Genomic DNA, 288358 nt, shown 5'->3' with positions numbered 1-288358 from the left:
CCGGAACTGCGCGACTGCTACGGTCGCAGGTTCGAATCCTGCCTCGGGCATGGATGTGTGTGATGTCCTTAGGTTAGTTAGGTTTAAGTAGTTCTAAGTTCTAGGGGCCTGATGACCTTAGAAGTTGAGTCCCATAGTGCTCAGAGCCATTTGAACCAACTTCCTTCAGGAAAACGACATCGCTCGACTAGAGTTGCCAGCATGTTCTCCAGACATGAACCCTATCCAAGATGCCTGGTATAGATAGAAAAGGGCTGTTTATGGACGACGTGACCTATCAGCCACTCTGGGGGCTCTACGCCGAATCGCCGTTGAGGAATGAGACAATCTGGACCAACAGTGCCTGGCTGAACTTGTGGATCGTATGTCACGACGAAAACAGGCATGCATCGGTACGTGCTACTGCGTATTAGAGGTACCGGTGTGTTCAGCAATCTGGACTAACATCTCTGAAGGTCTCGCTGTATGGTGGTAAAAAATGCAATGTGTGGTTTTCACGAGCAAGTAATAGAGCGGAAATGATGTTTATGTTGATCTCTATTTCCATTTTCTGTACAGGTTCTGGAACTTTCGTAACTGAGGTGATGCAAAAATTTATTTGCTGTGTGTATATTTATGCGGATTCGGATGTTGAATGTTTTTAGCAAGTAAAACAGATCGCTCCTTTATTCTTTTCAAAATGTGAAAAGTCAATCATTCGTGAAAGTTGTTTATGAATAATAGAAAATGTTTTATATAAGCTTGATGAAGTACTGAAGCGGCGTTGGATATATTAAAAATTTTTACTATCTTTCACGAAACTGCGTTTTCTAGTGCTATACTGTATGATAAAACTGTATTTTATTTTTATTTTACTAAAACATCCATTTCATGTTGCAGAACAACAATTTGTCCGCCGCTCGTGGTCTCGCGGTAGCGTTCTCGCTTCCCGAGCACGGGGTCCCGGGTTCGATTCCCGGCGGGGTCAGGGATTTTCACCTGCCTCGAGATGACTGGGTGTATGTGTTGTCCTCATCATTTCATCATCATCCAGGAAAGTGGCGAAATTGGACTGAGCAAAGATTGGGTAATTGTACGGGCGCTGATAACCACGCAGTTGAACGCCCCACAAACCAAACATCATCATCATCAGAACAACAATTTTCGAATAAAACCTAAATTACATATTTACAATTTCAGGTTTGCTGTTATACTATGTATTTGTAACTAACTGACAGGAGAATGACAAAACGGTTACGTGGGTCTTTACATACCCTCACTCGGTTTCTACGCGGTTCACTGCTTCCGGTTTCTAGGAGATCTAGGTAGACATTGGTCCCATACGCAAACAAAGCGATCGAAATCGGGTAACTCCGACAGGTATGCAACACACTTAACCTACAGGTAACGCGATTACGTTGTTAACTGTTAAACGTTGCTAGGAAAACTACCATAGTCTATGATTACTTATGATAGCCTACGGAACCAGACGGTAGTTTTACTACTCTAGTTAGAGCAGTTTATGAGTGCCCATCGTACTACCCGCGGCGGCCACTGCAAACTGTGGCGGGTAGGCAGGCAGGCAGGCAGACGGGACACCTGGCGCCGGCTCGTTAGGGCGACACGGGTGCGCACTCAGCCGCAGCGGCGACTGTCCCAGCAGCCAGCAGCCAGGGGCGCGCGCGGTGGGTCACGGCCGGCTGCGCCGCTAAACACTGGCTGCAATTACTCGGCACTGCCCCGCGGCGGCCCAATTAATATCTTCCGCTTTCACTGTTTTAATGTAAATTTGTTCGCGACTACGGCGCTCGCCGCGCTCAAGCTCTGTTCGAATACAGAGCTGAGACACCAGTACAGCGTTATCATCTGGGGAATGCGCGAGGCTTACGCGGAAACATGGCGAGTGCCATCACCTGATTTACCGTTAACTTCTCTCGCTGGAAGAGGAGTCAAAATAAGCAAACATGTGTCTCGGCTTATTTGTAGATAGTCGACCGTTTCTAGAAAAAAGATGATCAAAGTTTTCGAGGTATTTTCCAAGTATTTCACATACCGATGTCCTCAGACGGTTACCGCTGTGAATAGTTCACTTTGCGCCGTGTTTTCTTTTTATTTTTGTTATTTTCATTTATCTATTCATGTGCAAAAAATGGTTCAAATGGCTCTGAGCACTATGGGACTTAACAGCTGTGGTCATCAGTCCCCTAGAACTTAGAACTACTTAAACCTAACTAACCTAAGGACATCACACACAACCATGCCCGAGGCAGGATTCGAACCTGCGACCGTAGCAGTCGCACGGTTCCGGACTGCGCGCCTAGAACCGCGAGACCACCGCGGCCGGCATTCATGTGCATAGTCAGTTAGTAAACGAATAATTGTTATCAAATTAGGGGAAGCAAGGGCGTTATATTAATTGTAGAATTACAGCTGGGTTTCACAATAGGTGACAGACATTTAATGTACACTGAAGCGCTAAAGAAACTGGTAGAGGCATGCGCATTGAAATACAGAGATACGTTAACAGGCACAATACGGCTCTGCGGTCGGCAACGCCTATATAAGACAACAAGTGTATGGCGCAGTTGTTAGATCGGTTACTGCTGCTACAATGACAGGTTATCAAGATTTAAGTGAGTTTCAACGCGGTGTTATAGTCGGCGCAGGAGCGATGGGGCACAGCATCTCCGAAGTAGCGGTGAAGTGATGATATTCCCGTACGACCATTTAACAAGTGTACCGTGAATATCAGAAATCCGGTAAAACGTCAAATCTCCGTCATCGCTGCGACCGGAAAAAGATCCTGCAAGAACGGGACTAACGACGACTGAAGAGTATAGTTCAAGTTGACAGAAGTGCAACCCTTCCGCAAATTGCTGCAGACTTCAATGCTGGGCCATCAACAAGTGTTAGCGTGCGAACCATTCAATAAAACACCATCAACATGGGCTTTTGGAGCCGAAGGACCACAAGTGTACCCTTGATGACTGCACGACACAAAGCTTTATGCCCCATCTGGGCCTGTCAACACCGACATTGGACTGTTGGTGATTGGAAACATTTTGCCTGGTCGGACGAGTCTCATTTCCAATTGTGTCGAGTGGCTGTACGTGTACGGGAGTGTAGAAAATGTCATGAATCCATGGACCCTGCATGTCAGCAGGGGACTTTTTAAACTTGTGGAGGCTCTGGAATGGTGTGGGGCGTGCGCAATTGGAGTGATATATGCCCCCTGATACGTCTAGATATGACTCTGACAGGTGCTCGTATGTAAGCATCCTGTCTAATCACTGCATCCTTTCATGTTTATTGGGCATTCCGATGGAGTTGGCCAATTACAGAAGGACAATGCGACACCTCACACGTCCAGAATTGCTAAAGACTGGCCCCAGGAACATTCCTCTGAGTTTAAACACTTCCGCAGACCACCCTAGACAGGACCATATTGAGCAAATATGGAATGCCTTGCAACGTATTGTTCAGAAGAGATTTCCACCCCCTCGTACTCTTACGCATTTATGAACAGCCCTGCAGGATTCATGTTGTCATTTCCCTCCAGTACTACTTCAGACATTGGTCGAGTCCATCCCACGTCGCGTTGCCTGCTAGCGGGGACCCTATACGATATTGGGCAGCTGTATCAGTTTCTTTGGCTCTCCAGTGTATAACATGCTTGTGTATGGTATATTGAGGGGCTACAACCTTTTTAAATTCCCATACACTGATATTCCACTATCATATCAATTCTTATCTTAATTCTTGAATTTTATGGATACGTTCATTCCACTGAAAGATCTGTTGCATTGCCTTGTATCATACAGATTGTAGAAACATTCGAAACACAGATATTCCGAGCAACTTGAGCACCGGACGAAGACAAGTTCGCCGACAGTGAGATCCTTCGTACGAATTGCACTTGGGAAAGAAACATCGTTAATCCGTGGTGAAGATCTCGCTTGTTGGCAGCAATTTCGTGGCAAATCAAGTATAACGCATCACATTTCCGAAAACTGTCGCTTGAATTGGTTATGGATCAAAACACACTAAAGGAATTTCACCGAAAGCAATTTCAAATAAATTTCTCATTTTTTTATTTATTCATCTGACGCACAATTAGTAGATGAATAAGGACAGTGTTATATCAATATGCGATGGAACACTTTCGTGTGGTAATCTTCTACAGACTGTGATATACAAATGAAAAATAAAAATAAAAGTAATAATCGAATTTCGAACACGGGGCACAAAATTAATAAGCCGTGACGTTAACAACTGTGCCAACATTTCTTACAGGGACATCGTCTGGTAAAATGCTCATAAAGTAACTGGAAAATACCTGGGAAACTTCGACCGTAATCTTTTCTTTTCTGGAGAGGTCGAGTATCTACGGAAAAACTGAGTTTCGTATTTCGACGCCTCTCCAGTTGAGCAAAGTTCCTGGGTGATAGGGTTATGGCATTTGCGATATCCTCCACCTTAATTCCTGATTGTTTGCTGTTCGTGGTCCAGTGGTTTGTGACGTTTCCTCAACATCGCGTGGTCTCTGGTTTAATTCCCAGTCAGGTTTGAGATTTTCTTCTCTTGCGGACGGTGTTAAAAAAAAATGTTCAAATGGCTCTAAGCACTATGGGACTTAACATCTGAGGTCATCAGTCCCATAGACTTAGAACTACTTAAACCTAACTAACCTAATGACATCACACACATCCATGCCCGAGGCAGGATTCGAACCTGCGACCGTAGCGGTCGCGCGGTTCCAGACTGTAGCGTCTAGAACCGCTCGGCCACTCCGGCCGGCGACGGTGTTCCTCCTAATGATTTTCATTTCACCTTTACCACAAAGCCGTGCACGTCACAAGTGGTGTCAAATAGAAACTCTTGCAACAGACGGCTGAGCAATCCCAGGCTGGGTCTCTTGCTCAACAAAGCCATAAGATCATTTCAATTTTTAGTTCCTGATCCAGCAATTCTGATGACCTCTCCGAATGTATCTCACATTAATCTTTTCAGGACGTGATTCCGACAAAGGCTACACAAAACTGTCCCAAATTTGAATCCCTTTTACACGAGTGACTTCCTCATCAGATCCCGCAGGAGCTGGGCAGTCATAAATTGAAATTAAGTCTAAGACTAACAGTAACATGCTAACAACGTTGACATATATGCTGCTTCAATCTTAAAACAATATTTCACAACTTGCCGTACTGAAACAGCAGAATTGAAGAAAAGTGAAAGGAAATTATATCATCAGACAGAAAACAACATACAGATCACGATCATGTTTCGTAGTTAGTACTTCCTCAAATCAACTTCAATTTTTAATATTAACAAAGCTCTTTTGTTAAAAGTTTCCTTCACTGCATCAAATAACTTATCGTCCCTTTATTCATCTTGTGAAATATCGTTTCCTGGGTGGGAGAGACCTATCGTTTCAAGTTTTAACAATAAGCACCACTTCCATCTTTATTTATCCCTAAGTCCTACTCTATCTCGGAATGCTGTCCACTGAATTAGAAGATTTCTAACTCTTCTTTACTTGCGGCCTGACGGGCTACGCCTATTCTTTTGCCACTTCATTATTATTCTGAAATTCTGTTTCTCTCGCTTTATTGATTCGGCTACTAAAAAATTAAACAATGGTAGAGTTAATTTGAAACCCTACTTAGACCATTTTTCACGCTTAGTTCTTTTCTTTGATTCCCCACTTCATGGTAATAATAAGAAGAGAATGTAACAAATAAACTGTCTTTTAAATATTAGTTATGTTGTACTGAGAATTTTCAATAATACCTGCCTAAAACTGTTAAACTCAACATTAGCGAAACGCTTAGTTTCTGAAGACAAATTTATTGAAATTCCTTTTATCGCGCAAATCTCATGACGCATTCCACAATTAAATAAAACTAGAAGTGATGCAAGAAATTGCTTTCATAGTCATTGAATCCTTACAACTTTGCCATTTACGAAACATTGATGGCATTTATCACTTGTTAAAAATGACTTCCTGTAGATGGTGTCATGTACGAATACATTCTTGAAACCTGCTGTTGAGATTTATCATTGACCGCTGCAACATCTCACATGGGACACTGTTAATTGCATCCAGAATTCTCTGTTTTAACTCATCCAGGGTTCTTGTTCGGGCCGTGTAGCCCCACAAGAAATAATCACAAACGGGTAAATCTGGCAATCTAGGTGGCCAGGGAATGTTACCGAATCGTGAGATCACATGGTTGCCAAACATTTCTCGCGCATATGCCATTGATTGCCGTGTAGTGTGTGATGTCGCTCCTTCCTGTTGAAACCAGGCTTCTTGAACGTTTGGAAAGTTGTTCAGTGCAGGTGTAACGAAAGTTCATAACATCTCCACGTAACGATCGGCATTGACAGTTATTGTGTTTCCCTGTTCATTTGCGAAAAAATACGCACCGATTTTTATTATTTATTCGTGTGACTTACATGCAGTTTAAAATTACAGTTATATAGGTAATACTATACATAACAGGAATATGAAAATACAAAACTACATATAAAACTAACTAAATGTCAATATGTAGGTTCCTAATCCATATAAGAGCCGTATCATCAGCTTTCATGAGGTCGCTCCAGCTCCCCTGGTAGGGGCACTCATCTCTAATGTGCTTGATTGTCTCTTTCGGAGCCCCACAGTCACAAACAGGAGACTTTATAGCACCCCATTTGTAAAGAGAGTCTGCGCATCGTCCATGCCTAGTGCAAGCTCTGTTCAATTTGACCCACAGTTTCCTATCTAGTTCTCTGCCACCAGTATCACAATTACACTTTCGAAACAAGTCACACTCTTCAGGATTTTCAATAAGTTGACAGCTTTGGTTCCAGAGGTCTCTCACACCAGTATTACTGGAAACTAGCTCTTCTGCTTACCGTAATGAAGGGTTTCTTGAATGGAGTCTATTTCGTTAAACTTGGTATGTCTTCCTGTATTGGTAATTCCAGGTTCTCCTGTATCTTGCGGTATTCCTTAAGCAATGCATCGCTTCTGCCGATTACGGGTGGATAGATGTTACTCGGCAGAGGAAGCCAATAAATCAGTGTTGGCCAGATTGACCCAGTTATTAACCGCATCGTGTGGTTCAACTGGATGTCGATCAAGTTAGTGTCGCAGCCTTTTAGCCACACTGGGGCACAGTACTCGGCTGCTGAGAAGACCAGAGCAATGATTTTCGCAAGGTATCTGCTGAAGTTCCCCACACAATTTTTGAATAATATTGTTACGAGTTTTTATCTTGGCAGCAGTATTTTCAAGATGTTTTCTATATCAAAGCGTGCGGTCAAGGGTGACACCAAGGTACGTGAGGTACTTGTTATGGCAAAGATTGTTTCCGTTAAGTTTCACTCTGAGCTCCGCACTAGCTTGTGTGTTCGTCAGATGGTATGTACAAATGGCTCTGAGCACTATGGGACTTAACTTCTGAGGTCATCAACCCCCTAGAACTTAGAACTACTTAAACCTAACTAACCTAAGGACATCACACACACTCATGCCCGAGGCAGGATTCGAACCTGCGACCTTAGCGGTCGCGCGGTTCCAGACTGTAGCGCCTAGAACCGCTTGGCCACACCGGCCGGCTGGAATGTACACACTTCAGTTTTACTAGTACTGGGTTTAAGTCGCCACTTGCTAAAATAGGCCCTCATAACGGCTATATCGTCTGCGAGAATTGTCTCCGTTCCTCTTAGATCCTTGGTTTTACAAGCCAGAGCAATATCGTCCGTGTAGAGAATTCTGTTGACCTGGTACTAGGGAGATCGGAGATACAAGGGTTGAATAACATAGAGGCTAAGACGGAGCCCTGTGGTAGACAATTACTAAGTTTCCTCTTCTTGCTCACATTTTCTTCCAAGTAAACACGGAAATATCTATTGTTTATCATGGTGCTAAAGAGAGTTACAGGTTTTGTGATTGCCGCACTTAGATCAACGAACGCGACAGATGTCTTCACGTTTTCTTGTAAACCAGTCTCTATGAAAGTTGTTAAGGCTAGTACCTGGTCGCAGCAACTTCTCTGTGGCCTGAAACCCGCATGCTCAGCTGGAATATGTTCCAGAATGAAGCCGCTAATTCTATTATAGATGAGTCTCTCCAAGAATTTATAAGTATAGCTAAAAAGGGAAACTGGTCTGAAGTTTTGGGGGCAGTCAGCTGGTTTATCTGGTTTCAAAATTGCCACTATTTTTGTTATATTTAACTCGTTGGACAGTGATCTGCTATCTAGGATGTTGTTTTCCACCATTACCCATGTTTATCAGTAATTCCGGGCATATATTATCCAGACCAGGCGCCTTACCATGTTTAGTTTGTTTCAAGATCTCATCCAATTCAGCCAGTGTAAATGGTGAAGAGAAATAGGATTCGTTTGGGCACTGAGCTTTTAGGGAGGTGAGTTGTTGTTTTTTTACAAGTTTGGTTTTTGTCAACGGATGATCTAGATGTTTCAACAACATGGGTAGCGATTTGATTACCTGTAATACAAGGTTTCTGCCCTAGTTTTTTGGTGGCTCCGGCAAGCTTACTCAGAAGGGTTCATGCCTTTCTACTTGAATGTCTGAAGATTTTTCTATTAGCTTCAAGACTTTGGAGGAGGTCGCCTGCAATATCGCTGTCGCCAGTTTCGCTGTACTGTTCATAAAGTTGTTCGCAATGTTCATTCCAGCCTGGTATACATTCCTTTCTGTACCCACGACTAATAAACATCTTAGGAGCAGTAAGAACAGCCCCGGCGAATCGAGGGTAGTTTTTAGGTTCTGGAACAGATATATTTATGTAGGTGATCAGCAAAACTCCGCCAATCAGCCCTGCGGAAATTCCGTCTGGGCGGTGGTACAGACCTCGCTAGTGGGACAGAAAGCCCCATATCGAGGATTACTAGCCTGTGCTGGGTGCGTGGGAAAGTATGACCTCTCTGGATATAGGTACTGCGGGTCCTCTGCAGTCCCGAGACACAAAGCAGAGATCCGGATTGTAATCTCTTCGCCAAGCGCACGATTTGAATGTTCTCAAATCCTTGGCATCATAAACCAGGTATAGATTTTCATTTTCAGCTCGGTCGTTGAGCGCAGTACCACACTCATTGTCACGTGCATGGCTCCCGTGCTCGTGGTAACTATTAAAATCTCCAGCATAAATCGATGGGTGGGCAGTAATTGGAGAACATCCAGTGACCATAGTACATTTGGTGGCTTGTAAGTATTATTTATAATGCTCTTCTCCACTTGCATAGAGACGTAATGGATCTAATTTTCTGTATTTGTCGAAATGAGAGGAGCGTGCTCGATATTGCTCCGTACATAGGTGGCAACACCATACACACTGTGAGATGTAGCATCCATAAGATGGTAGTAATGGATCCTACCTCTTCTTCGCAGGTCTTTCAAAGTTGGAGCATGTGTTTCCTGGTTTAGAATTACGTCACTATCATTATCTGCAAGGTGTTTAAATAGTTACTCGCTTTTATCTCAGCTAATACCTTGCATGTTTAAATGACATATCGGTTCGAAGGGCCATGTCTTTTAATCAGTTGGTTCTAAAAAGGTCCATTTTTAAAGCTTTTTGATTTTCATTTGTCTGCATGTCTGTGGCCAGGAAATCCAATATCTGATCTGGCTGCCTATTTGTTCTAGCTCATTTAGCGTTACCCGCCGTGTACGTGTACTATTCCACTATGGACGCTAGCTAGTTTACACCTCTACGGTGCCATAATCCCATGTGATGAAACACCACACCATACTGTCACTTTACTAGCGTGTGTAAAGGGCGCTCATGAACGTCATTAGGATATGTTTTTGCCCAGTAATGGCAGTTCTGTTTATTCATATAATCTGTGAGATGAAAATGTGTCTCATGTGTCATCCACAACTTGTTTAGAAATTCATCGTTTATTTTTGTTATGATTTGTTGACAGAATCCTAATCGTAACCGGTAATCGTCGTCCTTCAATTGTAGCATCATCTGTAGTTTGTACGAATGAAATTTTAAATCAAGACGAAGAATTCAGAGAACACTCTCCTGGGATATTCCAACCACTGCTGCTTCTTACGAATTGAACGCCGTGGGCTCTGTAAGACAGACTCGTGTACAACATCAATGTTCGCTGGAGAACGCACACTTCTTGGTCGTCCTGTTGGTTTCTTCTTGAGGGCAGATCCAGTCTCTTCAAAGTCATTAATCCAATATTTCATCGCGTGTTTCGTCGGAACGCACCATGACGACCTAAATTATAAAATCGCTGAAAATGCCTTTGCGCCGCTACTAAACTATCATTGATTTTATAAAGCATTTTATGGCTAACGCACGCTGTTGTCCATTCCACTGATCCATGATTACTGAAAAAAACTGTCACGAGTCCGCAGTACTGCCACCTGCATATGGCTGCCACTACACATTTCAAACATTCCCGTTATTCTCTGTCATTCTGTATATCAAGTATTTTGGGGACTTTTCTAGATATACTGTGTGTTATCTTGGAGTGAGATGACAATCTAGTAGTGTATGGATAAATTACGTTAAAACATGGGAGAGGAAAGTAGTTACGTGTAGTTAAATGTCTCACATAGAGGTTTGGGTGAAGAGAAGGAAGTGAGTTGTCGACGGCGAAGCCACATAAACGATAAATAATTTTATTGACAAAAGAATCCACTCAGATGTAGCAGTTCTGTTAGTTTCCGGTAAGTGACTAGCTAGACAACAGCTGTAGCGTGGTCACCAAGTGTACAGCTGCTGACAGATTGAGTACGGTAGTCCTTTATTTTCAGTAAAAGAAAAGGGAACTTTTTTCCTAAATGCGTGAGCTATGGATGGCAATGGATCTTCACAAAGCCGTGCATGGGCCCTGGGTTGGCGACACATCAGATTTTTCCAGTATGTGCCGCTATCCCACGGCTTGTTCACGTGCTCGACGAACAAACAACCTTTCTGCTGACGGGGTGACGCTTAGGGAAGCGTCGCTTGCCTAGGCAGAGATCCTACAGCAGCCAATCAGAAAGGTCCAGGAGATCACGTGTGAGCGCCCACCGCGCCGAGCTGCGCGGACGAGGCGTGTGGATCGCCGTCTTTTTACTGACAGGCCCCCGACGAGATCATACACATTGGTCGGTTGCCTCCGTGCACTTTTGGAGCCCTGGCTCAATCTGTTTGCGCCTTAGGGCCGCTAAACTCACATTAATGTACCCCGGCTAGGTCATCAGTACATGTTTTTTTTTCAATAAACGGGAGGCAGTTTGCCGACCAGAGTTGAAAAATTAACTTGTTCTTTTTTAGACCCCACTCACACCTCAGCCACATCCTGACATGTACAACTGGTGTCAGAAGTGGGATCTGACCCACCATGCGGTCTAACAAGTACTGAAATTACGGCTAGATGCCGGGACATTTTCTTTGACCTGGGGGCCATGCAGTAAATTAACTTTTTGTGGTGCTGGAAGAACCGATACGACACTGCATTATTACATGCAGCTGTCCCTGTTGCTGTTGCGTCGGCCCTGGCGGCCCGTTTTATTTCAGCATTAACGCACGCGATACAGCGACATCGCCCCGAGTTGACTATCACGCCGCCAACTGAGCCGCAGTCACCCGGATGCCACTGTATCAGATGCTGCCGGGGCAGCACTTCTCACCGCCGCTGTAGCCTCGCTAGGCAGCCTGCAGTCAACGCCTACTGCCGCTTCGTCTGCCTACGCCGCCTTCGCCGCCGCCGCCAACGTCGCCGCCTCCAGCATAATGTAGTAGTGTAAGTCGCGAGCAATTGTAGTAGCCTCGCCTCGCTATCTTTGTAGCAATTCCTTGTTTGTGAATTCATTTTGTAAACATGCCTGACACCTGTTCAAATAAGCAAGCAGGAGCTGCTGCCGAAATTTCTGGCACAGACACTGTCACTATGTTAGAAGAAGAGATAAGACAGTTAACTGTGCAAAAGATGGAATTGCAAGAGCAGTGCAATGCGCTTGCAGCGGAAAGCAACAAAAAAGTTACAATTGAACAAGCAGCTGCAAGCGCTAGTCTCGCCTCTGCAGTTAGCACAGCTCCGCCTATGTCTACTCTTGTTGTCAGTTTCCCTGCCTTAAATTTCATCCCGACTTTCGCGGGTAATACCAACGAAAATGTAACGACATTTTTGCACTGTGTCAAAGATGTAGGCAGGACTTGTGGGTGGCCTGATAGTTTCCTTTTGAGTGTGCTGAAGCTGAAACTAGCAGGAGACGCTCGAACATATGTTGAGTCAGTCGACGCTCTGCGAGATGCTATCACTTTTGAAGGGTTAGCAGAGCGCTATTCCGATAAGAGAGGTGTCAGTTGTTATCGGGATTTTCTGTCTACCTTACGACAGAAAACCAGTGAAGATTTAGAAGTATTTGCTGATCGTATCCGCACGGTGTCGTGTCGCACTTATGTGCTTAGCAACTGCCAGGCCCGTAATGAAGTTTTATTAGAGGAAGCAGAAGCAAGGGCTATAGATGTGTTCATTCGAGGGATTAACCCGCAAACCGGGACAGAAGTGAAAATGGCTTCCCCTACTACATTGCACGAAGCTGTGCGAATTGCACTGCTACGTGAGGAAGCAGGGAGATTTGTTACTAACCCATCGCGAAGTAACGAATCGCGGCGCGTGTTTCTTAATGAAGCAAAATGTCAGCGCTGCGGGAAGTTTAATCATACTGCCGCGCGCTGCCGCGCACCGTGTTGTGGCAGATGCCACAAGATCGGGCATACTAGTGCCACATGCCCCCAAAACAATGTAACCAGACAAAGGCAGCAAAATGTTCCACAGACAAACAGGCAACGGGGTAGTTACCAACAGGGAAATGGTCGGGGGCAGGCTCAGCCACCAACCCTCGCCCCCGATAAAAATAATGACACCGGTGTATAAAAAACAGCAGAAAGATGAGGTGGCAAATGTTTTGCTAGAGGGTAAACTCAGGAGTAGAACAATTAGAGTGTTAGTGGATACGGGAGCACAAATTAGCGTGCTGTTTGTCCCCTATCACGATAAGCGGAGGTTGAAACCGCCCCGCTATCACATTGCTGGATTGGGTGAGGGACTGATCATTCCTGCGGGGTCATCTTTCGTTAGCTTTCAGTTAAGTAAAAATACATATGGTTTTAATATGGAGGTTGTACGGAAACGTAGGAGGGACTTTGATATCATTCTAGGCAATGATTTTCTCAGTGAGTACCAAGGGGTAATCGATTATAGGACGCACACCGTCCGATTTAGTGAGGAAACTCACTTTTTCGGCGTCGTTCGGACCGAAAACGCGCAAGGAAACTGTGAGGGACGGCCGCTCTCACAGGATCCGACAGAACCGCGTACATGGCCCATTAAATCGTTACGCCCAGTTACCATTGAGAGTGGGACAGGCAAGGTTCTATGGATTGATATCAAAGCTCCACTGCCTACTAGTTCAATCGTTTTTGTGGATCCGCTCCGTCAAAACGATGTGTTGGACAGGTTACAAGTTCATGTGAAGAGAGGTTTATGTGCTGTTCCACGTGGAACAGTTTTAGCATGTGGTCAGGAAATAGGAGATGATGATTTTTCAGTGATAAATGAAGGTAAGAGTCAAAATAGGAAGCAGTTCCCTATTAGAAGTGTGCGTACCCTGATACCCTCTTTGCAAAAGCAATTTAATGAAAAGTTAGAGCATTTGAGTAAAGCAGAGCAGAGGCTAATATGGCCCGTATTGGAAGAATTTGCGTGGTTGTTTGAGGAAAGGCAATATTTGCCTGCTACTGACCTCATACAGCACGAGATTCCCACCGGGGACGCTAGACCTATATCTCAAAAGGCATATAGGATCCCTTATCATTTACAACCAATAGTGGAAGACACAGTTCAACAGCAGCTAGCAGCAGGGATTATTCAACCCTCTGCCAGCCCCTGGTCGTCCCCAATCGTTCTGGTTCGTAAGAAATCAATCAATGGCGAAAAGAGTTACAGGCTCTGTGTTGATATGAGAGCGGTGAATAAAGTAACAACACCTGATACTTATCCTTTGCCTCGTATTGACGAAACCCTAGACCAATTAGGAAACTGCAAGTATTTCACCACTTTAGATATGCGATCAGGGTATCATCAGATCCCTATAGCTCCCAAGGACAGACCTAAAACCGCCTTTATTGTGCCTTCGGGTTTGTATGAGTTTTTACGCATGCCATTTGGTCTCAGGAATGCTCCTGCAACCTTTCAAAGATTTGCTGATTTATTGTTGCCTGGTTTAAAGCCCACTACATGCTTAGTTTATTTAGACGATATTATTGTATTTTCTAGAACTATTGAAGAACATGCAGAAAGTTTGAGGTGTGTTTTGTCACGTTTGCAGAGTGCCAATTTAAGTCTGAAGATAGAAAAATGTTCATTTGCACAGTCACAAGTCCAGTACTTGGGACATGTCATTAGTGCTGAAGGTGTCGAACCAGATCCTCGGTTGACTGAGGCTGTGAGAGATTTTCCCACCCCAACCAATGTAAAAGAGTTACAGTCACTGCTTGGCCTATATAATTACTATCGTCGGTTTGTGAAAAATTATGCCACCATAGCTAAGCCATTAACCAAGTTGTTGAAAAAAGGTGCAGTTTTCGAGTGGTCAGAAGAATGTGAAGTAGCTATAAAGAAGATTAAAGAAGTACTAACAAGCTCACCTCTGTTAGTCTATCGAGATTTTGAAAAACCTTTTATTCTTGCAACCGATGCCTCAGATTTTGCTCTAGGTGCAGTCCTTGGCCAAGAATACCTGTTGGGTATGCCTCCCGCCAGATGAATCAGGCTGAAATAAATTATAATACTACTGAAAAGGAATTGCTTGCACTTATGTTCGGGGTAAACTATTTTAAATGTTAATTGTATGGTAGAAAGTTGACCGAAATTACAGATCACGCGGCATTAACTTGGATGTTGAATCTGAAAGATCCTAGCAGTCGTTTAACTAGATGGGCTTTAAAACTTGCCGAATATGACTACGAGGTTAAGCATAAACCTGGTAGACTGCATTCTAATGCTGACTCCCTGAGTCGTAAAGTAAGGGTAGTTCAAAGAAATGACGTTTTGATTGAGGAACTGAAAGAGGCGCAAAGCCGAGATGTTGAATGTCATAGGTATGTTACCAGTGTAGATTTCATTACAGAAGTTGGTATTTTATATCGAAAGACTGCGGGTGGTAATAGAGTTGTAATTCCTAAGAAACTGCAGTCCAGAATAATAGCTCAATGCCATGATAGTTTGCAAGCATGCCATAATGGGCGAAGAGCAACAAATGCAAGGATAGCTGCACGGTATTGGTGGAAAAACAGAAAAAAGATGTTCAAAAGTATATTCAAAATTGTTTACCTTGCGCTCAAAGAGCACCCCCTCCGAGGACCAAAATACGTTTACAAAGCCTTCCAGAGGCGACGAGAACGTTTCAGAATATTTCTCTCGATATCGGTGGTCCTTTTCCACAAAGCAATCAAAGCAATAAATATATCCTGTCCATTATGGACCACTTTTCTCGATACCTTGTTTTTGTACCTCTCGCAGATATGACAGGAGAGACAGTTGCTAGAGAATTTGTCAGTCACTTAGTTTTGCCTTTGGGCAGCGCTGACGCTCTTCTAACAGACCAAGGGACGAACTTTATGTCGACTTCATTTGTTCAAGTGTGCAAGCTTCTAGGAATCAAAAAGTGGAGAACCACCCCCTTTCATCCAAAGACAAATGGCCGCCTGGAACGTGTCCACAGGACAATTAAGAAAATGTTAAGTTACTATGTAAACAGAACGAATTCAGATTGGGACCATTATATCAATATAGTCGCTTCAGCCTATAATAGCCGTGTCCATGAGTCAACAGGCTATAGTCCTTATGAGATAGTTTTTGGCAAACCTATGAACTCACCTTCTGAATTGGACAAATTGCTGCCAAGTGTGGACATACTGAAGTCAAGAGGTTAGCTCGCCGTTTCAAGTCAATTTGGAAACAAGTTCAAACCAATAATTCCAAAGCCACCCAAAAACAATTACAGCGGAGTAATAAGAATGCAGTAATGCCCCTTTACAAGCCTGGAGATTTAATCTTGTTGCATAACCCAACAGTAAGACGAGGTAGAACAAAGAAGTTTGCACCTCAGTATGAGGGACCGTACCTTATCATTCGGTTAACCTCTCCAGTAAATGCTGAAATCCAGTTGCCAGATAGGTTAGTGATAGTACATTTTGATCGTCTGAAACCCTTTTATGGAAAAGCACCTTCCATTCCAACAGTTTTGCCTGATCCATCGCCTAGTAGTGTATCAACTATGCCAGGACCTACAGTGACTAAAGTAAAGAAAAAGAAGGTAAAACCTTTACTTGCCAGACCTAGATATTCCTTAAGAAACAAGCATCCTTATGCATTGAGGTCAAGAGAATAAGTTTGTATCTTGTTTTGTAGTGTATCAAGCTTAGCTGTTAAATCATATTCATTTGAAGTTTCATGTAATACTTGTTCAGTTGCATGCGTTGCTGCAGCCTTAAGTGTAGCTTACTAATATGTAAGTGCAAAGTGTAGAGTTAGTAGTGAGCAAGCAAAGTGCTGGAAGTATGGGTTGGAACGGCAGTATAATTATATTCGATGAGGAGATATCTGATCAAATAGTACGATAAGTTGTCGCAAGGGCTTCTAACCACTTCCTGAATGGAAAAAGTAATTGACAAATAATACGAGACTATCATGATCCTACACTAACACGAGTTTAAAACTCAATCCTGGGATATTAGATCAGTTATAGCCACTGTTTGTATCTTCCATGTAATTAAATTCTCCAGAGCTTAAGACAACGGAATGATTACAACTGCCCACATTTTCTGCAGTTCCTGTGTATCACACTAGAGAATATCAGACCCAATGCTTGTAATCGCTGGGTCACTCTCATACTAGCTTCATCTGCCTCGTCGTAAATATCACACCACATCTCTCTCTCTCTGTTTCCCACCCTGAGAGTACAAATCCATGCTGAAACTATGGAGATTACCCCAGAGTTTCATCTATGTATCAATAAGGTAACAGGATCAGAATAGTGAGGTTTTGGAATCATTTATTATCGAAAGAAATAATTACACAGTACATACAAACCTAACATTCAGCCTGGAAGCACACAGAAATATTAATTATATTTCTTTTCACATGTTGCACTGTCCATCTACACCTATGCAAAGTACGTCTCACTATTAGTAACAAAATACACTTACTAGTGCCACTGTAATGAAAGAGAGCTGGTAGCTGCACCGAAGTTTTAGCGCGTCATATGCCTACACTGAAATGCTGGAGAGTATGACAAAGAACGTTGAACGGTAAGTGTTCTGTGAAGAGGAGTATTGTGTGTTATGGTACCTGGTTATGGGAACTACACTTGTAGTATTTATGCCATTGATCCTCCATACGACATTACTGGTAACTTCCCTTTTGAATATTGCTGCAATAGCTATTAACAACAAATCATTTTGCCTAATGCTCAAATAAAGTACACTTTTTCATAATGTCTGCCGACGTACACAACACAAATTACTATCTTTTAAGAGGAACTTTTATTGATAGCCTAGCAGAAGCTAGTGAAAACTTTTCCCAGGTTACAAACCAAGTGAATATTCAATGCAAATTCTTCAATACTATGTGATGAAAAAGTAACTTATTTAGTCAAAGTTCACATAGAGAGATACTGGCACTACTACGTTGTTGGTAGAGGACACAATCGTTTCTAATGTAATGTATCTCAGTTCGTATAGCGCCCTATAATATTTTTCCGCTATCTTGGAAAACAGGGATCAAAAGTTTTTGTGTTCCACCTTTAAAGAGACTATTGGTATTCGTGGTTGGAAGTTAAAGGAAGTAGTGCCGCTCTTGGGCGTCTTCGGGCGTACTCCTTCGCCATACACATTCAGGAATTGGCGGATATACATAGCTTAGTGTAGCCGGCCACTACGATGTGCATTTCTTTATCCAAGCTGGCTACGTACGGAAGGGAGCTGGGCTCGGAATCGTCCGACAGAGAGCACTACTTTAAGAAGAATAGAAACAGAATCGTAGTTAGAGTTGAAGTATTGAGTATCGCAACTTCACTAGTTTGGCATAGACAAACTCTACTGTACTAAAGTCATTCACCCACATTGTGACAAATAACAGGCCACGCCATCGAGGCAAAAACAAAACATAACTATGCGTACGGAGAAGCGCACAGCTGACTGATGGAGCGTCCTTGCTGGAGGCGCCAGAGCAACGCATTCCGTTAGATACGCAGCCGCACGCACACCCACACACCAGTACACACTACGTCGAATGAATTACGTCGAATGAATCGCTGCGCCACATTTTGTCCTTTGTTACGTCATCTAATGAACCACACACGTCCTAGTTGGTGAATTACACTACTACACGAAGTATCTTGTACCTACCCAAACGCAAATTACATACAACACAATAGTAAAAGAAATTATTCCTACATTATCTACAGCCTTGCAACTAATTCACACTCTTATGCTGTCTTAAATGCAACCTAGGGCGTTCAACAAGCACGTATGAGAAATACAGGATACACAATGACATGATACGCCGTGAAACGGGTTCTGCACTACTAGTGTAAATACGTCTCACGTTTACACATTTGCTGTCCTCTACAATGCAGATACTTATCTTTCTTAGCTAATGAAGAATAGAACACTATTAGCTTTCATACAAGTGATATTATAAAAGGCTAACTCAGAGAATTATTCACTGTTTACATACGACACACCTATAAAATTATGCCTTACTGATCGCAACAGCGGTTCACCCAGCAGACGCCACAGGTAAGTCATGGATCGTCGAGATGTCGCCGTGGTGCTACAGTACGTGCTCAGGTAAGTCTCCAGGATTAGGGAGATACATGATAGAAAGAGGATAGGGCATGACACACACCTACTGTTGAGTGGTACTTAAATAAATAAATTAGTGAAATCAAAGTGAACTAGAAATTAGAATATAAATGGAAAACTTGGTTTAGTTTGGAGAGTTACATACTGGCACACAGCGGGCCGAACAGCAGAGACAATGACCGTGAAGTCAGCAAGTTCCACATAAGCGGGCGCTGTCGATTCAGCCGTCAGGGCATCGCCCGACCGGCTCACGTGTTCTCAGTTGTCGCATGTGAGCAAAGGCCCTCACCTACATCCCAAGAGCCAATGACCGACGTTAAGAAGATTCTTCGAGAAGCTTTTCAACGTGACAGAAGAGGCAATGACCGGCTCACGTGTTTCTCAGTTGTCGTATGTGAGCAAAGGCCCTCGCCTACATTCCAAGAGCCAATGACCGACGTTAAGAAGAATCTTCGAGAATCTTTTCAACGTGACAGAAGAGGCAATGGCCGTGAAGTCGTTCACCTCCAGTAAACTGAAGTGAATAAATACGCGAGACGCAGTGGGCCCGACAGATGAAGACGAGAGGAAGACGAAGGCGAAGACGGAGACGAAGACGGAGACGAGCGACGAAGAAGACGAAGAAGAAGCGTAGCAGTTGTTTTAAGTTAGTTTCGGTGCTGAAGATCGTCATGCAAGAAGAGACTACATCATGCACAGACGCACCGAGTCCGCCGCTGTAATGGAATAGCAAGCAGCAGCCTCAGTGCCAGAAGAAGAAGTTAAAAGGTATTTTGAAGTCTGATTTTACATACCCGGGTGACTCGTGAGGACGGGAAGGAGACGGCCTCACTTCAGCAGTCACCTGTGAGCTGGGATGAAGACCTGACAGCCGAAGACTGGCAAGCGGGAGTCCGTGGTTCGAGTCCGGGACACTGGCCTTCCCCCGCCGCGCCGCTCTGCTGGCCGACGCACAACACACGCGGCCGCTTAGAGAAGAGAAACACTGGGACGCCACATTCAAGGTATCACCATCCGATGCACGACGTCGCTCGCAATAATTAAACGGGCCACCTCGCGCTGCGCGTCTCCGGTCAGCTGGGCGAGACGGCGACACGAGATACACACCGCTACGCGTAATCAGACGCCGCCGCCGCCGCCGCCGCTGCCGCAGCAGAAGGCTACGCAAACGACACGGCTGCCGCTCTCCGAACCAGAACGTCCAGTAAGATAACAGCTGTACGAAACTTTCAATAAAAGTTATCTTAGGTAAAAATGATGTTTCATTCGACCTCATACCCGAGCCAAGGAAGAACCCACCCTGCCCACATGTTGTTAAGTGAGAAAAGTTAATTTATTTAATATTTTCACCCTGACAGAATGCTTTAGAATGCTCATCCTGACAACTGACAGCATCAAAAGAGAAAACCCAGTTACATTGAGTGACAGAAGTGTCACATTTAGTAACACAATTGTTACACTACTGACAAGATAGAGACAGAGTTAATGACTGCTGATCTGCATAATTACTCATGCAAGTCTATACTTAGAGTCAAGCTCAATAGGGTATGCGTACTTTACCATAGCAGAGTAACTGGATTTAAAGAAAGAACCACTTATTAGAGAGTGTGGCAGGGGTTATAGGTGGTACAAAACACGTGAGAGAATCTAATCATTTCACTGCCACGATTTTATTACAATTTAACACCTCAGTGAATTGCATTTGACCCACATCACCACAGTCCTATTTGCTATTACCGTCATTTACGCACTTTGTACCGATCACACCACCTTGCATTACAAGTAATGTTTTCACACACCCAGTAATGGATGTCCTTACTATTAATAGCCATGGGCCACGACAGTCTCCTTTCAAGTGACGTAATTCGTCCGGAGTTAAATGTCTTAATGCCAACTCGTAGCAGATTGCACATCTATTAGTCCTGAGACGACTATACTGCCTTCCAATCGCTTTGCAATGCTTGCCCAATAGGGTATGCGTACTTTACCATAGCAGAGTAAGTCCTAAGCTAATTCAAAAAATGGTTCAAATGGCTCTGAGCACTATGGGACTCAACATCTGAGGTCATAAGTCCCCTAGAACTTAGAACTACTTAAACCTAACTAACCTAAGGACATCACACACACCCATGCCCGAGGCAGGATTCGAACCTGCGACCGTAGCAGTCCCGCGGTTCCGGACTGCAGCGCCAGAACCGCTAGACCACCGCGGCCGGCGCCTAAGCTAATTTATGCTGTGTATTTCATTTTATTGCTTTGTATTATTTTATTGTGCTGCTAATTGCATTATGCCTCATGTCAGTTTATTGTGTTGTATGTGTGCATTTTTTTGTCATTTTATGTTGTGTACCTTCAGTTTGTATACGCAGGGAACACGGGGCAATCTCTCAACCCTCCCCTCACTGTATTATGAGATAGTTATTTACTATTATCTTTCTTTTATGAATCAAATAGCACCTAAGCCATGCCGGTCACCCTGCTACCTTGCATAACAAGGAGCGGCTCCGTGATAAAGACTAATACACCTGTTTGTCTGTGGGAATGTTTTGCTGCCACCGCAGCGATGGAAGACTATCTGACACAGTCACTGACGTGTCAGATTGATAGGTTGGACTCAGTAAATTATGGGAACTACTCAGGAATGGGCCCAAGCGCTACGTAGTAATTGGCCAAGGGTAAAGGAACGCCTGCTGAGTTGGCCTGAATCACAACTGGCTAGTTCAGCGAGAGACAGATTCGCACTCACAATGGACAACGAGTAAGGGGGACAACTATTTCGTTGGCTCGGTTTTTTCACGCTACTGACAACACACGACATGCTGGTATCCGTGCTGCCGAATCGGTGGATACCTCCAGTCGCCTGTGATTGCAGTTAATTTTTGAAGCCTTCCCCTTTTATTACTTACTCTACTGCCGAGCCCTCGGATCTATCCTGTCTTTCTTCTTTTGTTAATGAGTATGCAGTGGTACGGTAAATTACTCCAACAATACCGGTCCTATCCGTCTTTCCAGCCATTTTTCTCATCAAAGTATCGCTCCTCCCTTGTTGCAGTGTCCATGTTTAAGCTATTCTCCTACGATCTATCGTGAAGTGAGAATCGTGTCTCTCCTATCTAGCCAAGCGAAGAGTCAGTGTCCTTCAACAGTAGGCGAAAACCTGCGTTGGAAATTTTTTAAGACGTAACCATGGGAATTACTTGGTTGTTCTTAAGGAGAGCTATGTCCCTCCCTTAAAGTATGTAAATACAATCATCGTGCTCGCATTTTCACTTTTCCTTGCTGATCGTAATTTTTCGTGACACTAAACAGAAGTGCGACGCGTAATTTGCGTCGTAGCAACGATACGATACGCACTTGGAAGAGCCACCGCACAGTTCTTAGTGCCAACATAAATTATCTCTCAGCGTAACTCGCTAAACTAAGTACGCCAATACTCGGTCGTGTAAGAGGGAAGTTTTATTCCCCGCTTGTACTACAGTGAAGCAGTGCAGCACGCAACACACGTGTGCGTACGGGCACGAGCTGCCTGATCAGCAGCCACGCGCGTACGTATTGCAACCGGTAAACTTTACTGTTCAGCTACGCTTCACCTCTCAGAATCTTTATCCACAGAATGGACAGTAAGTCACTCTGAGCTTTAAAATTCTATACATTATTACAATGTTGATCCGCCTTTTCTTGTACTACAGTCATTACATACTGCGTTATTTCGCTGCCTTCTTAGAACCCGAGTATTATGCCAGATGTTGGCACATTTCTCCAACAGTCACGTCAGCGAATCTCAAGTTTTCATAGAAGTAAAGAGCTGAAGTATCTGTCTTGTTAAGCTGCTGTTCCCAATTTGCCTGAAGCAATGGGGGTGTAGTCACCACTTCAGTCATGCTGTTAATTGCTGAATGCCTTGATATCATAACGAGTATGGTCCTTGGTTGTTGCCAATGCTTCTCACGTAACCATCTCTCCGCAAATGCTTGCTATTTCATCCTTTTCTGCTATGCTCTGCCTTACTTTTACCTGATGCCAGGAAACATTTTGTTATCCTCGTAAATATACACTGGTTTGCTTAATCCACGAATCTCGACCACTGAATAACAGCAGTAGCAAGTCCTTCTTCAAGTTAGTTACTACTCAGCCCATCTGGCAATCGCAACCTTGTACACCAGAATCTCTTTCACGGCCGCTATCATCGGTTTTTCCTCTCATTACCTATGGTGCTTATATGATGATGAAGTCCCATCTCGCTGTGGCAACCCATAGCGAAGAATAGCCACATATTGTCAGACATAGTGTAGGAACTACATGTTATCGCTTCATGAACGCACGCACAACGTTCGTTACACATTCGCATACACCTCATCCACATGATACGTATACAGTCATACTCGCCCCACCCTGAAAGGGAGAGTATAAACTCTACTACAGGAGATGTATTGAAAGGGTTCAACTGCACTTGTTTTGTTTGTATTTCTGACGGTTAAACCCTCTATCTGGTTATCGCTTTTGCATCTACTCACTTTATTTGGAGAGAATTATTCGTTAAATACTTCTCACCGGGAAAACCTGTTACAGTTCGCGCAGAAAACGCTTTTCAACATAGTGCGCAATGTGTTGTCTAGGGTAGTTGCAGCTATCTGAACAGTCACCCCGGAAGTAAAAACTCCGTATATATAGGGCCTACGGGATTTTCTGAAAATTGTTATCACTTACAAAATGTAACTACCGCCATTCTCTATCAGTGTGTAACCTTCTCCGTAAAGGATACAAGCAGTCATGTACTTTAGCACATGGTTAAGTGCTTCCATCAACCGTTTATCGGCATCTAGCGGCTAAGAAACCTTCCACCTCAACAGATTGACTCTCATTGATATCGCACCAGCAATTACGCCTCACCCATATTGAAGACAGTTTATTAGTTGCTACTAGGCAAATTCGTGTCGTGGCAACTGACCTTGTACACCGGTACGAAACATTTAGGAATGTTATGCAACAGGACCTTGAGTTTTTACATCATACCATAACTAATGTGACCTACACTTTGCAGATAACGAGAGCGCTACAGATCTTACTAAACAACACCCATGCCATTCAGTTACATATTAACACCTTCCATACTATTACTCTGCTAGGACTACAGCATAAGCTTAGCCCTACGTTAATGCCTGCAGAACTGTTCCTGCAAACTCTGGCTAATGTTTCGTTTCATCTGGCATCGCCAATGCAAATGCCTTACCCCGTATGGGAATCTTCGCTACCCCATTATTATGCGGCAGCTACAGTACATCTTGTGCGAACCTCTCAAGGACTGTGCGCACAGATTTCTCTACCCATCACATGCGCCAACTGTGAGTTTGAATGCTACCGACTACACACCTTTCCGGTTAGTTGGGTTGCCCTACGAAAGCAAGTGACTTGGCAAACTAATGATATATTAGCTATTAGCAAAGATCGCCAAAGACATTCTGTCATGCAGCTGACTGACCTCCATCAGTGCCTTCACACTAATTACTATATGTGTTCAAACTTATCCATTCATACTGGAACTAAGGAGTGTGAGGTGGCCTTGTTTTTAGAGGAAACAAAAAACCCCCCTGTCCTCTTACGTTATCGACCTTGCGTGAGACTTGGTTTAAACAAGTAGGGGATAGTTTATTATATTTTGTACCTCAGACATCTACAATTGCTTTAATATGCTATGACCATGTTTTCGTGTCTCGGACGTATCGTTTCGCAATAGAAAACAGTGGATTACTGTTCAACATGTCCACCTGTGATTTAATAACACCTACTGTCAAACTGTCAGCACACCTGACACAAGTGAGAAATTTGAGCCTCGGACCCCTTTTACTTTATTTACCTGAGGTACCAGTGGTACTACCATCACCCGATAGTGTACCCAGGTTACTCAACGAGTCCGATGCTCGATTACTTCAGTCAATTGACGAATTAATAGCTCACGAAAAGGGCCAAATCACCCTGGATCGAGCTGTTGCTCACATAGCTACCTGGCGGACACAGAAACAATTGTATACGGTTACTCTGCCTAGTGTCGTGACTGTTCCAACCCTGATTGTTGCAGGAGCCATTCTCTGGTGCCTGTATAAGAAAGGATATTGTAAACACATTAAGTCAACACAACCAACTGTCCTCGAGGCACAGCCCGAGGGTGAATTTCGACAAGAGTAATGTCAGGCATGGTCTACCATAGTGAAATACACTCTTTAACTGAAAAAAGTATTGTCTAATGTTCATTTACTATTATTGTTATCATCTATCAATGTATCTAATCATGTAAACTATTGGGTAAAGATACTAGAGATGATCACAGAATGTAGGAAACCTTAGTTTATTTGCTACTGAAGCACACCCCTGCAAACTTTACTGATAAAATCCCAGGGGGGAGTGTTTCAGTACCTGCCTATACAATAAGCAGCTGCCACCATGTCCCTCCTTCCCGCTGTCCCCACCTGAGGGAACGACAGTGTATCCAACGCTGCGCGGCGCCCTGTGCTGCCTCGCTATCCGTCAGTGGCACATGGGCCACCCCATCACAGCGCCGCTTCTGACCCAAAGATTCTCACTCTATTTTTCAATGATTGTCTATATTATATGTGAAAGACATACCATCAACAGTTAGAACTTTGTGTTTAACCAACTGCAATGAGTGTCCCTACACAGAAGCAAATGCCTTTTATGTCACATATGAACATGTTTTGACTTTCTATTATCGGTATATGAAGCAATTTTTTAGGTTGTTAGTGTTTCAATAAGTCTTTAATTATTATTTTGAAGCTATTGACCATAGAAACTACCTCTCAGTTTGAGAATTTCAATGTTTTACCTAATTATTTACTATCTTCATATTCTGTTTATGTTAACTATATTTGTCAATTGAATACTTTTATTTTATAGATATAACTAATTTGTCACAATTACTACCTTCATATTTTAGTTTATATTCTGAAACTGATTCCACTATGTAGCAACGAGTTTAACGTTTGCCAAACAACACAAACAATTACACATTTCTAGAGGCGTCTGTAACCTGCAAAAGATCAGTGCTGATTCAGTTCGGCCAGCATCTACACTTCTGCTACACCGAGTTTAGCGTTGCAAGTATATATGAGTAACAGAATCTGTAAAACTTCATTCCAATGTTGTGAAACTTTTCTGCTAAGATTTGCATTCTGATCCAGTAATGATGATGGGAAATTATCATATTGAATTATGTATAAGATCAATGTCTCTAAATGTTTTATGATTTTGATCAACAATCTTCCTGTATAACATCGTTTTTTTTTTAAAAAAAAGGACTTTCTTTGTATGTTGTTGTAAAGCCACTCCAGTGTACATAGATGTTTTTGTAATACTTAGATTCACCCCATCCCCATTTTTGCAAATATTAGCACACCCGACCAAGGGAGCAAATTGTTTTCTTTTATCAACGAGCAACAACTTATTTTCACCATAAAACCTCGCTCCCGCGGAAGGGGAAGGAGATGTACAGGTGCTGACAGATTGAGTACGGGAGTCCTTTATTTTCAGTAAAAGAAAAGGGTATTTTTTCCTAAATGCGTGAGCTCTGGATGGCAATGGAGCTTCACAAAGCCGTACACGGGCCCTGGGTTGGCGACACATCAGATTTTTCCAGTATGTGCCGCTATCCCACGGCTTGTTCACGTGCTCGACGAACAAACAACCTTTCTGCTGACGGTGTGACGCTTAGGGAAGCGTCGCTTGCCTAGGCAGAGCTCCTACAGCAGCCAATCAGAAAGGTCCAGGAGATCACGTGTGAGCGCCCACCGCGCCGAGCTGCGCAGACGAGGCGTGTGGATCGCCCTCTTTTTACTGACAGGCCCCCGACGAGATCAGACGCATTGGCCTGTTGCCTCCGTGCACTTTTCGAGCCCCGGCTCAATCTGTTTGCGCCTTAGGGCCGCTAAACTCACATTAATGTACCCCGGCTAGGTCATCAGTCGATGTGTTTTTTCAATAAACGGGAGGCAGTTTGCCGACCGGAGTTGAAAAATTAACTTGTTCTTTTTTAGACCCCACTTACACCTCAGCCACATCCTGACATGTACACAAGACATTTATCGGCCTATTGAGACCAGCAATAATCACAACTGAAAAAGATGCGGGTAAAGGAGTAGAGAGGCTACGGCTACAAGTCCTGTCTTTTCGAGGTCTCTGTAAAAGGGAAAACAGTTCAACGGGTCCTTCATACGGAACGGAATCGTCCACAAAATTGGTGCGGGCAGTACGCATTCGTCGGAACTGATTTAAGACAATGTTGAACCCCTTCCCTTACACGATAGATTGCAATGTTTACACTACTTCTTCCTCTCGCTCGATATCCAAACAGGGAAGGACATAGTAGAGTCGCAGGTCTACTGCGACTTTTTTTAGATAATTTGCTACACTGTGTACAATTACTGGCGTCTGTTGTATATACAGAAACGGTTCAGCACTCCGAAGAACCGTTATTCTGCAAATAAGCTGTGGTTTCTTCTAGGGAATGAAGTTATAAATTCAATGTAATTGAACATCAGAAACATTGTTTTGTCGGAATTGCAGTTAATCTCCTCTACGGTTTATAAATATGAATTCATTATCCCAGTTTCACCTATAAAACCATATTATCCTCACGTTCCACAAAAAAGTCCTTATTGGAAAAACTGCATTAACAACATGGGTTCTGCAGCTCAGCTATCTCTAGCACTGTTCCTCGGCTAAACTCGCAAACCGATGCCTACTCTCGAAGTTGGAAGCGTTGAAACAATATTCGTGGGCGGAGCAGAAGCACGAAGTTGGCAGCAGCGTAACGACGCCATTATTTCGTAATTTTATACGGTCCTCTACCGAGCATAATTTGAAACGATTGTGTGGACGAACTAAAACTACAAGTTCTGGATAGACTTTCAGTTGCGGTAAAAATTGTAAATAATCGAAAATGAGAGTGATAGTCCTAAACTGTCGAATGTTCACATGCGCCCAATAAATTATTCCCTGGGTGAATGTACTGGTCAAAGTAAAGCTCCCTCTGTTAACGTAAAATTTCGAAAATGCGAGAACTTTCCTCTGCGCTCAGCTTACAATACCAGTCAGGTCGACGGACTGCGGCAGAGTAGCGGATATAACACCGGATTGCGGCAGAGGCGAGATTTAAACTGTCGTGTGGACATCCAGATTTCACTTTGCACGATTTTCTCTAATTCAAAGAGAGACATCAGCTCCATCAGGCTTGAATATTTTTACCCAAGAACCTGGTCTGCTACTTCAAAAGTGTTACTACTCCCCAGTAACCATATGTCGACGGAACGTTTAACTTAAATGTCGCTTCTTTTCTTCCAGATACCTTAGCTTATAATGTCTGACGACTGCCCTCCATTAAGTTGTCTCCGTGAAAAACACTTTACCTATGGTTAGAAAAGTTCCGTCAAAATAACGATCGGCTACACCTGGGCGATACAGTTGCTCACTCATCGACAGCAGGAAGTCTGCTTGACCTCTCAGTGGTATGTAATCAAATCTTGTGCTAGTTCTTTATCAGCAAAAATACCTTCATTATTGATTGCTGAAGAGTGAGCTAAAATTGCTGTAGAATACGATTCGTAGTGACCAATTTTTCGAGCGCTGGTGGGCAACAGGAATATAAATTCCATGATCTGCTCCAGAACTATGACGAAACGAGCCTGTAAATTAATAAGACTTTGGCTTAAATCACTGCAGAAAGATACTTATTAATACTTGACAGATTCGATTGATCGTCGATGGCGTAGTCAATGTGTGTTAGTTCCTTCCGCGTATTTACTAGTATTACTTTATCTTCAAAGTCAGCTGCTAAAATTTGCACCAAGTGCTTCTTCAGCCATCCGGCACTAAATGACTATTTCCAACGATGTCATGTTCCAGTGAGTAAATGGGTAGCCTGCGAACATCTTTTAGAGACGGAAAGAATTTATCGGTCAGGCTATTTATACATGGTGGTCAGAAACAGTGTGAAAAGCTTATAAGATGGGTTATGCTGGGCAATAATCGTTAAGAAAAAAATTCGATGCTTTGCACCGTTCCCAAGTTAATTAGCATTGAAGTCAGCCAGTCACGCCGTTGTGCGCTCAAATTCAAGCGGGCAGTCTGTGTCAGTAGCCTAGATGCTAGCGTCGATACCAGCTGCTAAGCCTTTGGCTTGGATTTCATTCTTACCACCGCCGCAGGTCCAATGTTTTTATCGCTGCCTTGTTCAGTTTTAGGAAACTAAAAAAGATCACTTTTGGCGGCACTGTCTCTGGCGGGTCACTGGAATCTGAGCGCTCAACTTAAATACCAATTAACTCGGGAACAGGGCAACGTATCGACCTTTTCCTTGACAATTATTCCTCAGCAAAATCTACCTACAACACCCTTACAGGCTTTTCTAACTGTTTCTGAGCATCTTGTGTAAATCTTGAACAACACCAGACCTATCACACTACCATGAGATACACCGGACGATTATCGTTTCTACTGTCGTCACTTATAGAGAACGACATCCTGAGTTCTGTTTACTAGGGATTCTTCAATACAGTTGCACGTCTGGTCGAATACTCTGGATGCACGAATTTGTTTGCCACGTGAAGGTGAGCAAATGCATCAAAGGCTTTCCCGATTTCAAGAAGCCGAGTCGCTATCAATCTGAGCTACAGTGTATTGTGTATTAAACCCGGGACCTAGAAACGTCGGAGAGGTTTCGTCCCGCCGTAGTCCTCAGTGGTTCACAACCCCACAATAGGCCACAGCAGTCCACCCACCCTACCACCGAACCCAGGGTTATTGTGCGGTTCGGCCCCCAGCAGTGCCCCCCCCCCCCCCCCCCCCGCCCCGGGAACGTCTCATTCCAGACCAGTGTAACCCCAATGTTTTTATGGTAGAGTAATTATGGTGTACGCATATGGAGACAGTGTTTGCGCAGCAATGGTTCAAATGGCTCTGAGCACTATGGGACTTAAGTTCTGAGGTCATCAGTCCCCTAGAACTTACAACTACTTAAACCCAACGAACCTAAGGACATCATACACATCCATGCCCGAGGCAGGATTCGAACCTGCGACCATAGCGGTCGCGCGGTTCCAGACTGTAGCGCCTAGAACCGCTCGGCAACCCCGGCCGGCTCCGCAGCAATCGCCGACATAGTGTAACTGAGGCGGAGTAATGGGAACCAGCCCGCATTCGGTGAGGCAGATGGAAAACCGCCTTAAAAACCATCCACAGGCTGGCCGACACACCGGACCTCGGCACTAATCCACTGGCAGGATTCATGCGGGGACAGGCACGTTTTCCCGCTCGGGAAGCAACGCTTTGGACCGCGCGGCTAGCCGGGCGGGCTGAGTTACGTTATCTGCTGCTTTCTGGATCTCGTAAATGCTGGGGATGCTATGTTGATTCTTATAAAGGTGCTTTTAGTCATCATACTGCACACAAAATGTATTCAAAACTTCTGCAACATACTGACGTCAGAAAGGTAGGTACTCGTATATTAGTTCTGCACATCTTTTTGTGAGCCTTATAGATTCTAACGACATGCACGTTTTTTCAGTCTAGCGGCATGCATCGTTGTTCAAGTGATCTATGATAAATTGAAAGTTATGTGGCAGCCCTTTCGCATATGCGATAAAGATTCTAATGGGCACCAGTAAGATCCAGTGCCCTTTCCTCTACCGACAATCGAACTGATTCTCAATTCCGCACACAATTATTTCTATGCAAGTGATTTCCGCAACAGAGCGATTGCATCAGTTCGAAAGGCAGCCATTTACTAATACAGTACAATATTTAACGACAGTAGTTACTGAGTCATCATAATACCATCTGGACAGACGGTTTTCATTTTCAGACCCAGACTTTTCTGCTTGTTTTGAACTCGGTAGAAAAGCGTCTGCTTTCATATTCATGCAAAGCTTCTAACATCGGTATCGTTAGCTTGTTACGATTTCTTGCAGATTTGTTTGTCAGCAAGAAGTCGGTTTCAGCCTTGTCGAAGGAATACGATAACGTCCAAACTTACAGCCTGATGTTGTATAAAGTTGTTGAGTGTGATACAGACACCGAAACAGACCTGAGCTTGAACGCGTTCTAAGCATCGTGGGGCCGCAGCAAAACTGACTCAATAGAACACCAAGAAAGAAGATAAATCTCCCATAAATGCAGCGAATTAAAAAATAATGCCATCTGAGAAATCTTAGCACTAATCTAATTCGGAAAAAAAGTGAAAGTTAATGAACAGCCGTTACAAACTACAAGCAGGATAGCACACGATTAAATAAAAGCACATTAATATTAAGGCACATTTTGAAGGCGACTTAAGGACTGCATAAAAAACGCCTCACTATAGAGCACAAAAGAAGAACTTTCGAATTGTAAAATCGTTGGTACTCACTGATTTGTATAGCGAGAACGACTAAATCAAACTAATGAATTACACCGATGTGACAAAAGTAGCGGGTACCGGTATGCTTAGATACAGATGGCGGAAGTATCACGCACACAAGGTATAAGAGAGCAGTGCTACCGTTAGTATTCAGATGGTTCATGTGGAAAGGTTTCCGACGTGACTACGTCCCCTCGACGGGAATTAACAGACTGAGAGTATAATGGTAGTCGGAGTTAGACGCATGGGACATTCCATTTCGGAAATGATTCGAGAATTCAGTATTCCGAGTTCGATAGTGTCAAGTATGCGCCGAGGATACAAAATTTCAGGCGTTACTTCCCACCACTGACGATTCAGTGGATGACGGCCTCCAGCTTACAACCTGACCGATAGCAGCGGCGTTTGTATAGAGTTGTCAGTGCTAACAGATAAGTAACAATGCGTGATGTAACGGTACAAAGCGGTGTGAGACCTACGACCAACGTATCCGTTAGGTCAGTGTGGCGTAATATGGCGTTAATGGGCTATGGCAGTAGACGACCCACGCGAGTGCCCTTGCTAACTTCATAACATCGCTTGCAGCGCCTCTCCTGGCCTCGTGACCGTGTCGATTGGATGATGATGTTTGGTTTGTGGGGCGCTCAACTGCGCGGTTATCAGCGCGGGAATCGAGCCCGTGATCCCGAGTTAACAGAGGCAAAAACGCTAGCCACTAGACCACGAGCTGCGTACTATATCAATTTGCCTCTAGATGACTGAAAAATCGAGGCCTGGTCAGATGAGTCCCAATTTCAGTCATTAAGTGTTGATGGTATGTTTCGTGTGTGGCGCAGATCCCACGAAGCCATGGACCCAAGTTTGCACGAAGCATGCTCTTGGTGGCTCCATAATGGTGTGGGCTGTGTTTACGTGGAATGGACTGGGTCCTCTGGTCCAACTGAACCGATCATTGTTTGGAAATGGTTATGTTCGGCTAGTTAGAGACCATTTGATGCCATTCATCATCCAAAACAACGATGCGCCGTGTCACCACACCACAATTGTTCGCAATTTGTTGAAGAACATTCTGCACATTTCGAGCGAATGATTTGGCCATCCAGATCGCCTGACATGAATTCCATTGAACATTAATTGAACGTAATGAAGAGGTCAATCCGTGCAGAAAATCCTGCACTGGGAGCTATTTCGCAGTTGTGGACGGCTATAGAGGCAGAATGGCCCAATATTTGTGGAGGGACTTACAACGACCTGTTATGAGTTCAAGACGCACTGGGTTGCTGCACTTCACCGGGCAAAAAGAGCTATCCTGTGATTTTTGTCACCTCAGTGTCATTATATTTATTTTAAATGCCTAAACCTGGAAAACAGATAACGTACACGTATCCAATGCACAGAAAATATAGAACTATTGGTTTCCTATAGTTTCACATTGTTGCATGAGCTCTGTGCATGTGGAATGTCTTACCACACGAAACATCATTAATTCTGTATTTAAAATTTAATTTAAGTATGCGTTCCAAAGACACTGACCCTCTGAATGAAACAAATAAAATGCACACCAAATACCTAACAAGAACACAATGCGTGCATAATGCTGTTTTCTGTACAACATTTACGCGGTGATGTCGGAATTACGCGACACTGCGTTGCCTGGTTAAAAAAAATTAGCACACCTACATAGAATTAGCTTAAATTATTAAATTTAAGATAATTAGGTGTGGGTGTGTAAATTAAATAATTTAGGATAGTTAAATGTAGGTGTGCTGATTTTTTTAAAATCGGGCCATGAAGTGTCGCGTAATTTCGATATCACATCGTAAATGTTGTACAGAAAACAGTTTTGATTCATGCATCAAGTTCTCGTTAGGCATTACGTCACCAGCTTATTTGTTTCATTCGGATTGTCAGTGTCTTTGGCACGCTTACTCAAATTGAATTATAAATACTGAATTAATCATGTTTCATGTGGTAAACAGTCCACCTGCACAGAGCACATGCAACTGTGTGAAACTATATAAAACCAACATTCTAAGTCAAATGGGTCAAATGGCTCTGAGCACTATGGGACTCAACATCTGAGGTCATCATCAGTCCGCTAGAACTTACAACTACTTAACCTAACTAACCTAAGGACGTCACACACATCCACGCCCGAGGCAGGATTCGAACCTCCGACCGTAGCGGTCGCTCGGTTCCAGACCGAAGCGCCTAGAACCGCACGGCGACACCGGCCGGCCAACATTCTAAGTGACACATTATAATTTGTACTTGTGATGTGAACAGAGTGGAACAACTGCAGTTCTGCATGGCGATCTAACCACTCCGATTATCGGTCAGTGCAGTCGTCCAACTTTGAAACATTTTGTCGTGACGCTGTTGATGGGAGGATTACTATTTACTGGTGGTGCTGAAGAGCCTGGAATCATATAATTTTCTGACTGCTCAGTTATTTATCTGCACATACTTCTTGTTACATGAAGCTGGCTGCGTAGACAATAAAATATATCTTAAAATATATAATTTTAATCTACATTTGAAAGTACTTCTGCTGCCTGTCAGATATTTTATTTCAGTGGACAGATTATCAAAGAGTATTAAGCTCCCTTCTGCGCCAAAGCATGATTCATCAGAAGTAAGTATAGATACATTTTTCTTCTCATACTTTATCATTTTATTGGTGAATATCTCATTTTACTTTGAAATTGCAGTACATTTATACCAACAAATTTCTTGAAAGGAATAACGTTATGTGAGTCTATGTTTAATGTGCCCAGTTGTTTAAATATATCCTTGCATGATGCAAAATTCGGAACTTCATATATAATTGGAACTACATTACATTCTTTTGTACAATGAAAATACTTTTTGCCTAAGTGACACCAAAATGTTATGATGTAGGATACTAAACATTTTCTCGAATATTCTGCTAAGCAGGCTTACACCATATGCAGATGAAATTGTGGGGGATTACCAAGCTGGCTTTCGGAGGAACAGATCAACTATAGACCAAATATTCACCCTGCGTCAAATTTTGGAAAAGAAATGGGAATACAATAAACCAGCTCATAATCTTTTCATAGATTTTACAAAAGCATATGACTCAGTATTGCAATCAAAATTGTACAGGATTCTTTTGGAACTTGGAATACCAAAGAAGTATATTAGACTTATAGAATTGAGTTTGAAAAACACAAAAGGTAGAGTACGCGTGGGGAAATTTAAGTCAGAATTTGTAATAAAGAACGGACTTAAGCAGGGAGATGCCCTGTCTCCGCTATTTTTTAATTTAGTCCTACATTATATTGTACGAATGGCAGCAGATAATTCAGAGAGTGTGGAGTTAAATGGAAATATTAAGATATTGGGGTATGCAGATGATCTAAACATCATTACTATAGGAAGGAATCTGTAGCAGCAAATGCGAATGCGTTAATCAAGACTAGTGAAGATGTAGGTCTAAGGGTAAGTGAAGACAAAACTAAATACCTGGTTACTACTAGAATGTCAACAGCAGTAGATCAGGAAATGTTAAGCGTTGGAGACATGTAGTTTGAAAAAGTGAACACATTTAAGTATCGAGGCGTGGACATCACTTCGAGAAATGAGATTGAATCCGAACTGAAGAAGAGATTACGGGCGGGAAATGCGTGCTACTTCTCACTGAATAAATTACTTTTATCACGGATATTTTCTAGGAATTTAAAGATTAGAATATACAAAACTATTATTCTACCAGTTATGCTGTATGGGTGTGAGACTTGGTCTCTCACAGTGCAAAATGAAAAGCCGTTTCGAGTATTTGAAAATAACATTTTGAGGAAAATTTACGGAGAAAAAAGGGATGACATTAGCGGGGAGTGGCGAAAGCTGCATAACGAATAGGTTCACGAACTCTATTCAAGCCCTGACATAATCAGTATTAAATCACGTAGGCTGTGTTGGGCGGGTCACGTAGCTCGAATGGATGAGGCAGGGCAGCGCGCAGAGTACTGGTAGGGCACTTAGAGGGAAAACGTCCTGTGAGGAGACCGAGACGTAGATGGGAGGACAATGTGAAGGATGATTTGAGGAGCCTACGTATTGAAGGTGAATGGAAGGAAATAGCCCAAGACAGGGACAAATGGCGAAAATACGTTGCTGCGGTAATGGACTCTCGAGTCCGTATGACCAGTGAGTGAGTGTGAGTGAGTGTGAGTAGGATACTTGTGAATGAAAATTTGCAAAACTGTGAAGTTACTGATTTCTGTGTTCCCAATGTTTGCAGTTAGTCCTATGACAATAGTAACTGAACCTAAACATTTTAGCTTGTCTTCTGTACGGTTTTTTCAATTTAAGTTTCCATCAGTATGTATACTTAAGAACTTAAAAATGTCTAGATGTATTATTTTTCGTTGGTAAAACTACGTTCATAGTAGCTAAAGCGTTACTGATAATACAAAACTGGAAATACTGTATTTTTTTGCAAAATTAAACGCTAGTGCAATCGCGCAAAACATGTTAATTATTTTAACAAAAACTTCATTCACTAATTTTCCTGCAGGTGATTCTTTGATCAGATTAACAGTAATGCTTAAATCATCTGCAAAAACTGTTAATTTTACCTTCAGATTAAAATAAGATGTAAGATCATTAACGAAGAGAAGGACAGTAGTGGATCGTTAATCCAACAGTGCGGAACGCCCATTGAATTTCATCCCATGAAGATGATATAACATGCCTCTTTGTAACCTCCTGGCAGATTAAAAAGGTGAAAAGGAAGTTTGAAAATTGTAGTTAAAATTCACTGACGAAAAAAAATATCGCAACACGAAGGAGGAGTTGTACGACATACACGATAGCCGGTAGCCGTGTTCTTACATCTAAAAGAGTCTGTCTTTTCAAATTACGCGCCAGTCGCATAAGAGTGGCGCTTGTAGGGCCGCTATGAGGATGCAAATCAGTTTTGCATTAAATACGCGCTTTAGCGGTCGTGAGCTGTTGTTAGCTTTGAGACTGGACGATGTTAGTCAAGAATGCCTTTAAGGTGACAAAGCAACAGCTCACCGAGGTCTAACGAGATGTCGTGTAATAGGACAACATAAAGCTGGATGTTCCTTTTGCGATGACTTCCTAGGAATGTAGCCTCTGACACTGCCAGTCAGGGTAATGCATGTTAGCAAGGAGACCGGCCTCCAGACGACTACAAGGCACTGTCCTCTATTATGTCATCCTGTCTCTTCAGTAAATTTAACTTTACTTTCACCGATGGCTTCCGATATACTTTATAAGCTGTCATTATTTTTTACATAGTTCCTGTAAACCTCTCGAGAAAACTAAAAACTTTGATGAAGTGTGGAGTGGTTACAATTGAAGTTACAGTGATCCAGAGTTTCGATATCAATTTGTATGACTGAATCAGTCTTTGATCAGAAGGTTTTTATATTTCATTTGTACTATCGATCAACTAAGTTGATTTTAAGACAGCTTCGATTCCTTTCTATGCCGATATGCTCTTGATGAAATGTGACATGATCAGAATGGAGGTTACAGCGATGCAACGTAGGAATTTCTAGTATTTTTCTCAATCTTTGGTGGTAAGGTACTTTTATTACTACTAGTGTCGGTATGTCATGAACATCATCAAGATGGCGTCACGCATGGCAAACAAAGGAATCAGACTATTATAATGCCATCATATCTGTTCGGAAGTAGTAATATTCTTGCAAACAAAGGTATTGACACACATTACAGAAACTGTGAGCATCAACTATGTGGCTACTAACAATTTTCCTAGCTGCGGAAGTCTAAGTCCCGGATTTCAAAGGAGCGGCGCAACAGAACAGAGCATGGCTGCGCGTCGCGCAGCTGTCGCAGTCCTGCTTCGCGGCCAGATGTATTGGGGAGAGGGAGCGGTGCTGCGGCAGACGAGCTCCCGTGACTGCGTCGACGGCAAAAGCACTAGCCCGTTGATCTGAGGTAAAAAAGATTGATTCTTGTTCATGTCACAGTTTTACCAGTCAGTTTTGTGATGAACTGCTTATCAGTTCGTTAATCGTCGTAGTTATTGTGGTATTTCAAATGTAAACAAGCTACTGCAAGAGCATCGAATAGTTTGCAACAAAAAATAGAGGCCGCTATGAATTTACGTTTGGTGCATATTAGGTCATATGTTGCTGTGTGTTAAATGTAGCTAAAATACTCCACTTTAAAAAATTTGGAAAGGGATCTATGACTCTCTCCATTGTCGAGAAACCGGATCGTATGTAGTGCACTACGTACCGCTCACATGTCCAGACGATAAAGTGAGAATAAAACATTCATAACACTCTTGTATCTCATAAACGGTTTGAGATAGTGAAACAAGGTTTTGGCAAATGATAGCACGCAAAGAGAAGGGTAAATTTCCATATGACTACTGTCTGTAGCTTCCTTATCTAGCGCGATATACAATTAATTACAGATTTTTCCAATAGAATAATGTAATTTTGTAAGGGTCATAGACAGCTTGTGAAACGAGAATTATTACAGGTTTCTGAAAACCAGACGGAGGTTTCGACACATGGCTGTGACATTCACAACAAGATTCATAACCACTGTAAGAATTGTGGAGTCAACTACCGAAGTTATGTGGGGTTGCCTACACCCAGAACGCAAATTCCTTATGAAGATGCTTTTCTAAATGCTGTAAATGATTTATACAACACACAGAACTTTCAAAATGCAGTTAGTGATGTTGGCAGAAAACACATTCCTCTAAAACGCTCATAAAATTCTATTATAATGCTTGAAACTATGAAACGTTTTCATTCGATCATCCTACAAGCAGCTGCAGATCCTCACAGGAAATTCATTATAATCGATGTTGTGTTATATGGGGAAGAAAGCGACAGTGGTAGACTCCATTCTGCTAGTGTATTTCGCTTGGCGCCAGAAGAGGAACTGCATATACAGCCAGACTCTCCACTACCAAACACATCAGGTGTGTTGACTTTTGTGTTCATTGGAGATGTGGCATATCCATTATTAACGTGTTTTTCAACTCTTACAGTCATTGGGCTTTAGATCAAGGGAAAGAACATTTCGAAGGACGCTTTCACCAACTTCGACGATTGACTGAATGTGCTTCAAGGAATAATGAGTCCTAAGTGTAGTATATTTTGGAAGCTAATACAAATGTCACCAGAATTTGCTGTGATATTGTAAAATATACGTGTTCTCCACAACACAGTTATTGGCCTATAAGGATTCGATGAGCAATATGGAGTACCAAACGAACGTGCCATAGAATGCATCCCACGTCCGGCCAACCTGATTTGGGTTTTCCGTGATTTCCCTAAATCGCTCCAGGCAAATGCCGGGATGGTTCCTTTGAAAGGGCACGGCCGCCGATTTACTTCCCCGTCCTTCCCTAATCCGATGAGACCGATGACCTCGCTGTTTAGTCTCTTTCCTCCCAACAATCCAATCCAATCCATAGAATGCACTTGTCAGAAGGAAACTTGGACAGAGCTCCAAATGAAACTGTTCAATAAGATGATCTTCAAACTTTTTTTACATAATAATACATGATTTCATGTGTTTGTCAGTTATGCTATGTCAACTTCGTTATCGCCTGTCGTTTTAAGACAAATTAAAGAAATAAGAGAATAAGGAAATGTATTCTGCACTAGTACACTACTGGCCATTAAAATTGCTACACCAAGAAGAAATGCAGATGATAAACGGGTATTCATTGGACAAATATATTATACTAGAACTGACATGTAATTACATTTTCACGCAATTTGGCTGCATAGATCCTGAGGAATCAGTACCCAGAACAACCACCTCTGGCCGTAATAACGGCCTTGATACGCCTGACCATGCAGCTTCAACACGATACCACTGTTCATCAAGAGTAGTGAGTGGCGTATTGGGAAGAGCCACTTGCTCGGCCACCATTGACCAGATGTTTTCAATTGGTGAGAGATCTGGAGAATGTGCTGGGCTGGGCAGCAGTCGAACATTTTCTGTATCCAGAAAGTTCCGTACAGTCGCGATACGATAAACCGCAATCGCGATAGGCTAGAATCCGAACTTTATCAAAGTCAGAAACGTGATGGTATGCATTTCTCCTCCTTACAAGAGGCATCACAACTACGTTTCACCAGGCAACGCCGGTAAACTGCTGTTTGTGTATGAGAAATCGGTTGGAAACTTTCCTCATGTCAGCACGTTGTAGGTGTCGCCACAGGCGCCAACCTTGTGTGAATGCTCTGAAAAGCTAATCCTTTGCATATCACAGCCTCTTCTTCCTGTCGGTTAAATTTCGCGTCTGTAGCACGTCATCTTCGTGGTGTAGCAACTTTAATGGCCAGTAGTGTAGTTTGTAATATTGCTGCCACCTCTAGTTGTTTCGCTATCCTGTAACGGATGCCGAGTAAATACAGCTACTATTAAGGCTCTCGCTGATGCCACTTTTTCACTAGTACAACAAAAGAAACAGTCACCAGCAACAGTAGTGACCCTGCTACCCGCAGCAACAGCCGAATACTGCCGGCGTTGCCTGAACGCAGTCGGAGGTGTCGAACACTCTGGTCGCCGCGCTCAGAACAAAACATGTCTGATACACTCAACGCCACTCTGTGCCCCTTGGCTCCACGCCTTCTGCTTGCAGCGCCTCTATAATCACGCGCAGTGAGCAGCACTGGTTTGTTTCGCCAGCGCTGCTCTGCTAGCTGTGCCCTGCTGCTGTGATTGTGCCGCCCAGCTCCACTCTAACAGCCGCCTAAGGCTCAACCCAGACATACCGGCAAAAAATCTAAATCCGAACACAGTTTAGCCTTCCCATCTGACTAGTTTTGTGCAGCCCGCCAGTAATTTATCTACTGTCCTGTCCCCTTCATCTCCGAGTAGCACTTGCACCGGACATCTTCAATTATTTTCTGAGTATATTTCAATCTCTGTGTTCCCCCTACAGTTTCTACCCTCTACTACCCCCTCAAATGCTATGGAAGACACTGCTTGATTTCTTACCACATGTCCTGTCGTCCTATCCCTCCTTCCTCTCAATGTTTTCCACATGTTCCTTCAAATGGTTCAAATGGCTCTAAGCACTATGAGACTGAGGTCATCAGTCCTCTAGACGTAGAACTACTTAAACCTATCTAACCTAAGCACATAACACACAGCCATGCCCGAAGCAGGATTCGAACCTGCGACCGTGGCAGCATCGGGGTTGCGGACTGAAGCGCCTAGAACCGCTCGGCCACAACGCCCGGCCACATGTTACTCTCCTTGCCGGTTCTGCGAAGAACCTCATTTCATATGTTATTTGTCCACCTAATTTTCAACATTCTTCTACAACACAAAATGCTTTGATTCTCTTCTTTTGCGGTTTCTCCAAAGTGCATTTCATACGATAATGTACTTCAAACGTACATTCTCAGAACCTTTTTCCTCAATTTAGAACGCTGTTTCAGACTAGTCAACTTCTTTTGACCAGGAATGTCGTCTTTGTCGGTGATATTGTGTTTTTTAATTTCTTCTTGGTTCGTCCGTCATGCATTGTTTTGCTTCCGTTATACCTGAATTCCTTCACTTCAAGTACTTCGTGGTGTCCAGTTTGATGTTAATTTCATCGCTAATCTCATTTCCTGTAAGCTTCATTTTTTCTGTCTTTATTCGGTTTATTCTCCACTCCATAGCCGTTAGAGGGAAAACAGTTCGAAATTAACGAATAAAAGTGTAGCAGAAATAGTAACGAAGATTCAAGAAAATACTATATTCGTTAAACCACAGTGCGAGAAGAAGAAGAGACATTTCATATAGATACAAGCACGTTATATGTGTATGGGTGTGTAACAAAAGGAAAAGGGGAAAGTTCTATTGACTATATTGTGTAAAGGAAACGTCTAAGAGCCCTGTCTAAAGTAGTATTGGTGTACATTTGCTGCTGACGTTTTTAATTAAATTAAATGAAAAAAATTAAATAGTTACTTTTTTTTAAAAGTTTTTTTATATATTTTTTTCTTCTTTCTTTCAGTACGAACTTTGTTGTAGAACCCCTTATTTACGTGTGGTAATAAAAATTCATTTAGATAGAATTAAGTACATTTAAAATTACGTGAACTTAGTCAACCCTCTCATGCTGATAAATTCATATTAGCTGATTAAGAATATTTAGTTAAGAATTAAATCCTTTACATAATTCGGCCTTGGCACACATTTTCTAAATGCAGTGGTTTTTTTTAAAATATTTACTGAGTTCTTTCCCGGCGTTAGCTATGGAACACAAGACTGTCTCTATTAGCAGAAAATGGTTAAATATTGCCAAGCCGACGTTGAATTATCATTGATAAAACACTCTTCACTATATATTTAAGTTATTTGAAAGAACCAACAAATTGTTAACTTACAACGTTAACTATCCGCCTATGAATGCACAAATGTGAAACTAGTAATAAATTCCGTCAGTCTCAGGATCGCTGTAAAAGAAAAACATTTTCTTAATTCACTGCTAATTTTTATCTGCTCCCGATTTACGGGTTTTGGTTAATTTTTCTTAGCGGAACAATTATTTAAATGTGCCGCCGCTGCAAATCGTTCGGTCGCGGCACAGCCCAGCAACACCAGCGATCATTGCTAAAAATGCTGAAAATTCTTTAAAGAAATATTATAGATGACATGGGAAAGCTAATTTACATTAGTAATACACACTTTTGATAAATTATAATGTATTTAGACCACAGCAATAATTCAACTTACATTAGTTTGTAATTTCTCCTCTAATGGCGGCTAAATCTAGATACAGACAAATGAAGTCTACCCATTTATAAAATGCTACGTCACAGGTTCCTCTCTCTCTCAGCTCTCGAGGAAGACGACAAAGAATGCACATTATGTATCCCTATTTATACTATTGCTGCTTGTTAATTTCTCTTTGTAATCTTAAAACATTATTTTCCTCTGTGGCTGAATTTTACATTTTTGTTATCGCAGATATTGACACATTTCGCAATTACATTATGAGTATAGAAATATTACAATAATAAATACATCGAGAATATTACTATAGAAAATATTACAATGATAACGAATGTCCTTTACACAAAATTAAATAATATTTTTTGTTAAATAATTACAGTATATACAAATTGCTTCATAGCGGCATATATAGTACAATTAAATTTTAGTTTATTAATAGTGTGAGTGTTGCCAGGGAACGTTACACGTTATAGAGGTTCATCATAACATTTCATTTGATAGTAATGTATTATTAGGTATATTATGTCCACACATTATTTGCACTTACATGTAATTGTTTAAAATTGAAGACTAAATCTGTTATATACTGCTTTAGATCGGTGACCACGAGCTATCGTTATTAAAAAAAAGAAAATAAAATCTTTGAATTAGTCAGCGACAATTCTTGATCTTTATGAATAATGTCGTCCAGGTTAAACGCAGGGATTTTACAGGATTGCTGTATACGAGATTTATACCAGAGACGACTTGAGCAGAAACTGTGATTGGGTAAGTTCAGAACTGCAACATCACTGTATGAGAATTTAAGATCATGTTTAGATGAAGCAGCTGAGGAGGCTCTTGGAATAGAAGATGGATGACTCATCCTTAAGAGAGGGGACTCATGAAAAGCAGACTGGTTGCCAGAAATGGTTAACCTCTAAAAGACAGGAAGATAGAGATCACTACAACACACTTAAGGGGGAAGTTAAAAGGATGGTTAGCCGGCCGGTGTGGCCGAGCGGCTCTAGGCGCTTCAGTCTGGAACCGCGCGACCGCTACGGTTACAAGTTTGAATCCTGCCTCGGACATGGATGTGTGTGATGTCCTTAGGTTAGTTAGGTTTAAGTAGTTCTAAGTGCTAGGGGACTGATGACCTCAGATATTAAGTCTCATGGTTCTCAGAGGCATTTAAACCATTTTTAAAAGAATGCTTATCCAATCTAAGGAGGACTAATGGAAGAAGACATGTACCACTGTAGAACATTTAGCTGCACACAACAAGGCATCAGAAGTTTGGCGAGTTAAATGTCAAGTGAGAGGTCCCGCTAAAAATAGAAGGGGGACTAGCATTATTGCTATTTCTGAAGTTCATGTTTTAAAGATTTTCTTACGGAGGATAGGGTAGAGTTTCGAAAAGAGCTGTATGAAGGAGAGATTACTACTGTGGAGGAGATGACTATAAATGAAGTTCGTCAGGTCCTTCAAAGTGGAAAGTAAGCCGGTCCTGGAGGTACAGTAACGGAATTACTGAACTACGAGGGACCGAACGTGTATTACTGCCACGGAAAACTGTGTTCATAACATCTTTTTCGTGTAAGCCAGGTGTATCAGAAAATTATCACAAAAATTGAGATTCTGCTTACTAACTTCATATTTATTACTAATGTGGTCTCGCAACCATTCTGTTCTGTAGAATAAGAATCGAAAAATTAATACATGTTGAAGCTAGGGAGATAGCTAGAGCGGCTGCTGCGCAACTCAGGACTGAACAGAAAAGGAATCCAGTGAAATGAATCTCATAGTCCTAAAATTACAACTACGCACCTTAATCCACATTACGTTGTGTGATGCAGGACTCTTCTGGCAGCACAGTACTTTCCATTTTCCCTGTTCCATTCGCGAAAGGTGCATGGGAAGAATTACCGTCGATAAGGCTGCATATGAGCTCTAATTTTCCTGATTTTCTCTTCGCGATCCTTTCACGCGACGTATGTGCGAGGAAGTATTGTGTTGCTATGTTTGAAGCGTATGCACGCGGCATTTCGGCAGTAAACCTCTCAATGGAGCACAACGCCTCTCTTGTAGCAGCTGTCACCGGAGTCTGTTGAGCTTCTCTGCAATGTTCAAACTCTTACTAAAAGATCCCGCGACGAAACGTGCCGCTCTTCGTTTAATTTCACTTAGTAAGAGTTCCAGGCTGTTGATCAATGCTCAAGAATCGGTGGAACAAGTGTTTTTAAATCACTTCTTTTGAGGATGAAGCCGAGCGGTTCTAGGCGCTTCAGTCTGGAACCGCGCGGCTGCTGCGGTGGCAGGTTCGAATCCTGCCTCGGGCATGGATGTGTGTGATGTCTTTAGGTTTAAGTAGTTCTATGTCTAGGGGACTGATGACCTCCGATGTTAAGTCCCATAGTGCTTAGAGCCATTTGAACAATTTTTTTGAGGATGAATTATATTTCCTTAAGACTTTCTCAATGAATATCCGGCTGGGATCTGCTTTCCTTATAATTAGTTTTATGTGATCATTTACACTTCAGGTCGCTATAGTAGTTTACTTCTACGTATCGTACAGTGGTGACTGTTGGCAGTGATTTCTCGTCAACAGCATTAAATGTTTGCATCTCTTTTAGTGCTTGTTGTAACACTGACCAAGGCTCAGCAAGCTGCCTGCCACACCAGCGAACTCAACACAAAAATGACCAAACAAGCGGTTCTATGCTCGGACAGAATCAAACACTATAGCAGAACTGTTAAAGTGATCATTATTCACGCTGCCAAGTGCTAATGCAGTTTGCTTATTCACGAAATAAAATTTAATTCAATTCATGTTATTGAAAAGAACCAAGTTAACTTTGCGGATTAAAAGAAAAGAATGTGTTTCTTATAATGGCACCTACATAGTTCTGGAAACACCGTCACAGTGAGATTGTTATTCAGTGAGATAGAATCCTCTGACGATATTCATTTTTAATGGAAAGATCGGCTCATCAGAACGTGTGGGAAGAAATGGTGGAGTGAGGAAAAGTTATCTTAAAAAATACAAATTTATTTCCTCTCTATCAATATTGTTCAGATTGAAATTGGATTCATTTACAATTAATTCTATAAAAAATGTGAATAGCAGTACGTGTACAATGTAAAAAATTTCTGAACCACCGGAATGATAATAGCCAGACATAAATGCTGTATCTGTGGAGAAGGCACCCGAATGCTCCCTGTAAGACTGTAAATGGAGATGCAAATCACTTTCTAAAGTCTGGGAAACTAATGAAAAGGGACATATATTAAAAAGCATTGACTTTTGATCCCAAAATGATAGAGAGCTAACCATAAAAAGCAATTACAAACTGCAAAACAGGCACAAATCTTGAGCTATGGAATGTAAAGACAACGCAAACACTAAATGCGTCGCTTACTTCAGAACAGCTTAAGGAGCGCCAAGCTGAAGCAGGACGCTGAACAGTTGTTCTCTAACAACGCGACACGAACTACAACCATGTGCTCGTCCCAGTATCGGCTAACTCTGTGTACTCTGACGCACTCCTCAAAATTACCGTAGTGTGTGGGGGATTACGGGATAAAATCGCAAAGTTTGCTATATTGACAGCTGGATATCTCCCTCTCTCTTCCTGGACAATTCTCTGCTCCAGAACTTGTATTCTCTGTCAATAAACTAAAAGTTGGCAGCTGTACTGGCTCTCCCCTTGTAATTGGCAGAAGGAAGTCTGGGGGGTGTTAGTGCAGCTCAATTCCCACGCTGTTTACGGAAACATAACAGTGGCTCTGTTGTATGTGTTGTTCTTGGCATAAGTTAGTTAAAGTAGTGTGTAAGTCTAGGGACCGATGACTTCAGCAGTTCGGCCCCTTAGGAATTCATACACATTCGAACATTTTGAACAATTGATAATCTGTGGGATTTTGTGAAAATCTCTTGGGAGCTCACGAGGTTTTCACTACTCTGAGAGGCTTTTTTTGAAGTGCTCTGGCTTAAGAGACACTCAAAGCAGCGTACTTGCACAGCCACTGCCCGTGGGAGTTCCTATTGAAGAACTTACTACACTCATGCTCATAAATTAAGGATAATTACAGAATGTGGCGCCACACAACGTGGCACTACACAAAACTGGTACTAATAGAATAGGTAAATATGGAACACACACGACACATATCTGTAAATCCAAGGTATTGGCGATAATTTGAGAAAACCCTCCCGAAACACATGTGCTACAAAACGCCACTGTTTCCTGCGCATATACCCCGACATCAATATGGGATATGATCACCATGCACATGTACTCAGGCCGCACAACGGGTTGGCATACTCTGGATCAGGTGGTCGAGCAGTTGCTAGGGTATAGCCTCCCAATCTTGCACCAGTGCCTGTCGGAGCACCTGAAGTGTCATAGGTGTTTGAATACGTGCAACGATATGTCGACTGAGGGCATCCCAGACGTGCTCGATGGTGTTTAGGTCTGGAGAACAGGCAGGCCACTCCATTCGCCTGATATCTTCTGTTTCAAGGTACTCCTCCACGATGGCAGCTCAGTGGGACCCACTGCACCTCTGAAAAGGCGGACATACTGGTGCAAAATGACGTCCCGATACAACTGACATGTTACAGTTCCTCTGTCAAAGACATGCAGGGGTGTACGTGCACCAATCATAATCCCACCCCACACCATCAAACGATGACCTCCGTACAGGTCCCTTTCAACGACATTAAGGGGTTGCTATCTGGTTCCTGGTTCACGCCAAATGAATACCCGGCGAGAATCACTGTTCAGACCATACCTGGACTCGTCCATGAACATAACCTGGGACGACTGTTCCAATGACCATGTACTGTGTCCTTGATACCAAGCTTTACGGGCTCTCCTGTGACCAGGGGTCAGTGGAATGCACCTTGCAGGTCTCCGGGCGAATGAATCAAGTCTGTTCAGTTGTCTGTAGACTGTGTGTCTGGAGACGTCTGTTCCAGTGGTTGCGGTAAGGTTCCGAGCATGAGTACCTGCAGTACTCCGTGGTCGACTGCTGGCAGTGATGGTGAGATAACGGTCTTCTGGTGGTGTTGTACAGTCATGCTCAAAAGTATCCCAAATACCTGAATTGCATTTCTCCTGATTTGCATGCAACCCACATAACGCAGCTGTCTAGCAGGTCCTCTAATCGCTCCTTGGTACAGTCGTTTGACTACTCAAAATGGTTCCAACAAGTCACCACTAGAAAACACTGCTCTGTATCGCAATAACTCAAGATGTAAATTAATACCACGATTCTACAAATATCAGGGAACACCTTATCACAGATAAGACTGTCCTTAAGGCTCGTAAGCTCACATTTATTGCAATAAATGACATACCTGAAATGTTACCACTCTCATTATTACGTCATTATTACGTAGTAAGTTCGTCGTATTTATGATTTCCTCTTCAAAGTAACATACCGTACTTGTTATTTAACATAAAATGACATTAAAAACTAAGTAATTCACGAGCAGCTAGTTGAGAATATGTATGAACTTCAACTGACACGACGAACCGTCTCGTTCTGCATATGAATTCAAACCCAGGTCATGCAGACTAAGATTTAGTGACTGACGGAAACTAACAGTCATTCCTGATTAGGCTTACAGAGAGTGATATACCTCGATTTTACACAGTATCATTAGCAAATACCAACTTTAAATTACGTAACGCAAACATTTTTAACGGACGCGAATTCCTACCGAGCACCTATTGTCCCTGTTAACGAACTACGAGAGATGTTAAATATTGCTTCTTAACAAGTAACTTACTTGAAGTGCCGTGAGGTAGAGCTTTGTGTTGGACAGGGACTCGAACCCAGAACCTAATCGGATAGATATCGAATCACAATCAACTGTGACATATCGGATTTTCTCGGCAGTAGCTAGATGTTTTAACTGAAATGACGAGACGAAACATTAATTTTTTCCTTCCCAGGACTAAAACCCGGCACCTATCGCTGTTATATTCTAGAGAAAACGAACGTTAAATATGGGTTTGTTGCACCAGCAGCGACATGTGAGCATGTTTGAACTAGAAATAATATGACGAAGGCTTCAGTGCTGACTGGGAATAGGGTCCCACACATATCGTTGTTGACTACACACAAAAAGACGTCAGCTACCGAATTTTTCTCCACCAGCAGCTCGGAAAAACATCTTGAACTTACAGTGATCTCGCAAATAGTTCTGTGTCTCACTGGGAGTCAAAAACGTCAAATATCGTTATTGTTGACAACGAATGAAAATACATTAAAAATCGAAATTATTATCCACCAGCAGATAGGTGTTCTGATGCTAGATCTTGAAAATACATAATAAAATATTTAATGCCGGAACAGAATTCGAACCCATTCAGGCGCAATATGTGGAGATGTTGAGGAATCTGCTGTTTTGAACAAACAACAAATTGTAGCCGAGTTGTAGTGTCACGAAGGTAACAAATTCCTCTTTAAAGGCGGTCTGAGTTGCGTACCCAGTTCAGAACCAATTTTATCACATAAAAGATGGAATAAGTGTCCTGTGAACCGACATAGCTTTTATTTCGTCACTAGAAATCAATAACTAGTATAAGAATGATTACTGGTGATAGAGTTTCTACATGTCGCCACTCCAGAATTTATTGTGCCTAACGTCTACTTGGTAGAGAATGAATATCATTTTTAATGTGAATTTCAGACCACAGTGCCATTATATCTTCTTCACTTGGTGTAGCCAGAGGAGAATGGAATCTGTCTCTCCGTATTTAAAATCATTGACCAAAGCTGAAATCGAACCCAGATCATCATCCCAACAGACCACCAAATCCTCTTCTCAGTGACTTATTTTTCTATCTAACGCCGTTGTGCCACACTGGCTTAGAATTCTGACACACAGGCTCCCTGTATCAAATTTCGGGATGTTCAGTAAATTCATTTACTTGGTTGACCGAATCACCATAAACTAGCTGCTTCGGCTACCCAGTGCATACATTCAACTTTATTTTGTAATCACCAAAATAATGTCACGTAACTGCCACCAACACAGATCTGTCAACAGTGTAGGATGCAGAAATTTAAATAGGAAGTGTTCCTTTCCACTTGAGCTACTCTATTGCAGTATCTGCTTGTTGAAAACGTCGTGCAGTGCAAAAGAAATGGTATAACTGTTTGTCTCTCATAAGTATTCACCTGGCCATATGCATTATCCCACAGCGCTGTTGAATGCAGAAGTTCTGGAGCAACTGTTGTTGATTTCTGGAGGTGTTGCAGCTATGTGTCAGCTAATAGTGTAATGGTAAGTAACTTGCATGGTAGATAGGATGTCGCGAGTTCGAGTGCATTCGGTGAAGTATTTTTTAAAACGCAATTCTGCTGTCTGCTAAAGTTATCAATGTAATGGAACTTGTAACATAATTCCCTTCACTTCTCAACCCAAAATAGTCACATGTGGGGAAAGGGCTAACTTCTGCGACATTTTGTTCGTTTCAGGTTCAATAGACAGACAGAGAGTACATGCATTTCGAAACTTTTGTATTATTGTATGGGTTGAGCGCATCGTGCCAAATTATGTCGGATAAGTATTTTCTACATTGGCTGTCGTCTGGTAGTGGCATTTTATTCTTCTTCAGACTTTGTTGGACAGCTTTAATGCAGAAAAAGTTTTCTACATGCATGTAATCAATAACCCGCATGTGCATTCTCAGACTGTTATAGATAACATCAGAGAATCCGTATATATCGTTAATGATTAATTTCTCTCTCATGTTTACTATTGTTTTAACAACATTAAAGGAAACCTTACGAAAATTGTGAACTGTATTATAAAAAGTGAAATAAAACTTTGCATGATAACCTTACGACGAAAATCTGTTTTAATAACACTGAGTATCTGTACACAAGCATGCTTCTATCGTCACGAATTAGTAAAATACTACTCACTTAGATTTTGTTTGGGTCTGTGTTTAATTGGTATGATGTGTCATACTGAAGAGGTATGCAAATGCGGCATTTCATAAATAAAATTATGTATTCCTTGTAACCCAAAATTTGCTTGTCAGCAGCAGAGACAGGCGTTACCTGTTGTGCAGCATTCTAAGTTTTTCACCATTGCACTATGAGTCGAAAGTATTTTCTTGCGCTTTCCGTATCGATGTTTGATCTGACTGTAACTCTTTCACAGAAGGGATAAAAACGCTACGCTCAGGGAGACTGGAACTGCGAAACATAACAGACGCTTTTTCATAGGTCAGCACGTTACCACAGAGCTGGAGAAGAAGTATGTGTCTTAGCTTCCTCTTAAGAGACCAATAGTGGCTAGAACTCGCAAACCGTTATTTGACGGACGAGATTAGTTGCGATTTCCAGACGCAACGACTTTCCTGGGCTGAAACTGTAAATTTACAATCTTTTGATACACCTCAAGCGATGATAACTCAGATTATTCAATGGAAATGACAGGTAAAATCAAGTGAACTTTGAGGCTTAATTCGGTGCACACCAGGAAGTAATCTCAGTGACAATACCAGCAGGAAGAAGCCGAACTGATGTGATCCTACAGCGGGATGGGAAGTGACCATAGCTGGTGTCTCCGAGTCGCGGCTGCTGCGGCCTAGAAATACGTAATGCGTCTGATTCGCATTTCTGTAACTAGGTTTAGGTTACTAATAATACTCAGAACTGACTGCAAACTAAGCATCATAAATCAGTAACTCTCATAGTTGTTTTTATAAATTATATCGTAAGTGTACTCAAAACTAAGAAACTCATTCACAGACGTTTTCGTTCCTCGCCGATAGTCGAATGTGTGTGTGTTTGGGTGGGTGTGAGTGTTTTGTGTGTGTGTGTGTGTGTGTGTGTGTGTGTGTGTGTGTGTGTGTGTTACAGGGAGAGAGATAAAAATCAAAAAGAGTGAGAGGGAGAGAGAGTAAAATATTGTAAGGAAATTGAATCATGGTATGTATAGAAATCTTTCATTAAAATCAGACGTTTCACATCATTACGAAATATCGTATTCATGATCTATGAAACAAGAATTAATCTAATGTGATCTAATCTAATCATATCATATTGATGACCAGCCGTGAAGACTCATGAATTACCGAAATTTTTGCCAATACCAGTAATCAAATCTAAACTTGAAAATAAAAGACGACAGTTTTAGTAATAAACCGGGACTTCTATCAAGACCATTTCGTCCGTGTTAACTAACAACGAAAGATGTCTGATATACCTCTATTCTGAAGTAACAAAGTGTGCATGCATTTAAAGATGAAGTGCATGATGTGAAGTTCTGTGACAGAGATAGGAACCCAACACGTAATCGGATTGTTAACTAAGTAAAATCAAATGTTAGGTATCGGTTTTTCTTACCAGCTGGTAGGTGTTTGAATCTAAAAATAAGGATACAAACTTTTGTGCCTAAGCGACAATCGAACTGCACACCTACCGTGCATCCACGAATATAGCGTAAGTATCAGTTGTTTACTCACCAATTACGATGTGTGCGTGTTTGACCAAAAATACCGGCACCTATTGTGATTGTTGGTAACACATGTACAGAAATAAAAAATGCACCTTAATTTTCACTAACAGGCCGGTGTGCACGTGATAGGGCTTGAAATGAAATTATGAATATTTTTGTTCTGTATCAGTACTCGAACCCACATACTTACCTTTGGAGGAGACCTAGACAAGATTGCAGTCTTGAGAAAAGGAACGAAATGATTGAACTATACTGTTCCGAGAGATTCAGATCCTCGAAAGAGGAGATACGAATTCGAATCAGAGTCCAGCACCAAAGTTTTCAACGTCTCTAGTTCAATTAAGTACAGGTAAAGTAACAGCCCTGTTCCCTTAAAAGGGTATTGGTTCATCAAATAAAATAAAATTTTCTGATGTAAGTAAGTTTACTGGCGACTGTATTTCTGTTTACCATGACTTCCCCTATGTCATTTCCCAACGTAAACTGGCTCTGCCCAGTTGGTAATAAAGGAACGTGATGTTTAATGCGGATTCTGGATTACAACGTCTTTCTCTTGATGTTACCAGGGGCAAAGTAAATCTGTTTGTGCCTCTTAAAAGTAAATGCCTGAACCCACGCATTGCACCTGTGATAGTTCGTTCCGCCAGACCATTGTGGCCACATTTCCCAGCCCCAGGAGTGTGCTGTAATAGATGATGTGATTAGCTTACAAAATTAGTCACGGTGGAAAAAACGCGAGTCTATTAAATGGTTAAGTAGAAGCAAGCTTCTGAAGCGGAGATTATGCTATTCTCACGTCAGCAGGATGTAAAGACTCTTCTAGGCATCATAGGCTCGACGTGAAGCCATTTTGAAATTTTCACACATTCAGCAAATTTCTTAGTTCGAGAAAATCCACTGTGAAGTGTGAAGTTACCGGATAATTCGATTATTACTGTCGTTATTACTATCATTTTCTTCATACCGCTGCTGGAACACTGTACTTCAAGATCATTTGATGCCTTTTCGTCACTATTAGTTTCCCAAGAAGAGGTTCTTTCCCTGTCTACGGAATCCTTTTTATGTTAATATCAAACATCAGCAGTTACTCGTAGATTACATTAAAACTAAAGCAAACCTTGATAACAAAAACGCACTGCCTATCTTCATTTACTCAAGCCTAGATCTAGTACTGACAAAGCAAAAGGCAAGAGATCTTACTGCCTTCCGATACACGTCGCTGTCAGTTCTTCCATATGATTTGGTCGATATGACCTGTTTCAAGTTGTGTATGACAGACAATGTTTTAGAAAAGCACTTTTTTTCCTTTGCAATAAACAGAAAGGTTTTCATTCTAAGCTATCCAGTTACAAAATTTCCGCAATATTAGTTCAAATTTAATATTCGCTTCTATAATGTAGGAAAGTATTTGACAGTTGCAAAACTCGCATCCGACTCTTTGACCTTACACTTAGTCGCTGACCATAAATTCTAGCTGAGAGTGACACCAGATTAAATAACCTAATGTAGGGAAGACTGTTCACCAGTGCTGTTTCTCACCGGAAAATACGCAGTTCACCCATTTGGCTCGATAAGTACACTGTAACAGTAATTTCAGTGTGAATGCAATGCATACGGGTTGTAGAATTTGGTGGTGCTCTCTCTTCCACTTCTGTATACAATATGCCTGACCTAAACGAGCCCTTTATCATTACAGGCCCTGGGCAGTGCAACATCATACTGACAACAGTAATGTGCTTAAATTGACAACCTGAATGTTCGTTTTACCTGTTTTTGTAATCATTTAAATAAAACAACATGACCTTCCAGTGGGAGACATTTCGTCCCTCTTTTCCTTCTGTGAAATTTTTCAGTGAGCTTTTTGCCTTCCAGCCAGTGAAATGCGGTAGAGTACGGCCGGTAAATGATTCACAAACCACGATTTAGTGCCGTTAAGCCAATTTATTTAAACGTCACAAGACTGCACATAGGTGCAATCGATTTCGAGGTGCAAAGTGTTTGTTATCTAACTTTTATGACAGGTGGGCATAAGTGATTTCCTAAGATTTTTTATTGTACTGAAATAATCTTTTGTCACAAAGTAACAAGGGAAGTGTTTTATTCGTATATATTTTGTAGGAAACTGTAATCGTAATGGAAGATTATACACCTGAATGTTTGACACAACTGGTAAGAGAAAACGCTGCATATTAACCAAACCCCGCGACTCCTCTCCATATCCTCCTGTGACACGAGCACGGGATTCTCCTCGCATACCGCTACAGAGTTGTTCCTAGCACAGCTGGGAATTGGCACAAACATTAGGCAACACTGTGGCAGTGCAATCACTTCTGCGTATGGTACTGAATTGACTCGCTATATTCACTTGATATTCCCTTTCCATTTGAATGACTCGTGCTATATAATCCTCATGTTAACTAAGACAATGAGACAGAAAATTCAGTTTTTTGCCTAAAGAAATGCTATTCTTCACATAAGTGACAACTTTTATTATCTTTCACGATGCGTTATGAGGCTGAGCGACCAATACCATGGTGAGAGGGGCGTACTGGCAGCAGTGTGTCCGTAGCCCGGTGGTACCGCACGTGTCTCGTGCCAGAATGGCTCAATCAGCCGTCAGTTCTAACCGTGGTAGGGGCCAGCGTGTGCGAGCTTTTTTTCCTGATATATTTTAAGGAGCTGCGAAATCGGAAGAAAACCTTTACATATCAAATCCTCTTGGTAGCTCGACTCAGTAAGTTGTGTTAATGGTCATAGATCTTGGCCTTCTGACTGTCAAGCTGCTTCGCAATACCAGCGTCTCTGAAGAAATTTGAATCGACCATCAGCGATACGAATTTTAATCTTGTTCTTCACTTAAGACTCACATGCGAGGGTGATGAGTAAGAAGGAAATGAATCTCTTGATTACTATAGGGCCTCTATGCTAAATTTCCACAGTAGCAATTAGGAACTCCCTGCAGACATTTGCTAACAGCGTCTCTAGCAACTTACTTTTTCTCTGGGTAGATTCAAATATGGACAATTTTGTCGCCTTAAATCCAATTGAATATTTTAAATATGACTTGTGAACAGCGTTCACTTCTCCATTAATTAAGGTGTAGACCTCAAAACAAGCAATTTGCCTGAGTAGCTATAGAGCAGGTTCTGATAGGTACTGACACAATCTTTTGCATCCATTTACCATAGAGAATCAAAGAAAGAAACCAAACACATTACATTGTATTTACTCTCTGTACCTTGACTAACACATATGAATCCGTGACAATAATAAATGATTTGAAGAACCTCCCGTGAAAGGAAAAAGAACAGAATGTGGTGCTTTAATTGTAGTGCACTGGATCAGAAACAATGAAATTAATTCTGTGCCACATTGATGTATTGCATCCTAGTGTAATAAAATAATCATCAGATAAAAACGGTTTTGTGCCTCCTTCGCTATCAAGAGTGAAACACAAATAGTAGACAGATTTTATGGGTCACCACTCAACAATATTAAAGCATTTTACATGGTCGAGAGTGCGGAGTAGAGCAGACGTCGGCAGAAGGCGAGACAATGCAGTGACTCAGCCCCATTCGGAGGGCAGTAAACGGGTCCCAGAGAGCTGAGACGCATGCGGTGTTCAGAGGCAGATGGTCGGCAAAGAAATCTTTCGCTAAAACACTGTTGGACCAACCTATTATTAGCAGTGTGACATAAAGCGAAATATATTGTAGATTCGCCTGAATTACACTCATAGCTTCAGCACCGAGAGGGAAGGGGCGATAAAAACTTTGTCGACGTGTGCTTTTAGCAACTAGACGTCGTATTAGCTAGTTTCTCCTTTTACCTCAAGACTACGGTCGTAGAATAAAGTACTAAGACTGAAGTCAAGACTTCCTCTGGGAAGTGCCGCAGTCTACAATGTTGCCAGATCTAGCATATTGAGATTCTGAGAGGAGCACGACTGTATTGACCACCTTACGTTTACGACTCGGCGGTCAATGTTTTGCTCTAAGACTGTACCTACATCTCATATTGCACGCTGAAGACCAAAAAGAATTTTAAAAAAAGTAGTTTACGAGAGCAACGTTAACTATAGCGTTCGAAGTATTCATAGTATTGTATACGTTTGTGCAAACGCTTACCAATGCCCACTCAAGGAAGACAACGATACACAGTCTAGCTTCAATATTATAAATTCGGCTCAGTTTGTGGGTGAACTCAGACTTAGGTTGATAATCATTTTGAATATTTAGCAGTACTGTACCCATTGCTGTTAAACTCGTTTTCAACCAATGATTCCCACAGCTTCAGGAACACTGCTTGTGATACCTCATAGACAAAATACTTACGCAGTGCCGTCAGACGAAAAGATCAACCTGACACAAACTGTGGGAAGTTTGTTTTACAACCTTCGTACCTGGATAATGAGCTTTTTCCTATTTGAGATGTCTATGAACGTTGCTGCTTGAGTCGATTTAAGACGAAACTAAATTCCTTCAGCTACGACAATGTTTGAAGAAATCGTCTTAACGGCACTAAATCGTGGTTTTTGAATCATTTACCGGCCGAACTCTGCCGCATTTCGCTGGCTGGAAGGCAAAAAGTTACTGACAAATTTCACAGAAGGAAAAGGGGGACGAAATGTCTCCCACTGGAAGGTCATGTTGTTTTTTTTTTGAAAAAAGAGACAGCATTGGTCGTATATTTTTCTATTGCAATAGAAAAATATACGACCAATCCTGTCTCTTTTTTCAAGTATACCTGTTACCTGGTCGTAGTGCACAAGACAACATGGAGTCGCCAATCAATCATGTTGTTTTATTTAAATGATTACAAAAACAGGTAAAACGAACATTCAGGTTGTCAGTATAAGCACATTACTGTTGTCAGTATGATGTTGCACTGCCCAGGGCCTGTAATGATAAAGGGCTCGTTTAGGTCAGCCATATTGTGTACAGAAGTGGAAGAGAGAGCACCACTAAATTCTACAACCCGTATGCATTGCATTCACACTGAAATTACTGTTACAGTGTACTTATCGAGCCAAATGGGTGAACTGCGTATTTTCCGGTGAGAAACAGCACTGGCAAACAGTCTTCCCTACATTAGGTTACTTAATCTGGTGTCACTCTCAGCTAGAATTTATGGTCAGCGACTAAGTATAAGGTCAAAGAGTCGGATGCGGGTTTTGCAACAGTCAAATACTTTCCTACATTACAGAAGCGAATATTAAATTTGAACTAATATTGCGGAAATTTTGAACTTGGAATGCTTAGAATGAAAATCTTTCTGTTTATTGAAAAGGAAGACAATCGATTTTCTAAACATTGTCTGTCATACACAACTTGAAACAGGTCATGTCGACCAAATCATATGGCAGAACTGACAGCAACGTATATCGGAAGGCAGTGAGATCTCTTGCCTTTTGCTTTGGCAGTACTCGATAGTCATTTCTAGGCGCAAGAAAATGAAGAAAGGCAGCGCGTTTTTGTTATCAAGTAACGTCTTCATCAATTGCTTTAGTTTTAATGTAATCTACGAGTAATTGCTGATGTTTGATATTAACATTAAAAGGATTCCGTAGACAGGGAAAGAACCATGTTGGGTTCGTATGTCCGTCACAGAACTTCACATCATGCACTTCATCTTTAAATGCATGCACACTTTGTTACTCCAGAATAGAGGTATATGAGACATCTTTCGTGGTTAGTTAACAGAGACGAAAGGGTCTTGACAGAAGTCAAAGTTTATTACAAAAATTGTCGACTTCTATTTTCAAGTTTAGATTTGGTTACTGGTATTGGCAAAAATTTCGGTAAATTCATGAGTCTTCATGGCTAGTCATCAATATGATATGATTAGATTAGATTACATTACATTAGTTCTTGTTTCATAGATCATGAATGCGATATTTCGTTTCGATGTGGAACGTCTGATTATAATGAAAGATTTCTTTACATACCATGATTCAATTTCTTTACAACTTTTTACTCTATATCTCTCTCATTCTTTTTGATTTTTATCTCTCTCCCTGTAACACACACACACACACACAAAACACTCACACCCACCCAAACACACACACATTCGACTATCGGCGAGGAACGAAAACGTCTGCAGTCTTAGTTTTGAGTACACTTACGAAATAAATATAAAAACAACTATGAGAGTTACTGATTTATGATGCTTAATTTGCAGTCAGTTCTGAGTATTATTAGTAACCTAAACCTAGTTACAGAAATGCGAATCAGACGCATTACGTATTTCTAGGCCGTAGCAGCCGCGACTTGGAGACACCAGCTATGGTCACTTCCCAGCCCGCTGTAGGATCACATCAGTTCGGCTTCTTCCTGCTGGTATTGTCACTGAGATTTGGCAACAAGGCAATGTAAGTTTGGCAACTCTGTGATCGACGAGTTACTTCCCGGTGTGCACCGAATTAAGCCTCAAAGTTCACTTGATTTTACCTGTCATTTCCATTGAATAATCTGAGTTATCATCGCTTGAGGTGTATCAAAAGATTGTAAATTTACAGTTTCAGCCCAGGAAAGTCGTTGCGTGTGGAAATCGCAACTAATCTCGTCCTTCAAATAACGGTTTGCGAGTTCTAGCCACTATTGGTCTCTTAAGAGGAAGCTAAGATACATACTTCTTCTCCAGCTCTGTGGTAACGTGCAGACCTGTGAAAAAGCGTCTGTTATGTTTCGCAGTTCCAGTCTCCCTGAGCGTAGCGTTTTTATCCCTACTGTGAAAGAGTTATAGTCAGATCAAACATCGATAAGGAAAGCGCAAGAAAATACTTTCGGCTCATAGTGCAATGGTGAAAAACTTACAATGCTGCACAACAGGTAACGCCTCTTTCCACTGCTGACAAGCGAATTTTGGGTTACAAGGAATACATAACTTTATTTATGAAATGCCACATTTGCATACCTCTTGAGTATGACACACCATACCAATGAAACACAGACCCAAACAAAATCTAAGTGAGTAGTACTTTACTAATTCGTGACGATAGAAGCATGCTTGTGTACAGATACTCAGTGTTATTAAAACAGATTTTCGTCGTAAGGTTATCGTTGGTAGTTTTATTTCACTTTTTATAATACAGTTCACAATTTTCGTAAGGTTTCCTTTAATGTTGTTAAAACAGTAGTAAACATGAGAGAGAAATTAAACATTAACGATATATACGGATTCTCTGATGTTATCTATAACAGTCTGAAAATGCACATGTGGTTTATTGACTACATGCATGTAGAAAACTTTTTCTGTGTTAAAGCTGTCAAACAAAGTTTGAAGAAGAATAAAATGCCACTACCAGACGACAGCCAATGTAGAAAATACTTTTCCGACTTAATTTGGCACGATGCGCTCAACCCATACATAATACATAAGTTTCGAAATGCATGTACTCTCTGTCTGTCTATTGAACCTGAAACGAACAAAATGTCGCAGAAGTTAGCCCTTTCCACACATGTGACTATTTTGGGTTGAGAAGTGAAGGGAATTACGTTACAAGTTCCATTAGATTGATAACTTTAGCAGACAGCAGAACTGCGTTTTAAAAAATATAACACTGAATGTACTCGAACTCATGACATCTTATCTACCGTGCACGTTACTTACCACTACACTACTAGCTGACACATAGCTGGAACAGCTCGAGAAATCAACAACAATTCCTCCAGAGCTTCTGCATTCAACAGCGCCGTGGGATAATGCATATGGCCAGGAGAATACTTATGAGAGACAAACAGTTATACCATTTCTTTTGCACTGCACGACGTTTTCAACAAGCAGATACTGTAATACAGTAGCTCAAGTGGAAAGGAACGCTTCCTATTTAAATTTCTGCATCCTACAATGTTGGCAGTTCTGTGTTGGTTGCAGTTACATGATTTTATTTTGATGATTACAAAATAAAGTTGAATGTATGCACTGGGTAGCCGAAGCAGCTAGTTCATGGTGATTCGGTCAACCAAGTAAATGAATTTACTGAACATGCCGAAAATTGATAAAGGGAACCTGTGTGTCAGAATTCTAAGCCAGTGTGGCACAACGGCGTTCGATAGAAAAATGTGCCACTCAGAAGATGATTTGGTGGTCTGTTGGGATGATGATAGGTTCATATATCTATGGTCTGGGTTCGATTCCAGCTGTGGTCAATGATTGTAGATAGGGAGAGACAGATTCCATTCTCTTCTGGCTACACCAGGTGGAGAAGATATAATAGCATTGTGGTCTGAAATGCAATTCACATTGAAAATGATATTGCTTCTCTACCAAGAGACGTTAGGTTGAACCACTAGAAAGTCTGGAGTGGCGACGTGTAGAATCTCTATCACGAGTAACCTTTCTTATACAAGTTATTTATTTCTAGTGACGGAACAAACGCTATGTATGCTCACAGGACACTTATTCCATCTTTTATCTGAGCTTCTGTATGTCGATAAAATTGGTTCTGAACTGGGAATGCAACTCAGACCGCCCTTAACTCGGAATCTGTTACCTTCGTAACAATACAGCTCGGCTACAATTTGTTGTTTATTCAAAGCTGCAGATTCCTCAATATCTCCACATATTGCGCGTGAATGGGTTCGAATCCTGGCCCGGCACTAAAGATTTCATTATGTATTATCAAGATCTAGCATGAGAACACCTATCTGCTGGTGGATAATAATTTCGATTTTTAATGTATTTTTATTCGTTGTCAACAATAACGATATTTGACGTTTTTGACTCCCAGTGAGACACAGAACTATTTGCGAGATCACTGTAAGTTCAAGATGTTATTCCGAGCTGCTGGCGGAGAAAAATTCGGTAGCTGACGTCTCTTTGTATGTAGTCAACAACGATATGTGTGGAGATCTATTCCCAGTCAGCACTGAACTCTTCGTCATATTATTTCTAGTTCAAACATGTTCACATGTCGCTGCTGGTGCAACAAACCCATATTTAACGTTCGTTTTCTCTAGAATATAACAGCGATAGGTGCCGGGTTGGAGTCCTGGGAAGGAAAAAATAAATGTTTCGTCTCGTCATTTCAGTTAAAACATCTAGCTACTGCCGAGAAAATCCGATATGTCACAGTTGATTGTGTTTCGATATCTATCCGATTAGGTTCTGGGTTCGAGTCCCTGTCCAACACAAAGCTCTACCTCACGGCACTTCAAGTAAGTTACTTGTTAAGAAGCAATATTTAACATCTCTCGTAGTTCGTTAACAGGGACAATAGGTGCTGGGTAGGAATTCGCGTCCGTTAAAAATGTTTGCGTTACGTAATTTAAAGTTGGTATTTGCTAATGATACTGTCTAAAATCGAGGTATATCACTCTCTGTATGCCTAATCAGGAATGACTGTTACTTTCCGTCAGTCACGAAATCTTTGCTTAGTCTGAATGACCTGGGTATGAATCCATATGCAGAACGAGACTGTTCGTCGTGTTATTTGAAGTTCATACATATTCTGAACTAGCTGCTCGTGAATAACTTAAATTTTTAATGTGATTTTGTGTTAAATAATAAGTACGGTATGTTACTTTGAAGTGGAAATTATGAATACGACGACCTTACTACCTGCATTACCTATCTGACGTAATAATGAGAGTGGTAACATGTCATTTATTGTAATAAATGTGAGATTACAAGCCTTAAGGTCAGTCTTATCTGTGATAAGGTGTTCCCTGATATTTGTAGAATCGTAGTATTACTATACATCTTGAGTTATTGCGATACAGAGCAGTGTTTTCTAGTGATGACTTGTTGGAACCATTTTGAGTAGTCAAACGACTGTACCAAGGAGCGATTAGAGGACCTGCTAGACAGCTGCGTTATGTGGGTTGCATGCGAATCAGGAGACATTCAATTCAGGTCGTTCGGATACTTTTGAGCATGACTGTACACTGTGGACGTCCCATACTGTAGCACCTGGACACGCTGCTTGTCTGCTGGAATCGTTGCCATAATCTTGAGATCACACTTTGTGGCACACAGAGGGCCCATGCTACGAACCGCTGTGTCTGACCAGCCTCCAGTCGCCCTAGTATTCTACCCCTCATAACGTCATCAATATGTGTTCTATGAGCCATCTTAAACACACAGTCACCATTAGCACGTCTGAAAACGTCTGCACACTTACTCGCTGCACCGTACTCTGACATGCACCATTACATCTCTGCGTATGTGGACTGCTGCCAGCGCCACCGTGCGATGACCGCAGGTGAAATGTACCACATGGTCATACCCCGAGGTGATTTAAATTGCAAACCTCCCACCAGAGTGTTGTTTCACTATGTATCAGGATTATCCTTAGTTTGTGAGCACGAGTGTAGATTTCCGTCATTGTCTACCCATCGCCTAAAACTTGTACGTGCCAGGTCTTGCCACATTTCAAGAACTGGGAAGAACATGAGCTAAAACATCAGAATTCACATGTCCTCCTCATCCATTTAGTCGCTTAGGACATGAAAAAAACTAGTATCATCACAGGCATAATGGAACGAGTTTATATTTATTTACATTCAAGGAGGGTCACCTGCTGGTCCTTGCAGCAGTCTTCTGTCATCTGCATTTTTGTCTTCTTGCATTTTGCTACAGTCTTCTGGTGTTGTAATCCCCCTGTAAACAAAAGCGTCATCTGCAAAGAGCTTTCGTCATTATCTTTATCACTTTTATATATATGTTATAAGCAACTGTATAACAGTCCATTTGGATAGCCCGAAATTATCTTGTTGTTGTGTCTAGACAAGACAGCCTAGACACAATGAGAGGAAGCCGAAAGGCACGCGCTTAAACTCACGCAGGCTGGCGTGAGGTCTGAAACAGGATACGTAATGAATGCTATAAAGAAAAGTACGTAGCTTCTGGAATACGTAACTTTAATCCACATTTGTAGAACATCGCTCTTGATAATACATTAATAGAATCTCAATATGTATACTGATAATGGCGCCTTGCTAGGTCGTAGCAAATGTAGCTGAAGGCTATGCTAACTATCGTCTCGGCAAATGAGAGCGTAATTCTCAGTGAACCATGGCTAGCAACGTCGGCTGTACAACTGGGGCGAGTGCTAGGATCTGTCTCTAGACATGCCGTGTGGTGGCGCTCGGTCTGCAATTACTGACAATTTCGACACGCGGGTCTGACGTATACTAGCGGACCGCGGCCGATTTAAAAGCTACCACCTAGCAAGTGTGTTGTCTGGCGGTGACACCACACTTGTCATACTTCGATTTAGTCCCTTTAAGCACTATGTGTTGAGTGTCATCAGCAATCAAGTCCCAGATATAGTCACAAATCCTTTACTCTTATTTAGTTCGTTAAACGACAGTCCGGGATTGTTTCGAATGCCTTTAGGGAGTGAGGAAACACTGCATTTGTTATGACGTTAAGCGCCGGCATGCCAGTCGGGAAAGAGAGAGCAGAGAGGGACGTCAGCCAATTGCACGCCGACCGACCCCCCTCCAGCGCGACAACGCGACAGCAGCGGTATCTATGCGAAAAGAACATAAGTGCGGTGCCAGACTGGTGCCCATTTCTACAGCAGCTTGAAGACTAGGATCTAGATAGAAGCGTCAAAGCTCATTACTTTCCTTGTACAGTCTATGCAGCTCAAACTTGGAATTGTTATACTGAAGAGATTTCTTATTTTGCATATGGTCCTTTGCTTGCTACACATCTGTGTATTTCTCAGAGTTAAGTATTGTCATTTCATTTTCGTAATAAGACTTATTAATACGATTTGTTTGAATGTCACCTAGCGATCCGGGAAAGCAGGTTTCCCAGACATCCCATATTTGACGACTAGGCAGGATTCAACAGCATTAAAAACGACCGCAGTTGTCTAATGCTCTCCAGACCTCATGGACGAACGGAGATATCTCTTTGCGGGCTAAATGTTTCCTTTAATAAAGGATAATTTCGTTCTCCCAAAACGTCAGTGTGTGAGCTTAAAACAGGTTGTTTAATTTTGCAGCCAGGTGACGATATCTAAAGGCCTGTTATAATCTGAATCTATCTGATGACGCTTCTTGAAAATGAAAATGACCAGCGTATTTTTCCAGTCGCTCGACCAGATGACGATGATAATGGTGTTCTTCACTTTCTGCAGAAAGCATCGAGCGTGTAGCTTTAAAGGCACTGTAGGAGTTTGCACGGGGAGGAGAGCTGCCGGCAGCCCACTGTGCGTGGTGGCGCACGGAGAAAGGCCGGCAGTTTCATTTAGCGGCGGCAGACAGCGCGCACGTAGCAGCCAGTTGACGCCGCAATATCCTCCGCAGGCACGTCCGCGGCTTCCAGCAGTCGCCGCCCCCGTGTCAGTGGCTGCAGGGCGGGTGGAGGGTGGCCGGACCGCCGTCCGCCGTTAATCCTCGCCCAGTGACCCACTCAGCAGCCACACTCTCCTGCTGTGTGCAGCGCGGTCGGGCGTCTTCTCACCGGTCGGCTGCATGAGCTGACTACTTCCGTGTCCCGATCTGTGTCATACGGAGTGTTCCAGACCCTCACCATCAAAATCATATCGACTGTAGGGGATCCTGGACAGGTCATTTTCAGATAAGGTACTAATGGTTGGAAGTGAATGTGTCCGACAGTACAATACCTAAAATGTTACTGTGTGTAAAAACGCGAGAAAAATGCAGCATAATGCAAGGAGGTGATTGGTGCAAGGACTTGTTATATAAATAAAAGTAACTTATTCCACTTTGTATGAGAACGAATCCACTACTGTTCGCTTACGTTTTTGGCGAAAAGTCACAGTATGTGCCATAAGATACATAGGAATTATCATCCGTAGCGACGTAACTAGAGTGCCTACATTAAACAAATTGTAAGATAAGTAAACGCAAGACGGATATTTATTGGAAGATTTAAATCAAATGTAACAATTGTCTTACAAAAGACTTGTTCAACCAATTCTATAGTATTTTTCGTGTCTAGGACTCTTGTCAGATTTGATTGATGGGGAGCATCTAACTTGGAATGTTGATATGATGTGGGGAACAAATAGTTATTACTGTTTAGGTAACTGTTGAATGGACATTCAGTACTTGGCAAAAATGGTAAATGTTTCTGACATACTCTTCATGACCAGCGTCGCACCTGGCATATTCCAGCACGCTGATCAAAGTCCCAATGTTGCAGTTCACATCACAAACGCCTTGAGATATGTGCGGATCTTTGCCAGGCTCACCTGGCCCCCTGGCTTGTCATCTACAGGGTGGTCCATTGATAGTGACCGGGCCAAATATCTCCCGAAATAAGCACCAAACGAAAAAACTACAAAGAACGAAACTAGTCTAGCTTTAAGGGGGAAAGCTGACCCGTGTGGCCGAGCGGTTCTAGGCGCTACAGTCTTTAACCGCGCGACCGCTACGGTCGCAGGTTCGAATCCTGTGTGATGTCCTTAGGTTAGTTAGGTTTAAGTAGTTCTAAGTTCTAGTGGACTGATGACCTCAGAAGTTAAGTTCCAGAGTGCTCAGAGCCATTTAAACCATTTGAAATGGGAAACCAGATGGCGCGGCCATACGTCAAACGGATATCAACTGCGGTTTTTTGAATAGGAACCCCCATTTTTTATTACATATTCGTGTAGTACGTAAAGAAATATAAATGTTTTAGTTGAACCACTTTTTTCGCTTTATTTAAAGAAACAGGAAGTGTTCAGTCACATGTGAAACGTCAACCACGACCTGCAACAAATGATGATGCCCAAGTAGGTGTTTTAGCTGCTATCGCGGCTAATGCGCACATCAGTAGCAGACAAATTGCTCGAGAATCTGGAATCTCATAAAACCTCGGTGTTGAGAATGCTACATCAACATCGATTGCACCCGTACCATATTTCTATGCACCAGGAATTGCATGGCGACGACTTTGAACGTCGTGTACTGTTCTGCCAATGGGCACAAGAGAAATTACGGGACGATGACAGATTTTTGGCACGCTTTCTATTTAGCGACGAAGCGTCATTCACAAACAGCGGTAACGTAAACCGACATAATATGCACAATTGAGCAACGGAAAATCCTCGATGGCTACGACAAATGGAACATCAGTGGCCTTGGCGGGTTAATGTATGGTGCGGCATTATGAGAGGAAGGATAATTGGCCCCCATTTTATCGATGGCAATCTAAGTGGTGCAATGTATGCTGATTTCCTACCTAATGTTCTACTGATGTTACTACAAGATGTTTCACTGCATGACAGAATGGCGATGTACTTTCAACACGACGGATGCCCGGCACATAGCTCGCGTGCGGTTGAAGCGGTACTGAATAGCATATTTCATGACAGGTGTATTGGTCGTCGAAGCACCATACCATGGCTCGCACGTTCACCGAATGTGACGTCCCGGATTTCTTTCTGTGGGGAAAGTTGAAGGATATTTGCTATCGTGATCCACCGAGAACGCCTGACAACATGCGTCAGCGCATTGTCATTGCATGTGCGAACTTTACGGAAGGCGAACTACTCGCTGTTGAGAGGAATGTCGTTACACGTATTGCCAAATGCATTGGGGTTAAGGGAAACTATTCTGAGCATTTATTGCATTAATGTGCTATTTATAGGTAATCACGCTGTAACAGCATGCGTTCTCAGAAATGATAAATTTACCAAGGTACATGTATCACATTGGAACAACCGAAATAAAATGTTCGTGCCCACGTTCTGTATTTTAATTTAAAAAACCTACTTGTTACCAACTGTTCGTCTAAAATTTCAAAGTTATTCAACCAGATACAGTTTACTACATTAACATGGAAATTTGTGACAAAGAAACGTATTACCAGACAGCATTTAAGGTTGTTGATCTGTATTTGAAGAGCATGAGGACATGGTACAATTATGGACACTGCAACAAGGGAGGAGCGATACCTCAAAATATGTGGATGGAAAAGAAAGATAGAAATAGGTACTACTGGAGAGTTCAGCCTAGCCCCCTTTCATCAGCAGAAGAAGAAAAATAGAATATAATCAGTGACAGGCAGTAGGATAAGAAATAAAAGGGGAGGGCTAAACAAATATAACTAGAGCAGAATATCAACAGCCGCCCACCAATATAAAATACAACGCAGACATGGCAGAATGGACGACTGTGATAATCCCCCTACAGTAGCTTAAGAAACCCATAACTGATATATATTGTCTATCCCAATATTCACACCCCCCCCCCCCAATTACAGATCTAATCTAACTGTAGCATAGAAACCTGCTATTTGACATGTACAAAGGAAGAAAAAGTGCTCAGGGCTACAGTGAGTCTTACAAAAACAGAAGAAATATTATCAAAATGACAAAAGTAGAGGTTGGATTTTACAACAAGCATCCTCTTAATTTCATCAACATAATATGCAAAATATCAAAAGGTATCACACTAATCCTAAACATGTTACATAGAAAGACAAAAATAAGAAAAATGAAAATTGTTAGTATCTGTGTGTCGCCTCCAGAGGCAGACAGAATGGTTCACCGATAATACACAAAAGAATGATTTAATTCCACAGTGTGGAAAGTTCTATTCCATATTTCATACATGCTAACTGTCAAGCGAGCAAATAAGCAGGCATAGCCTGTTCATAATATTCCAATTTCAGTATTTTCCAACATATAGGTTCAGAAAATATAATAACAGCAACAAAATGTTTTCAGCATGAATGACATCAGCACATGAAGAAAATAGTAGTAAGCACAAAATATGTCAAATGTCTAATAACTAACATGAGTAAACTACAACTAAAATAGCACATGTCCTACCACACAAAGAAAATAAAATGCAGAAGCAACCATCAAAACATTTTCTTACATCTAGGCATATATTCAATGAATAGTATGTATATTACATGTGTACGTGGTTCATCAAGCAAAATGATTTTACACTTCCTTTCAGCAATAAGTACGCTTCAGTACCATATATAGTTTCCATATCACATGATAGGAAACAAACTTCACAAACAATATAAAATATGAAAAATTTTCCTTGTATTCCAGGTTATTATTTGCAAATTTCATTCTAGGTATCAGACTTATAAGATTTCAATTCAGTTAGATTCTTCAAACCAAATAATTTCCTAGACATTGGATAGATCAATCTGTAAGCATCTGCATGAGGATTTTCTTTCACCTCAAATGGTCCTATATAAATGTCAAAAAATTTCTTTAATTCTGAAGTCATAAGTTTAGATTTTTCTTTCATTTTAACCAAAACCAAATCACCAATATTAAAGTGTGAAAACCTGCCTTTTTCATCGTGTCTTTTCTTTCTGTAATCTGCTTGTTTTTTCATGGTGTCGTTACAATTTGTTCTCTCTGCTGAGGTGACAAAATCTGACAAACTGGAAAGTCTACGTGTTCAATAATAAAGCAAGTAGATCTTTTGTTAAACATAATTTCGAATGGTGAAAAACCAGTGGATGTATGATGCAAACTGTTCATTATGTCTTCGAAATCATTTACATATCAATCCAATTTACATGGTTCTTACTACAATATGTTCTGCACAACCTCCCTATCTCTCTCATGTACCCCTCTGCCAGATTACTGGACAGGTGATAAACTGAAATCAAAATTCGTTTTATGTTTGCATTTTCAACAAAATCTTTCCATACTTTTGCTGTAAATTGTGAGCCATTGTCTGACAAGATTGCTTGTGGAGTACCTATCTTATTGAAATAATCACTGGTTAATTCAGATGTAATCTGTTTACTTGTGGCTTTCCTTAATGGATACAATTTGATGAATTTTGAGAATATGTCAACAATCACAAAGATAAAACTGTAACATCCTTTTGACTTGGGAAGGGGTCTGTAAATGTCGCAAGCTGTCAGCTCTAAATTTTTGCTGGGCAAAATATTTTGCATCATCCCTCTGCATGTTTGAGTATTCACGTTTACTCTTTGATTATCCACGTTTACTCTTTGGCATCGGCACAGGCTGCTAATTTTTTCTTCACTCTTCTGGCAATATTATAAAAATAGACATTTTCCTGAATCTTTTGTATGCATTTGGCAGAACCACAATGTCCAAAGTTCTCACATTAGTTGAGTATTGTTGTAAGAATAATGCCCATCTGGTGATTCTACTATGATAAAGCCTACACTCTTGTAAGTAACTTAGTGCTTTGTGGTCAGAGTAAACAATTACTTTGTGTCCAAAAAGTTAATTTTTAAATCTGTTGAAAGCCCAATGTATAGCCGAAAGTTCCTTTTCAGTCACAGTATAAGTCTTTTCATACTTTTGGAATACTCTACTAGCAAATGCAATTGAATGGTGTTCAATATGATCCCTTACTACTTTTTCCTTAAATAAGTGTGCTGCTAATCCTGTATCACTGCTGTCAGTCATTAAACAGAAGGATAAAGACATATCAGGCCTATATAGAATTCTGCTCTATGAAAGTTGTTTCTTTATCTCATCACATTCTTTTTGACAATGAGATGACTAATCCCAGACAGAATTTTTCTTTAATAGATCACATAAACAAGAAGCGTTCATAGCTTGAGTACTGACATACATTCTGTAAAATCCAGCAAGACCAAAAAAAAAAAAAAAAATTAATTGTTTTTTATTTTTAGGAACAGGAAAATTCTCTATAGCTTCAATTTTTTCTCTGTCAGGTTCAATCCCCTTTTCCGAAATAATGTGTCCCAAAAATTTCAATTCACTTACTCCAAATTTACATTATTCTAACTTTAAGGTCATACCCCCTTCCCTTAATTTTGTACACACCTGTGTTAACAATTCAAATTTTTCTTCCCATGTTTTTCCAGAAATCAAAATATCATCTACATATACAGTAAGTTAAGACAGTAGTTCATCCCCCAAGAAAGATGAATGCTCTAATAAATTCAACAACAGAAACAGTTAGTCCAAATGGTACAACACAGTAATGATAACTTTTTCCCCCATACAAAAATGCAGTGTATTTTCTAGAATTTATTTCTAAAGAAATTTGGTGAAAGCCTGAAGTTAAGTCTAAGCTGCTCATGAATTTCACACATTCAAATTTATGTAACAGTTCATCTATGTTTTCTGGATGATCATTTTCTCTTTTCAAAAATTGGTTAAGGTGCTTGGAATCAAGTACAAGTCTAACACCACCTCCATGTTTGGAATCCACCACCAAAGGATTATTATAATCACTGTTACTTCTGTCGATTATACCCCATGCTTCCATTTTTTGTATCTCACTCTCTACTTCTTTTCTTTATGCAAAAGGAATATTATAAGGCTTGAGGAAAAAAGGTTCATGGTATTTAAGGTGTAAAGTGCATTGATAATTCCCGACTCTTCCAGGTTTTTCATTGAAAACATCTTGAAATTCCCACAATAAATTTTCGAACTGTCTCTTCCGATCACTGTCCAAATTAATTGCTTCCTCTACTTTGGTTTTAACTAGGTTTTCATAATTTTGACCAGAAAAATTTAGCTCAGGCTTGTTATCGTAACAGTACAAATTCTCTTCATAGTCTTTCATTTTCCTGACATGACTGCAACATTCTCCACAGTGTATAATAAACAGTTGTGTACAGACAATAATATTGCTTTTGGGTTCACACATAATTAACTTCATCTCACTCCAGCTAAATGCAGCACTTACCTTTAACACCCCGTCCATGCCAAACAATATGTTCTCTTCTAAACTTGGAATAACAAGACAACCCTGCTCAAATTTTACATCTTCTATTTCAAATGATAAAAATACTTGACTTTTGATGACTTTACAGTGTTTGCCTGTAGCTCCTCTTATATTTACTCCCATCACAGGGGCCTCAACAAAATCAACACCTTCTTTAATTTTATTTCTGAATTTTTCTGAAATAGTTGAAATAGGACTCCCTGTATCAATGAGATATTTACCCTCCCAATTTTTTTACTTTAGCTTTAATGTATGGACACCCTAATTCACATTCTTCTACTTTTTCTTTTAATGGTTCATATAACAGGTCTTTTCAATTTCTCTAAAATTACCCTCATTATTTTCCTGATCAGTTTTTAACAGCTTCACACACACATTGACACTTTCATTAACATCATCTATGGATACAACAGGTTGAGCATACATCAGACATTCATTACATTTTACACATTGCCACCAGTGAGGATATAACCTTCTACAAATTTTAGCTAAATGGTTCCAAAACTCTTCCCTATCTGTTTTGTAATTGCAACTGTTCCATAATATTTTTAAAAATTTTTCACCTTTTTCCTTCAGAACACGTATGTGGGTTTAAATACTTCATACTATTAGCTGGCATAACATTACAGTCCTCTGCTACTTTAAATTGGTTACACTGACTTAACTTTACCTGTTCTTCAGATGCATGAGTGTCCTCTTCCTCATTACTAACCACGCTTAGCTCATCATAATGCTCACAATTATCAACTTCATTATCACATAGTTTCACTACTTCACTTGAAATAATCTCGACGACTACCTGATACTCAACTACAGCATTAATCTCACCTTTACTTACCTCTGTAGAACTCTCAACAACATCATCATTAGCTTCTATATTTTCATCAAATTCAAAACTTTCCTCATCATGTGTCCTATCCACAGTCACATTAAGTTCCATCTCTCTCTCTTCATACAACTTTTCATTTTCATTAAATAACTTATTCCAATAGAGCTGTAATATTTGTCAGATACTTCAGAATTACATAGATTATTATTCTCTACCCAATTATAAAGTTCTGGCACAATTGCAATATCCTCATCTGGCTTTTTCTCAGAAGTAGTTACCTTATCACTTTCAACATGATCATTTTCTCTCATTGTATCCCAAAATTTATGATCAAAATTTAAAGTATTAATTTGGTATTGAACATGAGTGTCTATTATTTGTGGTGAGTATTGGTTTTGTCTTTCACTGGTTTTATTATAATAATAAGTTACATTTCTCCTTCTTCCTCTGTCTGTAAATTCCCAGTTGTTATTGCAAGTCCTGTTGTGATTAAATTTTCTCGCCCCAAAACTGTGGACCCTCATTGAGGCGGTCTGGAGTTTTTCTGCCTGTTTTCTCTATTGTTTGATCTTCGATTTTGTTCCCCCTGTTTCTGTCATTCCACTTGTTTCTATTACCAAAATTTCTGTCCCTGTCTCTGTCATTACCATTATTATCGCTATTGCTTCCCCTGCGTTGTTCATATCTATTGTCTCTGTAGTCTCTCCTCTCTCCATACCTGTTTGAATACCAGCCCCCCCCCCCCCCCCAGTTGGTGTTCACCATTGTTAAAATTTTGCATATTCCCTCTTTTTAATATCCTATACAATTTATCCACATATTTTTAAAATTCTTCCTAAGACTCATCAGGCCCATGAACTAAATCCCATTGCAATTTTTCAGGTAGCCTTCTTTTCAGTGCATCTATTTGTGTCATTTCATCAAAAGGTTTATCTAAATATATTAATTTTCGCAATTGACCTTTAGAAAATGCTTTCATAGTGCCCACTCTTACTCTGAAAATAGGTCCATTTAAAAATTCGGAATTAATCCTCCCCTGTTCAGATTCTGACCAAAATTTGTTTAAGAAGCTTTTCTCAAAATTTGCAAAGGTTTCCCACTGATCGAAATTTTGGTTAGCCCAGGATAAGGCCTCCCCTTGCAGAAATGTTTTGACAAATTTAATTTTTGAGTTATCAGACATTTCTGGCACAAAATTGTCCTTGCAATGGTGCAAAAAATCAACTGGGTGCAAATTATCACAAGGAAAACTTCTCACTAACAGGTTCGACCATGCTGGTCCATGACTCTACAAATTTTTGTTAACAACTATTCTTCAACTTAATTTATTTTAGTTTTTAATGTGTCTAACATATTGGTAAGATTTGATTCTAAACTGTCAATATTTTCCTCAACACTACCGATTGCATTAACATTGTTTACTTTCAAGTTATTTGATTTTGCATCTAGTGATTCATTTTCATTTTGAAGTTCCTGACTTTCCCTGACTCTGTTACTATTTTCAGCAATGAACTCATTATCAAAAACAATTACTTTTTTCTCCACATTGTCTACCCTTGATTCTATCACCTTTAAGTTACCTTCCAGTGTATTTTTGACCTCAGTTAACACAGTTTTTATTACATTTAATTGTTTATTCAAATTTTCCCTTAACCTTCCGTCAATTTCAGCTCACATTTCAGATTTTAAATCATTTATATTTTCATTCTGCTTGCTCAGAAGTGGCAGAATTATTTCAATCTCATCAAGTTTCTGATCCTCCCCTACTATTTCTTCCTCTGCATTAATTTTATCGATTATTAACTGTTAACAAAAAATGAACTACTAGCAATGACAATACCAAATTACAAAATTCGTTAGAATTTTTACTTAACTTATAGCTGAAGTCTTCTCTGTCGGAATCCATTCGTAGTGTTTATTTTAAATCCTTTGTCGTCCCATTGTTTTTTGCGTCCATTTTTCGTCCTGTGGTTGTCTCCTTAATATCTGATTGTCAGGATTTTGTCAATACTTTTCATAACAGATTCACTATGTACTTTTCCTGAAACAAATCTACAGTTAATTTTTGAATATTTGGTGCTGCCTATCCCGGTAAGAGCACCCACGTTCTAACAACCCTACCACAACAAAGGTCAAAATTTAATAATGATTATGGTGTTGCTCACGATGCTAAATATTGAATTTTCGAGCAACAACAAAGTTATTAAGTGGCAGGTGTCATTAGAGCACAGTTAATAAAATCATTTCATGTAATAATGAATAAATTAGGCACTCATCTTTTCGTGATGATGATGTTTGGTTTGTGGGGCGCTCAACTGCGTGGTTATCAGCGCCCGTACAATTACCCAATCTTTGCTCAGTCCAATTTTGCCATTTTCCTGGATGATGATGAAATGATGAGGACAACACAAACACCCAGTCATCTCGAGGCAGGTGAAAATCCCTGACCCCGCCGGGAATCGAACCCGGGACCCCGTGCTCGGGAAGCGAGAACGCTACCGCGAGACCACGAGCGGCGGACTCATCATCATCATCTTTTCGTGTTTCCCACGCTGGTCTCGTTGTAAAATCATGGCTCAATCGTCGAAAATCTAGGTGGTGATGATTCCAAGCTCGGATGCAAAGAGGCCTAGGTTTTATTCTGCTACATTCAAAAGTTTTGTAGATGCGCTTCACAAACCATTCTTGAAGATTAAACCTTTCAAAGTTAGCGCAACGGTGATGTAAAAAAATAATCAGCACTCCGAATTTAAGTTACACTTCCTTTTTATTGCTTTTGTTACAATATCACGTAACACACGAAACATCACTTCACAATACGACACATACTTGAAATCATCTTCCTCACTGTTAAAGTTCAAATTTTATAAGCTGACTATAATACGCGTCTTTCCAACATTACGTCCAAGACCTAACTTTTTCAAGGTCCGACTCTAACTAACTAACCGCTTACGCTTAAGATTCCTTCCTTTCCTATCAGAGGAGTCCTAACCTGAAGAGGACCACCACTAGCTTAATGTAAGATGGCGTACTGAAAAATAATATCTCCAAATTTTTTATTCTGTACTCATTATCGGTTGCGGTGTTACATGTCATGCATGTTACTTGGTCGACATTCCTGATTCGCTGACGCAGCTTCCAACTCTCCCTCTTCCACTAGGGTGCTCCGATTTCTAACCTGTAACATGGCGTTGGGTAACGTTAACTGCTTCGGTGCGTGAGAAGCAGCATACTATAATCAGGTTTATATATTTTGCAGTTGGGGATATTCAGACGCCAAATAACTGCAAAAATTCATCGTGAGACCTTCAGCTATCATTTATTTTGCACAGTTCGCTACTAGTTTCTGTCAATGACCATTATCAAGCTTAGCTGACATGAAAGGCATTAAAGTTATACCATAATTTGAAGTAATTTTCCTCTTTAAAGCCCACTATAGTACAGAAAAATTTCTCACAATAATAATTCTGTACGATAATTTTAGTGAAGAAGGAAGTCCACATCGACAGGTAGTAACACACTGACAGAAGTCCTGCCGTTTATGCCAGGTAACCTTGATAATGGTCACTGACCCAAACTAGTAACGAATTGTGCAAAATAAATGACATCTGAAGGCATCACCATGAATTTTAATAATAATCGAGTTTCGAATTCTGAGTGTTTGTCCACACATCGATCATCCTCTCGTTCCACATGACACTGCCGGACTGCACACGAGACCTGTAACACCCACACCAATCCAACGCTTTGAGTGCACTGTCATCGATAATCCTCCATACAATCCCGACTTTGGTCCACTCAATTTTCATCTGTTGTCAAAACTTAAAGATCACCTACGGGTATTTCACTTTAATAGTGACGAAATGGTGATAACAGAGACGAGGTTGGGGCTCCGTAAACAAAGTGAAACATTTTACAGTGACGGTATCAACAAAGTGGTCTCTCTGTGGGAGAAATGTGTTTGTCGTCAGGGTGACATTTTGAGAAGTAAATGTATAGCCATGAAGAATAAAGATGTAGAGGGCTGGTACACTGTTTTATTAAAAAAAAAAAAAAAAAAAAACTTTAAGAATGTTGTATTCCGAGGCATTACTTTCACGCACGCCCTATTACCCTATTATTTGGTAAGCATATAAACGCACCATCAGCCACATTTTCTTTATATCACTCATTACTTACCTTGTCAGTCCACCTTATTTTCAACATTGGTCTGCAGCATCTAACAACCCTACCACACAAAAGTAAAAATTTAATAATTATTATGGTGTTGCTCACGCTGCTAAACACTGCATTTTCGAGCAACAACAAAGTTACTAAGTGGCAGGTGTCATTAGAGCACAGTTAATAAAGTCGTTTCATGTAATAATGAATAAATTAGGCACTCATCTTTTCGTGTTTTCCACGCTGGTCTCGTTGTAAAATCATGGCTCAATCGTCGAAAATCTAGGTGGTGATGATTCCAAGCTCGGATGCAAAGAGGCCTAGGTTTTATTCTGCTATATTCAAAAGTTTTGTAGATGCGCTTCAGAAACCATTATTGAAGATTAAACCTTTCAAAGTTAGCGCAACGGTGATGTAAAAAAATAATCAGTACTCCGAATTTAAGTTACACTTCCTTTTTATTGCTTTTGTTACAATATCACGTAACACACGAAACATCACTTCACAATACAAAACATACTTGAAAACATCTTCTTCACTGTTAAAGTTCACATTTTATAAGCTGACTACAATACGCGACTTTCCAACATGACGTCCAAGACTTGACTTTTTCAGTGTCCGACTGTAACTAACTAACCGCTTACGTGCCCAAAAATCAAGAGTTACGTCAAAGATCATAGTGACAAAAGAGAGAATACACATAAGAATAATATCATTGCAATATAAACATATCGATGTATCAAAATACCTCTACATTAATAAAATCAAATCTGAATGTTGTCTCAGAAATATGTTAACTACTCTACAGAAACACAGTAGAATATTGCTGGTATCGAGAGGTGCAGGTGAGCTGCCGTAATGGTTACGTAATTCAAGTACCATTACAACCACCACATCTCAAATGCTTCGATTCTCTGCTGTTCCGGTTTCCCATAGTCCATGTTTCACTACCATATAATGCTGTGCTCCAAATTTGCGTTCTGAAAAATTTCTTACTCAAATTAACACCTACGCTTGACACTAGCAAATTTATCTTGACCAGGAATGCCCTTTTTGCCAGCACTAGTCTGATTTTGATGTCCTACATGCTCCATCCGACAATGGTTATTTTGCTGCATAGATAGTAGACTTCCTTAACTTCATCTACTTCGTGACTTCCTGATGTTAAGTTTCTGTCTACATTCGACTTTTTCCAATTTACTGTCAGTCGATTTTCTGTATCCGTTAGGTCGTTCATTCCTTTCAGCAGATCATGTAATTCTTCTTTACTTTCACTAAGGATACGAATGTCATCAGCGATTCGTATCCTTGATATCCTTTCACCTCGAATTTTAATTCCACTCCTGAGCCTTCCTTTTATTTTCGTCATTGCTTCTTCTATGGACATATTGAACAGTAGGGGTGAAAGACTACATCATTGTCTTACTCCCTTTTTAATACGAGCACTTCGTTCTTGGTCGTCCACTCTTATTATTCCCTCTTGGCTCTTGTACATATCATATACTACCCACCTCTCTCTATAGCTTCCCCTATTTTCCTGAGAATTTCTACTCCATTTTACACTGACAAACGCCTTTTCCAGGTCGACAAAGTCTATGAACGTGTCTTGATTGTTCTTTAGTCTTGCTTCCATTATCAACCGCAACGACAGAATAGCCACTCTGGTGCCATTGCCCTTCCTAAGGCCAAACTCATCGTCACCTAACACATCCTCAGTTTTCTTTTCCATTCTTCTGTATATTATTATTGTCAGAAACTTTGAGCATGAGCTGTTAAGCTGATTGTGTGATTATTTTCGCACTTGTCAACTCTTGCAGTATTTTTAATTTTGTGGATGATATTTTTCCGAAAGTCAAATGTTATATCGCCAGGCTCATACATTCTCCACACCAACCAACTTATTTGTTACCACTTCTTTCACTGGTTTTAGACATTCTTATGGAATGCTATCCATCCCTTCTGCTTTATTTGATCACAAGTCCTCCAAAGCTCTCTTAAATTCCGATTATAATACTGGATCACCTATCTCCTGTAAAACGACTCGTGTTTCTTCCTTATCACATCAGACAAGTCTTCCCCTACATAGAGTCCTTCAGTATATTCTCTCCACCTATCCGCTCTTTCCTCTGCATTTAACAGTGGAATTTCCGTTTTAATCTTCATGTTAAGACCCTTGCCTTTAATTTCACCAAAGTTGTTTTAACTTTCCTGTATACTGAGTCAATCCTTCCAACAACATTTATTTTTCGGTTTCTTCACATTTTTCATGGGGCTATTTCTCCTTGGCTTCCCTGCACTTCCTATTTATTTCATTCCTTAGCGACCTGTATTTCTGTATTCCTAAATTTACCTCAACATTTTACTGTAGTGTCTATAGCTTTAGAGAACTTCAGGCGTATCTTGTCATTTCTTAGTACTTCAGTATTCCACTTCTTTGCATATTGATTCTTTCTGACTTCTCTCTTAAGCTTCAGCCTACTTTTCATCACTACTAAATTGCGATTTGAGTCTGTATCTGCTACTGGGTATGCCTAACAATCCTTTTTCAAGTATATCTCCTCCTCTTGTGATTCTTGAACAGAATATTCGCTATTACTAGCTGAAATTTATGACTAAAGTCAATTAGTCTTTCTGGTCTCTCGTTCCTTGTCCCAATCCCATATTCTCCTGTGACCTTCCACAATAGCTGCTTCTGTTTGTTAATATGTGGTTCAAATGGCTCTAAGCACTATGGGACTTAACATCTGAGGTCATAAGTCCCCTAGACTTAGAACTACTTAAACCTAAGTAACTTAAGGACATCACACACATCCATGCCCGAGGCAGGATTCGAACCTGCGACTGCAGCAGTCACGCGGTTACAGACTGAAGCACCTAAGCATAAGTATTAGATTTTCAACTCCCTTCATGTACTGTATTACACTCTTTATATCCTCATGTACTTTGTCTATCTCTTCAGTTTTCGATTTCTGTATGTATACCTGAACGCGTTCAGAAGAGGCAGCTGCGAGAGCGGCGGAAAACGAATAATCCGAACCTGTCGAAGACCGAGTAAGTAACACATTATGTATTTATTTTTTCAGGATCCTTCACATCGATTTGTTTATTGCATAGAAGCAGTATATTAAGTGGTGGTCTCGACGATGAAAAATCTGGAAAGTGAAATCCATATTAGTATGGAATTTCGTTGTAAATTAATCAAGTAAAGCTTACTCCAGCAGCTACAACTGTTTTTGGGCTGTATTGTTGCCCGGTCCTACCGAGCTTAATCGTTGGAACTGAGTGCACGCAACAGAAGCATACGCGCAGGAATCAGTGACGCACATCACATAATGTATACATAACAAACGTTCGTCATGATTTTCCGTAATCACTAAATTTGTTTCTTTCTTACCCATTGATGTTTAATATTCTTTATTTTAGCTAAGTAGAAAATTTCAGCCGACCGACAGCCCTGCCCCCGTCGCATTAACAGGGACACACACTCCGTTTATCATCCTTATACGTCACCTTGAGGTCTCATCCGTAAACTTGGAGAGACAACACAATGCTTACCTTAATGCTTCGTTCTTCGGGAGAGAGCCACGTTGAAAATGTCTGGCACTCTGCTTTAAAATTTGTTCTGTACATCACTTCCAACAATGGGTTGACGCGAGCCCTGACCTCGTGAAGAAATTCTCCTTTCTAATCACATCCTCCCGTGGCGAAGACAAAAATTTCGTTTTTGTGAAGCGAGTAGAGATCTGTTCCCTTGGAGGATTTAAAAAATGTACAACCTGAATCATGGACCTTGCCGTTGGTGGGGAGGCTTGCGTGCCTCAGCGATACAGATACCCGTACCGTAGGTGCAACCACAACGGAGGGGTATCTGTTGAGAGACCAGACAAACGTGTGGTTCCTGAAGAGGGGCAGCAGCCTTTTCAGTAGTTGCAGGGGCAGCAGTCTGGATGATCGACTGATCTGGCCTTGTAACACTAACCAAAACGGCCTTGCTGTGCTGGTACTGCGAACGGCTGAAAGCAAGGGGAAGCTACAGCCCTAATTTTTCCCGAGTGCATGCAGCTTTACTGTATGGTTAAATGATGGTAGCGTCCTCTTGAGTAAAATATTCCGGATGTAAAATAGTCCCCCACTCGGATCTCCGGGCGGGGACTACTCAAGAGGACGTCGTTATCAGGAGAAAGAAAACTGGCGTTCTACGGATCGGAGCGTAGAATGTTAGATCCCTTGATCGGGCAGGTAGGTTAGAAAATTTAAAAAGGGAAATGGATAGGTTAAAGTTAGATATAGTGGGAATTAGTGAAGTTCGGTGGCAGGAGGAACAAGACTTTTGGTCAGGTGAATACAGGGTTATAAATACAAAATCAAATAGTGGCAATGAAGGAGTAGGTTTAATAATGAATAAAAAATAGGAGTGCGGGTAAGCTACTACAAACAGCATAGTGAACACATTATTATGGCCAAGATAGACACGAAGCCCATGCCTGCTTCAGTAGTACAAGTTTATATGCCAACTAGCTCTGCAGAAGATGAAGAAATTGATGAAATGTATGATGAGATAAAATAAATTATTCAGGTAGTGAAGGGAGGTGAAAATTTAATAGTCATGGGTGACTGGAATTCGGTAGTAGGAAAAGGGAGAGAAAGAAACATAGTAGGTGAATATGGATTGAGGGTAAGAAATGAAAGAGGAAGCTGCCTGGTAGGAATTTTGCACAGAGCACAACTTAATCATAGCTAACACTTGGTTCAAGAATCATAAAAGAAGGTTGTACACATGGAAGAAGCCTGGAGATACTGACAGGTTTCAGATAGATTATATTATAGTAAGACAGAGATTTAGGAACCAGGTTTTAAATCGTAAGACATTTCCAGGGGCAGATGTGGCCTCTGATCACAGTCTATTGGATATGAACTGTAGATTAAAACTGAAGAAACTGCAAAAAGGTGGGAATTTAAGGAGATGGGATCTGGATAAACTGACTAATCCAGAGGTTGTACAGAGTTTCAGGGAGAGCATAAGAGAACGATTGACAGGAATGGGAGAAAGAAATACAGTAGAAGAAGAATGGGTAGCATTGAGGGATGAAGTAGTGAAGGTAGCAGAGGATCAAGTAGGTAAAAAGACGAGGGGTACTAGAAATCCTTGGGTAACAGAAGAAATATTGAATTTAATTGATGAAAGGAGAAAATATAAAAATGCAGTAAATGAAGCAGGCAAAGAGGAATACAAACGTCTCAAAAATGAGATCGACAGGAAGTGTAAAATGGCTAAGCAGACATGGCTAGAGGACAAATGTAAGGACGTAGAGGCTTATCTCACTAGGGGTAAGATAGAAACTGCCTACTGAAAAATTAAAGAGACATTTGGAGAAAAGAGAACCACTTGTATGAATATCAAGAGCTCAGATGGAAACCAAGTTCTAAGCAAAGAAGGGAAATCAGAAAAGTGGAAGGAGTATACAGAGGGTCTATACAAGAGCGATGGACTTGAGGACAATATTAGGGAATTGGAAGAGTACGTAGATGAGGATGAAATGAGAGATATGATACTGCGTGAAGAGTTTGACAGAGCACTGAAAGACCTGAGCCGAAACAAGGCCCTGGGAGTAGAGAACATTCCATTAGAACTACTGACAGCCTGACAAAACTCTAACATCTGGTGAGCAAGATGTATGAGACAGGCGATACACCCTCAGACTTCAAGAAAAATATAATAAGATCAGTTTACATTCTGTAGAAATATTGAAACACGTGAGGCAATATTGACCCTACGATTTAACTTATAAGCTAGATTAAGGAAAGGCAAACCTACGTTTCTAGCATTTGTAGACGTAGGGAAGGCTTTTGACATTGTTGACCGGAATACTCTGTTTCAAATTCTGAAGGTGGCAGGGGTAAAATACAGGGAGCGAAAGGCTATTTACAATTTGTACAGAAACCATATGGCAGTTATAAGAGTTGAGGGACATGAAAGGGAAGCAGTTGTTGAGAAGGGAGTGATACAGGGTTGTAGCCTCTCCCTGATGTTATTCAATCTGTATACTGAGCAAGCAGTGAAGGAAACAAAAGAAAAATTCGGAGTAGGTATTAAAATCCATGGAGAAATAAAAACTTTGAGGTTCGCCGATGACATTGTAATTCTGTCAGAGACAGCAAAGGACTTGGAAGAGCAGTTGAACGGAATGGACAGTGTCATTAAAGGAGGGTATAAGATTAACATCAACAAAAGCAAAACGAGGATAATGGAATGTAGTCGAATTAAGTCGGGTGAAGCTGAGGGAATTAGATTAGGAAATGAGACACTTAAAGTAGTAAAGGAGTTTTGCTATTTGGGGAGCAAAATAACTAATGTTGGTCGAAGTAGAGAGGATATAAAGTGTAGACTGACAATGGCAAGGAAAGCGTTTCTGAAGAAGAGAAATTTGTTAACACCGAGTATAGATTTAAGTGTCAGGAAGTCGTTTCTGAAAGTATTTGTATGGAGTGTAGCCATATATGGAAGTGAAACATGAACGATAAATAGTTTGGACAAGAAGAGAATAGAAGGTTTCGAAATTTGGTGCTGCATAAAATGCTGAAGATTAGATGGGTATATCACATAACTAATGAGGAGGTATTGAATAAGATTGGGGAGAAGAGAAGTTTGTGGCACAACTTGAAGAAGGAAACGGTTGGTGGGAAAGGTTCCGAGGCATCAAGGGATCACCAATTTAGTATTGGTAGGCAGCGTGGAGGGTAAAAATCGTAGAGGGAGACAAAGAGACGAACACACTAAGCAGATTCATAAGGATGTAGGTTGCAGTAGGTACTGGGAGGTGAAGAAGCTTGCACAGGATAGAGTAGCATGGAGAGTTGCATCAACCCAGTCTCAGGACTGAAGACCACAACAACAACACCTGTAGTTTTTGATGTTGATTTGTTGTTGATTCTGACAAGAACAAACTCATCACTGAAATGTTCACAGTAACACGGTCTCTGCCGTACCTTCCTATTCCTGACTAATCCTATCCCCTTTATACAATTTTGTGCAGCTATTGATATTACTCTGTATCCATCAGACCAGAAATCGTTGTCTTCTTTCCATTTCACTTCACTGGCCCCTACTATATCTAGATTGAGGCTGTGAATTTCCATTTTGAGATTTTCTAGCTTCCCTATCACGTTGAAGCTTTTGACATTCCACGCCCTGACTCGTAGGTCGTTATCCTTTCATTAGTTATTGAATCTTTTTCTCATGGCCATCACCCTCTTAGGAGTCCCCTCCCGGAGACCCAAATGGGGGACTATTCCGGAAGCCTTTGTCAATGGAAATATCCACCATGACACTTTCTCAGTTACAGGTCACATGTCCTGTGGGTACACATTACGTGTATTGAATGCAGTGGTTTACATTGCCTTCTGCAACGTCATACCGGTACAACTGCTTCCGGTTTTATGGGAATTTCCGACCCCAAGGGTAAGAGAGTGCCCTGAACCTGTGTCCGCACCTCCGCCCTCTTTGACAAGTCCGTTGGCAGAGTGATGAGACTTCTTACGTCGGAAGTCTTCTGCCGCCAATGCTGATTATTAATCAAAAGTTAAGCAGTAGCGTCATTAGTAACTGGGACCGATGTCGTTCTGATTCCTAATAAGAGACGTTACCCCAAGACCACAGTTCTCTCGCTACCCCTAAGCCCACTGTTCCTAGACCTTACACGTACGAAGTTTCTAATACTTAAGAAGTCTTCGAGCCAGCTTCGAGGAAGCTGTGTTTCGCACGAACCATGTTTGGTACACCCGTGCTAATTTATGGACAGAAGCTGTTCTTACATACATGTCTGAAACAACGCTGTTGAATATCATCTGTAGAAAATATTTTCTAATTTAATTTGCAGAGTGCGAATTCGTAGACAACAGCTGTGTTAGGTATAAATATAGTACCCAATAGTGACATATGAAAATTTGTGCTGGACCGGGACTCGAACCCTGCATTTCCCGCTCATCGTGAGCAGTCACCTTAACCACAACGACAAGCCGATGTTAAGGACACTAGTCTGTAGATTTGCCGGTCTTCTCCTTTAGCTGTTCAAGAATCACCTACGCTATTTTTACAGTCACGTAGGACTTCGTACTGGGCGAGAGACACGCGATTAATGCAAGCTGAGAGGTCAACTCTGCAAATCCGAATTGCGATTCAATGTGGTCCTGGTGACTTATTTGTTTTGAACTCATGAAATGCTACAGGCTGTAAAAATTAATAGCAAATACTCATCTTCGTTTCTTGGTGATCTCCGTGGCTGTGAAAGAATTTGCAAGTATCTGCTTCACCAAAATTTGCCGCAACCTGCTGGGTTCTTGATAGTGTAGCTAATGATTGGGTAGTGCCAAGAGGAATTTCCAGAAATTGAGGTTGATAGAATGCTTCTCTTCCAGAATTACATGTTTATTGCGTAATACGGTCACAAAACTGTAACAAAACTGGATACTGAAATTCAGATGACTGATTCGCCAGTCCGTACAAAATTATTTTAAGAATTACTGGTTACGTCATCCATGATTAAAAACAGAAAGCTTACGTATTAGAAACAAAAACATCTTGATTTATGCAGAATGACGTTACGGAATTACATGTTAGTTCGCTCCTCTCACACTGATACAAACAGTTTCACACAGCTCTTAGTTTTTAGTACAGAAATTAAAAAATATTTTTGATAACAATGGCTTTTATAATGGTTCTTGTATTATGAAGATAACTAATTGTAGAATGTTCCTAACATTTGCGGCTGTATATTCTATAAAAATAGTATTCTAGAATTAAAAAATTAGGAATGCTTATGTTTTACGTTCAGGTATAGAACAGTAACAGTCGAATCAGTCCAGAGGTAGAAATGGTTCAAGTGGCTCTGAGCACTATGGGACTTAACTTGTGAGGTCATCAGACCCCTAGAACTTAGAACTACTTAAACCTAACTAACCTAAGGACATCACACATATCCAAGCCTGAGGCAGGATTCGAACCTGCGACCATGGCGGTCGCGCGGTTCCTGACTGTAGCGCCTAGAACCGCTCGGCCATCCTGGCCGGCCCAGAGGTAGAAGCATGCTTGCTAATGTCGAAACGAAGTTAGTGACAAAATTTGAATCAGTAGAATAAATTTTGAGTTCTGAAACAGATAGACAAATGAAATAAGATTGTTACAAAATTTATATAAGCCTACAAATGTGGCAACCGGACACCTGAGGTCAACACTTCAGGTCAAACCTATCCTGGCGACCATATATTGGAACTGTCCACCTTTCTGTTGCTCCTCAATGCCAGGGATCTTTATATACTCTTAAGGAATTAGTTGCCGACGTTTCTTATGAAAGGTTCTGAGTGGGCTGCCACGGAATGAAGACTGCGCAGCCACTGGCGCCTATGACCGCTCCTGGTTCCGCTTTCCGCCCCCCGGCGGCCGTAATTGTGCCAAACGCCGTCGGCCGGACTACTCCCCCGCCGCCGCGCTAGTGGTGTGGGCGGTCCCACCCCAGCCTCTGGGGACGGATCATCCCTGACGGCCCCACAGGGCGACCCCAGGGCCGGCGTTATTTATCCTCCACTTTGCAGCAACTCAATGGAACATAATCTGGCGTTATATATGGCGTGAAGACGCACGGCCTCCGAGGCCATAACTCAGGCGTGGGCGGCGCTGCAGCTTCCTCCGCGGGGAACCTGCGACCAGCTCCCCCAACCCCACCCCCCGCCCCCCTAAGCGTAGATCAATACGCGCGACGTGCGTGCGCCTGAGAGCCGCCTCAATGCGTGATGTATGGCCCGGCGAGCTCACGGCGCCGATATATCCCCGGGACGGCGCCAGCCATTCATAAGATGACGTCACTCCGGCTTTAAGATCGCCGCTTCCGCTGCCATCACAGACAACCGGAAACGCTGACATCAAGGGTACATGACACGATTCTTACCAGAGCACACAACTGCACACATTCAGGAACGTAAGAGACAGACAGAGAGAGAGAGAGAGAGAGAGAGAGAGAGAGAGAGAGAGAAAAGAGAGAACCGTTTCATTCTACAGACTATCGTCGCTTCAGCAGATGGTTTGGATCTACAAGATGAGGCTCCTGTCACGAATATGGCAATCAATAATGGGTGTCGGTAACTGCCCAGGCAACTGTTATGCCTGCCGTGGGAGCTATCAGTACATGTGGCTGAAGCTCCTGTCATGAACATGGCAATTTCAACCAATAATTGATATTGCTAACTGCCCAGGTAACATTTATGCCTGTCGTGACAAAAAGAAGCTATTGTGTTAATCACCAGAAATAGAAAATAAAGTGTGAACTAGAGCCTGCTCTAGTCTATCGTGATCTACTCTGCAAAGAATGAGTACAAAAGAATATAGAACACGTACATTGTAAGTGGAAAAAAAGACACACCACGAAGAAATTATCCGAATGGGACGGAAACCGGTAGATGTGATGTACATGTACAGACAAACAAATGTTTACAATTTTAGAAAAAAAAAGATGATTTATTCGAGAGAAGTAACTTCATAAATTGAGAAAATCATTTCCTTGTTTGGTCCTTAGGTAAGGAATTATTCAGTCTAGCATTGATTGACAGACTTGTTGGATGTGCTCCTGGTCGATTTCGTGCCAATTTCTGTCCATCTGGCGCATTACATCGCCAAAATCTTGTTAATTGGATGGTCCCGCCCGTGATACACCAAACGTTCTCAGTTGGCGAGAGATCCGGCGACGTTGCTGGCCAAGGCATGGTCTGGCAAGCAGCAGAAATTCTCGACGTGTGCGGGCGGGAGTTATCTTGCTGAAATGTAAGCTCAGGATGGCTTGCCACGAAGCGGAGCAAAACGGGGCTCAGAATATCCTCGACGTACCGCTGTGCTGTAAGGGCGTTAAGGATGATAACCAAAGAGCCTTGCTATGAAATGAAATGGCATCCCACACCATCATCTCTGGTTGTTGGGCCGCATGGCGGGCGACAGTCAGTTAGGTATCCAACCGCTGTCTGAAGCATCTCCAGACGCGTCTTCTTTGGTCATCGGGACTGAGTTCGAAGCGGTAATAATCACTGAAGACAATACTGCCCGGCTAAATGAGATTCCAGGCCGAATGTGCCATCCAGCAATGTAAACGGGCTTCTTGGTGTACAGAGGTCAATAGTAGCCGATGCAAGAAGCCCCGTGAGCTCAGTCCCCTTTGTCTGAATCTGTTACTGGTCCTTTTAATTAATGAAGCACCATGTGTAAGTCTAATCGATAATAATGGTGAATCCAGGGCTTTGAGTGGATCTCTGAGGATTGCTCGGTCCTCAGGTTCTGTCGTCTCGCTAGGTCGACCACTTCCTTCTTGACGCATTCCTACCAACATGGTCGAATAGCGATATCGCTCGTATTCAAATGTCGAGATATTCGTCGATTACTACAATTGGTTTCGTCAACTTAAGCTACACGTCCTCTCTCAAATGCTGACATCTGCGTAAATTGTTCACAGACAAACTTATTGTCAAACTGAGTACATGGAATCTAATTTGCAAAGACTTTATGCCCTGATATCCACATGACCCTGTTTGCTATAATTGCCAGTTGCATGGTAAAATTGCGCTACCACGTCACACATCCATCCATCGGCAGCCGAAGTTTACAGCTTCGCACTGTCCGTTGCTACCTGTCTGAATATCAATTTGTGATCTATTTTCGTAAGTCCTTCGTGTTGCGTCGTTCTTGTTTTGGTCATAGAACGTTGAAATGGTCTTTCATTTGTGGCGGCAGTAAATCATGGAAGGGCCAAGCCTTGTGGTTGACAAGATCAAGACTTATATCGCGGAAACGTTTTAAATTTTCCTTAACAGTGGAATGAAGCGAAAAACCAATTAACGATAATCAATAATATTAGAGCAGCAAAAGGGCTTAAAAACTTACTTAGAAATTTATCTGCTTAAAGAAAAATTACCATTACAAAAACATCAAAATCAATAATGACAGAATGCCAGAAGACATAGACTTTACTTTAAAATTCTCTCTTAAAAAGTCTACAAGATCAAAATCAATAGTTACCAATCCCCGTAAGGGTTGGAAATTGCCTTGAAGGTTTTAAGTACTACAATAAGGTCATGAGCCATACGCAGTCCCAGAAGTCTTAGAAATATTTCCTTTTTAAAAAATTATAATAACAATTTAAAAAATAGATGAAGATATTATACGATTCTTATGAAACAATTTAAGAGTGAAAATGCTCCTTTTCAAAACAAGTAGACCCCCGTGGTGTGTACCAGGAATAGAAATAATGCAGAACAAGTGACAGCAAGCAGGCCTTTAGGGGCTTTCACGTTTGGTAAATTGGCAACACTTTCAAATGTCTGTGTTGAACTCAACATGCAATAGAGTTTAACTTGACGAAATTTACTAACTGTGTGATGGTTTGAAACCTTCTTATTTGCACAGTTCTGCGGCTTGATACCGGGAGGGAAAGCAGGTAAAGGCGAATTTAACGAGGAACAGAAAATTAAGAAGACCCCCGGGTCAGAGCGTCGCAATAACCATAACAACTTAAGTGACCAACGACCCGCAACCGCAACTCTGCACAGTATAGCGGTCCCAATGAGGTACTAGTACAGGACTCCGACCAGAACCCTACCCGCTTTCTCTCCCTTCATCAAGTTGGCCTGTTCGAGAGGAACATCGGAATAATTTATTGGCGGTTGGATAACCAGGAGCTGGGTCGACATACAATATGGCAAACTAGCCTGCCTGCAACAAAGGCAGCGTTAGATAAACTTAGACAGTAACCACGAAAAACGCAAGAATAATTCACCACTTGAACCTCCTGCAAATATGATTCCTAAAAAAAACTAAGAAACACGTAAATAAGATTATAACACTTAAGCCCAAGAAGTAATAGAAGATAATTGCAATAAAACTATTGTTTTTCCACAGAGCTCTTGACAAACTTTTTAATAAGAGGGTAATATTTATATCAACATTCCAAGCTATTTACAACAAGTTCCTTGACAGGAAGGACTTGTTGTCTAAGGATGCCGGCACGGTAGCTCAGCGTGTATAGTCAGAGCGCTGGCTGCTCTGTATATAAGAAAACTGAGTGAAGGGACCAACAACGACCTTCAACGGATGTCATGTGACGTCCGCTACGACGAAATACAACGAAAAAAAGGAAAAAAAAGGTATCGTCTTCGATCGTAACCAAAACGTCCTCTGTCCCAGGTTCGAAACCCTCTACTTCTAAAAATTTTGATTAATAATCAGTACTGGCGGCCGAAGACTTCGAGACGTGCACAATGCGCGAGTTACATCTATGACCCCACAGTCGATCTGTGTTGGCGATGCCGCTATATCATTGTGAGCTGCACTGTGATGATCTCGTATGAGTTTATTACACCAAGTGCTGGATTCCATGATTTATCAAGGTTGAAACCACTATTTCTACTAATTAAATTCGTCGTCAAGCGAATCTCAATTGCCTCCTTCACTATCGAGTTCCAAAAAGATGATGTAGTTGCCAAAATTTCGACGTTGCCATGCAATATACTGTGACCAGTATCAATACAGTGCTGTGCCACTGCCGACTTGTTAGGTTGTAAAATTCGTGTGTACCTCCGGTGTTCTGTTCACCTTTCTTAGACAGTACGAGTTGTTTGCCCAATGTAAAAAAGGCCACATTCATATGGAATTTTGTAAACTCCATAAAAATGGTTTTTGGTACCTAGTTACCATTTCAGAAACCCGGTAAAAGACATCGGCGTAATCTTGGATGCCTTCCAAATTGCCAGATTCGGAATTACGAACTGTTGTAGCATGTAGCATGCAGGAAATCTCTTTCCAACCTGTATGTAAGCCAAAACTCTAGAAAAATATTTCCACCTAAAAAGAAAAAAAAACGATCCTAATACTTAGGTTCTACCAAATCTTTACTTTTTTTTGTGTACTTCTACAGACAGTGTAAAGTTCATCCAGACAACATGAGCTAGGTATGAATGCTTGTGAAAGATGATCACATGTCTTTTCTACACTCAGTTATGTTGAACGTGACTGGATCTTGGTTGTAACTTTGCATAACAATAAATCTGTCTCCACCCCCTTCTCCATTTGGGTCCCACGATTGTGGAACGAATTACCTTGTAATTTCTCTATATTCAAGAAAAGATTAGAGTTTTATCTTATCTACTAAAGAGACTGCTTATACCACGCTTATCCGCCCTGTTCTGCAGTATTGCTGTGCGGTGTGGTATCCGCATCAGGTGGGACTGACGGATGACATTGAAAAAGTTCAAAGAAGGGCAGCTCGTTTTGTATTATCGCGAAAGAAGGGAGATAGTGCCACAGACTTGGTACGTGAATTGGAGTGGCAATCATTAAAACAAAGGCTTTTTTGTTGCGACAGGATCTTCTCAGGAAATTTCAACACCAGTTTTCTTCTCCGATTGCAAAAACACCACTTACATGGAGAGAAATGATCACCACGGTAAAATAAGAGAAATCGGTGCTCGCACAGAAAGTTTTAAGTGTTCGTTTTTCCCGCTCACCGTTCGAGAGTGCAACGGTAGAGAGACAGCTTGAAGGTGGTTCATTTGAACCCTCTGCCAGACACTTTATTGCGAATGGCAGAGTACTCACGTTGACGTAGATGTAACGGCTACCTTCCCTCTCGCTGTATCTTGTTTTCTGTCTGTCCAATAGAGAACCAGCATCTTTGTCACACTGTAAAATATTTACACCTATCTCAGGCCTGTCTTTTTGTGTTTTCGTTCTTCCGTCTCATAAGCTAATCTTAGACTACCACATTCTAAGACAAAAAAAAAAAAAAAAACAACAACGGAATAGGTACATTTGAAATATATGTAAAGACAAGGAAATGACAAATGGAGTGGTTTGTTCAAGAGACAGAGCTTCACAAACTGAGCAAGTCAATAACGCTTTGGTCCCCCTCTGACCCTTATGCAAGCAATTATTGGCATTGATTACTGGATGTTCTTCTGAGGGATGTAGTACCAACTGGCGCGTTGGCGCGTTAGATCGTCAAGAACTCCAAATGGTTGGAGGGCCCTGCACATAATGCTCCAAATTCTGAATTGGCAAGAGAACCGGCGACCTTGCTGGACAAAGTACGGTTTGGCAAACACGAAGACAAGCAGTAGAAAATCTCGTCGTCAGCGCGCGTGAATTATCTTGGTGAAATGTAAACCCCGGATCGCTCGCAGGAAGGTCTGTGAGAGTGGCGCGTAAGACAGCCGAGGGGCTCCTTCTATGACAAGAGATGGCACACCAGACTATCACAATTTGCTGTCGGTCCGTATGACGGGCGACAGTTAGGTGGGTATCCCACCGCTGTCGGGGGCATATACTAACAAGTCTACAGCCGGGAATCTCGTTGACTGAAGTGACATTGTCTTCAGTGACGAATCTTGCTTCGAACTGTGCCCCGATGATCAGGGAAGACGTGTCTGGAGAGGTCCCGAACAGTGGTGGGATACTGGGATACCAACCTATCGACCGCCATACCGACCGACAAGTGATGACTTGGGGTACCATGTCTTCTTCATAGCAGGACGCCTTTGGTTATCATCTGCTGCACCCTTACAACATAGCTTTTGCACACAGAACCCTTTCTATTTTTGTTTTCTTCCTTCCATCTCATTTGCATACTGTATTTAGCTGAAGCAGCATTAGCCACGTTGAAAGAGCGCATTTATGTACAGTACTGGCCTTTAAAATTGTTACACCAAGAAGAAATGCAGATAATATACGGGTATTCATTGGACAAACATATTATACTAGAACTGACATGCGATTACATTTCCATGCAATTTGGGTGCACAGATGCTGAGAATTCAGTACCCAGAACAACCATCTCTGGTCGTAATAACGGTCTTGATACGCCTGGGCATTGAGTCAAACAGAGCTTGGATGGCGTGGAGCTTCAACACGGTCCGACAGTTCATCAAGATTAGTGACTGGCGTATTGTGACGAGACACTTGCTCGGCCACCATTGACCAGACGTTTTCAATGGCTGAGAGATCTGGAGAATGTACTGGTTAGGGCAGCAGTCGAACATTTTCTGTGTCGTGCATTATCCTGCTGAAATGTAGGGTTTCGCAGGGATCGAATGAAGGGTAGAGCCACGGGTCGTAACACATCTGAAATGTAACGTCCACTGTTCAGAGTGCCGTCGATGAGAACAAGAGGTCACCGAGACGTGTAACCAATGGCACCCCATACCATCTCTCCGGGTGATACGCCAGTATGGCGATGACGAATACAAGCTTCCAATGTGCGTTCACCGCGATGTCGACAAACACCGATGCGACCATCATGATGCTGTAAACAGAAACTGGATTCATCCGAAAAAATGACGTTTTGCCATTCGTGCACCCAGGTTCGTCGTTGAGTACACCATCGCAGGCGCTCCTGTCTGTGATGCAGCGTCAAGGTTAAGCGCAGCCATGGTCTCCGAGCTGATAGTACATGCTGCTGCAAACGTCGTCGAACTGTTTGTGCAGATGGTTGTTGTCTTGCAAACGTCCCCATTTGTTGACTCAGCGATCGAGACGTGGCTGCACGATCCGTTACAGCCATGCGGATGAGATGCCTATTATCTCGACTGCTAGTGATACGAGGCTGTTGGGAACCAGCATGGCGTTCCGTATTACCCTCCTGAACCCACCTATTCCATATTCTGCTAACAGTCATTGGATCTGGACCGACGCGAGCAGCAATGTCGCGATAGGCTACAATCCGACCTTTATCAAAGTCTAAAACGTGATGGTACACATTTATCCTCCTTACGTGAGGCATCACAACAACGTTTCTCCAGGCAACGCCGGTCAACTGCTGTTTGTGTATGAGAAATCGGTTGGAAACTTTCCTCATGTCAGCACGTTGTAGGTGTCGCCACCGGCGCCAACCTTGTGTGAACGCTCTGAAAAGCTAATCATTTGCATATCATAGCATCTTCTTCCTGTCGGTTAAATTTCGCGTCTGTAGCACGTCATCTTCGTGATGTAGCAATTTTAATGCCCAGTAGTGTATTTTAGAAATATGTGTACCATGTGTAGCATAAGTGAATTAAGAGCTGCTCCGACTGAACCTGCGTGAGTCAGACAATTCCTATAAATTGAACTACCTATCAAATCTGTTACTCAACTGAAACGCTTGTTATTTTAAAGGACATTAGTGATTTAAATGAGATCAAGTTAGAGCTAAGTAACTGGGTTATGGTGTCGGTCTCTGCATATGCAGTACCTAACTCGTTGGCGGTTAAAATTTCTAAGTATTGATTCTGAATTCTAGGTCCAATTTAAACATGGCATTTGTTATTTAAATTCTCATGAGGGCAATAGAGTACAAGAACTCGACACCACGAAATAAAGTTTGATAACAACGTATTTCTACGACAAACACTGGCATAATTACTTGATATACTACAAGCTTGGCAAGGCTACGCCAGTACGAGATAAGCTAATAGATGAAACGATACTGGTTGGAATGGCAATCACAGGACTTACCATCGGAGGCTAGCTACATATCTGATCATACATTTCTCTGACACCATGTTTTTCCCGATAGGTCTCTAGTGAGCCAGTGAAAATTTTAAATGTCAAATAGTGGCTGAATCCGAGTTCTGATTGCGCCTAAACATCAACAAGGTCTCGAAACCCAGAACTGCTCGTACAACTTACCATTTGTCGGACTGCAACTGCAAGACGAACTTAGCCGCTACCGGTACAAAAGTGACCATCCGTTCCGAGATGGCTAGAAGTGATGTGATGGAATTTGCGAAACCCTTCGCCTCATCGTTATGCTTAACTGCACAGATTTACTTGTCTGTTAACACACCATAACATGCAACATGAAGGAGACGAAGTGCTACCAACATATTGTATATAAATGCACCGTCGAAAAACTATCCGAACGCGATCAGATTGTACTAGGTAATGTGGGAGACTATATTGCTGTTGATTTTTTTATTTCTTATTTTTATCTGCTGTGTTCAATAAAACTACAAAAATCGCTATTTAGTACGCACCACTGCGCTTATATAAATGAATTAGAACTTATCATGATCACGTCACGATACAGTATATTTTAATAAAACGAAGTTTTCCAAGTTGTCACGAATTAGCGGGATAATACGCACTTCCGGTTTCTAAACGGTCAGTCTCTACGTTCAGTCCACATTCATACTGAAGTAGCGTTACAGGACTATCATGAAAGTTTCCAAACGAAGCAGTAGGAGTAGATACATAACAAAATCGAGTTAACAGATCAATCAGTGCCACAATATGACAATGTATTTTATGGACGCCTAAGAAACAGACACTAATAAGTGTGGAGCTGTGCAATTCAATTATATTTCCACCTTTAGATCTACAGGGGGCAGAATGAAGGTAGTGAAAAACATTTGGAAAGTTGTGGTAAGGACTGTGGGAGCAAACTGCTGAGGTCATCGGTCTCAAGGCTTACGCACTACTTAGTGTAACTTAAACTAATTTATGCTAAGGACAACACACACACCCATGCCCGAGGGAGGACTAGAACCTTCGACGGTGGGAACCGCACCAACCGTGACAAGACGCCCTGGACCGACTGGCTACACCGCACGATTAGTGAAAAAGACTTATGTGGGAGGGAGGAGGAGGGGGAGGGCAGAGAGGGAGTTAAGTATATCTTTATTGAGTGTTGACCTGCCTGCTAGTGGCTCTTTCACAGAAGAGGTAAGAATCTTCTCTCCAATGAGATTCGAAACGAAAACTAACTCTTTCAGTTGAAGGGTAAAGCATACAACATCGACAAACAACGCTCCTTGTTGCACCAGTGATGGCCAAGACAGAATTCGCAACGTAAGTAGGCTGCGGTTTCAACGGAAAGAGCTTCCTCGACTCAAAACCATAAAATTTCTTCTTCTGTGTCACCCCCTAAGTGAGAATAATTCAAGATATTTAATATAAATGACAAAAAATTGGATAAATTCACCAAGATTATTCTGAACTAAACCAGGAAGTAAATCGACGGTGACGCAACTGAAAAACGTATCCTAGAACTTTGCTAATTTTCCATTAGGCTACCTACAGGATGGTCTGCCGATGTGAACCTTGAGTTGGCTGCCGCCGGCTCAGCTCGCCTTCCGAAGTCACGGTGACGCCGCATGCCACTGCGTTAACTAGGAGCACAAAATAGGCCAAAGAGAAACTTCCTGGCAGATTAAAACTGTGTGCGCAGGAGAGCTTCTGTAAAGTTTGGAAGGTAGGAGACGAGATACTGGCAGAAGTAAAGCTGTGAGTACCGGGCGTGAGTCGTGCTTTGGTAGCTCAGATGGTAGAGCACTTGCCCGCGAAAGGCAAAGGTGCCGAGTTCGAGTCTCGGTCGGGCACAAAGTTTTAATCTGCCAGGAAGTTTCATATCAGCGCACACTCCGCTGCAGAGTGAAAATCTCATTCTAGGCTAAAGAGTTTTGTTTGCATTTCTGTAACTACTCTTTGGGTCTAGCGTGTAGTTACGAATAATGTCCAGATGCACCGACTGCAACTCGAATCATAAACAAAGAGCAGGGACAATTACATCGGTAGGTCTTCTTTTCTGTAGCTGTTGTAGCTAGTTTTGTTTTTTCTGTTTTAAACAAACTGCAGACTAAAGACGGATTTAGCGGAAGTCATTTTCTTTTTTCACATCACCAGACGCTATTGAGCTTGTGAGTAATAACATTCATTTCAACATTATACTTGCAAACAGTTTTCCTTATGAATGCATGCACTGGCACCGTTTCTAACTCATAATAATACGGACGAAAAGAGAACATAGACCTGCTTGTGGTCATTTGCATTATGTAATCAAATATCATATGGTGCGGAAAACATATACTCATTCCGAAAAATAGGACTCAAAAGCTGCGAAGATGGCAGCCCCTTCTTTTCAAAGATCCGAGACCTAAAAATGTAGCGATGTTGGATGTTGGGATCTGGTGCAAAATCGGCGTTCTGAGTCAGCCCAGAGGCTCTGTAATGGCTTCAGGTCGGGAATGTGGACAGGCCAGGCCATTCCAGAAATATCATGGCCCATAAACCTCTGCCTCACAGATGCTGCCTTATGAATGTGTGCACTATCATGCTGATACAAACAATCATCGTCTCAGAACCGTTCCACTGCTGTAAGAAGCAGAAAACGCTGCAAAATATCTTAAAAGGGAGGCGATGACGTTCATACCACGGATTAACTTCAAACGTTGTACACTCTTAAGAGTCCAATAGGACAACGTAATGTGCAAGTAATAAGGTGTACCACTTAGGCGATTTCGAAAAATCGCAAAAGAAGATTTACGGGTCAGTGGTGTACCGTAGCTTTGCAACCCTGAGGACGAGCTGCCGTAATAACTACATCGAGTCTCTCTCATCTTCTTTTTTTTCTTAATTCATATTTTTTCAACCCTTGTCATATTATTCCGTAGGTATTACATCTGAAAGGTAATACGACGAAAAGACAGGTATATTTGCGTGACTTTTTTTGAATTTCCAATATTATTTGGCTGTTTACTAATTTTTATTATTACAGCAAATATTATGCGAGAAAAGTTAAAAACATTATCAGTCACCTGCAAAATTGTTCACAGTTGTTTGGCAACGAACGAGAAATTGCTTCTCGTGAAGATGTAATTACAATACATTCAGTCGTACGTCGCGTATTTTCGGCACCGGTATGTTGTGTTATGCTTGGTTTGCATCCAAACTGCCGGAAGAAAGAGAAAACCTGTCGGAAGAAAGAGATTTTTTTCAGAATGTCAGAGAGTTTTGTCTTTCCTTACAAACTATGAAGATTCCTTCTGCATGCGGAAAAATTGCGTTCATTCCATGTAGCGCGTAGATACTTCGAATTCGTTGTTCGTGTCTGTATGAAAAATATCATCCTGCAAAATGTAATGTAGAAAGCACATCTGACGATTAATCCTACATTACCCTCATATTCTAGCATAACTCATGTTATACTGAATGAAGTTATTTACATCTTTATTAATGGATGTTTCACTTGGTGTTTCCAAGACGGTCTCTCGTCCTTGAAGCCTGTGTCTGCTGACCGAAGCGTTCAGTTGCAATGTAGATGTCGGTATGTCGGTACCTCACCCAATGGCAGGTATAAGGGTTTCCGGAATTGACAGGCATAAATCTTAAGGAAAAATTCATGCGTTTGGTCATTTTTGTGGATGATTATAAATATAATATTTGTTGTTGTAATAAAAAAATAGCAAAAAATTAATTGAAATAGGAAATTGAAAAAAGTTGAAGCGAATACACGTGTCCTTTCATAAAATAACGTTTCATATGTTACATGTATAAAGTTTGTGGCACAACTTGACCAGAAGAAGGGATCGGTTGGTAGGAGATATTCTGAGGCATCAAGGGATCACAAATTTAGTATTGGAGGGCAGCGTGGAGGGTAAAAATCGTAGGGGGAGACCAAGAGATGAATACACTAAGCAGATTCAGAAGGATGTAGGTTGCAGCAGGTACTGGGAGATGAAGAAGCTTGCACAGGATAGAGTAGCATGGAGAGCTACATCAAACCAGTCTCGGGACTGAAGACCACAACAACAACAACAGTGTTGAAAATCATAAGTTAAAAAGAAAAACAATAAGCGGGGCTCTATCCAGCGACTGCGGAGCTTCACCACCAGCCACAATATCGCAGCCAGCTCATGCTCATGGTGGAAGGGCACCGGAACATCATTGAAGCGTAGAACTACTCTTGCGATTTTCTCGATATCACCTAAGTTGTACGCCTTACTACTTGTAGATTATGTTGTCCTAATGGCGTACTGAAAGTGCACAAAGTCTGAAGTAAATCCGTGATTTGAACGTTGTGGTCCCCCCTCGTTAATATCCATCCGCATTCAGTGTGTTTTTAACCACAATAAGTGTACGAGTATCACATCTTAACCACGAAAAACATCCCCGCAGCACCTCACTCCTGGAATTACACATTTACTGTTAATGTTCCAACCGACTGCCACGGGTACGGTGTGATTCATCAGTCCAAATCAATCGTTACTGGTCATCTACTGTCCCGTGACGTCGCTCTTTACACCACCTCAAGCGTCGCTTAGCTTTGAATACAGGAATGTGTAGCTTACGAGGAGCCACTGGATCAATGCTTATCGATATTTTTAACCACTGTTCACACTCATGGTATTAGCTGGACTCATAGTAGCACTCTGGAACTCACAACTGATTCTTTTTGCTGATTTCATGCGACTTGTTGCAACCACACACCGGGATGCTCTTCAGTCACTGTCCGTCAGTATATGAGGTCTGTCTGTGCAGTTTAGCTGTGACCGCGTTTCCACTTCACACGTACATAACGAGCTGTCGACGTGGGCGGCTTTAGAAGAATAGAAATGCCCTTGATGGATCTGTTACTTGGGTGGCATCCAATGACAAGTCCACGTTCTAAGTCACTTAGCTCCACTGGCCGACCCATTCAGCTGTTACTGCTAGACTACTGGCAATACAATTCTCTCCGCTTCCTTATATACTGGTGGGTCCCTCTGTTGTGACATCTAGTGTCAATTCCGCATAACGCTGCGCTGACTGCATACTTCTGTTCAGATAGTGTATTTACACTCAAGATGAAATATTAAAGTTGCGGAACATATAGCCGTAGTGATGGAAACGTTGCGTGAGGTGAACTCTCTCCGCTAGACTTCTGTACCTTTTCTGCTTGCGAGATCCCACGCAGACGGTGCGCAGACGGACGCGGTGGGTCGGCACGGCCCGAGGCGCGGCAGGCGCGGACGCCGCACTGCACTCACTTTGATTTCCGCAGTAATTCCGCGCGTGGCTCGCCGTTTACTGTTGCACGCGGTTTCAATTTCACGGCTGATGTTTTATTCATTGAATATAACTAGGGATATTTTTTCGCCCGCGCCCGCGCCCGCGCCCGCCCATAGCTCGTCGGTTCCATTTTCGCCGCCGTGCCGCCTCCCGCCGCCGCGGGAACTTATTTCCGCAGGGCCGCGCCGCCCGCCGCCTCCCGCCGCTCGCCGCCTCCCCAGACACGCGGTGCGCGGCGCCAGCCCGGCCGGTGATTACATCTGCCCACGGCGCTCTGCCGCTCTCCCCACAAGAGCGGGCACCGGCAGTCGCGGTACCAGCGAAAGCGGGGAGCAGTGGATTATCTACTTACCGTACGTGCTACCGTCGACAAAATCTCATGTAAGTGCGCGCTGGGGATAATTTAATCCAATCCTCGTCCGCTCTGTTCGATTTCGAAAGGCGCTTCCATCCAAGATAAGGAGCACCGCTATGCAAAGGATGAAGACGGCAGGCGTATTCCCACTTCCCGCGAAGATAAACTTTCCAAATGACTTCCAGGATGCAGCGGGTCGCATCGTCGATGTAAAAGTAAAGATACCATGGAAACAGTTCTCACCTGGCACCTGACAATGGAAGCAACAACTAAGAAATATCATCACAAATCCGTAGCATTTGACCATATACACTGAAGAGCCAAAGAAACTGGTGCGCCTGCCTAATATCGTGTAGATCCCTCGCGAGCACTTAGAAATGCCACAACACGACGTGGCATGGATTCGACTAATGTCTGACTGAGTGCTGGAGGGAACTGACACCACGAATTCTGGAGGGCTATCCATAAAACCATAGGAGAACGAGGGTTTTGAGATCTCTTCTGAACAGCGCGTTGCAAGGCATCCCAGATATGCTTAATAATGTTCATGTCTGGGGTGTTTGGTGGCCAGCGGAAGTGTTTAAACTCAGAAGAGTGTTCCTGGAGCCGCTCTGTAGCAGTTCCTGCACGTGCGGGGTGTCCCATAGCCCTGCTGGAATTGTACTAGCTGTCCGAATGCACAGTGTACTTGAATGTATGCAGATGATCAGACAGGAGGCTTACGTACGTGTCACCTGTCAGAGCCGTATCTAGACGTATCAGGAGGTCCAATATCACTCCAAATGCACTTGCCCCACACTATCACAGAGCCTCCACCAGGTTGAACAGTCCCCTGCTGACATACGGGGTCCATGGATTCATGAGGTTGTCTCCATACTGTACACGTCCATCCGCCCGATACAATGTGAAACGAGACTTGTCCGACCAGGCAACATGTTTCCAGTCATCAACGGTCCAATGTCGGTGATGACGGTCTAAGGCGAGGCGTGCAATCATCAAGGATACACGACTGGGCCTTCGGCTCCGAAAGCCCATATCGATGATGTTTCGTTGAATAGTTCGTACGGTGACACGTGTGGTGGCCCAGCATCGAAATCTGCAGTAATTTGCGGAAGGGTTGCACTTCTGTCACGTTGAACGATTCTTTTCAGACGTCGAAGGTCCCGTTCTCGCATGATCTTTTTCCGGCCGCAGAAATGTCGGAGGTTTGATGTATTAACTGGATTTGCTGATATTCACAGTACACTCGTGGAATGGTCGTACGGGAAAATCCCTACTTCATCGCTACCTCGGAGATGCCGGATTCCATCGCTCGTGCTCCGACTACAACACCATGTCCAAATCTTCATAAATCTTGATAACCCGCCATTGTAACAGCAGTATCCGATCTAATAACTGCACCAGACACTTGTCGTTTTATATAGGCCTTTCCGATCGCAGTGAAATATTCTGCCTGTTTACATATCTCTGTATTTGAATACGCATGCCTAGACCAGTTTCTCTGGCGGTTCAGAGTAGAAATACCGTTTGACGATGTAAAATGGTGCAAGATGTTCGGAGTTCTCTTTAAAATTGGAGTAACCTGTAGGGAAAGTCAGTTCTATACAGTGTGCACAATAACAAAGAGTGAAAATAAAAATGGAAGACCAAGAAGAATGTGCAGAGATTACAAGGAGTATAGAACAGGAATGTCGTCTTTGCCACTGTTATTCAACGTATATGTCAACGAAGCAATGACGAGTATAAATGAAAGTTCACAAGTGGGATTAAGATTCGGGATGAAAACGACATGTTGGCCTCTCGAAATATCGGCGGTTGTCGAGGTGTCACCAATCTGCTTTCCAGTAAGTTTATCTTAACATTCCATACACTGGGAGAAGTTAACGTTTCACATGTTGATGATATGAGCAAATTTTTCTTCGTAAGTTTATTTAAGCTTCAGAAAAATTCATTCACACTAATTTATTTATATATATAGTCTCCTGAATGGAAAATATATTTTGCCCGACATATAGGCAATTTCTTGATCCCGTCTCCGTAAAATGAAAGTGAATGTTACAGCAGCCAGTTGCGTACGAACACTTCGACAGCGCCAATGTTGTCAAATCTGCTTCTTCTTCCGACTGTTTCATTTCAATGTCCAGCTGTTTTGTTTTTTTTTGTTTATTTGCAACACATAGTGACAATGTACACATAATTGAATAAACAATTACAGATATGCATATTTACAAGAATAAAAAGCTTAACTGTTACAGTTTTGTACATAATGTTTTAAAAATTTAATTGAATTGGAAAATAATTAAAAGTGTCTTGGCTTACAATTCACACCAATTCTGAAATATCTTCATCAGCAAGACATATTTATAATTCACGTACGCCATTAAAACCTACAGATTGTTACCAGTACTCTTGATGAAGTTAACTATCACTTTATATAGACGAACGTCTTTAGTACACAAAAGAGAAGAAGCTGATTGAGCAAGATAGTAGCCCATACTCAGCAATGTCTTCAGAAAGACCAACCGTCCACGGTCAAATTTGGGGCGCATAAATGAGATGTGGTTGACATCAGCGTCCGACTCAGGATCACACTCACATGCTGGTGAACTGTAAACGTTGATCCGAGCTGTTATTCGGTGACTGTCTTCAATAATCTGGCTAACAATGCAGATATTCTGCTCAGCTCTGCTGGTCCTCAGGCGACGCCGGCGAGCTGCATTCCCAACTGTTTCTCGTCATCGTAGAAACTGTTTGTGTCATGTGCACACTTGAGTCTTTCTCTGGGTGATGCTCCCGAACTGTGCCGCAAGTCTGTCTAATATTTCGGACTGTTTTACTCCCTTTGTTGTGTGAAACTCTATTATAATGCATTCCCAATAGATGACTGTACCCCTCGATCTGACATTACTATTCTAACTTTCTTTTTTTTAATCATCAGTCTTCTGACTCGTTTGATGCAGCCTGATGCTCTCTCCTGTGCCAACCACTTCGTCTCAGAGTAGCACTTGCAACCTATGTCATCAATTATTTGCTGGATGTATTCCAATCTCTGTTTTCCTTTACTGTTGTTGCCCTCTTCAGCTCCCTCTAGTACCGTGGAAGTCAGTCCCTGATGTCTTAACAGACTACATCGCTCTAGCCGTGGAGAATAATCACTAGAAAAGAAAGCAACAATGAGACTAGATCGCGCCTCTCTCCATTTACAAAATGCTGCTCAAAACAAAAATTGCGGTTTATATCTGATTCACCCATGTACTTTACCGTCAGAAACGACAGGCTGTCATAGAAATAAACTCACTAAGCAAAATTTAGCCGTGTGGAGTACCAGTGCAAACAGTAATTTTGAGACTCCCGTAGGAGAAGTATGGTAAGATCAGAGGTGTAAAAGCTCTCGGGACATTTTCAGTTAGTTTTATTTTTTTCCGTTCACTGTATTACAATTGGTATTTTATGGCCGTCATGTTTTAAACGATCGTGATGCACTAATCTCACTAGATATTTCTCGCGTTATCTAATGCTTGCTGTGTCAGCTTCTCCAGAGACAATGCAGATCGGCCAGAATTCTACGGATCTGTCTCACGTAAATATCTACGGATAATTACCCAGTTTCGTGGTGCACAACGTGCTGGCCGAATTTGTACTATACAAAGTGTTTCGAAAAGATTAATTTGATCTGAAAACGCTATACGTTTTACGTAAATGAAGATAGTAACTTGGTACAAAATTTAATTTACGGTTAGGACGATATAGTTGTTATTTTTTTAAAAAATACTGCAGATTTTACACGGGTACCGGTAAATCTTTTGCATGAATGCAGATACAAACCTGAGGTAAATTTTACAATTACACTACTCTTCTGAAGGTTCGATATTCAATCCAAAGGTGGCGCTAGGACTTTACCAGCTTCTTAAGCTTCTTTAACCTCTAGCAGTGTGTTTTAATCCGAAAAATGACGAGTAGCAGCGTCGTTTCTAGTCTATGTTAAGCTGTGGCCCTGTCCCCTTATAAATCGCTGGGTAACACAATTCATAGGTCTCGAGAAACCAAAGCATGCAATCTTTAAAGGGTCAATGCCAACTAAAGCACTGTGGCGATCAAACCAAGCTTCATCTTGTGGACAGTTGTATATGGCAGAATATTATAGGCTGACCCAGCCATAATTGATAGGAATGGTATTATCACTCTCTTTACGAGATCAGTGCTTACCTGCACGCAGAATCTTAACACGAAGAGGCTTTCGTCTTCGAATGCTGAGGGCCGGTTCCTGGTTGCGTCTGCTACACATATTGCGGAGGTTGCTGACATTTAGTCATTTCTCCTCTCAGGACAGTCCTAGGAATTGTAAAGTGTGGTCTCAGTACAATAGATCGCTAGTAACTAATTGGAAGTGTGGATAAACACGTATGAAAAAGCTCAGCAAAGAGTGTAACATGAGGCGTGATGAAGAGGTCGTAACGGACTCTCAATCTTATCTATGGTCAACCTGTTAAAGGAGTGGTAGATATCCCAGATGCAACATATTTCACTCCACATTTCGAAGGGCAATCTATCTCCTTCTTCGTTCGTAAGTTGAGCATCCTTAAATTAAACAAGTTCCTTTTCAAGTAGATATTGTCTTCACCAGAGTGACGGTGTCATTTTTTTGTAATTTGTATTGGCAGCTGAAGCACTCGTTGACCTCTAGTACGACCAAGTTTGTGTGACCTTAATACTGCACTTAAGTTTACTGACAAGGATCTACATGCATCTGACATCAGAACTTCGTCCGTACAACAACCAGAACGTACTTGAATCACCTTGTTTCTATGGGCCAAGAATTGCAGTAGACTGCAGAGATGGGTCCTTACGACCCGTTTTCCAGTGAGCAACACGGACAGATATAGCTGGGTTACACCCGCCCCGTCCCCTTCACATTTTTGTCCAGTCGTAGTGGGCAAAGAGACACAGGCTATAGGCATTGGACAAGAATAAATCATCTTATCTGTTCTCAGACAATACATTTCGACTTGCCTGTCGTGGAGACACAGCACCGCATTTGAATTACACAATAAGAAAGCTTCCAAGAGGTCTGTGTACATCTACCGATGAAAACACAAAGAAAATCTATGAAACTAGGGAGAAGTTTCAATTACGCAGAAATGAATCTCTTGCTCGACGTTACAAGTACGTTAAATCAGAATTGCTGCATCGAGTGAATGAACAAGTAGAACTGGCCGTTTAGTTTTCATCGCACCCGGCACAATGACATTAGTGCAGTCCTTTCTACCACCAACGTTCTTATGGCCAACGAAAGGTATTCTAATTGTGTAACTAAAACAACATCTCTCAATCTCCTACGTGGCCTCATTGGTACTTCCTGGGGTACCGATCGAATCACCCTCGCCGTCCGGTGTGGCCGAGCGGTTCTAGGCGCTTCAGTCTGGAACCATGAGACCGCTACGGTCGCAGGTTCAAATCCTGCCTCGGGCATGGATCTGTGTTATGTCCTTAGGTTAGTTAGGTTTAAGTAGTTCTAAGTTCTAGGGGACTGATGACCTCAGATGTTGAGTCCCATAGTGCTCAGAGCCATTTTTGAATCACCTTCCTCCGTCTGTACCGGTCCCTTGTCCATTCGAAACTCGACTATGGGTGCTTTGTTTATGCGTCTGCACGTCCGTCCCTCTTACGCCGTCTCAACACTATCCACCATCATGGTATCCGTTTGGCCACAGGCTCCTTTTATACCAGCCCGGTTGAGAGTGTGTATGCTGAAGCTGCTGAACTACCAATGTCCTACCGCCGTGACTTTCACCTCAGCAGGTACGCATGCCGTTTGTCTGCCATGCATGGCCACCCATCCTATGCCTCCTTCTTTGATGAATTCTTTGATTGTAAGTATGGTGATCGTCCCTCATCTCTGTTACCTCCTGGAGTCCGCTTTCGCCAGTTACTACGGCGGCGCAACTTCACACTATCTGCAACTTTCCCAGTTGGTGTGAACCCTTCACCACCCTGGCTTCGTGAAGCGGCCCATGTTAACCCTGGCCTTAATTCGCTTTCTAAGGACACTACTCCAGCCTCGCTCTATCGCCTCCAGTTTCAACGACCTTAGCATGGAACTTCGCGATAGTACCTTTGTATACACTTATGGCTCTCGGACTGACCATGAGGTCGGGTGTGCGTCATTGCCATCCGTGTCTTTCGATATCGGCTTCCGGCACACTCTTCAGTATTTACAGCCGAGCTCTTCGCCTTGTATCAGGCTAAGCAGTACATCCAGCCTTCCCAATTGTCCTTTGATCTGACTCACTCAGCACCCTCCAAAGCCTGTGTGCACTGTACACTGCTCATCCCTTACTGCAGCGGGTCCAGGAAAACTATCACTTGCTCACTCTTGGTGGAGCCAATGTCGTGTTTCTGTGCGTCCCTAGTCAAGTCGGTCTGCCAGGAAACGAGGCTGCTGACGCTTCTGCCAAGGCTACAGTCCTCGTACCTACCTGTATTCCCTCCGATGATCTGTGTGTTACCTTCTGTCAGGAGGTGGTGTCCCTGGTCCTCCCTTCGCGGGAATAAGCTTCGTTTTATTGAGCTTGTCCCAGCGCCCTGGACAGCCTCCTGTCTACCCTCCCGCCGAGAGGAGATTATTTTAACTAGGCTGCGTATTGGGCACTGCCTGTTTAGCCATCGTCATTTGCTCAGAGACCCTGCCCCATCATTTTGTTTACATTGCGCACATATTTTAACTGTCCGCCACTTCCTGCTGGAATACCTTTGTTTTAACCATTTACCTTCGAGCTTAGGTTTTCCACCTGATTTATCAGCCATTATAGCGAATGACGCGCGGGCTGTGGACCGCGGTTTACTTTTCATCCGCCGCAGCAGTATGGCGAAAGCCATTTAATTTTTAGTTTTGGACCTGCATTACTGTATGGCATTTTTAGTCGTTTTTTCCACGTACCTGTTTTTAGCTGCCTCCTATTCTGTCCACTGGAACTAACGCATAGTCGTTTAACTTCATTCTGTGTTCGTGTTCTCTAGTTTTGAATTGGGCACGTATGACCCCAGCAGATTATTGCCCCATAAAGCAAAACAAAACAAAGAAAATATTCAGGTAATTTTATCCTGAAAAGAGTTATTCCAAAACAATGAATTTACAAATATTTTTATTCAGGATCGCATACATACTCACCTATTTCAAGAAGATACAGCCATGTTCTTATGTGGCAGCATTACACCACTTCTCACTTTGTCATTTGTAGAAAACGTGAAAAGTCAGCATATGCTACACAACAGCACTTCACTACACTTTGATACATCTGAGACAAATAAGTTTGTTATAACTGTATCATATAGCATATGCTAAAGTTTTTTTTTTTTTTTTTTTTTTTTTTTTTTTTTTTTTTTTTTTTTTTTTTTTTTGGCAACCGGTAACATCACCTTACGTCGAGTCATAGTGACTGCGAAAACATTTTTCTCATTTTTAATGACGAGGTCGTTGTCTCTCCATTTGTTTCTTACGAAATATAAACAAATAATCCATAATGTCAGGCCGCTTATTGAAAGATAATCAAAACCCGAAGCTTCTATCCACTGTACGTCGATTGAATTGCTGCCGTTGATGGTCATTGCTTGTGTTTAAATGAGTCGATTGGAGCAAAGAATGTATGTCCGCGAGGTAGAAATTGCTACTATCCAAATAATTTAATGAAATAAATATGGGTAAATCTTTCACAAAATGTTTTGTATCTCTAAAACCATTAGGCACAAATCCTATGTGCATATGAAGTACTGGATTGCAAATAACCATTGTTTTCCTTCTGTTACAGCCTGTATAAGTACGTCGCATGTAACCATTGCAGTCACGACGAGTAATCTGTCCTTAATTTTCATATATACTGAACAAACCAAAGGCCAGGAATTCCCCCAGTGTTACTGTGGTATGTACGGATGGACTCCACACTTGCACTCCAGTGTCAGAGATAAGCCAGACTGCGGTCAGAGCAGGCAGCTCAGCGTTCATTTGTCAGTGCCGTATCTGTGACGTGGCACAGCCAGCCAGAGAGGCTCTACTCGCTTCTGCTGCCCTAATCCAGCAAGCTCTCGCTGCACTGCTTTTTACGCCTGGCAGTAAAGAGACAGTTTCTTCCAAGGTCCGTCGTCGAAAAAAGGAGCTTTCGTCTTCTTTTCACTTAGTGCCTCTTCCACACCATGTGTTCCATTATCTAAATCATTTTTCCCAACGCTTTACATTTTGTAAAATTAAATTTGAAACTGCAAATTGTAACGCACGATCAATTTTGTAAATACATGAATTAATGTCAAGTGTTCTAAAATGATTGTCTGACACATATGAATCTCACTACTCGGTTTCCTCATGGCAGATAATGCTTTGCATCTTGTAGACAAGCACCTCGTTTCCTAAATCATCTTGGTTTACGTTTTCATCCTTTCGTAATATCCCATGACAACACTTAAGATCGATATGGCCTTCTCTGAGTAGAATGATATTTCATCTGTTTTCACACAGTTGTCAAGTTCATACCTCAAACTCGTTGCGATTTCGAAGGAAATTCCATACTGAGTACATCAGTGTAATTGCGTCCATACCCTAAGCTTCAGCTGATGATTTACAATTCCATTTCACTCTACATTTCGAAAGGCAATCTACCTCCTTCTTAATTCGTAAACTGAGCATCCTTAAATTAAACAAGTTCCTTTCAAAGTAAATATTGTCTTCACCAGAGTAACGGTATCATTTTATTGTAATCTGCATTGGCAATTATAATACATTAGTGAAGCACTGGTTGACCTTAAGCACGAGGGAGTTCATTCTGATACTGCTGAGTGATGGCAGCGTTGAAGCGTGATACAGAAACTAAACTACTCAACAAATAACAAGAAGAGTCAAATTCGATGCATGTGTATTAACAAAATTATGTTCTACACCGTTGTGAAACTTCCCAACAGGTTAAAACACTTGTGGAAACAATGTGACGAATCAGGACTTGTACACAGGCTCTTTCAGTCTGTCGCCGTTTCACTATTGCATGCAATACACTACACAGTCAAAGTCTCATTTTGGACAGAACGCCAAGAGTAGCTAACATCACGTACAAAAGGTGTGCAACAGAGCTTATAATACTATGGAAAGTAGGACAGAGGTTCTGGTTAGTTGCTGATGTCAGGAGACTGGAGATGGTTGGACCATTGGCAGTGAGAGACAACCGTCCGAGTCGTTCTAATAGTTTTAACCTGTCGTGAAGTATCGCAAGGAGATTGGACACTGAGGCAAGGGGAAACCTGGGGTCGAGTACTCTTAGGACAAGCATTCTAATACAGTGTACAAGGTGTCAGAACAACAGCTGCCATCAGGTATTGTGTAGTAAAATTATTTATAACTATTCTCGTGTGTGATTTATCCAGTCGTAACTAGTTTAGACACTATAGTCAGGCATCCTTTTCATCATCTCTAGCTACATAATAATTCTGTTGTAGAGTTCAAATGCTAACTTTGAAGAATGATGTTTTACAACAACACAATATATTTATATGTCTACATCATTTCTACATCTGTGTCTAAGGGCCTGGAAATGAGGCCGTTTACATGTAAACAACGAACATAGTTGAGTGGAAAATTAGTAGGTAAATACCCTTTCTGCTGCATAAAAAATAATTCGTGGTTGAACTATCCAGCAGCCAGCGTCACGTAATCTACAGAATTATAAAATTCGTCTGTTGATGTTGAAAGGTCTCTGTTGGATTCCTTTCATGTTTAATTTCTTAAATCTGTTGCCATTTATGGAATAAATTCCTCTTCTAAATGTACTGTGGCGTTTCTGACTATCTGGGAGGAGACTGAGCAGTGGAACGTGTTACTTTTACACATAAACAAGAACGATCTGTCACACTACTAATTCATGACACACAGTCTCATACGGAACCTACATCCGCTTTCTTTTATGTACTGTATATGATAAGATACTGTCATCCCCCTTCCCTTTTGTGTGAGAGGATGAATGAGCATATGTATTTCTAGTTGCATGCTTGAGGGTAGCAGACAAGGCTGTCTGCTAGAGAACAGTAGGACCAACGTCGGAACAGGTAGCTACGCTTCCTAAAAGCAAAGAGGTTTCTATCCTTAGTATGGTCCTGTCCATCCGTTGTCATGTTGGTATAGGAAGCTGCCCCTCTGGCCACTTCCGTTGGTCTTTGTGAGCCACCCTCAGGAAGCACACTCGGCAGTAGGCAGTTGCAGTGTGGCCGTGGCGAGCGTCTGAAGTGGTAAGATCTCCGGCTAAGCGTGTGTCTGTTAAGTCCGTAGGACAATGGATTTCTTAAGTTCAGCCTAACTGAAAATTTAATCACTTTTATTTCGGGTTTAGGTCTAAAATATCTGATGTTATCTTAAATTGCAGCCCAATATAGTTCTCGTGTGAAGTTCCGATTATTTTCCGGTAGTTGCTTTGTTACTACTTTGTCAGTAAAGTGGAACTACGTGTTGATCAGTAACTCTAACTAAGATCAATCTTAAATGCGAATGCTTGTGTGATTATAACGTCTCGTCTTGACTATATTTTCAATATAGCAACTTTTCTTTATGTTCAGCCCACGTGGGGTGTACTTTGCGAGACCAGTACCACGTGCTTATATAACTGTTTGACCCATCAGGTTAATAGTAAGACGTTAGTAACCAGTTCAAGGTTTTTCTTTTGTCAATTGCTTTTCGATCTAATTTATTTTAATTATCAAAATTATTGTGGAGTTGTACGCTTTGTGCAAACCAAGTTGACCACGTGAAGCATGTGGTATAATCATCAAAGTAGCCCTCAGATATTCTTTTTGCGAAGATTTCACAAAGAGTTAATATGAATTTAGTATACCAGTGTGTGGTAATTATATGACGGACAGGATTGTGGTATGAACGTAATTTCTTTGGGTAAAAACTGAATCTGTTGGTTGTGGTTAATTTCTTCTTGCTTATGTTTCAATGTTCTTCGTGTGTTATTTTATGAATCCAGTGTTGTATGCAGTCTCCCAATCTTGGCTCCATATTTTATGTGTTCCGTAAGATTACAATCTCACATTTTTTTTAATCGTAAATAAGGCACCAGCTCAGTTATAACTCACGTATAATATGCTGAAATTTCAATGAACAATCTTAAAATAAATTTCCAAATATAAACTGATTTCTTTCTTTTTATTTAAATTCTCCTTTATATATATATATATATATATATATATATATATATATATATATTACCGGTTTTGTATGACTATTAAAAGATTATCATTAATGTTAGTCTGCTTGGTAAACCTAGACTAAATATCTGATGAAACAGTTGCCCAGTAATCCACGGTTAACGTCCCCAGACAGATCACGCCTTTTAACCCACTTTCATTGTCAATTAGCACCGATATCAGCACAGCAAATTAAAGTTACAACGTTACACATGGCGACCCTGTTCTGTGATTCCGCTAGACTCTGGAATCTCTGAAATGTTAGATTGCGAGCGTGTTATAATCTTAATTTTTTTTTCCCTACAGCGCTCAAACAACTTCTGCGTTGTTTCCGAGCAGACTTTCAAAAGATTCACGGCGTTGTTGATCGGCGTTGCGTTGTTTGTCTTGTTGTGTTTTTTATATTTGTGTGTTTTATATGTCTGTGTGTTTTTTTATTCTCGCTTGTAAATTCCACTGTTTCGATCAAAGATAAAAATTTGTTTTGTGTGTGAAAAAGTGTGTACTAGGTTGGGTATCTTTCGTGTGACTGTCGTAATTTTTGGGGGACGCATTTATTGTGATTAGTGTGTTGCGTACTGAGTATAAATTGCACTAATGCAAGCACGTAACCAAGCTAAAAGTAAGCGGTCCAACAACTTAAGCAACATGGACCAAGGGGATAATTTGATTTCCAATATTAACGCGTCGGGCGGTTCCGAAAATGCAATGGGGAATACTTCAGACGAAATGCAAAACAGCACGAACGGGCTCACAGCAGAGCCAGAAATTAATTTGCCTCCATCTAACCAAATTGATTTAGCAGAACTCATGAAAGCCTTATTGCAACAAAATAAAGAAAACACAGAGAAATCGATCCGCGAGCTAGGGGAACAAATGACGCAGAAATCTGAAAAATCGATCCGAGAGCTAGGCGAACAAATAGACGAAAAACTAATCCAGCAGACAAATAAAGTCGACAAGTCGATGCAGAGAGTGTCCGATGATATCTCACAAAGAATAAACAATCTGGCAAGTGAGATAAAAGTGATATTATGAAAGAATTAGGCCGTACATTTGAACAAATCGATGATCGTCTGCAAGCCTTAGAACAGAGCAAGCGGAGGGGCGATGCCCAATCTAAAGGATGCGAAGAATGGCTACTTAGGAATTTCCAAGAGCTGAGGGAAGAATGCCAAAGGGAGCACCAGCAGGTACTGTCGAGGGTCCAAGAGGCGGAAACGCATTCTCCCACGTCCGTTAGCAACACAATAGCGGACAACAGTTTAGCGATCCACGCGTTGGAACAGCAAGTAGAACAATTGAAGCAGACTGAGGCGGAGGACAAGAGACAAATTGATGATAAGATTGCGGCATTAGCGGACATTGTAGGCACGATGAAGCTGACGGAAAGCGAGAACAATACTACACCGGTAGCGGCCGCAGAGACCGCAGAAGTGCGTTCGCTTCTGAGATTTCAGAAGGGACAGTTCGAAGTGAACAGGCAAAACAGAGCTGTAACAGGCGAATTACAAGAACGCGTGGCGCATCTGGAAAACCGCATGGCGTGTGATTCCGAACTCGTCAATAGCATTAAAAATAGCCGTACGAACAGTGCAGAGAGGGACTCCGGCCACGAGGGAGATTTTGAAGACAGGGAAGAATGTATGTTGAGGGGCAGACATGAGAATAATAGAAACATTCAAGGGCCTCGCCAGGAGGAAATGCGGGGATTTGATTTCAAACATTTCCTTACGGTGAGAAAGTTTGAGATATTCCGAAATTCGCAAAAAGGAATACATCCACGAGCATGGCTCGAGCAATTTGAGTTCTGTCTTCCTCCCGACTGGGCAAGTTCACATAAGATAGAATATATGTGTGGCTATTTGGAAGGCGAACCGGCGATTCGCATGAGGTCGGCAGCGCGTCACTGCAACTCCACTCGGGAGTTTCGACAAGCCTTTCTGTCCGCCTATTGGTCGGAAGCGGCACAAGATAGGGTCAAACATGGCATAATTATGCTGCCAAATTTGAACCAGTCTGGTTTCGGCAGCCCTGCACGCCTATTCGACTACATGCTGCAGGCAAATCAATTCCTATACGACCCATACGGGCCTGCGGAACTAATTAGGATATGCATCACCAAATTGCCGATGCACTTGCGGCACGTCATTCTTGCGGGACGATGCAAAGAGGACGTGGAAACGTTTAAGACGCTTCTCCAAGAGTTGGAATACAATACAGGAGAATGCCCGCCTAATCAGGCACAAAGTTATTACGGGGCACAGCAGCGCGACCGCAGTCGTGGCCGTATTACTAATCAACGGCGTGACTGGTCATCGCGACGCGAACGGAACAATAATCGGGACAGGCCGTATAGAAACTGGGGTGACAGTCGCGAACACAGGTGGAACAACAGAAATGATCGAGGACGTAGACAGAATCGTGAACGGAACAGTTACGGCAACCAGAATCGATACTACGGTGAACACGGTGGGAATAGGACTATAGGCGGAGCACCTCATGATGTTGAAATTCGGCCAGCTAACCCTAGACATAATCCAGCAAATGGAAATGAACAAAACCGGCTATGACAAACGATCAGCGCAGAAGGCGCCCAATCGGAAACAATGAACGACATGGCAAAGGAGTGCATACGGTATATAGAGAGGGAAGATATTAGAGAGGATTTGTTGCAAGAAACTACGAGTGCTAAAATTTCGGGAGTAAATCCAGTCGTGACAGTTGCAGTAAACGAAATATGTTTTAAGTGTGTCATTGACACTGGAAGCCCTTTCTCGATAGTGAGCGAGGCAGCATTTCAAAAATGCGAAGGGACTGGGACTTGGCCCGTTTTTCAAGTGCGAGGAATTAAGGTGAAGGGCGCAATCTACGGTAAGAGCATAGAAATCCGAAGGCAAACTCGGCTTAATTTTACATGCCAGGGAAGAGAGTTTGAGTACAACTTCTTTGTGCTCCCAATGCTGAATGTGGCAATGATTTTAGGAAATGACTTCATGAATGCCCACCATGCAGTAATTGACATGGGTGGAGGAGTAATGACAGTTCAAGTTGGGGATCAGCCAATTAATTTAGTATTTGATGAATGCATATTACGTGCCGAGTCAGAAATTAGTTGCCTAAAATTTCAAGCTCAAACCGAGTCGCAACCCAGACTGGAGCTACTCGTGAACTATGTAAGTTAGTCGTGCTCTACGTCTGGTGAGCAGGGGAAAGATGCTGCTTTTGCTGATGCACTGAGAAAGAGCATCGCGGGTGTCAGAACCACGGACAGGGAAAAGGAGAAATTGTATTGTCTACTTAGGAATCATGAACGGGTATTTTCTGAGACTCCGGGGGCTATTAAGGGTTTTACGTACCAATTCAGAGTACGCGACCATCAGAAGTTTTCTGTTAGACCATACCCTATTCCCGTGGCGTATAAAGCACAGGTGGAGAAGGAAATAAACAAGATGTTAGAACAAGGAATAATTGAGCGGGCAGTAAGCTCGTACAATTCACCCTTGCTTGTCGTGCCAAAACGCGACAACTCAGTTCGTTTGGTGCTAGACTCGAGACAGATAAACACAATTATTATGTCGGAAACGGACAGGCCTGAGAGCCTTGAGGAACTCTTACAACGTTTCCACGGAGTAAAGGTACTATCATCTGTCGACCTCCGTTCGAGTTTTTGGCAAATCGTGCTACACCCATCTTGCAGATTATATACAGCGTTCCTGTGTTACGGAAATTGTTTCCAATTCCGGCGTCTCCCGTTCGGACTAAACGTCTCATCAGCTGCTTTTATAAGGGGATTAAATAGCATTTTACCTGATGATTTGAAACAGCGAGTGACAATTTACGTGGATGACATATTAATTGCGGAAAAGTCGTGGGAGGACCATAATGACGTTCTGAACAGACTACTGGATGTTTTTGAGAAGGCAGGTGTAACAGTCAACTTAGATAAGTCACAGCTCGGACAAGAGAACATAAAATTCTTAGGCCATATTGTCTCAGCAAATGGAATACAACCTGACCCGGAGAAAATTGCGGCGATAGCGGAGTGTGCAATTCCGACAAATAAAAAACAGTTGCGAGCGTTCTTAGGCCTGTGTAATTTTTATAAGCGATTTATAAATTTTAGTGTACTTGGTACACCCCGTCTATGTGGACTAACAGGGAAGAACGCTTTGTGGGTCTGGGATCAAGAGGCACAGGATGAATTTTATAAATTAAAAAAGGCATTGGTAGAGGCTCCCATCCTCGTGCATCCCGACCTGACACAAGAATTCTGTTTAATGACGGACAGTTCCTTGTCAGGATTAGGTGCGGTACTGTTTCAAACGGGAGGAAATGATGATATTACAACTTGGAAAACAATCTCGTTTGGGAGCAGGGTGCTCTCTCGATGTGAAAAAAAAATTATTCTGTCACGGAACTCGAAGCACTCGCGATAGTTTGGGCATTCTCAAAATTTAGGTATTTTTTATTTGGGAGGACCACCAAGGTGTACACTGACCATCGTGCACTCCAATTTCTTATGAGCACAAAAATCACGCATGGGAGACTAGGACGCTGGGCACTATACCTACAGGAATATAACTTCACTGTAGAATACATTCCTGGACAGAAAAATGTAATTGCTGACGCTTTATCGCGCATTCCTATAGGTTTGGTTCACACAGAAGAAAGGGAACTCGGTGAAAATAATTTTAGCATCCTATACTTACAGAATGTAGCATTCGAGAATTTTGTTACCACCTCTTTAGGGAGTATAGCGGACGAACAGGATAAGGACGCAGTATTGAAAGATATAAAAAAGAAGTGGGAGGACAAGGAGAATGTAGGAATACGCCAGTACTACTTAGTGCGCAATAGAATATTATTCAAGGAACGAGACCCGGACGACTCCAGATGGGTGTTGGTGATTCCGGAGGAACTCGTAAACAAAATTATATGGTACATACATTTGAGCTATGGTCACTTCGGAGCACAGAAATGTTGTGAAAAACTGAAAGAGACATGCTATTTTAATAACATGCTACGGCGTATTCGTGGTGTACTTAGAGTGTGCGGAGCTTGTCAGCGAGCAAAGGCGGCCACAGTGACTTATGCTGCATCATTGCACCCGATAATACCAAGAAAACTTTGTGACCTCGCGGCCGTGGATCTATTTGGGCCACTAATAAGATCTAAAGCAGGTTTTGCATATGTTTTCGTAGCGGTGGAGCTAACCTTCAAGTTTGTGTGTCTGACTCCGTTGAAGCGAGCCACAGGAAGGGCAGTGGCAACTGCATTTGCAAAGCAGTTTCTGCATGAAGTTGGGAGCGTGAAAAGGGTTATCTCGGATAATGGACCACAATTTAGATCACAATAGTGGCAGCGGATGCTTCGAAGAAGAAGAATTAAACCCATATATATATCTCTCTTTCACCCCAGCTCGAACCCCAGTGAGCGTATTATGCGTGAATTAGGAAAATTATGTAGGTTATACTGCAGTCGTGATCACCGATCGTGGGACATACATCTAAAAGGATTTCAGAATATAATTAATGAGTTGCCTAATACGTCAACAAAGCTTCCGCCAATCACTGTGCTAAAAAACAAGGAGCCCCCAAGCAAAATCAAAGAGGTGGTGCCTTGGCCATTAGAGCCGAGACTACGCCGGAACGCAATTGTTGACTTAGCTATACGCAACATCAAGCGTGCAGCAGACGCCAGAGTCAAGGCGTATAAGAAACACGTGAGAAAAGCAGTGTTTCATGTAGGACAAAAAGTCCTTATCAGATCACACAAGCTGTCTAACAAACGGTCAGGTGTCTGCAAGAAATTTTTTAATCTCTTTAACGGGCCGTATCGGATAAGGAAGATTCCCCATGAAAACGCCATAGAAGTGGAAACTCTTCGATCGAAGAAATCAAAAGGGCTACACCATGTGTCAAACGTAAAACCATACATTGAGTAGAAAGGGCAGTGAGGACTAGAGAGGACGGTGAAGAGAAACAATTGATTAGTTTACATTTGTGATAAATGCATTTTGAATAATATGTTGATAAAAATTTATGATAAAGATGTTTCTATGTGATGGATTGAAGTGATGTTTTAATTTTTTTCTCTCCTTGTGCAATTAGGATTTAGTTTGATTCAAACGTGAAGATAAAAGGTTTCTTTGTGAACGAGTAAAATGCTGTTTATGTTTTTTTTTTTTTGTGTGTGTAACTTGAAAAGAGCCGCTCCTGAGAGAAGCAATATCTGCGTTGAATTAATGCAAAACTCAGGGGAATATCCGATCTGTGGGTATTATGGGTCTGGCAAACCCAGGTCCCCAGCTGTTAGTAGCCTTGTTTCCGATTTTCTGCTTTCAGTGCTACTATCTATCTATTACTATTCTATATCTGTCAGTATAAATGAGGATCTCTTACTATAGTAGCCGTCTGTATGAATATTTTAAGATAGAAGAACTCTGAGAAAGGAATGAGTAAGTTTGGAATCTTGAAAACAGGATGCGATAATACGATTGTTGAACCATTGGCTTCCAATATGTGATGATATGTTAATATTGATGATATATGTTTTTTTTGTTCTTTATAGCTGAGTACGTAAAGTGCTGCATGTGGATTCCGTAAGTATATTGATTCCCTTCAAGGTGAAAGAAGAATTGTGGTTTGTGTAATTTACGTGGCTCTGAAACATTATTGTGGTAGTCAAATACGAGCAGCTTTTCAGCAAATGGAGAATGGACCGGAAATATGGATCCTTTTTGTAGTCTTGATTGATGTTGAACCAAAGCCTAAAAAAAATTATTCTGCGTTAATACTTGTCCTAGAAAAGCGACGTTTATGTGTTTTGCTGATGCTGTGAGCATTACAGCTTACTGTTTTCGCTGGTGCGGGATGCACTGCAGCCTATATGATTTGTACTGAGGAAATTTCCCTCTTGAAGGTAGTGGATGATTAAATAATTTTGATTATGGGAACGAAGGAAAGCTTGGTTTAAGGTAATAAGGATAAAGCAAAACATTTGTCATTTAAACTACAGGAGGATTCGGATCTTTTGTGTCTGTTGTAAGTTCAATATGTTAAGATGATACTGTTTTACAGAATAGAGGTGACCACAATTTTGCCATTCATGAGAAATGAATCCAGAATAACCACCACAGGCGAAATAACTGATTTGGAAGCGAAAGGTAACGTAAAGAAGCAACGAAATCGCAGCAAAATGGGTAAGAAAATGTAATATAACCTGTATAATGCAAATATTTTTAACCTTCTCAGAGTCATCTGCGTGATTAATTGTTGTGATAACGTAATTTTAGGTGAAATTTTCTTACTGTTTTATGTGTGAATATATGAGTATGATAAATGTATAATTGCGAGTCTCTTTTCAGGTGTGCGAACTGGTATAAATGTTTTGGCGTGTAAATAACGATTGTTCTTTTTAATGTGTATGTTTAAGGAAAGTTCTCCATATTTATCATGTGACAAGACGTATGACGCTAGCGTCAAGAAGTGGACGAATTAGAACAATGTTGTAGTGGTATATACACGGTGTTGAAATAGCATTGAAGTAGCTTATTGGCTTAACTAGTAGTGGATAGAAGTAGAATATTGAGTAATGCATGTTTATGGGTAGTTAGTTTGTAGAATAGACAACAGGTGTGCATGTATGTGTGTGTAAATAACATGTGAACCCTATGCTGTCCAGACCTATACTTGCACAAGGCATAATCCTATTCATTTTAGTGAATTAATAAATAGCATTTGATTTATTAAAACGTAAGTGAACCACATTAGTGATGTGGATTTAAATATTATATTGTCAGTTCATTTAAATTTTTATTTTTATACTGTCAAGTCATTTCACTTTTATTTTTTTTACATTCTCAACTCATTTAAATTTTATTTTATATTGTCGATTCATCTAATTTTTTTATTTAAAAAAAATATTAAGTCTCACTTTGTTCTTAAAAATTGTGAAAGACAATACTAAGTGGTATTATGTATGACATTGTGTAATCACATAAGGATGATGAAAAATTTCTGTGAATGCAGTTGAGAACGTGAAAGCGAACCGGCAAAACTCTTAAGAGACAGCGGGAGCAGCCGGACTAGTTGTAAACTGGCGGGTTTCCCAGCAGGACACGCTGTCAGCCAGGCCACTTTCGGAGCGCGGCCGACAACAAAAGAAGGTACGCGGCAAACACTTTCCCTTGTACCTGGAGCTAATGGGCAGCCGCCCCGGGCGACCCTTCCTCGAGGCGATGACCTGAGATGGGCGAGCGGTCCACCGCGCGGAAATCCATCTGCTGGCAACGCACCACACGCACGCGACCGTGACGAGACGGCCGCGGTGAAACAACACAAGGGGCGTGGAGCCTTTTGACAGGTCCTGCCCAGAGAAACTTGCAGACGTCAACGACGCCTATCGACATTTCCTGATGGATGCCTACTGTCAAGCGACAGTAAATCATGGTTCGATGTTCTCTGGTCGCTAAGGGTGGCACAAAAGAAGAGCCATTAAGTGTCATCCTTGCCCAGGAATATCAAACCGGCGAGCCAATTGAGGATAACCCAGGAATGTAACAACACAAAGGGCATGGAGCCTTTTGACACATACTGTCCAGAGTAACTGGCAGACTTCAATGACGCCTATCAACATCTCCTGACGGATGCCCACTGTCAAGTGACAATAAATCATGGTTCGATGTTCTCTGGTCGCTAAGGGTGGCACAAAAGAAGAGCCATTAAGTGTCATCCTTGCCCAGGAATATCAACCTGGCGTGTCAAACGAGGATACCGCACGAATTTGACAACACAAACATGGAACCAAATCGAGATGACGTGACATGGGAGAAACTTCATGAGAGGGCAGAGATGGCGGGATCGCACGCAACAGATGGACAAAAAAAAAAAAACCCTACCGACAGCTGCGGCGACGAACCCCCCCTCTTTCCCCTATATTGTGCCTCGGAACAGTGGAAGTACTGAGTGTGTCTGAACAGTGATTATACGGTTCTTAGTCCAGTGCATATACGTGTGTTTCTGTCAGAGAAACTCTGACTCGTGTGTTTTGCAGGAGTTCGATTTATTGGTGTTTATTAGACTGCCTCTTGTATTTTGCAGGTGTTTTATTTATAGGTGTTTTTTTTTGTTTTAGATGTTGACTATTGTACTGTTTTATTTATCAATGTTTGTTTTTGTGTGATGTATTAGATTTGTGATATTTTGTTTCGTAAATTCATTGCTGTGGCATTGCTTCGTTTATCAGTCAGATAGCTTTTTATTCTCATTGAACTGTGATCGATTAGCCTTTGCATGGGGCATATTTACTGTGAGGAACCCCTTAAGGGTAACAATCACATAATTATTGTAGTTTCAGTATAATGACACAGTGCTCATTGTTTGCTAGCTAATTGAAATATAGTAGAGTGATTAAATGAGTGCCACATACTTATTTTAATTCTACCAATTATTAGTTTTATACGATATAGAATTTTTTTGCGATAACCACTTTGTAAAACATGTTTTTTCTCTTATCATTTTGTTGCTTTTGCAGATTGTGCATTGTTATGTTCTGCTTTTTAATACCGATGTTATTTGATGTTCTTTTTTTAATTGCTGTGGCACCTTTGCTATTTTCATAAATTTTGCTTGTTAATAAACAGTCATAAATTTTCCTGTGATCAGTTGGCTCTTGCAATGAGCAAATACTGGTGAACTCCATAAGGGTAACAACCAGAAATTGTTTTCATATTAATGACACAGGAACCATTGTTTTTACTTGCTGACCGAATTAGGTCTTCACTACCTTTTAAATAGGTGTCACAGATTGTGTTCTTTTTTTTCTGTTTGAAATTGGTAGATTCTAAAGATGTGTTGAAATTATTGTGTTTTAGCAAGTAGCTGGTGTCCTTTTGCCTTTTCTTTTACACTTTTGGTTTAAGTAGGGTGTGAGAAGCCTGCTTGGGAATGTCCTAGCATGGCCAGAAAATTCCCTGCACAGTCTTTTCCCGGAGCGTTGGGGTTATGAAAGGTCTCTGTTGGATTCCTTTCATGTTTAATTTCTTAAATATGTTGCCATTTATGGAATAAATTCCTCTTCTAAATGTACTGTGGCGTTTCTGACTATCTGGGAGGAGAATGAGCAGTGGAACGTGTTACTTTTACACATAAACAAGAACGATCTGTCACACTACTAATTCATGACACACAGTCTCATACGGAACCTACATCCGCTTTCTTTTAGATACTGTATATGATAAGATACTGTCATCCCCCTTCCCTTTTGTGTGAGAGGATGAATGAGCATATGTATTTCTAGTTGCATGCTTGAGGGTAGCAGACAAGGCTGTCTGCTAGAGAACAGTAGGACCAACGTCGGAACAGGTAGCTACGCTTCCTAAAAGCAAAGAGGTTTCTATCCTTAGTATGGTCCTGTCTGTCCGTTGTCAGACAGCTGCCCCTCTGGCCACTTCCGTTGGTCTTTGTGAGCCACCCTCAGGAAGCACGCTCGGCAGTAGGCAGTTGCAGTGTGGCCGTGGCGAGCGTCTGAAGTGGTAAGATCTCCGGCTAAGCGCATGTCTGTTAAGTCCGTAGGACAATGGATTTCTTAAGTTCAGCCTAACTGAAAATTTAATCACTTTTATTTCGGGTTTAGGTCTAAAATATCTGATGTTATCTTAAATTGCAGCCCAATATAGTTCTCGTGTGAAGTTCCGATTATTTTCCGGTAGTTGCTTTGTTACTACTTTGTCAGTAAAGTGGAACTACGTGTTGATCAGTAACTCTAACTAAGATCAATCTTAAATGCAAATGCTTGTGTGATTATAACGTCTCGTCTTGACTATATTTTCAATATAGCAACTTTTCTTTATGTTCAGCCCACGTGGGGTGTACTTTGCGAGACCAGTACCACGTGCTTATATAACTGTTTGACCCATCAGGTTAATAGTAAGACGTTAGTAACCAGTTCAAGGTTTTTCTTTTGTCAATGGCTTTTCGATCTAATTTATTTTAATTATCAAAATTATTGTGGAGTTGTACGCTTTGTGCAAACCAAGTTGACCACGTGAAGCATGTGGTGTAATCATCAAAGTAGCCCTCAGATATTCTTTTTGCGAAGATTTCACAAAGAGTTAATATGAATTTAGTATACCAGTGTGTGGTAATTACATGATGGACAGGATTGTGGTATGAACGTAATTTCTTTGGGTAAAAACTGAATCTGTTGGTTGTGGTTAATTTCTTCTTGCTTATGTTTCAATGTTCTTCGTGTGTTATTTTATGAATCCAGTGTTGTATGCAGTCTCCCAATCTTGGCTCCATATTTTATGTGTTCCGTAAGATTACAATCTCACATTTTTTTAATCGTAAATAAGGCACCAGCTCAGTTATAACTCACGTATAATATGCTGAAATTTCAATGAACAATCTTAAAATAAATTTCCAAATATAAACTGATTTCTTTCTTTTTATTTAAATTCTCCTTTTTATATATATATATATATTACCGGTTTTGTATGACTATTAAAAGATTATCATTAATGTTAGTCTGCCTGGTAAACCTAGACTAAATATCTGATGAAACAGTTGCCCAGTAATCCACGGTTAACGTCCCCAGACAGATCACGCCTTTTAACCCACTTTCATTGTCAATTAGCACCGATATCAGCATAGCAAATTAAAGTTACAACGTTACAATGTCTTCTAAAAAAAGTATATATAAACTGGCACTGCTGTTGCTGCTGTATTCTTTTAGAGGTCATTTTGTAAATAACTTTGCCACATGTTTGTGGACGGATTACATAGTGAGGATAAGAATATCAGAAGAAAACAGTACTATCGAGATTGATTACATTAACTGGACGTATCATACGAGATGAATGAGCTACGGCTACATACTAAACACCTTACCCTGCCACGAAGCATTGGGTCCAGCCTACAATTTTGCACCGAGCGAGCTGGCGTAGTGGTTAGCACACTGAACTCGCCAGCGGAACGCTGATGGTTCAAATCACTGTCCGGCCATCGTGATTTGCTTTTCCCATGAGTGCCCTGACTTTCTCAAGGCAAATGTGGAAAAGGTTTCTATGAAAGGGCGCGGTCTATTTCCTTCCCCATCTCTCTTTAGTCCTTGTCCTCCGTCTTTAATAAACTCGACGTCAACGGAACGCTAAACACTAATCTTCGTTCCTTCCCTCTTCTGTTTTTGCAGATGATTTTATGATTCACATAGTCACTACTCTGAGATACCTCCTAATACCATGTCGGACCTCTCCTGCTCTAGTATTACGTTTCCTCAACAGTAGTTGTCGACACCAGTATTATTTTTCGAATTTTGCACAGGTCACTATTATTTCAGCTGTTTTTCTGAAAACTTTCATATAAATTTAGAGACAATATGTTATATTTGAAGCTAAAAATTTTGAAAAGTAATTACTTTATTTTCGATATTACAATCAATAAGTACTCGCTTTGAATGTACAGTTAAAATTATTTTTCTTAGAAACGTTTGAAATTAGCAATTATTTGGCGCACTTAAATTTTTCAATCTAGTACTGTTTACTACGTTTATTTCTTGATTCATTTATGAAGTAATAATCGAAATTAATAGAAATTCATTCGTCAAGAGAAATTGTAAACCCTTGGGAATATGATTATTGCAGATGAGTGGAGTAGTAGTAAGCATCCCTCTGATGTGATTGGACGTATCTTTGTGTTTTGGGCGAACAATGCAATTTCACCTTTGTTGACGTGAAAATTCAAAAGACTGAATGATATACTAAAATGTGACAAAATATATTAAGGTAACAACAAGAATTCTTCAACAACAATCTTCAAACTTATTTGGATCAGTTGAACCATGAGGACCTAAAATGTGAGAATTTCAAGAATCAGACCCATAGACAAGAAGACCTGGAGCCAAGAGAACCTAAGGAAACTAGTAGGTTTATTGTAGTCTTCGCTCCTCTCAATTTTTTCATAAAAGACTTTGCTTAACGTGGACCATAACTGGAATTAGAAAGGGCAGGAAGATTACACTCTGCAGAAATATCGAATCTTGTTGCCTCTATAGCCGTTCATAATTGCGGAAATGGTGACGGTACAGGATTTTGTGCTCGAACTGACCTCTTGATCATGTCCCATAAATATTCGACGGGGTTCATGTCGGACAATGTGTGTGACCAAATCAGTTGCTCTTCCAGAAAGTTCTTCAAACCAACTGCGAACAGTTACGGCCCGGTGACATCACGCATTGTCATGGGGACATAAAGAACATGAATGACTGTAAATAGTCTCCAAGTAGCCGATTACAACCATTTCCAGTCAATGATCGGTTCTCGTGGACCAGAGGACCCGGGACATTCTATGTAAACACAGCCCACACCGTTAAGGAGCCACCATCAGCTTCACAGTACCTTGAGGTCATCTTCGGTCCTTGGCTCCGCTACACTCGAACCCACAGTCAGCTCTTAAGAACTGAAATCGGGACTCATCCGACCAGGCCAGGGTTATCGTGTCGTCTATGGTCCAAGCGATATGGTCACTAGCCCAGGAGAGGCGCTGCAGGTGGTGTGCTGTTAGCAATCCACTCGCGTCGGCCGTTTGCTGCAGTAGACCTCTAACGCCATATTTCGCCGCACTGTCCTAACAGATACGTTCATCCTACGTCCACATTGATTTCTGTCGGTATTTCACGCAGTGTTGCTTGTCTGTTAGCATTGAAAACTCTACGCTTACGCCGATGCTTTCGGACGTTGAGTGAAGGTCGTTGGCCACTGCCTTGTCCGTGAAGCTACGTAATGTCTGAAATTGGGTATACTCAGCACGGTTTTGTACTGTTGATCTCGGAGTGTTGAATTACTTAACGATTTCACAGACCGAACGCCACATGCATCTAGCTCCCAATGTCATTGCGCTTTTAAAGTTTGTGAATTCCAGTCGTGTGGCCGTAATCACTTCGGAAGCCTTTTTACATGAATCACCTGACTACAAATGACACCTCCGCCAATCCACTGCCCTTTTATACCTCGTGTACGCGATACTGCTGTCATCTGTATAAGTGCATATAGCTATCCCATGACTTTTTTCCCTCAGTCTGTAACGAGATTTCTTTTTCTATGAAGGTTTCTCAGTCCTCAGTTAATGTCTAGCGTTTGCAGACCTGTTTTTCTTGTTCTTTTGTCCTAATTCGTGGGTTTATTTCAGTTCTTTCTTGGGAGCATTATGCCTTCCTGATAGTATCCAGAGAAGCCACCATTTGCAGCACGGAATGCACCCAGCGCTTCGTGGAGATCTGCGTGTTTTCCTTAAATGTATGCGACGTGAACGGACGACGGCCGCGGCCTCAGCGAAAAGGCTCCAACTGGTTGAAGGCAGGCAACTTGAAGACAGCGAGGAAAACTGCCCCCTCCCCCTCTCGCCACCACACCCGCCACCACCCTCCGCAGCGGTCAAGCCTCACTGACATGAAGCTTGCCGAGCCATCATTATTGCACGGTGGCTGAGTAGGGAAGCGGAAGGCGAAGTAGCAACTAAGCCTTTGATAATACTGTTACATTCTATCTTGAAATTTTCATAGTGTGTATGTATGGATAGATGTGAGATTGAGAGAGCGAATCTAATTTTAAACAATATTTTATTCTATCCTTTTTTATTATTTTGGACAATGTAATTTTCAAATACAGGCTACACAGTACCTAACTGCAGAATTATCACCACACACCCAACGCCGTTCTAAACCACCATTGATGCTCTAACATTTTGAAGTTTGTCGTGTGGATTACTCGCGGCACAATTTTAATCGTGACGACTGCTAATGCGTGTTCTCACACTGCTAATAAGTGCTAGCTCACGCTTAGAAACGGTTCGTGGAATCTGACGATACCGTGACATAGTTTTTAAGTGAAAGCGTTATGCCCTTATCACGAGACAATTACAGTCGCATTCCGCTCCACCTCGAAAGACGCAGCCCTAATATCCACGGGACATCTGACATTATACAAGAGTCGTGAATAAGTCACTAAGAGCAACTCTCATAGGGAACGATACTATCACAATGATCCTCTAGAAAACAGCTTCTTCTGATAAAGCTTTTGTTCCTTCCCGTAGCCTAACTGCTTTAAAAGAAGGCTTCTGCTGATGTGGCTTTTGTAGCAGAGGGATATGAAGGCTAAGCGGCAGAAGGCAACAAATTATCAAAACGGAATCCGTAAAGTGGATGATATTCAGCGTGATATGAAACATTGTAAGGATACATTGCGTAACAACACTTATAAATATCTACTGTGCTATGCAAGCCACAAAAGTGCTAAAGTAAACAGAATCGCAAGGAGCTGGTATTATGATCCCATTAGGATGAGAAGCAGGATACGTGTTATCCAACCAGGTCCCAACACGCGTTTGTCTCTCCCTATTTACAATCGCTAATAAATTCACCTTGATAATGGTTTCTCTTTAGCGAAACTTTATCCACAGGCCGTGTTTAAGAAGCAAATACTTGAATCATGCAGGTCATGCACTGAATGCTTTGTACTTTCTCCTGTTTACTCACCCGCTATGTACTTCCGATATCGGTAAAACTTTTACTAAAATTAGATACTGTTCATTGATCTTTCATCCCAAGAACACTCTTCACACAACTATCGTAGCGTAGATTGGCAGGCATTCCAAAAATTACACAACATTCTCTTAACCTCGAATGTTAATTCTTAGAAGATGTATGCAAGTTATTTCATTTAACAGCAGAGTAGAGTCAAGAAGTTGATTACTATAATTTTCAATATCTGCCTCGAATTTAATGATTCGGTAAACGATTTCAACTTTGTTGATAAAATCGAAAGAATGATAACTTTTTAGATATTTTCCTTTTGTCTACAACAGAAGGGCTGTAGGGTTTAACGTTTCACTGTCGACGAGATCGTTAGATACGGTCCGTAAATATCTACAGATAATATACTCGTTGATGCAGGAAAATTGTACATGCTTCTATGTTCATAAGTTGCGACATCTTCAGTGTCCACAGAAAAGGTTGAAGTGTGGGATAACGTGAACACAAAGACGCACACTCGTAACAGAGCGACACACATGGTCGATTATGGGCGACGGATGACAACTTGTGTAGAGTCACTCTGCCGGCGGCGTACAGAACCTGATTCCGGTGATAAGTTACTATTATTGTTCTTTTTCTGTTGTTCTAGCTAGTTATTTGCAAAAATTAAAAATATTGTGTATCAGTAGTAAGCAAGTAGTTTTATTTCCTGTCTGTTGTGAGTTCAGTGGAGGCTGAACGTTAGCACTCAGTGAATCAGAATGGAATCAGGGATGAGTCGTGGGCTTGTCGAAGTAACCACCTCGACATTCATCTCAAGTAATACGGGGGCGCCATAGAACACTTTGAGGAAGAAGATAGACGGGGATTTGAATAAGTCTGGTGTACTAGCTGATCTCGGTCAGGTTTCTTATCTACGAATGTTATATGAAGAAACAGATGTTCGGAGAGGTATCTTAGTACGGTAATATTGGAGCCTCTGCGGCTTATTCTACGCTTTATCGTCTTTCTATGTAAATCGGATAACAGGACCAATTTGCAGCCTGGTGTTGAGTAACAATTAACTAGTCCTGATGTGATTCGTGTTGTATATTATACTGCAGTAACTGCGGAATCAGCCCCACTACTGAATGATATTTATCTATAACCAATTGCGCAGTGAATATTCTAGGTAATTTCTATTTACAGAAAGGATAAAATGCACAACACATCACTTACTGTCATGTACTGAAGGACTGGAATGCATGTCTTAAGATAGGATATTGTGACATTCCTCTAGGGAAAGAAGGTACGTCCTAAGAACCAGCATATAGAAAAACTATTCAAGTGAAAAACTGTTTGCTTTGACATATTGTCCGTCGGCCGACGTTCGTTTAGCGATTTTCTGAACTTCCGCCAGCACGTGTGGGGGCGTTCTAAAAGCTTCACCTGCATTGCTGATGGCGGAATGGAGAGTGAAGAGTTGATAATGCCGCCATTCGTGCTGCCGATATGTCAGAAATATCATGAGACAGACTTCAGCTAAAGAACCCGAGGGAGAAACCAACAGTCGATTTGTCAACAAGTAGCCAAGAAAGCCTCAAAGGTTTTGTGCAGCTTTCTTTATTCACGGACAATATCTTGCAAACAGTAGATGTAGGTGAGTACATAGATAGCGCATTAGACACTGTACGTCACTGCCAATTGATAACCTGTATACGACCATACAGACTATCCTTACAGATACACTAATGACTCGAAATATTTTTGACCAACACAGCCCAGTACGTTCTCCTGGAGAACTTAGGATATAATTTCCACTTGGCGCATTTTAAGGAAAAGAAGAAATTGCTCGCTTTCAACGGTAATGGTCACGTCAAACAGACGAGTAATGTCCGACTACAAGGTTGATGCTGAAGATTGTTTAAATATTTACGAAAAAACACTAAGATGCGATTTGAAATGGGACAGCCAGATAAAAGTAGTAAGGAAGCAAATGCAGACCTGGACCTGTTGGAGGTGTCGTGGGGACGTATGATGCATCTGTAGAGAAAACAGCAAAGAAGACCCTGACCCGATCACTTCTAGAGCTTGCTCTCAGAATTTAGAGTACTTATCAGGAAAGTTTAACAACAGGTATAAAACGAACAGAGAGACGCGCTGCTAGGATTGAAAGAGGTCGACGCAGTTCATACTAAAGTGTAACAGCGATGCTCGGGGGGCTTACACGGGAAGAAATTGAAAGACAAAGACGTTTTCACTAAACTCTGTTGAGTGAGTTCAGATTACCGGTACAGAAGCGGTAATTGCATTGCCCTGTGTGGTATCTGGTGTAGCTATCATGAGAGTAAGATGAGAGAAATTAAGGAACATACAGAAAATGCCAACAGTCAGATTTCTCTCGTTGAAGGCCTGAAGGAATAGAATGGAGAATACCGGTACTGAGTCCATTGTCAGTACACTGAAATGCAGAATATATTTGCATATACAGACATACACACTGAACAGCTTCCAGTTGTAGTAAGTGTGGTTTGAAGAAAACCCGACTAAGATATAGCGCACTGAAAAGCAGTTTACTGCTCTAGGTTTTCTATTGTATTACTTAGCATTCTTCATTTAAAAATAATGAAGCAAAACGATATATTTGATGCTTGCCATAAGGTGCAGTCGTTTAAGCAATAAACAGCTTCTTCTTTCGCATCAGTTTGGCAATTCTCATATGTGTTGATGGCTGCACAGTGTGTCAGCTGTGTTGTTCATAGAGAGGATGAAATCTGGCGTTAACATGTAATAGGGTGCCGCTGAGCTAAAAAACTTCATGGTGAGGGCGAGGTCTGTCAAAACCGTTGTATGAGAGATTATAGAGAGCTTTGGCATTTAACTTAGGGCACTGTCACACAGTATGGTGATCTAAAACGTCGGGCCACCATCACGTCTCCCCTATTATCCAAAGAAGGGGATAAAAATTCCTTCCATGGCAATATCGTCATTCAGAAATATTTCTCTCCTTGTTCACAGTCTTTGGTCATTTGATCTCTTATCTTCTTTTTCCTTTTCTCTTCCTTGTAAATTTTATCAACCGTTAAAATTATTACAACAGAAGCAAGATATTACAAAATAAATCCATTATATAATCTCATATATTTATTGTCACTTGTTTGTTGTAGTTGTTAATCTGGAAACTATTTGGATGCAGCTCTGCACAATAGTCTGTCCCGTACAGTCTTAATATCTGCTGAGTGAGCTGACACACCGGTAAGACACTTCAGACGTACCTGGGAGGGGGGGGGGGCGTTTAAAATCCACATCTTCCCATTCCAAGTTCATGTTTTTCCTGAATCGTTTCAGGTAAATGTTGTTATGTTTTCATTGAAAGGGAGCGGATGATTCCACTGTGCATCCTTTAGGAATCCGAGTGGGTGCTTTGTCCATAATAACCTCGTCATCGACGGTTCGTTAAACCTTGACTTACCTATCTTTTCTCATATCAGCATAAATACTGCACCTTACATTCATTTGAATCACATTACTGTAGCGAAGCCTTGGTCTCCCTCTGCAATTCTTAGTCACACACTTCATTATTAACACTCCATTGATGCCTCAGCGCACCGTCTACACCGAATTCTTTCTTTTATCTTCCCTTCAGTACCTCTTTTAGCTACCCATTCAGCCTTCAGAAGTCTTCTGCAGCACAGTACTTCGAAGTTTCTAGTCTCTTCTTGTCTTCACTGTTCAACGTTCGCGTTTCAATTCCATTCAGCGCTGCAGTTCAGACAAATACTTTCACAAAAGACTTACATTTATATTCAATGATCACATGTTTATCTTCTTTTCAGGAGAACTTTACATAGTATTGTTAATCAATGTATTACAATCTGTTTCGTTTTCCTATCGTCAGATATTTTGTCCCCAAACTAACAGCCGGCCGGAGTGGCCTAGCGGTTCTAGGCGCTACAGTCTGGAACCGTGCGACCGCTACGGTCGCACGTTCGAATCCTGCCTCGGACATGGACGTGTGTGATGTCCTTGGGTTAGTTAGGTTTAAGTAGTTCTAAGTTCTAGGGGACTGATGACCTCAGAAGTTAAGTCCCACAGTGCTCAGAGCCATTTGAACCCCTTTCTGTGAGCCGTCTATTAGTGTTCCTTGTGGTCACTGTAGCACCAGTTACACATTCGCTCTATGATAATGACGCATCCGGGGCTCCTAGTGAGTGCCTCTCTGACGATTACTCGTGTCTCACTTTCTGTCGCCTTACTGGGTCGACCGACCACTTCCTTCTTGCGCTGTGCTCGGCCGTGGTTTGTCGATTAGTGGCACCGCCCCTCTCCAAATGTCGAACGATTCGCCTGTTACTCCAACCGGCTGCTTTGAGCCCAACTACACGTACTTTGTCAAATGCTGAAATCTATGTATGTTGCTCATGCACCTGTATGCGATGTGTAGTTACTGATAAATTGAGCTCAAGGAACGAAATCCAAAAAGACTTTATGCCAAGGTATCGACATGTCCCCTGTTTACTATCGATACCAGCTGCGTGGCGAAATTGCGCTGCAGCGTCACACATTCAACCACCACGTTGCAAAGTTTACAATTTTGCATTTTCCGTCGGTATCTGTATAAACATCGACTTGAGACTAATCCAGTTTGCGTAATTTCTTCATTTTTTCATTTTATTTTTCGGGGGGGGGGGGGGGGGGAAGGGATCGGTCTTCTCAATCTACGAATTGTACAACGTGGGTGATAACCTGCCTCATTCAGTTTTCAGTGAGTGCCTCTCTTTCACCGCAGTCTCATTGCTGTATAATATTGCTGTATGATGTACGTACCACTATACCGTAAGACGTGACATGTTTCGTGTCATGCAAACTACAGGCCGGAGTTAACTGTTATGGCGTGGATGAACAATCAGATAAAATAAAAATTCCAAATAGCTAACTGCGAGTCAAGCGTCACTGCACCTCTTTACAGCTGCGACCCTAGTTACGTAAATCGGTACACTCTGCTTGCGAAAGCTTTCGACTTTAGCTTACACACACCTGAGTTTGGAATGGTGTCAGTGTTAAAAGCTTCCTGACAGTATCTTACTGCTTGTAGGTTGTATGATAGAGTTATTAATTATAGTCTTCTGGTGGTTCAAGTCAGAAGTACTCAAAGTATCAATGATTATACAGTTAGTAATATGAATAGTTATAAGAAAATAACGTACGTGCATATACTATATTCTCAACGATTTCTGAGAATCATCGTAACATTTTGGTAGGTTTTCGTGTTTATTAAATACAGTGATTTTCTTTTGCCTTTTCCGTTCCAAATATCCGACCCTCCACCCTTTTGTGTCAACATTGATGGCACAGTGCAGATCAGCTCTGACAATGGAAGTATTCAGCTGCTGTAGCTCCTGATTCCCATTCTGCGTCTGCGCAGTCGATACGATCAATCCTCAAACCTCTGAAGAAGTAACTGCCGGCGCAGAACAATATACTACGCTGACGCCTACACAAGTAACTCGGATATACTATTCGTTGTTGATTGAGTTTGACATCGAATTAACCCATCCTGTAAGCCGTTTCATACATCATAACTTTCTCACGAACTGATGCCGTGTCGTCAAGTTGGTGGTTACAGACAGCCAGGTTAGTTTACATGTTTCATGGACCATAACTATGGGTCGGGTTGGTGTTACAATTGTATGGTGCTTGTAAAATTTTAAAGCCTATATTGTGCAGTAATCCTTATTAAGTTCCACATAAAATTTCCCTGGTTAAATGTGCTTTCTTTACTAAGTGAATATAGCTCAAAAGAAAAATGAAGTACGAATTCTGACTGCCCTTCAGGTATGACACGATACAGACACACACACTTACCGGAACGGATATTCCTTGGCATTTAAAATGATTTACTATAGTTAACTGAGGAAGCTTCACATCACTGAATTTAATTTTTAATCCTATACGCATCATCTAGATTACTCCCAGTAGGAACCATGTATCGTAACATGGATTTAGTTATGGCTTGTAACTCTTGACTTTTCATAACCGGTAATACACAGTTCCCAAAAAACATTGCATTAATACTGTGAACTGTTCAACTGTATTTGAATTCCTAAGGGACCAAACTGCTGAGGTCATCGGTCCTAGACTTACTACTTAAACTAACTTATGCTAGGAACAACACACACATCCATGGTCGAGAGAGGGCTCGAACCTCCGCCGGGAGGGTCAGCACAATCCTTGACATGGCGCCTATAAACCACGCGGCCACCCGCGCGGCTTACTTTGAACAACTACTGGTCTGGAATACTCGAGAAAAACTTTTTTTATGGAATCTGAAAACAGTTTATTAAAGTAAGACAAGTCCTTGATGGCTGTGCAATTCGTGGATATGAGAAGTGTTTATCATAAAAGTAATGTCTTAGTTAAAGGCACAATATCATTTCTCTTATTGCTCCCATGCAAAGAATTAGTGTGTCGGCTCATGGTTACTCAATATCTCCATCATGAAAACTGCGCTTAATTTAATTAAACTGATGAAATGAACGAAATATATGTAAATACATGAGATTTTCTTTTGATTTGTGGTTACAAGCTCCCCATGCACAAAAATGTCCTTCAGTAAGACCAAAACATTAACATTATATGAGTCGATTGGCGGTACAACGTCAATATCACACAGAGACGTAATTTTATGGATAGTTGTGGAATATACAAAGTGCGGAAATACAGCAGATTAAACAGAATGGAAGCTGTCCCATATTAATCGTAACCGCAAATACCGCTCTGCTGTTCCTTCTGCCTTAGTAACCTTTGGAACATCTTCCAAATTGGTCACCAAATCATAAATAATTAAACACATTACTTTGTATTACGCATTTCACTATGGATGTACAGTGAGATGTTGTGTGCAATATTTGCAGTATCACTTCGTGAATACAAATTCTAAGCTGCTTTGAGACATCGCTTTCCATCTTTTTCAGTGTAAATCAATGCAGTCAATCTCAAAAGCCTACCATATCAAACACAAGCAAAAACACATAACCACTCCCGAATAGTTCAATCGGAATAGCAGGAAGAAGAAGTCTTCGTTCTCCTTTAAATTTGCAAGCCACGTGGAGCATCTCAGTGTCCTCACCTCTCATTGGCTGAGGCCGCTCTTACCTTAAGGATCTTAGGCAACCTAAACTAGTATAACAGACGCAGCAGTGAATATACGGAAAATCTGTATGCAGATATGACAGCAGAGATTGCTCACGAGTGGCAGACATGTAAGAACATAGTATGTGGAACTTGAAAAATTATGACAGCCTTCAAATTATAGTATATTATCTAAATGAAAAAATGACAACATGCTAGCTTTTTAAGTTATGTACTTTTGTCTGGTGGTTTAAACTTAATAGTGTTGAACTTATTTCTTCCCTTCCCTCTCCGTCTGACTCTCTCTCTCTGTCTCTCTCTTTCTCTCTCTCTCAAACACAGACACACACACACACACACACACACATACGCACACGCACATACACATATTCAAAAAGTCTTCCATGGAGTAAAAAGAGTCGTCAAGCAGATTTGTTTTCGTGTTGCATTCTTTATCCCATTAGATAAGTTGTCGAAGGTTTTTATAACTGAATACTTCACTCCTTACTATGACCATTGAGTTTAGCATACTGTAAGACGTTTTTTTTCCTTTTAATACTATATTTATGAATATAATTGCTGTTTTTAGATTGGTTGATTGTTGATGATAAATTCAAAAGGTAGTAAAATTACTGTGAGCCTGAAAGAGGTTACTACAAGAAGCTGGCACCGCATGTTATCCTTACTACACGTTTCTGATACCAAACACTTCCCTCCACAACGAAAAATTACCGCAGTATAAAGCCAGAAGGCACTAGTGAATGAAAATCGGAATAGTAAGTCAAATATTTTACATTTCCTCCTCGTAAGCTGTCCATAAGACAAAACCTACGAGTTTAAACGGTTAAGACCGTATATATAGACGAAGTGCTCATCTTCTCTGATTAGAATAAAGACATGACTTATAATATGCACGGATAAGTACGCACACTTAAGAAGACAATGCTATGGATAGATGCTACATCTTGAATTAATAGGAATACATCCACTTCGTGATAACAAATAGAGACACGCTCCTCCAAACTATAAACTATATGAAAATAATCAAATAGAACATAATGTTTCTCTTGGATCAAATGAGAAAATATTGCCTTTGATGAGGCACCAGTGCATGGGATGTTATTACAGGAGAACAGTACTACAATTTTAACGGATTTGTCTCCACTCAGACAGCAATGTTGCAGAATACAATTATCAAATGTTTATCTTGTTCGGTTTACATTCACATGAGGCTATAATAGCCCGTTCGATACATTGTTTGTTCGCTGTAGAGCTATATTTGTTCGCTGCTAACAAGACAATTGTTCGTCCCGTGTTGTGTTCCTATACCATTCAGTCGATTATCTCCCCAACCAAGATCCAACTTCCCCGCTACAAATGCTGTTGTTCGAGATGCTGCACTTGAACTCAACGAATTTAAATACAGTCCAGTGCAATAATGGCATATTCAGTACACTTAAGAATACAAATTGAAAATCATACGTATTTTCAACAAATGATCATGGAGCTATATTTGCAAATATGTTGCACAGACGCTGTTAATCTCCTGTACCTCAAATAATTAATTACTGTGTTCTGTCCAAAGTTTATCACAAGTAATATACAGTTAATGCTGTAGCATCCAGGAAGAAAGCGGTTTTGCGTGTATTGTGAACTGTCGATGTATTCTTATTTTTAAATAAACAAGTATCTTATATCATAAACGTACTATTTTCTTCGTATTATGCTTCATAAGGGGTTCTTATCACATTAAAAATGGTTTCATCTTTGATACTCTGCGGTCAATGTATTCCAGTTATTTATTTTGAAAATTTTCAACGTTAATATTGCAGACTACATCGGAATGTGCGTTGTTATAAATTTTCGTGACAGATTATAACGTATGCCAATTTGTCAGAACAGTGCAAGGTAAGAGAGGGATATTGACAGATAGAAGGTTGCGAAAGCTTGTCTGTCGGTTACAGAATGTGTGAATGCGGACCGCGATAACAAACACAGCTTTAATCTTCAGAAATTTTCAAGAGAAAGCTATTCTTAGCCAATGGATCAACCAGCCCCAGTCATTATTCCCTCTCTTTCTATCCTTCTTTCCCTCGCCCCTTTTCCCATACACGCCCATCCATCTGCCCACGTCACGGAACTCTATAATTTTACCAGCTAACATGATGTTGTCGCCTTTAAACACCCTCGAATGCATAGAGTGACATTATGCGGAATGCGTTCAGTGGAAAGTCAGGAGTTTAGTGCATTCACTTTGCGAAAATAAGTAGGTTAGCTAGTGCTGGTATGCCTGATCGACGTGAAAGGCTGCAGTATCAGCACGTGAGTGATTTCGGACGAGGCAGTATGATCTGTTATTGCGATACATTTTTGTTCATCATTATGATGCCGACTGCGTCGACTTCCTCTCCTCCGTCAACCTCTTGATATAACAGTGCCTCCATTCTTTTTGTATGTGTTGCAATCTCTGCCTTCCCCTTCACCTTTTGTCTTCGACGTGTTTCTCTAACAGCACTGAAAGTTATTCGTTAATAGCTTACTACATGACCTATCATCCGCTCTGTTTTTCTACTTAGTGTTTTCCACGTAATCCTTTTCTTTCTAATTCTAAGGAAAAACTCCTAGTTTCTCCTCTTGTCAGTTCACATAATTTTCAACATCTTTCTGTAATATCACACCTCAAATGCTTCAATGCTCTCGTTTTCCGTTTCTTCCACTGCCCAAACAGTGCTGTGCGTTAAAAGCATACTCTGAAAAATTTCTTCATAAAATTAAGCCCTATATTCGATCCTTCTGTTGACCTCTGTTGGTTTTCTTGCTTTTCAACCTCCATTCTGTCGCGAAATTAGGACGTCCGTGAAAATCCGGTGAAGCTTTGTGCGGATGTGTTTTCCAGTGTCTCTAATATGCTCGTCTATCGCATCACGTTCGAATTTTCAGTTCTGAACTTTTTCTATATCGTCTAAGCCTATGAAAACAGCTTCATAGTTCTTAACTCTTTCCTTCATTATTAAGCACATCATCAGATCTGCTTACAAATGTAGTCTTTTTTTGCTCCAAGGGAGACACATACTACCCGCCGTAGGATGGGTCGCTATCACCTATGCGTTTTTTGACCACTTCCATTGACCTGCGCAGACCGCTGTGGCCGAGCGGTTCTAGGCGCTTCAGTCCGGAACCTCGCTGCTGCTACGGTTGCAAGTACGAATCCTGCCTCGGGCATGGATGTGTGTGATGTCCTTAGGTTAGTTAGGTTTAAGTAGTTCTTAGTCCAGGGGACTGATGACCTCAGATGTTAAGTCCCATGGTGCTTAGAGCCATTTGAACCATTTGAACCATTGTCCTGGAACCGAAAAGCTCCGTATTGCATTGGGCATGTGAACATCGTCGCTCATGTGCAGAATGACAAAAATGTGACTTCAGGCAGTGTTAAGTCAACCAACTCCAGTGTAATGGCCGCATCTATGATTTTTTATCTTTTTCTTCTTTACAGCTATTTCATCATGATCTGCCCCCTTGAATTGCTATTGTAAGTCCCTTGACATACAATTGTATTGTATTACAATGCATTATTGTTCAAATTGCAACCATTATGTAATTTGCACAATGAAATGAAATGAAACTGGTATACGCCCGTTACCAAATAAAAAACAATATCTGAAAACCATTGATGTACTACTATTTTGGTTCTATTATGCAGACGTTCTAGTTTTCATAGCTGTCTACAAGGGACATTCAGAATTATCCATCCCTTATGCATCCTAACATAAGCAGCTACACTATATCTTCCCGGGTTCGATTCCCGGCGGGGTCAGGGATTTTCACCTGCCTCGAGATGACTGGGTGTTTGTGTTGTCCTCATCATTTCATCATCATCCAGGAAAGTGGCGCAATTGGACTGAGCAAAGATTGGGTAATTGTACGGGCGCTGATAACCACGCTGTTGAGCGCCCCACAAACCAAACATCATCATCATCATCATACACTATATCTTAACTTTAGGTTCTTTTACTTACATGGTAAAGTGGTAGGACTGGTGTCATCTCCTGTGCAAGCATGATCTTGTCGCATTGACTCGATAGACATGTGTTTGTATTATCAAATGATGTTGCGCGTATTCCGAAATGAGTCATGAATGTTGTAGGAATAATCAGGGTCAACAAAATACTGTCTGTGAAAGTCTACATACTAAATGTTTTGCGGTTTTATACCTCCAAAATGCCATCGTCAACAACATGGAATAAACTACAATTCTGTGATATGTCGTTAAGTATGATATCTTGAAAGTGAAATAGTGTTAGTGTCTGTAATGAGAAACGTATTATTTACATTCGTTCTGATGTAAATTGTTAATTAGTTTATTGTAAATTAACATGTTAGAGATTACTTTAAGCATTAGTGTTTATAATCTGTGATACACAGAATGAAGGTGAAAAATACAGATACAGATATACTTTCGAAAACATACCTCACGTCGGCAGTTTAAGGACTTATTAGTATCTTCATCTGCGTTTTTGCTATATGGTGTGCAGCTTTCTTAGTGTCAGGATAATTTAACTCAGTACTAATATGACACGCAGAGATCATTCTATCCACAAACATGGAATACAAAGAATCACAACAAAAACATTTGTTCTTCTAACTTTGAACCTCGCAACTGTCGTTGCAAACTGTATTTCCTACAACTTCACGATAATTTACGCCAGATGTTCTGTGCGTTGCCCAGTTGAGATTATCACGTGAGCAGTCATTCTCAGATGCACTGAATAAGCTCTTGACTGGCTGACTTCAGTTACCCATCTTTCCACTGATCGTCAAAACAGTACACAGGGTCACACTTCGTATGTGTGCGCCCATCATAACGTCAAATTGTCTGCGACTCTACAGTGCTTGAAGCTGGTTTCGCATAAATAAAGCCTCATTTTACTGTGACACCAATAACATTAAGGTCGGCATGATTCTTTCCAAAGCAGAGGATGTGGTTTTGTCAGAAAATTCTGACTCATTTTCTTCCGCTTATCGTTAGCACCATAAGATAGACGTATGACACACACAGAAACTAGGGAATTTTTAGGATGAAGGAGGTATTTACTATTTATAGCAATCAACAGTAAATTACCGCTCAGCTGTACATTACTACAGGCATAGATTGTATATCAGCATCTACAATTTGATTGTTGCATTATTTCACTACGTAAAATAAATTGCAAATAATGACTTCCAACTAAAGGTAGGTATGGTCGAATACGACAGGACATTAAACGGCTGATAAATGCATCATTGCTGATTATCGGCTAGTGCAATAAGAAGTAGCTTCTCAAAAGAACACACTTAGGCTGATGAAAGGTAGCATGTTGGAATGCTTAATCCCAGATGGAGACTGTGATCATTATGAATGCGCTGTAGGTGGGCGGAGTGACACCCCAAATCTTACGGAAGGATCCGCCCAGTGTACGCGTCATGTCCAGTGAAATCATCCCAAAGATACAGCGTGTTGCTGTACCAGCAACGGCGACTATCATCAGGCAGTTCAACAAGACCACATATCGTTAAGAATAAGAATTACTGTACGTCCGACTGCAATGAAACAGTTTCTAATTTTTTATTGTAACATGATCGTTTTCGAGACTACTAGCGTCATTCAGATGAAACTGATATATGCCAGTCAAATTGTTAGTAACTGGTAGCTAGTAGCCCCGAAATGGATCATGTTAGAATTTAAAAGGTTGAAGACCATTTATTTGCTCTCTAAGGTAAACGAATTCCTACTCTCCTGCTATCATACGGCAGCTTTCCTGCGGCTCCGTCAACGATGGAAAGAGCTTTTTCATTTGCGTATGTACTGCCTGTGGTAGCATTCTGTAATTTGACTATTATTTTAAATTTAATTATGATAGTGTAGTCCCTTCCTGTCTCAGCAATTTTCAGTTACCCTAAGGGAGCAAAGTCGTGTTTTCCAGCAGGAAACTGCGTAATTATTTTCATATGCGTATGTACATATACAAGGTGAGTCACGTAATACGTAACAGCCTTTTTATTTTATGAAGGTTTCCAGATATCAAAATAGGGTTTCTGGCAAATGCTAGTACGCTAAGGGGCACGTACTTTCCTGCGTGATAAATAGGCCTAACTCTTGTATCGATCGAGGTACTGAAGCAAGTATGATTTTTAAAGTGGAGTAATATACACTTTAATGGCATCCGAAAGCGCTTTCAAAGACGACTGCAATGATGTAATGCTTGTTAATTTTGAAGATGAGACTCTTCTCAAAATAATCCGAGAGATGTCTTCAAATTGGAAAGCTGTGTAACCAGCGTCGACTATTGAGGTGTAAACACTGGCCAGCAGAACTCTCAAGCGAGGCTCTGTCGTTGTATGCCGCAAGACAGACTTAAAGTACTAAGAAATAATTCAATTCCTATACTATATACACACAGGGTCAGCTGCGATTATTATATGTGGATCTAGGACATAAATTAGCTTCTGACGCAACGGACGCGACTTAAAAAAACAGTCCGAAATGTGTATATGTTTTCAGTTTTCAGACTTTTCAAGGAAACAATTACAGTTAGGCCAGGCAGTTCTAAATTTAAACCCTCCCTGTCGCTGCTTACTTGTCAGAGCCGAAACAGAGAGTTAGATCATTCATATTTCATACTGATAAGCAGCCCTATTTACAGTAAAGATAAACTAGTTTGGTAACCTTCTTAGATCTAATAATAATAATAATACCATACGGCCGGCCGAAGTGGTCGTGCGGTTAAAGGCGCTGCAGTCTGGAACCGCAAGACCGCTACGGTCGCAGGTTCGAATCCTGCCTCGGGCATGGATGTTTGTGATGTCCTTAGGTTAGTTCGGTTTAACTAGTTCTAAGTTCTAGGGGACTAATGACCTCAGCAGTTGAGCCCCATAGTGCTCAGAGCCAATACCAATCGTCTCCAGAATGAGATTTTCACTCTGCAACGGAGTGTGCGCTGTTATTAAACTTCCTGGCAGATTAAAACTGTGTGCCGGACCGAGACTCGAACTCGGGACATTTGCCTTTTGCGGGCAAAGGTCCCGAGTTCGAGTCTCGGTCCGGCACACAGTTTTAAGCTGGCAGGAGGTTTAATATCAGACACTCTTAGCCTGGAGAGGCCTTCATGCCCCTTAAAAAATAAAGCACTGCTGTCGACAAATGAGTCTATAGATACTACTCGAAATTGTAGTCAAACGGAAATTAAATATGTTATTCAGAATGTCTGACGTCTTGTCACCCACAAAATACTTCTCCTAATGAAACATTATTTTATCTTTTACTTGAGCATAAGTTCAAATTATTTACTATCAACTGCAAGGCGCATTTGAAATCGCTGTTCGAGAGATAAGAGAGACAGAAGGAAGTGCTATTGTGCCCTGAAGTATCCGAAGGCCGTGAATAGTATTTAGCCTGATTTTCATGCAGCTGTTTTGCGGATCATCTAACCTCTTAGCAGCACAATCGTTCGATTATAAATAACACTTACCACAAGAGATCACTGGAGAATACTTTCTTTAAAATAATCAGTTCAGATGTAAATCAACACCGCAGTACTACAAATGCTAGAAACCACGGCATTAGAAATGAGACAGTTCTTAACGCTTGTAAACTCGATTTTATTACGGTAAGTGACATTTCAGAAAGAAAATACGGTAATGTGATACTCTAAACAGTACTCACATGGAAATAATTTATTAAATCTTTTTTCAAAACATGTTATCGGAAATAAATTTGACCATTTGTTATCATCTCAACGACAAAGGGAGGTATGGATGCAAATCGAGGAAACCGTGAGGGAACAACATAAGGGTGCTAGATTAAACGTCACACTGACGTAGAGAAGGAAACCGCTTTCATACTGGGAGAAAATTATATTTACGGCGAGAAAGTGTGTTCTACTGCACCAAATACTTCAGTCCATCAATATCGACCAAGTGGAGCGAGATTCGACAGCAAATATGTCCATCAGAGGCAAAAGTGTGGCCAATCTGCTGTCACAGTTTGGAGATGGCGACCAGCAAATGGTTGCGGCCATCTGTGCCATCTGGACCGTCCGTTTTCTAATTATTACTACTAGAAAATACTGGAGAACGTAATGCTTCCTTCTGTTCCTCAGAGATATCCTGGAGCCTCAGTGATCTTAATGACCGTTCTCCTGACCACAGAGTGATGTGTGTAAAACACAGGATTTAAATGAACGAAGACATTGAGCTGTTAGATTGACTATCCAGACCTCAGCCCTACAGAACATGCACAGTCATAGATGGGGTACATTAACAGGTGTAGAAGACGATTAGCGACACTGTCAGAAGGAATTCATTACGCATGGAAAGACTTGTCACAAAATAACAATTTCAAAAGGAAGAGGAGGACGGATACTGGACACGTTTCTGAATTACAGTGTTATTAGGAAAAAAGCTTTGAATATGACAAATGGGCGTTTTGTTTCCCCTCGAAGAAGAGGAAAATTCGCTTGTCTTATCTTTTTTTTTAGAAAAAAAGAGGAGCTTATTCCACTCTTCAATAGTTTCATACAATCTTTCTCTTAAATTATTTTGCGAACATTGGTCAAAAAAGCTGATAAAAACATGAAACTAATTTCTTTTTCACTTGGCGCATAATGTCAATACCGATGAAGGCGTCATAGAGGGAGTACGTTTTTTACGCCGAGAAATAGCAACATCTTAATTGGTGTTCTCTTTATTTACATGCAAACAGGACACCAACATCGACGAAAGAATTTAGCAGCTGTTAAGTTCTTACACTCTTCCACGCACGGCGTCTCGAAAACAAGGAGATCTGATTAAACCTAGCAGAATACCTACTGCGTCACTTTCAAGGAGTTTATTTCCTACAAAACTCCGTCCAAACTCAGTCGAAGACGCAATACGTTGCTTTCACGCACTATATCATTACTTTCTTATGTAAAAGGTGTGACATCACACACTATATCATACCCTCTCGCAAGGGCAGTATACGCGCTTGGTAGAACGATACAGCGGTTAAAGCGGCCACTTCGTAATCTGCAGGTAGGGGATTCAAATCCTGTCATTTCTATGAATTTTAAATCGCCGATAGAATTATTAGTTTATAATGGCAACAAGAATTATTTAGCAGTCATAATTTTAAAGTATAAGTATGCTAATGTATTTCCATTTAATGATAATTTGTTCAGTTGTCTAGCGCGAGGGACAACAAAGACCACGATGGACATCCCTAAACCACTGTACCGTTTCGACAGCATGTCCTTGACGTTCACCTTATAAAATTAACATATATAACTTTTCATTAGTGTCTATATCTGCATGCCAAGGATGTTGAAACGGAAATGAGTTGAAGATAGACGACATTGGTCCTGTTAGTTCTGCAGTGCAGACAAGAAAATATACGAAAAGTTTGATACAATGACGTAGTTTGGATGAACTTGTTTACTACGCACTGGCCTATTTCAGACGACTTACCTTTCAGATTCAGAATATTTGTCGGATTGTTTTGTGAAGAGTTTCAGTCTCAGAGTTAAAAAGCATCGTATCAGTGTACTTGTCATTTCAAGCGAATTCGGATGCCGTTATAAAAAGCACATCATTCCATTAAAGATAATCATATTGGTTTGAATATCTCGATCGATAGAAGAGAGTGTTTATCACACACTAATGTACCTGCTCCTTAGCGTACTATCATTATATCTGGAACTGTTCACGAAATAAAAGGGGTGTTACGTCTTAGTGACTCACTCTCTGCAAATATTCGTGCACTGCATATTTGAAACAGAGAATGAGGCATCTTGTAAGCTGAGTTGACGAATATAAAAAATCGCCTGAAAACCACGGGCTGATCCTGGCAGCATGCCAACGGTCGTTAATCCAAAGGCTGAATTAAGTCTGCATTTTACTCACCTCCCTGACGGTGGGCCACCGTAAGGTATTTGGCCAGATCGACGCTATAATTGTTCCGGAATAATTTTATTGAATTTTAGAGAGAATGTAAAAGAAGTTTTTCTGATTTCATATACTGGAAACGAGGAAGAATCGCTTCATAGCGCGTCTGGAGGATAGCATTGCAGGCAAGTGAAAACATGGCCGTAGGGAGTGTGGAAAAGAAGAAACGTGGAGCTACCGAAGAATGCTAAAAATTAAGTGGACAAATAAAGAATATGAACGGCATATGACAATTGCAAGAATTTGTGAGGGTACAGTCTCCTCGTTGACAATACGCTGGAGATCAGTTACTGTTGTTAGTTGCAGTTGGGCTTTCGGCCACGACGGAGTGAGAAGAGCTTGGATGGTGCATTCGTCGGCACTGTTCGGTAACCGTCTTAATTCTTTTATAGCGTGCTCGTGTCGCGATCGTTCGTTGCTTAACTTTCAATCTGGAAGCGATTGGTGGCAGATTGTGACATTTAGATTGAAATGCTGAATGTTATCAAAAGTGTTATGTTTACTGAGTGTTTGAATAAATTATAATTCGTGACCCCTTGACAACCGAAGTTCTCGCTTGAAACAGTTATCATAGTATCCCTGGAGGAATTATTTAATGAGATCAACTGTACGCAAAGTTTGTTGGAAAAGTAAGGAGAGACTGCGACCTGACGTAGCGGATCTGGAGGAATACCAACGGGGAGGTTACAAAGTGACTGATGAATAAATGCAGAATAGATCGCTTGCATTAATATTTTGATTTAACCGTTAATGATTCAAGTAAATTGATTAATTAATCTCGTGGCAAGTTAAAGGATTGTAAGTCGACTGCTCATAGCAGTACGATCGTGAGGAACTGGTGAACTGTTTTCGAATTTTGTGAAAATTTATCTGCCCACTCTTAATGATTTAAGAAATGAACTAAGTTCATTTCAGCAAGTTAATCCCAAGTGGGCACTCAAGGACACGTCCGTTAAGACTGACGCTGATGGTGGAGCTCTCTATCACATAAGCCTCCATGACAACGCTATCTATTTTGTTGATGCCTGCCAACATAAAAAAATCAGACCCATCGCCACTGTACCTATAGAAAGAATTAAGAGTGCCATGTTTTATGGCTCATCAGTTCTGTTAACATTGGGGCAGTATGGAGTGGATTTAATATATCTCTCCTCCGGGACTGAGATAATAAAATGAGGATATGATTTTAATACTCTCATTTATCTCACATTTACCTCATATATCACAATTGTCCCTCACGGCTGCAATCGCGTATCTTGTGCACATCTGATTTCAGTTTAACACAGTGTTGAACATCACCTCGTTGTTTTCCAAAATAATAGGAGTTGCTACAAACCATTAAAGCAGTTTAAAATCAGAATGGTTTCCGATTTATCGTACGAATACTCTAATGGGTGCACTGTTTCACGAGCATGACGAGCGTTCTGAGGCACAGGCACTGCTGCCCGAAGGAGGGGAGCTAGACGACAGTGGTCAACTACAGCAGCAGACGTCAGCTACAATGTGCGCCATGCAAGAGGGGGCCACATCAAGCAGCGGGTGCAATTGCAACCACATTCAGCAGGACTGAAAGGCACACAATCTCTCGCTCCACAGTGGTACGGTGACTGCAAGCGTGCTTCTCATTGTACTACGACCAGTACGTCGTGTTAACACCCCAGATATCTGTGTTACCGTTTGCCATGATGACGAGACCATAGGAAATGGACCAAAGCAGAGTAGGATCACTTGTGTACTAATTCTTCCTGACAAATCTACTAAACTAAAGCCTGCTCTTCATCACTATTACAATGTAATCTGTATCTATATCTGCTCCTGGGTATTCCTTACAATCCAGTATCTGATTTTGGAATCTCTGTCTGACCATGATGTAATCTAACTGGAATCTTCCCGTATCACCCTGTCTTTTCCACGTATACCTCCTACTCTTGTGATTCTTCAACAGAGTATTCGCTATTACTAACTGAAATTTATTACAGAACTCAATTAGTCTTTCTCCTCTCTCATTCCTTGTCCAAAGCCTATATTCTTTCACCTTCTATTTTAATTCCATTCCTGCACCTTTCTTTTATTTCCATCGTTTCTTCTTCGGTGTTCAATCTTCTTATACTCCTTCTCGCACAACTGCATTCCAGTCGCCCATCGCTGTTAGATTTTCATCTCACTTTACGTACTGTATTATCCTTTCAACATCCTCATATATACTTCCTCTCCTTCTTCATATTCAGCTTGCGACGTCGGCATGTACATCTGAAATATCGTTACCGGTGTTGATTTGCTGTCGATTCTGATAAAAACAACCCTAACACTGACCTGTTCACAGCAACACACTCTCTGCCTTGCCTTCCTACTCATAATGAATCCTACTCCCGTTATACCATGTACTGTTGCTGTTGATATTACCCTGTACCCATATCATCAAAAATCCTTGTCTTCTTTCCATTTCATTTCACCGAGCCTTACTATATCTAGATTGAGCCTTTGAATCTCCATTTTCAGGTTTTCTAGTTTCCCTACAACGTTTCACTTCCCACTTGGCAGTGTCCTTCCTGAGATCCGAATGGAGGACTGTTCCAGAATCGTTTGCCAATGGTGAGATCATCACGACACTTTTTCAATTGTAAGTCACATGTCCTGGGATACATGTTATGTGTCTTTTTTAATATAGCGATTTCCATTGCCTTCTGCATCCTCATTCTGTTGATCATTGCTGGTTGTTCCGCCTTTGCGGGCAGTTTACCAACCCAAAGACAAGAGAGTTCCATCCTCTTTGACAATTCCGTTGTCAGAATGAGAGCGATTTTCTCATGCCGGAATCATGTTAGCGGTGGCGAATTTCGATTCCGGCACCGAGGAATTTTTGATGGCCAATCAAAGATGCAACCTCTAGATTTTCATTCAAATAGGATAATTCCACTGAGGTCACCGCGATTTATGACGGCGTGAAATGGCTCTTAATACGATGTGTGATCACAAGAGGGCTGTAAATGCTCTGCAATGTGCTCCCATGCACACCTCAAGGTTAGTAGCGAAATTCTTGTGGTAGGCCGTCCTATTCATCCATCAGGAAAAAGTCAGGGAAATCCGTCGAATATCCTCTCATTTCAAGCGCTCTCCACCAGACCTTAAGAGTGCAATGGAAATTCCACTGTTAAATACAAAGGAGAGAGGAGATAGGTAGATAAATTACATTGAAGGCCTCTATGAAGGGGAAGATTTATCTGATGTGATAGAAGAAGAAACAGAAGCAATTTAGAAGAGGTAGGGGATCCAGTATTAGAATCAGAATTTAAGAGAGCCATGGAGGACTTGAGATCAAATAAGGCAGTATAGATAGATTTACATTGGTTTGTAAAATGTATGAGTCTGGCGATATACCACCTGACTATCGGAAAAATATCATCCACATAATTACGAAGACTGCAGGTGCTGACAAATGCGAGGATTATGTCAGCATAAGAATAACACACAGAAGAATGAAAAAATAGATATGAGGATGGGTTAGATGAACATCAGTTTGGATTTAGGAAAGATTAAAGTCACTAGTGAGGCTATTCTGACGATGCGGTTGATAATGGAAGAAGGCTAAAGAAAAACCAAAACACGTTCATAGGATTCGTTGGCCTGGAAAAAGCGTTCGACAATGTGTAATGGTGCAAGATATTCGAAATTCTGAGGAAAATAGGGGTAAGCTATAGGAAAAGACGGGTAATATACGATATGTTCAATAGGCAAGAGGAAATAATAAGAGTGGACGAATAAGAACAAAGTGCTCGGATTAGAAAGGGTGTAAGACAGGCCTATGGTCTTTCGCCCCTACTATTCAATCTGTACATAGATGAAGAAATGAAAATAAAAGAAAGGTGCAGAAGTGGAATTAAAATTCAAGGTAAAAGGATATCAATGATACGATTCGCTGATGACATAGCTGTCTTGAGTGAGAGTAAAGAAGATTTATATGATCTGCTGAGTGGAATGAACAATCCAATGACTATAGAACGTGGACCGAAAGTCAATCGAGAAAAGACGAATGTAATATGAAGCAGCAGAAGTGAGAATAGCAAGAAACTTAACGTCCGGACTGATGGTCACGAAGTAGATGAAGTCATTCTACTACTTTCTTTCTTTATTTTCTTTTGCTTGTGCCGTTTTTCCCGCGGATACGCAGCATCGGTGTGGTTAATTAGATGTGGCAATGTTAGTTGAAGGGGTGGCCAGATGCCCTTCCTGCCAGCCACCCTGTATCCCCCTCCCCCTAGGTAGGAATTAGTGTACCCCAACTGTCTGCGACCAGTGCAATCCATGGAATAGTGCGAAAGTGTTCAGATGTCCGCGAGCCGGGAAACTGAGGCGGGACGTGGGGACCAGCCCAGTGTTCACCTAGGGGGATGTGGAAAACCGCCTAAAAACCACATCCAGGCTGACCGGCACACCGGCCCTCGTCGTTAATCTGCCAGGAGGATTCGATCCGGGGCTGGCGCGCCTACCCAAGTCCAGGGCCGAGTTAAGTCAGTCTACTACCTAGGCAGCAAAATAACCAATGGCGGATGGAGAAGGAGAAATCAAAAGCAGACTAGCACTGGCCAGAAAGCCACTCCGGGTGAATAAGGAATGGGAGTAAGGAATGAAAGAGGAAGCCGTCTGGTAGAATTTTGCACAGAGCATAACTTAATCATAGCTAACACTGCACTCAAGAATCATAAAAGAAGGTTGTATACATGGAAGAAGCCTGGAGATACTGGAAGGTGTCAGATAGATTAAATAATGGTAAGACAGAGATTTAGGAACCAGGTTTTAAATTGTAAGACATTTCCAGGGGCAGATTTGGACTCTGACCTAATTCTATTGGTTATGAACTGTAGATTAAAACTGAAGAAACTGCAAAAAGGAGGTGGGACCTGAATAAATTGAAAGAACCAGAGGTTGTAGAGAGTTTCAGGGAGAGCATTAGGGAACGACTGACAAGAATGGGGGACGAAATACAGTAGAAGAAGAATTGGTAGCTTTGAGAGATGAAATAGTGAAAGCAGCAGAGGATCAAGTAGGTAAAAAGACGCGGGCTAATGTAAATCCTTGGATAACAGAAGATGATATTGAATTTAACTGCTGAAAGGAGAAAATACAAAAATGCAGTAAATGAAGCAAACAAAAAGGAATACAAACGTCCAAAAATGAGATCAACAAGAAGTGCAAAATGGCTAAGCAGGGTTGGCTAGAGGACAAATGTAAGGATGTAGAGGCATATCTCACTAAGGGTAAGATAGAAACTGCCTACAGGAAAATTAAAGAGGCCTTTGGAGAAAAAAGAACCACTTGCATGAATATCAAGAGTTCAGATGGAACCCCACTTCTAAGCAAAGAAGAGAAAGCAGAAAGGTGGAAGGAGTATGTAGAGGGTCTATACAAGGCAATGTTCTTGAGGACAATATTATGGAAATGGAAGAGGAGGTAGAAGAAGATGAAATGGGAGATATGATACTGCGTGAATTTGACAGAACACTGAAAGACCTAAACCGACACAAGGCTCCGGGAGTAGACAACATTCCATTAAAACTACTGACGGCCTTGGGAGAGCCAGTCCTGACGAAACTCTACCATCTGGTGAGCAAGATGTATAAGACATGCGAATACCTTCAGACCTAAAGAAGAATATAATAATTCCAATCTCAAAGAAAGCAGGTGCTGACAGATGTGAAAATTACCGAACTATCAGTTTAATAAGACACGGCTGCAAAATACTAACACGAATTCTTTACAGACGAATGGAAAAACTGGTAGAAGCCGACCTCGGGGAAGATCAGTTTGCATTCCATAGAATTGTTGGAACACGTGAGGCAATACTGACCCCACGACTTACCTTAGAGAATAGTTTAAGGAAAGGCAAGCCTACGTTTCTAGCGTTTGTAGACTCAGAGAAAGATTTTGACAATGTTGATTGGATTACTCTCTTTCATATTCTGATGGTGTGGAATACTCTCTTTCATATTCTGAAGGTGCAGGGCTAAAATGCAGGGATCGAAAGGCTTTTTACAATTTGTACAGAAACCAGATAGCAGTTATAAGAGACGAGGGACATGAAAGGGACGCAGTGGCTGGGAAGGGAGTGAGACAGGATTGTAACCTCTCCCCGATGTTATTCACTCTGTACATTGAGCAAGCAGTGAAGGAAATAAAAGAAAAATTCAGCGTAGGAATTAAAATCGATGGAGAAGAAATAAAAACTTTGAGGTTCGCCGATGACATTGCAATTCTGTCAGAGACAGCAAAGGACCTGGAAGAGCAGCTGAATGGAATGGACAGTGTGTTGAAATGAGGATATAAGATGAACATCAACAACAACAAAACGAGGATAATGGAATGTAGTAGAATTAAATCGAGTGATGCTGCAGGAATTAGATTAGGAAATGAGACGCTTAAAGCAGTAAATGTGTTTTTTCCTATTTGGGGAGCAAAATAACTCACGATGGCCGAAGTAGAGAGGATATAAAATGTAGACTGGCAATGACAAGGAAAGTGTTTCTGAAGAAGAGAAATTTGTTATCATTGAGTATAGATTTAAGTGTCAGGAAGTCGTTTCTGAAAGTATTTGTATGTTGAAAGGCCATGTATTGAAGTGAAACGCGGACGATATATAGTTTGGACAAGAAGAGATTAGGTGGGTAGATCACATAACTAATGAGGAGGTATTGAATAGAATTGGGGAGTAGAGGAATTTGTGGCACAACTTGACTAGAAGAAGGGATCGGTTGGTAGGACATATTCTGAGGCATCAAGGGATCACCAATTTAGTATTGGAGGGCAGCGTGGAGGGTAAAAATCGTAGAGGGAGACCAAGAGATGAATGCACTAAACAGATTCAGGAGGATGTAGGTTGCAGTAGGTACTGGGAGATGAGGAAGCTTGCACAGGATAGAGTATCATGGAAAGCTGCATCAAACCAGTCTCTGGACTGAATAGCACAAGAACAACAAGATCGATCCAGCGAGGATTAAGCTTGTTTTCCCACTTCCGAATCGAAATAAAGGGGCTTCGCACTTAAACTATGTAGGATATTTGCCATAGCATCCAGGAGGGAGCAGCAGACGAAAGAAAGAGAATATGTGAAATAGGTTGTGTATGGACTATGCTGTGTGTGGTATTTACGTAGACGTACAATGACAAAAAAGTGACCTCATATATCAGTACCACCCTACTGGCGTCGAAGTTGCAATGGAATTGCTAGTCTCCCTCAGATACCGATGGTGGTCGTGTGGGATCCAGCGGACCCAATGGAGCACACCCATTCCTCCAGCAGTTCTGTATCACAAGCGCCCTCTGCAGCCATGACATTGGATGGTAGATGGCTGCCTCACAGCCCACTCACACTTGGAGCCATTTCGGTACGTGACGCTACGCAGACGCTGCCTAGTCGTGTCTCGAACACCTCGTGTGCTTTAGTAGCTTTTTGATAGTGATAGAGGCATTAGTTGTAAATAGTCTTTGTAGGCTTGGAGGAACACAAAATTGTTGTGTTATCTTGTTTATTAACCATTTCTTCTTGTTTGGGCGACAGTTGCCGCACCACTCTGTAACCCACCTCTCATTACCGTTACGTACGAAGTAGTACGCAACAAAAATGAAGGACAGCGCACACGTCCCGAAGGACCGATGACAAAAAATGCTTTTCAGTCCTTCTCTGATAAACACGTTCTAGGGGAAATGTCTACAGCTAAATGGCACCTCATCGGTCTCATACAGAGTGTTCCCCGAAAGAGAAGCGTGCCTGGGGCCGGCGCGGCGCCTCGAGAGCAGCCGCCTCGGTGCCAGTGGCGGCGCTGACGGCGCGCCGCGCGCTGCGGTTGGGCGCCGGAGTGCCGCGCCGGCTGACGGATGGATCAGCGCCGGCGTTGACTGATGACGCGCCGCCAGCTGTGCCGCTGACGCCCGGGGCCGACGCGACGCACAAAGGCGGTGACGCGGCGTCAAGGCGCTCCAGCCAGGCAGTAGCAGCCGGCAGCCGGCAGCCGGCAGCCAGGTGAAATATTGCGGGCCCCTTCGCTGAGTGCCGCCGCTGGAGGGTCGCACCCGCGCAAGACGCGCGCAGGTGAGCACCGCGCCTAACGACGCTCCCTGCGTAAGGTGACACTTCCTCCGGCGTGCATAATGAACCCTCAAGGTCAGGCAAACTACGAGAGGCATTCAACAAGTAATGCAACCCTTTTCTTCTCTGCCACCTTCAGTTGAAAAAGAAAATCAGAATTTGTTGTGGGACATTGTGGAATATTCCCGCATCAGCGCCTATAGTTTCTTGTAGTCCCAACAGGTGGCGACGCTATAGGTAGCTTTCAAAATGGTGCCTGTAATGGGTGTTGTGTTCCAAGCAGAGAACTATCAATGAATTTCTTTTGGTGGAAAACTAGAGCACAACAGATACTCGTAGATACTCCTAGACTGTCTACGGAGATCTGGAAGGGAACAAAAAAACGGTGAGTTGTTGGACGAGGCGCCTGTCATCATCGCATCAAGGCTACCTCCGGTCTCCCGCTTGACGGACGGCCGCATACAGCTACGACTTCGGTAATGTTAGAAAGTGCGGATGGTCTCATTCGAGGTGATCTACAGATCACAATCAAATACCTCACTGCTCAACTGAACGTCTAGTGCTGACGCTCGCGTCCATCAGTTGGATTTTTCGCCGCCTAACACAAGACCATAAAGAGCAACGAAGGACCGTCTGTGGGGAATTACTTGCGCGTTACAAGGCTGATCGTGACAATGATTTGTCGAACATCGTCACAAGCGATGAAACATGGGATCATCACTCCGAACCGGAAACGAAACGGCAACCCATGGACTGGGACGCCACACCACCTCTCCTCAGAAGAAAGAGTTCAAAACCGTACCCTCAGCTGATAAAGTCTTCTGGAACTCTGAAGCGGTTACTCTGTTTGTGTCGACCGAACGGGATGGCGTAGTGGTTAACATACTGGACTCGCATTCGGGTAGACGACGGTACAAACCCCGTCTCCGGCCATCCTGATTTAGGTTTTCCGTGATTTCTCTAACTCGTTTCAGGCAAATGCCGGGTTGGTTCCTTTGCAAGGGAACGGTCGATTTCCTTCCTAATCGTTCTCTAATCGTAGGTTGTGCTCCGTCTTTAACGACCTCGTCGTCGACGGCACGTTAAACACTGAATCTCCTCGCCCTCCTCTGTTTGTCGTCCTCCCTCATGATGCAACGATCAACTCTGAAGTGTAGATTGCGGGCCCCTGAGATAGATGGCGTGAACGGACAATAAGTTACTGAGAAATCTGAGAAATCTGAAGAAACAACTTCAGCGTATTCGTCGCCACAAAAATGCAAACGAACTTCTCCATGACAACGCAAGGCCTCACACAAGCTGGGCATCAGAGACGAGCTCACAAAACTTCATCGAACTGTTCTTCCTCACCCACCCTACATGCTGTGTCTCACACCTCCATACCTTCATCTTTTTGGCCCAATGAGGTATTCACTCCACTGGAAGCAGTACGTGATGATATGGAGGCTACTGATGCAGCAAGGCTGGTATACTCACCCTCCAAATAAGATAGTGTGAACCGACATTATGTTGAAAACGTTGGGGAATAATGTGGTGTACTGGAATCCTGAATGAAACCAACCTGCTTTCAGAAGAAAAGTTATATTGCATTCCTTACTGAACTACTCTCGTATTATCACCACATCAGAATTACTTTAATTAGAGCTTAAACAGCTTTTGCGACAAACACTGACATTCGCATAAGAAATAATAAATTTTGGATAAAATTTGATGCGTTTTTTGTGTTTATTACGAGGGCAGGCGAGGAAGGTCAAATAGAGAATAATAATGCCCCAGTATAGAGAAAATGTTCATATTTTTACTCGTCGTAACTGCAGTTAGTTAAGAAAACGTGAAACTAAACATTGCGCTATGTATTGCTCCGCACTAGATGTTACCTCTTCAGATTCTCCTTCCCGCGTTACGTAAATGACAATCAGTCGATTACAGTCGCGTACAGCCTAGCAGTATTCAATTTACGACACTTTGTATCGACAATGAAATAATTCTCGGTAAGACTCCTTAATACGCTACTCAAGGGATCAAGCAGGTACAGAAAGATTACAGAAAAACCTGTCGTAAACACAGGAAATTTCATCTAAGTGAGGTATGTGTAACGTAAGATCGTACTATCCAGATTTGAACAGCAGGAAGTTTACGTACGTTGTTTTTTGCGCTCACCTAGGACACTAGACAAAGAAACTACGATGGAAGGTTTTAATACCGAAATTTGTCGTAGAGGTAGCGACGGATTTTTCTTCGGAAAATACGAAAAACAGCTCGACGACATTTAGCTCGAACCGTTTGTCCTTGAATTTTAACGGTTTTCCGCGCCTACGTTTCACTATAGAACATGAAGCAACCTCACACGGATTCGTGGCATATAGGAACAACCACGTGAGAAAGACTGGCCCGTCTAAAGAAAACGACTGTTCAATTAGATCTAAAATTAGAGCTACAAAAGTTATACATTCAACAGGGCGAATGGCGGAAACAGTGAAGAACTTGATTGCTTTAGCGTCCCACATTGTGCCACTCACGCTGGAATAACGATGAAGTGCTGCATAGCCTCTTTCCAGTGGCGTCAGAACGTGTAGTACAGCTACACTGCGCCCGACGACCTATTACTATGCATGCTGAGCAGCTTTTGTTTACGACAGGTTTAAACTCACTATGAATAAAGTATAATACACTTGTTGTAACAAACGAAACCGACAATCTTTCAGCTGTAGAGGGTGTCATTACGAATAAATTACGGATATGAACCCTCGTTTGGGAGCGGTGGAACACTTATCGGATCTTCCGTAGCGCCGCGCGAAAGCCCCATCGTGGCTGCACCCAGAATCCACACTGCGCTACCTGCGTGATAAATTACGCGAGGTATCGCTACGCAGATTCATCGTAAATGTTTATTGACGGATTCGGGTTAATACTTTGCACCTGTGAACTATTAAATCATTCCAAATAATCGTCGTCAGTAACATTTTAATCTGCGAGACATAGTTAAATTGCCGCTTTCTCATGAGTAACACAGTATCCAGTCACATTTATGTGACCAACTGTCAAAAGCCTGACTAACTACCTTTTGCAGCCCGGTCTGCTGCGAAACGTACAGAAAGAGAGTCAATGAGGTTCTGCAAGACACGACAGACACGTGGAGCCCTTCCAACTCCAGTGCTGTGGACACCTGCACTAGGTTTCTCGGTTGGGATAGTCCTATAGATGCTCGATTGAGCTCAACCCCGGGGAGTTTGGTGGTCAGGGTGGAACGGTAAACTATTCTGGTGTTATTCGAACCATGTACATACAGTGCGAGGCATGATACGTTGCATCATCCTTGTGGTACATGACATCGTGCCGAGGGAAAGAAACTGCATGTAAGGTTGGACATCGTTACCAAAGCATTGATACATACTTGTGTTGATCCATTGTTCCTTTCAGAAAGACGACATCGCGCCAGGAATGCCTACCGACTTGGAACTTTCTGAGGATTATTGAAGGGCTTTTGCTTTAAGACATTTTAAGCTGTTAATGCCAATGGCCATCTGTTCGATGGAGCATATAACTTGATTCATCTGAAAAGATCACCTGTCGCTGTTCAGAGGACGTCCTGTTGCAGTATTGACCTTCAGACTCCAGCTTTAGTCACCAAGGAACAGCAGGCAGCACGGATGCTTCAGGCAGCGGGCTGCTGCGGAGGTTCATACTCAGCAACGTTCACTGTGTAGTCGTTGAGGAGACACTGTCTGTAGCCAATCGGTTCACCTGGGCACTCAGCTGCTCAACAGTTGCACGTCTATTTGCCCATACAATTTCCATGGTCTTCATTCACTCCGTCGTCTATCGCCCATTACTCGAGTGATTGCGTAATCGATGATCAGGAATTACTTTAGAGCTAAAAAGGATATCTACATCAAGCTAAACAGAAAGATAAGACGCAACCAGGAGAGGTGTGATCTACTACATTGAGTGCCAACAACCGATTCTATAATTGTTGAATACAGGTCAGTTTCATTTCCATTTTGACACTGAAGAGGCATGTTGGCTAGCAACGTGCAGACACGTTCCATCACTCAGGCCACAGTAATCTCCTCCAAACTCCAAAGGGCGCAGGAGAGCCATTTAATTGGCGAAATGACTGACGTTTAGTAGATCTAAGGCATGTTCCCAGTTCCTTTCGTAATATAAATCTGGTAATAGTAGTTGAACCTTCTCCTAGTGACTAGCAGAGATCCCAGCAACTAGTGACTATGCAGGATATCTTACGACTCTGTGGTAGCAAGTCTTTGATCAGAGTAGTATGCGAAATTGTAGAAGCCTTTTCTGCCTACGCTGGTAATAACAATGCAACTATAAAACACGAGAGGCGGGAACTGCTAGGAGAGTGCGTGGCCCCTGTGAAAAACCAGTGATCAAAGAACAATCAAACTTTGTGGTCTAACATATGTGAGACTGGTTCTGATCTATCTTCCTGACACGATTGCGCAAGGACGCTCTGTGAGTGTTTTAGGAATTTGTGTTGAACCTATGGCCTGCAAGAGAAGAAGACACTAGCTCACCATGCAGAGTTCAGAGGAGTCGGGTTGTGTTGTTTGGGGGAGGAGACCCAACAGCGAAATCATTGGTCTCATCGGATTAGGGAAGGACGGGGAAGGAAGTCGGCTATGCCCTTTCAAAGGAACTATCCCAGCATTTGCCTGAAGCGATTTTGGGAAATCATGGAAAACCTAAATCAAGATGGCCAGATACGGGACTGAAAGGTCGTCCCCCCGAATGCGAGTCCAATGTGCTAACCACTGTGCCACCTCGCTCAGTGCTCAGAAGAGTGCAGCAGTATGGACAGTGATGTAATCAGACAATGATCTCAATGTAAAGGAAACGTTATCATTAACAGCAATTAGTGTACGGGTTCAGGTGTGAAAATATGTTAGCAAAAATGAAAACCTCAGATTTTAGTTATTAAGGTTTATTTTTACTCTATGTATCACTTCATAACATGTTGTTGTTTTTGTGGTCTACAGTCCTAAGACTGGTTTGATACAGCTCTCCATGCTAATCTAGCCTGTGCAAGCTCCTTCATCTCCCAGTACCTACTGCAACCTACATCCTTCTGAATCTGCTTAGTGTATTCATCTCTTGGTCTCCCTCTACGACTATTACCCTCCACGCTGCCCTCCAATGCTAAATTTGTGATCCCTTGATGCCTCAGGACGTGTCCTACCAACCGATCCCTTCTTCTAGTCAAGTTGTGCCACAAACCTCTCTTCTCCCCAATCCTATTCAATACCTCCTCATTAGTTATATGATCTACCCATCTAATCTTCAACATTCTTCTGTAGCACCACATTTCGACAGCTTCTATTCTCTTCTTGTCCAAACTATTTATCGTCCATGTTTCACTTCCATACATGGCTACACTCCATACAAATACTTTCAGAAACGACTTCCTGACACTTAAATCTATACTCGATGTTAACAAATTTCTCTTCTTCAGAAACGCTTTTCTTGCCATTACCAGTCTACATTTTATATCCTCTCTACTTCGACCATCATCAGTTATTTTGCTCCCCAAATAGCAGAACTCCTTTACTACTTTAAGTGTCTCATTTCCTAATCTAATTCCCTCAGCATCACCCGACTTAATTCGACTACATTCCATCATCCTCGTTTTACTTTTGTTGATGTTCATCTTATATCCTCCTTTCAAGACACTGTCCATTCCGTACAACTGCTCTTCCAAGTCCTTTGCTGTCTCTGACAGAATTACAATGTCATCGGCGAACCTCAAAGTTTTTATTTCTTCTCCGTGGATTTTAATACCTACTCCAAATTTTTCTTTTGTTTCCTTTACTGCTTGCTCAATACACAGATTGAATAACATCGGGGAGAGGCTACAGCCCTGTCTCACTCCCTTCCCAACCACTGCTTTCCTTTCATGTCCCTCGACTCTTATAACTGCCATCTGGTATCTGTATAAATTGTAAATAGCCTTTCGCACCCTGTATTTTACCCCTGCCACCTTTAGAATTTGAAAGAGAGTATTCCAGTCAACATTGTCAAAAGCTTTCTCTAAGTCTACAAATGCTAGAAACGTAGGTTTGCCTTTCCTTAATCTTTCTTCTAAGATAAGTCGTAAGGTCAGTATTGCCTCACGTGTTCCAACATTTCTACGGAATCCAAACTGATCTTCCCCGTGGTCGGCTTCTACCAGTTTTTCCATTCGTCTGTAAACAATTCGTGTTAGTATTTTGCAGGTGTGGCATATTAAACTGATAGTTCGATAAGTTTCACATCTGTCAACACCTGCTTTCTTTGGGATTGGAATTATTATATTCTTCTTGAAGTCTGAGGGTATTTCATCTGTCTCATACATCTTGCTCACCAGATGTTAGAGTTTTGTCAGGAATGGCTCTCCCAAGGCCGTCGGTAGTTCCAATGGAATGTTGTCTACTTCCAGGGCCTTGTTTCGACTCAGGTCTTTCAGTGCTCTGTCAAACTCTTCACGCAGTATCGTTATCTCCCATTTCATCTTCATCTACATCCTCTTCCATTTCCATAATATTGTCCTCAAGTACATCGCCCTTGTATAGACCCTCTATATACTCCGTCCACCTTTCTGCTTTCCCCTCTTTGCTTAGAACTGGGTTTCCATCTGAGCTCTTCATATTCATACAAGTGGTTCTCTTTTCTCCAAAGGTCTCTTACCCCTAGTGAGATAAGCCTCTACATCCTTACATTTGTCCTCTAGCCATGCCTGATTAGCCATTTTGCACTTCCTGTCGATCTCATTTTTGAGCCGTTTGTATTCCTTTTTGCCTGCTTCATTTACTGCATTTTTATATTTTCTCCTTTCATCAATTAAATTCAGTATTTCTTCTGTTACCCAAGGATTTCTACTAGCCCTCGTCTTTTTACCTACTTGATCCTCTGCTGCCTTCACTACTTCATCCCTCAAAGCTACCCATTCGTCTTCTACTGTATTTCTTTCCCCCATTCCTGTCAATTGTTCCCTTATGCTGTCCCTGAAACTCTGTACAACCTCTGGTTTAGTCAGTTTATCCAGGTCCCATCTCCTTAAATTCCCACCTTTTTGCAATTTCTTCAGTTTTAATCTACAGTTCATAACCCAATAGATTATGGTCAGAGTCCACATCTGCCCCTGGAAGTGACCTACAATTTAAAACCTGGTTCCTAAATCTCTGTCTTACCATTATATAATCTATCTAATACCTTTTAGTATCTCCAGCATTCTTCGATGTATACTACCTTCTTTTATGATTCTTGAACCAAGTGTTAGCTATGATTAAGTTATGCTCTTTGCAAAATTCTACCAGACGGATTCCTCTTTCATTTCTTAGCCCCAATCCAAATTCACCTACTGTGTTTCCTTCTCTCCCTTTTCCTACTACCGAATTCCAGTCACCCATGACTATTAAATTTTCGTCTCCCTTCACTATCTGAATAATTTCTTTTATCTCATCATACATTTCTTCAATTTCTTCGTCATCTGCAGAGCTAGTTGGCATATAAACTTGTACTACTGTAGTAGGCATGGGCTTCGTGTCTATCTTGGCCACTACAATACGTTCACTAAGCTGTTTGTAGTAGCTTACCCGCACTCCTATTTTTCATTCATTATTAAACCTACTCCTGCATTACTCCTATTTGATTTTGTATTTATAACCCTGTATTCACCTGACTTGAAGTCTTGTTCCTCCTGCCACCGAACTTCACTAATTCCCACTATATCTAACTTTAACCTATCGATTTCCCTTTTTAAATTTTTTAACCTACCTGCCCGATTAAGGGATCTGATATTCCACGCTCCGATCCGTAGAATGCCAGTTTTCTCTCTCCTGATAACGACGTCGTCCTGAGTAGTCCCCGCCCGGATATCCGAATGGGTGACTATTTTACCACCTTCATAACATAGCAATCATAATTATAATACGTAAAGGACGGTAAAATATTGATACTGGGTGTTCACAACTGTGGAGAAATATTCGTAACTGTTCTTTAATGTTATTATGGTTGATGATCATGTCTGGAAGTCGATAAAATACAAACAAATGAAGTACAATTGATATTATTTACTGATATCTATTGGCAGTTATTCTTTATTTTTTTTAATGTGGCATACATGATGAAGTCCTAAACTTTTGTCTGTCTTTCGATTCATTAGTTCTACAGCTTTGTTGTGAGCAATTCTAATTATTATCACAGGCCCTTTGTATGCCCTGGAAAGCTTATGGCTCTTTTGTTTGTGTTTATTGGAAAGACAATGGGTTTTCTGCCCTACTGCGAATGTCCTTTTCACTGCTGTTTTACCCCCTCTTTCCTTTTTTTTTCCATGGCTGCCCTTTTATTGTTTGTTAATGCTGTGGCTGTAATCTGTTTGTGTTGCCTGCTTGGTACTATGGGAAATCTTGTTGTTTCTTTGGTTTTGTCAGCAGCTTCAATGGTTTCAAGTACTGTGATGGGTGGAAGTAGGGTAGTGCTGTGGAGCATTTTGTTTATAATGTCTTGGAAATCTCTCAGATGTACATCACAAGCGGTACGTTCTTTGTTGGCACACAAGCGGCATAAACTACCTAAGTCTTTCATTGAGAGTGCCGCTGGATTTGCACTGGGTTTATATTTTGGTATAAAAATATGTTTAATTTTGTACTGCTTCAACGAGTCCTGCCACAGTGCTGATTTGTAATGTGGCCCAGTATCTGAAAGGATTTGTTCTAACGTATCAAATTGAGAAAATCCTGTTTGAACACTTTGATTATTGTAACCCCCATTACCTGCTTTAAAAGCGTTAGAGTGACATATTTTGAAGTTAATTCCAGTACTGCAAAGATGAAAGTGTAGCCCTTCTTTGTGTGTGGGAGAGGTCCCATTAAATATGTTGCCGCTATCTGTTTTAATCTGTCAGGAGTTATTGGAATAATAGGTGGTTTGCTCTGAAAAATGACATGTTTTGTTCTCATACTTTTTTTTGCACTTTAATAAAACTTTCGTTACTCGCCTTTCCGTATCAGGAAAGTGGCTTGTTTGTTTTAGTTTCAGGGAGCATTTTTTCCTCCAAAGTGGCCACTACTCAAATGTGTGTACCATATGTGTTGATTAACTACTTCAGACAGGATACAAACTAACTATTCTCTGGTGTCAACATTTCATCTGAAAACTAAGAAATCATTTTTCAGGAGATAATATTGTCTGAAATATGGGAAATCTCTGCTTTCCCATTTTTGTTTGATCATGAGTATATCTGGACCTTAGTTCTGTTCTTCACCTATGTTTCACAATGCAGTAGTAATGAAGTTTTCGAACGGTACATTTTTCATGTAATACATTGTTAACTGATCTTCCTCCACTTCCAAAACTATGCTCTTAGATGGTCCCTGTGGACATTGTGACAGGTGATCTGCTAATATACTGGATGGTCCTGCAATGTGTGTTATTGTGAAATCAAACTCCTGTAAAGTTAGCATCCATCTAGCTAGCATTCCATGAGTTAATTTGGCGAATAATAGGAACTCTAAAGCCATGTGGTCTATGAATTCTTTTGTTTTTCTTCCGAACAGGACATATCTAAAATGTGGAAGCCTCATACAACGCCCAATGCTTCCAACTGTGTAATCAGACAATCTTTCTCACTTCTTGTGAATACTCGGTAGGCAAATGCAATTGCTTTGTAGTTCAACTGTCCTTCCTGTTATGTTAGTATTCCTGGAACGGAACAATTTCTAACCCTGTTTTTGTACTGTCCATGCCTATACAAAAATTTTGTTTCAACTCAGGGTGAGCTAGTATTGGTGCTGTTGCTAATGCGTTTCTCAGCTTTAAAAATTCTTCGTTAGCTTGCTGACCCCATACCCATGGCATGTTTTTTTTCAGTAAGTGCACATAGATGTTGTGCCAATCCATATGAATTTTTGGTAAAAGCTGATTAGTCCTAAAAATCCTCTTGAAGTCTTTTTATTACATGGTGTACATAATTCTTAAATCGTTGTTAATTTGGTTGGGTCTGGCATCACTCCGTTTTCTGATATTATGTGCCCTAAGAATTTGAGTTCTTGCACTCCAAATTTGGACTTACCTCCTTTATGGTCTCTTAAAACTTTCTTAGTGTGTTGTTGTGCTGCTCTGATGAAGGTTCAGCTATAATGACATCATCTACATAATACATCATTTTCTGTAAGATTTCAGGACTCAGGGTATGATGTTAAGTTCCCTAATGAATGCCACTGGTCGTTTAAATTGGTAACATCTGCCAAAAACTATGGGTGCTATATATTTTCTACATTCAATCTGCCAGAAGCTATAACGTAAGTCAATGGACGAGAAAACCTAAGTGCCATGAAATTTTTTAATTGGCCCTTCTAACTTTCCAGGACGATCTGTCTCTGTAATAATTATGGCATTTGTATGTCGGGAATCAAGCACTAACCTGATACTACCATCTTTTTTATTCATAACATGGAGAGGGCTATTATATTTTGAAGAGGCTGATTTAATGACGTCATTGATTAAAATTTTGCATGTCTCCCTAAATACTTTATCCTTGTAACTTAGTGGTATTATATATGGTGGTACTCTAAATGGTTTGTATCCCTTGACTTCAAATCTGTATTGGAAGTGTTTAATATGCCTGGCTTGGGTAAAAAACTTCTACTTCTGCCTTATCCCACAAAATATTTTCTAACTCCCTTTTACTTACATACTGAACATCTCGTACCTTTAGTAATCTATCTTCGATGTCTTTATATACTTGCAACAGAGTTCTCTAGTGAGATGAGGTGATTCTCCTCTTCCTACGTGTCATTCTGGTTCCACATCATCCTTGTCTAACATCATTCTTAATTGGTTATTGATTACTGGTATTTCTTCTAATTTCAGCCTTTGCTCAAAGAGAAGTGTAACGCTCCCAAATGTCACACTACCCTTTCCCATGTTTATCACAGCTCATCTTTCATTCAGAAAATCCGCACCTATTATCATATCCACAGTCAATTTCGGTATAATAACGAAATTACATTCGATCTTTTGACCTCGCGATGCAAATGTTAACCTTGTCTGTCTGTTGACATCAGTAGCATGATTTTTGATGGGACCCTTCACTTTAATTGTGGTGTCACCGCTAGACACCACACTTACTAGGTGGTAGCCTTTAAATCGGCCGCGGTCTGTTAGTAGAGACACTTCCTAGCACTTCCTAGCACTCGCCCCAGTTGTACAACCGACTTTGCTAGCGATGGTTCACTGACAAAATACGCTCTCATTTGCCGAGACGATAGTTAGCATAGCCTTCAGCTACGTCATTTGCTACAACCTAGCAAGGCGCCATTACCAGTTACTATTGATACTGTGAATCATGTACCGTTAAGAGCGACGTTCACCATTAATGGATTAAAGTTAAGTATTCCAGCAGCTACGTCCGTTTTTTCTAAATTCTAATTTCCTTGTCCTGTTCCAGACCTCATGCCAGCCTGCATGAGGTAAAACGCGTGCCTTTCAGCTTCCTCTAGTAACACGGTGTTGGCTCTCCTGCCAACCACAACATTGGCAACGAGGCAATACCGCGTTCTTAACTATACTCTCCTGATTTACTTGTGTAATGGCTTCGCCACCATCTCCAGACGTACTGTCCGAATTTTATCGCTTACAGAATCAACAGACGCAGGCATTACTGGATGCCCTTGGACAGCTCGTCCAGGGTCGACGTGCGATGCAAAACGATGCGGCAGTCGCCGCTCTACCGCTAACGCAGCCACAACACGCAGTTGCACCAACTTTTCGTCCTTTTGATGCTGCATTGGAAAGCTGGATGGAGTGGTTACGCCAATTTGGATTCCATCTCACCGCATACAGAATTCAAGGTAACGAGCGGCAGCCGTTTTTGTTGTCTTCGGTCGGCGTACTAACATACCGTGTGATAGTCAAATTATTTCCCCAACGCGATGTAGCAACTCTGTCCTACGACGAAATTTTGTCTGCATTAGATGCATATTTCAAAGACTCAGTCAATGTAGTTGCCAAACGGTATACCTTCTTTTGTACAAAACGTACGGCAGGTCAGACTAATCGGGAGTGGGTTGCAACCTTGCAAGGCCTTACTAGGGATTGTGCTTTTGAGTGTCAATGTGGACTCCCTTATTCAGATACTATGGTGCGTGATGCAATTGCACAGAACGTTTCTGATGTTCGTATAAGGGAACAGATTTTGAAACTAGTCAATCCCTCCCTTCAACGTCCAGCCGGTGTGGTCTTGTGGTTCTAGGCGCTTCAGTCTGGAACCACGTGACTGCTACGGTCGCAGGTTCGAATCCTGCCTTGGGCATGGATGTGTGTGATGTCCTTAGGTTAGTTAGGTTTAAGTAGTTCTAAGTTCTAGGGGACTGATGGCCACAGATGTTAAGTCCCATAGTGCTCAGAGACATTTGAACCATCCCTTCAACAAGTGATGGACATATTGGATCAGCAGGACACACTTGACTTTACTCAGGAATCATTTGCAACTTCGCCACCCATGTGTCAGGTTAAATGGCCCGCCGGGCGAGCTGCACAGAACAGTAAACAGCCCTCGCACCCGGCCGCGCCGCTGCCGCCAGGCTTTCAGCCACGTGTACAACGCCGGCAAGCAAATGCAGTGCTAAAATCATGCCCGCGGTGTGCTACTAGACATTCGCGTGAGAATTGCCCGTCATGCCAAGCTATTTGCTTTTACTGTAATAAAAAAGGACATGTTCAAAGTGTTTGCCAGAAAAAGCTCAAGTCAGAAACTCAAAATCATTCCAGGCCCTTTGCCAAGGATACTCAGGTTTGCGAAACTTCACCCATGGCAATTCATATATACTCCATTCACCGAAACAAGAGACGTACTGTAAACACGGCAAGGCGCATGACCACAGCGCTGCCGTCGAGGGGTGTACAAGGCTGGGGCGTCAGAAATTAAAAAATGAAAGTCGTGTTTTTTATAATTTGGCACCTGAACATGATAAAGTGATCCGAGAACTACCTCCCAACACCTTTATTTACATTACATTAAAATTTATTGTCACTCAAAAAGAGAAATATTTAAGCTTTCAGGAAAAGTTGTTTTCTCGCGTTACTCTACATTTATCATGCCATATCTCCTAAACTGTATGTCGCACAGCAAAATAATTTTATAATTGCCTTCAGTGTTATATGTTGATGACGTCTTCATATTTTCTGCCCAATAGAGTGAGTAATAGTGAATCAATGAATTAAAATCTCACGTCTGATATAGAACTTTTACCAAATAATCATCCGAAATATAGTAAGCGACAAACTTTTTCCCTTTAAGTTCTTTTGTGGGGTCGTAAGCGAGAAAAATTTCAGAAAGTTATGAATTTAATTTTGTAGTTTGTTCGAATGTGATGGGTGCAACCGTTCGTCCTTTATGAGCGATACATTGTGCAGTTCGCAGGCGCAGCGCTCAGACAGTGTGGCCACCTCAGTTGCATGTGTGAGCTCATTAGTGGGTGTTGTACAGCAGGTATTTCAGGATATCTTAAGTTCATCTGTAAAGACGCTTGAAAGCCTAGTTAATGATTATTAGAGTTAAGTATATGTGTTTGTAGTAACGCTGAGCATTCACTGTTTATGTGCGCATCCAATAGCATCACATGGTTTCTTATTTTATATATTCACTTATTTCATTAGCATCACATACGGCTGTCCTTATTATGTCATCCACGGATTCAGCGAGTGAGGTCGACGTGTCAGTTTTGAGTCCACCAAAGAAGCGAGGAAAAAAGAAATCATTAAGTTCTTCTGTGAAGCACATGGTGCTTAATGTATATAAAAAGGAACTTTTACATCCAGAGCAGTCGATGAGTGATATTGTTTCGAAAACAGCTGTGGCTGCAGGTGTTGGACGCTCTTCAGTGTACCGTGTGATAAGTGAGTACAAGGCCACACACTCTTTGAAGTCTACCAAGATATGAAAATTACGACAAACTTTCTGAAAATGTTGATGACTTCGATAGAAATGTGATACGAAGTAAAGCACACGAATTTTTTTTTCATAACGAATTGCCATCAATTGACAAAGCGGTTACAGTCGTGAACGAAGATGCAGATCTGGCCAATTTTCGGAGAACTACATTTTATAGGTTATTGAGAGAAATGAATTTCATATATGTCCGCCGTGTGCTCGATAGCATGCTAATAGACAGGGATGACATCTTTTTATGGAGGCGGCGTTATCTTCGAACCATTAAACGGTTGAGAGATGAAGGCAGACCAGTTTACTATTTGGACGAGACGTGGGTGAACGCAGGACATACCCAAAGTTACGTCTGGGTAGATGACACTATAAATTCCTCAAAACGAGCGTTTCTGTCCGGGTTATCCACCGGAAGCAAGGGCCCATCAGGTAAACGGAAACGTCTGATTATCGCACACATTGGCAGCAAAGCAGGGTTCGTTGAAGGATGTTTGTGGACTTTCGAATCCAAGAAAAGTGGAGATTATCATGAGGAGATGTGCGCCGAAACCTTCGAGATGATATTCTTCCTCGGCTTCAGGAAAATGCAGTTATTGTTCTCGATAACGCGCCGTGCCATTCTCGGAGAAAAGAAAAAGTTCCCAATGCGAATTCCAATAAGCACGAAATATCAGAGTAGCTAAAATGTAAAAACATCGATTTCGAAGACGGTATGTTGCAGAAAGAACTTTTAGATATAGTTAAAAATCACAGAACAGCGCACAACAAATACGCAATAGATGAAATGGCGAATAATGCAGGGAAAACAGTTATAATTCCTCCGTACCACTGTGGATTAAACACCATCGAGTTTGTGTGAGCCAGAACCAAAGGCTATGTTGCAGCGAAAAGGAAAACATACAAAATGCCGGAAGTTAAAGTACTGCTAGAAGAAGCAGTAAGAACAGTGACTGCAGAGGATTGGAACAAGTGCGTCCTCCATGTCGTAGAAAGAGTGGAAACTCAAATGTGGAAATTAGACTGCATTATAGTGGAGAGAGAGGAGCGGTTTGTTATATATCTCAATGAAAACAGTTCAGGTTCGACAGAGTGAATCTTGTTTCGTCCTTTCTCCTTATTATTACTGGTATTGTTATTAATATTAACAATTAATTGTGTTTTAATGGAGCGTTTTGTTGGCAACCTGAATGAAAATAAATCTACTTCGACAGAATGAAATCAGTTTAACATTATTTTAACACTATTGTTAAATTTATTTCGTACATTGTTGCCCAGGTTTCTCACGGTCCGCTGTGACAGCTCGGCAGCCAGCCGAACGCCGCCAGCTGCAAAGCGTGCGCCAAGGATTTTCCACACCCCTACGTATCACGTGAACACCGAATGCTTTCTCTGGAAACGAGCGTAGTCGCCCACGTGACACTGTTTATGTTTCGTCCCAGCTCTCGGTGAATAGACTTTAGTTCATTCCACTCCACCCAGTGCCACTCTCTCTAACAGTGACTGTGTTCGTCGCACAAATAGTGTGCGTCGACATCGCCGGAACTCCCGTCAAGTCGCAAGTGATTTTGTACCAGTGTCAGTTCACGTTGCACGAGACAGTCGCTCTTGTCGTCAGCAGGACAATAAACTTTTTGTGGACTTGGACATTAACGGCAAAGTGATACCATTTCAGCTCGATACCGGGGCTGCAGTTTCACTGATCAATCAAGACACTTACAAACTGCTGGGTACACCTCCGTTGCGTGCTGTAACTGTTAAGTTAACTAGCTATTCAAGTCAAGAGATCCCTGTGTTAGGACAGTGCAGCCTTCTTGCTACATACAAGGGACAAACAAAACTTGTGTCATTTTACGTCCTTCGTTCTTCTTCTGCAGTGAACTTGTTTGGTTTCGATTTATTTCAGTTGTTTAACTTATCTATAGTAAACCAGGTCCTATCAGTGAACCAGACTGTGCCTTCCGACAGTGTTTCTCGTCTATGTGAAGAATTTGCAGACATTTTTGCACCGGGCCTCGGGTGCGCTAAGAACTATAAAGCACATTTGGAACTGAAAGTAAACGCGCAACCGAAATTTTTCAGAGCGCGCAATGTTCCCCACGCATTGCGTGATGAGGTCGCAAAAACATTACACGATTTGGAATCACAAGGTGTAATTGAACGTGTGCAGGCTTCTCTCTGGGCATCACCCTTACTAATTTTGCCAAAACCTTCCGGAAAATTGAGACTTTGTGTGGACTTCAAGGCAACAGTGAATCCACAACTAGTGACTGCAACTTTTCCTTTACCCCGCTCGGAAGATCTTTTTGACAAACTGTGCCCGGATAAATATTTTTCGAAGTTGGACCTAGCGGATGCGTATTTGCAAATACCGGTGGACGTAGAATCCCAGCGCGTTTTGGTGGTTAACACGCATCTTGGTTTGTATCGATTCAAACGACTGCCATTCGGGTGTGCATCCGCCCCTGCATTGTTTCAGCAATATCTACAAACTGTTTGTGCGTCGGCCCCTACTGCAGCAAACTATCTGGACGATATTGTGATCTCCAGAAAGACGGAAGAAGAACATTTAGCCAATCTCAGAACATTATTTCAGGTCTTGCGACAAAATGGTCTTCGCTTGCGGAAGGACAAATGTGTGTTTGTTGCGCGTGACTTGCCCTACCTGGGACATGTACTCAATGCCCAAGGCATACATCCCAGTCCCGAGCACCTCCGTGCCATACAAGACTTGCCTCTGCCGCAGAATTTGAAGCAGCTACAGAGTGTGCTGGGAAAAATTAACTATCACAGATATGTTCCACATGCCTCTTCCATTTCAGCTCCGCTTCATCGCTTATGCCGTAAAGGTGTTCCGTTCGTCTGGACGACGGAATGCGAACGCGCCTTTCGCCAGTTGAAATCGGCGTTGCTTTCCAATACTTGCCTTACGCCATTCGATCCCCAGAAGCCCCTTTTGTTGATGGTGGATGCATCGGATTTCGGGATCGGTGCTGTGCTTGCGCACAAAGATGGATCGCACGATCGCCCTATTGCCTTTGCGTCCAAATTGCTCTCGTCTGCGCAAAGAAATTATTCACAGATCGAGAAAGAAGCATTGACTCTCGTATTTGGTGTCACAAAGTTCCATGATTTCTTGTATGGTCGTCACATTTTTTTTAAAATTCTTTATTCTATCGAATTATTTCATACATCGTAACCCACCACCTTATACATTAGTGGGTCTTAAATCTACATTACATTTTATTAGTATTAGCAGCATTTTTACTTCTATTTCTAGGTATTAGTGAGCTTACTTGCTACAGGAAATGATGATTTAGTTTCTTAATGGGTAAGATCTAATGCCTAGGCTTAACTCACTAATCTAGGGGCTACTTCCTGCAGCGTTACAGGCGTGCCAGTTGTTGTACATAAACCTACTATATGGCCGTGCCCACTGAGCTAATCCAAGTGAGCATGCCCCTGGCACTGGGCTGGCCTTTTAGAAGATCGCTGCAGGTTCTGTTTGGGTTCTTCTTTCTACTATCTACGTAAAGGTTAAATAACTACTAAGTCACTATCTGTGCACAGTTGTCAAATTCGGGTGTTAGCGCTCCCTCCCCCTGTTCCAGAGCGTGGCGTATTCCTACCGTCATGGCGATTGGCCAGTCCACACCCCGGCGGAATGGGATGGGTCGCCTTAAGTCATGTCATGTCTGGTAGTTCACATATTTTCCCTTAGATATTCTCACGGGACCTTTGCTGATACCTCGCTGGCAAGGCGGTTTATTATATCGAATGTGGTAGGGCCCTGATTAACTGATATGTGTCGTTGTTAGGTAGCTGGTTTCTTAGATCACTGGCTACGTCATCGAAGACAGGGCACTCATAGATCATGTGATCCGGAGTACCCCGTTCGGCTCCACAGTCACACGAGGGGGTAGCCCTTTTCCCGAATCGGCAAAGATACGCCGGATACGGTCCATGACCTGTGAAGAACTGCAACAGTCCCTTACTCGGTTGGAAATGCGAAAGTTGGAGGCGTTCTTTGATGTTTGGGAGCAGCTGGTAAGTCCTTCGGCCTGTTGCCTCTGCATCCCAGAGTTCTTGCCATAGCTCTTCTCCTTACCTCTTGATTGCAAACTTGTCCCCCACCCACACTCCCAAGATGCTCTCAGTCTTTTCTACATCTCCCCTTTTCACCCAATACCAGGCTGCCTGTTCCCAGATTTTGATGTCCAGGGGACACACCCCCATGAGTGTTAGTAGTGCCCCTCCCGGAGATGTTCTGTATGCTCCAATGGAGCACAGAAGCATCTTGCGTTGCACCCTCCTCACAGACATAGCGGGCACGACCCTCGTGAGCCTGTGTGCCCACACTCCGGATCCGTAACCCACGATGGAAACAAGAATGGTATTATGGTACAACTTTATGAGTTCTGGTGGAAGATGAAATCTGCTGTGTCCTATCATGATCAAACTGTTTAGGGCTTCTAGTGATCTTTGTGTAGCTGTTTCAATATGTTTGGCAAAGTTCCACCTTTCATCAATTATTACTCCTAGATACCGGGCCTCACGACGCCGAATCACCAGTGAGCCCTCAATTCTTACCGTTGGATTCCTGGCCAATTGGCCTTTCAGTAATGGATATGTCGACTTGTTAGGCGCAATAGTCATTGTCGTGTTCTGGCACCACTGTGTGAGAATTGCTAGTGTTCTATTGATTTTGGGTTCAAGGTCTTCGCGACTTCGGCCGCCAACCAGCAGAAGAAGGTCGTCAGCGTAAGCTATCGCCTCTAGCACATCCACACTGTTCTCCAAGCTCTCCAGGAGAGGCTCCATATTTATATCCCAAAAGTGTGGCCCCAGGACAGAGCCCTGTGGACACTCCTTCGTGATTTTCTTACCAATTCGCCCGCTAGGGTACGATAGCCAGACAATAGCTCCTAAGACAGCCGTATAGCGGCCCTGGACACTTCTTCTCCCGCAGGCAGGAGAAGAGCGAAGGCCACCACAAGTTGTCAAAGCCGCCACTGATGTCCACCATGATGCCAACTATGTACTTGTGTGGAGACGACCCCCAGACCTCGGACGCGAGGGAAATTGCGTCACACGCAGATCGCCCCTACCGAAATCCGAATTGTCTGTCACTCATCCCGCACAGCACTCAGTGTGCTGTCAGTCTATCAGCTAGTAACCTCTCCAGCAATTTGCCTAACAGGTCCAACAGACAGATAGGTCTATTGCTTTTTTGCTTCTTTAGGGTCTTTGTCCTGCCCTTTTTTGATAATTACGACGTTGGCCTGTTTCCAGATTGTGGGAATGTTCTGAGGTGCAGGGCCTCATTGTAAGTTCTTGCTAAAGGTGTCACCAGTTGAGGAGCTAGGTATTGCACCACCTCCGCGATGATGCCGTCTGGTCCTGGGGCCTTTCCTTTCTTTAGTGATTTTATGTGTGCTGCCACTTCCTCTTCCGAGAAAGGATACGCCATGGTGTTATTCTGGTAGTCTGCCTGCATAGCCTCCCTAATTAGGCGTTGTTCTTCTGTGTCCTCTTCCACTTTATCATCAGGGAGGAGTGAGTGGAGGAGGACCTGAGCAGTTTCCTGCCAAGACCCAGTCATCCGGTTTCCATCCCTGATAGTGGAGAGCACCATTGGCGACCTGATTTTTTCCCTTACTATTTTGTAAGGAGTGCCCCAGGGATCCATAGCCAATTGGCTGTGCACGTATTTTTTCCAACTTTCCAACCTGACTGCTCCCAGTCCTTCTGAAACTGCTCTTTGGCTTCCCTGTATGTTTGTAGCCATCTTTGTTTTTCTTCCCAGACGACACTTCGCTGGTAATACCCCCTCGCCCTCCTGACAGACTGACGCATCTGCCCTAGCTCTGCAGACCATGGTGATGGAGAAGCCGCAACGGCTCTCCTCCTGGTTGGTACAGCAGCCTTTACCGCCCTGGTAAGAGCGCCCACCAGATCTTCGGCGTGTTTGTTGATATCATCGTCATCTTCTGACCATGTCGGAGGGTCAAACTCTCTTGCAAGGCGCTCCCAGTTGGTCCTGTTGTAGTTTAGTTGTATTTCCCACCCTATGTCCCAGTGGCACTCCCGATCTGAGATTGTAAATGTGATCAAGCTGTGATCGCTGGTTGTGTCTCCGTCAGTAACAATCCAATTTTGTACATTGGCAGCGATGTTGGCTGTCATCATCGTAATGTCAATGTTGGTTCCATCTCTTCCCCCTCCTGTGTAGGTGGGGGGGGGGGTTCCTGGTCTATTGGCAATGAGAAGTTGTAGAGACATGATAGTCTCTTCCAGCTTGCCTCCTCTTTCGTCTCGAGTGCCACTGTGCCACAGGGGGGATTTGGCGTTCACGTCCGCCACCACAACTGCCTTTCTGCCCCTCAGCACCGTTGCCACCTGCTTGAGTTGGTCGAGGTACACGTCAATGTCTGTACCGTACTGAAAGTACATATTTATTAGGTATATGACGCCAATTGGTGACTGAAGTTCAATAACATTGCAGTGGTCGTCCGAAAGATGTGAGAGCACTGTTACCCACAGTGCCTTATTAGTTATTATGATGGTGGCTTTTGGGTCGTCCCCGAAGCTTACTACTTGCCAACTCATGGCAGCGAAAGCTACATTCCCCGCAAGAGAGTATGGCTCCTGCAAACAGAGCACATCAAGGCTCCTCTCCTCCACCACTCTCCAAAGCTCCTGCATGACCAGCCTACTGTTACGTGCGTTTAGTTGCCCTATCTGTATTTCTGTAGTCATGGGAAATATGTGTGTACGTATGATTCTGGGAAAGTTTTCGTCCAGTCGTAAGCTATCCTCCCATTGGATAGGACAGACTGATTGTATATTTCGTTTAAGTTGAAGGTTTCATTTCTTCTCTCAAACACCTTTTTTACTAGGTCACGCAGGGCGCCGAAGTCGGTGGGAAGATTCATGGTCTTTAGTTGTACCCTGTCAACAGCCTCCATGGCCGAGAAGGTGACCTTACGCCCGTACCTATGTCCTACCCGCTCTAGATGTCGCAGTGCGGTGGTCAGGACAGCCGGCTCCTCCAGGCGGGATAATTGTAGAGAATGTTCAAGATTGGGGTATATTCTGACAGGGTCAACCGGTGTTCTCACAGCTGTTGGTTGTCTCGAGTCAGTACTGACATTGGTGTTATTTGTTGTTTCTGTATTTGAGCTCATAATTGTGTTGACCTGCACCGGCGGTTCCAGTACAGGACTCCGTTGAACGAATGCTGGTCGGCCCACCGCTACAGGACGCCTGTCTCGAGTTGCCTGATTTCCTGGCGTTCGCGATCCCCAGCAATAGGGAGAGGGGGCTGCCGCTTGTTCTTGTGGTTCCGTTTGGACACACGCATCCTTCATTCCCCTCCTGCCATCTCTTCCTTCTGCAAGTGTTGCGAAGAACTGTTTGAACTGGGCTGCTCTTGCCGCATCCCTTCTCCTCTTGCATGGGGATTTGCTTTTAGGCATCCTGGGTGCCGTAGTAGACTCAGCCATAGTCAGTTCTTGATATTAACCTCTGTTCCAGCATCCGGTACGTTGGGCAGTTGCGACCAGAGGCATTGCAATTTTTTTTGCCTCTCCTTGTGCAGGGGATACATATTGCAGATCTTGTACAGTTCGTTCTGATGTGATTTTCTTCTTCACACCTGGAGCAAGCCGACTTCTTTTCACAGTATTTATGCACGTGATCAAGATCGCCGCAATTATGGCAGCGAGGTACCACCAAAAAGTCCCGCACATTAATGGCGTGGAAGCCAATGTAAATCTTACCCATTGAGGTTAATTTCTTCCACATCTGGCCAGAGACTTCCGCCACATGATGCACAACGTCTTTGTCTCTTGGCCCCGTTTTGAATTTAAGTTTGAATTCATTCTTGAAATCATCTGTACTTATATCGTCAAAGTTCTGATTTCGGATTGTTTCATGAAGCTCATTGTTATCAAATGTGAATGGTATATCATACATAATCACAAGCGGATTTCTCTTGTTTGGGGGTTCACATTTTACGGCTTTACACAGTTTCTGATTATTTAGTATTTTATTCCTGTCATCTTCTGTCGCCACATCGACTATTACTACGTTCTTTATAGCTTTCACTTTGTTTACTTTGATTTTGTCCTTTGCAGGATTGATCATTGTTGTGAAGATTTCTTGCACTTCCTTAGTGTCTTGACCGGGCAATGGTCTCAAAAAGACAGCAGTATCCAGTCTTTGTGACACTTTAACAATGGTATCCCTTGTAGTTTGGCTCTTAAGTGCAGTTTGAGCGACTACACTAGCCCATGATTTTGTTGGCTGCTTGCGCAGCCTTTCATTCTCCTTCTGTAGTTCTTCGACCCGCCCCTTGAGCTTCGCATGAGCAATAGCCCAGGAGGCGACTTCATTTTTCAAAGTCAAGATCGCAGCCTGGCTTATCTTACCGTTTTTCACATTGGCTTCCAGGTATTGTGTAATCCTGGCACGCCTCTCACTAATGCTTTCCTCGGTCTGCCCCGTGCCCCCTGATGGGGAGGGAACAGTAAGCAAAGAAGCCCTCGAAGGCGCACATGTCTCTGTCTCAGCCATATTGTCGACAAGCGAAAAAAGGATTCGGTGCCCGTCTCTTGCTCCGGACCAGCTCCTCCGGCATGGGTGGGGGGGGGGGGGGGGGACTGTTGCAGCTCGCCCACCGGCCTCGCCCCAAGGCCAAGGGCACTCTTCGATCTGCAGGGTTCAGCGCGCCGTTGCCAGCGCACTGGTCCCCTTCGGTGGCTCCGTCATCGTCGATTTCACCCGACGCTTCTCGGCAAGTGCACCCTGCAATCCGGAGAGGCAGATGCACCTCTCGCCCTTCGCCACTTACTAGCCCGAGCTTCCACCTCTCGGCCAAGGACCCACTCCTACTCAGGTGGTGGGTCGGTCTCCCAGTCGTTCGGCGGTCTGGACCCATCTAACCTAGCCTAGGCGATGTCACCACCTCCTGGGTCTGGCAGAACACGCCCCGGTTACCCAGGGGTGCGGCGAAGCACCCTTGCCGAGTCGCGCCGCGATCCCACGCCGACAAACGAGGTCTCCGGCATGCAGAGCACCTGATGGTCTGTACCCTGCGAAAAGAGAGGGACTGGTGTTTGGTCCCTTCACACAGCTCCCCCTGTGCCACGCACCCTTCGCTTTCGCATCGGGTTGGGTTGCAGCTCTCCCTTTTGTCGCAAGGCAGAATGCCGAGCTTAACATCTGGCACCACGAGAAGGCGGAAAGAGCCACTTGGGAAAGAGAGGCTATGAGAGACGCGTCACTTCCCCGAGTGAGGACTGCCGCTGCACGACCGACTGGAAGCGATACGCCCCAGTGTGAGATTCCGTGCCTTACGGCGCGCCGGCAACGGGCAGGCTCGCACCGAAATGCGCCGTCAAGCGACTGACCTCACGCCAGACATGGTCGTCACTTTACCATCTTCACAGACCACAAACCTGTAACATCACTTTTTCATCCGACCAAGCCTGTACCTCCACGTACAGCGCAGAAATTCATTTGCTGTTCAATTTTCCTCTCACAGTACCGCTACAATATCTTGTATTGATCCACTGCTAAGCACGGAAACGCCGATGCGTTGTCCCGTTTGCCTGTTGCTGAGGATAGAGCATTCGATTCCTCCGAACTTGCTTGCGTGTTCATTGATTCGGAAACCGATGACGTGGTCGAATCGTTTCCGAATGATTTTCGTCGTGTAGCTACAGCCACAGCTGCCGACCCTGTCCTTGCTAGCGTTCTGCATTTTGTTGCTACGCAATGGCCCTCGTCAAAGTCATGGATCGGGGATCCGTTGGTTCGCCGATTTTTTGTTCACCAGGAGAGACTTTTTGTACGACGTAGTGTTTTGCTGTTGCGTTCTGATAACGATCAGTCCAGGGTCGTGGTCCCACGTTCGTTACAGTCCTCTGTAGAATTTCAGTCATTCTGCAAGGCCAATGGTATTCAACATCTGACGTCCGCGCCGTTTTCGTCACAGTCAAACGGTGCCGCTGAACGGTTGGTCAGGACTTTCAAGTCACAGATGTTGAAGTTGAAAGAGTCGCATTCTCGGGAGGACGCGTTATTGCTCTTTTTGTCCTCGTATCGCTCTCAGCCCCGAGAAGGTCGCTCGCTGGCTGAGTTGCTCCATGGTCGCCCTCATCGAACCTTGATGTCTTTGCTACATCCGCCGCATCAGGTTCCTGTGCAGCGGCAGACACCTGCTTTTGCCCCAGGCGACGTTTACTACCGCCACTATCGAGGTTCACGGCGTTGGCTCGAAGGGCGCATTATTCGCCGCCTCGGCCGCGCTATGTATCTGGTTTTGGGGGCCTCTGGTGAGGTGCGTCGGCATCTCAATCAGCTGCGCCTCTGTCGTCGCACGGGATCTGCTGCTCCCCGTCTGCTTTCAGCGACGGTGCCGCCGGTCAGCACCCTGGGGATCCATCTACTGGCTCGCCTCGGCCCCAGGTGTTACCGACGCTGCCTTCCACTTTGCCCCATGGCGACGCGCCGCCGCCGCCGCCTGTTCTCCCGCCGGCGACGCCCGCAGTGGACGCGTCGCTGCAACCGCCGGGCGCCTCCCTGGGTCACGCGCCGCCGATCGCTTCCTGTGACCAGTTGTCCTCCGACATGGAACCCTTGCCCGCTCTGGACCGTATGTCGTCTTCGCCCGTCGGGTGCCCCGGCCCGATGGAGGTCGACCCTTCGGCCCCTCCTGTCTCTCTGCAGGGGCATACAGAGCAGGTTTTCAGGCGTTTCCTAGCTCCCCGCGGTCCGAATGGCAGAGTGCGGGTGGCACAGCCTCGGCTGTTGTTAGGCTCCCCACCCCGTCGCATACGTCAACATGGGGTCCTCCCCACGGCGGGCGGAAGCCTTATGCCACAACCGTATGCCAATTTGCGGGGGAGGAATGTGGTGTCACCGCCAGAGGTGGTAGCCTTTAAATCGGCCGCGGTCCATTAGTATACGTCGGACCCGTGTGTCGCCACTATCAGTGATTGCAGACCGAGCGCCACCACACGGCAGGTCTAGAGACACTTCCTAGCACTCGCCCCAGTTGTACAACCTACTTTGCTAGTGATGGTTCACTGACAAAATACGTTCTCAATTGTCGAGACGATAGTTAGCATAGCCTTCAGCTACGTCATTTGCTACGACCTATCAAGGCGCCATTACCAGTTACTATTGATACTGTGAATCATGTACCGTTAAGAGCGACGCTCACCATTAATGGATTAAAGTTAAGTATTCCACCAGCTACGTCCGTTTTTTCTAAATTCTAATTTCCTTGTCCTGTTCCAGACCTGACGCCAGCCTGCGTGAGATAAAATGCGTCCTTTTCGGCTTCCTCTAGTAACACGGTGTTGGCTCTCCTGCCAACCACAACATTAATCTTCTTCGTTTTCAAGATCGGTAACTCTCCATTAGGATTGCATTGGTTAATTTTTTTTTATTTATTTATTTATTTTTTTTTTGTCATCAGTCTTTGATGCGGCCCGCCACGAATTCCTTTCCTGTGCTAACCTCTTCATCTCAGAGTAGCACTTGCAACCTACGTCCTCAATTATTTGCTTGACGTATTCCAATCTCTGTCTTCCCCTACAGTTTTTGCCCTCTACAGCTCCCTCTAGTAGCATGGAAGTCATTCCCTCATGTTTTAACAGATGTCCTATCATCCTGTCCCTTCACCTTATCAGTGTTTTCCACATATCCCCTTCCTCTCCGACTCTGCGTAGAACCTCCTCATTCCTTACCTTATCAGTCCACCTAATTTTCAACATTCGTCTATAGCACCACATCATTTTATATTGTCGAACGCTTTTTTAGGTCGACAAATCCTATGAAAGTGTCTTGATTTTTCTTTAGCCTTGCTTCCATTATTAGCCATAACGTTAGAATTGCCTCTCTCGTCCCTTTACTTTTCCTAAAGACAAACTGATCGTCACCTAGCGCATTCTCAATTTTCTTTTCCATTCTTCTGTATATTATTCTTGTAAGCAGTTTCGATGCATGAGCTGTTAAGCTGATTGTGCGATAATTCTCGCATTTGTCAGCTCTTGCCGTCTTCGGAATTGTGTGGATGATGCTTTTCTGAAAGTCAGATGGTATATCGCCAGACTCCTATATTCTACACACCAACGTGAATAGTCGTTTTGTTGCCACTTCCCCCAATGATTTTAGAAATTCTGATGGAATGTTATCCATCCCTTCTGCTTATTTGACTGTAAGTCCTCCAAAGCTCTTTTAAATTCCGATTCTAATACTGGATCCCCTAGCTCTTCTAAATCGACTCCTGTTTCTTCTTCTATCACATCAGACAAATCTTCACCCTCATAGAGGCTTTCAATGTATTCTTTCCACCTATCTGCTCTCTCCTCTGCATTTAACAGTGGAATTCCCGTTGCACTCTTAATGTTACCACTGTTGCTTTTAATGTCACCAAAGGTTGTTTTGACTTTCCTGTATGCTGAGTCTGTCCTTCCGACAATCATATCTTTTTCGAAATCTTCACATTTTTCCTGCAGCCATTTCGTCTTAGCTTCCCTGCACTTTCTATTTATTTCATTCCTCAGCGACTTGTATTTCTTTATTCCAGATTATCCCGGAACATGTTTGTACTTCCTCCATTCATCAATCAACTGAAGTATTTCTTCTGTTACCCATGGTTTCTTCGTAACTACCTTCTTTGTACCTATGTTTCCCTTCCCAACTTCTGTGATGGCCCTTTTCAGAGATGTCCATTCCTCTTCAACTGTACTGCCTACTGCGCTATTCCTTATTGCTGTATCTATTGCGTTAGAAAACTTCAAACATATCTCGTCATTCCTTAGTACTTCCGTATCCCACTTCTTTGCGTATTGATTCTTCCTGACTAATGTCTTCAACTTCAGCCTACTCTTCATCACTACTATATTGTGATCTGAGTCTATATCTGATCCTGGGTACGCCTTACAATCCAGTATCTGATTCCGGAATCTCTGTCTGAGCATGATGTAATCTAATTGAAATCTTCCCGTATCTCCCGGCCTTTTCCAAGTATACCTCCTCCTCTTGTGATTGTTGAACAGGGTATTCGCTATTACTAACTGAAACTTGTTACAGAACTCAATTAGTCTTTCTCCTCTTTCATTCCTTGTCCCAAGCCCATATTCTCATGTAACCTTTTCTTCTACTCCTTCCCCTACAACTGCATTCCAGTCGCCCATGACTATTAGATTTTCGTCCCCCTTTACATACTGCATTACCCTTTCAATATCCTCATACACTTTCTCTATCTGTTCATCTTCAGCTTGCGACGTCGGCATGTATACCTGAACTATCGTTGTCGGTGTTGGTCTGCTGTCGATTCTGATTAGAACAACCCGGTCACTGAACTGTTCACAGTAACACACCCTCTGCCCTACCTTCCTATTCATAACGAATCCTACACCTGTTATACCATTTTCTGCTGCTGTTGATATTACCCGATACTCATCTGACCAGAAATCCTTGTCTTCCTTCCACTTCACTTCACTTCACTGACCCCTACTTTATCTAGATTGAGGCTTTGCATTTCCCTTTTCAGATTTTCTAGTTTCCCTACCACGTTCAAGCTTATGACATTCCACGACCGACTCGTAGAACGTTATCCTTTCGTTGATTATTCAATCATTTTCTCATGGTAACCTCCCCCTTGCAGTCCCCTCCCGGAGATCCGAATGGGGGACTATTCCGGAATCTTTTGCCAATGGAGAGATCATCATGACACTTCTTCAATTACAGGTCACATGTCCTGTGGATACACGTTACGTGTCTTTAATGCAGTGGTTTCCATTGCCTTCTGCATCCTCATGTTGTTGATCATTGCTGATTCTTCCGCCTTTAGGGGCAATTTCCCACCCCTAGGACAAGAGAGTGCCCTGAACCTCTATCCGCTCCTCCGCCCTCTTTGACAAGGCCGTTGGCAGAATGAGGCTGACTTCTTATGCCGGAAGTCTTCGGCCGCCAATGCTGATTATAATTGGTTAAATACGTTATCCAAAATCGCGGTTAGCTCGCTTCCGCTGTCTATGACTACATTCATTGGGATTTTTGCTACTATGGCCTTCACAACTAGTTGAATCTCGACCGATTTGTCCGCAGCTCGTGGTCGTGCGGTAGCGTTCTCGCTTCCCACGGCCGGGTTCCCGGGTTCGATTCCCGGCGGGGTCAGGGATTTTCTGTGCCTCATGATGACTGGGTGTTGTGTGATGTCCTTAGGTTAGTTAGGTTTAAGTAGTTCTAAGTTCTAGGGGACTGATGCCCATAGATGTTAAGTCCCATAGTGCTCAGAGCCTCGACCGATTTGCTCTGTTCTTCCTCACCTCCCTGCATTAAAGCATCCTCTGTTGAATCATACTTGAGTCGTTTCAGTATTTTTACTTGTGAATTACAGCCTTCTATAGGATATGCCTCAACCACTATCTCTCTCTCTCTTCTACAACTCCTTCTCCACATTTAACTTCGTCTTCCATCAGTCCAACTACGTGTGCCTCTTCATTCTTCGTGGAAACTCCCAAATAATCGCATCTAAAAGACCTTATTATATCTCTGTAACTTCCATCTTTGTACATCTTGGGACCTGTTCCCAATTGTGATTTATCTTCAACTGCCGTTGACCGCGCATTATCCTCCTTGAGTTGGTTTTCCCTGGTCTTAATTTCAAATAACTCGGCAGTTGTAATTACTTCGTCCCTATTCTCTTTTACTTTACTTCTTAACTCGACATCTGTTATGCTTGCCTCTTTTTGTTCTGGTAGTCCATTTTTCGCGAAATCTGCCCAACTAATTAGTCTCCAACCTGCTGTTCGCTGTATCTCGCCTTCTTTCGGACTATGCGGTTCTGTTCCTTCATCTTTCACCTCATGTGTCAAAATGTTTAGTTCTCTCATTACGCTACAGGAGCTTGCCTGGGTAGGTGCACTGTTCTCCTTGGCGTGGCTGCTTACTCGTCAATTCTAACGTTCATCAGGGTTTGATGGCCTTATCTCCACGTCTTATTTCGATTCTTCCTGTCTTTGTTCGACTTGTTGATACGGGTTTCGTGCTGGAAATTTGTCGGTCTTTTTGTCCTCTAATATCCGTTGCGATTGCCGTTATTCCCCTTGTGGCAATGATTGTCATTCCTGGGTGGATAACCATTGCCATTTCTTGTTCCATATCCATACTCATTTCTCTGCTGGAATCGATTGTTATTTCTCGGCGCGAAGTTATCACGTGGTCTGTAACAGCTGACATTCCTTCGTATGTTATCCGGTGCATTCCGCTATTTTTTGTACACGTTTTGACGCGGGTTTCGTTTTTCTTTTTTTTTCGTGCCTCATATTCTGAGAATATAAAGTAAAGTTCTTTCATAATTCCTTCGAAAGCTTCAATGTCATTACCTCCGCGAATTACCAATGGCTGTTGTTATTTCAGTGGCAGCTCATAGTATAAAATTTGATCAATTCTCCGTCGTTGATTGGCAGACATAAACATAGGATTTCCTTTGCCATTGCTTCAAAAAACTTCACTGGGCTCTTCTCACCGGGATTCTCACAGTATGGATATTGTAGTGGTTCATACTTATCTCTATTTTGCGCTTCACTCGACCAAAAGCGTGAGAGAAACTTATCTCTGGAATCTTCATATGATCGACATGTGGCTGCTACGTTTTTCATCATTTCTACTGCTGTCCAGACATATGGGCTCATATAAAATCTAGTTTGTGTGCTAATGTCCAATGTTCTGGTAGTCATACTCTGAATTGATTAATGAAGTTTCGTGGATGCAGTGAGTTTCCTTTACGGAAATGCTGAAACTTCCTTCCAGTGAAGAAATGATTGTTGTTGTACCTCGTCATGTTACCGTAAGAAATTCGAGAATTCTCGCCGCTTCTGTTTCCGAGCATTTCACGTGTCAGTCTTACAGGTTGTGGTAAACCCATTAGATATTGCCCAGTGTAACTTTCACCTAGTCTTACATGATGTCGTTGCAATGGAACGCAATGCCTTTCTTCCATCGGCTCTGCGCGAGTGGCGGTATGCATTATGTTATACCCATCGCGCCCTTGCATTTCCCTGTCACGTATTGGTTCGGTGTCTTGCCTGGCTAATACTGCCATTTCATCATATGGTCCGAATTGTTCCAAAGAGTATGCTTGTGGTATCCGATGTCTTCGTGGTACTTAATGATCTTCAAAGGTTACGAAACGTGCCTGTTCTGTTACTGGCGACCGGATATGACGTAATTTCTCTTCCGTCTGTGATTGGAATCGGATTTGCGTGAAATCATTTTCCGTTCCTCTTGGAAAACTTCTCGCTTTTCTGGTGGCGTTATTGACTCGGAAGTTGTTACAGATTCAGAGTTTCCACGATCCTGATCGCTTCGCTCTTGTATTGTTCACAACAGCTCTTCCCTGAGTTTTTCGAATTGGCACTTTGTTTTCGCTTCTGTCCTCACCATACGAGTATCGTACCTCTTGAGAAATGCTTTCGTGATGCATTTTTGCAACACACTGTCATCAACAATTTGTCATCCTGTAACAGCTGCTCGACGTGTAATGGCATTAACCTGTTTGGCTGTCTTTGCAATTTCACGCTGGGTATCGTCACGTAATGTCTTTTTGTCATCAAATAATATTTTGATGTCGTCAGATAATGTATTAATATCAGTCTGAGTGGCGTCATGCAACGTTTATATTTCGGTATGGGTGTCATCCCACAATGTCTGCACGTCCACTACGACCTTGTCAATACCTATTCTTAATTACGTGTGACCTATTATTAAATTTTCGATCGCATCTCGGGATTCTTTTACCTCTTCTTCAATGTGACGTAATTCTTCATTGATCTCTATGTATTTTTTTTTTTTTTTTTTTAATTTCGTGCACTTATTTCGTTGTTTCTACATTCTGCTCGCGGATCTGTCTCTTAAAGTGCAAACTTTGTGTCGTTATAGTACACGTTAATTGCTAGAGTATTTCCAACAAATTAAGATGTCCTATAACCGCTTGTTCCAACGTGTTTCGTTCTACGTTCTCATTGTTCTCAATCTTGTATCTTTCCACGACTGATTGCAGTGAACCATGTGATGACATATTTCTGCTTGTATTGCCTGTACTTGGTTGTGAGGGAGGCCTTATTACATTTACTATGGGTTCTACGCATTCAAGCCATTCCCCATCTTCCTGCACCTCTGAAATATGTTGATCGCCGCTTTCGACACCTTGTTGAACGTTATCGTCCTGTATATTTCTCGTGACATTGTGTCATCTGTTGTGCTGTCCTGTGGTTTCCGTATGTTATCTTGCTGGATGTCTGTCTCTATTCGGTCAAGGTATCTCTCTGTCACTGTTAATCTCTCTCATTCCCGTTTTTGCAGTTGTAACAGACACGCCCTACTTTGCATAATCATGCGATCATACGACCACTCTCGCTTCATAAAATTATTACCTTCACCCTTTCTATGCTATTCCTAGTTCCCTTGACACAGTAACAAGACAGTACGACCTTCACTTACGAGTTGCGCCAGAAACAACTTATCAACGCTGTGTCAGCCACATGTGTGCTGGCAAGAAAAACTTAAAAATGGTTCAAATGGCTCTGAGCACTATGGGACTTAACATCTGTGGTCATCAGTCCCCTAGAACTTAGAACTACTTAAACCTAACTAACCTAACGACATCACACACATCCATGCCCGAGGCAGGATTCGAACCTGCGACCGTAGCAGTCGCGCGGTTCCGGACTGAGCGCCTAGAACCGCTAGACCACCGCGGCCGGCGAAAAACTTAAAGCTAACAAAAGTTTTACAACTATACTAGCGGGATACTGCGTACATCTCTCTGTGCATTGCACGTCTCTGTCTCCCTACTGACTTGTCAGTAGCCACTGATTTTCATCATTGGTTGTTACAAAAAAAAAAAAAAAGGATTATGAAAATATTTTAAAGGGATATTTTTCTGACCTACTAATTATTAAGCTAAAATTCACAATGAAAATTCCAAAAAATGAATGGTGTCTGCATAGGGTACGTAAATATCACTGCAAATATAACTGCACAACTGAAACAGTTCAGTAACTTCAGAGTATCAATTCTTTTCGTTAAATCGGTATCTCGCGTTTCAGCTTCAGTTAAGCCTGACAGTCAAACAAATTTGACTCTGTGCCACGACTATGAGTGTCGGAATAAGTCAAATAAGTACACCCACCCATCACTCGTTGTGTGCGTGATGCTAGAGGCAGTACCTCTGACAGTTCAGATGGTGACTGGCACAGGCTCTAAGTGGCACATTAGGAAAGGACACAAATCTCACAGTTTAGGTAGAGACCTGCATTTCTTTACTAGTGAAGCGTCAGTACAAGAGCGTTCTCTCTTTCTCTCAGCTTCCATCGCCAGCTCGGTAGCAAAGCACATTTACATCTTAGACTACTCCCACTTTAGCACAAGCCAGTCACAAGCTGGAACATTGCGTTCGAAGATGGGAGACTGCCCTTTGCTCTGCATACACAGATTTGAAGACTCAGAGACTTTAAAGTTAATTGGGAGAAAAGGAGAACAAAAAGAATCGGCTTCATGGCCTTTTTCCCATGCATTTAAGCCGTGTCTTTTGCTAACAACATGACCTGGGTAGAACCACAGACCTCAATAAAAAGATTGTTATCTTCCCTGTTGCGTCCATTTTGAAGTTTTCAAGGAATGGCCATAAAATCGCTAAAAGCCTCGTGCTTTCACGTAACAGAGTCTGGACGTCTGGGAGCCAGTGCCCTGTCCTACAGGAATTCGCAGAATTCTCACAGCTGTCTCGTTAGCTTCCTGCCTAACAAGGCCCCATCCTCTGCATTACTGATGGTCTACAATGTGCTGGCCATTGCAGCGGCAACTTCTTGGCACTAGTCAGTCTACCAGAACGCAGATGCCGACCGACAGGCGCCAACCAACATGTCTGCACAATGAGACTGCGGACCTTGGCCATCCAGAAATGTTTCCACCCAGGTTCCACAGAAAAAAACGCACTTCCCTTGGCCCACTTCCACCGTGCACTTTTACTGCAGTCATTTAAATCGGCACCCTATTCGTTTGAACGCAGGTTAAGCTTACCGTTATTCCTTCCCTAGAGCACACAAGCAAGAGCATCAACTACTGCCCACCATTTCATCATAATGTATGAAGTCAAATCGTAATAAAGATCATCTTCCCTAAGAACATGAAGTAGCATAACACCGAATCAGAAGTGAGAGTGCTCTCCAATCTCTCACAACCTCCCCGTTCCTCACAAATTTATTTGTGGTGAATGTCACACGTTAAAAGGTTAGTGTGACACAGAACAGAATATATTGTGACCCTTTAGTTGGGTCATTATCAAAGCAACAAACACGAATCAATGTTTGTTCGCCATAAATCCCAGCACAATGTTATTCCCTGTCTTTACCACATTCAACCAGGGGTCATCCATACACTCTCTGCTGCATGCCTACAAAATTAAAGTGGGAAATAAAAATGTGATGGGCCTACCATTGGGTCATATTCTTGAAGACCCAGACTTAAATGACAATTAATAAATTGTTACAGGGTCATGCAGACATTTATCTACTCATTCATCCTAAAATTGGGACCAGAGAAGGTTATTCCCTAACCTGAATATAATGTTGTTGTCTTGAAGATTCTCTGCCCCACAGAAAATTACTATCCCTGCTCAATTATACACATGGCTGCATTCATTCCTTGATAGAACATTGATCACAAACACTCTCACATTCACCAAATGTAAAAGGTTCCTAGGTTTCATTTAGCATGTCTTTTCTGTGCATCTTATTTCTCTAAAATATGTCAGTCTGTCCCTTAAGTACAAACATACGATCGACAGCAACAGGTAAATCTTTATACAAAACCAAAAAATAATACATGAGTTCATTAAAGAAAAAGCTTGATAAGAAAACATAGAAAATACAAGTAATCTTGTAAAACTGAAAGCAGCAAGGCACATATAAAAATATGTAAAACAAACATACATAAAACACTTAATGAAAATGATAAGCCTCCTACAGCTCGCTTCTCAAAGGTCTTTAGGGAGTCCAATTTTTTTTTTTAATTTACATTTGTCACACAAAACACCGCACTACACATGTTATGTAACAGGGTAGATGTGGCAGCTATGTGGGATGAGTTTGACGATCATCAGAAGACCCAGGCTGCATATAGACACAGTTTTGAGGTGAATCACCTCCCAGCATCTCCGTCGCCATCGACCGTGTCTCCAGACATGTAATACCTCCACTCAGCGTTGTCCAGTGCACACCGCTGGCGTGGGACTCAGACTTCCATTGAGCAGTAGGTCCCTCGGGACCTTGTAGTGGCAGCGGCGGCGAAAGTCCTCCATTAAGGCTGTGCACCAGCCCCCTGTTGACAGCTCGAGGGGCGAAGGGACTTGGCCACTCCTACTCCATTCATGCTGCCCTGTAGTCACTAAGTGGGTCACCATCGCCTGCTCTGTACCCCCTGCTCACACGGCTGTTGGACGGAATGCCGGACATTTGCCACGCCGGACATTTGCCACACTTGCCCCTTCGCCATCCCTCAGGTAAGGGATGCCCTTCCTCTTACTTCTTCTGTCCGCTTTCAAACCGCCGACTCCACATCTTACTCGATACAACCAGTACGTAAGGGAACTTCTTCTTCTTTGACATCTTGGCCAAATACAGAGCTTCTTTTCCGAAATCGAAATATTTATAACTTTTGGGAAACAAAAGCAATACCAACGATTATGTCAGTATGTAATTAGTTCTCCCAAATATAAACATAGTTCCTCTGTCTGTACGGTACCTTACTTTCACGCTTGCTGATTGCGATAGAAACAGTCCATCGCCTTGGCAGCAACAAGAAAGGAACGATGTAAAGAGAATGCGAATGTATGCTAATCATTTCTTTTTGATCACTGCATTTGTGCCTACTTTAATTACTGCAACTGCATGCCCAAAAGACAATAAGGAAAGAAGAAATGGGTATGTGAATGTTTGAAAAGAAGAACAACATACTCCATATTAATTTACTCTGTAAAATGCGATATGCCTTGCGGTGAAACATTATTTAATAATGTGTAGGGGGACAATGTTCAAAACATGACTGAAAATACGTTCACTAAATAGAGATAAGGACATCTATGATTGATATGTCATCTAAAGTTGACGTACATTTTTAAAATGTTAGAAATAAGGAAATGAAGTAATACAGAATGCTATGCTTGTAACATACGTTGTTGTTCTACATTGTTTAGCTCTGGTATTTACAGGGTCACAGAGAAAGCATCCTACGTTTTGGAGGGAAAAGCCGTAATTGTAATGATCTGCACTACAACAGAAACAGGAAGCACAATTTAAGGAAAAAAAAACTGTAATGTGTGTTCCAGCTCACAAGCGAAATTGCAGCAGATAGTTCATGTGACTTAGTGTGGGCAGAGGTTATATTCGACAACCAGAATAAATTAATAACTGGTTCCTTTTACCGACCTCTGGTCTGAGATGAAAAAGTTGTTAAACAGTTCAGTTCAAAGAAACCTTGAGTCTCATCACAAATATGTAGCCTACTCATACAATTATAGTTGGCAGTGACTTCAATCTACCTTCCGTATGTTGACAAAAATACATCTTCAGGTCCTATTGTAGATAGAAAACAACTTCCGTAATTGTTCTAAATGCTTTTCTTAAGATTATTTTGAACAATTAGTTCACGACGCCAATCAAATTGTAAATGGTTACGAAAACACACTTGACGTCTTAGCCACAAATAATCCTGAGCATCACGACTGATACAAGGATTAGTGAACACACCGTCGTAGTATGGTTCAATTCCGTAACAAAGAAATTCACCAAAACGAAACGGGAAATATATCTATTTATAAAAGCAACCAAAAATTCGGTTGACGTCTTTCTAAGAGACAGTCTCCAATCCTCCCAAACTATGTAAGTGAAGACCATATGTGGCTTAAGTTCAGAGAAATAGTATCAACAGCACACGAGAGATTCATACCAAATAAATTAATAAGAGACGGAACTCATCCCCCATGGTACACAAAACATGACAGAAAGCTGCTGCAGGAGCATTGAAAAAGGCAAGTATAATTTAGACGAACGCAAAATCTCCCAGATTGGCGAAATTTTACTGAGGCTCGAAATTTGGTGCCGATTTCAATGCGAGATGCATTTAATGGTTTCCACAACGAAACTCTCACTAGAATTGTGGCGGAAAATCCAAAGAGATTCTGGTTCTATGTTGAATAAATCAGCGGATAGGCTCAGTAAGCGATGAGGAGGAGGAGGAGGAGGAGGAGGAGGGGGAGACAAGGGACCCAACCCTTCGGAGCAGGTAAAATCGTGGCAAATGTCCGGCGTGGCAAATGTCTGGCGTGTCAAATGTCTGGCATGGCAAATGTCCGCACACTGTTGGACGACCTTAATCGTCCATCTTGTCTGTATGGTGGCCTGTCTACCCAGCTGCTACAGCCCCCTGGTGTCTGCGACCTCTCCAACTGCCTGATATGTTGCCACAACTCAGCTGCTCATAGACTGCACAGTGCTTACATGGAAGCTTAGTGTTGCGTTTTTACAAATATGTTTACAGCATAAATACAGTGAATTGTAATGAATGATTACTCCAAGAATAAAAAATAAAATGGTTTACAGTTCCTTGACAAAAATATAATCTTATTCCATTTCACAAAAATTGGATATTATTACAGCAATAATTTTAAATGATTAATTTTCTGTGTCCAAATCTTTATAGTATTAAGCAGTGGTGAGGTGTTGTACTGTATGATAGTGTAGTGTTAATTTCCCACAACCTTTCATGCACTCAAAGTACTAAGCCAGCTTAGACTACACATTCACTTCAGTCATTCACATTCTACTACATATTCCTGCAACCCAACTACTATGAAAGATATGCAAATTACTATAGTTCCATTTTGCTGTCGTTAAGGTGGCACTAACGCTGGTGTATGGCGTGAATTTCGATGAGTACCGATGTCACCAGACTGCTCTCTGCCCTATCCCAAACCAATGACTGCAAAATTCTCTTTTTGCTGAAACTGTACAAATTATCTCAGCTTATTGTACAAAGTTTCCACTCCATCTCCTGAAACAAACATAAAAAGCACAAGGTATTATCGACATTTCACTGCAAAGCTACATTTCTACCATTCTTCTTTTTCTCACAAATTGATGGTCTGCCTCGTTCACTCTGCTAAAACATATCGAAGTGACTCGCACTTTCCATGCTCATACTGCATAGTACAAGATATCGCCCATGATCTACCACTCAAGCACTCGTGAACTGCTCCCGAAAGTCCACATGAACATCATCTCACAATAGTGCAGAAAACCACACGCGAAAACCACAAGCGAACAACCGCAATGAACAACAAATGCATTAGACGCGATGGCTCATCTGTGAAACCACACTCGAATAAAATATCCCATTCGCGAGAAACATCGCTTAAAAGGTGATATCAATACACAAAAAGCATTCCATAGATACATCGCGCCACTGGCGATGACAATAATCAACCCACAGCGAAGACACAGTGCACTAGGTACTTGCATGGACAATACACGACTATCCTGCAAAGTGTCCGCAAACATCTCGCAAACTAATCTGAACGATGCCCCTCTCACACACTATACTACAAATTACATACCGGGTCATACAAGGGCGTCTGCTGTGATGCACACACAATAAACAGAAGAAATATGATTTTAGCTCAGCTCTAAGATGTTACGAGAAGAATTCCATCCCCAGTACTCGTGCACTTGTTTCGGACTCGAAGATATAAAATTCAATCGTTGTTGTGACACCTGATTCTGTCGTTCCGAGCAAACTGCAGAACTGCTATGAGAACATATAAACTCAAATGAAATAGGACTCAAACAAACAACGAATTTTCCATCGTGAAATCGGCACATTTCTACTCTCAACAATTGTAATTTATTCAGCTCTGGATGACCAACTATACGTCTATAAACTTGCTACATGTTACAAAGAAATACTTGTACAGTTAAATTCTAGCAATGCCTAACTCTTACGACTAGCAGTGATGGGAGAAGTTCCTATGTTAATTACCATGGTGAATCACAAGAAGGTCTAAAGAAATGATTGTTATCTTTAAAATTATTATAAGTAATCAAACTTATGCTATAATGCTTATGTTCGACTGATACCGACCATTAAACTATCTGTGGCTTCTTCAGGTCAGTGGCGTTGGTTGCCATTTCCTCGCACCCTTAGACCTGGGTTCGGTCGCTGAATCTCAGTTTCCTCGATCTGAGCTCCATTTCTGTTGCCTCCGTTGTCCATTCGCGCCCATCTTCAATTGTCATTGAAACGGGAGCCATGGTTTCGCCATCCATTGTTTTGTGGTCTGTAGCCTTCATTCCTTCTTGCTTTCCTGCCTCTGTTGCATAGTACATAATTATTGCAGTTCCCACTCCAGTGTCTTTGATGTTCAATTTCATTGCTCCCAAAATTTCCCAACCGTAAATGGTTTCCGTAAGGCGCTCCATTCCATGCATTTCCGTTCCTATTATTGTAATGGTAATACTGTGGAGGCAACATAGAACCTGCGACGTATCTGTCAGACTTTTTCTTTCTGGCCAATAATATTGTTCATACTTGTTATAACTCCACCCACTAGAGTTTCTGTAGCCTGTCGCGGGCGCCTTTTTTTTTTTTTTTTTTTTTTTTTTTTTTTAGGGCGGAGTTTAACTTCTGCTATGTTGGCCACAGTGAGTCACTGATGCTTTGAGTTGGGTTACTCCGGACGTTTATCTTTCATCTTCAGCGGTGTTCTTGGAGAGAGACTTTCTGAAGGTTCGTCGTTAAAAGATACAGTATCTGGTAACTCGGGTTCTGGAAATTACTTGCGTGAAATTCCTAGTGTGAGTGTTAGTGGTTTATATTCGATTTTCACATCAATAAAATTCGTAGGTTTTCATGTTACTCTGTCGTGTGACACATTGATTTAACCGGAATTGTTTCAGGGCTCAATGGAAAGTGTGTCATTTGTCTGACACCTTACAGTATAAACAATTGTTAGGGCATGCGGGAGAGAAATACGGAATAAACCATTGAAAGAAAGACGTTTTAATTTCCACATGTGAGGGTAACATTTGTTAATTGCATACCGTTCCAGCTTACAACCGTTGCTCATTGTGACAAAATATGGATCAAAACTTCCTGGCAGATTAAAACTGTGCGCCGGACCGAGACTAGAACTCGGGACCTTTGCCTTTCGCGGGCAAGTGCTCTACCAACTGAGCTACCCAAGCACGACTCACGCCACCTCCTCACAGCTTTACTTCTGCCCAGGCTGTGGCTAAGCCATGTCTCCTCAATGTCTTTTCTTTCAGGAGTGCTAGTTCTGCAAGGTTTGCAGGAGAGCTTCTGTAAAGTTTGGAAGGTAGGAGACGAGATACTGGCAGAAGTAAAGCTGTGAGGAGGGGGCGTGAGTCGTGCTTGGGTAGCTCAGTTGGTAGAGCACTTGCCCGCGAAAGTCAAAGGTCCCGAGTTCGAGTCTCGGTCCGTTACACAGTTTTAATCTGCCTGGAAGTTTCATATCAGCGCCCACTCCGCTGCAGAGTGAAAATGTCATTCCATTTCACAATTGTTTGCAACACTTTTCGAAAAGTGGTCCATGGAATGTTCAGCAGTCGTGACACAGTTCATGCATTGCTTTAAAATCGCACATTGCGTCCAACATCCTCAGCTAGGGCAAAATTACTTCAGCAATTTGTGACGCAATTGGCTGTCAGCCTCTTCCAGGAGCAATTCCAAAATTAATTCAAACTTCTGAATGATGTTCTTCAACCCTCATGCAGAAAGAGGTCCTCTCAGTTTTCTCTTAATGAGTCGATACTCGCCAAGTGCAAAGCACTATTGCTGTTGTTTTGATAAACCAGCTTTGCGAGTAACGCCCTGCTCATATCATCGAGACTCAGGTTGACTGTCTTCATCTGTAATGGATATTGATGGCTGTGTTTCAATCCTGTGTCACCATACCAGTACCAGAGCCTAACGGAAAGTCATGAAACTAACACTACTAACAATGCAAATCCTGCAATGCGCAGTTTTAACATCATCCTTACAAAGTTGGGTACTCACAGGGTAAATATTTTTCAGTCTGCACTGGCTCAAATGACGAGTATTTTATTATAACGATCCTGTTCTTAAACATGTCTGATGCCAGGAGCTGTTACATCTCCTCTATATGGTTTACTTACGGCTTTGGGAAAGAATTTGATAATCTGTTTCATATAGATTCCGAATGAATTACTTAAATTGTGTTGTTTTCTCTGTTCATTGAAGCACGTGGCTGTAGGTCGTCCTGTTCATGTTATAATACCAGCAAGTGTAACAGTTTGCAGTCATTATTTAGAACATTGCAAGAGTGTTTTACTTAGTGATTTTTGGTAATTACAATTTAATTAATTGAGTTTATGACATTTCTTTGTCATGTATTAGCCTATTCATGTGGTAACATCAGTAAATATTTCTAAACTGCTCTCCTTTATTAATTCAACTATCACACGAGTACTTTCCTTATATATTTCATGTAGTTTATGATTTAATGAAGTGAATTTATACCACTCCCTTCGTGAACCACGTATCTAGGTTCAGTAGGGCCGTACTAGGAAGCGAGTAGAGGTTTCGTAAGGCTTGAGTGTGCAGTGAATCTTTGTTCCGTATGTTTTCCTTTTATCTAAAAGCACACAGATAATTTTTTCCAAGCTATTCCACTTGATTCAGTGAGCGTCAGATGTGTATCATTTTTCCTGTTCATATCTGAAAAGTGTGTCCTACTGTTATGACTAATAGGATTTTCTTTCTACCTACGTGTTTTTTATTAGTAATAGCGTGTTTTCTTTCGTCTGAGTCAATATCTTTCCACTGAATCTATATTTCTGGCTTATTTCACTACCCTTTCAAAGGGTGGGACATACGTTACCTGTACAATAAATATCAGAATATTTAATTATTTTTTAATCAACAACCAGTAACTGTGACACACTACTGATAATAATTAATTAAAATTGAATTGTTAAGCGAGTTGCATACGATTTGTACTTCTCAACGCGAAAATCTAGAGCATTTTTAAAGGAGCCTCCTCCAATTACTGTTGACGAGCCTTGGAGATCTTACAAACATGGGATCAGAATGGCCTGCAGGTATGAAGTCATGCAGGAAGAGTACATACTCTGACATTATGAGGACAGAAACAGAATGTGAATGATGTACCCTGCACTATTAATTTCCCCCCAACGAACACAAAAGGTGTACAGTCTATGCAGTCTGTCGTTCCTAGCCTAATAATGCCCAAAGCACGTCATGTGTCTCACTGATTTCCTGCTTCTTTTTCCTGGTCTGTTGCCAGCACTGACCCAAAGGCAGAATGTGATATTATCAGTAAATACTACTTTGCATCGTTCACTTCTTCCGCAATATTTTGTGGCTGCCATGAGACAGGCAATGGCCACACGACTGATGAGGCTACATTACTTATAATACCGATTCACCTAAAGACTGTCTCAGAATATTTCACTGTCACACAAAAATCTGAGCATGCTTCTATTGATCAGCAGCCAGCGTGTTTCATCGTCTAATGCAGCATAAGGTACCAGTTCGAAGAAGTCACAAACATTTTATCTTGCGCAAGACGTAATCGAGGCCACTAAGTTTAAAGAACACGTGAGTGATTCTTGGAGGGGAATAACTGGCTACAGCTAGTGCGCTTTCAAAAAAATTAATGGTGGCCCGCAACTACGCACCCTCAGACTCAGAGTTGAAATATTAAAAGTTTTAGCTGGTTTCGCCGTCTAGGGGCTTGGATACATAGTTGCCGCATTACAAGCCAAATACTGCTGAGTCTCCAGTATGCGAGTATACACATGACTCGAATGGTTGAAGGTTCCTATTACTCGGCAATTGCGAATTTTGATGGTAACATAAAAAATTTGTAAATGAAAAATTACAATTAAATAAAATCTGCAGGTACTATTTTTAACGACTTTAAATGATGAGTATGATAGCAGAAGTACCTTTAAGAATGACGTTTACTACTGCAAAACACTTATTGGTGTCGATGCTCCAGCAATTAAATAAAATATAAGTTGAATAACAGGGAAACAATAGATTCATACTTCATGTAATTAGTTATGAACAACAACACAGCTTGCGAGATACTCACTTCTAAATGCATACTACGTCTTCACTGCAGAAGCCACGGAAATCTCACAAGTGCACAAGCCGGCACTACGAAATACACTCCTGGAAATGGAAAAAAGAACACATTGACACTGGTGTGTCAGACCCACCATACTTGCTCCGGACACTGCGAGAGGGCTGTACAAGCAATGATCACACGCACGGCACAGCGGACACACCAGGAACCGCGTGTTGGCCGTCGAATGGCGCTAGCTGCGCAGCATTTGTGCACCGCCGCCGTCAGTGTCAGCCAGTTTGCCGTAGCATACGGAGCTCCATCGCAGTCTTTAACACTGGTAGCATGCCGCGACAGCGTGGACGTGAACCGTATGTGCAGTTGACGGACTTTGAGCGAGGGCGTATAGTGGGCATGCGGGAGGCCGGGTGGACGTACCGCCGAATTGCTCAACACGTGGGGCGTGAGGTCTCCACAGTACATCGATGTTGTCGCCAGTGGTCGGCGGAAGGTGCACGTGCCCGTCGACCTGGGACCGGACCGCAGCGACGCACGGATGCACGCCAAGACCGTAGGATCCTACGCAGTGCCGTAGGGGACCGCACCGCCACTTCCCAGCAAATTAGGGACACTGTTGCTCCTGGGGTATCGGCGAGGACCATTCGCAACCGTCTCCATGAAGCTGGGCTACGGTCCCGCACACCGTTAGGCCGTCTTCCGCTCACGCCCCAACATCGTGCAGCCCGCCTCCAGTGGTGTCGCGACAGGCGTGAATGGAGGGACGAATGGAGACGTGTCGTCTTCAGCGATGAGAGTCGCTTCTGCCTTGGTGCCAATGATGGTCGTATGCGTGTTTGGCGCCGTGCAGGTGAGCGCCACAATCAGGACTGCATACGACCGAGGCACACAGGGCCAACACCCGGCATCATGGTGTGGGGAGCGATCTCATACACTGGCCGTACACCTCTGGTGATCGTCGAGGGGACACTGAATAGTGCACGGTACATCCAAACCGTCATCGAACCCATCGTTCTACCATTCCTAGACCGGCAAGGGAACTTGCTGTTCCAACAGGACAATGCACGTCTGCATGTATCCCGTGCCACCCAACGTGCTCTAGAAGGTGTAAGTCAACTACCCTGGCCAGCAAGATCTCCGGATCTGTCCCCCATTGAGCATGTTTGGGACTGGATGAAGCGTCGTCTCACGCGGTCTGCACGTCCAGCACGAACGCTGGTCCAACTGAGGCGCCAGGTGGAAATGGCATGGCAAGCCGTTCCACAGGACTACATCCAGCATCTCTACGATCGTCTCCATGGGAGAATAGCAGCCTGCGTTGCTGCGAAAGGTGGATATACACTGTACTAGTGCCGACATTGTGCATGCTCTGTTGCCTGTGTCTATGTGCCTGTGGTTCTGTCAGTGTGATCATGTGATGTATCTGACCCCAGGAATGTGTCAATAAAGTTTCCCCTTCCTGGGACAATGCATTCACGGTGTTCTTATTTCAATTTCCAGGAGTGTATTTATATCTCCTGCGACCACGCGCAAACTGCTCAACAGTCTCTAAGTATTTCCTGCGACCGTCCGTCGCGCCTTCCCCTCCAGCATTTCCCCCAGTGTCTTCCGCTAACCGACGCTCCTCCGACACTTTCATAATCTCTCTCCATTGACTTCGGTAGTCGCCTACCGTAGTAACGAGCGCTGTGATTGGCTAGAGCGCTACTGCCATTTCTCCAAGCCAACGCACACTCCCACAAACATATTGAAACACATACGAAATACTGAATTTACATTTAAATAACTTGAAATTAAATAAATATTCCTACGGCTGGACCATAAACACGCTCTAACACACATTATTAAATACACAAACAAATAAAATAAACATATATCAAAGGAACAGAAACAAAAGTAGGCAAGTAGCCTAATGTCTCTGTGCTTTCTAAAACATTTTGACCAATTTCTTCATGAATAGTTTATATCGGATATAAACAAAGACATAGACGAATAAATATATTTATAAGCATGCTGCTACCATTTTTTCGTGTAGCTGTGGAGTACTTATGGCCTGATGCGATCAAAAGTAATCGGACACTTTGATCTCCAATAACTCATGTACTGTTCAAGTTACATGCATGTGATTCATACCAATTTAGGTTTACACTAATAGCTTTCTAAAGACACGCCGATCGACAAAATCGGATGAACCGTTTAGATTTTTAGATTTTGGAAATTCGTCACTAAGTGTTACTTGCATAATTTAAAGTCAGATACTAAACTTTAAAATTAATAAAGGTATTGAAAATCTGACTACACCATCAGAATCGTTGTGCAAATATAGGTAATGTACATGTATCTTTTTAAGTTATTATGATTCCTCTGGCTATTATTAATTTGTACATGAACTGTGAAATGTCTGCCATTATGGTTTCACAAAGTCCGCCATCTTTGGCACTCCCCGCATAGAGATCTCCATCACCGACAAAAAGCACGGTCCTCGACACAGCGTCAACATGGAATACCCAGCCATGCGGTCGGCCTGGACCACGTGCTGGGGCTACCCCCGTTGCTCCAGCTAATGTTCCCCATCACTGGTTGCTGACGAGCGCCAGCTTGCCGAGCGGCTCGTGCGGCCACGCCAGCTCCGAACTTAGAATGTTTTCAGGGCGCCACAACTCGCCCATTACCTCACAAGCTTCAAAAGCAGAAAATGAACGAACGGGAGAACTTGTAAAAACGACGTTTTAGGCTGAGAGTGAGGCTGTATTGTATCAGCATCTCGCATTTCACTGATCCTGACAATCGATGTACTCACGAGCGGCATTGAGGCCACCTGCTTGTCTCGGTAGTTGCAGAAAACTATAAACAATGGTGCAGATACATGTTAGGAAATGTGGCCATACAATTTTATGCTGGTGTATTGTTGGGTGCATTTGGTAGACCAATCGTTATTCCGGAATTAATAGGGCAATTCAATGAGATATCGTTCAGCCACTTTCTTGAAGTCCTTCACGGAAACAGGAGCCCGACTCTCGAATAACCTCCCGAATAATATTAGGGAACGGAATAACATCTCCAGCTTCAGGAGACAGTTAACGACATATCTACTAAAGCAACAATAAGGATTACCATTGTCTCTATACGCACTTGTTTCCCTTGTACATCCTTATTTGCAACCAATTCTTTCTCTTTTTCCTAATGTTCTTAGTTGGTGCAGTCACTTTAAATTTTCATTCCCCATAACTCGTTGTGTCAGAAAACATCTACATCATAGACCTGTAAGTTCTCTTTTTATCAGGCACTATCGTTATTGTTATTATTGTCAGTATTATTATTATTATTATTGTTACTGTTATTACTATTATCACCATTAGTGACAGCAGCTACAGTAGTTCAAATAGTGTCAGTATGAACTTTGCGAGTTCACAATCAGTATTATTTACCTACATTCCACTTGAGACATTCACAGTATCTTAATACTATTTGTCGAATCAAAATTGTTATTTTTTTAGGGAACTGTGATATAAAGAAGGTAATGTATGTGTGAAACAATGGTCCTATGTAGGAGAGGGCCAAAGGCTCCAATCATATAGGGTTGAATTAATAAATACGCTACTGTATTGGATGCACACAATAACAAATTTGAATTCGAAATGGCTCTGAGCGCTATGGGACTTAACATCTGAGGTCTTCAGTCCCCTAGAACTTATAACTACTTAAACCTAACTAACCTAAAGACATCCCACACATTCATGCCCGAGGCAGGATTCGAACCTTCGACCGTTGCGGCCCCGCGGTTCCAGACTGTAGCGCCTAGAACCGCTTGGCCACACTGGCCGGCTACATTTGAATTCGGCACCAGGTGGTACACTCTTTGGGTTTGTACCGGTTCCTAAGTCGCGTAAGTCGATGTCTGAGTGAAGCTGTCTTATGGTTTACTTTCTTCTCTTTGCCTTTGGATTTATAACTTCTTGAATGTATTCTGTATTTGTTGGCCTTTCGTTGTTCCGTACCTTATTTCTTCAAGAAAAGAGTGATTTACGTGGAAGGCGACTAGAGTACCATTATAATGAGTTGGAAACAGTCTGTAAGAAATGAAAGTGATGTAACAAGCAAAAACCGATGAAGACTAGTCAAGGGTGGTAGGCATGCAATTGATTCAATGCTGCAAGAGAGCTTTCATAAAATCTGCAGCTCAAAACTTTAAAATTATGGTATTTAACTGCAGATCCAACTGGTTTCTGAATGATTAATTGACTACGTCAGTAAGTGTTATCAGGTACAAGCTTTTTAGATATAGCGCAGTCAAAAAAGTCGTTGCACATGAGAAAGTAACAACTTTTTTCCTGCAGTGTATGTCAGTCTAGAGGGAGCAAAATCGCGAAATTTATTCCTCGTCGTACTGATCGGTTTTATCCCAAGTATTTATGGCATGAGGAGTAGCTCAAACATGTGGAAGCGCTATAGAGCAGTATCGGAAGAAAAATTTCAATGTTTAGTCAGCACACAGCTGAACTGTTGCCTTAGCGTTGTTCTGATAAGACCGGTAAAATTATTGTTCACTGAACTTCACTTTGTAGACTGCAGAGTGATTTTCCAAGTCCTTGAATTCAGATAGCACTGTAATTAGTGTATCATATAAAAGTGAATGATAATGCCATGGTAATCCGGCACTCGTGAGACCCGCTGTGCAACTGTGGCTTGCTGCCTTTCATCCATTAGATTATTGGTCCTGTTGAACAATCAAGCGGACTTACAATGTCGGGAGAAATATTGGTCCCGCTGTGCAACTGTGGCTTGCTGCCTTTCATCCATTAGATTATTGGTCCTGCTGAACAATCAAGCGGACTTACAATGTCGGGAGAAATATTGGTCCTTTTTTGGGAAGTATCTGGGTTCGTTGTTCATGGACCCTCCGGCTATCTCGTGTGTTCCAGGTACGAGAAGAGATAGCTGACGATCGTTCAGGACTCGAGATCGAGTTCAGCCTGTGTATGTAGGGGGCAGAGCTCCTCATCATGCGAAAAGACGACTTGGACGATCTCGGTGCTCAGTTGTTGTAGGATTTTCTGTACGTTGTTAGTATGGTATTTATTTTGGAATTGAAAGAAAAATAAATAAATAAAAAGAAGAACCTCTGGTATCTCCCACTTCGATGTCTTTTCCAGACCCTTGAAAGCCGCGTGGGATTAGCCGAGCGGTCTAAGGCGCTGTAGTCATGGACTGTGCGGCTGGTCCCGGTAGAGGTTAGAGTCCTCCCTCGGGCATGGGTGTGTGTGTTTGTCCTTAGGATAATTTAGGTTAAGTAGTGTGTAAGCTTAGGGACTGATGACCTTAGCAGTTAAGTCCCATAAGATTTCACACACATTTGAACATTTTTGAACTAGATCCTTGAGGAGGGCGACAGTGGCCAGACCGCGAATGGCGATGCCTACCCTCTATGCCGCCATGCTCCACCCCAGAAAAACAAAAAAATCGTAACTGACCGTTCTGTGGAGCGAAGGCTGCATTAGCTCTAGGTTGTAGTCTCTCTAGAGGCATCAGCAGTTTGTGTGCTTTTTATTTCTTCTCTTATCAGGCTAAAATTTTCGGATCGAAATTTAAGTTAAAAAAGTAGCAAAATAGCTGCATAGCAAGCAGGAGACACGGGTTCGATTCCCGACCTTGGTACAAATTTTCACTCGTCGCTTCAGTATATAAACATAAAATCATATCTGTATGAGACAAATAAATATGAAATTGTATGATTTCATCCGAATGCTTATTCTTATGAATATTTACTGTACTGTGAAAAGTATGTTGAAATCTACACATATTTAATTTCACATCACTACAGATGGTAGCATCACTTCTTCTCCACCGAGAGAATTTGTTAAAAGAGAGCTACAAAGCAAATGAGTGAATCAGCATCGCATGAGCTGAACAAGTTAGGTTTTGCCTAGATCGGCGCTCATGCCCTTACTTTCGACGAATGCGAATTATCCTGGGCTCTAATTAAAACTGCATCTCGTTCGCTTAACCGGAGTCGGCCGACTGTGATGCGAATCTCATTTAGGAGGGCGATCGGATCGCACGCGCTCCGCCAGCGGAATTCCCACTCCGGCCGTCCGGCGGTCGTTCAGTGCGGCATTCACTGCCATCCAGCCAGTAGCCAGCAGCACCGGCACACGGCCCCCTTGAGAGGGCGCCTAATGCGTTACTTTTTGGCGTTCGTAAAATTTTTAAAGCAGTCGGTAAGGATTTTCTATTTCGTAGGAGCAGGAATATAAACGTTACACCCTGCTATACGAACAGGGACGAAACACGAAATTAAAGTAGAGATGCTACTGGACATCGAATCGTTTTTATCTGAATTTCGTCTCTCACTAATTTATCGAAAAATCAAGCTGGTATTTTTAGGATGAATAGACAAACTACGGACCAGAGGAGACGTTGCCAATATTCTGAATTTAATTGTGATGGAGGACGTCTGTCGACATTCTTACAAGGGGAAACTCTCCATCGCAGCCCCCTCAGATTTAGTGGTAAGATGGGCCAGTGGATAGCTCGTCGAAAACTTACCACAGACCAAGCATGAGAACAGGAAGAAAGTGTACTGAACTGCGAAAAAGAAAGCAAAATAGAAACAGTGAGCAGTGCAAGCTTAAGACGTGCAAGATCGAGCAGTGTAGTATTGCCATGGTGTCGTGGTCAGGTGATCGCAGTGTCACACTACAAGCGGATGAGCCGTGTTCAAAACTCTATAGCGCCAAAGTTTTTTTCAACCGTCACTGAAATGTTTGTTCTCCGCCTGTAGTGTTGGCAATTGTTATACAATACGTTGGTTATATAATATGTGCCATGTGGTAAGAATACATTACCACCACAAGAAAATCTTATAAGTAGTGAGAGCAGGCGAGATACGACATTCACATCTCACTGAAATGAAAACAACAAATAAACGGGTGTGAACGACGTTACAACAAAGTAATTCAGGAGTCAAAATATCCAAATCGGAACGCAACTTCAAAAACATTAAAAACGTATGTTTTGACAGAGCACACAGAAAACTGTGTGATTGTGAAACTGTTGCGATCATTTGTTGCAGATTATGTGGCAAGTTATTACGTTTTAATCATTTCTTTGTGAGTGATGACATTCACATTCATACGAACACCTATATGGGGCAAGGAGGCATATCTCACTCATGCACCAGGAGTGCAAGTTAGGTGAGTTGATAAGAGATTCCCATCATATGACACACGTACTCTCACTAATGCCGTATATGACACACCAGACGTGTTTTCTGGTGTGGGATTCGCTTGATTTGTCGTCTTGTCACCAAACGTTTGCGGTTCCCATTCGAAAGCCATCTCATTTCGGCTACTAATAGAGCAGTTTTATTATGAGTGCCTTCCTTACACATTGCTGTTGCAAACGGATATCACACCACAACATATAAATAAATTTGAATACAGCGAACAAACACGCCAATGACCGGGTAGGTAGTTCATAATTTTGTGAAAAAAAAAATGGCCCAAAGGAGTCCAGAATAGGGCTCGCCCGGTTTGGACTCCAACACCGTGATCACTTAACAACGAGGCTGTGACTTGGCGTTCTTGTTCGATGTTGAACTGCTTCAGCTTCAACCGTTCACTGTTCCTATTTTGCATTTTTCCCGAGTTCAGTACACCTTCTTCCTGTTCTCGTGCTTGACCTGTTTTCAGTTTTTGACAGGATGTCCACTGGGCCCCCTTACCACTAAATGTGAGGTGGGGGGGGGGTTGCGAGGGCGAGTTTCTTTTGTTAGCAGGAAGGAAGATTACTGGATAACGCCTCGTCGACGATGAGTTGGAAATTGGAATTTTTAAGGGTAGGAAAGGAAATCGGTCGTGATTTTCTTAAAGGACTCATGTTTGAGCGCATTAGGGAAACCTCGAAATGCTTGCAAAATCTGTTCAGGAATGGGTAGGTGTTCCCGTATAGTAAATATTTTGTAATTTATCAGTGAAATTTTAAAACTTATTTTGTCTATTAGTATCTGAGAATAGTGCAATAAAACATCACAAAGAGTTATATTTTAGTTTGAAAATTACACAGGGGTGCAGAAGGCTATAAACTTTAAAGATGGCACATATTTTGGCGGACAAAGCTCCGTCATTTTCAGCGGGTGAATGTGAGGTGTTAACTGGTGATTTTTTAAAATGTAGACAGGAATGGCTACCGTCGTCACGTTGGACTCAGCTGCAGTTATGACTAGAAGATGTATCGCTATGGGAAGGCTTGTTTATTGTCGATTAAAAATAAGAATTGCACATGTTAATAATCGTTGCCACGCAGTTTCCAAACTCACCACTCTTTCTTTAGCTGTCAGAACTTTCATTTAGTTAATAGTGAGCTACAAGTATGAGTAATATTAACAGATACTGACTATAAATTACAAAAGTTTCTGTGAACTAACATTGGAAAATGGACTTCATAGGTTATCGGAAAGTACGGAAGTGTTCGCCCAAGATGGCCATAATCTACTACAATATCGGTTAGCTGCATACGTGTCCTCCCTATGATCAGGAGTAAAAAGTTGTTATTCAATACAGAATTCTCGAACACTTCTAGGAGTGATTTCCGTGGTCCCACAAAACCTCTCGTTTAACCAATTGTAGCAATATGGGGCCGATCGCAGTGAGACGGAACTACAGTAATGGCTGTCTAGCATATTTGTTTCGTTATCACAAATGGAAAATTATGCTACTTTCTTCGGAGTAACGGCATTTTTGAACAGACGTAAACTCAAAGCAGTTGCAACCGCCGCAGGACGGTAATGAAACATCGACTCTTCACACCCGATCTTGTTTGGGTACACAGAAGAACCGGCCAGCGATTCTCGCAAAGAACCACCGTCCCCAACCTGTTGCAGCACGACTTAAACGTGATAGTCCTGCAGCGATCCTCGTCTTCGCTGATATTTTTGGTTGTCGTGCCGTTGGTCGTGTGGATGGGAATTGATTAGGTTGTCGGAGGGTTCTTCAGCCGTCCCTACGTCGTGCTGCCACCCTATTATTTAGTGTTTATGCTTGCCTGCCTGTCTCACCTAAACTATTGTTAGAGTAATTTTGTCATATGATGACATGTTGGAGACCGTGGCTGTTTTTGAAGACAATGTTGATGGTGTTAGGACAGCAACCAGCCACAAATTTACTTTGAGTTCCTTTATTCAAAGGAAACCGTTACCGGTTTCGAATCGTTGCGATTCATCATCAGGTACAAAGGTACAGCCAAACTTTCAGGAAACATTCCTCACACACAAAGAAAGAAAATATGTTATGTGGACATGCGTCCGGAAACGCTTACTTTCCGTGTTAGAGCTCATTTTATTACTTCTCTTCAAATCACATTAATCATGGAATGGAAACACACAGCAACAGAACGTACCAGCGTGACTTCAAACACTTTGTTACAGGAAATGTTGAAAATGTCCTCCGTTAGCGAGGATACATGCATCCACCCTCCGTCGCACGGAATCCCTGATGCGCTGATGCAGCCCTGGAGAATGGCGTATTGTATCACAGCCGTCCACAATACGAGCACGAAGAGTCTCTACATTTGGTACCAGGGTTGCGTAGACAAGAGCATTCAAATGCCCCCATAAATGAAAGTCAAGAGGGTTGAGGTCAGGAGAGCGTGGAGGCCATGGAATTGGTCCGCCTCTATCAGTCCATCGGTCACCGATCTGTTGATGAGAAGCGTACGAACACTTCCACTGAAATGTGCAGGAGCTCCATCGTGCGTGAACCACATGTTGTGTCGTACTTGTAAAGGCACATGTTCTTGCAGCACAGGTAGAGTATCCCGTATGAAATCATGATAACGTGCTCCATTGAGCGTAGGTGGAAGTACATGGAGCACAATCAAGACATCACCAACAGTGCCTGCCCAAACGTTCACAGAAAATGTGTTGATGACGTGACTGCACAATTGCGTGCGGATTCTCGTCAGCCCACACATGTGATTGTGAAAATTTACAATTTGATCACGTTGGAATGAAGCCTCATCCGTAAAGAGAACATTTGCACTGAAATGAGGATTGACACATTGTTGGATGAACCATAAGCAGAAGTGTACCCGTGGAGGCCAATCAGCTGCTGATAGTGCCTGTACACGCTGTACATGGTACGGAAACAACTGGTTCTCCCGTAGCACTCTCCATACAGTGGCGTGGTCAACGTTACCTTGTACAGCAGCAACTTCTCTGACATTAGGGTTATCGTCAACTGCACGAAGAATTGCCTCGTCCATTGCAGGTGTCCTCATCGTTCTAGGTCTTCCCCAGTCGCGAGTCGTAGGCTGGAATGTTCCGTGCTCCCTAAGACGCCGATCAATTGCTTCGAACGTCTTCCTGTCGGGACACATTCGTTCTGGAAATCTGTCTCGATACAAACGTACCGTGCCACGGCTAATCCATACATCAAATGGGCATCTGCCAACTCCGCATTTGTAAACATTGCCCTGACTGCAAAACCACGTTCGTGACGAACACTAACCTGTTGATGTTACGTACTGATGTGCTTGATGCTAGTACTGTAGAGCAATGAGTCGCATGTCAACACAAGCACCGAAGTCAACATTACCTTCCTTCAATTGGGCCAACTGGCGGTGAATCGAGGAATTACAGTACATACTGACGAAACTAAAAGGAGCTCTAACATGGAAATGAAGCGTTTCCGGACGCATGTCGACATAATATCTTTTCTTTATTTGTGTGTGAGTAATGTTTCCTGAAAGTTTGGCCGTACCTTTTTGTAACACCCTGTATATATATAAAACGGACGCGCTACGTAGGAGTAGTCTGAATGGGATGGAAATCGGTAGAAGTGATATACATGTACAGGCAATGAAATGAATACAATTTCAGGAAAAATTGGGTAATTCATTCAAGGCAAAGAGCTTTACAAATTGAGCAAGTCAGTAACACGTTGGTCCACCTCTAGTCCTTATGAAAGCAGCTATTCTCCTTTGCATTGATTGATAGAGTTGTCAGATGTCCTCTTGAGGGATTTCGTTGCAGATTCTGTCAACTAGCTCATTAGATCGTCAAAATCCCGAGATGGTTGGAGCACCCTGCCCATATGATTCTAACGTTCTCAATTAGGGGAAGTCGAACTAAAGTCGGTAGAGTTTTGCAAGCAGTAGAAATTCTTGATATGTGCGAGCGGGCATTATCTTGCTGAAATGTAACCCCAGGATGGCTTGCCACGAAGGGCAACAGAACAGGGCATAGAATGTCGTCGACGTACCGCTGTGCTGTAAGAATGCCACAAGTGACAACCAGAGCGGTGCCGCTATGAAAAGAAACGACAGCCTCGACCATCAGTCCCGACTGTCGAGCGGTATGGCGTACGACAGTCAGGCTGGTATACCATCGCTGTCCAAGACGTCACCAGAGACGCCTTCGCTGGTCGTCGGGGCTCAGTTCGAAGCGGGACTCATCACTGAAGGCAATTCTAGTCCATTCAACGAGATTCCACTCCGAAGCTGTGTCTGGAGATTTGAGAAGCACTTACTCTTGAATACATCATCCAATTTCTCTGAAACTGTAATCATCTGTGTGAATTCACCGTCTGCATAACATCCTCCGCTTCCCGTCCCATTCTGATAATTTTTTGTGGTGTGTCGTTATTTTTGTCTTAGGGTGTATTTACCACCCCTTATATCACAGCAGACAGCAGAGCTAGAAATAAATAATAAGTTGAACATGTTCATAGCTATTCTCAAAAACTACGTACTTCCATAGATTTCATTGTGTGCTAGGAAAATGTTTTGTCACTTAAAGGATTAAAATTAAAAAGTGTGAGTGTAAGAAAGGTGAATGTATAGAAGTCTCATTTTACAGCTGGAAGAATTCCATCTCCTCTACAGAAACTGTAACACCTGACACATAATTACAGAGTGAGACGTTTCTCCTTAAAGAATAACGAGTGCGCTGCTGTACTGAGAAACAGACAAAGGCGGATGGAAGCCACTCTTGTTGCCGAGCGACTTTCCTTATTTCCTTCTATGTTCTCAAGCTGGCTATCGGGCGTAACCCGACACTTGTGGAATCAAATTCCCCGCCGCCTCCTTCTTGATGTAATCAAGAATAGCAAAGCGTAGGCGCTTCCTGAGGCGTTATTTGGTTTCCCCGAACGGCACGTGCGGTGCCGTCTGCACTGCGCTATGATTTAACGGTCGCCTTCACAGCAGCTTCGTTGTGTTAATCACGAGCTTGGAGTCACTGTGCTGGAGACATCCAAGAGGACGTTATCTCATTTCATAGAGATGGAAAGAGGTGTAGCCTGTGTGGAAGCTTGGTGAGCTAATTTAGTGCATTACGAATATTTAACAACAAGAGCACGCTGCTGCCAGGATCAGACATTCAGAATCGAAATGAGACTAATCCCGTGAACTTCAGTGAGCTAAAACGAAAGTAACAGTCCTTCATATTTTCAGTGCTGGCGTGGCGTGCCTCAGTGGCCCGGCAAAAGTCAGCGACTGATATGTTAAGTAGTCAGTAATCGTCAGTTCCCATTTCTGAGTAATTCGGACTTCAGTATAAAGAATATAAATCTTCAAAATGTGAAGGCACCGTAGCAATAATGTTTACGTTCTCCGGAGTGTTATGCAATAGTCCTTTCTCTTCACTAACAACTTTCGACACAAATCTTTCAATATTCTCGACTTAGTTTAGGGTGATGAAAGCTATAAAAGTAGCAACCAAGATGTGTTTTACGAAAGTTTTTAACCTTCAACATTGATTAGGGTCGCTGTGCGTTTTTATACACGTATTTGACGTCTGGATCCGCATCAAAAAGCTACCAGTATTTGTTGTATCGAAATGTTCACAGGAAGTAATTCACATAATCATATACCAGCTAACAGTACAGAGAGATCTATTCCCTGCCCCTACCAAATGGGGAACATTCATGTACATTCAAGACACAAACTGCAAAGTACCTGAGTTGTCAACAAATTCAGTGCTAAGGACCAAAACGTGGAGCACAAATGGAAAAAAAAATTCAAAAGAATCGTTCAATTTTGCCTTAGAGAAACGTCTTAAAGGATGGGAAAGGCCCACCGTGGTTTACGAGTCGTATTAGAAATCCGTTACGTAAACAAAAAGAGCTTCATCACATATTCAAGAGAAGTCAAGACCTAGATGGATGAAGCGAAAATGAGCGTAAACAGATCAAAGAGACAAGCGTTCTGCAACTTTGAAAGTAAAATTTTGTCAACCGATTTGACTAAAAAAAGTTTTGGCTTTACGTAACGGTTTGAAATTTTAGCGAAGACACAGACAACGAAACAGGAGATAAAAGAGAGACGGCCGAAATATTGAATTAGGTCTTCCGAAATTGTTTCACTGCGGAAAATCGTAATAGAATCACCTTACGAATGTGGAAATGGCAGATTGACGTGAATTCTGTTGTAGGATTATGGAATAAGTTATATGGTGAGGAATTATGAACTTTTTGGTGAACGTCTATCTTTCTATAAAAATCAGTATGGATTCCGCAAACAGAGATCTTTCGAATCTCAGGTTCCTCTGTTCCTCCGTAAGATCCATACCGCTCTAGGCAACGACACTTAGCTTTCTTGACTTAAGGAAGAATCTGACACAGTCCCACACTGCCGCATAGTGTAAAAAATGCGAGGTTGCCGAGTATCGGACCACATTAGCGACTGGTTCAGTATTTCCTTGCAGAGAAAACTCAACATGTTGCACTTAACGAAGCAAAATCGACAGATGTGAAGGTAATTCCCGGAGTACTCCAAGGAACTGTTTTCATTGTATATAAATGATGTAGTAGAAAGCGTCGAAAGCCCTTGAAGACCGTTCGCAGACGATACAGTTGTCTGTAAGAAGGTAGCAACTCCAGAATACAACATGAACTTGCGAAACGACCTACAGGCGATTGATCAGTGGTGTAGAGACTAGCAGTTAACCCTGAACGTAAATAAATATTACATATTGCGCATACATAGAAAAAGAAACCCACTACTTTACAACTCCACTGTTGTGACTTGTTGCTGGAAACGGTATTTATCATAAAACAGAAGTTACTTTACAGAGCGACCTTAAATGGAATGAACACGTAAAACAAATAGCAGGGAAACGACACGCCAGACTGAGATTCATAGTAAGAACTTACGGAAATATAGCCCATCCAAGTGTCAAGTTACGTGTATGTAGGTAATCGGCTGCCCAGAGTTTGTACGATATAAGGTGAAGTAGTTATACAACTGAACGCTAGCGGGCCCAGGGCTCAGAGCTTGATGTGGCCGAGGTAGCTAGGAGACGGCTGCGACATGACAAGTCATTTGTTGTCACTAGAGAAAGAAGTTTGATCCCGGGTCGCGCTTTAAGTGAGCGCTCGCGGGGACCGGCGAGGCCGGCTCAGGCAGCAGCGGGAGAGAGCGGGATGGAAGATGGCGAGGGGGGGGCTAGGAGGGGTGGTTAGCGGCAGATCGCTCCATGTGCACCTGTCAGGTTCCAACGGCTGACCGTTACGTTACGTCACACAGGTTTACCCCTTTCCAGTGCACGGCTTTAAGTCAATGCTTTATCCACGTTTACGTTGAAATGAAATGAAATGAGCTTATGGCATCGTTGGCCGGGAGGCCCCATACCGGGAAGTTCAGCCGCCAAGAGCAAGTCTTATTTCAGTCGACGCTACATTGGGCGACTTGCGAGCAGGTGATGAGGATGAAACGATGATGAGGACAACACAACACCCACTCCGCGAGCGGAGAAAATCTCCAACCCAACCGGGAATCGAACCCGGGTCAGCTTGCATGGGAGGCTAGCACGTTACCACCCAGCTAAAAGGCGGACTCACGTTTACGTTGATTACACGCAACCGCAAATTAGTACGACGAATTAGTATATGGCAAATGAAAGACTATTTGAGACGAATCAGACGAAACGTTGATACGAATTATAAGAATTCTATTTCAAAAGATATTAAATAATATGTATAATTTACTCAGTAATTCATAACTTTAGAACCAATGCCGGTACAGAGTAGGGCGGGTGCTCATTTTAAATATCTCATCGAAACGCAACGATTGACATACTTGTATAATTTACAGCGCTAATATTTCTCTGGTAAAACACTGCTTTTATTAATTTGTTGTTAATAATTCATTAAAACAAATAACACAAGACCGTTAGCCGGCCATTATGACCGAGCGGTTCTAGGCGCTTCAGTCCGGAACCGCGCTGCTGATACGGTTGCAGGTTCGAATCCTGCCTCGAGTATGGATGTGAGTGATGTCCTTAGGTTAGTTAGGTTTAAGTAGTTCTAAGTCTAGGGGACTGATGACCTCAGATGTTAAGTCCCATAGTGCTCAGAGCCATTTGAACAAGACAGATAAACGAACAGCAAGGCACTATATGATAGCGGATATCGTTATACACATTTCGAAACGAGTAGTTTGCAATATTTGTAATTTTTGTGATTTGTTTTCTTTGTTTATTACTAGTTTTTGGATACTTTTGCCCATATTTGTTTAGACTTTGTATATACGTAAATTCCGATCATCGCATCAGAAAGAGCCCTGCAAATCCGTATGGAAAGTGGTATCTTGTAAAGAACTGTAGTGTTATTTAGTGGCCAAAATGGGCAAAAGCTATTTTCGCACTCTGCAAAGATAATTGTAAAAATTAAAAAAAAAATAATTCTGGGAAAACTAATGCAGCTACAAATGTGGGTAATATATGTTTTTTTGATGAGAATTTGAACGCACATATTACGGCGCAAAGAGAACTGTTCTTCTTCTGTGTAAAAATTTATGCAAAGGAGAGATGGTCAACGGAAAGCACTTACGTGACGTAGTTTGGGAAGTTTCGGATCGAGGGTATTTAAGCGGTGCTGACACAAAGCTCCAGAGGTCAGAGTTCTGAGCTCCTCTGCCGACGCCGGACCTGTGTCGCTTGACGCGACAGTTTTTTGATAGTTTTCGCGGTTTCACAAGTGTCTAAGTTAACCGAAATTCGCGCGTGCGTGCAAAAGGAAGATAGAATTTTTCACAACGAATCCGGACTTGGATATTTTCGTTGTGGAACACAGTAGAGACTTGTGTGTTTCATGTATTGTGTGTTTTGGTAATTGTTAGGTAAGCAAACGGGGCTTCGCTGCAAAACCATAGCTGTAGGACTCTGTTTCCTTTCGAGGTACTCCACATTTTGCCGCTGAAGCATTACTATGGGACTCTGTTTTCAGCATTCCGAACTGTTTTTTGGGATACCTACGGGGCTTAGTTTCTGATATGGTCAGGTTGGACTCTAATTCTTTTCACAATGTTTAGGTGATTGATTCAGAAACTTGAAATGTTTTTAAACCAGTCGGGACTCCGAATATTTTGGGGCATCCGACACTTAAGAATTCGCGCTAGTGTCGTCGGGATTAAGCCGTGGTTCAGCAAACTGATCGATTTGCTGAATATCAGCCGATGTTCTTCAGCACTGAAGAACTTTTATTAAAATTTATAGCGTGTTCAGTAGCGCTGTTGGTGGCTCGAGAAATAATGAAAAAAAGTCACGCGGGGTAGCCGCGGTCCTTACGGCCCCTCCCCCCCCCCTCCCCTGGGGGTTCGAGTCCTCCCTCGGGCATGGGTGTGTGGGGTGTGTGTGTTGTCCATAGCGTAAGTTAAAAAGTTAAAGTTAGATTAAGTAGTGTGTAGGCTTAGGGAGCGATGACCTGAGCAGTTTGGTCCCATAAGACCTTACCACAAATTTCCAAAACTTTTACAAATAATTGAAACGGTACTTAACTGTTTGGAAGATACCACCAGTGACCTGTATTTAGTTATGGACAAGAACTTATGAATGTTAATGAATTCAACACACACATTGGATTCATCATTTGACTTGAGCCTCCTAGACTGTTTCCGGGTTATCATTTGTACTTGTCGGTCAGCAGGATCGGGGGTGTTGTATTTATGAACTTTAACAGGTGTTAACCCCACATATCTGGCGGTTCAAACTGTAGAATGGACTCGCATTCGGAAGGACGACGGTTCAATCCCGCGTCCGGCCATCCTGATTTAGGTTTTCCGTGATTTCCCTAAATCGCGCCAGGCAAATGCCAGTATGGTTCCTTTCAAAGGGCACGGCCGACTTCCTTCCCCGCCCTTCCCTAATCCAATGAGACCGATGACCTCGCTGTCTGGTATCCTTCCCCAAAACAACCCAACCCAACTCACCACAAAGTGTAGGAGATCATCCCCGATGTAGACGGCGACAGCCTGCGAGCAGAATCATTTGCAGCCCCATTCCATTCCCTCGACCGCCGAACCGATATGTGGGACTCCATGTGCAGAGTTTTGGTCGGGAATAGGGAAAATCCTGCTACAGGGAATTTGAACAAAGCATCGAAAACGTAAGATGGCCGGCTGTGCTGAAGCAATAGCCACACTGAATAATGGCATCTTCAAGCTCTTTGGAATTCGACAATAAATCACAGTCAAATAATAAAGCTGATCTGACTACATCGACGAACTTAGATAAATGAGGCACATCAAATGACAGAACAATATTTTCAACATCTTTAAAACTACTACTATCAATACTGACAGTGACTCTGCACCTTCACAGTAAATCTATAATTTATCATTTTAAACGCGTCACGCGATTTCAACAGACGATATCTCGGATTATAGCATCGCATTGTAGTTATCGGCCCTGTAAGCCACTCACCTGTATCCATTTTATTTACTGACTTGTGACATCTTTTATAGCTTTCAATTACGCAAATGTTTATCAGAACGCCGTGTTCTCCACAATTACGCAGTAAATGAATCCAGAATGAGTACCTCACACCTTGTCATCCTTGTGAAGTTGTTTAATGAACAGTTAACTACTTGGCTAGTGACTTTATTTAAATATTGATTTCAAATGTTATTAAACAATCATGGTAATTTAAAAAGTTCCCAACTGCATGTGTTAGTGCCACCACTATTGTGCAGAATGATAAAAGATGCTTCTGACAAGTAGGCCTTAGTAATTGTTCAAACAACTTTTGACGACAATCTATTGTGTGTTATCGTGAGCACACTTTCACAAGAATGCTGGGCTATTTATTAGAGAGCAAACCTTTATTTGTAGTTATTGCGAGTGGTCTGAGTGTGACTGAATTTTTATGACATTTCATTATTTAAATACTGTTGTAGTATATTAGCTCGGGAAATGGTTATGTTGAATCAAATCATGGCTATAGAACGATGTATTTTTGGTGGGGACAGTCTTCAGACAATGGAAAAGCAGACAATAGCGGAACACTATGGAAGTCAAGTGGAGACTGGGACCTTCGAATGAAGAGCTGAAGGGAGCGATACTGGAGACTTTTAGGTTTTCTCTTAAGGGCAGACCTGCCACTGAAATAGTGCATTTTTCGGTCGAGTGATTTATAGGTTCCGACCGATGGATGGCTGCTATGATTCTTTTTTCCGATTGAGTTACGGTATTGAGGGTAGACAGCTACTCGTTATGTTGTAACTTGTTAATCTTCATACAGAACTCTGAACTATTTTGAGGTGGTCAACATTTCGCGTGTTGTCATTACGAAATGAACTTCGTTTTCACTCATCTTAGATGACTATTTAACTTGGAGATTTGGCTACCTTTCTCGTAACGGTCTCAATGCAACTTTACTGCATTTGAAAAGGGTATTTTCTGTTTGTATTTTAGCTGGGTATTGTAGGACAATTTTCCGTTTACTTCAGGTGTCCTTTTTTTTAATACACATTATTCAACCTAATTCTCTGTCGCCGGCCGCGGTTGTCTCGCGGTTCTAGGCGCCCAGTCCGGAACCGCGCGACTGCTACGGTCGCAGGTTCGAATCCTACCTCGGGCATGGATGTATGTGATGTCCTTAGGTTAGTTAGGTTTAAGTAGTTCTAAGTCCTAGGGGACTGATGACCATAGATGTTAAGTCCCATAGTGCTCAGAACCATTTGAACCAATTCTCTATCGTCTACATCAATTATAGACTTTGAAATAGAATCATTTTTATTAAATTATTCATTTATCTTTTACTTAATATTTCTGTGTATTTTATTAATTCGCAATTCCAGGTACTGTATAGAATATTTGATTACAGTATCACAGCTACAGATTATTATTTGCAGCACGTTAGCGCGACGGCACGAAAGCAGACGTGTGTGGTTCGACCCTATGACTAAATCGAGCTATTCCTTTTAAACGGAGTCCAACTGCCTAAGCTGGGAGTAACATCAGATAAAGAAGCAACTGGTTTGCTCGTACATGATGCTGTTTAGAGAGTAACTGTTCAGCTGAAACGCGAAATAGCGTCACAATTGGGGTATTCCCTTCCGTGAAATGAATCTAATTCCAATAATTCAGAATATTCTGTGATTCAGATCCTACGTTTATTGCATGATAAGAAGTTTGCATGGGGGCTGAGAGCGTAAGAATCCGCAGCAGTTGCGTGGGGGAGAACTGGAAGCAAACGTTTGGCGCATAACTTCAGTAAAGAAGAAGAAGGCTATGCCGTGGCGCGTAGAGTTCCATTCTGAAGAGGCCAGCACCATCCTAGACTTCGACGGCGCTAGCAGCAGCGGAGGAGGAGCAATGGTGGAGATTTCGTCAGCGTTGGCAATGACATCGGCAGACTCTACACTTTCAGCAGGACCAGTACAGCAGAAGAAGCCATCATGAAGTTAAGTACATGTGCGAATAACGTCAACATGTGTGAACCAGCAGGGTCATCGTCAGTGATGCAGCTTCCAACGATTAAACCGTCACCCAGCCTTTTTGGTACAGATAATAGGCTACTTTTGGACCGGTTAGAGCTACGTCTGAAGTTGGAAGTGACGAAATGAAACTTACTGATAAGGCAGGTAATCCAAAATGAGGAAGGAGAAGCAAACCTTCAGACAATACACTGCACAGACAATGCAAATTTTGCTAAAAATGCTATCTAGTATGGAGGGATTGGCAATAGAGCTAAGATTAGTAAAAAGAGAGCCAGGTTCAGTAGGGAAAAACACTGAGAATGTAGAGACAAGTGTAGTAGAAAGTGTAAAAGCTGGCCGGCTGGAGTGGCCGACCGGTTCTGGGCGCTACAGTCTGGAACCGCGAGACCGCTACGGTCGCAGGTTCGAATACTTCCTCGGGCATGGACGTGCCTGATGTTCTTAGGTTAGTTAGGTTTTAGTGGTTCTAAGTTCTAGGGAACTGATGACCTCAGAAGTTAAATCCCATAGTGCTCAGAGCCATTTGAACCATTTTGTAAAAGCTGAGGAAGAAAAAGTAAATAAATCCGATAGAGAAGGGATGATTGATTCAATGTGGGCAAGATTTCTGCGTCAATACAGCACAAAAAAATTTGTGGCCCAAGTTGGAAAAGATAACGACGAGCTGGTTGGCGACGTTAGGAACTGTGCGCTTTTGGAAGTGGTCACTTAATCTACTAACAACTTTTTCTGGTAGAGTGGTTATGTGTGTATGAAAACGAGGTGGTGAAAAGTAGCCAATAGTCGGAAGTGGAGATTAGTAACGTAGTTTTGCAGCACAAACAGCTAATCAAAGAAGTGCGGGCAGAATTATGTTATTTAGCAGCAAATCAAGCCACGAGTGTGGTAGGTGTTCCGTGGGGTGATTCAGGATTGACAAAGTACTTTGCTAATAATGGAGAGTGCCACCCAGACGAATACGTTGCTGCATGTAGGGATGGTTTTGTGCAAAGAATGTCGATAGGGACATCTTGAGGGCAACGTAAAATTAAGGACAATTTTAATGAGTGCTTTATTTACTACATATCAGGTGTCTGAGAATCATTTCCTGAAAAAATATTGGACTGAAGCCAAGCAAACGCGACTTCAGAACGAGTACCTAAGGGGCCCAAGTTTCAGACACAGGAGTGGGTCGATGCGGGTTTTGTTTTGAGCGTGAATAAGTTGACACTTATAAATCGTTCGCTAGCAGTGTTGACAGACATAACGATTCTCAAGAGATGCTTACCGGTACATTTATTGGAAATTTGTGGTAAGTTTCTGTGGGAGCGAAATACTGAGGTCATCGGTACCTACGCTTACACTCTACTTCATCTAATTGAAACTAACATACGCTAACGACAGCACACACCCGTGCCCGAGGGATGACTCGAACCTCATACGGGGGGATACGCGCGCACCGTGACAAGGCGGCCCAGACCGCGCGGTGGAACATTTATAATGGTATCGTTTTAACAGTCGAACAAATTGCGTCGACGAATTTTTAGATTATATTGAGAAACCTGACCATGTGTTGAAATTAAAGCCACGTAATGGGAACAGTAGACAACGAAATGAGTACCAGAACAGGAACAGTAGCAATATCCACGATAATTATAATGATCACAAGAGAAATAATTATCACTGTAATAACAATTTTCAAAGGTGTAAACGGGAACTTTCACAATGGAAATAAACTTGGAGAGCCAAGATCTGAAGGGCAGTAGACTATGGAAATACAACGCCAGAATACTAGACAGGGAAATTAATGGTCGCCACGTCTAACAAGGGAATGGTCAGACTTGTCATGCCGAAACATGTACTGATTTTTTTAGCACTGTTATTTAACTGTGCAAAAGGTCCGTTTGCAAAATTGTAGCTGCTGACATGAACTGGAAGTCCCTAAAAAAGAATCACGAACATGGCTGTGTTTCCTGCTTGGCGCTTGCAGTGACGGATGGCCACCCCTGGAAATGGCGAGTCGCGAGCGTTGTGCGCATGGTCGGGAAGTGCGGCCGTCTTATCGCGGCGTTCACTAAAGAGGAATATCGCTGCACGGTTTTGGTGGAAAGGGGAAACGAATATTCATTTCTGTGGCATGCACGTCCTTTTAGTTTCTGGTACGTATTTCGAAACATATCGTCCTGAAACTGGTTAGAGATATGAAAGATGTTCTGTACATGTTCATCTATACTCCGCAAGCCACTTTACGGTGAACATTCAATTTCCCCTCACAGGTGATGGCGAACCCTGTAAATGTTTTGCTGCTTGCCATGGATATATACCACAGACGCCAAATGAAGCAATCAACAGAAAACACGCTTGAAGACTATGTGTTGTGCGACATGGTTGTTAAACTTCTAGACGAGCATGTAAATGGCGCAGACATGTGGCTAGAGCCGGCCGCGGTGGTCTAGCGGTTCTCGGCGCTCAGTCCGGAACTGCAGGACTGCTACGGTCGCAGGTTCGAATCCTGCCTCGGGCATGGATGTGTGTGATGTCTTTAGGTTAGTTAGGTTTAAGTAGTTCTAAGTTCTAGGGGACTGATGACCACAGATGTTAAGTCCCATAGTGCTCAGAGCCATTTGAACCATGTGGCTAGAAACAACTGGAACACTCGATATTACAGACTGTGACTCTACAGACGGCGAAGACACCGACGAAAGTTGCACTCATGGAGACTCTTCGAGTGATAGTGCCACGTACCATCATCAATTATCTCCGAAAGTAACACCAGCAACTACAATTACCTCATCAGACAAAGAAAAAGTGGTGACGTATTGCTTGAACGAAAGTGGTAAGAAACGCCTACGTGTCAGTACTGTTCAAAATAAGTATCGCTTTGTCCGTTCTGAACGTGAATTGTATAGATGGAAAAAGCAAGTCGCTCGACGACGTAATAGTCGACTGGAAATTGCGACGGAGAAAAAACAGCGACTTTTTGAGTTATTTACCGATGCCAGACAACAGTCATTTGGTGTGAGCAATACAACTTTGCGTGATTGGGCGTTAGAGATTGCCAACGCGATAGGCGCTCAAGAATTTACAGCTTCTCAAAGTTGGATTAGTCGCTTCAAAAGATCACATAAAATTGTGGCAAGAAAAATAACAAAATTTTTATCGAGAAACAGGTCGGAAAATGAAGTGACACAAATCGAAATGATACAAGCTTTTCTTACGAATGTAGAAAAATAAGATCGCTAGTTTTAGTGAATCGTACGTGTACAGTGCAGATAAATCAGGTTTTCAAAAAGAAATGCGTGCGAAAAGAACACTGTCATTCAAAGGGGAAAAACATATTGAGGCGATTGCGCAGTCCACGACTGCACTCACCCATTCATACACTATAATGCTCATAATTAGTCTGGATGGTTCATTGCTGCCTAAAATATATGGTTGTCTTCAAGAACCAACTGGACGTTTTGGACCACGTGTCAAAAGAACAATGTTCTACGCAAACAGTCTTGTAGTAGACGCATCGAAGTCTGGAAAAATGGGAAACGAAAACGTTACACTTTTCATGCGTCATGCTCTTCTTCCGTTCTGCGGGAACAAATCTCTTCTCCTTCTAGATTCGTGGTCAGGTCGTAAAAGGTCTGATTCATTAAAAGCTGTATTTCAAGCCCACCCTGACAAAGAAGTAGAGATGCTTCAGATTCCACCAGGCACGACCAACGTAATTCAACCTTTAGACAGAGAATTTTTCCGCCAGTAGAAGGCATTTTACAGAAAACTAACAGAGAAAATTATTGTGTGCTGATCGCTGCAATTTACTGTCAATCACCGTGACAATATTCTCAAGCTGCAATCAGTAGTACATTATCCATAGTACATTATCAATTTTCCTCTCCACGATTTCAGAATTTGATTAAATATGCGTGGCACTCCTCGAAATATGCTGATATTAGGCCTGATTCATTCCTAACACCAGCCCAGTTTTGTCTACGGACATTTAACAACGTCTGTGATGCGTAGGGCTGTCATATGTCGTCTTTGCTTGTATGTTCTTGGTGCACAAAAAACCTATGTTTTGAACATTGTATCAATGTTTCGCATTTTTGCGGTAATTACAAGAAATAAAATTTGGACGTGTTCTAAATCGTATATTTATTTGTGTCTATTTCATAGCTATTTGGAAAGAATGTCGTAGATAACATATCAGCCATATTTGTCAACGAATGTTTAATTATCATACGATCGCTTTCACTGGGGGAATCAGCTCTCTCACCGCTGTGGCAAGAGAGCGGCGCGTAGCTAACGCCACATTGTCCCTAGATGGCGTTGGTATAACGTAGCGAGAGAGGTCAGGGTTGTACAAGAGGCAGTTATAAGCGTGGAAACCATGCGACAATAATGTCTAACTTCATAAAATTGTTTACGGACTTCCAGGTCATGTCAGCAGCTAAAATTCTGCATACAGACTTCTTGCAATGTTAACTGACAGTGGTAAAAAAAGCAACACAGGTTTCGACATGACAAGTCTGACCATTCCCTTGTAAGATCGGGTGGTGGTGAAATAAACCGACGCTGAAAAGGACACGTTATTTTGAAAATTCTGTGGGTGTCTAAAATTTGGCAAAGAAGCCACAAACATTGGAGATGGAGGTTAATGAAGGCACACTACTGGACATTAAAATTGCTACACCAAGAGGAAATGCAGATGATAAACGGGTATTCATTGGACAAATATAGTATACTAGAACTGACATGTGATTTCATTTTCATGCATTTTGGGTGCATAGATCCTGAGAAATTAGTACCCAGAACAACCATCTCTGGCCGTAATAACGGCCTTGATACGCCGGCGCATTGAGTCAAACAGAGCTTGGATGGCCCATGCAGCTTCAACACGATACAACAGTTCATCAAGAGTAGTGACTGGCGTATTGTGACAAGCCAGTTGCTGGGCCACCATTGACCAGACGTTTTCAGTTGGTGAGAGATCTGGAGATTACGCTGGCCAGGGCAGCAGACGAACATTTTCTGTATCCAAAAAGGCCCGTACAGGACCTGCAACATGCGGTCGTGCATTACCCTGCTGAAATGTAGGGTTTCGCAGGGATCGAATGAAGGGTAGAGCCACAGATCATAACACACCTGAAATGTAACGTCCACTGTTCAAAGTGACGTCAATGCGAACAAGAGGTGACCGTAACGTGTAACCAATGGCACCCCATACAATCACGCCGGGTGATACGCCAGTATGGCGATGACGAATACATGCTTCCAACGTGTGTTCACCGCGATGTCGCCAAACACGGATGCGACCATCATGATGCTGTAGACAGAACCCTGGATTCATCCGAAAAATGACGTCATTCGTGCACTCACGTTTGTCGTTGAGTACACCATCGCAGGTCCTCCTGTCTGTGATGCAGCGTCAGGGGTAACCACAGCTATGGTCTCCGAGCTAACAGTCCATGCTGCTGCAAACGTCGTCGAACTGTTCGTGCAGATGGTTGTTGTCTTGCAAACGTCCCCATCTGTTGACTTAGGGATTGAGACGTGGCTGCACGATCCGTTAAAGCCATGCGGATAAGATGGGTGTCATCTCGACTGCTAGTGATACGAGGCAGTTGGGATCCAGCACGGCGTTCCGTATTACCCTCCTGAACCCACCGATTCCGTATTCTGCTAACAGTCATTGGATCTCGACCAACGCGAGCAGCAATGTCGCGATACGATAAACTGCAATCGCGATAGGCTACAATCGGACCTTTATCAAATTTGGAAACGTGATGGTACGCGTTTCTCCTCCTTACACGAGGCATCATAACAACGTTTCCTCAGGCAACGCCGGTCAACTGCTGTTTGTGTATGAGAAATCGGTTGGAAACTTTCCTCATGTCAGCACGTTGTAGGTGTCGCCACCGGCGTTAGCCATGTGTGAATGCTCTGGAAAGATAATCATTTACATATCACAGCATCTTATTCCCGTCGGTTAAATTTCGTGTCTGTAGCACGTTATATTCGTGGTGTAGCAATTTTATAGGCCAGTAGTGTAAAATGAAAAATAATTTTAAGCAGCGCAATCACATAGAGGGCGCAAGAAATATCGTAAAATGTGTTGAGATAGTCATTAATGATGATATTGGGCTAGATAAATTGTTTTGTGGAAGTGGAATGAATGATGGAATGCATGCATGAGGGAAAAATTCTGTGATCAGAAGAGAGACAGAGGTACATCCATGTTTGGCGGAATTCATGTTACTGTGAATTCTAACGTGGAGCGATGTAGCAGCAGTTTTTATGGCATATCAGCGGTGTATCGGTGTTGACGGAGTTATTGGTGGTGAATTTTATAACGTATCGACGGATGTAATGAACGTTTAAAGTAATTAATCTTATAAGTTATCGGTGAATATTAATGAAGTTAACTGAGATAATGTATGTAGGGATCGGAGGAAGGAAGACGAAGTATTAAGTTGTGAGATTAAGTGTGAGGAGTTTTCAGCTACTGGTATCATTACTTCATAGGAAAAGAACACTATGCTAGATGCTTACGAAGACCATGAAATGACGGATTTTGAGGAAGATTTAAGTGCTGCAGATGATTTGGAGGTAAATGAGGAGAATATAGGAATTGGTAATGAGATTGTGATTTGGCCTGAAATTACAATGTGTATCATAAGCATGGAGGAAAATGGAAGGGATGTGAAAATTAACCTTCAAAAGAGCAATCTTTGGAGAGGTATGAAATTAAAAATGTGCAGTCGATAAGTGAAATGATCGCTCTTGATTAAGAAAGAAAGAATGCACTTCTGTAAACTAAACATGGTGTTCCAGCGATAGTCAAAAATTTTTTCTGTGAACATAAGAGTCCGCTGGTGTACGAGGGAAGAGGGCTCAAACCTGAGCAGGTGAAAAAGAAGAAAAAAGTGAGACTCAGAAGGCACTCAGTCTGGCGAAACAGGTCTTATAAGAGGCACCATGTAACAGAAGAACGTCATATGTATTAATATAAGTGTGTAAATAAGTGTATTTTCATGTGTAGTTTTCAGACTTTTGGGAGTTGTATTGGTTGTGTAAAGGGCAAATTTTGTGAATTTAAGCTGTATGGAAACAAAACTCAGTTCACAATTCTAGATGCGAGGAGGCCGACAGAACGTAGTGTTTCATCATTTACAAGGAGAGAAATATAAATTCAGTTATACGTTAGATTTGCAGTGGAAATGTCAAGGTTTTACTTTTCCTATTTTGGATAGATTTCTCGCTTAATATATGCTGTTTATTAATAATTATTGTTCGCACAAAAATTGGTGGTTGGAAGTCATCAGACATCATTAAAATTTTTATTGCTTGTGAGAGTAGAGAGTGTAGTTATGTGTAAAGTATAAGATATATTTTTGGGGGTATACTACGTTGGGTTAACTACGTAATATGCCTTTTGGAAGAAGTTCGAATAGTGTTATATAAGTAAATGTTGCGGATAACGTCGTATGAAGCTCATGAGAATAATTATTGGGATAAGTGCTTCACTATATTAATAAGACAACGATGAATTACAATCTAGTTACGTGTTGAGTTAAAATAAAAGTTATATGGACAATTTATGCTTCGAATAGTATTAGTTTTAAAGTTTCTAATTATACACAGGGAAATGGTAGATAAGTGACAAGTATTAGTTGATTTATAGTGTCGAACGAGTTTCATGGCACAAAACTTTGTTCCCTAGTCGGAACATAAATAAAGTGTTTGAAATGTCCAGCTAAATCAAGAGTGTTTTGCCTATGCTATAAATAGGTGTTTGCTGTATCGATTCCACTGGGAAGGGCGTTCACTGCCTGGTCTTTGAGAATTCAGAGAATCATTTGATTACTGGTAAATACACCATAATCGTACTTCGACATCTGTCATCCTCCAAAACTATTGGTGACTGCGTTGACCAGTGCTTCGACGCATTACGTGGCCAAGGCTGTCATGAATTCCCAGAGGCGGTATAACTGCGAACGTGTGAAGTGCTATTAACAGAGAGCAACAGCGCAAAAACCTGTGTAATTCTGAAGTTTCTTTAAATTAACGTTCTTTGTTTATTTTGGCATTTAATTAATATACCGTAACTTGTTACAAGCAGCCCTATCAGTCAAACAAATCAGTAACAGCTTGCACTGTACGTGCTTGAGCATTGTCCTGCAAAATTTATCTGATAATATATGTTATGATATGTCCTAGGAGATGGATAGCGTTTCAAACACTACTACAAAGACATTTACACCACTGTTCTGACACACAAATGTGGTACTCGGTTTGTTATGATATGTATGTATTTTTTATGTCATTTATGTATGTCAAATCTGGTGCGAGTTGATGTGCCAAGTTCGCGAGCTAATGGGAGACATTAAGTGGAGGTGTGTAACGTCACGTGTATGTAGGCGCGCTGATCGGCCGCCTGGTGTTGGTACGACAACAGGTGAATCTGTCATGCAGTTGAACGCTAAACCGGACCCAGAGCCCAAGACGCGCCACGGCCGATTCAGCTACGTGACTGGTACGCGCGAATCCAAGTGTGAAGGCTCGGCCAGAAAAAGGCGAAAATGCAGGTATGGAGAATTTGGACATTGCGTCAATCGCTTACGATGGCCGGCTGTGCTCCAGCAATGACATAACTGAAATATAGCTTCTTACAGCCGGAATTCCACAATAAATTACCGTCAAATAATACAGCTAATCTGAAAACGAAACATCTACGATCTAAGATAAATGAGGCATATCATACTGCACAAGAATGTTTTCAATGTCTTTAAAGCTACTACTCTTAATGTTTACAGTGACCAGGCATTTTCACAATAAACCTCTAATTTATCAACTCTTAAACGACTCGCGCGATTCCAAAAAATGGTATCTCAGATTATAGTAGTTCACTGTAGTTATCATCGCTGTAAGACACTCATCTGTAAACATTTTGTTTATTGACTTATGACGTCTGTTATAGCCTTTAATTACGCAGATGTTTGCGTGTTCTCTACAGTTAAGCAGCAAATGAAATCAGCACGAGTACCTCACATGTCGTCATACTTGTGTAGTTATTTAATGAACAGTGTACTATTTGGCCAGTAACTTTATTTAAATGTTGATTTAAAGTGTGATTAAACAATCATGGTAATTTAAAAAGTCGCCAATCACCTGTGTTAGCTGATACCACTATTTTGATGAGTGATAAAAGACGCTTCTGACAAGCAGGCCTAAATAATTATTTAAATAATATTTAACGACAATCTATTGTGAGTTACCGTACGCACACTTTCACAAGAACTCTGGCTTATCCATTAATGAGCAAACCTTTATTTTTAGTTATTGTAAATGTTCTCAGTGTGACTGAATTTTTATAACATTTCTTTATTTAAATACTGTTGTAATATATTAATGCGGAAAATGGTCACGTGGACTCAATGTGGAGTCAAAGCCCGTAAAACTTAAAAACGACGTATTTTTGGTACGGACGGCCTTCACGCAATGACAACTACATAACGCTGTTCGTACCAACATAAAATAAAGCAGGAAATAATTGATTCTAGTCATATTAACAATAGTTTTCTTGTAGAGAAAATCACAGTGTTCCTCGACGAAAATTAACTACGACTTCAAATACGTTTCATTTTAGAGCTGAAGAGGGACTGAAAATTTAAGAAAACATTCGAAAGTGAGCAGCAAAAATTTCAGTTATTGCTCTGCTAGAATTTAAAATGAAATTATTAATATTTTTGGAAACATTATTCGAGATGACATACGGGTTGCTGCTAATTGTGCTACTAAATTCTCAAATTTTTCTGATGAAACAACTAAAAATGGAGGGTAGAGCAGTTATCGTTGGAATTAGATTTCCTGTAGCTATTAATAAAGAAACAAATATTAGTAATGAATAGCTTTGGGCAGTTTGCCTACTTTACTAAAAATGGTATATCGACAGTAAGTGTTAAATTTTGTTAAAATTTTAATCCTAAAATGAAAACTTTTGTTGACCGTGGGTACGACTGTTGGGCTGCGATGGAAGGAAAGGAAAGAGGTGTCCAAGTAAAAATTGGAAATGAGTACCTCAAACCAATATTTGTGTACTGTTGCTCATATCCCCTAGATTTAGTAGTGGCTAAGTCCACCCCCGGTAGCTGAGTGGTCAGCGCGACAGACTGTCAATCCTAAAGGCCCGGGTTCGATTCCCGGTTGGGTCGGAGATTTTCTCCGCTCAGGGACTGGGTGTTGTGTTGCCATAATCATTTCATCCCCATCGACGCGCAAGTCGCCGAAATGGCGTCGCCTCGAAAGACTTACACCCGGCGAACGGCCTGCCCGACGGGAGGCGCTAGCCACACGGCATATCATTTCATTTTCAGTGGTGGCTAAGTGAAGTAAGTGATATCCGGCATATAGTTGGTACCGTAAAGAACATAATTAATTTTTTTCGAGAAAGTTCTCAAGAAGGGCTGCTGTTCGAAATATTCCTGTCTTGTGTAAAATTCTGATTGTAAAAAGGTTAAGTATTCGAATACTTGCATACCATTTCACAATAACTGTGAACTAGCTGGAGAATTCCTCATGAAACAGGAATTGAAGACAGACGACACACCAGTTGTAGAGTGCTTGCCATCACATGCAGGCTTGTAGTGATTAGGATACATTCTTCAACGCTATAATTAGTAGTATGTCAGTCTCTGTAAGCCATTGAATTGAATTTATTAAAAATACATACTCATGTAGAAGAAATAATCAACACTCTGAAACAGTACAGGAAAAATTCAGTACAACTGTTTGAAGCGGTACATGTAGCTCCTAAAATGTGGCAGGAGGAATAAATGTGAATCTTTTAGTGTCCAGACAATCTAAGAAGCAAACTTACGGAGCAAACCATTTCTGTGACACTCTAAATGAGTATACCAGACAACCAATTTTCATTTCATATCAAAATTGCATAATTGTCTCTTCGCAATCTTTATTTCCAGATGAACGTACAGAAACATTTAGTTAATTTACATTATGCCCTCTGAAAAATAAAAATTTCTACAAAAAATAATTCGATAAAATAGCAACATATATTAAAAAAATTTATAATACTGATAATTTCATATCTGTAGCAACATTGTGGTATGAGGCTTGGTCAATGAGATCACAAATACCTAAAAATCTACCAGTTACTGCTATTCTTTATAAACATAAAGAATCTGTCTCTGCTATGAAAAGAGTTTTTTAATTTTTTGAGTAATTAGTCTTCTGACTGGTTTTATATGTCTGCAATGAATTCCTTTACTGTGCCAACATCTTCCTCTCAGAGTAAAATTTCCAAATTACGTCCACAATTACGAGGGTTGGAACTTCAATAGTGGCAACTGTTTATTTACAGCTCGTACAAAACAGATATTTGTTTCAAAGTTTTACTGACCTTCAAAGTAGTCACTAGCATAGTGTGTAACCCGTTGCCAGCGATGTGCAAGTCGTAGGATACTCTCAGCAGTGCCAGTTGTGTTGACAGTTCCAGCGGCGCGGTCTACTGCCCGACCAATTTTTAGCAGTTCTGAATCGGAAGCCGTGAAGTGTTTCCTTCAGTTTAGAGATAGAATTGAACTCACGAGGGCTTAAGTCAGGGGAGTGCAGTAGGTGGTATAGCACTTAGCAGCCCCATCAGTCAAACAAATCTGTAACAGCTTGCACTGTACGTGCTTGAGCATTAACCTGCGAAATGATGGTCAGATCTTGTAGAATGTGTCATAACTTCTGTCTCTAAGCTGGTCGTACGTTGTTTTCCAAAAATGAACAGCACAGAGACGGGCTATACACGATGATGGTGATTACTTTGAAGGTCAGTACAACTTGGAAACAAGTATCTATTTTGTACGAACTGTAAATAAATAGTTGCCACTATTGAAGTTTCAACCCCCGTATTTGCTGGATGTTCGCCAATCTCTGTCTTGCCGTACAACATTTATCCTCTACATTTCTCTGTAGTATCATGGAAGTTATTTCTTGATGTCATAACAAATGTGCTATGTTCCTGCCACCTCTTTCCCATACATTCCTTTCCTCTCTGATTCTGAAGAGAACCTCCTCATTCTTCACCTAATCAGTCCACATAATGTTCAGTATTCTACTGTAGCACCATGTCTGAAATGCTTCCATTCATCTGTTCCGGTTTCCCAACAGGCCATGTCCAACTACCATACAACGTTGTGCTCCAAACGTATCTTTTCAGCTATTTCCACCTCAGGTTAAGACCTTTGTTTGATACTAGTGGACCTCTTGGGACAGGATTGCCCTTTTTATCAAAACTAGTCTGATTTTTATGTCCTCCTTCTTCGTCCTTTTTTTTGTCATCAGTCTACTGGCTCAATTATTTGCTTGACGTATTCCAATCTCTGTCTTCCTCTACAGTTTTTGCCCTCTACAGCTCCCTCTAGTACCATGGAAGTCATTCCCTCATGTCTTAGCAGATGTCCTATCATCCTGTCCCTTCTCCTTATCAGTGTTTTCCACATATTCCTTTCCTCTCCGATTCTGCGTAGAACCTCCTCATTCCTTACCTTATCAATCCACCTAATTTTCAACATTCGCCTATAACAACACAACTCAAATGCTTCGATTCTCTTCTGTTCCGGTTTTCCCATAATCCATGTTTCACTAACATACAATGCTGTACTCCAGACGTACATCCTCAGAAATTTCTTCCTCAAATTAAGGCCGGTATTTGATATTAGTAGACTTCTCTTGGCCAGAAATGCCTTTTTTGCCATAGCGAGTCTGCTTTTGATATCCTCCTTGCTCCGTCCGTCATTGGTTATTTTACTGCCTAGGTAGCAGAATTCTTTAACTTCATTGACTTCGTGACCATCAATCCTGATGTTAAGTTTCTCGCTGTTCTCATTTCTACTACTTCTCATTACCTTCGTCTTTCTCCGATTTACTCTCAAACCAAACCATACTGTGTACTCATTAGACTGTTCATTCCGTTCAGCAGATTATTTAATTCTTCTTCACCTTCACTCAGGATAGCAATGTCATCAGCGAATCGTATCATTGATATCCTTTCACCTTGTATTTTAATTCCACTCGTGAACCTTTCTTTTATTTCCATCATTGCTTCCTCGATGTACAGATTGAAGAGTAGGAGCGAAAGGCTACAGCCTTGTCTTACACTCATCTTAATACGAGCACTTCGTTCCTGATCGCCCACTCTTATTATTCCCTCTTGGTTGTTGTACATATTGTATATGACCCGTCTCTCCCTATAGCTTACCCCTACTTTTTTCAGAATCTCGAACAGCTTGCACCATTTTATATTGTCGAACGCTATTTCCAGGTCGACAAATCCTTTGAAAGTGTCTTGATTTTTCTTTAGCCTTGCTTCCATTATTAGCCGTAAGTCAGAATTGTCTCTCTCGTCCCTTTACTTTTCCTAAAGCCAAACTGATCGTCAACTACCGCATTCTCAATTTTCTTTTCCATTCTTCTGTATATTATTCTTGTAAGCAGTTTCGATGCATGAGCTGTTAAGCTGATTGTGCGATAATTCTCGCACTTGTCAGCTCTTGCCGTCTTTGTAATTGTGTGGATGATGCTTTTCCGAAAGTCAGATGGTATATCGCCAGACTCATGTATTCTACACACCAACGTGAATAGTCGTTTTGTTGCCACTTCCCCCAATGATTTTATAAATTCTGATGGAATGTTATCTATCCCTTCTGCCTTATTTGACCGTAAGTCGTCCAAAGCTCTTTTAAATTGCGATTCTAATACTAGACCCCCTATCTCTTCTAAATCTACTCCTGTTTCTTCTTCTATAACATCAGACAAATCTTCACCCTCATAGCGGCTTTCAATGTATTCTTTCTACCTATCTGCTCTCTCCTCTGCATTTAACAGTGGAATTCCCGTTGCACTCTTAATGTTACCACCGTTGCTTTTAATGTCACCAAAGGTTGTTTTGACTTTCTTGTATGCTTTTCCCGGAACACGTCTGTACTTCCTCCTTTCATCAATCAACAGAAGTATTTCTTCTGCTACCCATGGTTTCTTCGCAGCTACCTTCTTTGTACCTGTGTTTTCCTTCCCAACTTCTGTGATGGCCCTTTTTAGAGATGTCCATTCCTCTTCAACTGTACTGCCTACTGCGCTATTCCTTATTGCTGAATCTATAGCGTTAGAGAACTTCAAACGTATCTTGTCATTTCTTAGTACTTCCGTATCCCACTTCTTTGCGTATTGATTCTTCCTGACTAATGTCTTGAACTTCAGCCTACTCTTCATCACTACTATATTGTGATCTGAGTCTATATCTGCTCCTGGGTACGCCTTACAATCCAGTATCTGATTTCGGAATCTCTGTCTGACCATGATGTAATCTAATTGAAATCTTCCCGTATCTTCCGGCCTTTTCCAAGTATACCTCCTCCTCTTGTGATTGTTGAACAGGGTATTCACTATTACTAGCTGAAACGTGTTACAGAACTGAATTAGTCTTTCTCCTCTTTCATTCCTTGTCCCAAGCCCATATTCTCCTGTAACCTTTTCTTCTACTCCTTCCCCTACAACTGCATTCCAGTCGCCCATGACTATTAGATTTTCGTCCCCCTTTACATACTGCATTACCCTTTCAATATCCTCATACACTTTCTCTATCTGTTCATCTTCAGCTTGCGACGTCCGCATGTATACCTGAACTATCGTTGTCGGTGTTGGTCTGCTGTCGATTCCGATTAGAACAACCTGGTCACTTAACTGTTCACAGTAACACACCCTCTGCCCTACCTTCCTATTCATAACGAATCCTACACCTGTTACACCATTTTCTGCTGCTGTTGATATTACCCGATACTCATCTGACCAGAAATCCTTGTCTTCCTTCCACTTCACTTGACTGACCCCTACTATATCTAGATTGAGCCTTTGCATTTCCCTTTTCAGATTTTCTAGTTTCCCTACCACGTTCAAGCTTCTGACATTCCACGCCCCGACTCGTAGAACGTTGTCCTTTCGTTGATTATTCAATCTTTTTCTCATGGTAACCTCCCCCTTGGCAGTCCCCTCCCGGAGATCCGAATGGGGGACTATTCCGGAATCTTTTGCCAATGGAGAGATCATCATGATACTTCTTCTATCACAGGCCACATGTCCTGTGGATACACGTTACGTGTCTTTAATGTAGTGGTTTCCATTGCCTTCTGCATCCTCATGTCGTTGATCATTGCTGATTCTTCCACCTTTAGGGGCAATTTCCCACCCCTAGGACAAGAGAGTGCCCTGAACCTCTATCCGCTCCTCCGCCCTCTTTGACAAGACCGTTGGCAGAATGAGGCTTACTTCTTATGCCGGAAGTCTTCGGCCGCCAATGCTGATCATTTATCAAAATTTAGGCAGTGGCGGGGATCGGATCCGGAACCGAAGACTTTATATTATTAATCAAAGACGCTACCCCTAGACCACGGTTTTACTAGGTAGCGTATTTTCTCAAAATTATTCATGATCACCAGTGCTCATATCAAGTTCCTTTCTGTTCTAATTTCTGCTGCTTCTCATTGCTTTCGCCTCCCTTCGATTTACTCTCAATCCACATTCTGCACACATGAGACTGTTCATTCCTTCCAAGAGATCCTGTAATTCTCCTTCATTTTGGCTGAAGACAGCAGAGACATCAGAAAATCTTATCACTGTTATCCTTTCACCTTGAATTTTAATCCCACTCTTGAGCTTTTGTTTTATTTCCGTCATTGCTTCTTCGATGTATGAGTTGGACAGTAGGGGCGAAAGATAACATCCATGTCTTAAACGCTTTTTAATCCGAGTATTTCGTTCTTTGCCTTCCACTCTAATTGTTTCCTTTGGCTCTTGTACATATTGTATGTTAGTTGTCTTTCCCTTTTAGCTTACCCCAATTTTTCTCAGAATTTCGAGCTTCTTGTACGTTTTGCACTGTCGAAAGCTTTTTCCAGGTAAAAAAATCCTATGAATGTGTCTTTAGTCTTGCTTCCATTATCAACTGCAACGTCTTAACTGTACATTATTCTTGCCAGCAACTTGGATGCAAGAGCTGTTAAGCTATTGTCCGACAATTCTCGCAATTGTCGGCTTTCGCAGTCTTCGTAATTTTGTGGATGACATTTTGCCGAAAGTGAGATGGTACGTCGCCAGGATCATACCTTCTAAACACCAACGTGAACATTCGTCTTATTGCCATTTTCCCCAAATGATTTTAAAAATCCTCATGGAATTTTATCCTTTCTTCCGTATTTGATTTTAAATCTCCTGAAGCTCTTTTAAATTCAGATTTTACTTCCGGGTTCTCTATGTCTTCTATGTCGACTCCTGCTTCTTCTTCTATCGCATCAATGGACAAATCTCCCCCTCACAGAGGGCTTTAGTATAAAGTTTTCATATATTCACTCCTCCGTTGTATTTAACAAAGGAATTACCATTACGCTGTTGATGTTACCACCCCTGCTTTTAATGTTATGTTTGTTTTGACTTTTCTATCGCTGAGTCAGTACTTCTCACAATATCCATCTTTTGATTTGCAGCTCCTTCTATTGGCCGTGTTTGCAGTTAACATTTTTTGGGATTTGGGGTCCACCAGTTACGCAAAAGACCGTTTTTCGCAGTACCCAAACATGTGTCGTCACCACTGTGCCATCATCAGTGGGTTTTCGTTTTTATTTATTCTGCAGTGTGGACATTTTTGTTACATGATTATAAAACGATGTGCATTTTTAGTTCAAACAACAGATCGTTTCTTTTTGTAAATACCTTTACATTTGGTGAGCATGAATTTTCTCGACCACTTTTGTGTTAATTATTACAGGTAGCTTGTTATCTGCGACCAAACGATGTTGATGAGGGAAGTTTTTTTTTTCTGAGAGTTAACCTATCTTCTAGAGTGTAATTTAGTTTTTCGCGATGTTTTCGCACCTATTTTCGTATTTACTTACGTTTTCGTGTGGCAAGCACTTCCATTCTCCTCATGATGCTGAGATGTTGTGATGCATGCGTAACTATAACAAGCATTTTCCACAAATAACGTAGTAAAACGCTTTTCACTACACCAGAACACACTGTGATTCTGGTTTGTTATGTGTCCCAACGCATTCAGTGTTCATTTGTTCACGAGAGAGTTCGGCGATAAACTTGAATTTTATTTGCATTTTATCTTTGTTTGTTTGTGTGTGTGTGTGTGTGTGTGTGTGTGTGTGTATGTGTGCGTCTGTGTGTGTGTTTTCTTTGTGTTTCTTAGCTGCGTGTGTTGTCTTTTATATGGTATTCCTATCTGTGTGTAAATGGTGCGTCTCTGCAGATTTTAGTGTATTTATTTTTCGTGTGTGTGTGTGTGTGTGTACATGCGTGCGTGCGTGTGCTTGTGTGTAGACTTTATCTGTTTGTGCTGTTTTTATTTGTAAAGTTCCTTTAATGTGTTAAATAGTGTGCCCTTGCAGAGTGTAGTGTATTCGTTTAAGACCTGTTTTCCTTCCGCTATTGCTTCTGTATATGGAAGGTTTCCTCAATGGTCAGTTTGCTGTTTTAGGCTGTGGCTGGGTTTTATCCTAAATCTTTGCGCATTTTTTCTTCCTAACAAGACTCTTGAATTTAGCTTACTCTTCATAACTATTAAATTCTGATTTGTGTCCCTATCTGCTCCTGGGTACACCTTATAATCAAGTATCCGAATTCGGAATCTCTGTCTGACCATGATGTAATATAACTGAAATCTTCCCACATCTCCCATCGTTTTCCACGTCCATCTCCTCCTCTTATGATTTTTAAACAGAATATTCGTTATTACTCTCCGAAAGTTATTACAGAATTATTAGTCATTCTTCTCTTTCAGATTTCGTACCAAGCCCATATTCTCCTGCAGTCCTTTCTTGTACTCCTTACCCTACAACCCCATTCCAGTCCCCCATGACTACTAGAATTTAATCTCCCTTTTAGTACTGAATTACCTGCTCAATGACCTCGTATACTTTGTCTCTTGGTCTTCAGCCTAAGATGTCGGCACATATAACTGAACTATCGTTTTCGGTGTGGTATGTTTTCTGTTATCACGAGAACTATCATATCACTGTAACGTTCACAGTAACTCCCACTCTGCCCTACTTTCCTATTCATTATAAATCCTACTCCCATTATACCGCTTTCTGCTGCTGTTGAAATTACGCAGTCCTCATCTGACCAGAAAACCTTATTCTCTTTCCATTTCACCTCACTGGTTCCGCTGTATCTAGATTGAGCCTTAGCATTTTTCAGATTTTCTAGCTTCCCAACCACATCCCACGCCCCGATTGGTGGAACGTCATCCTTTCGTTGCTTATTCAATCTTGGTCCCATGACCACCCCCGCCTCGGCAACCCCCTCCCTTAGATCCGAATGGGGGACCAATCCTGAAGCTTTTGTCAATGAAAAAATCAACATGACACCTATTAACTGTAGGCCACATTTACTGTGGAAACACATTATCTGTCTTTAATGTAGTGCTTTCCATTGCCTTCTGCATCCTCACGCATTGATCTTTGGAGAGTCTTGCGCCTTTAGGGGCAGTTCCCTAACCCAAGGGCAGAAGAGTACCATGAAGCTCTCTACCCTCCTCCGTCGACTTTGATAAAGTCTTTGGCTGAATGCTGGTAATTTCTTATACCGGAAATGTTCGATCGCCAATGACGATGATTGTTATTCAGAATTTAGGCGTTGGGGATGTCTGAACTAGGAATGGTGGACTTTTGAATACTAACCAAAGACTGCGACGCCTTGACCACGGATGCAGTACTCTACAAACACTAAAAATGGGGCTTCCTTGTTTGATGAATGAAAGCAGGTTATGTGCGTTGTGCACGCTAAGTGTGATTGAAACCCTTTTAGTATGCAACTGCAAACTGTATAGTTTTATATCACTTTATTCAGTTCAGAATACGTAACCTAAGTTATTATATACCATAACAAAGCTGTTATTAATCATTTCTGAATATGAAAATGCACTACCGAAATGTGAAACTGTAGTTATTAGACCATCTTGACATAAAAGTTATTATTTACTCTAGTTTTCCCCTCTGCATGTCTAAAGTGGTATAATGAGATGCACTGTAGTCAGCTACAGAAATACAATTATGTCAAATGACTGCATTGTTTTGGACATTGCTCAAAACTGAGCTGACTAATTTCCTTTATAAAGCTGATTCTCTTTTTAATATAGCGCTAGATAATACTGATGCTGCATCTACAAATGCTACGCCAATTAATTTTATGTGCAACGAGCATTCTTCTCAAAATCTATGTAATTAACTACTAAACACTTTCAGAAATACTCTTGACCATGAGAGTCTGCAAAATGCTTTCCAGGAGGGGAATGGGGGCAAGACTATGCTAAAATTGTAATTTTCCATATAAATGAGTTAGTCAGTTTCGATAGGTGTCATGCCACAAGAACAAAGTTTTGTAGCTGACACAAAAAACTTATTTTAGCACAGAAAACTCAGTAGTCGTTACACACATATCACTTTGATACCTAGAAGGTAAGAGCGATTTCATGATTACCTTTAAAGTATACCTTTTGTACAACTAAAATGATTGTGGCTGTGACACATTTTTTAAAGTTGAACTGAAATTGTATACTTACGTCACTAAATCTTTCATGTACCCAAAAAATTATCAAACGAGTTGGGAAAAAATCAATAAAATATTTAGAAAAGGTATTTTTAATCATGCACCAAAAGTGTTACATTGATACTGTATGTGAAATGTCTGAAGTATAAAGAAGGAGAAATGAGATTCCTGTTGATTATAAACTAAAATACTCTCTCAAGAAAGAGCATTTGATTAATCTTCTTTGGAGATGGAAGCGCAAGGTACAAATTACAAAGAAATGCTTATGCACTGTTATCTATAATAGTGCTTACATCGTGTTACACTACTTACATTAATAGATATTATTCATTATTTTCATATCTTCCGTATTTTAATATTGATAGACATAAACTGAGTTCACCAATCTGTGTGCTGGAACGTACATTCTTATCTTGTTTGTGTAGTTTGTATGTCAGGCTCAGTATTTGTCTGAGTGAATGTGAGACACCTCCAAAACCCACAGCAAAATTGGCTAATAGAACCGGTTCATAACCATGTTGGCTTAAACCAAGACTGCCTTCATCTGTCCAGGAGTTGAATGCAGTATCGTGCAGACAATCAAACGTAGTTTAGAACTAGTAACAATATCTGCATGCTGAATGTTTACACGCCATGAGGTTCAAGAAGGTGTTAACTTCTCGAGGCGGTACCTTCTCAGGCCTGAAAAAGATTCATGTCGTTTTTCTTTGCAACTCCTAGTGCACAAAGAGATGCATCTGGGCTCAAAGTGAGTGAATCAGCACGAAAAGAAAAAGAAAGGAAGTGGAAATGACGATTTGTTGTACATGGTCAGCTGGAAATAAATCAATCTTTAGTGTCTCATAGTACGATTTGGTTTGTAGATAACAGGAACGAAACTGCAGCATTATCAGTCCTATCTAATAATATAGTAATGTTGATCGTCATTCACAAAAGATAGATGTTGTAGTAATGTAATAATGAACTTCATTTTCCTCAGTGGCTGAAATCACTCCGTTGAACAATGGGAATGTTTATACACTGACAGTATGATTTAATGAAAATATACCAATAAGGAATCAAAGTAGTTCAAATGGTTCAAATGACTCTGAGTACTATGGGACGTAACATCTGAGGTCATCAGTCCCCTAGAACGTAGAACTACTTAAACCTAACTAACCTAAGGACAGCACACACACCCATTCCCGAGGCAGGATTCGAACCTGCGACCGTAACAGTCGCGAGGTTCCAGACTGAAGCACCTAAAACCGCTCTGTCTGCTGTCGAGGCGATGTGTCAAGATTCACGCAACGATTAGACTGGCTGGCTGAGCTTTTTTTTTTTTACTTTATTGTTATTTTAACACCTGAACAACCAGGTAGGCTGGCAGAGGCATGCTACGCCGCTCTTCAGCCATAGTGGTGACAATAACAGTACAAGAACGGAGAATTAAAATGAATAGAGTGATGGGCAAAAAATAGTGGTCACAGAGACACAAAAAACACGGAGCCGTTCACACGCGACGATAACAACAGTGAAAACACGTTGACACGGCGCACAAAACACTGATGAATCCGACGGCACAAGTGAACGTAGAAGCGGGACGGCGGACACTAAAAACACAAAACGACGTCACACACACGAGACACAGATGGCGATGATCTCTGGCGCGCGAAAGTCCACGTAGCGTGTGCGAGTCCGGGGACCTGCCAAGAGGGGTAGAAGGGTGAGGGCGGGTGGTGAGGGTGGAGAGGGGAGAACAGAGATGCCAATGGCTGAGGAGATGGGAGGAGAAGGACAGGGGAGGGGAGGCCCGGGGGAGGAGTGGGGAGAAGGGGAGGAGGGATGGAGGGTGCCCAAAGGAACAGATACAGGAAGAGGGAGGGAGGATCAAAGTTGGTCGGAGGGGTAGATGGAGTGGAGGAGGACATCATCAGGGAGGGGGAGCTGGCGGAAGCCACCTTGGGAGAGGGTGCTGACTGAGCGAGAGGCAGGCGCTTAAATACTCTATCGGGGACGCCGCTATTGGCCGCTGGAACCACGTGTTCCACTGTGGCGCCCTCACACTAAATGAGGGCCAGGACGCGCGCGTCGCCACAGCTTACGGCGTGGTGGTGCAGAGATCTCTAGGGGTCTTCGACGTCCATGACGTCTGGCGGGGATTCAAATTCCACGGCGCGCGGTACCAGATCGGGGAAGGAAGAATCAAATATATATGGGGATAGAAGGGAAAGATGAAACTATTTAATGTGACCCACACGCTGACCGATGGAAAGAATATATTGAAACTCTCTATGAATGGGATAAAAGACATTCCGATCTGCAGATTGAGAAGGAAGAATCAGTAAATGAAGATGGAAAGGAGATTTTATCCTAGGTTCAGCGTTAAATAAGACATTGGGAGAACGTACAAACAACAAAGAGCGTGGTGTAGATGACATTGCGGCAGCAATCTTAAAGAGTTTAAAAGAAACAGGCGAAAATGAGTTGACCTCTCTTTGAACTAAATCTATGACAAAGGGGAATGACCAGAAGACTTTCTCGTAAGTATAATTGTCCCAGTCCCAAATACTAACAATCCAAAAAAGTGTGAAGAGCACAGGACAATCAGCCTAATATCGCAGGCAGCAAAAGCAGTTCTAATTCCGAATAGGAGATGATACGGAATGGTTAAAAAAAACATTTGGTGAAGAACAGTAATAATTGGAAAGGGAACACGAGATGCCATTGGAGTTCTAAGAACCATCGCGAAAAGATATATAGAAAAGGGCAAATAAGTGTACGCTGTCATCATAGACCTCGAAAGGCCTTTGATGGAGAGCAGTGCGATAAGCTATTAGATATCTTGAAAAAGCAGGGAGTAAAGTGGAAGGAGAGAAGATTGATCGCAAATCTGTACCTGAATCAGAAATCTCGGGTACGAACAGGTAATGGGATCTCTGAAGACAGCAAGATTGGGATAGGTGTTAGACAGGGCTGTTGTCTCTCGCCAATCGTATTTCTATTTCTCATCTGTCTGGAGGAAGTACTGGAAAGCTGTTTGGATGGGACAAGAGGCGTCAGGAGAGGTGGGCGGAAAATCGAGTGTAAGATTTGCATGACATGGCGACCCTCGCAGAAAATCAAGAGACGCTGACTCAAGTGCTAAATGACCTGAATGAAGCCTGTGCAGCATATGGTATGAAAATTAATAAAAGGAATAGCAAAAGCATGGTCGTAAGCCTAAACAAAAGAAAAATGAAAATTAAGTTGGAGTCATAAATCGTAGAACAGGTACAAAGTTGGATTAAAGAAGTCATGGATTGCCAGCAAGATATCAAAGTGGGAATGGCTCTGACGAAAGAGGAATTTCAAAAGCACAGAATACTCCTAAATTACTGTTTAAACAAGGAATTAAGGAAGCGACTGGCTCAAATGGCTCTGAGCACTATGGGACTTAATATTTGAGGTCATCAGTCTCACAGAACTCAGAACTACTTAAAACTAACTAACCTAAGGACATCACACACATCCAAGCCGGAGGCAGGATTCGAACCTGCGACCGTAGTAGTCGCGCGGTTCCAGACCGAAGCGCCTAGAACGTGGACTTTGAGAAATCAGGATGAGAAGAAAATTGAAGCTTGTGAAATGTGGATATGGCGTAGAATTGAGAAGATCAGCTGGACTGAGAAAGTCAGGAATGAAGAAGTACTGAGGAGAGTTGGAGAAGAACGGAGGATGCTGCTGATGGTGAAGAACAGGAAACTAAACTGGATAGGCCCCAAACTAAGAAGAGATTGCCTTCTAGTAGAGGCAATTGAAGGTTTCGTTGCGGGAAAGAGAGGGAAGGGCAAGAGAAGGTTCCAGATGCTGGATGATGTCAGCAGGCCACAAGGAAGGGGGGGGGGGTACCAAAGAATGAAGAGGAAAGCAGAGAAGCATGGAGGGCCGCAAGACAGAGAACCCATGATCATGAGATGATGGTTGAAGTGACCGTTATTGCACAAATCTACTAATATCAGTATCGCTGGCCCCTGTTTTGATCACAGCAGAGGTAGAATCTTCCGACACGTCGGTCTGGGGCCTGAAGATGGGGTAGTAAAGCGCTGAAGCTGGTTGCCAAATAGAATAAAGTTGTAAACTAGACGACTGAAAGGTGTTTAATTTGACATTGGTCGTAGTTGTCCCCTAAACTGTTCATCTTCAGTGGGTGAAGCAACACAAAAATCGTACAGTGGCCGACTGGGGATGTATAACGTTGTATGCTCGATAAGACAGATGGATGTTGTTGTGTACGGCGTGAAACGTCTGCAAGCAAACAGCCTGCAACAATCATCGGCACAGTCCAGGCCGGAGAAGGTAGAGTTGTGGTCTGGGGAATGTTTTCGTGATCAGTCATTCTCGAAGGCACAATAGATCAACACAGCTATGAACCTATTCATGGGGTGTGTGCCCACCCATTCACGGAGTTTACTTATCCTTGGCGCGATGACGTCTACCAGCAGGACAATGCAGCGGGTCACACAGTTCGCAGTGTACGTGCGTAGTTCGAAGATCACCTGGATGAGTTTACCGTACTCCCCTGGTCATCAAAGTCCCAGCATTTGAACTCAGTAGAGAATTGTTGGGGCCGGATCGGTCGGACTGTTCGCGTCATGGATCTTCAACTGAGAAACCTAGCGCAGCTGGTCACGGTACTGGAGGGGCCACGGCTCCGCATCCCTGTCGCTACCTTCCAGCATCTCACTGACTCATTCTGCACGCCTCTTAGCGACCCGCACTGCAAAATGTTGCTATTCAGACTTTTGACAAGTGGTGACGTTAGTGTGACTGGGCAGTGTAGCTTCCAATATTACACCGGCAGCGGACCACTGCAAACGGGCAGCAATCGCAAGAAGATACCGCCGTTTTGCTCTCCCTGCGATCATTATTTAAAACACTGTAAATGTGAAAAATACTGAAATTTATAACTCGTCCGGATAGGTGGATTGTCATATGATGTAACAGGGATAACGACAGTAGTGGCTTATTAGTTCGAAAGTAAAAATAAATATTTATTTGTGAAACGATACGAAGTTACGTCGGATTAAGATTTTATTTATCACATTAACCAGTTTTTTTTGAGGAACATAAAGTGGAAGAACAATATTTCTATAAAAATACAAATCCAAAGACGATCTGTTAATGTTATAGTCATTGGCAACCTATGAAAACGTCAGAGATGTAGAATAATGGCAAACATTCAAATATTATGAAATTTGTTAAAAAGAAAGGTTAAGCGACACTCCTACTCTGAATATACCAAAAATTAAGATAATAAATCTGTAAAGGAATTCCGTGTTTTGGCATTGGTTAAAAGCAGCTCGGAGCTTCACGTTATAGGAACGGCGTAAACAGTAACATAAGAACTACTAGCCTACAACGCCGGATACTTTTTAAGATTTTTTTCTCCTACGAAAAACTAAATTAAACGAATAACATGTATATAAAGTATGATGATGCAGCAGAACGGCTAATTCTTGGTCAATGGTCCAACTTGTTTATTCCTTTGAAATTACACTTGTGTGTATTGTGTATTGAACCGGGGACCTAGACACGAAGGAGAAGCTTCGTCCCACCGTAGCCCTCAGTGGTAAACAACCCCACAACAGGCCACAGCAGTCCACCCACCCCACCGCCGTCCACCGCCGAACTCAGGGTTATGGCGCGCTTCGGCCCCCAATGGATCCCCCGGGAACGTCTCATACCACACGAGTGTAGGCCGAAATTTTTGCGTGGTAGAGTAATGATTGTGTACGCGTACGTGGAGACTGTTTGCAACAGCAATCGCCGACATAATATAACTGAGGCGGAGTAAGGGGAACCAGCCGCATTAGCCGAGGCAGATGGAAAACCGCCTTAGAAACCATCCACAGGCTGGCCGGCACACCGGGCAGATTCGTTTCGGGGACCGGCACGCCTTCCCGCTCGGGAAGCAGCGCTTTAGACCACGCGGATAGCCGTGAGGGCTCGAAATTACACTTACTCAGTATTTTTTATTTACTTTACTTGCCCAGGACTTACATAATACAAAGTAAAGGGAAAAAAACAAAGTTCTGTCAAGAACTGCTCGTTTCCTGTTAGATGGACCGCTTTTTTAATGGCTTTATCACTTGTAGCATTTAGGTTTGCGCAAACCAGGAGATGCTGAATCCTGCAGGTCACCACATTTACAGCACTCATCCTCACTCAACAAGCCCAACTACTTGAGGTTCGCCTTGCATCGTGACACTCCTAATCTCAATCGGTTTAGTGCCTCCCATGTCACGTACGGGTGATGAAACCTCGGGATAGGTTCCTCTTCGTTATTCTCCCCAGTCCTTTCTTTTAATGAATTTCGCCATATATCCGTGTTCGGCGAGTTGCAGGTGCTGATGTAATTACTGATGTTGAGCGCATGTAGCTCCTCCTCGACCCTAATGTAGCTTTCTGTATATCATATCCAAATAGAGGGTGTCTGGGATAGATTCTCAGCTTCTTGTTCTCGATTTCTGTTCTTTTGCGGATGTCAGGCGGTACTAATCCTAATACGATAAATTTTCAAAAAATGGTTCAAATGGTTGGTTCAAATGGCTCTGAGCACTATGGGACTTAACATCTTAGGTCATCAGTCCCCTACAACTTAGAACTACTTAAACCTAACTAACCGAAGAACATCACACACATCCATGCCCGAGGCAAGATTCGAATCTGCGACCGCAGCGGCCGCGCGGTTCCAGACTGTAGCGCCTAGAACCGCTCGGCCACCCCAACCGGGTCATGAGTTAAGAGTATGGCTGTAGAGATGAGAGACTGTGTACTGTTAGTACAACTGTTCTATACGAGCGACAGCAGTCACAATTCTCAATCGAGAGGGTATCGTGGTTGAAAGGTCTGAGGTGAGTTCCGATGTGATTAAATGGTTTAAAGAAGATCATAATGAAAATCGACAACGCCGGTGAGCTTGGTGTGGCACATGGAAGAGAAAAACGTCCTCTGCCGATGGAAGTTATTGATGAGGTTGCTGTTGCTGTAACTGAACATGCAGCGCATGCTCCGGATAGTGCTAGTGCTGGTACAGTGTCACGACAATTGTCTATCCCACGGTCAACAGTACGGGAAGTTTAACCGTCTATTTTACACTCGTACCCCTACAACAACCATGGACCTTGTACCTTGCCGTTGGTGGGGAGACTTGCGTGCCTCAACTACACAGATAGCCGTACCGTAGGTGCAACCACAACGGAGGGGTATCTGTTGAGAGGCCAGACACACGCGTGGTTCTTGAAGAGGGGCAGCAGCCTTTTCAGTAATTGCAGGGCCAGCAGTCTGGATGATTGACTGATCTGGCCCTGTAATACTAACCAAATCGGCCTTGCTGTTGTGGTACTGCGAACGGGTGAAAGCAAGGGGAAACTACAGCCTTAATTTTTCCCGAGGGCGTGCAGCTTTACTGTATGATTAAATGATGATGGCGTCGTCTTGGGTAAAATATTCCGGAGGTAAAATAGTCCCCCATTAGAATATCCGAGCGGGGACTACTCAAGAGGACGTCGTTATCAGGAGAAAGTAAACTGGCGTTCTACGGATCGGAGAGTGGAATGTCAGATCCCTTAATCGAGCAGGTAGGTTAGAAAATTTAAAAAGGGAAATGGATAGGTTAAAGTTAGATATAGTTGGAATTAGTGAAGTTCGGTGGCAGGAGGAACAAGACTTTTGGTCAGGTGAATACAGGGTTATAAATACCAAATCAAATAGCGGTAATGCAGGAGTAGGTTTGATAATGAATAAAAAAAATAGGAGTGTGCGTAAGCTACTACGAACAGCATAGTGAACGCATTATTGTGGCCAAGATAGACACGAAGCCCATGCCTACTACACTAGTACAAGTTTATATGCCAACTAGCTCTGCAGATGATGAAGAAATTGATGAAATGTATGGTGAGATAAAAGAAATTATTCAGGTAGTGAAGGGAGACGAAAATTTAATAGTCATGGGTGACTGGAATTCGACAGTAGGAAACGGGAAAGAAGGAAACGTAGTAGGTGAATATGGACTGGGGCTAAGAAATGAAAGATGAAGCCGCCTGGTAGAATTTTGCACAGAGCATAACTTAATCATAGCTAACACTTGGTTCAAGAATCATGAAATAAGGTTGTATACATCGAAGAACCCTGGAGATACTAGAAGGTTTCAGATAGATTATATAATGGTAAGACAAAGATTTAGGAACTAGATTCTAAATTGTAAGACATTTCCAAGGCAGATGTGGACTCTGACCACAATCTATTGGTTATGAACTGTAGATTAAAACTGAAGAAACTTCAAAAAGTCCGCAGCTCGTGGTCTCGCGGTAGCGTTCTCGCTTCCCGAGCACGGGGTCACGGGTTCGATTCCCGGCGAGGTCAGGGATTTTCTCTGCCTCGTGATGACTGGGTGTTGTGTGCCGTCCTTAGGTTAGTTAGGTTTAAGTAGTTCTAAGTTCTAGGGGACTAATGACCGTAGATGTTAAGTCCCGTAGTGCTCAGAGTCATTTGAACCAAACTTCAAAATGGTGGGAATTTAAGGAGATGGGACCTAATAAACTTAAAGAACAAGAGGTTGTACAGAGTTTCAGGGAGAGCATAAGGGAACAATTGACAGGTATGGGGGAAAGAAATACGGTAGAAGAAGAATGGGTAACGTTGAGGAATGAAATAGTGAAGGCAGCAGAGGATCAAGTAGGTAAAAAGACGAGGGCTAGTAGAAATCCTTGGGTAACAGAAGAGATACTGAATTTAAATGATGAAAGGAGAAAATACAAAAATACAGTAAGTGAAGCAGGCAAAAAGGAATACAAACGTCTCAAAAATGAGATCGACAGCAAGTGCAAAATCGCTAAGCAGGGATGGCTAGAGGACTAACATAAGGATGTAGAGGCTTATCTCACGAGGGGTAAGATAGATACTGCCTACAGGAAAATTAAAGAGACCTTTGGAGAAAAGAGAACCACGTGCATGAATATCAAGAGCTCAGATGGAAACCCAGTTCTAAGCAAAGAAGGGAAAGCAGAAAGGTGGAAGGAGTATATCGAGGGTCTATACAGGGGCGATGTTCTTGAGGACAATATTATGGAAATGGAAGAGGAGGTAGATGAAGTTGAAATGGGAGATATGATACTGCTTGAAGAGTTTGACAGAGCACTGAAAGACCTAAGTCGAAACAAGGCCCCGGGAGTAGACAACATTCCATTAGAACTACTGACAGCCTTGGGAGAACCAGTCCTGACAAAACTTTACCATATGGTGAGCAAGATGTATGAGTCAGGCGAAATTCCCTCAGACTTCACGAAGAATATAATAATTCCAATCCCAAAGAAAGCAGGTGTGGACAGATGTGAAAATTGCCGAACTATCAGTTTAATAAGTCACAGCTGCAAAATGCTAACGCGAATTCTTTACAGACGAATGGAAAAACTGGTAGAAGCCGACCTCGGGGAAGATCAGTTTGATTTCCGTAGAAATGTTGGAAAACGTGAGGCAATACTGACCTTACGACTTATCTTAGAAGAAAGATTAAGGAAAGGCAAACCTACGTTTCTAGCATTTGTAGACGTAGAGAAGGCTTTTGACATTGTTGACCGGAATACTCTGTTTCAAATTCTGAAGGTGGCAGGGGTAAAATACAGGGAGCGAAAGGCTATTTACAATTTGTACAGAAACCAGATGGCAGTTATAAGAGTTGAGGGACATGAAAGGGAAGCAGTTGTTGAGAAGGGAGTGAGACAGAATTGTAGCCTCTCCCTGATGTTATTCAATCTGTATATTGAGCAAGCAGTGAAGGAAAGAAAAGAAAAATTATGAGTAGGTATTAAAACCGATGGAGAAGAAATAAAAACCTTGTGGTTCGCCGATGACATTGTAATTCTGTCAGAGACAGCAAAGGACTTGGAAGAGCAGTTGAACGGAATGGACAATGTCATTAAAGGAGGGTATAAGATGAACATCAACAAAAGCAAGACGAGGATAATGGAATGTAGTCGAATTAAGTCGGGTGATGCTGAGAGAATTTGATTAGGACATGAGACACTTAATGTAGTAAAGGAGTTTAGCTATTTGGGGAGCAAAATAACTGATGATGGTCGAAGTAGAGAGGATGTAAAATGTAGACTGGCAATGGCAAGGAAAGCGTTTCTGAAGAAGTGAAACATGGACGATAAATAGTTTAGATAAGAAGAGAATAGAAGCTTTCGAAATGTGGTGCTACAGAAGAATGCTGAAGATTAGATGGGTAGATCACATAACTAATGAGGAGGTATTGAATAGAATTGGGGAGGAGTTTGTGGCACAACTTGACTAGAAGAAGGAATCGGTTGGTAGGACATGTTCTGAGGCATCAAGGGATCACCAATTTAGTACTGGAGGGCAGCGTGGAGGGTAAAAGTCATGGAGACGAAGAGATGAATACACTAAGCAGATTCAGAAGGATGTAGGTTGCATTAGGTACTGGGAGATGAAGAAGCTTGCACAGGATAGAGTAGCATGGAGAGCTGCATCAAACCAGTCTCTGGACTGAAGACCACACCAATAGCAACCCCTACAAGACACAAACAGTGCAAGAACTGAAAGCTCATGACGCGCAGTTACGTTCTGAATTTGGTGTTTGGTTTCTGGCACGGACAGATATTGATGACATGTGGCCTGGAAATATTATATGGAGGGACGAGGCACATATTATTTGCGTGTAATAGGGTGCTGTAAATACACAAAAATGTCAAATCTGTGGTCAAGTTTGGCCGCATATTACGCACGAAGAGCCGTTGCATTCGCCGTATGTGTCCGTGTAGTGTTGATTCACATGACCCGAGGATTGAAATGCACCTTTATTCTCTTGTTTTCTACCGTGAAAAGAATAGTCCAGAGGGCCTGTCAAGTGCATCGTAACGTCTACACGTTAGAAAGACCTCCTTCTGTAGTAAGTGATTCCTCGTTTTAGAAGAGCGCAACTATGAGTAAACAACTGCTTTCATGTAATATGGCGCAACACCTCATGTCGCTCGCTTAGTGAAAGATATACTTAATGCAGCCCTCTACATGCGTGGAATCTTCGGAGGTTTTCGAGAAGCATGGCCTGCAAGATCAGCTGATCTGATTCCAAGTGACTTTTTGCTCTGGGGCTATCTAAAAACACGCAATTACTAGGTACATTTTCAGTCTCTACCCGATCTGAAGGTCAATATACAGCAACACGTTTCTCTGTTTTCCCCGGAACTGATGCTAGAAACTGTTGATTAGGCCGTTTTATGGATGTTGATCAGGTCGTTTCATTGATTCAGCATGTAGTGGACGTCTCTGGTGCTCATACTGAACAAATTGTGTAAGCTGCTGCTATTAATAAAATCATCGTTATGCTTTTCTCAGTTCTATGACCGTTCCTGCCAGTATACTGTTCCTAAAACTATAGAGAAAAATTTCTATACGTCTTTCTTGCATTCAGAGCGCCAGATTTGGATCTGGTGGTCAAAATTGAACTAATTGCTTTTTCTGCCAAGTTTCGCTACCATACGATAATTACAGCCGGCACTGAACCTCAGTGAGTAGCTGCACTTTAATTATAACCACACGGTACGACCAAACTATATTCCCAGGTACACTGGAGTTTCGTCGTAGGATGATTGTTGTCCTCTGCCGGCCGGAGTGGCCGAGCGGTTCTAGGCGCTACGGTCTGGAACCGCGCGACCGCTACGGTCGCAGGTTCGAATCCTGCCTCGGGCATGGATGTGTGTGATGTCCTTAGGTAGGTTAGGTTTAAGTAGTTCTAAGTTCTAGGGGACTGATGATCTCAGAAGTCAAGTTCCATAGCGCTCAGAGCCATTTGAACCATTTCTGGTACTCTCCCGATAATATTTAGCTTCCTCCCGACTTTACAGTTTCTCAGATGAAAGGCACAGTCTGGCATCTTTCCAGGATTTGGATTTAGGGGGTTATCATCATAGCACTTGACGAGATCTTCAATTATCTAAAAAGCTGCTGCTAGATAAGCTTTTATGACGATGTCTGGTTGATAGACATTCCTCTTCTGAAAAGCAGTGATTACTGAATGAACACAGAGAAAGAAAGTGTCTGTGGCAGCTGCGCATATAAAAGTAACACCCTCTAGCTGTACCGTCAATTGTGCATGTATGCCACAGATGCAACCTGGGGGTGGCTGCCAGTATTTTAGGCGAAAGGAAGGACATGCGATAAGGACGGCCAGTCAACTATGCTTACTGCAGGCGGCCGCGCAGCTGGCTGGAGCTCGGGTCTGCGGGGCTGTTAATAACGAATATTACCCGCCTGGTGTACCGAGTGGGCGGTGAGGCTGCAGGCGGCGCCGGCCGTGGGCGTCTCCCTCCCCCCCCCCCCTCCCCCCCTCTCTCTCTCGCTCGCAATGGCTCTTTCGTGGCGCTTTCTTCCAATAAATTATCGACTACTCTGTGGACGAAAAGCTCGCTCTTGCCAGCCGTCCTCGCCTGGGGAATTTATCTGCAGCGGCTGCGGCTGCGGGAAATGAGAAGTAATGGAATAGCAGCCGGAGTGGATGGGACGCGCAGAATGCATTCCCCGATTGCTGAGCTTACCCTGCAAATAACGCGGCCAGAGGCGGCACTGACTGTGGTCGACTGACGTCTCCGATCGTGCCTCGCTACCTTTTCAGACCGGTTAGGCAACCTTATGCTCCGATCATCACGTGCTGTGGACCGGAGGGAGAACTATAGATGACCTGGGAAGCCTCTGTTGCTCCGTTCGCGGTGTGACAACAAGTTTAAACAGAACGTAATTTATTTTCCTGTTTACCCAAACATGTTTCGACACCAATGTTTCTTCACCTGTGGTTCTCCACTTACTTTGTAAAAATATTATACAAGTTTCATGCCTCTTTTTCTATTTTATGCCTAAAAATTATAACATGTGTATTGTTTTTCTTTTCTTTGCTTTGATTACTGACCTGAAACTATATTAATTCTGAAAGGGGATTTGAGCGGCTTGGATTACGTATGTTTTTCGTGGCTTGACAGTATGTCTTCCTTAAAACAACCAAGAAAAAATTACTTAAAGATTTATTAACTTTGAACGACTTTCTTTGGGAATAGTAGTGGTTCTCTGTTGTTTTGTACATCTCTGGTATGTTTTCCGTTTTGGTTATACTATAAACACATTCACAGTTTCTCTCATCATTCCGCTTCACTCTAACTTGGTATCAAACGTTTTCGTAATCAAAATTAGATTTCTCGCCGAGAAACGCTATATTGTTTTCCCGACAGATCTGTTCTAAATACATTTCCCGGGTTTGCCGTCGAATCATATAGTGCGAATCCATATTTCGTCAGAAGAACGTCCGATATCTTCAGGTGGTGGCAGCTGCTGTTTTCACTGCTACAGGTCGAGCCGCTTTCCTCCAAACTCTAGCGTCTTCTAGCGCACGCTTATTGTCTGCTCTCGGCCTGATAAATTTCGACGCCGCCGCACGCCTGTCGTACGTCACACCTTGAAGAAGTGCCAACAGCATCTACCACCATCAGAAGATGTCGAGCAGTTGTATCGACGAAATATTGTGGGTTTTGCACAATACGATCCAACGGCAAGCGCGAGAAGTGTATTCGCTTCTCACTACTTCTACTTTCTGAATGTGGTGTGAATTTTTGTGTGCATCTGTTAAGCGAGAACTTTATTGTGTGTATGTGAGAGAGGGAGAGAGAGAAGGAGTGAGAGATAGATAAAGAGAGAGAGAACGAGAGGGAGAGAGGGAGGCACAGAGGGGGATAGAAAGGGAAAGAGAGATGGAGAAGGGGGCGGGGTGACTCCGAGAAGCAAGTGGTTTTTGATTATCGAGAATATTTGATATACTGATTCTTCTTTGAGGAAATATCTTGCTATAATTCACTTAATTTTGCGAACAGTGAACAGTATTTTTTTGCATTGTGTTATGTGTTAGTTCAAACTTTTCTTCACTTCCATTTCTATTTTTTCTGTGTACTAGTTCGCTGTATTGTAATATTTTGGTTGAGGCTCTTGCTTTGAGGACTTTGAGGCCTATTTTAATATTATTTTGGTTATGATTTTCCTCTGTGAAATCACCTCGTAGATGAGTGGAGTGTATACATTCACTTTTTAAGGCTCTGTAGTGTTCACAGTATCTAGTTTTAAATTGCCTGCATCTTTGGCCTGTGCAGAGAGACTGTCATGAATTACAAAACAACTGGTAGATATCAGCCTTGATTAATATGTCAGTAAAAACAGGGTTTACAAGAACATCCACACAAACTACGGATGTAATATTATCTAACTCGTAGCAGACAACGCTGAAGTGACGCACGCTTTGGACATTCATTACTCAACATTAAGGTTGTCTTTAGCACAGAAAAGGGCGCGCAACGCTGTAACAAAAATTTTTGGCCACTTACCCAGTGATGTAAAATGTCTAAAAGACAGCAAGATAAAATTCGAAAATAAATTGAAAAAGTTTCTCCTTGACAACTCCTTATATTCCGTAGAAGAACTGCTATGTTTGTAATGTGTAAAAGGTGGTGGGTAGGAATTGCTAACTAAATCTGTATATCATGTTTTCATTTTGGGGGAAAAGAATAATAACGATTATATGTTGATGTTTAGAGTAGAAAAAGATGTACAAATTAATTAGCAATACGAATGTAAAGTGACTCGTTCCACATCATGACGATTTATCCTGCAAAATGATCCATTGCACATGAAATAACTAACTAACTAACCTCTTTTTCTTTCTAGCTTCCTAGGAATACGATTTGTTTTATAGTCTGACGGCGCGGGTTGCTTTTTGCTGTACGATATACTGATAACTTACATTCCGGCTGTATGCAGAAAGAGAGATTTTGGTAATCTTTCACAATTTATGGCACACTGATAATCATTTTTATCGATTTGCATTGTGAGGTTACTAAAAATTGCATGATTTGGACCCGTGTTCCACATGTGAAAATCTGGCATTTACTTCGTTGCAAGAAGAGCATGTTTCGATGCTCGGTGCAGAAATTGTTTGGTATTAATTCATCCGAATGGTAAAACAGCTACTTTCGTCACACAATATAAGTGAAGATTTGCCAGTGATTTGTGACTCATATTGATGTCACTTCGTTTAATTTTCTTACATATTTGAACTCTGTGTGCTATGATTTTTCTGAAGATTACTTCAAGTGCTGCTGTGATTATAATTACTTTTCTGAAATCGATTCTATTAAATAGATTCAGCGATACTTTCAAATAAACTTTCCATTGCCAACAACTTTTATATTCAGACGAGTATGCGTCGACATGCATTCAGCAGTCAGCATAGGACTACTCGATGTGAAACGCGCAGCTTGGCTTCAGCAATTAGTAATACTTTATACAGTTCTTACTGCAACTAACATCAAAACTTACATCAGTTACTATTAGTAGTATACCTGGTGAGAGATTTACTACGATTGTTTTCAGTCTAGTATAATAAATAAATCTCAGAATTTCTTTTTTAGTTTCACATATCAGACATCCACACTGCTCTACATTACAGCCGATAACCTTTGGCTTAAGTTCACTGTTACAGAGGCTCTGTCCGTTGAAATGGGTGGCTTCTTCCTCAATGGGATGCTTGATTCTTCGATGGCTCTTTGATGTGGTACCGCCATACTAAACTTGTATCGTACTTTTCATTTCAGCACTGTAGTTTTCTATGTTTATACTGTCCGAGTCTCATAATAAGAAAACAATTTTATCGATGCTATTAAGCATTACAGGAATTATTTTTATCTGTGATGCTATTAAGCATTACAGGTATTACTGCGTAAGCTGACACTGTGAGCTATTACGTGTACTTAGAATCTGTCAAAACAGCGCATCTCGTTCCGAAATTGTTCATGCTGGTAGGTTTAGGCGAATCACTAAGTGTAAGAAATATCAAGGTGTTAGCACAGTTTATACGTACACGTTAAGTAACATATATTCCCAATTTATAAATATACAGTAAATCTTCAAGTGACACTTATTACACTTCTCCAACACGGTAGCTGCGGGATCAGCACGTCAGATTGATAACCGAAGGTATACGAGTTCGATTCCAGGCCGGCTAGGAAATTTTCTCCGTTTCGGGACTGGATATTGTATTGTGTTCATCATCGTTTCATTACCACTGGAATGCAAGTCGCCTGAATGGCGTTGCATAAAAGACTTGCACACAACGGTGCGGCCGCTACGCGATATATATATATATATATTAGGGTAGAGGGGGTCTAATTGAGTAGAGGGTCCATATGAATAGCTGTAAACTTCTGCGTATGCATTGTGACGTAAGCAGCGATGAAATGCCATAATGTGAGTGACTGTGGTTGTTAGAAGTCTTGACTGTCCGATGAACAAGTCTGTTTACTCTGTAGCTTCAGAATTCGTCAAGATTTCTTTACAGTGTAGAAGGTAAGTGATTCACAAATGCTCATTGTGCGGTTTGTAGAACTGACTTGGTACCATGTAAGGATTTCTCGCAGTTTATGAGAAACGAAAGACTTGAAGCAAGTTGAGATGTAATACTGGATCCTTCCTACACCACACTAATGACGATAGCTTTTACATGTACTTTGCTGTTATATGAATAATGGACAACGGATTTTTATGAATAGCTAGTGGCAAAATATTTTCTGTTTTGTAATACCAGTTTAATTATTATTTCATTTGCTTCAGGTGGTGAGGACCAAGGAAAAGAGGTAAAATGGAATAGGGCGAGGGCTTGCTGAAGCAGTGATGAGACGGACGTAGGTATTAGAGCCCACTAAACTTAAATTGTTCGACGTTGTCAAAGGAAACCCTTAACACTACGGGTGTTAATACGCCTTAATAAACAAAAGAAATATGCATGTAATAACCCTGATGGATATCTAAATATAATTTCTGAAGATTTGGAAACCTCTCTTGCCACTATAAAAATATATTTTGGGAAAAGAATTTGGACTCACACAGGAAATTATGCTTAGTAGGAGGCTTCATACTAGCTGTCCGGAACAACATTGAATACCTCTGAAAAGTAATGGGTGGAGAGGCTGGCATGTTTCATTCCGAAAAACAAATCTTTCATTGAGATAGCAAGAGAATCTCTCGAAAGCAAAAGCAGCCGCGCGAAGCAAAGAAACTTTTTAACAGCACTTCGAACTACTAAAACAGCTTCTTACCAGTCTTTCCCTCCATGACAAACCACCTAATACATATAACATGGACGAAACAGAGTTATTACTCAGCAATAGACTTCCGAGGTCATTGCAGAGAAAGGAACAACAGAGATCCCTTCTACAGGGTGTCCAAAAAGTCTTTCCCTGATAACATAAATTGATAACTAAGGCTAGAAGTAAGATACAAATATGAAACCTTGTGTCGAATTGTTTACAACTATCAAAGTTTTTTTCTGTTTTAGGTTCGCAGTACATAAGTAGTGGATGAGGCGCAGTGCCTAAGAAGCCATGTTAACCAATCAGGAGAAGGCACAGTGTGTCCTGTGGTACCATGAGACACGATCACCAACAACAGTTCAGAGACACTTCCAGACAACATTTGGAAGGAATCCACCTGATATCGAGAGCATTAAAGCCTGGTGTGACAGGTTCAAGAACGCAGGATCGGTTGCTGACCTTCCGAGGTCTGGTCGGCCAAGAAACTCAGCAGACAGGGTGGAAGTTGGAAGGCAGTCTTTTCTGCGTAGTCCGAAGAAATCGGTGCGCAGGGCCTCACGTGAATTACAGATGCCAAAAAGCTCTTTCCATGACATTTTACACAAACATTTATTGTTTCGTGCATACAAAGTGCAAATCGTTCAGGCCTTGTTGCCCAATGACAGTACACGTGGCTATGATTTTGCGGTCGAAATGCTATCACGTATTGAGGACGATGATGGATATCTCAGACGAAGTGCCTTTTCCGACGAAGGGACCTTTTTTGTCAGTGGAATGGTGAATCGCCATAATGTGCGCATTTGGGGTTCACAACCCCCTGGCGAGGTCATGGAGTGCACCAGAGACAGTCCACGATCCAATTATCGGGCCATTCTTCTTCGCTGAGGCTACCATCACATCTGCAGTGTATCTGGAAATGTTGCATCTGTATGCTGTTTTTCAGCTGCTTCAATATCACCCCGATGTCTTGTTTCAGAAGACGGTGCACCGCCTCATTGGGGTTTGGACGTCCGTGCCTATCTCGATATGACCTTTCCTGGGCGATTGATTGGTCGTGATGGGCCAACGGTTTGGCCTCCACGCTCTCCTGACATAACCCCATTAGACTTCATTTCATGGGGTTATGTCAAGGACGAGGTCTACCGAAGAAGTGTACCAGATCTTGAAACCCTGCGGCAACGGATAACCACAGTCGTTGAATCGATCCCTCCAGTGATGTTGGCTAATGTGTGGACGGAAATTGAATATCGCCTAGATGTGCTACGTGCTACCAAGGGTGCTCATGTGGAAGTTTACTGATGTGCGAAAAAAACTTTGATAGTTTGTAAACAATTAGACACCAGTTTCATATTTGTATCTTACTCCTAGCCTGAGGTATCAATTTATGTAATCAGGGGAAGACTTTTCCGAAACCCTGTATGACCAACGCTGGGAGAGGTGCGAACAACATGGCAATCGCTTATTGCAGCAGGGTCATATCTATTACCCCTTGCGATCTTCAAGGGTCAAAGATACAAGGTGGAGCTATCTACGAACTTGCCCAATGGATCTGTTCCATGCATTAACAAATGAGGAAATATTTCATGAACGTTTACAGGGAGTCCCGGGAAAATTCTTCTCGTTTTGGATGCGGATCTCTAACGTTCTTCCCTTGCAGCGCTGGAATTTCTCCAGTATAATGAGATACAAATGTTCTGTTTACCGTTATATACTACCCATGTTTTACAGCTTTTGGACAGATGTGTTTCCAGGATTCTCATGACACAATACTAAGAGAGGGCAGCAAAATGGAAGCAAAGATATCTCAAACCAGAATGGGCAAAAATCATTTCAATGACCTGTTCAGCGAAACGTTGATATCAGCTTCGTCAGTCCACTTAGGTGTAAATGAATTTTCCTGTACGAGGATATACCCGTTTAACCTAGTTGTGATTGAGGATTGTTTACTCCCTCTGAAGCCCTAAGCGTAGCCACAGAAACAAACAGAGGAAATTTTGAAACTAGTGGTAAGCCGTCAACAGCTACCCCAGAAGTCTCCATTCGGGGATGTCCTTCCTTCTCCACAGAAACAGCCTGCAAAAATATCCTCCAGATGTGTACCAAACACTCATTACACAACATCTCCAGAAAACATTGCCGTAGGGGAGGGAATTACACACATGTGGGGAATCCCACGCAGCCTGATTTACGCAGTTTGAATGGCTCAAGCTGTTCCCAGTTGGTGCTACACCCTGCCGGCAGGAGTAACAACTACTACGCGGCTTACGCCAGCCATTTTCCAGTGGCATTGTTGGAGCAGTGAAGTATTGTTTATTTTCGGCGTGTCTCATGTAATTTTGGTCAGCTGTATTTAACAAGGTAAGTGCTACTATAAATTGCTTTAATGTAATTCTTGCGTATCAACTACTAACCCTAGATGAAACCGTTAATTTAATTGTAGATTTGTCCCACTATTTGAATTAGGTGCCGAGTTATGCTTAGATTAGTCATCGAATTTACAGTGGGGTAATGCCACGCAGTTGTTGAAGTGCGTGGTATTCCCCCTTGCAGGTTATATTTTCGATACTAACGAGGTTTTTTTTTAATTTCAGATGGGTAGATATTATAAAAGAAAGACCCAGAAAGCAAAATGGACGCAAGAGGAACTTTGTAAGGCTCTTGATGCCATCAAATATGGAAGAAAAATAAGAGAAGTATGAAGAGCTTTCGGGATTCATGACGCTACTCTGCGAACGAGAATGAACGTTAAAAATACCGAGGGTCCAAAACTTGGAAGAAACTCAACATTTTCGACAGAACAGGAAAATGAGATTCGGGATCATGTTATTACAATGGCCAAGCTGTTCTATGGCACTACATGCATCCAGCTGCGAAAGATTGCATTTGAGTATGCAGAGGCTAACAACATTGCAAACAATTTTGATAAGTCATCTAGGTTAGCTGGAAAGGATTGGCTAGCTCTATTTTTAAAAAGAAACCTAAGTATTAGCATGAGAAAACCTGTAGCAACTAGCATTTACAGAATACAGGCATTTAATGAAGAAGAGGTTAATGCATATTTTAAAAACTTAGAACAAGACTTCGAAAAATATAAATTTAAAGAGGGGCGAGTGTTGAACGTCGATGAAACGGGCATAAATACTGTACAAAAGCCCGAGAGAATTTGGGCTCCTAAAGCTGTCAAATAAATAGGTGGAGCCACGTCTTGGGAAAGGGGGAAAAACGTGACTGTGATATGTTGTTTCAGTGCTGCTGGTACCTACATCTCCCCTATGTTTATCTTCCCCAGGAAGAGGATGTCAGATCTCTTAAGTAAAGGTGGACCAGTTGGAGCAATATATGGTTGTTCCGTTAATGGCTGGTCCAATGAGTTATTATTTATCAACTGGATCCAACATTTTCAGAACAATGTAAAATCAACTATTGATTAACCTGTGCTGCTGATTTTAGATAATCGCACCAGCCACATTTCACTTGAAATTTTTGAATTTTGTGAAAAACATTCTATGTCATGGTAACCATACCTCAACACACTTCTCACAAGCTTCAACCACTAGATGTTACATTCTTTTCTTCTTTGAAATCAGCCTTCAATCGTGAATGTGACATGTATATGAAGTCACAGGTGTATCAAAAAATTACACCATATGAGTTAGCAGAACTTTTTAATAAGGCATATATTAAGGTCGCTACCATGGACAAAGGGCAGTCAGGGTTTAAGGCAGGAGGGATTTACTCTTTCAATCCAAACAAATTTCAGCAAGACGACTTACAACAATGTGAGATCTTCAGAGATGTTGTCCTTGAAGATGAAGAGGTTCCAGATGCAACAAATGGAAATGAAGTGGTTGCATCTACAAACGAGCCACATATCCCCAAAAGGAGTCAAGAACAGATGCCTGGATCTCCAGCAGAGGATGTTCCACTTCTAGTAGGCCTGGAAGAGGTCACAACAACATCAACTAAAAGTGCACATGTCAAGCACATTAGTGTATTTGACACATCTCCTGTTCCAAAACAATAACCACTTCTTCCTAAGACGAAATAAGCCAAGGGAAAACCTAAAGGAAAGTCAGTGATGCTTACAGCAACTCCAGAGAAGAATAAACTGCTAGCAGAGTAATCAATAAAGAAACAAAAAGAAACCACGAAAAAGAAAGCTGAAGGAAACAAGAAAAGAAATCTTAAGGATAAAGCAGATAAGTGCAGAAATCTGCTACATAAAAAAGTCTTGAAGAAGAAACAGACATTATATAAGAAGAAATACCACCAAGAAAATGAAAATAGCAGCGAGGATGAGCTAAATCTGGACTTGCAGAACATTTGTGATGACGATGAAATGGATCATTTTGATCCATTGGCGATTCCAGAAGATGTCTGTTTAGTCTGTGGAGAGTTTGGGAAAGATGGAGAACTGCGGTGCCGATGTATTTCTTGTAGCAGATGGAGTCATGAAGAATGTATTGGCTGGAACACTCCAAAAGTTACAAGTGCGATCTTTGCTGTATGAGAAAATGAACTCTTTTCACACCAATAAAAATGTAAAAAACGATAATCATAAGAGATGTTTGTAGAAGTACATTATTTAGTTCTTAAATATACTGTTTACTATTTGTAGTAACTAATAAGCAAATAAAAATAGCAAGTATTGTACATTTTTACGGTTCGTTTGTTTTGCGTGTTATTACCCAGTACTTTGCGTGTCATTGCCCTCAGGGGTGGGGAATACCACGCATTTGCACCTTTTTTCTATCTTAATGTTCAAGGTACTATTTATAACTATTTACAGACGATTGGAATATGTGGAGAAATGTCCATTGTATGGTATGTACTTATTTTCGTAGGTTTTAATGACGTAACGAATCGTTCACATCGATTTTTCCTTAGGTATGTGTATTTCCCCCACTCTCCCCTAGAAGGAATTACTGATGCAGAACAAAGCAAAAAGAAGCAGAACCTAATGGTGGCAGAAAAAAGAGTTACAATACGAGAAAGAGAGCCAGTATAGATCTATTCAGGAAGACGGCTGCGAAAATCAAAAAAGGATGTAGACACCGATTCAAACTGCAGTTTCAACTATGTTGTGCTTCTAAATGTTTGTGAAGAAGACATGACAGAATGGAAACGTAGATTACGCTAGGGGGAAAGGTCAAGTGTTCCAAATGAACATAAAAATGAGGGAATACAAAGCCAATGTGTACTTCCTGGAATCATGATTACTGCGCCGGTGCTAGAGGTTGTAAGCAATTTCTCTGAGAACGCCACATGATGTATAAGAAACCAGCAACTATTCAGGAAGGTTAATTTCTATTAATGTGGAATTGTTGTTGTATCATTAGGCCTGTTGTTGTTGTCTTCATTCCAGAGACTGGTTTGATGCAGCCCTCCATGCTACTCTATCCCGCACAAGCTTCTTCATCTTCAGGTAACTACTGCAACCTACGTCCTTCTGAATGTGCTTAGTGTATTCATCTCTTGGTCTCCCTCTCAGATTTTTACCCTCCACGATGCCCTCCAATACTAAATTGGTGATTCCTTGATGCCTCAGAAAATGTCCTACCAACCGACCCCTTCTCCTAGTCAAGTTGTGACACAAATTTCCCTTCTCCCCAATTCTATTCAGTACCTCCTCATCAATTAAGTGATCTACCCATCTAATCTTCAGCATTCTTCTGTAGAACCACATTTCGAAAGTTTCTATCCTCTCCTTGTCTAAACTATTTACGTCCATGTTTCACTTCCATACATGGCTACACTCCATACAAATATGTTCAGAAAGATTTCCTGTCTCTCAAATCTTTACTCGATGTTAACAAATTTCACTTCTTCAGAAAAGCTTTCCTTGCATTACCAGTCTACATTTTAAATCCTCTCTACTTCGACCATCAGCAGTTAGTTTTCTCCTCAAATTTCAAAACTCATGTACTACTTTCAATGTCTGATTTGCTAGTCTAATTCCCAAAGCATCACCTGATTTAATTCGACTATATTCCATTACTCTCAGTTTGCTTTTGTTGATGTTCATCTTGAATCCTCATTTCAAGACACTGTCCATTACAGTCAACATGGTCAAATCCTTGCTCTAAGTCTAAAAATTCTACAAACAAAGGTTTGCCTTTCCTTTATCTTCTTAGATGAGTCTTAGGGTCAGTAATGGCTCACATGTTCCAAGACTTCTATAGAATCCAAACTGATTTTCCCCGGGGTCGGCTTCAAAATTTTTTTCTTCGTCTGTAAATAATCAGTGTTAGTATTTTGCAGCAGTGACTTATCAGCCTGATAGTTTAGTAAATTTCACACCTGTCAGCAGTAATTTTCTTTGCGATTGGAATCATTATATTGTTCTTGAAGTCTGAGGGTATTTCGCTTGTCTAATACATCTTGCTCACCAGATGGTAGAGTTTTGTCAGGGCTGGCTATCCGTAGTACCAATGGAATGTTGTCTATTCGTGGCGCTTTGTTTTGACTTAGGTGTTTCAGTGCTCTGTCCAACTCTTCACACAGTATCATATTCCCCATATCATCTTCATTTGCATCTTCTTCCATTTCCATAATATTGCCCTCAAGTACGTCGCCCTTATATGGAACCTCTATATACTCCTTCCAACTTTATGCCATTCCTTCTTCCAACTTTCTGTCATTCCTTCTTTGCTTAGATCTTCTTTCCGATATGAGCTGTTGATATTCATGCAGATGGTTCTCCTTTCTCCAAAGATCTCTTTAATATCCCTGTACACAGTATTTATTTACCCCTAGTGATACAAGCCTTTACATCCTTACATTTGTCCTGTAGCAATTCCTGCTTAGCCACTTTGAGCTTCCTGTCGATCTCAATTTTGAGACGTTTGTATTACTTTTTGCCTGCTTCATTTACTGCATTTTTATATTTTCCCCTTTCATCAGTTAAATTCAATATATCTTCTATTTCCTAAGGATTTCTACCAACCCTCGTCTTTTTACTTATTTAGTCCTCTGCTGCCTCCACTATTTCATCTCTCAAAGCTACTCACTGTTCTTCTACTGTTTTCTTTCCCCCATTCTTGTCAACCATTCCCTAATGCTCTCTCTGAAACTCTCTACAACCTCTGATTATTTCAGCTTATCCACGTCCCATCTCCTTAAATTCCCACTATCTGCAGTTTCTTCAGTTTTAATCTACAGTTCATAACCAATAGATAGTGGTTTGAGTCATCATCCGCACCTGGAAATGTCTTACAGTTGAAAAGCTGGTTCATAAATCTCTGTCTTACCATTATATATACTATCTGAAACCTCCCAGTGTCTTCAGGCCTCTTACACGTATACAACCTTTTTTTAATAATTCTTAAACCAAGTGTTAGCTATGATTAAGTTATGCTCTGTGCGAAATTCTACCAGTCGGCTTTTCTTTCATTCCTTACCCCAATTCCACACTCACCTACTACTTTTCCTTGTCTTCTTTTTCCTACTACCGAATTACAGTCCCCCATGATTCATGATTATTAAATATTCGTCTCCCTTCACTATCTGAATAATTTTATCTCATCATTAATTCCTTCAACCTCTTTGTCGTCTGCGAATCTAGTTGGCATATAAACTTGTACTACTGTGGTAGGCGTGTGCTTCGTATCTATCTTTGCTACAATAATGCATTCACTGTGCATTTCGTAGTTGCTTAATCGCGCTCCCATTTTTTTTATTCAACATTAAACCTACTCCTGCATTACCCCTATTTGATTTTGTTTTTATAACCCTGTATTCACCTGACCAGAAGTCTTGTTCTTCCTGCCACCGAACTTCACCTATTCCCACTATATCTTGCTTTAACCTGTTCATTCCCCTTTTTAAATTCTCTTTCCCACCTGTGCGATTAAGGGTTCTGACATTCCACGCTCCGATTTGTAGAGCGCCAGTTTTCTTTCTCCTGATAACGACGTCCTCCTGAGTGGTCACCGCCCGGAGATACGAATAGGGGACTATTTTACCTTTGGAATATTTTACCCAACAGGTCGTCATCATCATTTAACAACACAGTAAATCTACATGCCCTCGGGAAAAAAATACGACTGTAGTTTCTCCTTGCTTTCAGCCGTTGGCAGTACCAGCATATCAATGCTATTTTGGTTTATTTTACAAAGCCAGATCAGTCAATCATCCAGACTGGTGCCCCTGGAACTACTAAAAAACTGAAAAGGTTGCTGCCCGATTTTAGGAACGACACCTCCATTGTGGTTGCACTTACGGTACAGGTATCAGTATCGCTGAGGCACGTATGCCTCCCCACCAATGGCAAGGTCTATATGGTTCATGGGAGGCCTAAGCAATATTTAGTAGAAATTGACAGCGTTTTCAGCTAAACATCTGTTGTGTCATGAGTTTTAAAATTATTTTCATTCTATGAAACTAAATTGCTTTTATGGCTTTGTTTGAATAAATCCAAGTATTGTTTGGAAATTAGCTCGTAAAATATTGCATTTGTTTTTAGCCTAGCACTTTCTTTTGCGACATAGATTACAGGATAGTACTTAGCTATATTTACAATAATAATCGCGAATTGAGCCTTACATCTAACTACTGTAATTTCGTGGTGTAAATGCTTTTATAACCAATGACCAAGAATAAAAAATCTCGTGACAATAAGCGTCTACGTAAAGTACTTATTTTCGCATCACAAAATAAACTATGCCCTATTTTTGCTTCACAAAATAAACTATGCCACTGTAAATGACTGTCATTGTAAATATTTCGCACTGTAAAGGTTTAACAGTTCATAGTCCTAGACGTTCCCTTCATAACATTACCTGAAATTACGTCTTTGTTGGTTCTCAGCCAGGTCAACTGAAAAATCAATCCTTCATTGTACACCTACTTGTTTCAGTGTAAATAATATTTCCTCCGGGTCCCGTGAAATACAAATGTTATACTAGCTGCGCGTGCAGTGGTACGACTAAAAGGAAAAGTATTAAAATTCCAATTTGCCGCCTAATGGCGGTTATCTTGTAACTCCTGGGATGCTTCGTTCTCTCGACTGCAAATTACTGCAAATGTTCCGTTATTTGACACAGGGCGATTATAACCACGAAATGAAAGAATTAAATAACAGTAAGTTAAAAAACTATTTCACAATTAATAAAACGTTATACAGTCGTACAGACATGGAAAACGCAGAGCTATCTTATAACAGACAGATTCCGAGAAAGAGCGCCAGAGACAGAGAATGTCAAAGAGAGAGAGAATGTCAAGGAGAGAGATACTTAAAAATGGCGCTTCTTTACGTACACTAAAATGTAAGAGTCAAAGATATAAATAGTATACCATTTCGTAGCACATTACATCAAGTTTTTAATGTCATTGGGTTTCTCCAATGTAACGTTTCTTAGAAATGACAATCTTATATTTCATGTCCATTGATTTTCTTTTAGACTGGTTCTTACATTACACAGAGTTTGCTTTATTAAAGTCACTCAGTTCATTAATTCGTAACAAATACACCAATGTTCATGTGAGAACCCTATACATCCATGTGTTTTCATTGTATACCTGCTCTTAATTAACCTTATTCAAATAGCTCCGACCACTATCCGAATTGCTTTCCTCAAATGCGTGTTTGCCCAATCGAGATGGTCAATCGAATAAGAATATAACACAAATACTTGACAATCATTTACAATTGCATTTCATAGCTAGGATAGGTATATCCTTAGAAGTATTCTAGATGCCTAAAACGAAAATTGGGTTAACAATTCACTGGAAAATTTTTATGTAGGTTGACATTATTCTTATAGCTCCACTGTATCCAAATTTTTGCAGCCATTCTACTTCCAGATTCTGGGAACAGACCTGCACAACAGTAAAAATTGTAAGGAAACATGAGGAGGACTAAACAAAGTAATTTATTCATTAAAGTTAACACTAATCATGTATACCTGTCCTGAAAACTGGCTCGTTCGTCATCAATATCGCTGTGAAAGTTCTAGAATAAGTAAATATCCAGCTAACTGGCGTACTGCCCGTGAAAATCGACTACATTCTTAGATTTCCTCCGACACTTTTACGAAAATATTTCACAATGCTGTAATCAGCTTTCATCAGTCAGTGGTCACTACCAGAAAAAAACTAATAAAATAAAAATAAATAAATAAATAAATAAATAAAGAACTTGCTGCAAGTATGTAACTTTTTCAGATGAATCGTCAACGTAAAATGTGAACAACGTTAGAGGAACATTGTGGAACGCTTTCGGCATGCTTTTCAATCTAATATTGACCACTGGCTAGTGAAAACTGTTCTGACATCAGATGCTTTTGTGATTGTCTCAGAAATAAATAAACAAGTAAATGAAATAAAATAAAATAAAACAAATAAATGGAAAAAACTGTAAGGAGACTACTGACAGTAGTTTATTGGCGTAAATTGATACGTAACATTTACTGGTGAAATCTGCTCACATGAAGTCGTGCTACTACCAGCTAACTGCTTCGGAGCCCGCATCCAGTTCCTTGTGAAGACAGCTTTGGGAGGAAATGGCCGTCGTGTGTCGCGGGTCTGCCTGAACGCCAGGGGTCCCCTGGGAGCAGCCGTAAGCAGCTTGGTGGGCCGCCGTAACGGCCTAATGGACCCACTGCGCATGCGGCTGTGCCTTCGTCTGCTCTTGACGAGCAGGGCCACAGCTCAGCGTCATATTTAGTTACATTGTGGAGACCAGTCTAAGTAAATCACTGTACTTTCACGAGGGCTGTAAAGGCAACGCTTCAAGCCGCTGTATTGTTTAAGGGCGAGCAACCATAAAAACCGTCTATGGCCTTAATCCCACAACAACTGTATTTTCCGTTTTTAAAAAGTGGTCTGCTGTTTCGAGACGACGAAAACAGACCAGAAATAATGTTGATACCCATAGTTACTGAAACACGCTTAATGTGGGGTATTAGTATGCATCATTATTGCCAAAATACAGTCCATGGAAGTGTTCGCGCTCATAACCCTGCTGTGGTACAGTTTTAGCATTTATAGTCAAGGCTACACTACCATATTAGGCGAGTAGCCATTTCCGATCGTACTAGGAATCCAACACAAAGCAGTACCATTGACGGAACTAGTGTGTCTGACAAGTCCATCAGGAACTGTATGAAAGGAGATGCACTCGAGCGAACCGAGTAATTGCTAATTTTTGTTTACAATGTGAACATTTTTACCAGAACCAATAATTCCGTGCCCATGAAAACTGTGTATACATACGGCCTGCATAGATGTTACGTTACTCTATGCTGGAAGCGCTAAGAAAGTATAAAAGTAAGGGACATAAAATTAGCATTTTCTTAAACCAAACAGCTGTAACATGATGCAGCACGTGCTGCGTGATCACGTACAGCAAAAATCTTACTCAAACTGATAGGTAATACATGAAATACATATCTATCTGCGACTAATGGTAAGATTTACAGCAACAGATCCAGTCTAGATTGCCGACAGATGTAAGCAATCTCTACACAGAACTTTAGACAAAGTAATAACGGTTGTTGCTAATAAAGCAGCAGAAGGTTTACGGTAAATTTATCCTGGTGGGTTAAGGCAGATATCGTGTACGCTTGTGTCTATCTATACAGGGTGGTCAGAACAGTCTGAAAAGCTTGTAATAGTTTTGTTGCATGTGTGGGGGTTGTTGCGAAAAATATCGATACCTTGCGCCATTTTAGAGTTGTTTAACTAGCTATTCTCAACGCACTATCATGTCTAGTATCTAGCTGAAATCTAAATCTGCTAATAAAATTTAAAAAGGACGACTGACAGCTGAAATCTATTATTTACAAGTCAATATAACAGTCCCTGAGTGCAACGGCCTTCTGAATGGAAGATAACTTGATCAATTCTAATTAACTCGGAAATGGCCCAACGTAAGAAATTTGTTTCTTAACGCTTATTTCTCAGCACAACCTACCTTTCAACGCCCTTAAAAGCTTTTTAATATTGTTTCTGAGCAGAAAGGCAGTCGTTACACCAAGAATGACTAGATATGAGATATATTTATGCTCAATTTGTAATTTCTTTTATTGAAATATTCGGAAAATTTCAATTTTAAATGAATATTTGAAAATAAACTTGCACTGATATTTCTCAGAATTTTGTCTCGTAGAATCGGTGCAGAGCCAACCCTAAGGGACTTTTCGGTTACAAAACTAGAGTGCATTAAGCATGTGCAAAAGAGGATGGTCATAAGACTGTGTAGACTAAAATAACAATTTGTAAGTGATAAGTTGTCAGATGGTCTAAGACGTCGAGTGACTGATGAAGAAATTGATCAGATTAGACAATATTATGATATAGCTAGTAGAAGTAACAGGGATAATTTAGAAGACATAGAGAGATCCGTTTGGACAGTTTATTTCCACAAGCTGTCTACGGATGCTGAATCAATCGCAACATGTGTTCCACTGAGTGGCGTAAATACCTAAATGGAAAAGGGGAAGATAAATTATACTTTTCCTTACACAAAATTACTGTAACAAATGGTGTTGTGCTTGTCATGAAACCTGTGTTTCAGGATCTTGCTCATCCACAGCTGTTGAAGAAATGTCTGAAAGGCAAAATACAAAACGCCAACAAATATTTTAACAGGATTGTTTGGTCAAGGAAACCAAAAAACGTTTTCATTGGAAGGTGAGTCTTCAAATTTAATGTTTTTGGCTCTACTCTTTTCTAAATGATGGCTGTTCCGGAAGACTATAGGTTTTGGAGCACCTTGGAATTTATAAAGGTGCATGTCTGATACACTTGGGCAAACTGCGAACCATGCAGGCAGAGATTTCAGTAAACAGTATGTCAAAACAAGCCAAATACAAGGTAAGGAGGGCAGCATTAAGTAAGAAAGATGAAAAACAAGATGAGGAGCACCAGGCAGGTGAATTCTAATACATTATGTATGTATCAGTTGGCTGTATATTAAATTTTTCTTTGAAATTACTCTTTTTCTCAGAAACTTCTAAATCTACAGCTATGAATTATTTGCCATATAATATAGATATCACAGTGATGTTATAGGTCTACTTTGGTAGCATTTACTCTAGTAGTTAAAATTCAAGAAATTAAAATCGTGAGAATTTACTTCAAAAAATTATATATGTAGGAAGAAAACCATAATTTTTTTCCTAATGTTCAACTTAAAGTGATTGTAGAGAAGTACATTCACAAAAAATGAGAGAATATGTGGTAAAAGTCACATATTATATATATATACAGGGTGGTCCATTGATCGTGACCGGCCAAATATCTCACGAAATAAGCGTCAAACGAAAAAACTACAAAGAACGAAAGTTGTCTAGCTTGAAGGGGGAAATCATATGGCGCTTTAGTTGGCCCGCTAGATGGCGCTGCCATAGGTCAAACGGATATCAACTGCGTTTTTTCGGATAGGACCCCCATTTTTATTACATATTCGTGTAGTACGTAAAGGAATATGAATCCTTTAGTTGGACCACTTTTTTCGCTTTGTGATAGATGGCGCTGCAATAGTCACAAACGTATAAGTACGTGGTATCACGTAACATTCCGACAGTGCGGACGGTATTTGCTTCGTGATACATTACCCGTGTTAAAATGGACCGTTTACCAACTGCGGAAAAGTTCGATATCGTGTTGATGTATGGCTATTGTGATCAAAATGCCCAACGCGCATGTGCTATGTATGCTGCTCTGTATCCTGGACGACATCATCCAAGTGTCCAGACCATATAACCATCCCTGCAAACCGTTCATCCTCGCGAAGCATGCATTCAAACCGTTCGCACTATTCCATTCTTCGATCCGATTAGTCCTCATTCATAGCGGGCAGCTGTCTTGGAATGTATACTTTCCACTTTGCAGCCTTCAGAATTCGTCGTATGCTTGATCGGCTTACTCCGTTGTTACATGCCGCCTGCTTCACAGAATTTTGAGGTGACCTAGTAAAATGTTGCAACACAGGAGCGCTGGAAGCTGAACTCGATGTTTTTAGTCGGCCAGACGTTTACTTATGCACATCTCGAACAGTACAGTCGGCATCATATTTATCCCGAATACAAAAAATTCTCATACACGTCGGTGGCCGAATTCTGTACACATTACGCCATTGTTGTTGTACCTCCGCCATGTTTTCGAACTTCCAGTACCACTTCAATATCGCCTTGGTCACTCAAACGACAAACTTACTTCATTTATTTCTGCACTGTCATCTGCTGCAAAACGCTCACCAAGATCTGTTGGGAAAACGATGGACTACGATACCGCGCAGAATTGCAACCATATGCCATTTTGTTCCACAGATATTAGCTATTAAAGAGTGTCTACATTTTTCTGGACCGCTGTGTGTAAAATAGTGATAGTTCACAAGGTGTATCAAAAACATGAACATACAGCACGACATGTTTCTGTAGTTGCAACCAACGCATTCACCCACAACGAACGATACGTAATACGCATGCAAGAAATGTGCAAGTGGACCCCGTCTATCAGTCACCCATGACCTTATGGTACGACACGGTGCCACCATCACACACTCATCAACTGATGACAAGACTTCACTCAAGCGCAATAATAGGCAGTCGACAGGGATTAATTACTTCATTTAGAGCGAGGGCAGAGTTAAACTGAAGTAACAGCATTCTCGCATATCACTTGCACTTCACTTGTGTTTAACTTGCACGTAACGATTTCAGCCAAAAATGAATAGTAACTTTACTACTCGTTTTCGGCTGAAATCGCCAAGTGCAAGTAAAACGCAAGTGAAGCGCAAGTGAAATATAAGAATTCTCTTCCTTCAGTTAACTTTTATCTCGCTCTAAATGAAGTGATTAATATCGGCCGACTGCCCCTTACTCTGCTAGAGTAGTAACGCTTGTTCGACTCTCTTCATACTATTATAGGCAACAGGCTACGAGAAGAATGAGGAGGTCGAACTACTGCAACCAATTGTGAAAGTCACATCCCCGCCAGAAGTACAAGTACCTGAGGGCGTGCCCGCGCCACCATACGCCACTGAGCATGCAGGGATGCCCTCCAACCCTCCTCCCACAACCACTGGCTAGTTCTACCCTGGGTACTGCTGCCCCTTTGCGTCGGTTAACGGGTGGGTGTGGAGAGACCTAATGCCCGCCATTCCAGGGTAGTGAGGTGCCTATTTAGTGCCAGTCAACGGCACAGAATGTGCATATTTCTGTAAACACTGAGTGGTCTATTGGCAGTCGAACACGGATTTTTGAATTACGTTTGGCGGTGACCAGCCTTCTCACTATATCAGTATCCTTTCTTTGCTGCCGTATCTTGAATCTTTCAAGCGGAGGTTCATTTACTGTAGCGTTATGGAAAATTTGTATTGCAGCCGCAATCCACCTCTCACATTCAGATCGCAAATGGTTGCACGAACGGGAATTTTTAAGATTCACCTACCTCCAGCTGTTACATATGGGCTTAACGTTATTTAAAGTACTCAGCGGTTGGAACATTTCAAATACTTTAATATCCTAGCCATTGTAACAACTTCGTTATGTGAGTATTTGTTAACAGTTTAATGAACCCACTGTGTGACACTCTCTCAGTATGAGTTCCATACTTCTCCATTGAGTTTTTTGCTCTGATAAAGAAAATTACTGCTATCTTCTTACATTAGTTATGCCATGAATTGTACTGATGTGTACTGAAACTCTCTTGATCGATTTCATTCTGGCTTAACCGTTAATAATCGCTACTAAGTATGTACCACGTGCAAGCTCTGATGAGACCACATAACGTCACAGTTAATCACACTTATAGTTGTAAGAAATACTTGCAGATGTCAGAATATAAACAATAATTTGCCTTTAAACTTCTCTTGGTTGGGTGATTGTCTCTGAATACTGTCGTGGGGATAATTATTGTTCTTTCTCACAAGTTGTATTTCTTGTGAAAATTTTTAGCTTTACATTGCTGACTTATTGTTGAATAGAACTCCGAATTGCCGGCCTTAGTGGCCGTGCGGTTCTGGGCGCTGCAGTCTGGAGCCGAGCGACCGCTACGCTCGCAGCTTCGAATCCTGCCTCGCGCATGGATGTGTGTGATGTCCTTATGTTAGTTAGGTTTAATTAGTTCTAAGTTCTAGGCGACTGATGACGTCAGAAGTTAAGTCGCATAGTGCTCAGAGCCAGAACTTCGAATTTTCCATAAATTTCTGTGGATAGAAACCCATACGCTTCACTTTGTTTCTGTGCTATGTTGGTATTTATATCCTATCTAAGGTAGCGTGGTCTCTTATTTGCTTCAAGCGTCTCATATCGACCGTATCCATAAGATAAAGATGCATATTGTTACACTGCATACTATTGTGCCCAGAATGAATGGCGTCCTCTGCCTTAGCTGAACACTGTTGTGAAAATTTCTGACGGATTTAAACTGTTTGACTAATCCTGGATCCTTGCATTCCTTAGAAAACATTCTACAGAATGATCTACACCAGATTCGTGATCTTTCTCATGTCTTTAATTTTGCAACACCTACCATCTCCTGAGCAGGAGAGCATGTGCAATGTTTGGAAAAATAAGAAATTAACAAGCGTACGATTTTCTGGATCAGTTGATTAATGAGAAATAAAGAACGCGGCGGAAATGAGCTGTAACCTTAAACGGAATAGAAAATTAGTAAAATGAAACAGATTCCGGTTCAGTTTAACAGTATATTGGTTCCAGCAGCTTAAATTATTTGGCTGCCAATTTCCCAACAGTCTTCGAAAAGTATTCTGAAATTCATCTGCAAATTCGACGTTGAGTCAATAAAATGATTAGCAGATTTTCTTTACATAAAAAGGCGTTCCCTGTCTAGCGGCAGATGAGCGGTGGGTAACCAAGAGCAGGAAGTGTGCCCTGGCGTGGCTGGGAGATCGAACGGACAGGCGGAGCAGCGCCCAAGTTTTTAACTAGCAAAGTTCGCTTTCGTTTGCGCAGAGCTGCTGTATATGCATAATCTGCCATATTGGCACCGCACTTGCTGTTCGGAAGTTGTCGAACTCCATCACCGCAAGATTCTCAGACACGAAGTCTTTGCCTTGGCAGGCGGAAGGGGCCAAGACAGCCGCTAGACTTCACAAGTTGTGGGTTTCCGCAGATAATTCCAAACTGCATTGACCCAGGAACGAACGTGCTAGAACTGCGGTCGGCTGATAAAACGTTTCAACCAGGAACAGATTTTTTTTTTCAATTTAGCGTTTCCGTCTTCGTATACTGTAGACGACTGCGTAGCCTACTAAGGCTGATACAGAAACAATAGTCCGAAACACATTATAAATGCGGAACCGGGTGGAGAGACTTGGAAGAAATTTATAATGGAATTAGCTTATACCTGAATAAAAACACAGGCTACTTTTAAAAGTGTGCTGTACAAGATATTTATTGATTCGAAGAATATAACGTGAAGTGTGGAACGATAGTTACTCTTAGAAAACGCGATTGACTCTTTTACTTTTGAATTGTATCGTATTTGCGAAAATGTTTTTATCGTTTAATACGTCCTACGTAGTACTTCCTATTCATGATAATGAATTCAATGGTTAACAATCATCGAAGTGTTTCAATCCATTCATCCATACAAGCCCATTGTCTTTTAGCCGCTAAGCGCAAGGTGCATCTTAAAGCTTCTGACACGTTGTTTATAGAGACGTATTACAGTAATTTCTTGCTCTCCGTACACACCAAGACAATTACGATCTTTTCAAATGGTTCAAATGGCTCTGAGCACTATGGGACTTAACTTCTAAGTCTCCTAGAACTTAGAACTACTTAAATCTAACTAACCTAAGGACATCACACACATCCATGCCCGAGGCAGGATTCGAACCTGCGACCGTAGCGGCCGCGCGGTTCCAGGCTGTAGCGCCTTTAACCGCTTGGCCACCACGGCCGGCACGATCTTTTCCGTGCTAGGCATGTTGCAAACAGTCGTGAAGTTATTTATTTCCTTTCTTGGCACAGTTTGCAATTCGCTACTCAGTCACGTTATAATTTTTCCCGAAAAGAAACGATTGAGTTGTGAGTGACATGTATTCTGTCTGATCCTCTCACGTCTCAAAATTTGGGGGTTTTCTTGCGATGTCACGTAGCTTGCTGAGCTTTAAGTGGCTCGCACCTCAATGCCTCCAAGAGATAAATTTTGTGATGACGCATACGCGAGACTAATGATATTCGGCTTTAACATTTCTTTATAAATAACTGCTTAACCGCAAATAACAGCGCGGGACGCAGCTAGGTTCCTATACTTCATAAAGTAATCTTTGCGCCCATAAAACTAATGAGCATTTAAACTTAATCCTGAAACTATGATTTGCATGAAAATACTATGAGACCAAGCAGACATTTGGATGCACTTTAATAACTTTTCTGATGTCCTGACCACATTTTTTATTAATTCCAAAATCACCTTATGCGTTTCGACATTCCGTTATTTCCAAGGCTATAAAATACAAGATGGGTTTCACAAAATATGAAAATATGTTACATTTCACCATTGATTAAAGATCTAGCATAATGAGTATAATATGGCTTTTTAGCTTACCAGTGCTATTACAACCATATAAAATTGTTCATTAGATAAATTTTCAGTCATCAGACAAGTGAAGACAGCTTCCAAGTGACAAATTGCATTACTCTACAATTCCTTAAGCGTATTTGACGGCAGCCCATTTGGGGCCTTGTATATAATCTGAAGATTAGTTTGTATTTCGCCTAAAGTGTGATTTTCTTTCCTTTATTGAATTTCGAGTCCCCACAGAGGGGAGAGGGGGGAGGGTTGGCACCTGCTTAATGTGCCGCTCTACAGCCTACAGACTAGTTAAAAAACATAATGAGAAGATAGATAACAATAAAAACAAACGATAAAACGGTGTCTTTGTAAAAACTGTAAAATGGTGGAAAGTTGTCGAACCTAAAATATAAAAACATGGGTTTGATGATGGTAATGAAGACACACAGTAAGTAGACAGGTACAATTAAAAAAACATGGCGACAGTCTGGTTCCTGTTCGCAACCCTTACAAAAGGGGATGCACAACGCTGAACATTCATGTGAACACTGCACTATAGGGTAGACACAAAGGAGAAGGAGGGGGGGGGGTAGGATGACCCGGGAAGATGGGGAAAAGAAGGAGGGAGGAGAGGAGAGAGCAAAAGAGAGGGGGAGGCGATGCAGGGAGTGGACACATAAAAAGGGGGCAGGGCAGACGCGAGAAGGAGTGGTGAAGGCAGAGGAGGGGAAAGCAAAAGAACTCAGGTGGAGAAAACGGAGGCAAAGAAAGGGTAGGTGGGGAAAAACACGATGGAAAGGGGAAAGGTGTAAAGAGAGCCCAGGAAAAGGACAGAGGTAGGGAGCAGGAGTTGAGGATCAGAGTTGATAGGAGGGATAAATGGAGGGAGAGAGGGCATCACTGTGAGGGGGAGTTCACGGAAGCCACCTTGGGAAAGGAGATGAAGGCTGTAGAGGTGAAGGGTTGGTGGGATACAACGGTGAAGGCAGGGCAGCAGTCATGGATTGGAGAGCAGAGGAGTAATCAGGGGATGGGGGCATCAGGTATGCAGGAGGTATAGAGGACTAGAATGTGTTTGAGGAAAAGGAGCAGATGGGAGAAAGGAATTAGGTCATTGTGCTCGAGGATCTGGAAGGACTTATAGAATTTGGGGGAGGCGGATATCCACGTGGGACTGGAATAACAGAGGATGGGAAGGATCAAGGATTTGTGGGTGTGGAGGATGGTAAAGGGGTTCATGCCCCATATCTGGCAAGTAGCAGGGGGAGTTTAAGCAGACAGAGGTGATTGTGGGCTTTGGATTGGATAGAACGGAGATGAGGGATCGTGGTGAGGTGACGGTCAATGGTAGGTGAGGGTGGCGGATGTGGTTCTTTTGCAAAATATGCCATTTTATACAGCCTGCAAAAGTATGCTCTCTAAAACGTTTTTTGAAGTACCTACCAGTCTGTGCTATACAAAATTTCTCGCAGTCACCACCCTCAATCCTGTAAACCCCCATGTCCTCAGCTATTGTCTAACATGTTGATCGTAAAGATCGGTTCAAGCAGTTAATTATTAATTTTCGACGGTTTAAGTAGTTTTTTGACATATTGTGCCGATGTAACTGCCGTCATTTTTACAGTACAATTATTATTAGAACGGCATTGCACTCTCCTCGGTACCGTAATCATGATAACGTACTTGGATTTCTGATATGACGTTTTTGTGCTTTATATGTAACGTCATAGCACTTTGCGGGAGCTATTGCTCGCCATCTTGCGGAGTCAAAAATTTTTGACAGATGCTCCTTTGTTGCCAAACTCAACCGCCGTCTTTCGTCCCTAGTATTCCGGGAATTCCACTCGACATGATCTTACCTGTTGGCTCGCCGCCGCGGTCACTTGGCCTGCGCCCAAACGCCACATCACATGTTCACAGGCTGCACGCTGACAGAAGGCCAAAGGGGGCATTGCTTTATAAACTGACAATGTTTCTTGTCCTGTCAGGTCCTTATGGATATTATGAATATTCCTTCCTCTGTATTCACAAATCTGGGTATATATGCCTTCGGGTTATTCATTGAAATAATGGATTGTGAACAAAGTTACTCGTAATTAAGACAGAGTAACTTCAATTTCAGAAATTTTATCCTTGGCAGGTACTACATGGGTGAAACTGCTGCTAATTGTGGCATCCATGCGATGGTAAATTTTTCGCACTGACGCTGGGAACAAACTTCCAGTGTTACAAACATAATCACTGACTTGGTATTAAACTGTAGGTGTGTATTTCAGCTGCTTCTCGTGTTGCCGTTCGGCTGACAACAGAGATAAAGCTAGCATGTTCCGTAATCTTTTTTTCGCACTCTGCGCTTACTGCCTGCTCGGCCTGTCTTTCCAACTCCTTCAGAGTTTTCCTTGTATTTCTGTCTTCCTAACCTGTCGTGTCGTGTCGCTTCTGTCCATTCTTTTGAAGCGGCATGTCCTCTTCACTCACCGCTACAGAAACAATTGCGGCCGGCCGTTGTAGCCGAGTGGTTCTAGGTGCTTCAGTCTGGAACCGCGCTGCTGCTACGGTCACAGGTTCGAATCCTACCTCGGGCATGGGTGTGTGTGATGTCCTTAGGTTAGTTAGGTTTAAGTAGTCGTAAGTGTAGAGGACTGATGACCTAAGATATTAAGTCCCATAGTGCTTAGAGCCATTTGAACAATTTTTTTGAAACAATTGCGGATATTGCCCCTCGTAGAGCCGCAGATTCTTGATGAGTCTGATTAATGATACTGATAGCTGATGAAACTGTTCCAGAAATATATTGTCACTGTGTGGTTGCACGGATGCATAATGACCACTATTCGAGCACTCGCCACTGGTTATAGCGACTCACTTCCGAACTAGGGTGGATCACTTCTGCGGAGTGGCATTTGCACGGAGTCACACTTGCACGGAACTCGAGGCTCCTGGCGGGTTAACCGGCTTTTCACAGGCACAGACACGCTAAGAAGTCTTGCAGTTCAGCACAGCTGCTTGTGTGAGCTCGCTCTCGCCTACATCACAACAGTGAGAAACCATATATCACTTCAGGGTGGCTCATTAACACGTTTCGTGGCAAATTTATGTTTAAGACTGTTGTATTAATGAGAACTTACAATGAAATTCAACCTCTCTTTTTAATACCTTGATGGCGAAAAGAACGGGGACAGTTAACTAAGAAACATGATATTTCTTTCGACTGTTGCAGCCTCATGGTGACTGCCGTTTCAGGACGAAATTTAAATACACAAATTTATATTTCGTTAGTATTTTACTTAAACATTAAACACTGAATTTCAACTATTATCACTTATGTTGCATTTCACTAAAGAATCAATGTCTGTTATTATTTTTCGAGTGATGCTAATTCGAAGACAAACTGTTAAGTTGAAGTCTGCCAGTCAGTTTCGTTGGTTGGATTTCGTTCTCTTCGTTGCGTAAAAAAAGCAGCATGTACATTTAAGTCTAAACTTTAACGTAATCATAGATACAGACTTGTAAAGTCCTGAGAATGCACTTTGGGTAAAAAGAAGTCTGCAAGACTAATTTTACTCTGAAACTAATCACGAAACCGTCACACTCTTAGGTGTATAATTTCTAGCCGTAGTAGGATTCCCACACTGACAACATAGCCCGAAAAGCAGTGAAACTGCGCAATTCTTTGCAATCTCAAAAGCAGTATGTTAACTTTATTTTATTGTAGATTCGTTAGCTGAGTGTTCCTTCTGAAAACAAAAACGTATTTTCGTAGTGAAAATGTTGAATAAATTATTGAGACGTTTTTCTCTCTGCTCCCATATGATGAAAACCTCCTTAGCCATGTTTCTTAAAAGGATAGTTTGTTTTATCTTTTGCATGGAAATCTGTTGTAACGTTGTTGTAAACTGAATGCTTTCGTCGTGTTCAAAGTTTCGAAGCACATTATTACAATTAAGGCTTTCACGACCAGATGGCACTGCTGCTGGTAAACCTTACGCGGAGCAAGGTCGTGGTATGCGAAACTCTTCTGTTCGTAACGTTTCGTCAAGAACTGCACTGGACATCTTCAACAGAGGAGCAACGCTTCTGAAGATATCCAGCACAGTTCTGTAAGAAACATTAGGAATAGAAGAGTTTCGTGCATCATGTCATCAGCTTATACCCGGAAAGGCTTAACAATAGCACATTAATAGAACACCAAGCGTGTTCAACACACCATTGCATACAATAAACATACGGACGAGGCATCCTGCACTGAAACATAGATACCGATGTGTATTCACCGCGCTGAAGTTCCTAACCCACCCATCATGCTACTTTTCATCCCTCTAAGAGCCGCTACTTTGCATTTTAAGGGTAAACTCCGCTCTAAAACAATTTCTTTTAAGAAAAATATTTCAGATCTTTGGAGTGTTTACTCTTAGATCCCTAAACGGTTTGGTGTATTCGAATTACAAGAACGTCTAAGAAAGTAACAGACTCCGTAACAGACTGTGGCATGCCGAAAGATGCCAAAGGTAATTTTTGATTTCTATGACCATCACTACAAACTCAAACTGGGAAACACAAGTTGCAAGATTTCCAGCAAAAGTGAGGCGAAACAATTGAAAGCCAGTCACGGAAATCAATTACTTTGCCTGCTGACTGTGTAAATATAAATTTAGGGAATACACTGAAGTTCTGTTCAGTACAGTCAACAAAATCCAGGAAAATAGGCATTGGCTTACAATCTGATATTCCTACCACTGAACCTCCTCGACAGGAAAAATTCAAGAAAAAGAGTACCCTGAACTCAAGAAGAAGCCTCATATAAGTAGGAAGGGAAAACGTTGTGTTGCTGGTGAATTTTAACACCTATATGTCTTGGAGCCAAATTCATTTTTTGATAAAATGTTAAAATTCATTTCACTATAAGTTTTTTTTTCTAAGTTCAATGCCAACTTTTTGATAAACATTCAAAAAATGTTCAAATGTGTGTGATATCTTATGGGACTTAACTACTAAGGTCATCAGTCCATAAGCTTACACACTACTTAACGTAAATTATCCTAAGGACAAACACACACACCCATGCCCGAGGGAGGACCCGAACCTCCGGCGGGATCAGCCGCACAGTCCATGACTGCAGCGCCCTAGACCGCTCGGCTAATCCCGCACGGCTGATAAACATTAACCAACCTAAATGAAATTTTTGCAGGAAGTAGTTTTGATGTGTTTAAATATTTCTGTGCTTTAATATTAACGAAAATGTGATTTCTTTATTCTCTCATCACATTCATATATCGACAATTAAAGAAAATTTATGGCTGAAATATGAAAGAAAGGCTGAAAACAAATTATAAATATTTCTCATAAACTGAATGCACAGGACAGTTCCACTGCTTCTTGCAAATGTACCTAGAAAATCCGGCATGTGACAATTGTGGTATGAGTACCAAAAATTGGGTAGAAAAAAACTTAGATTTTTGGGTGGAGTCTCCCCTTAAGCACTGCGCCGTATAAACTGTTTGTTCGTAGCTAAGGCTTCTCCAAATCTAATTATGGTCATTCGTCTGAAGACAGCATATTGTTTGCACTTCTCCAGCGCTACCAGTCGGCCTTTCTGCCTTAGTAGCGACATTTGACCTTCCCATTTTACCGCGAGTGCCCACAACCCAGGCGGCGAGTGTGCGTGAGCACTTTTGCCCAACTAGCCGCATCCTCAACAGGTCTGCTGCAGTCATGTGTTCCTAGAAATTAGTTTTAACATATGTTGAAAGGTTGCAAAACGGTAACTAGTCTCTTTTTTGTAATAATTTGTTTTTAACTTACCAGTTTCATTCTTGTTTACTCACTTTCTTCTAATGGAAAATGTGTGGATTTAACTGCTTTTCATTCGCCTCTGTTTCCGCAGCAAAGATTCGGTGTCCATCCAAACAGATTTTGAGTCTAAGAACGTCTCAAGGCGAATGGTACGATTATTCCCTAGAAAAACCTTAGCGTTTGAGGTAGTCTTGTCAGTCTTCATTAGAGAATATTTTACAAATATCTAAAGACATTCAGCCCAATTTATGTCGTTTCCAGGAAACACCACGACAAGATTATCTCTTTTAGTCCCGAATCAAATTTATTTGCAATATTTACAATATTGAGAACATTGTCAATAATTATATTAAACTTCTTTTCAAAATTTACAAATTTTTCATGGATTCTGACTTTTTAGTCGTTATTGTAGCTCCTGTGTGTAGGCTACACAAGTCAGAAACGATTTTAATAACCTACCAGTTCAAAGTGTCTTTAATCATTTCGCCAGTCTTCATCGCTGACTTTTTTCTTCTTTTCCCATCAAAATATAAAATTAATCAATCAAACTGGTGTCCGTGGTACTCCTCATCTGCTCGTAGATTTTTCACAACTGAGTAAACATTCAGATAAACTTTTGATATTAATGTACTTATTCTTCTGTTCCATCCTTTCAGAGACGTTGTTAGTGCGATGGCGCCTTCCACTGCTATTCCACATATCTCTTGGCATGTGTTCGTTATCGATCCACTGGTCCACTAGATAGTCATCAAAGTCCTGAAGATTTTGATTTTCAGGCGTACTGTCGTGAATACACAGCCAACCATCACTCAGCATTTCCATGGGAAGATGTGCTAGACCAGAACACATTCTTATGTGACAGAGTATTTCCTCGTTTTTATTACGGAGTAGAACGAGACCGCAATATTGAACTTGTTTCCACAAACACTGATTAAGATGATAACTGCAGCTAGTAACCTCAGTTCCAGAAAATAAACTGTTAGCTGCTTGGAGAGGGCAACTTCGAAGTCCGTCATCAGAGAAGCGGGTTTGCATCCAGGCACGTTAGTTTTAATAGCTTTAAAAAAAGATTCATATGTTTCTCACTTTTTATTTGGCGGAAAAGCGTAAACACTGAAACAGTTTTTGTTTCCTCCAAAGAATTATTAAGGTCTACGTGGAGTATAAACAACTGCCCAAACTGCTTGCTCGAACTGTTGAACGTTCCTTCTACAAAGAATGATTCGCAGTTTGATAAACACACTTTTTCCTTTTCGCTGGCAAAAACCAGTATTCCGTCATTCGGTCCTCTGTTATCATCTGCAAGTATCTGTTATCATCTGCAACTGCTACCATCATTCACCAGTAAATTATTTTCTTGGAGAAATATTCCTACAGAATCGGTGAGATCTTGTGTAGTTCCCATATACACTCCTGGAAATTGAAATAAGAACACCGTGAATTCATTGTCCCAGGAAGGGGAAACTTTATTGACACATTCCTGGGGTCAGATACATCACATGATCACACTGACAGAACCACAGGCACATAGACAGAGGCAACAGAGCATGCACAATGTCGGCACTAGTACAGTGTATATCCACCTTTCGCAGCAATGCAGGCTGCTATTCTCCCATGGAGACGATCGTAGAGATGCTGGATGTAGTCCTGTGGAACGGCTTGCCATGCCATTTCCACCTGGCGCCTCAGTTGGACCAGCGTTCGTGCTGGACGTGCAGACCGCGTGAGACGACGCTTCATCCAGTCCCAAACATGCTCAATGGGGGACATATCCGGAGATCTTGCTGGCCAGGGTAGTTGACTTACACCTTCTAGAGCACGTTGGGTGGCACGGGATACATGCGGACGTGCATTGTCCTGTTGGAACAGCAAGTTCCCTTGCCGTTCTAGGTATGGTAGAACGATGGGTTCGATGACGGTTTGGATGTACCGTGCACTATTCAGTGTCCCCTCGACGATCACCAGTGGTGTACGGCCAGTGTAGGAGATCGCTCCCCACACCATGATGCCGGGTGTTGGCCCTGTGTGCCTCGGTCGTATGCAGTCCTGATTGATTGTGGCGCTCACCTGCACGGCGCCAAACACGCATAAGACCATCATTGGCACCAAGGCAGAAGCGACTCTCATCGCTGAAGACGACACGTCTCCATTCGTCCCTCCATTCACGCCTGTCGCGACACCACTGGAGGCAGGCTGCACGATGTTGGGGCGTGAGCGGAAGACGGCCTAACGGTGTGCGGGACCGTAGCCCAGCTTCATGGAGACGGTTGCGAATGGTCCTCGCCGATACCCCAGGAGCAACAGTGTCCCTAATTTGCTGGGAAGTGGCGGTGCGGTCCCCTACGGCACTGCGTAGGATCCTACGGTCTTGGCGTGCATCCGTGCGTCGCTGCGGTCCGGTCCCAGGTCGACGGGCACGTGCACCTTCCGCCGACCACTGGCGACAACATCGATGTACTGTGAAGACCTCACGCCCCACGTGTTGAGCAATTCGACGGTACGTCCACCCGGCCTCCCACATGCCCACTATACGCCCTCGCTCAAAGTCCGTCAACTGCACATACGGTTCACGTCCACGCTGTCGCGGCATGCTACCAGTGTTAAAGACTGCGATGGAGCTCCGTATGCCACGGCAAACTGGCTGACACTGACGGCGGCGGTGCACAAATGCTGCGCAGCTAGCGCCATTCGACGGCCAACACCGCGGTTCCTGGTGTGTCCGCTGTGCCGTGCGTGTGATCATTGCTTGTACAGCCCTCTCGCAGTGTCCGGAGCAAGTATGGTGGGTCTGACACACCGGTGTCAGTGTGTTCTTTTTTCCATTTCCAGGAGTGTATTTTCGTGTAATGTGAGAGTAACGATTGTTTCCCACTTCTGTGTGATGATAATGATGTTACTAAGTCGTAGTCTCGATTAAAGAGCTGCCCTACTTCTTCAACGTAAACTGATGAAACTGTAGCGTCTGTTTCTATTGCCCGCCACTTGGCGCTGAAAAAATGTTTCGCACTTCACTTGCCGCTTCATTTGGAATTACGAAAATGACTACCTTCCCCTTCCCCTAATAATATTCCTTTGCATTTATTGTTTTCAAAGTTTACACAACGCCAGTAAACAACTTCGTGTTTGTTTGATGCCCGTTGTAAATCACTAAAGGCTTCCTTTGGTGTTCTCAGTGAACTCCGTCATCTCGGCACTAAAACACGGAACACTACCTACCAGAGATCAGCTGCAGTACTGGGTTCTGGGACAAAACCACACATAGTATGAACTGGTGCTGGAACAGGGAACTTAGTGCAGGAAATGGACTTTGTTCCCCCTCTCCCTCTATGTCGTAGATACAGCGGCGGACAGGCCGGTGCATCCTACATCTGGAAACCCTGTCCACTAGCGACAGTGTCCCCCGCTCGGTCCAAAATTCAACACATTCCCTCTCCGTATAAGTGTCACTCGGTGTAATTGCACAAACTCCTTCCGAACTACTGCCTTACCTAATTAAGGTGCGTCAGTTCGAGGTTCCTTGTGACACAACCGGTCAGATCAAAATCTAAATTTGACTGTTGCTCCAGGAGGAAAGAACTGTTTAAAATGTCTCAGTCTGGCGAAATAAATAAAAGCGATATGCGGTACTATTGTTGTATGCGTTGCCAAAATGACACTGATGTAGTCTTTTTATCAGATATTGTTCTGGTCTAACCACAAGCGCCGGAACGAAGATGCGGAACGCAAGAGCAGAGAAGGCGGTGGGGACACATCGGCCAATAGTGCGCGGAATTGGACCGCACCGTGCCAAAAGTGACACCTGGAAGAAGAGAATAAAAACGCCGCTCCTGCAACCTTGTCCTCTCAAATCGGCCCATTCTGCAACGGTATTAGTGCTACGCTATCAGATTGTCGTGTTCCGTATCAAATGCTTAGTTGGACTTTGCGTATAGCAAGAAATTTACTATTTCCATATCCCCTCTCACTAGCGACATTTACTGTAACAAAATTTTTCTAGAAATAAAACTTCTAACGTTATTTGTTTGAATTTTTGTATAGCATTCCGAGAACGCAACATCCTCTAGACACCCTATAAGCAACGAATGGGCAAGACCCCACAGATATTGTTTTCTTAAGAATAAACTCCCAGAAGTTAAAACTATGCTTCTGTACCAATCCGGTTGACATTTAGTAATACTTTCGAATTTGTTACGATAGTACAAAAAATGAATGTAGTTGCGAAAAATTCTTTCTTAAACGTGTTACTGGCAACCGAATAAAAAAGAAATCCGTCTTTCGAATTAGATCTGCAGTTATTAGTCCAAATGATCAAGTTTGTTACTGGCCCACTACAGCCTTTGACTCCAAGTGTTTTCCTAACGGCCTGCAAACAGGGACTTCTCGAGCCACTGCATCTACGTCCACACCTACCTATAAACTGCGCAAGCCAACGAACGTTACGTGGTGGAGGGTACCCTGTAGCAGTACCAGTCATTTCCTTCCCAGTCCCACCCGCAAAAAAGAGCGAGAGAAAAACAACTGTCTATAAGCCGCCATGAGAGCCCTAATTTCTCATATCTTTTGTGGTCGTTACGTGAAATGTACTTTGGCGGCAGTAGAATCGTTCTGCTGTCAACTTCAAGATGGATGGCGTCACAATGTACCTTCTACCACCCGATTTTTCTTGTAGTACTCTCCACGCGGTAAACTATGTGGTCCACAACGTACTGGAGGAATACCAATTAGGGTCCTACAAACATAATACACAGAATACGCTTTAATAAAAGCAGGAGAAAATCAGGGCACATAATGCGACGGTATCATGTTGTTGTTAGAGTTTCGCAAAACCTTTTATCCTTCGCAGTGGAATCGTTTCTCTCATAACAGACGTTTCGCGAACAAGCCGTCACATCTACGACCACAACGTCGTAATGGAACTATGAGGGGATCCTTAGGGTTCCGTGTTAGGTCTGACAGTCTTTTCTTTGTGTGTGAATGACATGCCATGAGTTCTGTCTTATAATAAATACCACATGTATACTGAAAACCTCCAGTTATGCTAGAACAGCTATCAAGAATGTCAATCCAACGTGCATGCATTATCAAGAGCGCCAGATTAAAGATGAATCCATCCAAAACTAAAGCGGTCCTGGTTGGCCATTTCGGGATCATTAATCCGAAATTTAATGGATACTTAAAATGTTTTTGTCATGGGCCTCAGACTGAATACTGGTTTCATGCAGATCTCCACGGTGCCCTATCCTGTCCAAGCTTCATCATCTCCTAATAGCTACAGCTATCTACAAACATCTGGATCTGCTTCCTGTATTCAACCCTTGGTCTAACGCCACAGTTTTGACTTCTGACACTTCCCTCCACCACTAGATGATTCCTCTACGATTCGGAATATGTTCTATCCACCGAGCTCTTCTTTTGGTCAAGTTATGCCACAAATTTGTTTTTTTTTTTCACAATTCTGTTCAGTATTTTCTTGGTAGTTACGCAATCTAAGCATTTAATCTTCAGTATTCTTCTGTAGCATCAATTTCTTAAGTTTTTCTTCTCTTATTCTTGCCTAATCTGTTTATCGGTCATGTTTCAGTTCCATGAAAGGCTACACTGCAGACAAATATCTCCAGAATAGGCTTCCTAACATTTAAGTTTATATACGATGTTAACAAATTACTCTTTTTCAGAATCGGTTTCCTTCCCGTCGACAGTCTACATTATAAGCCCCAATAACGAAACGAAACACAACTACTACTTTAAGTGTCTCGTTTAATAATCTAATTCGCTCAACATCACCTGATTTAATTAGACCACAATACCCTTTTTTGCTTTTGTGGATGTTCATTTTATAGCCTCCTTCCAAGAGGCTCTCCATTCCGTTCAAATCCTTTGCTGTTTATGACAGAAATACAATGTCATCGGCAAACCTCAATATATTTGTTTCTTTTCCCTCAACGTTAATTCCTTCCCCAAATATTTAGTGTCCTTTACTACTTGCTCAGTGTACGTCGGTTTTAGGATACAACACTGTCTCACTTCCTTCTCAACCACTGCCATCTTCTGTGCCTTTCTGCTCGTATAATTGCCCCCTGGTTCGTGTAGAAGTTTGTGTATAAACTTTCGCTGCCTGCCTTGTACCCCTGATACCTTCAGAATTTCCAAGAGTTTCTTTCAGTCAACACTGTCCAAAGAATACTCTAAGTCAACAAATGTTATAGACGTGGTTTGCCTCTGATTGATCTACCGTAAGTTAATTACTGCTTCGTGTGTTCTTATTTTTCTCTGAAACACAAACTATATTTAATCCTATATACGAGAAATATAATTTTTTCCCGCGCCACACAGAGTCTATGGGTGATAATAGACAAAAGTCTAAACTGGGCTTAGTTTATACTTAAAGTCTGCAATGAGGCATTAATGCCTTTCCAAGCTCGGCAAAAGTGTAAAAAGGCTTTTACTTTTTGACCTAATAAACTTGTAGTTGTTCATTATAGGGTTATTATCCTGTAAGGTCATTCTCAAGAAGTTCATGACGCTTGAAGTTGCTATTGAGGACCTACGTACGATGATCAGCTACGTTAGGAACTTTTATTATATTTTACTTTTTTCGCAACCATCCCGGTTACGTGCAGACAAGCGCAGAGATTTACAAACACTATGTCTAATAAAGAAGAAACAATAGTTCCCATCAGAGTAAAATCTTTCCGTCCCTATCAATCACTCAGCCACATTCTCAACTTCCTTCGTAGGAGCAGGAGCTTGACTTTTGAAAAATCTTCCTCAGAGCATCAAGAGCTAAATATCATCACCAGCTTCAAATGACAGCGAATGGTGTGTCTACCACAAGAACAATAATATCTGCTTTACTGTTTTACAGCTAAGTACCTTTCTTTCCCACGGGAGCTAAATCATATCCAAAATCCTCTAGTTGGTTCAATCGCTCTATAATTCTCCCCTCAGAACTCGCTGTATCACAAAATCTCATTTTTATACACCCAAGAATTCATTTCGTGTCTTCTAGTGTCCACTGTGTTATTATTACTAGCAGTAGTACTACTATCGCTGGTATCACTACTATTACTTCCTAATCAGTAACCGGCCGAAGTGACCGAGCGGTTCTAGGCGCTACAATCTGGAGCCGCTCGACCGCTACGGTCACAGGTTCGAATCCTCCCCTCGGACATGGATGTGTGTGATGTCCTTAGGTTAGTTAGATTTAAGTAGTTCTAAGTTCTAGGGGACTGATGACCTCAGAAGTTAAGTCCCATTGCGCTCAGAGCCATTTGAACCATTTGAGCCTAATCATTACTGTTATTCTAAAGACGTTAGATTAATTCAAATTTTGTATTAAATCATATTTAACTATATTACTACCAGTTCATTCCTGTGTATCATATAAAATTATCATTCTTTAATAGGGATAGTAACGCCATGGTGCTATGTAAAGGATAGTCTGAAAGCTCTAAGTTGATACAATTGAATAAATGAATGTAAATAAATAAATAAAATACAGCCAAGTGTTTTTGGCTTACGTATCTATGCTTATTAGTTTTTGAAATAATATCTCTCATGCGTTCGTAAACTGAGGAAAAACAAGGGCATTGATAAGAAACAGACGAGAAGTATCATAAGGTTATGACGCGTAAGCATTGATTATCAAGTATGTCTAGAAACATTTGTCATAGACGCAATAATAAACCGGCAGAAACCACACATTTCGTGTCATATTTTAACAGATTGAGTCTTTCCTGTTACATCAGTGGTTAGAGATCTACAGTTCGTTTTCTTTCGTGTGGTTTATGTTCGGAAACCGATATCAACCTGACGTGTGGTGTACGAGGAAGTTTCACAAGTACTGGGATGAGAAAATTGCGTTCTCTCTCTCTCTCTTTGTTTGTGTGGATGTGTGTGTGGGTTTCTGTATGTGTATGTGTGTGCGTATGTATGTGCTTGCGCGGTTCAGTGCGAAGAGAGAGAGAGAGAGAGAGAGAGAGAGAGAGCAGCTCCTCCGCTGTGGAACATAAGCGCAAATTCACCTCCGGTGCACATGTGAATACCGCCTGGGGAGCTCCATTAGGGCGAGCGCGCGATTTGACGGTTCGAGGAGGCCCCTGGTGCTGCGAAACTTGGTTGTAAATGTAAATTTACCCGTTTAGGGAAGACGCATTAGTTAGCTCTCGCCGGAGGGTTGGCAGCCGAGCAGATGCGCGGGTGGTGCGCACCCGGCCCGCGGGTCTGCCGGCGTCAGCGGCAGGTGCTGCGCGCTGCCAACTTGCAGGCAAGAAACAGTAACAAGCAGCAGACGGCTAAGAGTGTCTGTTCTCAGTGAAGGGCCGACTCACAGACACTGCAGCGGCCAACGAAACGCGTGCCTGTTCGCAATGCTGCAAAACACGACTATGTTTCAACTGGCTCACCATTTCGGTCGATTCTTGTATGGTTTGACGACAGAAGATATACTACGTCAACAAAAGAACATGTACGTTTCAAAAAGGATACTTGAGAGTGCAGAAAGAGATATTCAATCAGTGGATTTTCAGAGTGAACCAAGTAATCGCAACAACAACCTTGAAGGTCACCCCTGTCTCCTACCTACAGACGGTAATACTGGGAATGCTCTGCTTAAGCAGGCCTAGCGGTTCTAGGCGCTACAGTCTGGAACCACGGGACCGCTACGGTCGCAGGTTAGAATCCTGCCTCGGGCATGGGTGTGTGTGATGTCCTTAGGTTAGTTAGGTTTAAGTATTTCTAAGTTCTAGGGGACTGATGACGTCAAAAGTTATGTCCCATAGTGCTCAGAGCCATTTGAACCATTTCCTCAGCTTAAGATACTAGGGAAATGATCCAACGACAAGGTGAATAATCACCTTGTTCAGACAGCGTTTCTGGGAGCACACAGCCTGCAAGAAAGGTTCTGATTCCGATCGCGGTTCGATACACTGTTTTAGCTTGTCTCGTATAATCATTTCTGTCCAGACTCCACTGACGAATAAGAACACTCCATCTCAGAACAATGCTCCTTTTGTAATCCACTATCATGAGGTTAGAACAATTCCGCACAGATACGCCGGTTGTACATTCGTTTTAGTATCGGCCTTCTGGTAGCTTTACTGGGCATAGCTTTACTGGGCATTTCAAATTCTTCCGAAGTCTTTTTCTACGTCGAAAAAGATTATAAAGGTGTAATAACTTTTCTAAAGTCTTGCCTCGATTGTCAAGCACAACTTCAGAACTGCGTGGCGGGTACCTTTATACAGTACATTGATCTGCGAAACTCAAGAACGTGACATATAAAGTGACGTAGCACATTAACTGCTATATAGCTAGAGAAGGCCGATATGCACGCGTCAACTCACGCAGGCTGGATTTAGGTCTGAAACAGGATACGTAACGAATGCTATAAAGAAAAGTACGTAGCTGCTGGAATACTTAACTTTAATCCATCATTTGTATACAGCATTCTTGATGACACAAGTGAGACTCTCTCTAGAAATGGTTAATGGCGCCTTGCTAGGTCGTAGCCATGGACTTAGGTGAAGGCTATTCTAACTATCTCTCGGCAAATGAGAGAAAGGCTTCGTCAGTGTAGTCGCTAGCAAAGTCGTCGTACAACTGGGGACGAGTCCTAGTCCGTCTCTCTAGACCTGCCGTGTGGTGGCGCTCGGTCTGCGATCACTGACAGTGGCGACACGCGGGTCCGACATGTACTAATGGACCGCGGCCGATTTAAAGCTACCACCTAGCAAGGGTGGTGTCTGGCGGTGACACCACATTAACAACTCAGTGGAAATGAATGACAGTTTGGGGAGTGGGTTGCCAGAAGTCTCCTAGTTTTGCGGAGAAAGATGGCGTGAGATTAGTGTGACTATAGCCCCGCAACATGAAGCAGCTGAAGGAACGGGAAAAGACAGTACGTGTCAATACTGTAATGCAATGTGAGACACTGCGCTAACCGTCGACAGCCGTATTTAATTAAGAATGAACTTGCAAATGGAGATTGTGGTGCGCATCAGCTCATCAGCTCATCAGCCGACTCGGATTTCCATCCTGTCGCGAGTGATCGTCGTAACTAGTTCGTCTATCCTATCACACCCCCAGGAGCGGCTGGACTCCCCATTTCATCTAGTGTGTTCACTCCCTTCTGCAGTGATGTTTTTCTTCGTTACCACGCGCCTTTGACAGAATTCGGATGGGACTACACTAGGAGGAATCATCGGGAAACAGGAAGAAGGACGAAGTGTGACGAGTGTAGTCCAGGACTTTGGTATTGCTCATGTGCATCGGGAGCGCTACGGAAAGCAGGCGCAGCTGCCTGAGGCAGAGGAGGTGGTCGACCACGGTCAGCTACAGCAACAGATGACCGCTGCTCTGTGCTACATGCAAGAGCGGACTCAGTGTAATTACAACCAAATTTAACAATTTAACAGGACGACAAAGCACGCAGTCTATTGCTCCACATCGGCACGGCAACTGCATTGGAGTGATCTCGTTGGCCAACGAGCAATAAGTTATGATCCGTGACAACCGCACATCTTTGACGCCGTTTGGGATGTTGCGGAGAGCGTAGAGATTCGACCAAGAATAGAAGGGCAGCATGCTCTTCTCATATGAGAGCAGATTCAGCTGAATTACTACTCGGTTAGCAATTTCGAAATCAAATACTGGATTGTAAAGTGTACTCAGTATTTCAGTATTTTACTTCCTTCCACACTGAGTCTTTTGAACGAGTCATCAGCCTGCCCTTCATAGCTCCTGGATATGCAGTACTATCTAATTTCTGGCCATGACGTAAACCCGCTGGAATCTTCGCATACCTTCCAGCCTTTTCCGACATACTTATTTCTCTTGTAGTTCTTGAATTTATTTGCTTCTGCCAGCTAAAATTTATTGCAGTGTTTACCAGTATTTCTTCTATCTGACTTCCTCTACCGAGTTGGTATTGCTCTGTGTCTTCAACTCCCTCCCATACCTCAATTTTAAAATTGGAACTGAATACCTCCCTGTTCTCGTCACCATCTCCTACACTACACATTACCTCACACCCCATTCTGGTCACAGCGTTGCAACTGGACCTGAGTACCTTACTGTTCTCCTCACCACCTCTTACACTACATAGTACCTCACAACTTGTCACCCCATCCTGATATCCATTCAGAAGTTACACTCCTGGAAATTGAAAAAAAGAACACATTGACACCGGTGTGTCAGACCAACCATACTTGCTCCGGACACTGCGAGAGGGCTATACAAGCAATGATCACACGCACGGCACAGCGGACACACCAGGAACCGCGGTGTTGGCCTTCGAATGGCGCTAGCTGCGCAGCATTTGTGCACCGCCGCCGTCAGTGTCAGCCAGTTTGCCGTGGCATACGGAGCTCCATCGCAGTCTTTAACACTGGTAGCATGCCGCGACAGCGTGGACGTGAACCGTATGTGCAGTTGACGGACTTTGAGCGAGGGCGTATAGTGGGCATGCGGGAGGCCGGGTGGACGTACCGCTGAATTGCTCAACACGTGGGGCGTGAGGTCTCCACAGTACATCGATGTTGTCGCCAGTGGTCGGCGCAAGGTGCACGTGCCCGTCGACCTGGGACCGGACCGCAGCGACGCACGGATGCACGCCAAGACCGTTGGATCCTATGCAGTGCCGTAGGGGACCGCACCGCCACTTCCCAGCAAATTAGGGACACTGTTGCTCCTGGGGTATCGGCGAGGACCATTCGCAACCGTCTCCATGAAGCTGGGCTACGGTCCCGCACACCGTTAGGCCGTCTTCCGCTCACGCCCCAACATCGTGCAGCCCGCCTCCAGTGGTGTCGCGACAGGCGTGAATGGAGGGACGAATGGAGACGTGTCGTCTTCAGCGATGAGAGTCGCTTCTGCCTTGGTGCCAATGATGGTCGTATGCGTGTTTGGCGCCGTGCAGGTGAGCGCCACAATCAGGACTGCATACGACCGAGGCACACAGGGCCAACACTCGGCATCATGGTGTGGGGAGCGATCTCCTACACTGGCCGTACACCACTGGTGATCGTCGAGGGGACACTGAATAGTGCACGGTACATCCAAACCGTCATCGAACCCATCGTTCTACCATTCCTAGACCGGCAAGGGAACTTGCTGTTCCAACAGGACAATGCACGTCCGCATGTATCCCGTGCCACCCAACGTGCTCTAGAAGGTGTAAGTCAACTACCCTGGCCAGAAAGATCTCCGGATCTGTCCCCCATTGAGCATGTTTGGGACTGGATGAAGCGTCGTCTCACGCGGTCTGCACGTCCAGCACGAACGCTGGTCCAACTGAGGCGCCAGGTGGAAATGGCATGGCAAGCCGTTCCACAGGACTACATCCAGCATCTCTACGATCGTCTCCATGGGAGAATAGCAGCCTGCATTGCTGCGAAAGGTGGATATACACTGTACTAGTGCCGACATTGTGCATGCTCTGTTGCCTGTGTCTATGTGCCTGTGGTTCTGTCAGTGTGATCATGTGATGTATCTGACCCCAGGAATGTGTCAATAAAGTTTCCCCTTCCTGGGACAATGAATTCACGGTGTTCTTATTTCAATTTCCAGGAGTGTATCTGCGACTATATCCGCACCAAACGCAATGTGTACTGGGAATCCATAGATACCTAGGCTGGAAGGCACTCCCTAAGCTTCCAACAACCTGACTATATCCACCACACCACGACCTTTCTCCAGAAGACTTTTTCGGATGATATATCTGCCCACGTCTCAAGCAAAATGGAATATCCTCACTGTCTGCCTCCCCCCATCCCTCTCCCACTCCTTCACCCTGAATCCCTCGCTTATATCCCCCTTCCTAATGACTCATAACTGGGATACGCTCTGCTAGCAAATACAAAGACACATCAGGAATTTATTCAACACTAAAAAGTGCCAAGACTGGCCCCAGGCATGCACTGGACTCAATGCTACACTCCCCAACAACTCTTCAAAGTGCTGAAATGGATTCCACCAACTCCTGTCAGTGTTTCCATGCCTCACAAACCCCAAAAACCTTCCCTTACCTGACAATCAGAACAAAGCTGACCACTTTGAATCCTACCTCCCTCAAATCTTCTCAATCCCTAACGACCCTCATTTTGTTTACACTCTATTCCCTACCATTCATGAATGCACAAATACCACTGTCCCACCTCTGGCTCCCAGCTTGCAGTACTTCGGTAACATACCACGAACATAATTAAACACAATCACAGCACATGGCATAAATTAAGTACGTCACAGAAAACGCAACACATCCTCTGGTCACAACCGCATTTCCTATCGACGCCTCAAAGAATGACGTGTCTCATTTCCAGTCACGCTTACAATCCTTTGTACCACTAAAAAGGCTACAATTCTGAACTGAGATGAGCCTCCAACATCCTACTCTTTCTCAAACTGCATTGACCCCTTACTGATAGCTCATCTTACAGTCTTATCTGCCTCACCTCCATATCTTTGAATCCATCCATCCATCCTCTCCCGAATCATCCACCAACACTTGAACCAACACCACCCCTTTTCCATTGCCTAGTGTGGCTTCCGTCCCACCTTTTGATGACCAGCGCCTCACCCATCCACTACCCCACCAGCTCCACACCTGCAAATCTTGCTATTGTTGACTTCCTCGATCTTGAGAAAACCTACAACGGTGTATCGCAGTGCAGCCTCCTTTTGAAACTACGGACTTACGCATTTACAGTTAATTATGTCCGCCCTATTGCATTCTTGCTCTCTAATCACGCAATCTTTGTCATCATTAACCGCACAAGTCCTCCCGCCAGGGCACCTCCTTTTTACTTTCGTTACAGTAATGACTGCGTCTTGTACTTCAGCCTGCTGTTTCATCCGTTTCTTTATTTTCCAGCCTTTCGGAATACATAACAACATGTACCTTTTTATTGTTGCCCTTGAAACCTTGCCATTTGAACGATTTTTGAATTAAAATTCTATATTTTTTTCCCAAGTGAAAGCTCGTTATACGCACTGAATGTAAACTTCTCGTTTCAGACACTATGGAAGCCTGCTTCTAATAATGTTCAGTTTGCCAAAGGCACTTTTGTCATTTTTATTCTTCTTTTTATTTATTTTTCTCTGCATCTAGTATTTGGCTTTACTTGTCATATACCTTCCCTGAACCTAAAAACGATTATTTATTGAGATGTAGTGTTTTTTGAATAAATCTCTGGTACGTTATTATCAATATTGTACAGTTGTTTTGTAGTTGTATAATATCCGTGCCTATCTTATCTTTTGGTGTTGATTTTTCCACTATCAAAATGGAAGCTATAACATCATATACTGAAGAGGCAAAGAAACTGGTACACCTGCCTAATGTCGTGTAAGGCCCCCGAGTGCACGCAGAAGTGCCTCAACACCACGTGGCATGGACTCGACTAATGTCTGAGGTAGTGCTGGAGAGAACTGACAACATGAATCCTGCAGGGTTGTCCATAAATCCGTAACAGTACGAGGATGGTTTTTAATTACTCAGCAAGACAAAGTGGCTTCTTAATTGTCTACTTATAAATTGTGGACGGAGTAATCTAAGTATGAATAACTATTTGGTTGGGATACATGGATTCTGAAAAAGCTTTCGACTCAACTTCAACAAAAGCTGCTCTGATAGTCCTTGAAAAATAAGGCTCTCATTCAATCAACCTACATATCCAGGGCGTTTGCAAAGTGATTGTCAGTATTCAGGGATGTGACAGGAATTATCATTCAAAACTAAAAATTCAAGTAAATAAAACGCATATCTTAAGAGCTATGAGTAATTCTTGATCTTAGGTACCGTGAAACAAATCTCTTCTACTGCAAGCATCTTGCTTTCCATATTTTGGGAATTGATAGTATGGACCAAAACAAGAAAAAATGTCTTTCCACATGTGCTCTAAAATGCATACCATAAAAGTTATCAGCACTTGTTCATTAGAATAGCTGTGTTTCGAAGTAGCAAAGATGAAAATGTGCTCATAGCTGTTAATGTATGGGTCAATGAACCCATGTTTACTTGACTTTTTTGTTTCGAATGATCGTTTCTGTCACATCCCTGAATATTGCCATCACTTCTAAAACATCCTGTACATCAGAATACATACACTGAAGCGCACAAAGAAACTGGAATAAGCATGCGTATTGCCGGCCGGTGTGGCCTTGCGGTTAAAGGCGCTTCAGTCTGGAACCGCGTGACCGCTACGGTCGCAGGTTCGAATCCTGCCTCGGGCATGGATGTGTGTGATGTCCTTAGGTTAGTTAGGTTTAATTAGTTCTAAGTTCTAG

This window comes from Schistocerca cancellata, chromosome 2, assembly GCF_023864275.1.
Source record: "Schistocerca cancellata isolate TAMUIC-IGC-003103 chromosome 2, iqSchCanc2.1, whole genome shotgun sequence".
NCBI lineage: Eukaryota > Metazoa > Arthropoda > Insecta > Orthoptera > Acrididae > Schistocerca > Schistocerca cancellata.
The sequence above is the reverse complement of the archived record's forward strand: the minus strand, read 5'-3'. Positions refer to the sequence as shown.